The 288,358-nt window shown below is 41.9% G+C and overlaps 5 protein-coding genes and 1 long non-coding RNA gene across 13 annotated transcripts; 3 read left to right on the top strand and 3 right to left on the bottom strand.

Annotated features, from left to right (window-relative positions):
* Positions 1 to 3,012: 3,012 nt before the first annotated feature.
* On the top strand, positions 3,013 to 20,725 carry sncga (synuclein, gamma a). The gene is made up of 5 exons (XM_063070198.1): positions 3,013 to 3,326; positions 7,436 to 7,477; positions 7,568 to 7,695; positions 18,483 to 18,578; positions 20,236 to 20,725. The coding sequence occupies exons 1-5, from the start codon at positions 3,206 to 3,208 to the stop codon at positions 20,245 to 20,247; spliced, it is 399 nt and encodes a 132-aa protein (XP_062926268.1). The 5' UTR covers positions 3,013 to 3,205; the 3' UTR covers positions 20,248 to 20,725.
* Positions 20,726 to 41,927: 21,202 nt separating this feature from the next.
* Positions 41,928 to 45,839, bottom strand: LOC134358200 (uncharacterized). Its single transcript, XR_010020826.1, has 3 exons — positions 45,699 to 45,839; positions 43,318 to 43,380; positions 41,928 to 42,116 (listed from the first exon to the last, which is right to left on the bottom strand). It is a non-coding gene; the product is annotated as an uncharacterized LOC134358200 (long non-coding RNA).
* An 8,707-nt stretch (positions 45,840 to 54,546) lies between these two features.
* LOC134358478 (glutamate dehydrogenase, mitochondrial) lies at positions 54,547 to 143,598 on the bottom strand. Its single transcript, XM_063070728.1, has 13 exons — positions 142,989 to 143,598; positions 93,501 to 93,581; positions 92,803 to 92,858; positions 86,519 to 86,582; positions 80,826 to 80,920; positions 75,245 to 75,424; positions 72,475 to 72,612; positions 71,338 to 71,475; positions 67,336 to 67,416; positions 65,956 to 66,079; positions 63,339 to 63,430; positions 59,323 to 59,385; positions 54,547 to 56,957 (listed from the first exon to the last, which is right to left on the bottom strand). Exons 1-13 carry the CDS (start codon positions 143,398 to 143,400, stop codon positions 56,838 to 56,840), a joined length of 1,644 nt encoding a protein of 547 aa, XP_062926798.1. The 5' UTR covers positions 143,401 to 143,598; the 3' UTR covers positions 54,547 to 56,837.
* Positions 143,599 to 143,808: 210 nt separating this feature from the next.
* shld2 (shieldin complex subunit 2) lies at positions 143,809 to 259,750 on the top strand. Of its 8 annotated transcripts, none has more exons than XM_063070725.1 (11): positions 143,882 to 143,922; positions 154,752 to 154,858; positions 199,591 to 199,749; positions 228,453 to 230,290; positions 233,618 to 233,725; positions 234,523 to 234,717; positions 237,038 to 237,172; positions 237,617 to 237,823; positions 245,372 to 245,606; positions 249,943 to 250,058; positions 251,640 to 259,750. In XM_063070725.1, the coding sequence occupies exons 4-11, from the start codon at positions 228,541 to 228,543 to the stop codon at positions 251,810 to 251,812; spliced, it is 2,919 nt and encodes a 972-aa protein (XP_062926795.1). In that variant the 5' UTR covers positions 143,882 to 143,922; positions 154,752 to 154,858; positions 199,591 to 199,749; positions 228,453 to 228,540; the 3' UTR covers positions 251,813 to 259,750. The 8 variants fall into 8 exon arrangements, 7 of the variants coding, with proteins under 7 accessions (XP_062926794.1, XP_062926795.1, XP_062926793.1 ...); XM_063070726.1 differs by lacking the exons at positions 143,882 to 143,922; positions 154,752 to 154,858 and adding exons at positions 195,191 to 195,523; positions 223,336 to 223,554; XR_010020879.1 differs by lacking the exons at positions 143,882 to 143,922; positions 154,752 to 154,858 and adding an exon at positions 195,192 to 195,523 and having other exon boundaries at positions 251,640 to 253,039; positions 253,715 to 259,749.
* Positions 182,413 to 188,832, bottom strand: LOC134358479 (uncharacterized). Its single transcript, XM_063070729.1, has 2 exons — positions 188,760 to 188,832; positions 182,413 to 184,922 (listed from the first exon to the last, which is right to left on the bottom strand). Exon 2 carries the CDS (start codon positions 184,010 to 184,012, stop codon positions 183,188 to 183,190), a length of 825 nt encoding a protein of 274 aa, XP_062926799.1. The 5' UTR covers positions 184,013 to 184,922; positions 188,760 to 188,832; the 3' UTR covers positions 182,413 to 183,187.
* A 12,778-nt stretch (positions 259,751 to 272,528) lies between the features above and the next one.
* LOC134358477 (GRIN2-like protein) lies at positions 272,529 to 285,022 on the top strand. Its single transcript, XM_063070727.1, has 2 exons — positions 272,529 to 272,635; positions 278,439 to 285,022. Exon 2 carries the CDS (start codon positions 278,453 to 278,455, stop codon positions 280,271 to 280,273), a length of 1,821 nt encoding a protein of 606 aa, XP_062926797.1. The 5' UTR covers positions 272,529 to 272,635; positions 278,439 to 278,452; the 3' UTR covers positions 280,274 to 285,022.
* The last annotated feature ends 3,336 nt before the right edge of the window (positions 285,023 to 288,358 follow it).

Raw genomic sequence — 288,358 nt, 5'->3', positions numbered from 1 at the left:
GATGGCTGTGGGCTGCTTCTCTGCTGCCCAGTTTCCAAGAGGGTCTGAGCATCATATGTGATTGCAGCCATGGCTGCCCAGCTTGGAGGTTTACCCAGCAATGTGTTGGAGAGTGATTGGATGGGGAAATTGGTGAACATCCACGTGGTGTTGAGGGATGGTTTACAGCTCTAGTTCCTCACCAGTGGGACAGTGGGAGGAGGAAATACAGAGGTAATACTGCACAAAACAGCCTCTTCAATCCATGCTAGACGCTATGTCTATCTAAACTCTTGGATTGGAGTGTAGAGTTGTTACTTTTCATGTAATTGAACTGTTTTGTGCTTATTTGTAATTTATATAATTGCCTATATATGCATATAATTGTTCAATGAATTTTCTTGTGGTTGCATTTGTCGCTGTATTTTTTGGAAACTTCTTGGTTTTAGATGCCACATTACTTGAATCTGGATATCTAATTAGTTAACTGTTATAAGACCATACCACCATAAGATATAGGAGCAGAATTAGCCCATTTGGCCCATTGAGTCTGCTCCGCCATTTCATCATGGCTGATCAATTTTCCCTCTCTGCCCCAATCTCCTGCCTTCTCCCCATATCCCTTCATGTTCAGACTAATCAAGAATCTATCAGTCTCTGCCTTAAATATACCCAATAACTTGGCCTCCACATCCGCCTGTGGCAATGAATTTCACAGATTCATCACTCTCTGGCTAAAGAAGTGCCTCTTCATCTCCGTTCTAAATGGATGCCCCTCTATTCTGAGGCTGTGCCCTCTGGTCTTAGATGATCTTAGACCATAAGACCATAAGACCATAAGACCATAAGACAAAGGAGCAGAAGTAGACCATTCGGCCCATTGAGTCTGCTCCACCATTTTATCATGAGCTGATCCATTCTCCTATTTAGTCCCACTCCCCTGCCTTCTCACCATAACCTTTGATGCCCTGGCTACTCAGATACCTATCAATCTCTGCCTTAAATACACCCAATGACTTGGCCTCTACTGCTGCCCATGGCAACAAATTCCATAGATTCACCACCCTCTGACTAAAAAAATTTCTTCACATTTCTGTTCTGAATGGGCGCCCTTGAATCCTTAAGTCACGCCCTCTCGTACTAGATTCCCCCATCATGGGAAACAACTTTGCCACATCCACTCTGTCCATGCCTTTCAACATTTGAAATGTTTCTATGAGGTCTGCCCTCATTCTTCTAAACTCCAAGGAATACAGTCCAAGAGCGGACAAATGTTCCTCATATCTTGAGAGGGATCCACTTGGCATTGAGTATTCTTCAACCTAGTCAAACCTACCTGTTGGAATTTCTGTTATCAATGCTGTGATATGAAAAGACCACATGAATTTTAGTCTTCCTTTCATTTGATTCTCATCCTGCATTTTTCTTCCCTCTTCTTTGCTTTTGTAACACTTAATAAAATGATTGTAAGCAAGAAGTTTTATGCCTCATTCTTGATTTCCGAAGAATACTTGGATCACGAAAACATCAGAATCCAACAACACTATTCCCATTTGTCCACATTATGTCTGTATCGCTCGACTCCTTGTTTATTCATGTGCCTGTCATACTTCCTCTGGCAGGATGTTCTAGATATCAACCAATCTCTCTAAACAACCTTCCTCTCAAATCACTTTTAAAACTCTTCCTCTCACACGGAAACTAATCTGCTTCGTTACCCTCTCCAATGGAAATCATCATAACAATCTATCCTATCTCATCGTCATCATTATGTGCTGTGTCATATGAGGTGGGCGATCGTGGACCCCTGCCTATGATTGTTCTTGGCAATTTTTTCTTCAGAAGTGGTTCGCCACTACCTTCTTCTGGGCAGTGTCTTTACAAGACAGGTGACCGCAGTCATTATGAATACCCTTCAGAGACTGTCTGCCTACTGTTAGTGGGCACATAACCAGGAGCAGTAATATGCACCAGTAGCTCATATGACCATCCACCACCTGCTCCCATGGGGTGGTGGGGTGGGGCTAAGCAGGTGATACACCTTGCACAAGGGTGACCTGTGGGCTAGCAGAGGGAAGGAGCACCTTACACCTCCTTTGGTAGAGGCCTATCTCCACCCAGCCACCTGTCTAAACCACCTATATATATAGGCATCCATTAGTCTTGTGAGACCATGGATTTGCGCCTTGGAAAGTTTCCAGGGTGCAGGCCTGGGCAAAGTTGTATGGACGACCGGCAGTTGCCCATGTTGCAAGTCTCCCCTCTCCACGCCACGATGTTGTCCAAGGGAAGGGCACTAGGGCTGATACAGCTTGGCACTGGTGTGGTCGCAGAGCAATGTGTGGTTAGGTGCCTTGCACAAGGACACAACACACTGCCTCAGCAGAGGCTCGAACTAGCAACCTTCAGATCACTAGCCCAATGCCTTAACCACTTGGCCATGCACCAACTCTCTAAACCATCTATGCTTCTCATAATCTGATATATCTCCTCAACCCCCTTCACTCCAAGAAAAACCAGCCTAGCCTATCCAGTGCCTCCTCATAACTAAAGTCCTCCAACCCAAGTAACAAAGGTTCCCAGGGGATTGCAATGAGGCAGTCCCTTTTTCCGAGGCCGCACATCTACCCTGATGCCGTTACAGAACAAGATTACACAACTGCGACCCCACTTTCAGGAGGGCAGATTATCACATCGTGGTGGGATTCCTTTATTAGCAATATTCATAAGCGTCCATTCTCTCTATCCAGCTGAGTCACCCTCTCAATATAGTTTTAGCATAGAATGCAGTCCGTTGCATCTGATGATCCAGTTCCATTCCAGCTGGATCGGGATATTTACATCTTAAAACGACGGCCACACGCGGGAATTTGTGTTTCGAGGGCTGGGCAGGTGTTTATCGGAGAATTCTGTTCCTGCAATATGCCTACAGTCCTTTGCTGCGTTGGGTTGCAGAGATTCTTAGCTCTTGTCTCCCTGGAACCCGTCCAGGCAAGATGTTCAGTCCACCGTTCTCCCTCCCAGATCAATGTCATTAATATTGCAGCAGCGAGTATTCATAGGAGCTGCGCGCAGCAGCCACAAGTCACATCATAAATAGGGCTGCAGGGCAGCGAGAGTCAGCATTCAGTTGCAGAGACCGGTATCGGAGCTGGTGCCAAGGAGCAGCGGAAAGGGATTCTCCTCACAAGAGTACTCGCAGCTCCCGTTCACTCCTTCACACGCTATGGATGTTCTGAAAAAGGGTTTTTCCTTCGCCAAGGAGGGAGTGGTGGCCGCGGCGGAGAAAACCAAGCAAGGAGTGCAAGATGCAGCGGAGAGGACGAAAGAAGGGGTTATGTATGTAGGTAAGGGTGCCGTAGCCGGATCCCCGAAACTGGGCATATCTCACTTCGGCGGGGTCTGCGGTGAGCGGGGGGATACCTTGAGGACCACAGCAAGGTGAGGTGGGGCAAACCCCCTCCCTTTCCCCCGCTGCAGTGACCGTGACCTTGACCTGTGTAGGTTTCACTAGGTTGAAGATTATTCAATTTCATTTGCATTCCCCTCGAGATACCATGACACCAGAGGCACTGATCTGTTCCCCCTTTGCGCCCCAGTTTGTTCTTCACTAGTTCACTTTCTCCCCAACTCGCCAGATCCCCCGAGCCCACCGCCCCACCCTCCTCCCCTCCCCGAATCCATCTGAACCCAGAACACCCCCCCCCCATACCGGGTTATCTCTCTGGGGGGGGGGACCCGGACAGCGAGCTTGAACCCCAATAAAACGGCGCAGAACCTCACTCCCCGTCCCATCCACGGTCCAGCCTGAAATGGTGCAATGGGCGGTGCCCGGGAAGGGAGGGGCGCTCTGCAGAAGTGACCTCTGAGGCATCATAGAGCTGGTGGGGTGGTGGGGACTTCAGTTCCCGGGGGTCATCCGGCGCACTCCCCCTCCCTCGCCGCTGCACTTTTGGACGCTTGTGGAATTGGGTTAAACTGGTGGGAGGGTGAGGGCTAACGGAGACTGGGTGGCGCTTCCAGTGCGGAAGGTGACCGATCTCACAGGGTCAGATGCCCAGCATTGGGGGTAGAAAAGCTGCATGGATTCTCTTTGCAAGTTAACACAAAACTGAGCTCATCCACGGGACGTCTGGTATCCTGGATCAACTTAGTACTGGGAGGACCAAAGCTTTACCTTTGGTTTTTCCATTCCCAGCCACCCACCCACCGTCCTTTGCCCGCTCACTCTCCGGGCTGAACCCGCAGGCTGATAACCTTCAGCCCGCACCTGATCGCCCGTCTCATACCTGCGTCATCATCAGACAGAAACCCGCCTGTATCTGCTTTCCCGCCCATCCCAACATTATCTCCTGAGACCTGCAAACGGACCCCGAGTCCCGCTATCTGGAGAGTCTGGTCCTCAAGTCCCAGCCAGCAGGTCGCCCCACACGAGGTCGTGGTACAGCCTCCGGACCTGTCGCACCTCTCTCCCAGTACACCCTCTTCCCATCCCGACACTTCAGCTTCCTGCAACTCAGTTCTACCGATCCCGAATATAATTCCAACATTCGAGGGTTTTTTTGCCCCTGGAATTAACACCCCGCCTGTATCCGTTGTCTTCGCCCTCGCCGCCTGATTGCAGCCACTCTAAACCGGCTCACGCCCACCCACCGCTGGACCCGGCTCATCGCCCTACCAACCCACACCACGTTACATCCACCCCGTGGGTGAGGAGCTGCCGTTACCCGGCCACCTGGCGAGTACAATACTAAGCCACCGAAACGGGAATGTTCACAGAGATTGGCAGGGCGGGATACAGGCAGTCCCCCAGCTGGAAGAGACCCGTACCGAGATGCGTGCGGCGCGGGCTGGATGTCCCAACCGCGCCGGGGGGAAGTCGATGAAGCGAGAGAGGCGGGGAGGGTGGAATCACATTATGTGGGGAGCGGGGAATGAGTTGCTGTTAGCATCAGGGCTGACGGGTGGGGCGTGATTGAAATACGCAGTTTGATTGAAGGGTAAGTTGTGATTGACAGGTGGGGCATGATTGATGAGGTGGAATGCGATTGACAGGTCAGTGTGATGTTGAGGTGGGTGGGGGTATGATTCTTTGAAAGATGGGTGGCCTTTTTCAATGAATTGACTTCCACTATCAAGATGCCGGGACAGGAAGTTGTAAACCGAGAAATATATCCCTGGGGCATTGATGGTCTGCAGCATTAGCTCATGGAAGCACCGGCATTAAACCAACAGACTCATCAGGAGCGCTGGAGTTAGGGATGTGTGCCACTGAGACAGGGAGGGCTGGCCCATAAAGGGTTAAATTTCAAAGTGAAGGCATTAAGAGCCAGGAGCTGATACAGGTCAATGGACACAAAACAGCTGCAATTAAATGCACAACAGACTGCATCTAAGAAAAGATTTCCAGGATCTGCAGTATAAAAATTTTCGGTTGTAGTTAATTGCAGCGGATATTGCAATAGCCAGATGTTTAGCTGAGGAAACATTTGCTCCAGCTCCTGCCTAAGCAAGGATCCAGTAATCCAGTGCTCCTGCTGCAAATGGAGGTGTTGATTTACTGGTTTAGTGTGCTGGGGGAGGGAGTTGCTTGGTCATGACTGGGATGAGTTTAATGGAATTGGACCCAATTAATAATTTCATTAGGCATCAGCAGGACAGCAGCTTGCATGGTTACGGGCAAAGAGTGTAGAGGAATCCACTTAGAGGACTGCCTTGGGCTCAGGGGACTGATGCTGTCCTTCTGTGCTGTTGAGATATTTCTAACAAGAGACCCCAAGGTTAAGGATGAGGAAACGGCCAGTCATGAATCCTGTTCCAGGACACAGTCAAGTGGCCCGTGCTGGTCTGCAGGTAGGAGGTGATGGCAACACTCAGGTACCCCTCCAGACTGGGATCACTTGAATGAGGATGAGGCGGTCCTGGTCTGAGCCCCATTATTGTCACCACAGTTGGAAGCTTTACTCCTCTCTGACCAGTCCCTGAAGGTTACCGACTGAATCTACATCTTGGATTCCTCCAATCAATCCATCCTTTAACCCTTGGATTCCCTGGTTGTGCCGCTGGACAATAGTTATTGCAAGTATAGAAATCGTACAGTGTGATCTCATACATTTTTTATAATAAAATGACAGAAATAGCAACAATTTTACATCTGAGCAGAGTTCATGCCAAAAAAAAAGCTTACATTTTTCAAATCCTGTAAATCTGTAGCAATTCACTTTTGTATCCTGTTTATGTAAACTCACTTTTTTGTATCCTATTTTACCAAAAACACATTTTACTTAGATCTTTCATCCCCTTTTCTTCATTCCAACATCCAATTCAAAGAGTTAGGGATAATTAACAAGTGATCTTTGATTGGTTACAATGCCAAAGGAAAAAAGGATTTATGTCACAGTGAAGCTTTACTGGTAAAGTAGGAAGGTGTCAGGATTGCTGTGGTATACCTCAGAGGAATCTGGACTTTACCACAACTAGGGGCTAAAAGGGTAGCTCTGTACCAGGCAGGTTAATGGACGACTGAGAAAAGCAACTGGATGTTACTGCTCCAGTGTGTGACGTATCATCCCATTCAACAATACGAGGGAGGACTGAGATGTGAACATTGGGTGCTCTATAGTAAAACTATTCAAAGACCCACCCTTTTGATCCAGAGTTTTTCTAGTTCGTTGCATTTCCGGTATTGCATAGCATCAATGTATTTATTGATTGGATTTGGTGGAGTGCAGCTACATCTTATTAAGGGATGGAACAGTAGCCCCTTGTCTACAAAGTTCCAATATGTCTGGTGCAGAGAAATACAGGACAACATGATGTAAACATATTACTGGAAACACTCAGCATGTCATGCAACATTTGTAGAGGTAGAAACAGAGTCAATATTTCAAGTAGATGATCTTTTGTCATAAGGAATTGGTAAGGAAGTAAAATATTATGCTTGAAGCATTAGATCTGAAGCACACCCAGAAAGGTCATTTGGATGTCACCATCCTGCTGAGTAATTCCAGCATTTTTGATTTTGATTTCAGATTTTTTGTAGTTTTTATTACTTTTCAATTTCATGCCAGTGATATTGCAAGTTTGCTCCCAGTTCTGCATAATTAGCTGGGGAATAGCTTGGCTGCTTGAAGCAGAAGGCAGTAAAAGAAGCCGTTGTGCCCTGTGATTATGAGCTTATGGATGAGAGAGAGCCACAGGATTAAGGTAACTTGTTATCACTACTGAACATTGGCTGCGTTTCTGATACCTCATCCACGTGCCCACTGTTGATGGAGTGTGACAGTGATTGGGACAACTAGTAACCCCTCATCAAAAGACAGCAGATCATGGTGAGTAGATTGGAATAATATCAGAGTATTTCAGGATGTGTGGTGACTTCCCATTTTGTCTCCTCCAAAGTTGCCGACTTGCACCAGTTTAATTTTGATTTCTATTTCTCTTTCTTCCAAAACAGGCACCAAAACAAAGGAAGGTGTTGTACAAAGTGTGAACACAGGTAACCGATAACATTCGAACAAGCGGAAGCAGATAGCCTCAGTTTGCCTGGGCCCTGTGTTTTGAGACATGTTTCTTATTTGGTTGGCAGTGGCTGAGAAAACCAAGGAGCAGGCCAACATGGTTGGAGGTGCAATGGTAGCTGGAGTCAACACAGTGGCCACCAAGACGGTGGAAGGAGTGGAGAATGTGGCAGCGGCTTCTGGGGTGGTGAAATTGGTGAGACTGAGAGCCCTGCATGTAGGACGAAAGCCCTGTGCTTTGAATCCTGGGCATGGTTCTGTACTGCCTTCTTCCTCCATAATAATTCTTTAATTAAATAGTAATAACAGCAAGGACTTTAAAAAAAAAAGTCCTTGTAATGGAGGCCTCACTAACTTGTCTGAGATGTAATGCTCGTGGCTGGTCAACCTGTCACATTGATAGTTGAGCCTTCTGAAATTGCAATGCAGTGAGTTTGGTTACATTGTACCTTATTCAGAGACAATTATATGTAAACTGGGGTCACATGGATATCAGGCCAAGTAAGAGCAAGTGCTCCCTTCCCTTAAGGACATTAGTGAAATAACTTGATCTTTATGATCATTTTAGTCACTTGTTACTGGAAAATCTTATTATTTCTGGATCATTCACAATTCACAAACTCCCATCGCACCAAGTGAAATTTTAACTCAACCTTCTGCCGTCTGATAAACACCAACTACAACTATTGCCAATAGACACATAGACACTGGTACAATCATACCCAAACAAGCAGCAAAGGCTTTGTACACTGAAATAACTGTGTGCTGTCCTATAGAGCTAAGATTTTCTTTGCAAAATAACTGGGTTTTATCAATAGAATCTATTCAGCAGCTCTGAAAGGCAAGCAGAACTGTATTGTGACTGGGTCGACATTTGTAATTTGCAATGGGCTGAGGAGAACATTGGAAGGAGGGTATTCAGTCTCACTGAAACAGAGAGAAAAAAAGACAATCAATTACTTTCACTTTGCTTTGCACAGCCTTGTCAAACAACGCTCCACCTCTTCACAAACCCAACTCCCCTTAAATCTAATCCAATGAGTAGCAAAAGTCTATTCGCTAAGGCTCTTGGTGAACTATTTCAGTATAGTTCCCGCAGTGGTCAAAGTTATCAGTGCAAAACAGTGTGTAAGTGAATGTAGGAGAGAAGTGAGTAAATCAGTGCAGAGAAAGAAGGAGAAGGTGCTCCAGAAGGCTGCACAAGGAGCTCGGATAATATCACAGAGCAATGTAAGGATGCTGACCAAGCTAAATATGATCAGGAAGAACCCCTGGAGATCATAAGGTATCAGTGAAGTTGTCTATTTTACGTTCCATCCTATCGGTATTTATGAATCAGGGTATTGGGTATGGCAGAAAACAGGGTACCAATGTGTACTTCTCTTCTGTTCAACAGCTCAACCAGTCTAACCTGTAAGGGAGACCAGAAAAATCTAATTCTGAGTCTTCACGGTTTGACGAGAAGACAAAAAAGAATCATAAGACACTAGAGGCTGGAGACTAGGGGTTCATCCCTCTTGACCTGAGATGGTTAAGCAGACAAATGAGAATGGCATTTCAGCCAAAGTTAAGTAGGTCAGCATGAAAGGAAGAAATGTGGCTAGTTTTGTGCACGGAGAGTTGCTAGGCTTTGGAATCCCAAACAACAATCTGGGAGGCAGGAGAAACCAATAAAACTTCTATTTTTAAAAGGCAACGGTCAAAAATCAGGAAAGTGTGGGGAAGAGGCAGAGATAGCAAGTGATTGACACTGGGCTGTAAAACTTAGTCAAGTACCAATTATTATCTTCAATTGACCTAGTTAATCAGAATCAGGTCACTGACATATGTTGTGAAATGTGTTGTTTCTGGCAGCAAATCAGTGCAAGACATGAAAAATTAGCATTAAGTCTCAAAATTAAATAAATAAACAAGCAAATAAATAGCGCAAAGGAGGAACAGCAAAGTTGTATTTGTGGGTTGGTTCATGGACCATTCCAAAATCTGATGGCTGAGGGGAAGAAGCTATTTCTAAAACATTGAGTGTGGGTCTTCAGGCTCCTGTACCTCTGCGTTGATGGTCATAAAAAGAAGGAGGAATGTTCCAGGTGATCCCCAATGATGGATTCCACCACGATGAGGCACCACTGTTTGAAGATGGTGGGAGGCTTGTACTCCTGGTGGAGCTGGCTAAGTCTACAACCCTATGCAGCCTCTTTCGATCCTGTACACTGAAGCCTCCAGACTAGGCAGTGATGCAACCAGTCAGAATATCCTCCATGGTATATCTGTACAAATTTGCTAGAGCCTTTGGTGACATACCAAATCTCCTCAGGCTCCTAATAAAATATAGCCACTGGCGTGCCTTCTGTGTGATTGCATCAATGCCTCCACCTTTGGCTCATACAAAGAAAGCTTTATGTAAGGGAGATTCACCTGTCAGCGATACTACAGCTGGTGAGATTCCCTCTCAGCTCTTCCATGTCCCATTCTCCACTACAAGTATCAGTTCAGTGAATTAACCCAACCCTCAAACCTCTACTAGAGATGACACCAGTTTGGAGACAGTCCTAGTGTGAAGTAACAATTCATAGAGGAAAACAAATATCAACATCTGTTTTATACAGCACAGGAGTTAACTTATTTCTACTTCATACATTGTGATTTGTTTTAATTAAAAAGTGGGTGAATTTTAATTAGAAGCACAAGAGGATTCTGCAGATCCAAAGCAATGCACACAAGATGCTGGAGGAACTCAGCAGTTCAGACAGCATCTGTGGAGAGGAATAAACAGCTGGAAGTTTCAAGCAGGCACAGGAATGGAAAAGGGGGAGGAAGGTGGTGGGGGGAAGGGGGAAGGGGGAAGGAGTATAAGCTGGCAGGTGTGAAGTCGAATGAGGAATGGAAAAGGAGAGAGGGAGGGGGCACAAATTACCAGAGGTTTGAGAAATTGATGTTCGTACAGTCAGGTTGAAGGCTACCCAAATGGAATATGAGGTGTTGCTCCTCCAACCTGAGAGTGACCTCATCATGGCAGTAAAGGGGTGCGTACTCTGAATTTTAACGTGTTTTCCATCAGTCTGTGTGGCCCAGTCTATCGATCCTGCTGCACACTCCAGAACAGTGAAGGTTTGCTGTAGGCAGGTTTCTGGGATGACGGGTGGAATTCTTCCTTATCCTGCTGCTAGTCTCGCTGCCCCTGCCTGTTCCTGTCGAGGGATGGCACAATATGTACAGCAACAAGAGGGCAGTTTGTCAGGCACAGCCAGCAGTTCCCAAATTTGGCTCAAGCTGAAAGTAGGTGGAAGGTATGAGAATAAGGAAAGTTGATGGACATCTGTGAGAGGATAGGTTGCTTAGAATTGGTGAGGGCTAGCATAGACTTGAGGGGCTGAATGGATTCCTTCGACATCATAAGAAAATACTTCTAAGATCCGCAGTTTAATACATGGACCATAAAGTAAATAACATGATCTTAAACATGGTGTCTCCTCTGCTCACTGAAAAGGAGAAAAGTGACTGTTACATAGAGTCCCACCAAAACTAGCACATCTTCTCCATGGACCACACTGTTCAACAAGACCCTGGCTTGCACGCAATCCCCTCACAACCTTCAACTGGGCTCTACATTGGTCCCAGAGCCTCTGTCATCACTCATCAGTGAATGACTGGCAAAATAAGCTGGATTACAGATAATGCTTCATGATGGTGTGTTGCATTGGCCAGGAGGGGACAGAGGGAGAGCACAGTTGCTGTTTCACTCAGCCATGCTTTAATTCTGTTGTAAGACCAATCTCCACACTCTATCCCAGGAAGGAGATGTAGCTTCTCCTCTTGCATGCTCTGCATTATTTAGCATGTCTCCTTTCTACAGTACAGCGCAGGCGGAAGTTTACTGCAATGCAGATGTGAGAGTGTTGTGGCTGCTCCACCTGCATGCACGTCCCGTTAACTACTGCCGCGTTGATGCTGAGGAGAAGGTGTCAGGTTTGCAGGTTTGTCGAGTGAAAAGTACTGCGTGACATCAGCAGCTGGAACAGGTTGGTCTGAGCAGTAACTGACGTATTCACTTCTTAAAATAGCTGAGAATAGCAAGCTGAAGTGCAGTGTGAAAGCTGGCACTCTGGGCTGGATTTTGAATTCATTTTAGTTCCAAAGCATCAAGCCATTTTGCCCCCTCGGTGACATGTAGAGGATCTGCTGATTTTGGCTGAGGAAGTGAAGAGGGTTTTCCCTCCGGACGTCTCTGTTATTCAGCTGAGAAATAACTTTGTGAATTCCTTTGAACAAATTGGCCCTTGCAGTTACCTTTTAACAGCAATTAATTAATATCTATGTTAGCCCAGAAACTTTGACCTGGGTGTGAAATTTACCTGACCAAGGCACATGCCTAGTGAGCAGGGTATCCCTTAACCACGGTGCCAACACATCTTTTGAGCACCTATAACACTGTAAAAAGCCCCACAGGAGCTCAGCTGAATTGGGCACATTGATTGTATGGGTGTGTTCTTGGATAGGAAAGGCATAGCGTAATGCATGCAATGTGATCAGTGTAGACAGGCATCACAGCACAGATGCAGTGGGCCAAAACCCCCATTTCGGTATTGCATGTTTCTACAAATATCTCAGTGAGGAAAGAGCGAGAGGCTGTGAATGAATTTTCCCCATTGCCCTCTGAACTGATTGCAACATTTGCTCAGAACTCGGCAGAGGAAATCTTCTCCCAGGAAGAGTAGAGGCAGTGGGATCTTATCTTCCATTCATTATTGGGATCTTGGCATCGCTGGGAAGGCCAGTCCTAAATGCCCTTGAGCACATAGTAGTGACCGAGATGGTGTCATTTCTTAACAAACACCCTCCAAAAATGTTGATTTTTGAGCAAAAGTATAGACCAAAAATGTACATTAAAAGGACAGTCAGAAAATAGGGAAGAATCATTGTCAAGTTATGTTCCAAAGAGATATAGAGAAAGAATGAGAGTAAGATTTAAAAAAAAGTAATATTTAAAAAAGCATTAAAAAGCTCAAGAGAGTTTATGGACTGCAGAAATGTAACATCAATTATTGCCTTTCTGATCCTCTGAGTCACTGTAAGAATGCAAATCTTATAATTAAAATTCTGCTTGTGCCATTCAAGTCCATTGCTAACATTGTCCAATGAATACAAATCTCATTTGTGGTGCAAATCGCTTTCTAGAAGGCTGTCATCTACTTCTGAAGGGTTAATGTCAAGTGGCTTGTGGTGATTTATAATGCATTAAGTATGTGATCCTTATCACAAATTGCAAACTGCAGAATAAAGTGTTATAGTTACAGAGAGAGTGCAATGCAAGTAAGCAATATGATGCAAGGTCATACTGTGGTAGACTATCAAGAATCCATCATACTGTACTGGGGACTATTCAAAGCTGTCCTTGAACCTGGTCATACATACTTTAAGGTTCTTTGATCTTCTACAGAGGGGTAACTTTGAAGGTATGAGATGTGAATTAGCTAAGATAGACTGGCAAATGACACTTAAAGGATTGACGGTGGATATGCAATGGCAGGCATTTAAAGGTTGCATGGATGAACTACAACAATTGTTCATCCCAGTTTGGCAAAAGAATAAATCAAGGAAGGTAGTGCACCCATGGCTGACAAGAGAAATTAGGGATAGTATCAATTCCAAAGAAGAAGCATACAAATTACCCAGAAAAAGTGTCTCACCTGAGGACTGGGAGAAATTCAGAGTTCAGCAGAGGAGGACAAAGGGCTTAATTAGGAAGGGGAAAAAAGATTATGAGAGAAAACTGGCAGGGAACATAAAAACTGACTGTAAAAGCTTTTATAGATATGTAAAAAGGAAAAGACTGGTAAAGACAAATGTAGGTTCCCTACAGATAGAAACAGGTGAATTGATTATGGGGAGCAAGGACATGGCAGACCAATTGAATAATTACTTTGGTTCTGTCTTCACTAAGGAGGACATAAATAATCTTCCAGAAATAGTAGGGGACAGAGGGTCCAGTGAGATGGAGGAACTGAGCAAATTACATGTTAGTAGGGAAGTGGTGTTAGGTAAATTGAAGGGATTGAAGGCAGATAAATCCCCAGGGCCAGATGGTCTGCATCCCAGAGTGCTTAAGGAAGTAACCCAAGAAATAGTGGATGCATTAGTGATAATTTTTCAAAACTCGTTAGATTCTGGACTAGTTCCTGAGGATTGGAGGGTGGCTAATGTAACCCCACTTTTTAAAAAAGGAGGGAGAGAGAAACCGGGGAATTATAGACCGGTTAGCCTAACGTCGGTGGTGGGGAAACTGCCGGAGTCAGTTATCAAAGATGTGATAACAGCACATTTGGAAAGCGGTGAAATGATCGGACAAAGTCAGCATGGATTTGTGAAAGGAAAATCATGTCTGACGAATCTCATAGAATTTTTTGAGGATGTAACTAGTAGAGTGGATAGGGGAGAACCAGTGGATGTGGTATATTTGGATTTTCAAAAGGCTTTTGACATGGTCCCACACAGGAGATTAGTGTGCAAACTTAAAGCACACGGTATTGGGGGTAAGGTATTGATGTGGATAGAGAATTGGTTAGCAGACAGGAAGCAAAGAGTGGGAATAAACGGGACCTTTTCAGAATGGCAGGCGGTGACTAGTGGGGTACCGCAAGGCTCAGTGCTGGGACCCCAGTTGTTTACAATATATATTAATGACTTGGATGAGGGAATTAAATGCAGCATCTCCAAGTTTGCGGATGACACGAAGCTGGGTGGCAGTGTTAGCTGTGAGGAGGATGCTAAGAGGATGCAGAGTGACTTGGATAGGTTGGGTGAGTGGGCAAATTCATGGCAGATGCAATTTAATGTGGATAAATGTGAAGTTATCCACTTTGGTGGCAAAAATAGGAAAACAGATTATTATCTGAATGGTGGCCGATTAGGAAAAGGGGAGGTGCAACGAGACCTGGGTGTCATTATACACCAGTCATTGAAAGTGGGCATGCAGGTACAGCAGGCAGTGAAAAAGGCGAATGGTATGCTGGCATTTATAGCAAGAGGATTCGAGTACAGGAGCAGGGAGGTACTACTGCAGTTGTACAAGGCCTTGGTGAGACCACACCTGGAGTATTGTGTGCAGTTTTGGTCCCCTAATCTGAGGAAAGACATCCTTGCCATAGAGGGAGTACAAAGAAGGTTCACCAGATTGATTCCTGGGATGGCAGGACTTTCATATGAAGAAAGACTGGATGAACTGGGCTTGTACTCATTGGAATTTAGAAGATTGAGGGGGGATCTGATTGAAACGTATAAAATCCTAAAGGGATTGGACAGGCTAGATGCAGGAAGATTGTTCCCGATGTTGGGGAAGTCCAGAACGAGGGGTCACGGTTTGAGGATAAAGGGGAGGCCTTTTAGGACCGAGATTGGGAAAAACTTCTTCACACAGAGAGTGGTGAATCTGTGGAATTCTCTGCCACAGGAAACAGTTGAGGCCAGTTCATTGGCTATATTTAAGAGGGAGTTAGATATGGCCCTTGTGGCTACGGGGATCAGGGGGTATGGAGGGAAGGCTGGGGCAGGGTTCTGAGTTGGATGATCAGCCATGATCATAATAAATGGCGGTGTGGCTCGAAGGGCCGAATGGCCTACTCCTGCACCTATTTTCTATGTTTCTACCTGGTAGAAGGGGGGAGAAAGGAGAATGTCAGGGGTGGGTGGGATGTTTGATTTTGTCAGCTATTTTACCAAAACAGTGAAAAGTTAGACAAAGTCCATGGAGAGGAGACTGGTTATAGAACACAGAACATAGAAATTTACAGCACATTACAGGCCCTTTAGCCCACAATGTTGTGCCAACCATGTAACCTACTCTAGAGACTGCCTAGAATTTCCCTAGCGCATAACCCTCTATTTTTCTAAGCTTCATGTACCTATCTAAGAGGCTCTTAAAAGACCCTATTGTATGTGTTTCCACCACCACCACCGGCAGTGCATTCCACACACCCACCACTCCTCTGTGTGAAAAAATTACCCTTGACATCCCCTTGGTACCTATTTCCAAGCACCTTAAAACTATGTCCCCTTGTGTTAGCCATTTCAGCCCTGGGGAAAAGCCTCAGGCTATCCACACGATCAATGCCCCTCATCATCTTATACACACCTATCAGCTCACCTCTCATCCTCCGTCACTCCAAGGAGAAAAGGCCAAGTACACTCAATCTTTTCTCATAAGGTACGCTCTCTAATCCAGGCAACATCCTTGTAAATCTCCCCTGCACTTTCTCTATAGTATCCACATCCTTCCTGTAGTGAGGTGACCAGAACTGAACACAGTACTCCAAGTGGGTCTTATATAGCTGTAACATTACCTCACGGCTCTTGAACTCAATCCCACAGTCGATGAAGGCCAACACACCATACGCCTTTTTAACAACACTGTCAAGCTGCACAGCAGCTTTGAGTGTCCTATCGACATGGACCCCAAGATCTCTCAGATCCTCCACACTGCCAGGAGTCTTACCATTTATATTGTATTATATCTTTAAATTGGACCTACCAAAGTGAACCACTTCACACTAATCTGGGTTGAAGTCCATCTGCCACTTCTCAGCCCATTTCTGCATCCTATTGATGTCCCGCTGTAACCTTGGACAACCCTCCAGACTATCCACAACACTGCCAACTTTTGTGTCATCAGCAAACATACTAACCCAGCCTTCTACTTCTTCATCCAGGTCATTTATAAAAATCACAAAGAGGAGGGGTCCCAGAACAGATCCCTGTGGAACACCACTGGTCACCGACTTCCATGCAGAATATGAACCATCTACAACCACTCTTTGCCTTCAGTGGGCAGGCCAATTTGGGATCCACAAAGCAAGGTCTCCTTGGATCCCATGCCTCCTTACTTTCTGAAGGAGCCTTGCATGGGGAACCTTATCAAATGCCTTACTGATTTCTGTGCTATACTGACCAATGTCCACAACCCTCTGCAATTTCCTGTTGTCACGGACAGAGCATTTGTCATACCAAACTGTGATGCATCCAAATAGGATGTTTTCAATGTTGCATCTATAAAAATTGGTGAGTGTCAAGGGGGACATGTGAAATTTCTTTAGTCTCCTGAGGTAGAAAAAGGACTAGTGACATTTCTTGACCATGGCATCTACATGGTTCAACTAGCACAGGGTATTGGTGATGTCCACTCCTAGGAACTTGAAGCTCTCAACCCTCTCAACTTCTAATGTTCTCGTGTTTGCACCATTTCAAGGAAGAGAAGATGAAGAGAGAATCAAACAGCTGTATTTTCTATTAATTATGAAGGATTTCTTTCACAGTGAATGTGGGGAAAATTTGTACACCATTTGGGACTCAATGATAAGGGATCGGTGGTTTTATCTGGTAAGTAGCAGCGAGCAGGAAGTCTGGAAATACAGACAACGCAGCAGCACAGCTGATAAAGCCACTGCCTCAAAGCTCCAGAGATCCAAGCTTCATCCTGGCCTCCAGTTGCTGTCAATGTGGAGTTTGCAGATTCTCTCTGGGACTGTGTGTGTTTTCCTCTGCATGTGCCAGTTTCCTTCTCCATCCCAAAGATGTGTCGGCTGAGCGTGAACTGTTTGTTATGTTGCTGTGGTGTGAAGATGAGTGCTAGATTTCAAGAGGAGGTGTTGGGAATGTGGGGAGAACAGGTTACAGGGAAAATTAGTTGAAGGATGGAACTGCTTTGAGAGATAGATTTGATGGGCTAAATTGCCTCTTTTAACTTTGTAAGAAAATTTGCACAAAGTTTTGTTGAAATTTTGATCCATTTGCCAGGGTGAATGGTTGAGACAGAAAATATAGTGCTTACATTTTTTTTAAAAATGGATTAATATTTGAAGAGGTTGGAAGAAAACAAGTACAAAGATTGAAGTTTGAAAGTTGTAGCAAAGAATTGACACAATCACAACTGTGTTATATATAACTCTGGATTATTGACTGGAAGTTCCTCACTGTTTCACAGTCACAGTGTCTGCTCATATTTTTTAGCAAGTCGGGCTCAGAGGTAGAAATGCGGATGTTTTCTATTCTCAGATGAGTTCACTATGGATTGATTGAGTCACAAGGCAACACACCCACTGGTTTGTTAACAAAATGATTGATCACCCTTAAAAGGGGATTAATCCCCATGGATATTATTGGGCACATCTTTACACTGGTCTCTCTTAATTGTGGGTTTGTGTCCTGTTGAAAATAAGTATGAATTTGCATATCGTTTTTGTACAAAGCAGAAGGAAACACAATGATATAAAGATATACATAAGGGGAAGGCAAAAAGGCTTATGTTGAACATATTGTTTTGAAGTGCAATTTGCTTTGTAACAAACATGAGAGTCATTTTTCATGCAACAATGTTCTACGATAGCTCAGTGACTGGATACCTGTTTCTGGTGGTGCGGTTGATTGAAGAATTCATTCCTAATGTCCGTCAAAGAGAAAATACTTCAAAACCTCCTAGTTTGCCTTTATTCAGACTCCGCAATGCACCAACACAAAGAGCATTGTTAGCTGTAGTTATGAGGAGAGATTTGAGAGGAAGTTTCCATGGCTGAAGGAGCATTCAGGGAATATTGATAATCTTTCCCCCATTCACCATGACAAAATACCACATAATTAATTTAAAAATTGCCTGACCTTTCACAGCCCGCAATTCTTTTGGAAATGGTATAACTTATGAGTCATTGTACCACACAGTCCCTCTCTAGATATGCTCTTTCTCATTCATTCTGTTCTCCTGAACTTGTGTCTGGTGTAAAACTAACAGGATAGATATTGCCTATTATAATATTAAAGGTTAATCATCTGCTACTGCTGCATGGATTCTTATAAAATCATGGTTTAACATTGTAAAGCTTTTAAATGAGCGCTTCCTTCAGAACCTCATCATCTTGGGAAGACCCCAGGTGAGACCTGCTGAGTTATTTTCTTCCTCTGCAAAAATGGCTGATGGTGCATCTCTAACTATTTTACTAGGATGAACATGGTAGAGAAATCCCAGCAGAACAGGTGCCTGAGGGAGAACAGACCTCCGTGGAGCCCCTGGTGGAAGCTACAGAGGCAACTGAAGAGGTACTGTTTTGTACATGAAAAAGACCTTGGTTCACCCTTCTTCCCCAGCCCTTCCTCAATCCTGAAACATTCCCTTTCCTCTCAGTTCTTACATAAGCCAGTTTTATTCTTTAAAACACAATCCTTTTCCACTTTGACCTTAACCGTTTTGTTTACTCGGCTAATTGCGAGATGACACAGTATGATGCAGAGAAAGGCTCGAAGTTACATTTTAATGCCTGATAACGTTACAATTTTTAGGTGTTTTAGACAATAGCGTAATCCATATCAGTGAACCTGAGTCAGCCACTCAACATTGGCCAAACTCTATAAAGTACTACTTGTTTGAAATTAGTTCTATCAGTGTATTGTTCTCTGCAATAAAGTTAGTGTACCAAAGAAACATACCCTAATTGAAAATTAACTTATCATGGAAATGCTGTAGGTAGAAAATTGATAACTAGTCATGATTTTCTGAATTCTGAATCGGCCTTCGTGCAGCAGTGTTGAAGTCCACCTTGGCTGTGTAAATACCAGTCTGGTCTGGCTGCCTCATTACAGCCAGGGAACCAAGCTATCTGCTGGAGCTCAAGGGCTGCCCCAAGTCCCTTGATGAGCAGGCCAGAGTCTTTACTGCAATTTTGAAACTTTTTTATTTGACAGAAGCAGATGAACAGAAATGGATTTCCTTGAGGTTGACCTTCCACAGAGTTTCTTGATTAACTACTGAAATATTGCCCCATTCCCTACATTGCTGCTGATGGGAGGTGTATCATGTGGGATTATCAATTTACCCTGCAGAGCTTGCACCTCTCATTTGGTAGTTGAATATCACCACTGGGTCTTGGTTTCCACCCCGTTGATAGAAGTATGGATGACATCTTCTTCAGCAGATGAAATAAATTTAAAGTAGAATGGAAGGAAGGTTAGAGTCTGTAAACTGAGTGTAATCCAGATTCAACAGCTTCCTTTCAAACTTCTTCATTCAAGTTGATATCAAACTGAAAAAAAAACATTTACTGCTCCTTTGCAATGCTTTCAACCTACTCTTTCTTTCTTTTCACCATCTTTGCCTTTCAAATTTCAGTGGCAAATTTTGTTGCGGGAATCCTTTCCATTGCGTGATTTCAATCCAGCCATTTTCTCCACGCTCACTCTTCCCCCCACCACCCATTGTAAATGCTTATTTTAGAGTTATGATTGTCTTCTGGTTTTTATTTTTTTCTGTGCATGTATCAATACGATTGTGTTGGCGCGTGGCCAAGTGGTTAAGGCGTCGGTCTAGTGATTTGAAGGTCGCTAGTTCGAGCATTGGCTGAGGCAGCGTGTGTGTCCTTGAGCAAGGCACTTAACCACACATTGCTCTGCGACGACACTGGTGCCAAGCTGTATGGGTCCTAATGCCCTTCCCTTGGACAACATCAGTAGCGTGGAGAGGGGAGACTTGCAGCATGGGCAACTGCCGGTCATCCATATAACCTTGCCCAGGCCTGCGCCCTGGAAACCTCCAAGGCGCAAATCCATGGTCTCACGAGACTAACAGATGCCTGTAAAAAGTATCAGTATGATTAACAGATGCTAAACAAAACCTGATCTTGCAAACTGTTAAGGAATGCTCTCCAGTTGTGACTCAGGCTGGTCTATACTAATAAGTTCCTTCTTTTCCCATTCCCTACAGACCGGAAAGTGAGAAGCTACTGATTTCTCAGAAGCTCCTGGGTGCACTCACCCTCTTCCTCGAACTGTCACACCAGTGTTGCCACAAAGAATCAAGGACCAGAGGGTCACCACTGTTGTAGCTGTCGATATAGTAGCAAAGCTGCTCCAAGTCCTTGCATTTACAGTCACTCCATCGCTGTCATTCTGTACGTCTCCCGCAGTGGCCACTGTAACAGAGTCTCTTAAATAACCGGCTGCTGATCATTGCACACATTCTCCTCGTAGTCATCTGTCACTCATTGCTCACTTTCATGGATACACTCCCAAGCCTGCTTCTATTCACCTAATTACACCAACTTTGCAACTTGTGGTAGTGTAATGCATGTTCTTCACTGGCTTGTGTGTGGCATTTAACTGTTACAAGCACTTGCTGATTTTATAATAAATATCAGAAGTAAAATAAACTTTAATAGAGTAAGGATCATCACTTTGTAATTATTGATCTTTTTTATACAAATATCAATCCTATGAGATCACAACTATTTGAGGCTGTGAATTTGTCAGTTGTTCACATTTGCAAAGCTCATTTTGATTTCATAAACAACTTAGCAGCAATGAACGGAAGATAGTACCCTTTCTTCAAGGCATTAAACAATCTCTGGAAGAGAACAGCAGGATTAAGCTGATGGGTCCATGAGGAAAGGTAAGGGTCTGATCAACTGGATGTGGAGTGGCACTTTCCACATGCGGGTTAGACCAGAACCAAGGACATAACCAGGGGATCTTCATCGATAAACCCAATAGGAATTCAGAAAAAGCCATTTAGCAAGAGTGGTTGGAAAACAAAGGTTGGTTGAGAACATATCTGTGACAAACACGAGTGAGGATGGAAGATGGTGGGGGTGGGTGGCAGGACGCTTGCATGAGACCGTGTGGTCTGGATCTCCGCTGCACAGAACATGTGATTCCTTGTGCATCCACTGCATACCTCCCCTCTTCCCCACAGAAATCCTGGGGCTTAGCTTTATACATCCAACTCTTCTCATCCTTCCCTTGGTGTAAAGTGTCACAATATTAAATTTGTGCAGCCAGTCCCAAGGTTGGTGAAACTTTGTTTGCTGAGAAGAGCTGGGAGGTTTACTGATTCATTGCTGAGAGCAATGCTTCACCTTTGCCCTTCAGACAGTATAATGCTGTTACTGTACAGATCCAGTGGCTGGGGTTCAGTCGGACGTTGTCTGTGTGCAGTTTGAATGTTCTCCCTGTGTGGGTTTCCATGGGATGTTTCAGCTTCCCCCAAGCCCCAAAGACACGTGGCTGGTAAATTGGTCAGTGTAGTTGCTGCTGGTGTCAATTGGAATCGGAACGGGAGAAGGATAGGTGTGAAACACTAGGTTACAAGAAAATTAGTGGGGAGCAGGGTGATGAGATTGCTCCAAAGGCTTTCAAAATAATGTTGCTGTGTGAATCCCTACAGTGTCTGACAACCCTGTGATCACTGTCTGGGAGGCTGATGTCAGAACTTCCTTCAGGAGGGAGAGCCTTTTCAAGGCCTCAGGCCCCAACGCTGTAACCTAGCAGGACACTGAAAATCTTTGCTGAGTGTTCAAGGACATTTTCAATGCCTCACTACTGCATTCAGAAGTTCCCACCTGCTTCAGACAGGCATCAATCACACCAGCGCCCAAGCAGAACAGAGTGAGTTGCTTCAGTGACTATCTCCCAGTAGCACTGTGATGAAGCTCTTCCACAGATTGCTTGGAGTTGTCATGGTTGGAGTTAACTCCCGCCTCAGCAAGTATCTGGACCCATTGCAATGTCCTTACTGCCACAAAATGTCTACAGTAGGCACAATCACACTGGCTCTCCACATAGCTGTTTACTGATTACAGTCAACACCATCATCCCCCCAGTCCTAATCTATGAGCTTCAAAACCTGGGCCTCTGTACTTCCCTCTGCATCTGCATGCTTGACTTCCTCATTGGGAGGCCACAGACAGTGGGGATCATACTAACATCTCCACCTCACTGTCATTCAACACAGCTGCACCTCGAGGACGCGTGCTTAGCCCACTGATCTATTTTCTCTATACTCATGACTGTCTGGCCCGGCACAGCTAAGATGCCATCTAAAAACTCACCAGTGACACCACTGTTGTCGGCAGACTTTCGGATGGTGATGAGGAGGTGTACAGGAGTGAGATGGATCAGCTGCTTGATTGGTGTCGCAACAGCAACCTCACATTCATTATCAATAAGACCAAAGAAATGATTGTGGACTTCAGGAAGGAGAGGTCAGGAGAACAAACACCAGTCCTCCTTGAGGGTCAGCGGTGGAAAAGGTGAGCAAGTTCCTGGGCATCAACATCTTGGAGAATCGATCTGGGCCCAACACACTGATGTAATTACGAAGAAGAGGCTCTACTTCATTAGGAGTCTGAGGACGTTTGGTATGTTGACAGAGACACTTACAAATTTCTACAGAGATACGGTGGAGAGCATTCTGACTGGTTGCATCACCGTCCAACATGGAGCAGATAGCCAGAGGTCGCAGACTCACCCAGCCCCGCCATAGGCAGACCCTCCCTGCCACCAAAGACATCTTCCAAAGGCACTTCCCCAGGAAGGCAGCATCCATCATTAAGGACCCTCATCATCATGACATGCCCTCTTGTCATTATTACCGCCGGGAAGGAGGTACGGGAGCCTGATGATCCACACTCAATGATGTAGGAACAGCTCCTTCCCCTCCACCATCAGATTTCTAAACTGTCTGTGAACCTCTGAACGCTACCTCATTAGTCTTCTTGAGCACTATTTATTTATTTATGCAACTTGTAGTAATTTTGATGCCTTCCACTGACCTGCTGCTGCAAAATAACAATTTTTTGTGATGTGTCAGTGATAGTAAACCTGATTCTGATTGATGGGCTGAATGGTCTCCTATACCATTAGGACATACAAAATCCTGATTCATTTCAGGATGTTATATTTCCTTATGATATAGAGGGAGACCATTCAGCCCATCAAAGGGGCATGACCATGCTTTTGTACTTAGTTGTACCTCTCCCTATTACCATCTGCACCCATTCAGGTGTGTACAGATGGGTTCCAGCCACAGGGGTATTGGATGCCTGCATATATGGAATGTGCCTGCAGTCATTCTGAGTTCAAATGCTGGTATGTTGTGGCTGTTCCCTGCTCATCCCCTTCTACAAAGCTGTGAATGCATGGAATTCTTCATCATTGTCATTAGCCAGTCCGATGTTCAAGGCCTGGAGTTTGGTCCCTCATCCACAACAAAGAGACTGAGGAACAGCTTCTATCCCAGAGCTGTGGCCTCCATCACACCACTCCCACAGAACAATGACTGAAACTGTGAGCACACACATGCATACACAAGGGCTCAAATACCTGCAGTAACGGCACTTTGTGCATTACTGTGATATTCTGGTGCTGCTGCAAAATTATTTTCTGCCACTTATCTACTTAATACTGTTTTTCTATTACTGTCTTGTTTTTATGTACCACTTTATTTAATTGCTTGAGAGGAAGCCAAACAGAGTTTCATTGTACCTATGTATAATGATAATAAAGATCATTCAATTCAATTCATCTGTGAGTCCTGGATCGATGTCGAAGATCGAAATCTGGTCAATGCGAGGTCAGGATCGAAGCCCGAAGGTCAATCAGAAGTCCAGATTGAAGCCTAGAAGTTGATTGGAGCTCCAAATCGAAGCCCAAAGGTCGAACGGAAGTTGATGACCAGAACCCCAAGTCTATGAATCTTTGCAAGTCCGCTGGGAAAGTTGGACCCCACTGTCTGCAAATCCATGAGCCTGCTGGAGGATGGAGGCCAAGTGTGGCCTGATCAGGGGTTAGAAGTCTGTGTATGTGCATGTGTGAGCGGGTAGGTAGAAGGGAGGAAGAAATGGGGCTTGTTTCACTGTTGTTGCTTAGTTGCTTTGTGTTCTGTGTTGTTTTGCCAAGCATTATGGGCATGCTATGTTGGCACTGGAAGGTGAGGAGACATGTGTTAGCTGCCCCCGGCACAACCTTAACACAAGTGGCACATTTCACTGTATGTTTCAATGTACAGGTGAGAAATAGATCTCAATCTGAATTTGGTTACTGATGACGGAAGCTTCATCCCTTGTAGCTGCCTTACCCCCCAACCCATTTGTTTGTCTTTTCATTCTAGCCCACTACAGTCATTCCGAAATGTGTGAGTATGCGACACTTGTTCAGGCCATCCAACATTCCTATATTTGTTTGGGGATCACTCATATAATCCAAACATATCTGGGCCACCATGTGAGTTTCTGTCCAATATAAAGCCCCACCAGCTTGTCTGGGTTAGCAAAGAGCAGGAACCATTCCTACAGGGCTGCCCCCACTTGGAATAATGCTCAGCATATACTTTGGATTGCATTTGTCCCTGCATCTGTATCTGAAGCTTCCTGGTTCAGGAACATTTATTACCCTACAACATTCAGGCTCCTGAATCGGTGTGGATAACTTCAATCGCCACAACTCTGAACTGATTCTATGACCTAAAGACTCACTTTCAAGGTCTCTCTACAATTCATGTTACAACTCAGTATTATTTTTATTTGCATGACTTGTCTTCTTTTGCCAGTTTTTGTTTATTTATGCATAGGTTTTCATAAAAGGTTCAGAGGTTTATTTACTATACAGCTCTGAAATTCTTCTCCAGTTAGCCACAAAACCAAGAAGAGTGGACAATGATCAACCCCCAAATCCCCCGTCCCCGCACAAAAAAAAACAAAAAAAAAAGAACAGGCACATCGACCCCCCCCCACCAAATCCCCCTCCCCCACACACAAAAAACCGAGAACGATTGGGCCTAAAATACAGAATATAAAATAACTATGAGACTGAGAAAGCTCTACTGTATATCTTTTTTTCTGTAAATATCCTCAAGAAAATGAATCTCAAGTTTGTATATGCTAATATGTACATATATACTTTGATAATAAATTTAACTTTGAACTTTGATAATTATGTGCACAGTGAATATTGGTATTGGATTATTAGTGTCACATTCACAGTAGAAAGTTTGTCTTGCATGCTGTTCATATGGGCCATGTCATTGTACAGTGCATTGACGTAGAGCAAGGTAAAACAATGACAGCACAGAATTAAGTTTAAAATCTACAAAGAGAGTGCAGTGAAGAGTGCAAGACCACAACGAGGTAGATTATGAGATCAAGAGTGCAATTTATCAAGTGCACGTACATGTGTTTATGTGATAAAGTAACCTGCGTGGACAGGGCATTGTATCTGTATCTCCCTACAGCTGTGCATGCCTGTGTTCAGTAATATGTCAATTCAAATGGGTTTATATATGTACATGTGCACATACGTGTGTGAAACTCTTTATTTCAGTGCATCCATCCTTGAGTATTCATGTATTGTTTGGGATTATTTTGGAGTTATTAACTTACGGATAGCAGTTATTAATTAAATGAGGACAGGAAAGACTGCAGGACCAGTCTTCAGGAAATAAAACCTGTTCATAATTTCACTTTAACCATTGGGTGTGGGACATTTTGTTCGTGCCATTGAAACTATACAGCGGAAGACAATAGATGGATGTTCATGTTACTTGGTGCTCACTGGAAAGTTCAGGGTAAGCTCTGGAAAGGCATTAAGAGGACATCCCCTGTATTACTAAAGGTGTATCTGTGCCAGTGAATGCACAGTTCAGGGCAAGTCACCTTAACTAGTTGTATATTCAGGGAGCCATCTCTCAACACTGTAACTAAGGAAGTGTGTTTTGGGTGGCTGGACTTTGTGCTCAGAAGCTTTTGGACCAGCTATTGGTATTTGAATATTCCAAACTGAGATATTTGTGAATATGTACAGTAATTTTGCAAAGCTACCTGCCTACACTCAAGTTCAAAGCAAAGTTCAAAGTAAATTTATTATCAAAGTACGTATATTTCGGTATATACTACCCTGAGATGCATTTTCTTTCAGGTATTCACAATAAAACAAAGAAAAACAACAGAATCAATGAAAAACTACACACAAACAAAAACTGTGATACAACCAATGTGAAAAAAAAGACAATCTGTGTGAAAACAAATACTTAAATAATACTGAGTATGAATAATTAATAATAAAGTGATTATGACCGTTGACACTGTAGTTAATTGTTTATTGTTATGTATGTGTCCATACATACAAAATATTGTGTGAAGAGATCTACATTCAATCCAGTAGATCTGTTTGAATAAAAACTTCTATATTTCCCAGCTGAAGCTGCTGTATGGCTCAGTTTAATCAAGTCACAACATGGACATTAATATACGTCAATTGTGTTCACTTCTATATTTAAATAGACATCACCGTGTATGTTTATGTATTCATAGCGTGAGTGTGTTTGTGTACACATCTGCATCCCAGCCCAGCAAGTTCCACTGTGTTATGCTGAGTGCGACATAATGTAGAATCACTAACAACACAATCTCGAGTATTATCTTGAGTAATGGATAAAGGAGTACTGTTTCTCCCAACATCACTCCCCATTGTATCCATGCCAGACAATCCAGGATACATTCAGTAAGTGTGCTTTCATTAGCAACACTGAGGTAGTTACGCAAATAGTAGGTCAACACTTGCACCATGTGCACATTAATACCTAGATCCTGAAAACCTTTGCTAATACTGTATGTTCACAGTATTTATTTAAATAGACTCCACTCCCACACAATTAAGTTACGTTATTTGCCATTCAAACTAATAAAAAAATAATTAAGTACTGCCTCAGATTAGCCAATGAAACTAACTCTCCTTTGTTCATCAACACGAATTCATCTCTACTCCCAGCTCAGAATCAGAATCAAGTTTATTATCACCAGCATGTGACGTTAAATTTGTTAACTTAGCGGCGGCAGCTCAATGCAATGCATAATGTAGAAGAGAAAAAACAAATATATAAAATTTAAAAATAATAATAATAAGTAAATAAATCAATCACTGTATACGTGTATTGAATAGATTAAAAATGTGCAAAATACAGAAATACTGTGTATTAAAAAAAGTGAGGTAGTGTCCAAGTACAGCCAAATAAAACCATAATACTAATGCAGAATCATTGGGGGGGGAAGTTCATCAACAACAAGTTAATCTGCTGCAACCAAACCCAGTCACACACACACACACTTAATATTGAAGTCCTATTCAGAAAGAGGAAGTTGGGAGACTATGTATCAGTTTTCATTGGTGGGCCGAAGGTAGAGAAAGTTAGCACCTTCAAATTGATTGGTTTTAATGTCTTGGATGATCATTCCTGGGCTCAGCACACAGATGCAAACACAAAGAGAGCATATAAGGGCATCTACTTTTTTTAGAAGTGGAAGGAGATTTGGCATGGCACCAAATACTCTAACAAACTTCTACAGGAGTACTATTGAAAGTTTAAAGTTCAAAGTAAAATTTATTATCAGAGTACATACATGTTACCACGTACAACCCTGAGATTCTTTTTCTGCAGGCATACTTAGCAACTTAGTATACTTAGGCCTACAGGGACGAGGTTCAGCACCTGGCTGCGTGGTGTGCCGACAACAATCTGGCCCTTAACACCCAGAAGTCCAAGGAGATCATTGTGGACTTCAGGCCCGCCAGGAGTCACACTCACGTCCCCATCTACATCAACGGAACTGTTGTGGAGCGTGTATCAAGCTTCAAATTCCTTGGTGTCCACACTTCCGAGGATCTCACCTAGTCCCTGAGCTCTTCCATCCTGATCAAAAAGGCGCAATAGGGCCTTTATTTCCTGCGAAGCATGAAGAAAGCTCACCTCTGTCCCAGGATACTGACGGACTTTTACCACTGTACCATTGAGAGCATACTCACCAACTGCATCTCAGTGTGGTATGGCAATTGTCCCGTATCGGACCGCAAAGCACTCCAGTGTGTGGTGAAAACTGCCCAGTAGATTATCTGCAACCAATTGCCCACCATTTAGAACATCTACCATAAACGCTGCCTGGACAGGGCAAAAAGCATTATCAGGGATGCATCTCACCCTAACGATGGACTTTTTACTCTCCTCCCATCTCAGCAGGCACAGGAGGAGCTTCTTCCCTGAGGCTGTGACACTGCTGAACCTCTCATCACAGCGCTAAGCAGTATTGCATCTGTATTGTACTGTCTCAGTACTTTTATATTTGTGTGCTGTAGCACTTTTTTTATTCGCAGTTATTTTGTAAATAACACTATTCTTTGCATTTCTGGTCAGATGCTAACTGCATTTCATTGGCTTTGTATCTGTACTTGGCACAATGACAATAAAGTTGAATCTAATCTAATCTAATTAGCAAATCTACAGAACAGTAACGGTAAACTGTAAACATCAGGAACTATTAACTGTAAACAAACGGTGCAAATGCAGAAATAAATAAATAGCAATAAATAACGAGCATCAAATAACAATATAACAGAGTCCTTAAATAAGTTTGGCTATCCCCTTCTGTTCAAGAGCCTGATGGCTGAGAGGTAGTAACTCTTGAATCTGGTGGTGTGAGTTCTGGGGCACCTGTACCTTTTAACTGATGGCAGCAGCGAGAGAAGAGCATGGCCTGGGTGGTGAGGATCTTTGATGATGGATGCTGCTTTTCTATGGCAATATTTCATGTAGATGTGCTCAATGGTTGGGAAGGTTTTATCTGCGATGTACTGGACCGAATCCACTACCTTTTGTGGGATTTTCCGCACAAAGGCATTGGTATTCCCATACCAGGCAGTCAGAACACTTTCCAACAACATCTATAGAAGTTTCCCAAGGTTTTCGATGACATGCTGGACCTCCACAGACTCCTGAGGAAGTAGAGGTGCTGTCGTGCTTTCTTTACAATAATATTTATATGATGGGTCCAGGACAGGTTCTCTCAGATAGTGACACCCAGGAATTTAAAGTTACTGACCCTCTCCACCTCTGATCCTCCAATGAGTACTGGCTGGTGGACCTCTTGTTTCCCTCTCCTGAAGTTTACAATCACTCCCACCGTCTGAATGCAAGAGGCTTCAGAGAGTTGTGGTCAAAATCCAGTCCACCACAAGCACAGCTCCAGTCATTGACGGCATCACCTCTACTGTCAGGCGGGAAGTCCCACATCACCAGGTTCGGCAACAGCTACTATCCTACAGTCATCAAGTCCTTGACCTGACCAGTACAACCTTAACCCTACCTCAGCAACAGAACACTATCGACTACCTCTTACACATTCCTTTTGCATTAATGTCTTGTTATGCAGTTTTCTCCATGATTGTTTCATCTCATTTATGCATAACTTATGTTTTGTGTGTTGTCTGAGTCTCGTTGCCTCTGATGCTACTGCAAACAGATATTCATTTTACCTCACTGTGCTCGTGCACACGACAAGAAACTCAGTTGGACTGTATTTATTCACACTTCGTAAACAGTCCCTGGGGATCAGAGTTGACCTGCTTCCTCTTGTGAGATCTTAGGTGACCAGTGAGGCCAATGTGGGAACTGCGGATTCCTCAGGAGGTGCCTGTTGTACAGAGCAGTTGGTGCAGTGCTGCCCTCCTTCCACTATTTACGCACGACTCCTGCATGTTCCTGATGCATGGACATGAGATCCTCGGCCATCCCAAGCACTCCTTCTCCGGTCTGGGTGGTGGTGGCCCTGAAGTTCCCGGGAGTCAGCAGGGATGTTGAATGTTCTCAAAGACTCTTTGAGCACATCCTGGTATCCTTTCCTCGCTCTGTCTGGTAACCTCTTGCATGAAGGAGCTCACCATAGAGCAGTAGCTTCCTGAGTTTCATGTTGGGCATGGAAACATAAGAAAGTAGGAGCAGCAGTAGAGCACCCTGCCTCTCAAGCCACCCCACCAGTCAACATGATCATGGCTAATCTGGCCCAGGTCTCATCTCCTCTTCTGTGTCAGTTCCCCATACCCTCAATTCCTCTACTCCCTCTTTGCCTCTCCCTGTGATCCAGCCTCAACAATCCTCCCAGTGAAGAATTCCAGAGATTCAACATCCTCTGAAAGAAGTTCCTGCACACCTCATTTTTCAATGACCACCCCTTATTCTAGTAACTCTGCCCACCCCCACCCCCCATTTCATTTCCTTTACTAGTAGAAATATCTCTTCATCTACTTCCACCTACCCTCATGGGATGCTTCAAAAGGACCATCCTTCATTCTTCTAAAGTCAAAGAGTAATCTGTAGATTGATTTAATTTCTATATTAGCCAGTCGAGATGGGACATGCTCACGAATTTCTTTTTGGCAACATACCCTGTTTGTCATAGCTGATGGTAACTCCGGCCTCAATGTTGGGGATGTTGGCCTGGGTGAGGATAGAATCATAAAGTCATAGAGCACTACAACATTGAAATAGGTCCTTCCACCCATCTAGTCCATTATTCTGCCTAAGCCAATCGAGATGTACTTGGATCATAGCCATGTAACCATATAACAATTACAACACAGAAACAGGTCATCTCGGCCCTTCTAGTCCATGCTGAATGCTTACTTCTCACCTAATCCCACTGACCTGCACTCAGACCATAACCCTCCATTCCTTTCCTGTCCATATAGCTATCCAATTTTACTTTAAATGACAATATTGAGCCTGCCTCTACCACTTCTACTGGAAGCTCGTTCCACACAGCTACCACTCTCTGAGTAAAGAAGTTCCCCTCGTGTTACCCCAAGATTTTGCCCCCAACTCTCAACTCATGTCCTCTTGTTTGAGTTTCCCCTACTCTCAATGGAAAAAGCCTATCCACGTCAACTCTATATATCCCCCTCATAACTTTAAATACCTCTATCAAGTCCCCCCTCAACCTTCTACACTCCAAAGAATAAAGACCTAACTTGTTCAACTTTTCTCTGTAACTTAGGTGCTGAAACCCAAGGTAACATTCTAGTAAATCTTCTCTGTACTCTCTCTATTTTGTTGAAATCTTTCCTATAATTCAGTGACCAGAACTATACACAATACTCCAAATTTAGCCTTACCAATGCCTTGTACAATTTTATCATTACATCCCAGCTCCTATACTCAATGCTCTGATTTATAAAAGTCAGCATACTGAAAGCTTTCTTCACCACCCTACCCACATGAGATTCCACCTTCAGGGAACTACGCACCATTATTCCTAGATCCCTCTGTTGTACTGTATTCTTCAATGCCCTACCATTTACCATGTATGTCCTATTTTGATTAGTCCTACCAAAATGTAGTACCTCACACTTATCAGCATTAAACTCCATTTGCCATCTTTCAGCCCACTCTTCTAACTGGCCTAAATCTCTCTGCAAGCTTTGAAAACCTACTTCATTATCCACGACGCCACCTATTTTAGTATCATCTGCATATTTACTAATCCAATTTACCACCCCATCATCCAGAACATTAATGTATATGACAAACAACATTGAACCCAGTATAGATCCCTGAGGCACACCACCAATCACCGGCCTCCAACCTGACAAACAGTTATCCACCACTACTCTCTGGCGTCTCCTATCCAGCCACTGTTGAATCCATTTTACTACTTCAATATTAATACCTAACGATTGAACCTTCCTAACTAACCTTCCGTGCGGAACCTTGTCAAAGGCCTTACTGAAGTCCATATAGACAATATCCACCGCTTTACCCTCGTCAACTTTCCTAGTAACCTCTTCAAAAAATTCAATAAGATTTGTCAAACATGACCTTCCACGCACAAATCCACGTTGACTGTTCCTAATCAGACCCTGTCTATCCAAATAATTATATATACCATCTCTTAGAATACTTTCCATTAATCTACCCACCACTGATGTCAAACTTACATGCCGATAATTGCTAGGGTTACTCTTAGAACCCTTTTTAAACAATGGAACAACATGAGCAATACACCAATCATCCGGCACTATCCACGTTTCTAATGACATTTGAAATATTTCTGTCAGAGCCCCTGCTATTTCTACACTAACTTCCCTCAAGGTCCTAGGGAATATCCTGTCAGGATCCAGAGACTCATCCACTTTTATATTCCTTAAAAGCGCCAATATTTCCTCTTCTTTTATCATCATAGTTTCCATAATTTCCCTTACCTTACACACTTCAATATTCTTCTCCTTAGTGAATACTGAAGAAAAGAAAGTGTTCAAAATCTCCCCCATCTCTTTTGGTTCCAAACATAGCTGCCCACTCTGATCCTCTAATTTTGTCCCTCACTATCCTTTTGCTATTAATATAACTGTAGAAACCCTTCGGATTAATTTTCACCTTACTTACCAAAGCAACTTCGTATCTTCTTTTAGCTTTTCTAATTTCTTTAAGATTCTTTTTACATTCTTTATATTCCTCGAGCACCTCACTTACTCCATGCTGCCTATATTTATTGTAGATATCTCTCTTTTTCCGAACCAAGTTTCCAATATCCCTTGAAAACCATGGCTCTCTCAAACTTTTAACCTTTCCTTTCAACCTAACAGGAACATAAAGATTCTGTGCCCTCAAAATTTCACCTTTAAATAACTTCTATTTCTCTGTTACATCCTTCCCATAAAACAATTTGTCTCAATCCACTCCTCCTAAATCCTTTTGCATCTCCTTAAAGTTAACCTTTGTCCAATCAAATATCTCAACCCTGTGTCCAGACCTATCCTTCCCCATAATTATATTGAAACTATTGGCATTGTGATCACTGGACCCAAAGTGCTCCCTAACACATACCAATGTCATTTCTGACCTACCTTATTCCCTAACAGGAGATCTAACACTGCCCCTTCTCTAATTGGTATTTCTATGTATTGCTGCAAAAAACTATCCTGTACATATTTTACAAACTCCAAACAGTATGGACTTCTCCGTCTATGTGCGGAAAATTAAAATCTCCCACAGTCACAACTTTGTGCTTACTACAAATATCTGCTATCTCCTTACAAATTTGCTCCTCTAATTATCGCTGCCCATTAGGTGGTCTATAATACACCGCTATAAGTGTTACTACACCTTTCTGATTCCTCAATTAACTAGTAGAGTGGATAGGGGAGAACCAGTGGATGTGATATATTTGGATTTTCAAAAGGCTTTTGACAAGGTCCCACACAGGAGATTAGTGTGCAAACTTAAAGCACACGGTATTGGGGGTAAGGTATTGGTGTGGGTGGAGAATTGGTTAGCAGACAGGAAGCAAAGAGTGGGAATAAACGGGACCTTTTCAGAATGGCAGGCGGTGACTAGTGGGGTACCGCAAGGCTCAGTGCTGGGACCCCAGTTGTTTACAATATATATTAATGACTTGGATGAGGGAATTAAATGCAGCATCTCCAAGTTTGCGGATGACACGAAGCTGGGTGGCAGTGTTAGCAGTGAGGAGGATGCTAAGAGGATGCAGGGTGACTTGGATAGGTTGGGTGAGTGGGCAAACTCATGGCAGATGCAATTTAATGTGGATAAATGTGAAGTTATCCACTTTGGTGGCAAAAATAGGAAAACATTATTATCTGAATGGTGGCCGATTAGGAAAAGGGGAGGTGCAACGAGACCTGGGTGTCATTATACACCAGTCATTGAAAGTGGGCATGCAGGTACAGCAGGCGGTGAAAAAGGCGAACGGTATGCTGGCATTTATAGCGAGAGGATTCGAGTACAGGAGCAGGGAGGTACTACTGCAGTTGTACAAGGCCTTGGTGAGACCACACCTGGAGTATTGTGTGCAGTTTTGGTCCCCTAATCTGAGGAAAGACATCTTTGCCATAGAGGGAGTACAAAGAAGGTTCACCAGATTGATTCCTGGGATGGCAGGTCTTTCATATGAAGAAAGACTGGATGAACTGGGCTTGTACTCGTTGGAATTTAGAAGATTGAGGGGGGATCTGATTGAAACGTATAAGATCCTAAAGGGATTGGACAGGCTAGATGCGGGAAGATTGTTCCCGATGTTGGGGAGGTCCAGAACGAGGGGTCACAGTTTGAGAATAGAGGGGAAGCCTTTTAGGACCGAGATTAGGAAAAACTTCTTCACACAGAGAGTGGTGAATCTGTGGAATTCTCTGCCACAGCAAACTGTTGAGGCCGGTTCATTGGCTGTGTTTAAGAGGAAGTTAGATATGGCCCTTGTGGCTACAGGGGTCAGGGGGTATGGAGGGAAGGCTGGGTTCTGAGTTGGATGATCAGCCATGATCATAATAAATGGCGGTGCAGGCTCGAAGGGCCGAATGGCCTACTCCTGCACCTATTTTCTATGTTTCTATGTTTCTATTCCACCCAAATAGCCTCCCTAGACAAGCCCTCTAATCTATCCTGCCAGAGCACCGCTGTAATATTTTCTCTGACAAGCAATGCAACACCTCCCCCTCTTGTCGCTCCGATTCTATCACACCTGAAGCAACAAAATCCAGGAATATTTAGTTGCCAATCACACCCCCCCCGAAGCCATGTTTCACTAATAGCTACAACATCATACTTCCAAGTATCAATCCATGCTCTAAGCTCATCCACCTTTCTTACAATGCTCCTAGCATTAAAATAAATGCATTTAAGAAATTTTCCACCTCTTACTCTCTGTTTATCACTAACGGTGCAAACAACTTAACTATCTCCTTTTTCTTCCTTCTCCACTACATCTGTTTCTACACTCTGTTTCCCCTCTCCCCTTGTATCTAGTTTAAATCCACCGGAGCCTCTCTAGCAAACCTACCTGCAAGAATATTTGTCCCCCTCCAGTTCAGATGTAAACCGTCCCGCCGGAACAGATCCCACCTTCCCCGAAAAACTGCCCAATTATTTATAAATCTGAAGCCCTCCCTCCTGCACCATGTCTTCAGCCATGTGTTGATCTGCGCTATCTTACTATTTCTAAACCCTCCTGCATGTGGCACTGGTAGCAATCCTGAGATTGCTATCCTGGAGGTCCTGTCCTTTAACTTGGCGCATAACTCCCTAAACTCACTTTTCAGGAGCTCCTCACTCTTCCTACCCACATCATTCGTCCCTACATGGACCACGACATCCGGCTGCTCACCCTCCCTCTTGAGAATACCGAGAACCCGATCCGAGATATCGCGGACCTTCGCACCAGGGAGGCAACAGACCATCCGGGATTCTCGATCTCTTCCACAGAACCTCTTATCTGTCCCCCTAACTATCGAATCCCCTACCACTACTGCTCTCCTCTTTTCCCTCCTTCCCTTCTGAGCTGAGGGTCCAGTCTCATTGCCAGAGACGCAACCACTGCAACTTGTCCCTAGTAGGTTGTCCCCATCAACAGTATCCAAAATGATACGCTTATTGTTGGTGGGAACAGCCACAGGGGTGCTCTGCTCATTCTGTCTATTCCCCTTCCCTCTCCCTGACAGTCACCCAGCTACCTGTCTCCTGACTCTTAGGGGTAACTATCTCCCTGTAACTCCTGTTTGTTTCTGCTTCTGCCTTCCGAATGATCCGAAGTTCATCCAGCTCCAGCTCTAGTTCCCTAACTCGGTTGGTCAGGAGCTGCAGCTGGATGCACCTTTCGCAGGTGTAGTCATCAGGGACAATTGTGCTCGCCCTGACTTCCAGCATACTGCAAACGGAGTACTCGACTGCCCAAACTGCTGCCTCCATTACCTACTCTTAAGGTAATTAAATTAATTAAAGGAAGTTACCTGGCCTTGCCTCACTTCAAGTGAAGCTTGTCCTCAGCCTCTGCTGGCCGAAGCCTCTCAAGCAAAATCTCACTTTTTAAATCTCCCGCTGCCTCACGGCCCGACTTTCATGCGCTTGCGCAGTCGTGCCCCGTTCAACCACCAAAGAAATGACCTCCATACTTCTCCCATCCATGTATTTATCCAAGCTACTCTTAAATGTTGAATTTGAACCCACTTCCACTGGCAGCTCATTACACACTCACCTCCCTCTGAGGGAAGAAATTTCCCCTTATTTTCCCCTTAACCATTTCATCTTCCACCCTTAACCCATGACCACTAGTTCTAATCTCATCCAACCTCAGTGGAAAAAACCCTACCTATTTACTGTACCTCTATCAAATCTTCCCTCATTTTCCTACACTCCCGGGAATTAAGTCCTAACCTAATCAGCCTTCTCCTATAACTCAGGTCCTCAAGTCCTGACAACATCCTTGTAAATTTTCTCTCTATTCTTTCAATTCTATTTATATCTTTCCTGTAGGTAGCTGACCAGAACTGTATACAATACAGTACTCCAAATTAGGCTTCACCAATGTCTTATACAATGTTAATATAACATCACAGCCCAGTACTTCAATTTAACTTCAAGCTTATTGTCATCTTACTGAACATATATACAATCAAATGAAACAATGTTCCTCTAGACCATGGTGCACCCACAATACATATATCACTCAGAGCACATAAAACAAAGTATTACCGCAAATAAGTTAATGAATGTAATTCAAAATGTATGTGAAGTGCACAGCACAGATAAACTCCAAATAGTACAGTAACAGCTAACAGCTCGCTGTCTGAGTGACGAGACCTCGATGGTGGCAGGGTATTCATTTGTCACACAGCCTAAGGGAAGAAGCTGTTGCTTCTGTCTGGTAGTCCTAGTCCTGATGCTCCTGTACGTCCTTCCTGACAGTAATGCGTCAAAGAGATTGTGGGATGGATGGTAGGGATCCTCAACAATGACTTGGGCCCTTCTATACAACTCTCCTGGTACATGTAACAAATAGGTGGGAGGGAGAACCCAGTGATCCTCTCAACTATTTTACTATCCCCTTTGGGCTCTTGTGGTCTGTTGCCTTGCAGCTTCCCTACCACACAACGATGCAGCCAGACAGGACACTCATGATGGTTCTCCTTTAGGAAGTTGTTAGAATGGGGGAGGGGCAGGGAGCCTTGTACACCTCAAACTCCTCAAAAAGTGTAAACCCTGCTATGCTTTCTTGACTAATGAGGAGGTGTTGTGGGTTTGACACATGAAGGCCAATGTGTCAAAGCCGTTTTTATGACCCTATCTAACTGTGACATCAGTTTTGAGGAATTATGGATCTGTATTCCCAGATCCCTGTCTTCTACCCCACTCCTTAATGCCCTATTGTTCACTCTGTAAATGCTACCCCGGTTTGTCCTCCCAAAGTGTAACACCTCACACTTGGCTGCATTAAATTCCATCAGCCAGTTTTCAGTCCATTTTTCCAGCTGGTCCAAATCCCACTGCAAACCTTCCTTGTTGTGCACTTTGCATCCAGTCTTCACGTCATCCATAAGTTTGTTGATCCAATTTACCACATCATCATCCAGACTGTTGATATAGATTGTAAAAGCAATAGACCCAGCACCGATCCCTGTGGCACACCACTAGTCACAGGACTCCAGTCAGACAGACATCCATCTACTACCATGCTCTGCCTTCTCCCATGAAGACAAAGTCAAATCCAATTTTCTACCTCATCCTGAATGCCAAGAACTGAACCTTCTTGACCAACCTCACATGTAGGACCTTGTCAAAGGCCTTGCTAAAGTCCATGTAGGGATCATCCATAGCCTTTCCTTCATCAGCTTCACTGGTAACTTCTGCAGAATACTCTATAAGATTGGTTAGACATGACTTACCATGCACAAAGCCATGTTGACTATCCCTAATCAGTCACTTTCTATCCAAATACTCATATATCTGGTTCCTTAGAATACCTTTCAATAATTTACCCACTACTGACCTAATAGAGTGGCTACCAAGTGTATGTTCATCGTCCTCTGTTGCTGTAGCCCATTCACTTCAAGTTCAGTGTGTTGTGTGTACAGAGATGCTCTTCTGCACACAACTCTTGTAACAAATGGGTATCTGAGTTTCTATCACCTTCCTGTCAGCTTGATCCAGTCTGGTCATTCTCCTCTGACCACTCTTGTTGACAAGCTGTTTTTGCCACTCACTGGTTGTCTTTCCGTTTGATCGCACTATTCACCATTCATTGCAAACTCTAGAGACATCATGCATGAAAATGCCAGGACACCAGCAGTTTCTGAGATACTCAAACCACCCTGTCTGACACCAACAATCTATCTACAGTCAAAGTCACTTTGATCACATTTCTTCCCCTTTCTGATGTTTGGTCTGGACAACAACTGAACCTCTTGACCTCATGTAATCATGCATTGAGTTGCTGTCACATGATTGGCTGATTAAATATTTGCATTAATAAACAGGTGTACACGTGCACCTAATAAAGTGGCCACTGAGTGTAATTTTCCTGCTAAGACAGGGCCTTTCTTAACCAATGGAAGAACATTAACTACCCTCTAATCCTCTGGCAGCTCACCCAGGACTAAGGATTTTTTAGGGCCCTTGCAATTTCTGCATTAACCATCCACAAGTTCCAACGTGAACACCTTGTCACGTCCTGAGGATTTATCCATCCTAATGTGCCTCCTCCTCTGTAATTTATATGTACTCACTGCCATTTTACCTCAGTTCTATAGACTCTGTATCTGCCTCCCAAATAAATACAGATGCAAAAAAAAACATTTAAGATCGTTCCCATCATTTTCAGCTCCATACATGGATTTCACTGATCATCAAGAAACCAGTTTGGTTCCTCGCTATTATTTTTCTCTTTTTATATCTGTAGAAACCTTTGTGTTTCTTCTTGTCTACTAGAGCAACTTCATGATTTCTTTTAGTCCTCCTGATATCCTTCTTAAGTGTTCTCTTGCATTTTTTATACTCCCCACATACCTCATTCCTGTCTATACTCGCTACCTACCTCCTTCTTCTTCTTAACCAGGGCCTCAATACCTCTTGAAGATCAAGAATCCCTAAACCTGTTAGCCTTGCCTTTTAATTTGACAGCAACATGCAAACTCTGTATTCTCAAAATTACACTTTTGAAGATGTCCTAGTTTCCAAACACGCCTTTGCCAGAAAACAATCTTCCCCATCCTTTCTGATATCATCAAAATTGGTCTTTCTACAAATTAGAATTTCAATCCAGGGACCAGACCTATCCTCCTCCATAATTGTCTTGAAACTAGTGGAATTATAATCACTAAATTCAAAGTGTTTCTATGCACACATTCCTGTCATCTGCCCTGTCTTGTTCCCTAATAGAGATGCAGTATCACACACTCTCTAGTTGGGATCATTATATATTGATTCAGGAAACTTTCCTGAACACATTTGACAAACTCTGTTCCATCCAGCCCTTTTATAGTATGGGAGTCCAATATGTGGAAAGTTTAAAATCATTTAATATGGCAACCTTGTGTTTCTTGCAACTGCCTGCTATCTCTCTACAAGTTTGATCCTCTAATTCTTGCTGACTATGGTCTTATAAGTATAATCTCATTAATGTGGTCATTCCTTTCTTATTCTCATTTCCACCCATATAGCCTCAGTAGATGAGCTTTACAGCCTGTCCTGCCCTTCCCTTTTAATCCCTCCCACTCTATCTCTTCTAGAACAATGGAACCATAGAACATAGCGCTACCAGTCTCACCCCTCCTGGAACCAAGTCTCACTAATTGCTACAATATCATAATTCCACATGCTTATCCATGCTCTAGGCTCATTGGCCTTTCCTTCAATACTCTTTGTATTGAAATACCTGCAACTCAGAATATAATTCCCACCATTCGATTCCTGTCTTTTTATGTCATTCCCCACTACCACTCCAATATCTGCCCTGGAAATCTGGATCCCATTCCCCTGCAATTCTAGTTTAAATCCTTGGCAAAGCTTCTCACAAGAATATTAGCCCTCTCCATTTCAGGTGCAAAACATTCCATCAGTGTAGGTCCCACCTCTCCTGGAAGAGAGCACAGTGATCCAGAAATCTGAAGCCCTCAGCCATGTGAATTATTTTCCATCTTCTAGCCTCACTAGCACATGGCATGGGTGGCAATCCTGACATCACAACCCTGGAGGTCACCTCCTGTATCTTAGCACTTAACTCCCTGAACTCACTTTGCAGGACTCATCACCCTTCCTACTTAGTTCATTGATACCAACGTGGACCATGGCCTCTGGTTGCTCACCCTCCCACTTAAGAATGCTATGGAATCCATCCAAGATGTCCCTGACCCTGGCACCTGGGAGGCAACATACCATCTGGGAATCTCGTTCTCATCCATGGAACCTCCTGGCTGTTCTCCTAACAAATGAATCCCCTATCACTACAGCTCACCTCTTTTCCCACCTTCCCTTCTGAGCCATAGAGCTCAGTGCTAGAGACCTGACCACTGTGGTTTTCCTCTGCTAGGTCATTGCCCCTCTCCCAACAGTACTATACTTGTTATTGAGGGGAACTGCCACAGTGTACCCTGCACTGGCTGCCTATCCTCTTTCCCTCACCAAGTTACTTTGTCCTGCACCTTAGGTGTAACTACACCACCCCCCATATTGCCTGTCAATCAACCACTCAGCCTTCTGAATGATCCAGAGTTCATGCAGCTCCAGTTCCCTAATATGGTCAGTAAGAAAATGCAGCTGGATGCATTTCTTGCAGGTGTAGCCATAGTCTTCAGGAACACTGGAGGTTTCTCTGCCTTCCTCCATCCCATAAGAGGAACATTCCACTATTCTGCCTTGCATTCCCACTACTCTAACTGTACAGCAAGGAAAAAAAAAGGAAAGAAAATTACCCAAAAATTGACTTACAGCCTTTGCCTATCGTCACCCAAGCCTCTCTGTACCAAACATTCCATTCTAACACTGCCCGCTCCAGCAATGGCTGCTCTCACAATGGCTGCTCCACTTAAATCTAATTTCTTTTTATTGGCCCTTGCCAAGTCCCTAATTACCCAATGATCTCTGGTTCTCAGAATATCCTGACTGGCTCTGCTCACTTATTCAAATCTTGATCCTGTAACGCAGATTACAACTGCTCCTCATGGTTTAATGTTCCTTCTCTTATTGTCCAATGAAATTGAAGGACAAGACTTTTTACACAGAGAGTGTATGGTGACTGGAATACACTGTCAGGGGTGGTTGCAGAAACAGGTACATCACCAGAGGCTTTTAGAATATGTGGGAAATAAAGGGATATGGTTCATGTGCAGGTAGAAAGAATTAGTTTAATTTGGCTTCATACTCTGTCCAGATGTAGTGGGCTGAAGGCCCTTTTTCCTGTGCCACATTGTTCTATGTTCATGGAGCCAATGCCAGTGTCTTTCCAGTGACCTGAGATGCCTACCATAGGTGGTGCAGGTCCCAGAAGCACATTGGAGAGAAGGAATAATTGCAGCCCAGCAGACCAAGAGTTTTGGGCCAGGACAGAATTTCAAATACCCTTTTCCTCAGTTGACCAAAGGCAATGTGCTGGTACATTGAAGGCTTTGGTGAATTCCACTACTGATGTCTGCCTTCACTGAGAGATAGCTTCTGAGTTGTGGGAATGATCTGTAAACCTTTTTTGTCGGAGGGCAGTGCGAAGCAGGTTGGGAGAAACCTTCATCTTGTGGAATTTGAATTCAAAGATACACCCACACACATACAAACAAACTATGTAGGAACTCATGCTCACATTCATTGATATCTATACACACATGATCTCACATACATTCTTCAATGAAACATATATAGACTAAAAAATGCTGTATATAACAGTCACACACACAAATCATGTGAAGACAGCATAATTGCAATGGGCTTTTCAAAAATACAAATAAATTAGCTAGCAGAATTACAATAAGTGACTATGCAATCAATGTATGTTTTTAAAAAAGCTGGACAGCGAGTTAGTTTATAGAGACATTTATTCAGTTAAAAAGGACCAATTTCTTTCCAAACATGAGTCTTGCAGAAAAATTGTAATGATGATTGCTGCTCGAAGTTGGAGATGACCCATCACTTTCCGATACCTGGAATACTGCCGCTCATGTTGTTAACCACTTTGGTCCCTGCCTTTTTCAAAGCGTCGGCACCCTTATCAACAGCTGAAAGGACAAGTTTACATAATTAATCCAATGTACTTTTTTATTACCCAGTTTTCATCACTATCACATTTCGTATTGGAGCAGGGAATCTCAGCACATTAGCATTATACTGCTCCAGTCTAAGCTGCCCTTTCAACAGCAGTTGTACATCAGGGGAATCAGATTTCTGAATCTTTATGCCTGAGGATTCCCAGACCGTTATGGAGTCTCTGAAAATTTATAAGAAACCAGGAAGAGCTTGCGGCTCACAGGACAGTGGGCAAATGCTGGGACGGTGGTGTCCGCTGCCTCTCATTGGGGATACTACATTATTCGGAAATGTCCCCAATGCTGTGCTTTGTAAACATTGCAGTGAAACGTTCTTTGCAATAGGCAGCTAATAATTCTTTGAATTTGTCTGAATCATTAAATTGACATGCAAATTGAGGCTGTTATTGTCACAGTGGCAGCCTGTGGTCAGAAGATCTCAGGGTCTACTGAATACAAATATTCCTAAGCATGAATCATCTTTAACCAATATAAATGAGTTATGAGTGTCAGTGAAATAGGTAATGCTTGCAATTCATATTTGAAGTTCATTGACCAGGGATCACTTGGACGTGTGGTATGCCCAGGTACAGTTTGTACAATGACAGGTTGCCTACCTCAACTACAATAGGATCTGGGTGGGGCAGAACAACAGGGGTGGATGAGGAACACTCTTCGTGAGAGCTCAGGACTGCAAGAGGGAACACTGCTCCCCCTTGGAGAGGACAATTTGGGAACATTAAGAAGATGGAAGATAAACTGAATTGACTTTCATAAGTAGCATAAGCTTTACTATTTCAGGACATTTACTGTTTAAAAGGGAAATGTAAAAGACAATATGCAGAGTAGCAGGGGCAGCTGCTGATGGTCCATTATCCCACCGGATGCTGAAGGAGAGATATAATCTGATTCTTATCCTTGCACCTGACTGACATATGTTAAGGAGGCCCTGCTCCAAAGTTCACTTTGCAAGGGAGGAAATACTAAAAGCAAGTCCTGACTGGGAAATCATGGCTGATCTTTCCTGAGCTGGCATGGAACCAGATCACTGCTTGTCTTTGATACAGGAGGTGCCTAAGGTGAGAGAACAGTGAGTGTCGGAGGGAACTGAAACAGGAAAGCACGTTCACGAAAACAGGCATGACATGCAAAGGGAGGAAAGGTATGCCCGTACCCTGCTCGATGACCTGCTGCACTTGGCCGGTGCCCTGATTCACTGCTCCTGTGGCTTCCTTCCCTGGAGGGAAAAATTGACACTCAGTAATTTAGGCAGTGGCTGCTGATCACCCAGCCCAGAGCCTGCACACTAATCATCCACATCATAATCCTTCTCTCTGACCGCACCCTTCTCTCTATCCAACTGCAACCGCACCCATCATTAGAATGCACGCCAGTAGATTCCACATCCTTCACAGTAACATTTGCATAGATGACACCCTTCCCCTCTAACACCGTCCAATATATCCCATACTATTCTAACATACTCTGAAAAATCCCACACCCTCTCCTCTAATACACTCTAATATACCCCAATCTCCCCTCTAATACCATCTGACATATCCCACACTCTCCCCTCTACACACTCTGATATACCTCTCATTCTCCCCTGTAACACCCTCCAACATACCCGACCATCTCCTCTAACCCACTCCCATCTACCCCATATCCTCCCCACGAACAGCCTCCAACAAATTCCGTGTTCTCTCCTCTAACACTCCAATATACTTCACACCTTCCCCTTTAAAGCAAACCAACAAATGCCATATCTTTATCTCTGACACTCAGATATACACCTTGCTCCTGAAACTAATACACTTACAGCATGTACATCAAAGGCTCTTACACTAATATTCTGAAAGAGCCCATCACCACTGTCTCTTTGTCTAATTTACATACACTCCAACTCAAGAACACTATTAAAGAAACACCTATAATGCAGGTCGGACCCCTCGATGTAACAGACTTTCATACAGTTCTATCCCTTTGGCATAACACACCCTTTGCCATAATTCCCTTTGCCGTATTTATCTCTAATAAATTAGCCTGCCACAATCCACCATAACCCACCTAGTAACATTAATCTATTTTGCCTCTCTCAAGACGGAAATGAATTCCCACTTCTATCAGGGAAACATGGTCACGTTCTTCATCTGCAATATAAAAGTCTGCTACTGACAACTCATGGTAAAATGTTAAGCTAAAAGGATCTGAATGATTAATTATGTTTTACAAACAACAGGGAAGGTGTTGATTTAGGAATTCCAAGTCTGAGTTATTGGAAATTGTAGCTTACAATATTCAAAAGATATAACTCATATCTTCAGATTATACTGTTCTTTGTATCTTTCAAATATTTGACAATATAATGCAAGAACATAAGAAAACAGGAGCAACAATAGGTGACTTGGCTCCTCAAGCCTGCTTCACCATTCAAAATTATCACGGCCCTATTTACCCTTCTGTACCAGTTCTCCACAGCCCAACATTTATCTACCTCTTTAAATATCTCCACTGAGCCACCTGACTGCCTTCTGGGGTACAGGCTTCCAGAAGTACACCAACCAGTACCAGAAATAGCTTCTACACACCTCAATTTTAAATGACTGCCACCAATCTTCTAAATTGTATCCCCTTGTTCGAGGCTCTCCCCCTACTGAAAATATATCGTCACCTGTCCTGTCAATATCCCTCAGGAGTTTACACGTTTCAGCAAGATTATCCCTCATTCTTCTAAACTCCAAAAAATATAGAGCTAATTTCTTTAGCCACTCCTGATAAGAGAACCCTCTCATCCCAGGAATTCAGCTAAGGAATCTCTTTTAGATTGCCTCCAAAGCCGGTATATCTTTTTCTCAAATGCAGGGAGCAAAACTGCACACATAACCCCAGGTGCAACCTTGCCAGTAACCTGCACAATTATAACGATATCCTAGTATTTCTAAATTCAAACCCTCTTGCAATAAAGGCGAATATGTCATTTGTCTTCATAATTACTCACTGCACCTGCCCTCTGACCTTGTAACTCATGCACAACACAGATCAGTCTGACTTTACTCATTTGCAATCTTTCTCCATTTAATGGTCTATTAGACTCCTGTCACTGAAGTGCACAACTTCATACTTCCCCACATTAAACCAGGATCTCGCCTACCCACTCAACCCAATTATACTGTTTCAGAGCCAAACATCCACATTGCAAAATACCATCCCATCTATTTACATTCTCCATACAGTAATGCATTGGTAAATTTACATTTTAGCTCCTTACTCAACAGATCATTAAATCATTTGCAATAACCCTGACCAGAATACAGCATATTTTTAGCATTATGTAGTAGGTATGTAGAAATTGGTAAAATCTCAATATCAGGTTATAATAAAAATATACACAAGGTTAAATTAAAAATAATGCAATAATCAGTAAGCTATTAATTTTTCTGTATTAATATATTTTAAGAAATCTTCACTAAACATCAAAACATGGGATTTTTCAGGTGTACAAATTCAAAGGTGACACAGGACAGGTAAATATTAACTTCGGTACAGATTAATTACCTTTCTTGTCCACTTCCTTTCCTGTGTTGGACACAAGCTGATTTAACTGACCGCCTAACTGCTCCATCTCTTTAGCTCAAGATCTAGTTGGCGAAACTAAATGGTAACAGTGGTCACAGTCACAGAGCAAACAGATTTAGGCGTGCTGGGATTGTGTTTTGGACTTTAAAGGAGCTGACAAGCTCCACCCAGGATTTCTGTGTTGTATGGGGTTTCTTGTTGGCTGGGTGCAAAACACTGGTAGCAGGAATTGGTTGCACGGTGAGAGGAGGAGCCATATTGACAGTGGCACTATTTTACAAATTGTTCCCTCAGGATATTGAGTGGTAAAGCAAAGGATGCAAATTGAAACTTGTTCAGGTGCATAATAGAAATGGGGGGAAATCGCGTGAGAAAATGCTAGCATTTAATTATCTTTAAAGAGGCTGCATTGAAGTCTCGCCTCCAGAACTGCAGCAATTTTATCTGTTGGATAGGTGGTTCCAGGATCCTGTCAGCAATTATCAAAGAAGGAATAATGGCATCCATCTGAGTCAATGGAGAACAGGACCTGCGTGGAAATTCAGACAAGGTAAGCCCAGGAGTCTGCTGAGTGATAGAAATCAGTTACTGCTGAAGAAGCCTTGAACATACATCATACGATTTATCCATGAACCAAATAAATTGCAACACGATTCCCTGGTGACAGAGACAATGAATATATAGGTAGTGTTGGGATCTAGTTAAGTGATTGCTTCTCCTTGATGTTGTTGAGCTTCTGGTTGTTATTGAGTCATGCTTCCTGAAGATACTAGGACAAATCAGATCTCCTGCTCAACACCCTCTTCACTACCCTGCAGAAGTAGTGTTGAACTTGGCCTTATCTGCTTCTCCTAGTAGGACTTGATTATAATAGGTGAAAATTGAAGCACCTTGGGTGAACTAATAAGGGTAGAACAGACAGAGTATTGAGGAGAAGACCTTGAGGACAAGTACAAATATTGAGGCCAAGTACAAGAAATCCATAAGGTAGCAACACAGGTAGTTAAAATGATGAAGGCTTATGGCATGTGATAAATAAATAAATCTGAATCTGACATTCTTGGCTTCATTAGCCAGGGCATCAGGTATTAAACCATGGAAATTATGACACAATTTTACAAAACATTGGTTAAGCTGGATGTGGAGTGTTGTGCACAATGCTAGCTGCCGCACTATAGGAAGGACACAATTTCACTAGACAGTTTTCAGTGATCACATTTTCCTGGGGTGGATTGTTTCAGTTATGAAAAGAAACTGGATAGATTGGGGTTGTTTTCCTCTGAGAGGAGAAAACTGGGGGGTGAGGGGTGAAGAAACACCTGACAGAAATATACAAAGTTATCTGGGGCAGAGGTAGAGCAGATAGTAGGGAACTGTTCTCCATAACGGTAATATCTACAGAAAAATAGAGAGCTTAGATTTAGGGTAAGGGGTAAAAGGTACAGAAGGGGTCTGAGGAAGAAAATTTTCTCCCAGGAAATGTCTGGAATCTGGAAAGCACTGTCCAAGAGGGCAGCGAAGGCAAGTGCTCTCATACTTTTAAGAAGTATGGATAATCAACATGGATGAGGTGGACCATTGGACCTGGTTTAGGCTGCATGACTCCATGATTCTGCTTGTTATACCCTCTAACTACTTTATCTAACCTAAATTTGTTTTCATAAAGTTATGCTGCTTGATTACATTAAGTTTTCCTAAATGACCAGCTGTTTCTTCTTAGAATATAGACTCCAGAATCTTTTAAGAGGCTCCTGTATAGGTACATGGAGCTTAGAAAAATAGAGGGCTATAGATAACCAACCCAAGGTAATTTCTGAGGTAAATACATGTTCGGCACAGCATTGTGGGCCAAAGGGCCTGTATTGTGCTATAGGTTTTCTATGTTTCTATCTGACCAGCCACTGATGCTGAGCTATAAGACATAAAACAAAGAACATAAACAGCAGCTCACCAGAATCCTTTGTTCTGGGCCAGACTTTTAAGTTTTCCCAGGTGTAGCCCATTTTCTTGGTGTACCCTTCCTCTCCCAGGGATGAGGTCTTTGGAGCATCTGCTGGAGTTCCTGGAACACTGCGTTTTTACAGGATGGGGCTGCTAGCTTCATGCCTAATCCTCCTCCTTGGGACTATTCATGATGGAGTTCAACAGTACAGTGCAAGTTATTAAAATTAAAATACAATAAAAACACAGGAATAGCAATATAGTGTTCATGGACCATTCAGATTTACTGTGTAGGCACTTTGTATTATTATAAACTTCTATCAGATCTTTCCTCAGCCTCCAGTGCTCCAGAGAAAACTATCCAAGTTTGTCCAACCTTTCCTTATAGCTAATACTCCTCAATGCAGGCAACAGCCTAGCGAACCTCCTCCATATCCTTTCCACAGCATCTACATCCTTCTTGTAATGGGATGAATACTACACACAATACTCTAAATGCAGCCTAACCAAACTTCTATACCACTGCAGTATGATTCCTGAATCTTATACTCACTATCCCAACCCATGACGGCAAACATGCCACACACATTCTTTACCATCCTATCTGCTTGTGTTGGAACTTTTAGGGAGCTATGGACTTAGACACCACGTTCTTTCTGCATATTAAAGCTCTTAAGGAAAATTCTATTTACTGCAGCCCTTCACCATCTAGATTTAACCACCTAAAATGCAACACCTCATGTTTGAGTGCATAAACTGCATCTATTATTTTTCTGCCTATATCTGCAACTGATCTACAGTATATCCTGCTGTATCCTATCACAACCTTCTTCACTATCCATGATTCTAATTTTGTGGTGATTGCAAACTTACTAATCAGCCCCTCTGTATTTTCATTCAAGTCAGTTATACACATCTTAATAACAACTGAGCTTGTGATTTAATTGTTGATTAGAGGCGCCAAGGTAGGAAGTGGTGCCTTTGAAGTCTCTCTGTAGGCTCTTTCTTCACTGATATGCTTCTTGTCTGAAGGTTCCTGACTACCTGAGCAGCCAGTTGTACCCATAATGATGCATTCAGTAATAATAGTGAGGTTGAAGTTGTTGTTACTTTTACGGCACCCGTGACTAACTGTGGAAAAAGCACTGACCTGTTTACTGAAGCACAATCTACAGACCTTGAAAAATGTCAGCATTAGTCAGTCAGCTCTGGACTTGCCGAACTGGGTCTCCTGATGCCAGGGAAGTGTCCTTTCCAATAAGCAGAAAAACAATTGAACACAGTGATCCAAATTCAAATGAGACTGCTCTACAAGAAGCTTGAATTTATGTAGGCATGGATGGGACTAGGCAGCATGCAAATAACATAACAGCCTAAGGAAAAATGTTGGGGATTGGTGCATTGGGTGTCTGATGCTGTGTGATTGATTGAATTGGTTTAATTCTGTAATATTTACTCTTCTTTAAGAATAGGTAAGGAACTGCCATAGATATTTTTCCAGATCCCTAAAACAAGGTACAGTGGAACCAATGAATTAGGAAACCTAGGGAACTAAACATCTTTTGAAGTGTTCATTCATTGAGTGACATGAATTAGCCCAAAACCTCCAGGAATTCCTGTCCCTACTGAGGCCTTCCCTTCGATAGTTCTTTCACATGATTGTACAATCAAATGTGCTTTTCTCCCCCTTCCCATTTGTTGGAATTCCTGGTTCACTTCACCTCAGCGTTCTTCTCATTTGAGGAATGGAAAATTTCACAACTGTGAAGGATGCGTGCCTCAGACTCCTCCACTAACACCTGCACAGGTGTGCCACAAGTTAACATTGAAGAGATTCCAGTCTTACTGAGGAAACTATGGCTCTGCAGGGTCCTGGTTTGGGCCCCTCCTTCCAATCACCACCACTGCTTGAGTGTGGGTGCTTTCTGCAAGTTAATAAAATGGATATCAAGGTGGAATGAGATGTGACAAAACCTTGCACAGTTCACTGCTTTTTTTTGAATAAATAAATTGGTTTATTATTGTCACATGTTCTGAGGTAGAGTGAAACATTTGTCTTGCATTCTGCCCATACAAATGAATTCATTACAACAGTGCATTGAGGTGGCACATGGGAAAACAATAGCAGAATACAGAATAAAGTGTTAAAATACAGAAAAAGCGCATTGCAGACAGACACTATGGTGTAATATCACAACAAGGTAGACTGCAAGGACAATTGTTCAGCTTAACCTACTTGGGAAACATACAGTAATTTTATAACAGCAGGGTAGAGGTGTACTTAAGTCTGATAATATTTACTTTCAGGTGCATGTCTTCTGCCCGATGGGATATGAGAGAAGGTTCAGTAGGTAGGGTCTTTGATCGTGCTGGCTGCTTTACTGAGGCAGGGAGAAGTATGGATGGAGTCTAAGGGGATGTTGGCAGGTTGGCTTCCATGACATGCTGAGCTGTTCCCATAACACACTGCAGTTTCTTGCTGTCACGGGCAGAGCAGTTGCCATACCCAAATCATGATGCATCCCAACATCATTATGACAGTGAAGCTGCCCTAGATCTGTCCGTCCTATAAACACCATTTATAAACATCATTATAAACTACATTTATGTAGTGTGCAGTGTTTTAGAACAAAACAATGATGATTGGGGGGGGAGGGTAAAAGGATAAAATTATCACAATTCATTATTTAGTTACTAAAGCAATAACCAGTCATTCTGCCTCCTGTAGATAGTATTTTTTTTAATGCATGGATATCTGTATAAAGAATATGTGGAAAAACTCAATACCTCCTGGCTTTCTTGCAGTAAGTCAGATTAGAACTATTTGATGTAGGAATATTACACAATAGAAAACTGTCCGAAAATGCATCATGAAGCAATTTACATTTGTACAAGCTACACCCTCCTCTTCATTAGATCTCAGTCAGTTTCCCCTATCAACCAGGAGCGGTGAAAACCTGTGGGAAAATGTGCTACCACAAAGCCCAAAGAAAATTTGGAGCTGTATGCTTTAAGAAAAAACAGGCAGGGTGTGGAACAACTCAGTAGATTATAAGAGAAACCATAGTGCATAAAGACAAAATGAGGTCAATCATATTCCTTTCCCAACTATATACAAGAAAACAAATAGTAGTAGCACAGTCCTTCACACAGGCTCCACTATTCGATTGGATCATGGTCATCCTATCTCAAGCCCAATTTCCCACCAGATCACCAAATCATGTACGACTTAAGCATTCAGACATTTTAAGTGATACGGAATTTCAACCATCTGAAAATCTCTGCACTAAAGAATTTCTCCATCCCATCCTAAATGACTGCCCCTTTGTCCATAGCCTGTCACTAGTCCCAGACACTGCAACTAATGGAAAAAACCTCTCAAACATTGTGTCAGTAGATTTTAGTAAAACCATCTTTCAGACTTAAATTGCACTGAATATAACTTAATCTAACTTCCTGCTCAGAGCAAACCTCATCTGTTAGAATGAATCTGGTGAATCTACACTGCCCTGACTTCAACACATGATTATCTAGATTACACACAGTATGCCAATAAAGTCTCAGAAAAGCCATACACATTCTCAGTAAGACTTCATTTACATTTCAAATCTTCCAAAAGTCTCAAGTTCTTGAAGTTTCTTGGATGAAATGGTAGAATGTAACACTGTGCATATATCAACTTATTGTATAGTGCTAAATCTGGCGTCACCTCCTTTGAAAATATGAAGGGTCTCTTAATTCAAGGTTATTATACGTTTCAAGTTTTCTGGTCCAGAAATATGATCACAGTGACTTATTTCAGCAGATTGGACAGATGATGACCATTTCCAAGTTGTTCCATGGGATCAAGTTTGAACACTTCCCAGTATAGATGGACATTGGATCAGTTCCTATGCTAAAGATATCTGCATTGCTCTGGAGGTGATGAGAATTGATTATTTCTCAATCACGTTTTCATGAATTCAGTTCCCCCTCTCACCACCTGCACTTCAGGAACCACACTTTGGCCCAGGTCCCAACCTTCTTCACTTGTCTAATGGCCCCAACCACGAAGGGATTTAATGTCCGATTCTACAATGATCTGTGACCCCTGGCTCACCCCCTCATTATGGATGATCAAAATAGTCATGTGCATGTCACGGCCACACAGTGGACAAACAGAAGCACACGAGTTCCATGACTTTTTCCTGTTCTTCCACTCAGGTACAGAATTTAATTTCCCCACATTGTTCTCCATCTGTTGATCAAGTTCTGCTGCTTAATCACGTCCATCCCTTTGCCTGTTGTCCTCTCACAAATCACCCTCATTCCTGGCTTTATGTCAATATAAAAACTGAACAGCCAAGGCCCAGTACTGATCATCTTAGTAACACAGTAGTGGCAATTTTCGAAGAAACAAACCTCTTATTCTTGAGTTATATCCTTTAGCATTATTAGAGGATTTAATGTTAATTCTAAACCAGAGTCTTTGGTTTAACAACCTTTGGTATGTTACCTTTTGGAAAAACAGGTACCGGAACCAGATACACAGAGCCTTAATCATACAACACAGAAACAAAATCTGTGTCATTCCCTCTTTATTGTCACACTTCCTTACACAATAACTTAACAATTTTCTTTTATAGTTAACTTTGCCAAATAAGATTTCAATTTTCTCAGTACTGTCATAAGATGCTTTATGACTGATTCCTATATTTTGTCAAACAAGGGACATCGGTTAATTGATGTGTAGATAACCAAGAGTTCTTTGAGAGAGACAGAGACAGCATACAAAGTCCTCCTCTGGAGGCCATCTTGAACCAGTGGGCAAGATAGATCCTGGACAGGGACTGTCATGTTTTAATTTGAACTTTGCAAATATTCTGCTGTAAAAGGCATATTTTGTGTTTGTAAACAAACCCCTTTAAAAGAAAATAAGGTCTATAGTTCTTAATTTTTCCCATTTCTTAAACAGAAGCTTGCATTTTCTAGCACTGTCTATTGAATAATATTCCAAATCTTAAAGGACTTTAATGAATCAAAGATCGTCATCTTTTAAAACATTTTATATATGTATGTTTGTAGATTAAACTAAAAATATCACAAAGGTTAGAGAAAACACTGATACAACACATTCATTCAGACTGAAAATCCAATTGGGAATTGCTCCGGGTAATCCATCTACCTGAAGCTCTTCTCACAACATGCTGGAGGAACTCAGTAGGTTGGGCAGCATCCGTGGGAAAGATCGGTCGACGTTTCGGGCTGGAACCCTTCACAGTCCTAAGGGTCCCAGCCCGAAACGTCGACCGATCTTTTCCATGGATGCTGCCCGACCTGCTGAGTTCCTCCAGCGTGCTGTGAGTGTTGCTTTGACCCCAGTATCTGCAGATTATTTTGTGTGTACCTGAAGTGTGTACCAGCACTAAGGGAATACGTAGCTGATTGTTTTAGCAGCCTAGAGCAAGTTCTTAACATCCCATGACCTGCATCCCTCTGGGATCTTAGATCAGGGTGTCAGAAAACTACACCACAGAAACGTGTTACACGTTTGGAACAAATGAATGGTCCTGCTTATTTCACACAACTGGGCAATAAAGGGCACCATGGTAACATAATAGGGCACTATAGTAGTTGGTGCAACACTATTAGAGCTTGGGGAGTTCAGAGTTCAATTCTGGCAATGTCTGTAAGGAATTTGTACATTTTCCCTCTGAACTGCATGGGTTTCTTCCGGGTGCTCTGGGTTCCTCCCACAGTCCAAAGACTAGACTAATTGGTCATTGTGAATTGTTCTGTGATTAGACTAACATTAAATAAGTGGGTTGCTGGGCGGAGTGGATCGTTTGGCAGGAAGAGCCTGCACTGCAATAACAAAAATATCAATGTTTTTACAGTATCAAAAACACAGATTACTTAGAGCATGGACCATTATCTCAAATTTGCACTACAGTGTGAAAAATACTCCCTTCTTTGTAACTACAAAGTGAATGACGGGTTGAAACCTAATATGGCTTCTCTAGGAGACCAAACAACTTCAGAAGTCTGCAGGTACTGATTTAATTATCTTCCTTTAAAACAGTTACTGCCATGGCTCCTCCCAATCCACTTCAGCTTCTGGTATATATCAGCCAACTAGAGATTGGCTTACTTTACATTCTGTAGCTCTAGTCTCATTCAGCATCATAATTGTATGATCCTAGAGTTTTATTGGTTTTCAAACCCTGAGATAACTAGAATGTCATGCAATTTAAGTCATCAGGCCTTTTCAAAACCTCTCATGAGTTTCAGTGAGTACTTGCAGGCAGAAATTCTGCATCTCTTTTTTGTTTAGCTTATACACTTATATGTTAAATTCTTTGCCAGTTTCCTGAAATTAAAAATTTTTAATTTGGTAACTGCAGCTGGGCTTATTTCTTTATCTTATCCTCTCTCTCATGCTTTCCAAACAACTGCTTGGCTCATTCATCCCTAGTGGCATCTACCCCAATGACTTCTTATACCTTGATTTTTCATTCTATTATATTCATTTATTTGATAGTTCTTTCTTTAATGAACAAAATCCTTAAGATTCACTTTATGTTTTCTTCTGAAAGACTTCCTGTCATCTTCAATTGAAGTTCTTGTGTCCCTTGCTCCTTTCTCCATCATAGTCAGTCATAGAACAGAAACAGGCCCTTCGGCCCATACTGCCTGCTTTCTGATAATCTTGAATTCAACTCAAAGTTGCACAGCTCAACATTTAGCTCAAAGAATAAAGACCAGATAGCTGATCCAAAATGTTTGAACGCTGACAGGTTACAATGTCAAGATGGAGGAAGTTGGTAGTCAAACATCACAAACAAGTTCAGAACAAAATTAATGAGAATTTATACATTTAAAAAAAGAAATGATAACTCATTGACACTTGAAAGGTCAAAAGTTTAATCTGAGAGTCTCACCTTCATGCAATTACAAAGAATGTAGAAAAGAACACAAAACTGCTGTTTTAAAAAAGGTTTGTCCCAGGTGCACAAATTACATCTGGTACTTCATTGCACCCACTAGGCTTAAATGCCAAAACTGACAAATCTGACATGCTTAATCCTACAGAAGTATGAAAGACATTCTCAGGACCCTTATGGCATAACTCCTTTCTGGACATTACCAAGGAATAGAGATGGAAGAAGCACATTTCAAAAACTCAACAGAAAATGGTATCATCACCAATGTCCTGCAGTTTTCAAGCAACTCATCTTACAAAATGGATCCGAGCAGCTCAGAACAACCTAGTCACTGTTGTGAAAAGTGCATTGTAGCAAATGTAACAGGCAAAATTGCAGGATCAGTTTGCCTGTGTAATCTGCAAGAAAACATCAAGATACAGGGCACTACAATGGACGTTCCTATGTAAAGTCAGCCATAAGATGTAATGGCATACATGACTTTGCCTTCCTGTAACGAAGCTGAAGACAAATTAGTCTACAGGGTTCACTAGACAGCTATCTGGTTACAGTTAAAGGATTTCCTATATAAAAACTTTCACATCCATTTAGACAACTTGAGGCGAGATTGTAGGTTACATTATAAAAAGACATTGATATTACTTGGCTTCCAACCAGGCTTACAGAATTGAAGGCCCTCACTGTTCTAATAGCTGCACAAGGCGAGGGAGTCATGTCTTGCCTCCAAACTAAATGGGAAAATGCAAAACAGGGAGTATAACCAAGTCCTACTTCAAATACAAACTGAAAAACTTGGGTATTCAGCTTCAAATGGAAACTCTTAAAGGAACAACCAGTGATAGATTTACTAGTGAACATGTTGCTTCTGTAATAGTCTGGGTTGTAGGTTTAGATGTTTTGGCTGTTCACAGGAGGAAGTATATCTGCAACATACAAATTGCTTGAATGTCACAATAGACACCTTTTATTTGCTTTCTGCATACTGTCCTCCTCCCCAAGGAATGTTAATGTGCTGGGCCAACTTCCCAGGCACACAGGTGCTCTAGCCACAGTGCCCCTAATAACCCATTCCAGAAGGCTCATCATCTTAAAGCAGGAAGATGGCTGTGCTGTAACTAACAAAAAACAAAATAAGTTGGCATATATTTCTAAGTGGTTGTGGGGCGGGGGGGGGGCGGCTCTTAAGGAGAATAAAATCAAGGCAGTTAAAGAAATTTTACTCTAGGAATTACTTCCCTGTAAATTATTTTTACACTCTTCCATCTTCTCTTCTAGTCTTCTTTGGCTAGATTCATAAAGTAGCTCCATTTAAATGAGCACAATATTATCACTTAAAATGCAACTAACTTGCACTTGAGGAATCAGGCCCTTAACTTAAATGTTGACATTAGTTGGCACATCCTCCTCCTGCCAGCCAATTCATCCAAATGATCAATCAGGGAAAAATAAACTCAAAGTTGTCACTCTTCATGTGCGAATCACCAAATTAAATGTTGGTGAGTTATTCAGGCATTACAAGAGTGTTATCCTAACCACCAGAAGTCCAGAGGTCAATTTTATCAGTGAACAATTAGGAAGGGGAATCCAGTTAACTTTAGTTCTTCAGAAGTTGGACACCACCCAAATGTTGCATCGCCCTGTTATAAAAATAATTCTGCCTAAATAACAATTATTAGTATACAATTAAAAATCCATTTGTGTAAATATTGCTGCACACAATATTGTTCATTTTCGTCATACACATTGGGCTCCAGTACTAATGTGGTAGTTGTACCACCAATACCTTGAGGATCTTTGCAATAGACAAATTCAGAAAGTGGACTGCCACACCTTTGGCAAAAATCCATTCAGGGAGGAGATTATCTACAAAAAGATAGTATTCCTAGAACACAAACAGTTTTCCACCCTCATCATTAAGAATTTTAGTTCATGTAACGACTCTGCAGAAATGATTTGTTACCTAGGTGGATGCCACAAAAAAAAACTAAATTCCTTGTTCAGTAAATGCAGCATGGCTCCCACTTGCCAGCAGTGTGAGAATGTAGAGATTTTCTGTAAGCCTTAATTATGATACTTGGATTACTTTGATTATTCAAGCTATCGACTAATTCTGGCAGCTTCTATTGGAGAATTAGTGTTCCAATGGTTTAAGAGGCAAAAAAAGAAAAAAAGCAACGAAAGACATATGTAAACGTTTGATATGTCAGGCTGGGAGAGGGGAAGCAAGGTTTGTCGAGGACAGATGATGTCCACTCTATGTGAAGGTCAGACCAGCTTCGTTATACACTTTGAAGACTTTCTCGATGGCATTGACATAAGCAGCTGTTCTCAAATCCAGGCCCAGGTTATATTTCATTGCTGTCCGCATAATTTGCTGGAAGAGAGAAAAAAAACATTACTAATAAACACATTCTTCTTCCCCACCCCTGCCTTTGGTATACATTCCTAGGATGCAGATCACCTAACAACTAAATATTCTTCCTGCTCCCGTATCAAAAGTCATTGACGTGCTATTCAAACATAACAGGCACATTTATTTCTAGCCACTTTGATTCCAAACATGGATAAAAAGAGCCAAATTGCTAAGTGAGTGTAACTGTCCTTTATATCACTTACACAATTATCAAGGATCTCCAGTAAACCTTGGTAGGGGAGAATCAAATAGAAATTCTTCACCAGTGTGGCAATCAAAAATCAGCTGTAGTGAGTCTCAATCACAAGACCAGAATTGGCAGATTACCAATGATCACATTTACAACTTCTCTGAAGATATCTACAAGCAACAAGATCTCAACAACATTCATATTTGGCCTGTTAAATGAAAAGCAATACCTTTATTACCCAAATGATGGACAGTAACCTTCAATCCAGTCCCTCCACCATCACGATTCTTGGGGACACTACTGACTTGAAACAAATGCATCAGCTACATATGTGCTGTGGCTAAAAGTGTAGATCTGAATCTGGGTTCTCTGTGGCAAGAGACTCATCATCTCATTTTCCAAAGCCTTTTTGCTATTTACAGCAAGTTAGGTGTCAGATTCTCCTAGGCCAGCGTAGCTTAAGCAAGACGCAAGACAAAGCAGCTCACTTGATTGGCATTCCCTCAATCACATTAACACTCTCTTGCACAATGGTTTTTCACAAAATACACACCAAAACAAAAAAAATTATGACTTCTGCTGCCTCAGATGGGGTAACAGATGCATGGAGACATTTGCAATTCCCTTCAAGTCACACACATCATTCTGTTTTGGAAATGTATTTACGATCTTTTATTGTCATCGCATTGAAGTCCGGATACTTCTTGTTAGAAATATATATTGACACACCCAGGATTAAAAGTGAAATACAAATTAACGAGAGCATGAATTTCAGGTTTTGTGTCTAATGTTTAGACCACATTCTTAACTGGTTGGTTTGCATGCATGTCATTAAAGCCAGGTGTTGGGACATTTCTTCACTGTGTTTCTGCAAATGCCCTCTGCTTGTATCTGCTCCCTCAATGGCAAAAAGCAAGAGCTGTCATACTGTCAGCTCCTGCACCTTTGAATCAGAAGATTTTGGGTTAAGTCTCAGTTCAGTTTGTGTATGAATCCTACTCCTGATACCCAGCTATTCAATAAAATGAGTAACTAGCTTACTGCAAGAGAAAGTAAAACGTAGGAATAAAGTGAACAGCCCAAATGACTACGAAAGATTACAAGCCAATATTAATACATTTCCTAAATTGCATACAATATTTAACTACTGCAAGGATTAAGATTTTGCCTGTGTCGGCTCTTGTACCCTTCAGCCAGATGTTTACAATGTGGAAAAATAAGAGGCCATTTACTCGAAAAACAAGATTAAAATGACCTAGGGATTGCAAACACCATAAATAAAAAATGCAAATTAATAAAGGCAAATGAACTTGAGTTTTAAAGATCAGAATCAAGAATTTTATCAAAACCCCAAAGCCATGGAACCATAAAACGAGAGCCATTTTGAAAGATACAGGGAAGGGGCAAAAAAAAAATCTATTATACCAGAAATGCTATTCATATCTTACTGGAAGGATGTAAAGATCTTCCTTTTACAGAGAAGGCTGGGTGCTAACTTCCAAGGTTCATTTGCTATAACTAAACATTTTGATAGAAGAGACATGTCAAAGATGGCAACAGTAAGGTTATCAGTACCCAAGGGTCATGAAGAAATCTTGTTAATTCAGGGCAATGAGCTGAATTTAAAAGACAACTAGAACACAAGAGAGAAGGGGAGTTAAAGAGATTAAGGGGTTATTGCTGTTAATTGAAAGAGCTTGAACTGTATATGTTGAGTTCTACGGAAATGAGACACCACCCCTCCCCCCAATTCAGGTGACTGCAAAAGTTCACATGGTCCAATTTAAGAGCAGAGTTTTCCCAGTTGCCTGAGCAACATTTTATCCTTCAACCAACTTCACTCATCTGTTTGCAAGTTTGTTGAGCTTCTGTACATAAAATTGTTGCACTATTTCCCTGCTAATGCCTTCTCCACCAGCTCTGGGATGCTTTGGGATGTTCAAAGAAGACATTTTTAAAATCAAAGCCTATTTTGTTCTAAATCAAATGCAGAAATTAAGGCTGTTTGAATAATTTCCCGCTCCTTATCTCACAGTACAATGACAGTAAAGACCAGTGGTTTTATAGAAAACAGAGACACAAAGTACACCCGCCAATCTACATTACTTCATATAACTTGTTTAGCCTTGTACAGACCTTTGCTGAGCGCTCCATGGTATATGCTAGACCAGAATGGACAATATCCTTCTCAGAGGCACCCTATTAAAAAAGATAGACCAAAACAGTGTAAAGAAATAGTGGTTTATGGAATAGACAATCTGCTAGTGCAAAGATATTGTTTCCATATCAGCTTTCTCCAAACCTGATAAAATGTCACTGAATTGAAGCACCAATGTTTCTCTCTCCAATGCTGCCTGACTTGCTGTTGATTTACAGTGTTTTATTTAGGAGACAATATGCTTTTCTTTAAGATAAGTATTGTCACTAAAACAGACAAAGTGTGTTGAGAGTTTCCTAATGCGTTTCTAAATTGGGAGGTAGAAAAGACCACTTCTTGGTGAATGATCAGTTGCCCACCAAGATCAACTTGGTTCTAATTTCATTTTTTTGGGTTAGTCTTGCGGTCTTAATTACTGTAACTTGTGTTGAAGTTCTGGTCTTTGTTCCATGACTTTAAGCATTTTGATTTAGAATACAGTTACTACCATTTCAGTTTACTTAGCAAATCATCTCAATCTGAAGACTGCAAAAAAACATCGTGAAATATTAACTTTTAATGACATAATTTAATTGCTACATCTCTTTGTACAGTGTATCCCTCACAGCATGTTTTCCACCCATCTTGGTACCTTCTGAAAATCAGGCTACCATAAACTCAGTCCCCATACCCATGTCATTATTATAAATAACCGAGGGATCAGCATTAATTCACAAAGAATGTCACTGTTTATAATGTAGGCCCAAAATCAACCCATTTACTATTTTCTCCCGTCAATCTTGCTTCTATATTTGTATATTATCCCTAATACCACAAGTTTGTACTTCCTGTAGCCACCTTTTACATAGTACCTTACAGAATATATTTTGGGAAAACCAAATATAGTTATAGCTATTGGCCCCCCCTTTATCTAACCAGTTTATTATGTTCTCACAGAACTTCAAACACTTTAGGAAAACAAGTTGTTGTCATGGTCTTATAAAGGCTCTGCTAATATTTCAAGTGACAGATCTGAGGCTAATTGGGCCATTGTTCCATGCTTCCAGTTCCCTTTTTAATAGGGGCGCTGCATTTGCAGTTTGTCAAATCAGGGAGGGCAATTAGATAAAAATGGAAAATGCTGGAAAGATTTAGTAGCAACAATGCCCTGGTACAGGCAAATTAATTACAAATATAAAACACAAAATAATTGAGTGCATAACTATTCACCCCCTTCAAGTCAGTATTTAGTAGATGTACCTTTGGCAGCAATTACAGCCTTGATTCTGTGTGGATAGATCTCTACCAGCTTTGCACATCTGTGCACTGCAATTTTTCTCCATTCTACTTTACAAAACTGATCAAACTTTGTCAGATTGTACAGGGATTGTGAATGAACAGCATTTTTCAAGTCCAGCCACAAATTCTCAATTGGATTGAGGTCTGGACTCTAATGTGGCCACTCCAGGACATTAACTTTGTTGTTTTTAAGCAGCTTTGGCTTTATGCTTGGGGTCATTGTCTTGCTGGAAAACAAATCCTCTTCCAAGCTGTAGTTCCCTTGCAGACTGCATCACATTTTCCTCCAGGATTTTCCTGTATTTTGCTGCATTCATTTTACCCTCTACCTTCAGAAGCCTTCCAGGGTCTGCTGCAGTGAATCATCTCCACAACATGATGCAACCACCACCATGCTTCACAGTAGGGATGGTGTGTTTTTAATGATGTGTGGTGTTTAGCTTATGCCAAACATAGCATTTAGTCTGATAACTAAAAAGCTCAATTTTGGTTTCATCAGACATAGAAACTTCTTTGAGCTGACTTCAGAATCTCCACATGCCTTATGGCAAACTCTAGTTGAGATTTCATGCGTTTTTTTTTACCTCCAACAGTGGCTTTCTCTTCGCCACTCTCTCATACAGCTGCAACTGGTGAAGCACTTAAGATTATAACTCCTCCAGAGTTGTCATTGGTCTCTTGGTGGCCTCCCCCACTAGTCTCCTTCTGGTATGGTTTTTGAGGACAGCCTGCTCTAGGCAGATTTACAACTGTGCCATATTCTTTCCATTTCTTGATGCTTGACTTAACTGTACTCCAAGTGATATCCAGTGACTTGGAAATTTTCCTGTGTCCATCCTAACTTGTGCTCTTCAATAAACTTTTTTGTGAAATAGCTTCGAACGTTCTTTTGTCTTCATAGTGTACATTCTCCCAGGATACTGACTGACCTGACCTTCCAGATACAGATGTACTTTTTTACTACAACCAATTGAAACACCTTAACTACTCACATCACCAAAAACAGATCGCCATTTAACTAATTACATGACTTCTAAGACCAATTGGCTGTGCCAGTGATGATTTGGTGTGTCATATTAAAGATTATGCAATCAATTATTTTGTGTTTTATATTTGTAATAAGTTTAGATAACTTCAGAGAATAGTTTTCACTCTGACATGAAAATCTTTTTCTGTTGATCAGTGTCAAAAAACCCAAATTAAATCCACTGTGGTTCAATGTTGTAAAACAATAAAGCATGAAAACCTCCAAGGGGGATGAATACTTTTTATAGGCACGGTATGTAGCTATAGATACTGCACTGCTACATAATAAACAGAAGTAGTAATTAAGTATTAAGGAATTCATGTTCAGAAAGGGTCTGAGTCATAACTACTATGCCACCACACCCAAAAATTAACTCCCCACCCGCAGGCTGACATATCTCCCTTCTGCAATTATCTAACAAGAACCAGACTCTCAGGCAGATCTAAACCATCCTATCAAATTCACTCTCATGTTAAGATTAAGTTAGAAAAAAAGCTATAAATTTGTCGATGACACTATTGTTGGTAAAATCTAATTGCGATGAGGCTGCATACAGCAGTGAGGTAGATTGGTTGTTTGAGTGGTGTCGCAAAAACCACCTTGTACTCAATGTCAGCAAGACCAAGGAATTGATTGTGGACTTCAGGAAGAGGAAGTCAGGAGAACACCAGACCTCACTGAGGAGCCAGGGGTGGAAAGAATGAGAAGCTCAAGATCAAGCTTCAAGATGTCAACACGGAGTATCAATCTTGGGTTCAACACATTGATTTAAATCATGAAGGCAGCAGATTTACAGCTCTACATCGTTAGGAATTCAAGGTGATTTGATATGTCAAAGACTCTTGCAAGTTTCTATAGATGTAGAGTGGAAACCATACTAACTGGTTGCACTGCAGCCGGTCCAGAGGCTCCAATATGCAGGATTATAGGGGCTGCACAGTATTGTAGACTCAGTCAGTTCCATCATGGGCACATCCTTCCACATCACTAAGAACATCTTCACACAGGGCCTCATGAAGGCGACATCCATCAGCATCCAGGACATGCCTTCTCATTACTACCATGAGAAGGTACAGGAGACTGAAGACCCACCATAATCAGTGATTTAGGAGCAGCATCTTCCCCACTGCCAGATTCTTGAATGGTCCATGACATTTCTTTTTTGTTGTATTATATTTTGTAATTTATAGCATTGCAATTTTGTATCGACACTGTACTACTGCTTCAAGGTTCAGTTCACATCATAAGGGTGATAGTAAACCTGATTCTGAAAAATCTTGCCTTCAATGTACATAATTTTCTAATATATCACGGTTTTTTCATGCCAAAGTGTTACTTCCAAAATACAACATTGAGATTCAGAGCTTTAATTTTCTTCAATGTGATTACTACCATTACAAATCTCCCGAGGTCTGATTGCATGCAAAATTATATTCAGAAATATATCCTCAATTCTGTGTATTCTTCTGCATTTCATTATAATATTCCAGTTTACTACATGATAATCTTAGAGCTGTACAGCACAGAAACAGGTTCGTTGGCCCAATTCAGTTATAACGACTGCAGGCTTCCCGAATTAGTCCCATTTGCCTACATTTGGCCCTTCTCTCGCTTTCTCTCTCAACACCTTCTATTCATGATTCTCTCCATGGAGGAATGAAAAGACAAGAACAAGTCCCAGATACTTACTGCTATCCTGGCTTGGAATTCTGCTGTGGGTACAACTGGTATTGTGCCACCATGTTTGCCAAACTTCCTCTCTAAGCTTTCCTGGACGGACACTAAGGGGAAGAAGGAAAACATCAGAGGCAAAATTCAGTTGTAAATATCTGGCACCTATTGAATAAACAAATTTCACCTCATCCGTAACTTCTATTCTGGACAAAGACAGGTACTTTTAGAGCTGGATAACATCAAATACAGAAAAGCATGACCTTTAAAAGGCTTTGAATTTTATTAAGGATGAATCAGTAAAGACATGATACTCCAAAAGGTTTGATCTAAGGCCAGAGACTTGAAGTGTTGAATTTATTTTCACAAAGACTACCTGACTTGTTGAGTAATTCCAGCATCTTTTGTTACTGTGATACTTGTTCTATCCTGCTCCTATGGATTCCAGTATTACAGTACTGTTTGCACTACCATTTGAAGGTTTTAAATACAAACCCCATTTCCAGAAAAGTTGGGATATTTTCCAAAATGCAATAAAAACAAAAATCTGTGATATGTTAATTCACGTGAACCTTTATTTAACTGACAAAAGTACAAAGAAAAGATTTTCAATAGTTTTACTGACCAACTTAATTGTATTTTGTAAACATACACAAATTTAGAATTTGATGGCTGCAACACACTCAACAAAAGTTGGGACAGAGGCACGTTTACCATTGTGTTACATCACCTTTCCTTATAATAACACTTTTTAATCGTTTTGGAACTGAGGATATTAATTGTAGTAGATTTGCAATTGGAAATTCTGTCCATTCTTGCTTGATACAAGACTTCAGCTGCTCAACAGTCCATGGTCTCCGTTGTCTGATTCTCCTCTTCATGATGCGCCATACATTTTCAATAGGAGATAGATCTGGACTGGCAGTAGGCCAGTCAAGCACACGCACTCTGTGTCTACAAAGCCACACTGTTGTAGCCCGTGCAGAATGTGGTCTGGCATTGTCCTGCTGAAATAAGAGACGTTGCCTTGATGGCAACATATGTCTCCCTAAAATCCTAATATACGCCTCAGAGTCAATGGTACCTTCACATACATGCAACTCACCCATGCCATGGACACTGATGCACCCCCATACCATCACAGATGCTGGCTTTTGCACCTTTCGCTGATAACAATCTGGATGGTCATTTTCATCTTTGGTACAGAGAACTCAACGTCCATTTTTTCTGAAAACTAGCTGAAATGTGGACTCATCTGACCACAGCACACGGTTCCACAGTCTTTCGATCCATCTGAGATGAGCTCGAGCCCAGAGAACTTGCCGGCGTTTCTGCATAGAGTTGATGTATGGCTTCCTCCTTGCATAATACAAAAGTTGCATTTCTGGATGCAGTGACAGACTGTGTTGAGTGACAATGGTTTTCCGAAGTACTCCCGAGCCCTGGTGGCTATAATTGTCACAGTAGCATGACGGTTTCTTAGGCAGTGCCGCCTGAGGGCTCGAAGATCACGCGCATTCAACAGTGGTTTCTGAACTTGCCCTTTACGCACCTTTTCACAATATTATGTACTGTAGATGTTGAAAGACCTAAATTCTCTGCAATCTTGCGTTGAGAAATGTTCCTTTTGAACTGACTAACAATTCTCTCACGAACTTTGGCACAAAGGGGTGAGCCATGACCCATCCTTGCTTGCAAAGACTGAGCCTTTGATGGACGCTACTTTTATACCCATTCATGATACCTCACCTGCTACCAATCAGCCTGCTTAATGTGGAGTCTTCCAAACCGGTGTTACTTGAATATTCTGTGCACTTTTCAATCTTATTTTAACTCTGTCCCAACTTTTGTTGAGTGTGTTGCAGCCATCAAATTCTAAATTTGTGTATATTTACAAAATACAATTAAATTGGTCAGTAAATCTATTGAAACTTTGTACTTTTGTCAGTTAAATAAAGGTTCACGTGAATTGACATATCACAGATTTTTGTTTTTATTGCATTTTGGAAAATATCCCAACTTTTCTGGGTGGGGTTTGTACATTTTACATTCTCCACTATCCTTCAAAGAAAAAGCACCAGAAAGATATTCATGGGGTTATATCAATGAGGTTAAACCCATAAAAAAAAGTTTAAGGGTACTCAGTAACTTTGCAAAATTACAAGAAAAAAAAGACAAACAGTGTCTTCTTAATTAGTTGACTAGATCCTTAGAGAAGTTTCATTTAATTTCAGTTCTGGATTAATCCAAGGTCATGTGAGAAAGTTTTCAAAACAGCAATTCCTCATAATTTTACAGGAAACATTTTGAATCAGGATGGAATCAAACTAAAAGATTAAATTTTCTCTCCCCAATATCTTATGCTAAAATGAAGATATGGATCTAAATGAGACTCAGGCTCCTACCATTTTGCCCAAATGATATATTGGGAACTGGACAAGGCATCAGATAATTTAATAACAAATATTCTTATAAATGTGGCTCAACTTGTTCAATTCAGATCTAACAGGAATTAAGGTTCATCCTCCTTCCCCATTTGTTCCACACAGGCCTTTTCCAGCAACTAACCAACTGCTGCTCACCAGGATAGTGACCTTCACTACTATACTCAGAAAATCATAAAAGGCTCACTTACTTAGCAGGTGGTAGTTGGAGTCTCTCTCATATTTGAAGGTCAGCCGGCCATAGCTGACATGGTTCAAATTTTTTAGCCACTCAAAGTAGGAAACAGTGACACCACCAGCATTCAAGAAGAGATCCTGTAACAAGGAGGAGAGATAATTAGAGATCAGAATGACAGTAGATGGTGCCCTGCACTGAGGCACCAGCCTCTATTACTTCAGGCACATTATTCTTGTTGAGATCCTCTTCCCAACTGTTACACAGGGAAACTCAGGGGACTGGTTGCTAATTACCTCACTTCTCCCCCCACCCTGGTTACTGCTCTTATTCAATACAAGCACTAAATTTAGACCAAATAATCTAAATAATTTAATGACAAGCAGATTTTTTCCCCTTCTGAGGAACAGAAGTGGTATTAGTTTGTGAAAGAGACCAGTAGCAATTAGCCAGCCTCTTTAACACCAACTTCATTCAGTCACGAAAATCAGACAAATTGTTAAATTGTTACATAGGTCACACTAATTTGCTGCTGGAGGCAGTTTCAAACAGACAACAGCTACTTTATTTTTGACTTTGTTTCAATTAATTTTAGGAATATACAAATTAAGTGACAAAGTAACAAATTAATTCCATCATTAAAGGAAGACATGAATTTTATTCTAATAAGAACAATGTTTAAACATTGCTCAATGTTAAGCCAAGAAAACCACCAAACTGTATTGACTAATGAGGAACTAACATATAAGTCACAGGAAGTCTACTACAAACAGATTAAGAAAGCAACTTTTTCTGGCGAGATTAGAAAGCAGTAGACATTAAGTCAAAATGCACTTGGAGTATTGTGAGCAATTTTGTACCTGTTATCTAAAATATTTGCCGGCATTGGATATGATCCAGAGGAGGTTCACAAGAATGAAGGGGTTAACATAAGAACAGTTGATGATCTGAGCCTGGACTGGCTGGAGTTTAGAAGAATGAAGCAGTGGGGAGGGAGGAAGGATTGATTTCGATATCTAAAGAATAATGAAAGGCCTAGATAGAGTGGCTGTTTCAGCCTCAGAATAGAGGAACATCCATTTAGAATTGAGAAGAGGAGGGAGTTCTTCAGCCAGAGGATAATGAACCTGTAGAATTCATTGCCACAGACTGCTGGGGAGGCCAAGTTACTGAGTATATTTTTAAAGCAGAGGTTGGTAAATTCTGATTAGTCAGGGTGTCAAAAAAGATTACGGGGAGCGGGCAGGAGAATGGGATTGAAGGGGATAATAAATTAGCTATGAAGGAATAGTGGAGCAGACTCAACAGGCCGAATGGCCTAATTCTGCTCCTCTGTCTTATTTTCTTATGGTCTAAAATCCACCAGTATGAAGCAGAAAGCCAGGCCAAAACTCACTGGAATAACCATGATGTTCCTTTCCATGAAGATCTTGTCAGCTTCTGGAGTTGTTGGCCCATTAGCACCTTCAGCAATAATCTGAAAAGTAGATGTTTGGAATCATTCTAATATAAATAAGCCATTGCTCTCAGCTACCATGACAGTTCTCACTCTTCAGCATTACAGAAACACTTCCATTCCTCAGATCACTAAGCTCTCCAATTCTGGTCCTTTGCACATTCCAGGTTTTGTCCCACAACATTAGTAATATTTTAACATCATCACATTCTCAGGATAGTAACAAGTGTTGAAATACACACATTTCTTTTCCTCATTGAGCATTAAATGGGCAAATGCTGAAAGAGCAGTAAAACAAGATCATAATGAGTAAAATGGCTTTCAGTTATTCTGATCTTTTAGTCACAGTAGGAGTTAAAATAACTGGACAAAAAATAAACATTTTAAAATGGATGGAACCAAAGAAGATGGACCTCTCTTATATATTATACCATGTGTGGTGAATCAATGCCCAAAAAACAGAAGCAAAACATCCCAAACAGAAGCAGTACCTCTAATAAAGTCCTGATGAAGGGTCTCAGCCTGAAACCTCCCCTCTGTAGATGCTGCCTGACCTGCTGAGTTCCTCCAGTGTTTTGTATGTGTGTCTCTGTGGTGCAGGTGCTGGAAACCCAATCTGCTGAGTTTATGCTTCTAATAACCTAACTATGAAGCAGTCTAAATGGCTTCCATTGTTTAGGAATTTGAACCCAAACCCTAGAGAAGGTGTGCAGACTAGCTGGAAAATGTACCAAAGGCTCAAAACCAAAAAGGTAAGCAAGTAGATCGACAAGTAATCATGAGCTTTAGAAAATAGATCTAAAAGAGAAAATTAAGACCTGAATAATTAAACAAGTTTGAGTAAAAAATTTGAGCTATTTATTTATTGAGACACACCACAAAAAAGGCCCTATCTGCCCTTCGAGCCCCACAACACAGTAATCCCTTAATTTAATTCTCACCTAATCACAGGACAATTTACTACGACCAATAGCCTTACTAACTGGTACATCTTTGGAGTGTGTGAAGGAACCAGAACACCTGGAGAACATACAAACTCCTTATAGGCAGCAGTGGGATTTGAACCCAGATCACCCGTACTGTAAAGAGTTGTGCTAACCACTACACTACCGTGCTGATCAAAGGCAAGATCAAAATAAAGAGGAAATAATTTAAATGAGTTACATTCAAATTGGGACAAAAAAGAACTGCAAAGTGATCACTATCAGAAACTCTACACAGCAGGATAAGCCATATTGGAAAAATAAGTGGTAGATAATTATAAATGTTAATGTAGGAGTTTATAGCATGGATATTACAAAAGCTATGAAGCATGTTTTAAAAATGAGGACTAAATTCTATCTTGGTGGCCTCATTATCATTTGTCCATGTAGGTCAAAGTGGTATTATAATTGGTTTATGATTAATCCCTTTTCAGTTGCAATTACCTGGTATGAATTTATGAAATGCCAGAGCTTTTTCATCAGTTTAATCCTATTAGTACAAATTAACTACAAATTTATCAATTTATAAATGGTGTTATCTTTAAAACTAAGCAGTTGTAAGTTTTGCACTGAGATTTATTAATATTTTTTAAATTTTGCTGCTTTACTTTCGAACATTGCAGGAGTCAACTGAACGTTTCTGGCATTCTTATTGTTGATGGGATTCTGAATGCTGGGTTTTAATTCTGAAATAAAAATAAAATTCAATCTAAGTATTATTTTGTCGCTACAGGTGAAAGAGACAGTGGCTCTGTAATCTCAGAATGAAGTTGTGAAGGGCCAATTAACAAGACAACAATCATAAATACATTCAGTACTTGCAATCACATTAACAATTCATACACAGTGACCCCTTTTTAGGTACACCCCTGGGTGGTAGTGATTGCCTGTCTATAGTGTCTGATGGTGACAGAAAATCTGTATGGGAGAGTTTTTGAAGTGGAAAAGCTATTGTACTGGAGCAGCTCCACTCTCCCAAACTCGGAAGTCTGGATCCAGTAATAAGAACAAGCATCACAAATGGGGTCTTCCTTGGTTGAAGTGGATGGCCGTGATACCTCCTGTGCCTTGTCATGTGATTTGCTCTCCAGGGAACATTGTAGTACTGCCTTCCTAGCCACTAGATCTCACTGTAGATCTTATCCTTCCAGTCCACCAGAACTGGTTTGCATTCTAGGACAAGCATGTCCCCATCTCACCGTGGTACGAGTCCACCAGATACCCTCATCTGGTTAAGCCCACCTGTTGAAGCAGTGTACCAGGGTGTGGAATCAGGCGCATGCAAACAGCTACTTAGAGCCATTGGTGAGAGCCAAATGCCCGGTGGGGTCTAAAGGTGAGTGAGCTGTCACGAAATGAACACGACAAGTCCCTTCACCAGAGGTACTCGTTACTGCAAATATCCAATCAGTCAATCATGTGGCAGCAATTCAATGCATAAAAGCATGCAGGCATGGTCAAGAGGTTCAGTTGTTGTTCAGACCAAACATCAGAAAGGGGAAGAAATATGATCTAAATGACTGACCGTGGAATGATTGTTGGTGCCAGACGGGGCATTTTGAGTATCTCAAAAACTGCTGATCTCCTGGAATTTTCATGCACAACATTCTCTAGAGTTTACCAAAAAAAAAAATCCAGTGAGCAGCAGTACTGTGGCCAAAAATGCCTTGTAATAAGAGGTCAAAGAGGAATGTTAATGAGAAGGAGAATTTTCAGGGCTAAGTATTGGCACTGCTGCTTTTCACATTGTTAGTCAATGATTTAGATGAAGGAATTGATGGCTTTGTACAAAATTTGCAGATGATGGAAAGATAGGTGGAGGGGTAGGTAGTGCTGAGGAAGCAGTGCAATTACAGCAGGACTTACGCAAATTGGAAGAGTGAACAAAAAAAGTGGCAGATGGAATACAGTGTTGGGAAATGTATGATAATGCTTTTTGGTAAAAGGAACAATAGTGCAGACTATTACCTAAATGGGGAGAAGGTTCAAACACTAAAAGTGCAGGGGGACTTAGGAGTCCTTGTACAAGACTCCCAGAAGGTTAGTTTACAGGTTGAAGTCTGTGGTAAAGAAGGGAAATGCAATGTTGTCATTATTTCAAGGGAAACAGAATATAAAATCAAGGAGATAATACTGAGCCTTTATAAGACACTAGTCAGGCCGCACTTGGAGTACTGTCAACGGTTTTGGACCCCTTATCTCAGAAAGGATGCATTGTCATTGGAGAGTGGTGGTTCACAAGGATGTTTCCAGGAATGAAGGGGTTAACATACGAGGAGCATTTGGCAGCTTTGGGCCTGTACTCTCAGGAATTTAGAAGAACGCGGGGGGATCTCATTGAAACCTACAGAATGTTGGAAGGACTAAGATATGACGGAGGTAGAAAAGGATATTTCCTTTGGTGGGATATCCAGAACTAGAACACACAGCCTCAAAATTGAGGGGTGACCCTTTAGAACAGAGTTAATGAGGATTTTTTTTAGTCAGAGAGTAGTAAATCTGTGGAATGCTCTGCCACAGACTGCAATAGAGGCCCTCCGTGGGTATATTTATGGCACAAGTTGATCGCTTCTTGATCAGTCATGGCATCAAAGGATATGGCGAAAAGGCAGGTGTATGGAGTTGATTGGGATCTGGGATCAGCTATGATGGAATGGTAAAGCAGACTAGATGGGCTGAATGGCCTCATTCTGCTCCTATGTCTTATGGCCTAATCGCCAGATTGATTCAAACTACAGTAACTCAAATAACAACGCGTTATAAGTGGTGTGTAGAAGAGTATCTCTGAATGCACAACACATCGAACCTTGAAGTGGATGGATTACAGCAGCAGAAGACCTTGAAGATACGCTCATCTTGGAGACAGAATAAACTCAAGAGATTAAGCGGTCACAGGAAGCACCCAATAAAATGGCCACTGTGTATGTTGCTTTAACTGGGACTGGAGATTTCTCCTCACCTTTGCTTTAACTTTCTGTGCATTGTGTTTGGTCAGCTGCTTCTCACCGGCTGCAGGGATGAGAATGTCGCATTCTGACTCCAGGATATTGCCTTCATATGGCCGAGCTTTGGGGAAGCCAACTATAGATCCATTTGCCTGTATACAGAACCAGACAACATACAAAGGACTGAAATCTTTCACACAATGTAGTTTACCGAAGGAGTATCGTGTAACTTCAGTGGCATGAGTTAAATGAATTTGTTTTTCAATCATGAAATCCAGGGGCTCAGTAGACTTAAAGTACAAAATGAAAATCGTGATAAACTCATTTTATTTCCAGAAATCACTTCCAGCATTTTCATTACACAAAATTGACAGTGAGTCAGTGTGTGTACAGAGACCGACAGCTCCATATCCATTATATAACTACATTCATAGATTGCACAACACAATCACCTTCAGAAGCTGCTCCTATGGCCAATAGCAAAAGCTTCATTTTCAGTAAAATTTATTTTGTTCAGGTTTTTAACACTTCATTGCATCCAGCATTAAATGAAAAAATTGCTATTTGGCATTTACAAATAGGTACTAACAACAAAAAAGACTGGAGAAAAATTACAGCCTTTTGAAAATTACCATCTCCCAAGTTCTATGCTGCATAAATTTTGTATTTACAAAAAAAAAGCCTATTGTCAAAGTAGGCTTGTACAATACAACTCAGGTATTTGTCTTCTCCAGATAGCCATTAAATACAGAAAGACCATGGGCGCTGATGAAAAAGACATTAACTCCACCCCCCCCAAACAGACATGATAAAGAAACAAAGCTCGCAGACCCCAAAATACCCCGCTTGCCTGCAGCAAAAAACCACAAAAACAGTCAACGATCCTCTACATATACCAATCCCCGACACCCTCACTTGCAGAAAAGAACAGCAACAGCAGCACCCCAAATCCAAATAGTAGATGATGGAAATATAGACTAAAAGCAAAAACTGCAGGGAATAGATTAGTCAGCAACTATGGAGAGAGAAAAATAAACTGATATTTCAGGTCAATGACCTGAAGGATCAGAATGGTCACTGACTATTTCTCTCTGTAAATTTGTTGCCTGACCTGCTGAGCATCACAGCAGTGTTAGTAGATATTTACTTACCAGTTTGTAATCCTCTAGTTCCTTGGGATCTATTCCATTCTCGTTCCAAATGGACCCATCCAACTCACCAACACCTATGCACTTGGCTCCATAACGATGCAAGTACCTCATGGAGTGCATCCCTACATTACCAAATCCCTGTGCAATGACACAGAAACAGGAATCACCATCATCAATATTGATTATTACCTGTTAAAATCTTCTAGAGCATCTAATGAGTTTCTTCAGAATGTTTCACTTGCTCTGAAAGACCCCATCCTTCACTATTTTTTGTTTTATCATCCAAATGACTTTTCTTGGAGAACAGTTTTTAAATTAGTATCCCAAAATGGTGTAGCTCATCTGATGCTTATGCAATTCTTTAATAGCTTGGATGAGATTAATAGTTAGTGGGAATATAAAAATCAAATGGTATCTTCATAATTCCAGGACACTGAGGTCAACTGATACCCCACAGCTTTCCTTCAGTAATCCTGCAAGACTAGGATTTGAAATGTAACCTTGTTTATGTACTGGACAAAACTGGATAACTGAAATTCTCATTGAATTCAAGGTGCTAACATGGAGAGAATCCTTTTCTTCCAGGGATATTATCAAACCTTAGATTAGTCAGATACAAGTTCTGACTGCTAAAATGTTAAAAAAAAAATCCTTTTCTTTCAGGGATATATCAAGCCTTAGATTAGTCAGATACAAGTTCTGACTGCTAAAATGTTTTAAAAAATCCTTTTCTTCCAGGGATATTATCAAGCCTTAGATTAGTCAGATACAAGTTCTGACTGCTAAAATGTTAAAAAAAAGTTTCCACAAGGAGAAATTTGTTTTTGCTTTTGTCATTTCAAAATTTGCATCTAGATTTAAGGGAATGAAAAATCTATCACCCAATATAGACATTGTCCACATCTTTGCTTCTCAGAACCTCAAGCTAATTGAATGAAATTGAGAATCATGTTTACCATTGTATACTACCTTATTCGAATACATTTTGCACTGAGATTGCCAATGTGCAATGACATATATGCTGTTGAATTGTGCAATTAACCTAGGAAGTGGGGATATCTTCAGAACAAAAAGGAGCTACAAGTTTGGTTATTGAAATAATTTATGAGAGTTTTTGAAGGCAGTGTATACAGCCCCCACAACTATTTTCACATTTTACTGAAGTTTGTAAGACTTGTTATTTTTCTAAATTTAAAACATACTGAAGTAGGACTTCTGATTAATCTACAAAACACTGCGCATCATGTAAAATCAAAAGAAAAATTCCAAAACCTGTCAACAATTTACTAAAAATTATAAACCAAAATTGAGGCTGCAGAAGTATTCACCTCCTTTGTAATTATGGTGCTAGCTTTCCTCAGGTGCAATACTGTATATTACTTACCAATTCACTCAATTTGTTGATGTAGCCAATTGGAGAATCACCTTTCTTCCAATGAATTAAGAATAAATACCCCCTCCCTCAGTAAATCCAACAGTATGCTAGATTTTCAACAGAGCAAAGTAAAGACAAGCCAGGGAGCGATAATAGAGAAGCACAAATATAGGAAAGGACACAAGACCATCTCAAAGGCATTGAACATACCTAGGAGCTTAGTGCAGTCCATTGTGAAAAAGTGGAAAAAATATGAGGCCACAGCCACACTGCCTGGATCAAGCTGCCCCTCTAAACTTAGTTGCTGGAGAAGAATTGCACTCATAACATTAGAAAATGGCAGAAGTCTGTAGCTGCAACAGGAGATGAAGTTCATGGCTCCACAACTTCCAAGACCTTACACAGAAAGGATTTTTTAAAATGGAAGAGTGGCAAGGAAGAAGCCCTGGCTAAAAAACATCCTTACCCATAAAGACTTCGCAAGACGTCACTTAGAAGATACTGTAAAGATGTGGAAGATGATCTTGTGGTCAGATGAGACTAAAGTGGAACTTCTTGGCCTCAACATTAAGCAATATGTGTAGCATAAAATCTCATACTGTGTATCAGCCAGTTAGCACCATCCCTACTGTACAGTGGAGAGAGCATCCTGCTATGGGGGTGCTTTTTAGCAGCAGGGACTAGAAATCTGGTCAGGATTAATGGGAAGATTAATGCTGCTAAATAAAGAGATCCTGGATAAAAAACCTGCTAGCCTCTGCCAGAAAGCTTAAACTAGAGCAGAAGTTTGTCTTTCAGCAGGACAATAACTCAAAGCACACTGCCAGAGCAGTGTGGATTCAAATGTTCTCGAGTGGTCCAGTCAGTATTCTGACCTTAACCTGATTGAGTATCCCTGGCAAGACTTCAAGATTGCCGTCCACCACTTCTCCCCAACTAACCTGGCATAGCTTGAGGAATTTTACAAGGAGGAATGGACAAATCTTGCTCCGTCACATTGTGCAAAGCTGATAGACGACAATAGCTGCAAGAGGTGGTTCAGCAAAGTACTGAGCAAAGGGGGGTGAATACTTTTGAACTGCTGACACTTCAGCTTTGAATTTTTAGTTTTTCACGCCTTACAATTTTCCCTTTGTTTTGGGCTCTACTGTGGAAAAAAGGAGCACATTATTCACAAATAAAAATTGCAATACTTGTTTACGCATGTGAACAAGTTGGGGACTGAATACTTGTAAAAAGCACTGCATATCCATGGAAGATATTGAATGTAGAAGTCAGAGTGAAATCAATTACAAATATTTCCTCCACATGGTTAAAGGGCCGTGCCCAAGGGTTAGTAATATTAGACATAGCAAAATTGAATGAGTAAAGCATTGTTCAGTATCCACTACAAACCTGAATGACGAAAGTTTTGTCTCCAAAGCCTGGGGTCATTCCAAGGACACTCATGTAGGATGCTTCATTAATAAAGTTCTCAATCCCATGGAATACTCCACGTCCTGTAGCTGAAATTCGCCCATGGATGCCACCTTGGCTGATGGGTTTACCAGTCACACAGGCATGAGCATTTATATCCTGCCACAGAAAATTGTTAATACAAACTTAAAAACACATACAGTTGGGTCTACATAGAGAAACTTCTCTCTGCTGCTGAAAAATCCTGCAGTTGGCATTTTCCTAATAGCCTTCGACTTCAGGAGCCAAATCCAATAAAAGGTTATTTGAGCCTATGCATCTTCTAGGTCAGCCTTCATTAAGTACTTCCTGACCTCATTCCTCAATAATAACACTTCATAAAATGACACACCACAACACTCTGACTGATATCTGACACCCCAGAGTGCCCAAACACTAGTTGAAACTGCAGGTAGGTAACAGGCAAATGCAGACATATCCCATGACAAGTACTAGACAGCTGGACTAGTTTTCACACAGAGTCTATGGATAAAGAGACTTTGCTGGACACACTGATCTGGTTAATCAATTGCTAAATGATTGGTTGCCAACTTGTGCAGCAATGTGCAACTGATATCCAAAAAAATTGGCCCTGAACCACATGCAGCTCACTATGTTTTCTTGGCAAATTAATAAATTATGTTTGACAATAATTTCATGGCTACAGGAGATCCAGTCCAGCTTTAGGCATTTGCTGCTTACATTTCAGCAATGGAAGCAGGAAAATTATATAATCTGAAAACAAGGTAGATTTCCTTTTGCATTAAAAGCTGTTATTCCACAAGTTCCTCAAATACTTAAATCTTCACTTAGTACTAAAATGATATCACTAAAATAAGAGATTGCATATGATTGCTCTACCACACTACAATCAGCTTCTCCAATATTAAATTTAAGTAGCAAAACATTTCACTTGTGTGCACACTAAATTATTTGGCTCACCCTCTCTGTGTGCTACCAAGTGTTACTAACATTGTGTTTTTGCTTCAGATTCCCAGCATGTCAGCTGCTGTTTTCAATTCCTGACTTGATACAACTCAACTTCTCACCACGGATGCAGCCTAACTTGTTGAGCTTTCCCACAATTCTTATGTTGTATTTCCAGCAACTGCTGTATTGTGTCTCAGTTAGAGCTTTTGAGTCTTCCTTATTCTACTTACAGTTCCAATCTAGTTAGTTATAACAAGACTCTTTGCCTTCTGACACCAATATGTTAACCTAAATAAGTAACAAGCAGTTTTAGAAGTAACAAAGAATTGATACGCGAAAATACCTTTCTATATAGAACATATGCATCAGTCATAATGGGAGACACACTAAGGTATTCTTATAAAGAATGCAGATTTACCAGATTAGAATTTCATGTTAATTTATGATTTTAAAGGATATGAACAAATTGAATTAAATCATGGATCAGCAATTTTGTTGTTGAATAGCTAAACAGGCTTGAAAGGCTGAATTATCAGCTCCCGTTTCTAACAAGCCTTTTCCTTACCTCTGGAATGGCCTGCTTCTGATTTTGTCCATTTGCTTCAATTTTCAGTGGTTAAATATTCTATTAGGCTCTTTCTGCACCACCATAAAATGCCAATTTTCCAAATGCCAAATCATACTTGGTATGTAATCTTACCTCATAACCCAGACTTTCCAACCTCAGAAATATTACAGCAAATCTTTATTCTTTCCTTCAGAACAATACATTCCTTGGGTTTAATGATCAAATACAATGGATTCCAGTTAATTGGACTACCAGTAAATAATTGCAGCTGTTTATTTGGGACAACTCAAAGAACAAAAGCTAAATTGAGAAGAAAATAGCCAGGGTTCCCTTTCAGCATCTCTAGGAAGAGGCGCAGTCGACGTTTCAGGCCGAGACCCTTCATCAGGACTAACTGAAGGAAGAGTGAGTAAGGGATTTGAAAGTTGGAGGGGGAGATCCAAAATGATAGGAGAAGACAGGAGGGGGAGGGATGGAACCAAGAGCTGGACAGGTGATAGGCAAAAGCCTTGGTTCCATCCCTCCCTCTCCTGTCTTCTCCTATCATTTTGGATCTCCCCCTTCCCCTCCAACTTTCAAATCCCTTACTCACTCTTCCTTCAGTTAGTCCTGACGAAGGGTCTCAGCCTGAAACGTCGACTGTGCCTCTTCCTAGAGATGCTGCCTGGCCTGCTGCGTTCACCAGCAACTTTGATGTGTGTTGCTTGAATTTCCAGCATTTGCAGAATTCCTGTTGTCAGGGTTCCCTTTGTTTATTTGGGACACTATTCCGTTTAATTGGGACAGAAGACTATTAGTGAACAGTTTTCTAACTAGTGTCAGTCGCATGCACTGGCATGGCCATTAGACACTACATTGTGCTTAGAGCATTGCTTTTTTAAAAAAAGGTGTTAGTTTCATGTGCCTGTGTTCCAAAACCAGTGATTTGTTTCTGATAGTTGGTGAGAAATAAGCAGCCAGACAACTCAAAACTGTCTTGCTCACCACAGGTTAGAGCATTCAGGCTTGGAGATGCCAAAAACAGCCAGGAGTGAAAATGAAATGATTTCATTACTTCAAGCTAAGGATTTGAAGGTTTTGACAATCATCTTGAATGTTACAATGAATATGAAGATTTGGAGGATGCAATCGTCTACAGCATTGTATGAAGGCAGTCCTTTATGTACACTCGGTCTCCGTGCTGATTTTGTTCATTTGCAGTCAAAGGAACACAGCAGTACACACTGAATGAATTACTCTGTTAATAAGGACCTAATACAGTTTTATAGTACTGTTTGTAGTATTGTTAGTGTTCTAATTTGGTTTTGTACTTCATTTAAATGCATAATTTGTTACTCAGTTAAACAGTAGTTTGTCTTTTTTATACCTTTTGACTACATCCACGAAACAACTAATTGGGGCAGCAGCTTAAGTGAACCAAAATGTACTGGTCCCAATTAACTGGAATCCACTGTATATGCAATACTGTTTTTACATGGCTGAAGTAATTACTCTTTAACTACCTGACCTCTACAATTTGATTGGTGATCAGAAGCTCCCAAATTGTTTTGAACACCAGAAGTTGGGAGCAGGATGACATTTTGTATTTTGAGACTCCATCATCCAGTACCGTCCCTAGATCCTCTGTCTTCTAAGTCTATCATTTGACCATGTAGAAGAGAAAGTTGATAAAAGTAGAGAATTCCAGCGATTCATAATTTCAGTGAATATCCTGTGCTACATGCTTGACCCCTAATTTTAGCCTTTCTTACCAGGGGAAACTTGTTGCACCTGTCCCAAGAGGGGCCTCAAGAATGTGTTTCAGTGAAATCGCTTCTTACTCTTCTGGACTCTAGGAATGCAGGCATAACCGTTTGCCTTCTCTCACTAATCCCTTTATTCCAGCCATCAGGCTTGCGAACATCAGTTGCACTTCACCCAAGGCAAAAGTGTTCATTTAGGTAGAGATATCACAGCAGAATTTAGATATGATTTCATCAACTCTACTTTCAAGAATAGTCAAGTAAAACATTCCAGTTGCATTATAATTATCAATTGCAAACTAACATTTTGCAATTTGCAAAGAAATTCAGATCTTTTTGAATGTCAGCATTTTCTTCTCTTGCAGTATAAATGAATTTCTTTCTACTTTAGTATTTGTTTAAAATACTCCTTAGGAATCTGCCAGTTTTGCCCACCCATCATTAATCCATAATCGTTATGCACCTATTAATTTTGTCCTGGGGAAACCTGGATATGTGGCTCATCATTGAGATAATTTTCACTAATAAGTGTAGTGAACAGGAGCAACTAACTTTAGTTTTACTTATTCCAACCACATCTCACTCCTCACCACGGGATATAGGCATCATTGGTAAGGAGGGGATTTATTAACCTTGAATTGCTCAGCCACTCTCTTGAATGATTACTGTTCTTCAGATGGAAGTGCTTCTGGGGAGGGCATTCCAGGGTTAAGCTTATTGATCGTAGTGGACGTTGTAATGATAATACCTTTGAATATCAATAGTGGCTGGAAAATTATTGCTGATTGATATTGCCCAACTCATGGTGCTAATACTATTTTCCTCTGAACAGCCCATGCCCAAATGTTATCTAGGTCTTGCAGCATTCAAGCATGGACATTTTCATTTGCTGAGATGAGAATGAAACATAATCATTAGCAGGCATCTCCACTTCAGATCTTCTGAAAGAAGATTCACTGATGAAGTAATAGATAGTTTGCACAGAACACTACCCTGAGGAACCTCTGCAGTGAGGCCTGAGCCAAGACTGATCAACTTCAAATTATTACATTTCCCTTTGTGTGAGGTATGCCTTCAACCACTGGAGTGTTAACTCATCTGCAATACTGTCAGAGCCAAATGTATTCAGACCAAGGGTACTGAAGATCAATCTCATCAATGGGTGGAGCTCAGGATTTGGAATTTTTCCCACTTGGCTTTAATAAGGCAATGTACAAATAGGTAAGTGGGATAGGAACTGCATATATACCATATGCAGATTAAGGTTATGGTTTTAACTGTTTGAAATGTTAAACATGTATACATCATAAGACACCCTCCATATTAGGAGGATAGAAGCTGCCAATCTAGACTTCTGCCAGGTATCCTCATCAAGTAACAGGCTCCCAAATATATTGCACATCCAGCCAATGAACAATCATGGGAGGACAGAGAATCACCAGCTATGGGCAAATAGAGCTTGTATATCAAAAGGGGGAAAAATCATGTTGAAGAACTTGGAGAACATAAAAATACTAGTCTCAGTGCTGGAATTGGCCCAATGAAAATTGGAAGAGCTACTGTAATAAGGATCTTTGGAAAATATGCAAGGTCCACATGCTGTTCCTTTCCCTGATCTTTTTCAAATGTTTAGTAACAAACACTTAAAAATCTTATTGATTCTGCTTATGCTTCTGGTTCTGGCTGAGATCACCATTCCCTAAAAAGAACCTTCCTGGCATTCATTTTGGTGTTTTGGAGATAAAATTACAACAAAAATGATTTATTCAGTCATGGGTGTCCAGTTAAATTTCAGGTCAATGGCAACTACAGATACTGCTAGTGGAATGCCAGACATATGATTAGGCTCTTTTGCTGTCCCACCAGGCACTTTGGCTGTTACATTTCAGCCCAAAATCCATGAATGCTGGATTTAGTTTCAGAGGAATTTAAAATCTTTTAGTCAAAGGAAATCACAACAAATGAGTGAAAAAAATGAATTTGAGAGCATTAAATTCTTTTTAAATTAATGCATTTTTAATCAACAGCCAGATACCAATGACAATATTCTACTGACATCCTTTGCCACTTCTATGCCCTTTTGCTCACCTTATGCCCTGCAATTTCTTGGCTGATGAGAGATTCAAATCCAGAATCTGGAAGTCAGAATTAGCCCGTTGTAAAATCCATATTCACTTTCAACAAATAACCTAGTCTTGAATAATTAAAGACTTCTAATATTTCATCTACTGATTTGATGCAGAAGCAAGATCTTATCCATTCATTTTCCTTGTCCACTCACCTGATGTCCCATTGTTGTGGCGAAAGTATCAGCAATCCAAGACATCTCTCGCTCACCTGTGCTCATGTCAGGGGCTGGCACATCAATACCAGGTCCTAAGAAGGCAAACAAAAGCTTTTACCTTCCAAGAATCATTAAATCTACAGTAAAACATTGGAATAAATTAAAAATAGAAACTATAACTGCACACAACAGAACCCAGTTCTGCACCTTCTGTGGGCTACCACCTCAAGCTATTTTTCTGTCTGTAAGAAACACTGTTCTCATACCTTTTGCTAATAGACAAACTTGCCCATTAAAGTCCTGTGCCAGAGTAGCACAGAGTTCCAATATTCTCAAAGTGACATAATTAGTCACACCTCATGATGGGTCAAAAGTGTCTTGCAACTAGAAAAAGACATCATGCAGTCTGAGCTGGATACAGTTGGTATGAAAATTACAGACTTGTAATCAGACTTTTCTCATATTTAATAAGCTGTCATCAATTTTGATATGTTCAAAAGATAGAACAATTTTTTTTTTAAGAATGGAGATGTGCAAGATTCAGTTCATCAAGCAGCCTACATAGTAACTGCTGCAAATGTTTTTCAGGATATGGGTGTCACCAGCAAGGCCAGTAGTTCATGTCCAAACCTAACTACCAATGAGATGGTATCAAATCACATAGAAACAGAAAACCTATAGCACAATACAGGCCCTTCAGCCCACAATGCTGTGCCAAACATGTACTTACTTTAGAAAATACCTAGGGTTACCCATAACCCCCTATTTTTCTAAGCTCCATGGACCTATCCAAGAGTCTCTTAAAAGACTCCATCATATCTGCCTCCAGCACCGTTGCCGGCAGCCCATTCCATGCACTCACCACTCTCTGCGTGAAAAAAATTACCCTTGACATCTCCTCTGTATCAACTTCCAAGCACTTTAAAACTGTGCCCTCTCAGGCTTTCAGTCCTGGGAAAAAGCCTCTGACGATCCACACGATCAATGCCTCTCATCACCTTATATACCTCTATCAAGTCACCTCTCATCCTCTGATGCTCAAGGAGAAAAGGCTGAGTTCACACAACCTATTCTCATAAGGAATGCTCCCCAATCCAGGAGACATCCTTGCAAATTTCCTCTGCACACTTCAATAGTTTCCACATCCTTCCTGTAGTGAGGTGACCAGAACTGAGCACAGTACTCCAAGTGGGGTCTGACCAGGGTCCTATATAGCTGCAACATTATCTCTTTGCTCAAACTTAATCCCACGGTTGATGAAGGCCAATGCACTGTATACATTCTTAACCACACAGCCAACCTGTACAGCAGCTTTGAGTGTCCTGTGGACTCGGATCCCAAGATTCCTCTGATCCTCTGCACTGCCAAGAGTCTTACCATTAAAACTATATTCTGTCATCATATTTGACCTACCAAAATGAACTACCTCACACTTATCTGGGTTGAACTCCATCTGCCACTTCTCAGTCCAGTTTTGCATCCTATTGATGTCCCGCTGTAATCGCTGACAGCCCTCCACACTATCCACAACACCTCAAACCTTTGTGTCATCAGCAAATTTACTAACCCATTCCTCCATTTCCACATCCAGGTCATTTATCAAAATCATGAAGCGTAGGGGTCCCAGAACAGATCCCTAAGGCACACCCACTGGTTACCGATCTCCATGCAGAATATGACCTGACTACAACCACTCTTTGCCTTCTGTGGACAAGCCAATTCTGGATCCACAAAGCAAGGTCCCCTTGGATCCCATGCCTCTTTACTTTCTCAATAGGCCTTGCATGGGGTACCTTATCAAATGCTTTCCTGAAATCCATATACACTACATCTACTGCTCTACCTTCAATGTGCTTCGTCACATCCTCAAAAAATTCAATCAGGCTTGTAAGGCACGACCTGCCTTTTACAAAGAAATGCTGACTATTCCTAATCATATTGTGCCTCTCCAAATGTTCATAAATCCTGCCACTCAGGATCTTTTCCATCAACTTACCAACCACCGAAGTAAGACTCACTGGTCGATAATTTCCTGGGCTATCCCTACTCCCTTTCTTGAATAATGGAACAACATTCGCAACCCTCCAATCCTCCGGAACCTCTCTCATCTCCATTGATGATGCAAAGATCATTGCCAAAGGCTCAGCAATCTCCTCCCTTGCCTCCCACAGTAGCCTGGGGTACATCTTATCTGGTCCCAGAGACTTATCCAACTTGATGCTTTCCAAAAGCTCCAGCACATCCTCTTTCTTAATATCTATATGCTCAAGCTTTTCAATCTGCTGTAAGTCATCCCTACAATCGCCAAGATCCTTTTCCGTAATGAATACTTTGCTGCAGTATTCACTAAGTATCTCTGCTATCTCCTCCAGTTCCATACACACTTTTCCACTGTCACACTTGATTGGTCCTATTTTCTCACGTCTTATCCTCTTGCTCTTCACATACTTGTAGAATGCCTTGGGGTTTTCCTTAATCCTGCTTGCCAAGGCCTTCTCATGGTCCCTTCTTGCTCTCCTAATTTCATTCTTAAGCTCCTTCCTGCTAGCCTTATAATCTTCCAGATCTCTATCATTACCTAGATTTTTTGAACCATTGAACTGCAGTAGCCCTTTGGATATAGGTATTCAGTCAATGCTATTGGGGAGTGTGCTAGGATTCAGACTCACTGATGATGCAACAGTTTGCAGGAAAACTGGCAGGAGATGGTGTTTTCTTACATCTGCTGTCCTTGAGTTCCTTAATGTTAAACTTCCAGATTTTGGATCATCGTCATTTGGTTTACAGGGTGGAGATATATCTCTACCAAAAATGGTGTAAGGTGCTCCTTCCCTCCGCTAGCTTGCAGGTCACCCTTGGGCAAAGTGTAGTATCTGCTCACCGCCCCCCACCCCCCAATCAGGATTATGTGAAGCCATGGGAGCAGGTGGTGGATAGTCATATCAGCAGCTGGTGCATATCACGTCCTGATTATGCAACCACTGACAGCAGGGAGACGACCTCTGGAGAGTATTGATAATGGCAGGGGTCGCCCATCTTGTAAAGATACTAAACTAACCAGAAGGAGGGAATGGCAAACCACTTCTGTAAAAAAATTTACCAAGAACAATCATGGTCGAAGACCGTGATCACCCACGTCATGACACGGCACATAATGATGATGATGATGTTAGTGCAGCCCAACCAGGTTAACGGGAACATTTTGTAGACAGTACACAGCAGTAATAGTTAAGCCAGTAGAAAAGGTAATTAACATCTACGGTGCTGGAAAGGATGGCTTAGTCCTGGAGATCATTAAGCTTCAAATATCACCCAGAACTGCATTTACCCAGGCTAGAGCAGACAATACCATCACATATAGTAGCAAAATGGTTTAGGGCTGTAAGGTGGTGAGCCTCTCAAAGGATACCCAGACTTTTAGCATTAATGTAGCTAAATATGGCTGAATTTCTGGTCAACTGATCCTCAGGATGATGGTCAGGGAACTGGGCAGTAACCAGCTTTTGAGGTAATTGATACATGCTTCCTTTCAGCCTGTGCTACTTTATTTGCTGATTTGCAGCAAAAGGAATTGAACAATACGCAATCAGTGGACATCCCATTTCTGGTCTTAGAATAGAAGACAGGCATCTGATGAAACAGTTTAAGATGGCTACACCCAAGGAATTTCTGCAGCTAGATCACTGATCTCCAGTGACTACAAGATTTGTTTGGATGTCAACCAGAGCTCATTCTGAATTGGTATGCAATTATCTGCTGATGGAAGACAGCAAAGTAGATGCCAGGCAGGGTATAGATCAGGCCACTCTCTGACCAAGTAACTATGGATACTGAAGACTCCAGTAGGATACTGCAGATCCATGGCCTGCAGTACCTAGAGTTCATCTAATCCAGCTTGTTCAAGTAAAACTGATGAAATATGTGGAGATAAAAGGAAATAAATAGCTTGCATTGGTGAGAGCGATCCCCTTCGCATTGACTGATCAAAAGGAAACTGAAATGTTGATTCTGATAAAGGTTCCACCTATGTTTGCCCTCAAATAATATCACAAATTTAATGTCAAATCCATTGTTTTCACATTTTAAGACTGAATTATAAAAAAAATTATGAAACAAGTCAAAAAGTTCATACTAAACTGCTGACATAATCTTCATAGGCCCAATATCTCAAATTCCATTGCCAGCCTGTATTAATTTCAGCCGCAGCAAGAAATAAATTATAAGCAGCCGCCTCAGAATACTGAGATGAAGGAGGGAGTGAGGCAAAGAAAATCATATTGTTAGGTTGGCTCTCATGGCACCTCAACTGCCACTGGAATGAATTACATTCCAATATCCAGACCAAATCCAGCAATAACCGACTCATGGGCTATGGAAAGCTTGGGGAAGTGGGGGGGGGGGTAGTGGAAACCAGGGAAGGGGTTGAAAATCAAATGTAAATTTTGCTTAGTCCAGACTAAAGTTCAAACCTGTCAAAAACTTTGCACATCACAATTTGAATGCAGGATTGGAAAAAATGTCTACAATCTGCACTTAGTTCAGAAAGAAGGCAACAGAAAGAGGAAACATCAAATGAGGAATAATAATAGTATAAACATCTTAAGTGAGGAAGAGCCTATTAAGAAATTTAGGATGATCCAGTAATCCTGTGACAACTGTTCTATTTCTACATATTTAATTGCTCTCTCAGCTTACTAATAGGATAGCCAAACTTACTTGGTCCTTGCTGCAAAAACATCTTCCATGACATCTACCTCCAGTCCTCAGATCATTAAGAATGCATAATCATGGTATATGACTTTATCTGAGCCTCTAATCCTGCATTCACCCAAAACTATCAAAATTTCATCTCCAGAGTTGGATCAATATGTAAATTCTCCCTAACCCTCCACTAAAGTACTTCATCTTAAACTTAGCTGGCCCAATCATCTATTCAGTGAATGCTTACGCTCCAACTGAATTGCAACTTGTCTACTGCAGTGAGACCCACCCTTCTTCACCCAACCTTCCTATTACTTCTATATTCATGAGGGCTTCTGACCCCATAATACTTGCAATTTTTGATGGGATTTCCCAAAGCTTTGACAGCACAGCAGTTAATGGGCCTTTGCATTTATTGAGTCTTTGGACCTCCTGAGTTTGCTCTCTGCTAGCCCAGCTCTATTCTGAGACTCAGCTCAGAAGTTCTCAATGAGCAGCCCCACCAAACCCCATACAATCCATCCTACAACAGCCACTTGATTCTTCAGTCAATTCATTTTCATGTAGCTCATTCATGTCCATATGATCCAGGCTCCTAATCCCACACCCAAACCATCAACTCCGATTCTTCCGAACACTCCCCTCACCTTGTACCTCTCCACTGACTACAGATCTCTATTGTCTCGGGGAATTTACACCATTGATTCATGTCTCTCATCATCCTACACTGACCTTCCTCATACCCAGCCTCGGATCAAGGCATAATTTTATTCCTTACAAAATCATGCATTGCACGTTAACTCCATGGCCCTCAGAGCTAACATACCTTGATCCATGTGCAGGGTCTGTTACAAATGCAGAGGGCAAAGAATGAAGTTGGCAAGCATGATTTTAGTAAAAGGCATGCTGAACTACTCTTGTTGGTTTAGAGCTGCTGTATGTAATCTAGTGAGAATTATGTACTTCAGAAGCATTCTCCACAAACTTACCAATAAATCCTTTTTTTGCCAGCTCAATAGTAAATCTTCTTGTGATTTTTTCTAATTCGGAATCCTGCAATAGTGCAGAAAATTGGTCAGCGTAGGGTAGTACAATGCAAGCACTGATCAAACTAGAATGAGACTTCATAAAATTGACTTCAAGATTCAAACGTAAACCACCTTTGACTCAAGGTACTTGTCAAAAGACTCATTTCAAAACTACATAACAAAGCATTTTAGTATATAAATCACTGTAACTGAGGTACTATACTCCCTGTGCAAGTCACCTCAACAAGAAAGAGACAAATTAGAGCTATATTGATTTTTCTTGTATTCTCTGATATTGAGCATATGCAAGGCAAGAAATAGGAAGATAATACAGTATAACACATGGCCAAGGAGATGGTGCAGGAGGGAGGGATTCACATTTTCGGATCATTCAGCTCTCTTCCAGGGAAGGTGGGACCTGTACTGAAGGGACGGTTTGCACCTGAATTGGAGAGGGGTTTGTATCCTTGAGGGAAGGTTTACCAATGCTGCACAGCAGGGAGGGATTTAAACTAAACTTGTAGGGGGACTTGTAAAAACCAGAGTGCTAGTGGAGTGGTTGTGGGGAAAGATGTTGTTAAGCCTACAAAGTTAGGAATCGAAAGACTGTAATTGGAATAATGTTCTGAGTTGTATGTATTTCAACGCAAGGAGTATTGCAGGAAATGCGGATGAGCGTAGGGGCATGGTTCAGGACGTGGAATTATGACATTGTAGCTTTAGTGAGACCTAGTTGCAGGAGGGGCAGGGCTGGCAGCTCAGTCCAGGATTCTGTTGCTTTAGACAAGATAGAGCAAGAGGGAGGGGGATGGGTGGCATTACTAGTCAGGGAAAATATCATGGCAGTGCTCAGGCAGGACAGACTGGAGAGTTCGTCTACTGAGGCTATATGGGTGGAGCTGAGGAATAAGAAAAGGATGGCCATGTTAATGGGATATTATAGACCATCCAGCATTCCACAGGATTTAGAGGAGCAAATTTGTACAGATATCGCAGGTCATTGCGAGAAAAATAAAGCTATGATAACAGATGATTTTAATTTTCCACATATTGACTGGGACTCACATACAGCGAAAGGGTTAGATGGGATAGAGTTTGTCAAACATGTTCAGGAAAGTTTCCTTAATCAGATCATAGCAGTCTCAACTAGAGAGTGCACAATACAATATCTCCTATTAGGGTGTGAGACAGGGCCAGTGAAAGCAGTGTGTGTAGGGTATCACTTTGTATCTAGTGATCATAATTCCATTAGTTCAAGATAACTATGGAAAAGAATAGGTGTGGTCCTCAGGTTTAGATTCTAATTTGGAGAAAGAGCAATTTTGGTATCAGAAAGGATCTGGCAAATGTGGATTGGGATAGGTTGTTTTCAGGCAAAGGTGTACATGATAAATGGGAGACTTTCAAAAGTGAAATTTTCAGAGTACAGAATTTGTATGTTTCTATCAGAAGGCTAGGACAGCAGGTTTAGAAAACCTTGATTTGAGAGATATTGAGGCCTTCTTAAGAAAAAGGAGGCGTATAGCAGGTATAGGCAGGAAGGAGCAAATGAGGTACTGGAGTCCAAGAAATGCAAGAGAACACACAAGGAAATAAGTGTTTTGATAAACAGGGACTGATTAGGAATAGTCAACATGGCTTTGTGTGTGGGGGTCATGTCTAACCAATCTTATAAAGTTGATGAAGGCAAGGCAATGGATATTGTCTACATGGACTTTAGCAAGGCCTTTGACAAAGTCCCACATGGGAGGTCAGTCAAGAAGGTTTAGTTGCATGGCATTCAAGATGAGTGAGCAAACTTGATTAGACGCTGGCTTCGAGGGAGAGGCCAGAGAGTGGTAGTAGATGGTTGTCTCTCTGACTGGAGGTCTGTGATTAGTGATGTGCCACAGGGATTGGTGCTGGGTCTGTTGTTGCCCATCATCTAAATCAACAATCTGAATGATAATATGGTAAACTGGATCAGCAGATTTGTGAATGACACCAGGATTGGGGGCGTAGCAGATAACGAGAAAGACAAAATAATGTTCCTCTGGACAAAAGTATATTACAACAACAGAAAACAAAATATTACCACAAGTTAATAAAATGCAATTCAAAATGCATGCGATGTGCACAGGTAAACAGTAAAAAGCTCACTATCCAGTGAACTTCAGCTACTAGAATCCTATTTTTCCTAACACATGCTTCTAGAGCCTACGGACATCTTTTCAGTCTGATGCCTTAATATTTAGTCCATCACTTCAAGTTTGTAGAGTGGGCGTGAGAGAGGAAGGCTGTAAACAAGATCAGGGAATCGAGGTTAGCAATGGACCAGTTACCCAAAATGCCACATACAATACACTAATCCCTCACATTTCAGCAAAAGCTCAATTCCCTAGCTTAATTGTGCTTTGCCCTCTATAAAAAAAAATGCAGGAAACATTGGTTTGAAAATCAGCTTGAAGTTATTTGACTACAACTCCAAGAGATGCCCATTTACCATGGAAATGCTTCTGCCTGATGAACAGAAGGAACAGGCTGGTCTTCACAAACTCATGTTTCTCTCTGTACAGTTTGTGTTAACTTGGTATCTCATGAACACCAAATGCTCCAACAGCATTCTTTTCCCAAGTTTTCACACCTTTAAAAATGTCATGGAACACAGTACAGGCCATTCATCCAGTCTCATTTTCCATTAAATACTGATGGAACAGAAACTGCAACCCACTGACATTTTCAGCTGAAGTTTCTAATATATTAAAGTTACAATACCAATTATGATACTTTAAAAAAAGTATATGCAGTGGATTTTGGTTAATCGCGCCAGAACATTTTGGTGCAATTAAATGGCTGCCCCAATTAGCTGAACTTTCACAGAAATAGTTTAAAAATGTAGTAAAAAGAAACTACTGTTTAACTGAGTAACAAATTATATATTTAAATGAAATACAGAACAAATTACAACACTACCAATACTACAACAGTACTATAAAACTGTGTTAGTTCTTAATAGTCAGAGGAATTCATCCAATGGACACTGCCACATTCTTTTGACTGTAAAGAAACAAAATCAGTGCAAACACCTAGTGCAGATAATGGACTACAATGGAATACAATGCTTTGATGATTGCATCAAATTCTTCGTAGTTCCTAACTTGAAGTAGCAAAACCATTTCATTTTCAGTCATAGCCATTTTTGACTTCAAGCCTGAAGGCTTGAAACCCCAAAGAGTAAAACAGTTCTGAATTGCCTTGCTGCTCGTTTCTCACAACTATCAATGACAAGAATCACTGCTTTTTGAACACAAATCGCTCAACTGACAATTTAAAAACCGATGTTAAGAGTCCTGATGAAGGGTCTCGGCCCAAAACGTCAAATGTTCACTCTTTTCATTATATGCTGCCTGGCTTGCTGAGTTCCTCCAGCATTTTGTGTGTATTGCTTGGATTTCCAGCATCTGCAGATTTGCTCATGCCTCTAGCAGCAACAGTCTCCTGTCCCAATTAAGCGGTATAGTGTCCAAAATAAAGGAAGGGAATCCCGGCTATTTTCTCTATTAATTTTTGTTGTTTAAGAATTGCCCCAAAAAAGTAGCTGCCCCGATTACCTGATGGCCCAAATAATTAGAATCCACTGTACTTTCTTATATCTTTTACAAACACCCATTAGTAAAAGCTATTTAACTTATACCCACTGAAAAGAGTTAAACTGTTATTTAAAGTCACACTCCACCTCAGTACAATGTTAGATTTCACAATTTCAGTAGATCAGCACTTATTGGATCCAAATGAATCAGAATTGTGGACACAGAAAATCTCCTCTGCCTTGTCTTCACTCTAAAGACACCTGCATCCCCCACCAGGAAGGCTTCAAAGCTTTGTTTTTTTCTGGACTCCAGACCTAACCAGTTCCCCTTCACCACCACTCTCATTCACCTAGCAGAACTTGTCCTTATTCAAAATACTTTCTCTTTTGGCTCCTCCCATTTCCTTCAAACAAAAGGTGTAGCCATTGGCACTCACATGGGTCCCAGCTATGCCTGCCTGTTTGTCGGCTATGTGGAACAAACAGTCCATGTTCCAAACCTACACTGGTGACCACTCCGCACTTTTCCTATGCTACATTGAGTGGATCGGTGCTGCTTCCTGCACCCATGCTGAACTCGTCGACTTTGTCCACTCTGCCGTCAAATTCACGTGGTCCATTTCCAACACCTCCCTTCCCTTTCTCGATCTCACTGTCTATCTCTGGAGACAGCTTATCCACTGACGTCTATTACAAACCCACGGCCTCTCACAGCTACCTGGATTACACCTCGTCCCACCCTCTTTCCTGCACCATCCCCTTCTCTCAATCCTCCATCTCCACTGCATCTGCTCTCAGGACGAGGCCATTCTGGAATGAAGGAGATTTTCAAAGAAAGGGGCTTCTCTTCCTCCACCATCAAACACTGCCCTCAACTGCATCTCTTCCATTTCACACGCCTGCTCTTACCCCATCTTCCCACCACCCTATGAGGGATAGGGTTCCTCTTCTCCTCACCAAGCACGTCACCAGCCTCTGCATTCAGCACATAATTCTCCAGAACTTCCACCATCTCCAACGGGATCCCACTATCAAGCACATCTTTCCCTCCCCCCACCTTTCTGTTTTCCGTAGGGATCACTCCCTATACAACTCCCTTGCTGATTCATCCCTTCCCACTGATCTCCCTCCTGAAACTTATCCTTGCAAATGGAACAAGTGCTACACCTTGTCCCTACACAAGACCATAAGACAAAGGAGCAGAAGTCGGCCATTCAGCCCATCGAGTCTGCTCCACCATTTCATCATGAGTTGATCCATTCTCCCATTTAGTCCCACTTCCCCGCCTTTTCACCATAACCTTTGATGCCCTGGCTACTCAGATACCTATCAATCTCTGCCTTAAATACACCCAATGACTTGGCCTCCACTGCTGCCCATGGCAACAAATTCCACAGATTCACCACCCTCTGGCTAAAAAATTTCTTCGCATCTCTGTTCTGAATGGGCGCCCTTCAATCCTTAAGTCATGCCCTCTCGTACTAGACTCCCCCACCATGGGAAACAACTTTGCCACATCCACTCTGTCCATGCCTTTCAACATTCGAAATGTTTCTATGAGGTCCCCCCTCATTCTTCTAAACTCCAAGGAGTACAGTCCAAGAGCGGTCAAACGTTCCTCATATGTTAACCCTCTCAGTCCTGGAATCATTCTAGTGAACCTTCTCTGAACCCTCTCCGTCAGCACATCCATTCTTAAATAAGGAGCCCAAAACTGCCCACAGTACTCCAAGTAAGGTCTTACCAATGCCTTATAGAGCCTCAACATCACATCCCTGCTCCTATACTCTATTCCTCTAGACATGAATGCCAACATTGCATTCGCCTTCTCACCACTGAACGTCCTCCCTCACTATCATTTAGGGCCCCAAACAGTCCTCCCAGGTGAGGCAACACTTCACTTATGAGTCTGTTGAGGTCATTTGCTGCATCCCGTGCTCCCAGTGTGGCCTCCTGTATATCGGTAAGAACTGATGTAGATTGGGAGACCTCTTTGCCAAGCATCTACGCTCCGTCCACCAGAACAAGCGGGATCCCCCAGGGGCCACTCATTTTAATTCCACTTTCCATTCCGATATATCCATCCATGGCCTCCTCCACTGTCATGACGAGACCACACTGAGGCTGAAGGAACAACATCTTATATTTCTGTTTGGATCGCCTCCAACTTGATGACACACATTGATTTCTCTAGCTTCCAGTAATGCCCCCCCCAAAACCAGCCTCCTTCACCATTTCCCATCCCCTTTTCCCTCCCTCACCTTGGCCACCCATCACCTCCCTCTGGTGCTCCTCCTCCCCTCCTTTTTCTTTCTCCCATGGCCTTTTCTCTATTTTACCAATTTACTTCTCAGCTCTTTATTTCATGCCTCGCCCTCCAGGTTTCACCTATCACCTTGTGTTTTTCTCTCTCCTCTCCCATCACCTTTTAAATCTACTCAGCTTCTTTTTCTTCAGTCCTGCAGAAGGGTTTCGGCCCAAAACCTCGACTGTACTATTTTTTCGTTAGATGCTGCCTGGCCTGCTGAGTTCCTTCAGCATTGGTGTGTTGCACAGAAAAATTGCTTTTATTTTGGACTGATTTTCAAACAAGAATTATCTGATTTTCAACCGTCGAGGGCAGTACTTCATTACAGAAATTAAATACAAGCAAGAAAGCTAACCAGCAATTACTTACCGAGTACATCTTCGGATTAATTTTTACTCCGGCTTTAGCCCCACCAAAGGGTACATCTACAGCACAGGGAAGGGAGGAGAAATTGAGAAATATGTTAAGTTTCAGGCTTAAAGTTGACTACAGAATCAGGCAAAAGGACTATTTCTGTCCATCTCTTCTGCCCATTGCTGTCCAGCTTCAAATTACTTTTTGAAAAGCTAAATTACAAACTCAAAGACAAGACAGAGGTTATGGTCAGTGATTGACTAGGGTTCACCTTCTAAAAATCCAAATATATAGCAAACAATATTTAAACATCTAAAATGTAAATTGAGTACGTGATTCTAAATATTCCACTGCACAATCTTAGCACTGAATCCTTAGAATGGAATACAGGGAGAGAGAAAGGACATGCTATATACAGGGAGAATCTCTGCATTTTAAACTATCTTGTGGTTAGTTGGATGGTGATGATAATGATGAATGAGGAAAATGTACAAGCTCTAATCTGTATTTTCCAACCGATAAGCTGGTAAAGGAATTATAAGCATTTGCAAAACATTTCTCAGAATTTACTTTTAAAAATGATTCCAGAACTGATTACTTCCCTAAACAGGAGACATTCCATTGGGTAGTTAATATATTTGTTAACACAACGCTGAGGATAAACCATTCAATACATCAAAAGACAGATTCAGTGCACTGGTCACAGCACTTACCAACCACTGCACATTTGTATGTCATCAAAGAGGCCAGAGCTTTCACTTCATCCACACAGACATCTGTGCTGTAACGGATACCTGTAATCAGAGACACAAGCTAAAATTTTCCACCGTAAAAGTACAACTGAAGAACAAAACAGATGTTTTGGCTTTGAAAGGGATATTTCTCAGACAACTTCTTCCTCCTCTTGTTCTTTCAGATCCCATTGGCACTAAACTATCACATTTGAGTTAGAATCAGTTATACAGCATGAAATCAGCCATTTGGCAATCATTAAATCCCATTTATACAAATACTGCTTGTTTACTCTCCATTCTACCATTCTAAATGCATTAGTCAATTAACTTATCTTTAGCAAGCAGGAAGAAACAGAAACACAAATGTAAGTCCACATTAGACTGTAAAGCCCAATTTATACTTCTGCGTCAAATGTACGCTGTAGGTACCGCGTACCCTAAGCCGTAGGGTGATGTGCGCCTCCCCAAAAATGTAAATCACACGCCGCGACGACGCAGCCTGCAACAACTGTGATTGGTCTGCTTGGTAGCATTGCATTTCCTCATACACATTTCCGGTTGCTTTTCTCCGCCATGTCTGTACACTGATACGAAATAAATGATTGGAGACGATGAACCAAATCGTCAAATCTACCTACCAACATCCGAAAATATTTGAAAAGCATTTTCTCGTCCATGTCTCTCATGAAGAAACTCACTGTGGCATAAAAACCCCACCGCCAACTAGCGTTTTGGCGGTGAATTGCAGAGTGACACAGACACAACTACGCATGCTCACTACGGCGTAGGTCTACGCAAAAGTATAAATCAGGCCTATGGCGTAGCCCATACGTACAAGTATAAATCAGCCTTAAGGCTACGTCCACACTAGACCGGATAATTTTGAAAACACTGGTTTAGCGTAAAAACGATAGGCGTCCACACCAGGCGTTTTTGAAAATACCTCCATCCACATTAAAATGGGTATTTGGGCGAATCTCCTCCTACTGGGCAGGCGCAGGACATATCTATAGAAAACAAGCGAAGAGGAAACAGTATCCTATTTCCGTTTTTGCGGCGGTGTTGTGCTATTTCCATTGGTCAAAAACTACAGTACCTACAACAACAGTGAAAGAAAGTTTTCAACAATGTCTTCGAGGAATACAAAGAAAACCTCCACTGGAAAAAGCAGACTAGACTTCTTCGTTTGGACAGACAATGAAGTCGAGCTGCTTCTGCGAGTTACAAACGACTACAAAGTCAGCAAAGCAGTGGAAAACGTGGACCGGGAGTTGTGCCAAACCAAGTACAACGACATCCTCAACCACTATAAAGAAAGGTACTATATATGCGTTCAAGAAAACAATGAAATGCCGCACTGCTGCCACCATCTGTTCCGGCACATCAGGACAGCATTTTTAAAAAGCTCCGGTTATGCCGTACACACTACATCGCCCAACCGGCATTTTCAGATTTACACACTTGGACAGCGTTTTAGAAAAGCTCAGTTTTCAGGGGAGGAAAACGCCGTTTCAGTGTGGACAAAGGATCAAAACGAAGAGAAAAAGCTTCAGTTACGGATTTATCTGGTCTAGTGTGGACGTAGCCTAAGATACAGGAGCAGAATTAGGCCATTTGTTCCAATGAGTCTGCTCTGCCATTTCATCATGGCAGATCCATTTTTCCTTTCAGCCCTGATTTCCTGCCTTCTCCCTGTATCTCTTCATGCCCTGACCAATCAACTGCTACCTTAAATATACATAAAGACTTGGCCTCCACAGTTGTCTGTGGCAAAGAATTCCACCGATTCACCACTCTCTGGCTGAAAGAAGTTCCTCCTCGCCTCCATTCTAAATGGACGTCCCTCTATTCCGAGCCTATGCCCTTTGGTCTTAGAGAATCTTGAGGGAAATCCAACAGGCGTTGAATGAAACCTATCCGTTGGCATTTCTGTTATCAGTGCTCTGGTATGAAAAGACCACATTAGTCTTTCTTTTCAGTCTGAGGTTGTGTTCTCTGGTCTGAGACTCCACATCTTCTCTATCAAGGCCTTTCACCATTTAATAGGTTTCAATGAGGTCACCCCTCAAACTTCTGAGTTCCAGTAAATACAGACCTAGAACCATCAAGTGTTCTTCATATGACAAGCCATTCAATTCTGGAATTATTTTCATAAATCTCCTTTGAACAGTCTCTAGTTCAGCACATCCTTTCTAAGGTTAGGGACCCAAAACTGCTCACAATACTCCAAGTGAGGCCTCACCAGTGCTTTATAAAGTATCAACATTACATCCTTGCTTTTATATCCCAGTCCTCTTAAAATGAATGCCAACATTACATTTGTCTTCCTCACCAGACTCAACCTACAAATGAATCTTTAGGGAATGCTGCAAAATGACTCCCAAGTCCCCTTGCACCTCAGTTTTGTATTTTCTCTCCATTTAGAAAAACGTCAACCTTTTCATTTCTTCTACCAAAGTGTATGACCACTTAGCGACTCTGTATTCCATCTGCCATTTCTTTGCCCATTCTCCTAATCAAAGTCCTTCTGTAGCCTCTCTACAGTCTCAAAACTACCTGCCCCTCCATCTATATTCATATTGTCTGTAAACTTTGCAACAAAGCTATCAATTCCATCATCCAAATCATTGACATATAACGTATAAAGAATCAGTCCCAACACAGACCCCCTATGAAACACCACTAGTCACTGGCGCCAGCCAGAAAAGGGATCCTTTATTCCTATTCTTTGCCTCCTGTCAATCAGCCACTGCTTAATCCATACTGGAATCTTTTTATGCATTAACATGGGCTCGTAGCTTGTTAAGCAGCCTCATGTGTGGCACCTTGTCAAAGGCCTTCTTAAAATCCAAGTACACAACATCAACCGATTCTCTATTGTCTGTCCTGCTTGTTATTTCTTCAAAGAATTCCAGATTTGTCAGGCAAGATTTTCCCTCAGGGAAACCATGCTGACTATGGCTTACTTTATCAGGTGCCTCCAAGTACCCCGAGACCTCATCCTGAATAATTGACTCCAACATCTTCCCAACCACTGGGATCAGACTAACTGGCCTATAGTTTCCTTTCTTCTGCCTCTCGCTCTCTCTTCTTGAAGAGCGAAGTGACATTTGCAATTTTCCAGTCTTCAGGAACCATACCAGAGTCTAGTTATTCTTGAAAGATCAATACAAATGCTGCCACGATCTCTTCAGCCACCTCTTTCAGAACTCTGGGGTGTACACCATCTGCTCCAGATGACTTATCTACCTTCAGACACTCCAATTTCCCAAGAACTTTCTCTCAAGTTATGTTAACTTCACACACTTCATGACCCCTGACACCTGGAACTTCAACCATATTGCTAGTGTCTTTCACAGTGAAGACTAATGCAAAATACTTTAGTTCATCCGCCATTTTATTGTCCCCCATTACTACCTCTCCAACAGTTTTCAAGTTGTCCGATATCCACTCTTGCCCCTCTTTTACACTATGAATCTGAGGAAACTTTTGGAATCCTCTAATATTACTGGCCAACTTACTTTCGTATTCTACGAGGTTCACTGAAGCAGCTAAAAAATATTTCAGAAATAAAACCAGAAAATTCTAGAAAAAATCTACAGGCTTGGCAGCACCTGTACAAGATTAAAGAACCTTTATTACCATTGAGATAGAGGAAGTGCATTAGATTAAATAGCAGAGAGGATGGAGGATGGCAATGGGTGAAACAAAGTGAATGTCCATAACTGAATGGAGTGATGTAGACACTGAATGGGCAATTAAACTCTTTGCAATGTAATAGTTGTTAGTGTTGTTAAGTCCGGATGGTGCTGTATGGTCTGTCCTCACAGGGCAGTGAAGAAAGGAACAGCTAGCACAGCCAGTTCAGAGCAAGTGATTATCCGAAGTTGGAGAATCCATATCAAATCTTGCAGACAGCAATATGTGCAGAGAAATGAGGTGCTCTACAAAGCTTACGCTGGCAGGCAACCAGAAGCTCAGGGTCACTCTGCAAGAGCTTCACAAACTGATCATCCCATCTGTGCCCAGGGTACAGGAGACCACCTTTTGAATGTAGAATGTAGTACATTAGATTGGAAGTGCAGGTGAATAACTGCCTTACTTGGAAAGACTGACTGATCCCTGGATAGTGAGAAGGGAAGTGATGAAAGCACAGGCAATGCATTTCCTGCAGTTACATAGCAAAGTACCATACACAGGGAATGAGTGGGGACAAAAGAGCAGACCAGAGAGCCACAGAAAGAGCAATCTCTTTGAGATGTTGAAAGGAGGGAAAGAGGGCTTGTTTGGTGGTGAAACTTTGTAGTTGACAGTACTATCCACCCTGTTACAGACATTACCTATATTTCAACCCACTGCCCTCCCCAACCTTCTCTACTACTTCAAGCTCATTTTCTCTTTTCAGGTTCTGATCTGAAACAAATGTTTTCTTTCCACCTATTCTGCCTTACTTGCAGAGTTTTTAAATTTCAGATTCCCAACTCTGAAGATTTTGTTTAGTTTTCATTTACCAGAAGACGTTTCAGCCTAGGACACTGCACCTAAGAAATTGCTGGCATATCTTGGGACTGAGAAGACTGACTTCCAATGATCACAACCACCTTTCTTGAAGACTTCAACTAGAGAGCAACTTCAACATTACTGACCAATATTAAGAAGATTTATTGATACTGCACTCCATCAGATGTTACTTTGATGTTTAAAAATTTAAAACTACTGCACCCATGAAATTAATCTCATTGCTTCATATTTGGACAAGACAAAAATGGAGTCAAGCCTAGCCACCAGGACAAAAAGCAGAACAAACATCAGAAAAGCACATACATAATATGGTCAAATTTCCTCCGTCTGTTAATAACTCTAAATAAACTGATTAGGCAATCATTAGCCGGATTGCATTTATCCTGCTTTGTGTGAACAGGAAACAGTCATGCATTTCTCCAAATCATCCAGTAGATGGTAGTTGTCAACTACACAGGAATACTTGGTGAGTCATGGAGTAAATTTTCAATGTTTCAGGTGAGATGTCATCCAATCTCTTTGAGACTATTGCACCCTTTGGTATTTCTTGATATCATAGTGTACACTGAATTGGCAAAAGACCCTTTCCTATCAATAGTGGAAGCCCCAAGAAAATTGATTTCAGAATGGCAGGCAGTGACTAGTGGGCTACCGCAAGGCTCAGTGCTGGGACCCCAGTTGTTTACAATATATATCAATGATTTAGACGAGGGAATTAAATGCAGCATCTCCAAGTTTGTGGATGACACGAAGCTGGGCGGCAGTGTTAGCTGTGAGGAGGATGCTAAGAGGATGCAGGGTGACTTGGATAGGTTAGGTGAGTGGGCAAATTCATGGCAGATGCAATTTAATGTGGATAAATGTGAGGTTATCCACTTTGGTGGCAAGAACAGGAAAACACATTATTATCTGAATGGTGGCCAATTAGGAAAAGGGGAGGTGCAACGAGACCTGGGTGTCATTATATACCAGTCATTGAAAGTGGGCATGCAGGTACAGCAGGCGGTGAAAAAGGTGAATGGTATGCTGGCATTCATAGCAAGAGGATTCGAGTAAGGAGCAGGGAGGTACTACTGCAGTTGTACAAGGCCTTGGTGAGACCACACCTGGAGTATCATGTGCAGTTTTGGTCCCCTAATCTGAGGAAAGACATTCTTGCCATAGAGGGAGTACAAAGAATGTTCACCAGATTGATTCCTGGGATAGCAGGACTTCCATATGATGAAAGACTGGATCAACTAGGCTTATACTCTCTGGAATTTAGATTGTTCCCGATGTTGGGGAAGTCCAGAACGAGGGGGTCACAGTTTGAGGATAAAGGGGAAGCCTTTTAGGACCGAGATGAAGAAAAACTTCTTCACACAGAGAGTGGTGAATCTGTGGAATTCTCTGCCACAGGAAACAGTTGAGGCCAGTTCATTGGCTATATTTAAGAGGGAGTTAGATATGGCCCTTGTGGCTAAAGGGATCAGGGGTATGGAGAGAAGGCAGGTACAGGGTTCTGAGTTGGATGATCAGCCATGACCATAGTGAATGGCGGTGCAGGCTTGAAGGGCCGAATGGCCTATTCCTGCACCTACTTTCTATGTTTCTATGTTAGCCCTGCAACTCCTACTGCTTTTTTTAAAAAATGGAACACCACATTTGATGTATTATGTTACTATTTGCATACTGATTTACGCTTTCCTGCGGTCAAGATAACTTGCCGCTATTTATCCATGGAGACACAAGAGACTGCAGATGTTGAAATCTGGAGCGATAATCTGCTGGAGGAACTTCATGAGTCCATCAGTACTTAAGGCAGGAAAGAAACTGTCAATGTTTTGGGCCAAGCTCTGCTTTAAGACAGGTGGTACAAGACAGGGCAGATCCGAATGGAGGGTTTCAATTCCTTTCCTCCCACAGGTGCTGCTTGACTGCTGAGTCCTTCCAGCAGACCACTGGTTGCTCACTCTTTATCCAAGTTGTTTTAGCTAGCCCTTCAGCACTTTCTGGGCTGCTTCAACCTACTACCATCGCTCTACCTCCCTTCACCCCTGCCCCTCATCCACATTAACATCAGAATCCAAATCACTGACATCCAGTGAACAATGGTGAGCTCAACACATTAGGGAATTGTATGATACATACAGATGGCCAGAGATTACTAAACAGTCCTCCTGGTGAAAATTAATGGTTTTGTAATCACAACCTAAAATCAATTTGACTGTCAACTTTCCACAGAATAATCATATTGAACCTTCACTAATGCTATTTTCACTACTGTTTAAACAAAAGATAATCCTCCTGCTTATCCCTCAGCTCCATCTATGCACGCACAAATATGTTGTTTGTATAACTGCAACAGCAGTTTGCACTGCATAGTGTGCCTTAAGCCTCAAAAATCAATGGAGATTTGGAAAAGGAGATTTTGATTTGATAACTATAACCACCACTCCCCACTTGCAAGTATTTATAGAACAATTAGAACATCCTAATGTTTTTGAGTTTCAAAGGAACACACCCCCGGTTTCTATAGGCTGTTCAGGACATAACAAACAGAATCAAACTAATCTTAGCAGCAGCACTGCAACAGGATTGAGTAACGCCACCAAGTGCAGTCAAGAGTAACAGGCATCAACAACTGCTGAAAGATTGATTTTAAAACTTAGCTTTAAATGGGATGGGCCATTTGCAGTCAGCTGAGAAATGTAAGAGAAAGTAATTTTTAAACACAAAAATACAGGTTGTTTTCAGACTGGTCAACTGCATACAAGACCTATCAATCTCCTCCTTAAACACCCTCAATGATCAGGCCTCCACAGCTGTATGTGGCAACGAATTCCATAAATCCACGACCTTCTGGCTCAAAAAATTTCTCCTCACCTCTGTTTTAAATGGGTACCCTCTAATTCTAAGACTGTGGCCTTTTGTCCTGGACTCACCCACCAAGGAAAACAGCCTTTCCATATCTACTCTGTCCAACCCTTTCAACATTCAAAATATTTCTATGAGATCCCCTCTCATTCTTCTATACTCTAATGAATACAGTCCAAGAGCCGACAAACGCTCCTCATATGTTAGCCCCTGAATTCCAAGAATTATCCTCGTAAATCTTCTCTGAACTCTCTCCCAACATCAGTACATCCCTTCTAAGATAGGAGGCCCAAAACTGCACACACTTTTCCAAATGAGGTCTCACCAGTGCCCCATAGAGCCTCATCAACACCTCCTTACTCTTATACACTATTCCTCTTGAAATGAATGGCAACATAGCATTCGTCTTCCTTACTGCCGATCCAACCTGGCCATTAACCTTTACAGTATCCTGCACGAGGGCCCCCAAGTCCCTTTGCACTTACAATTTTTGAATTTTCTCCCCATCCAAATAATAATCTGCCCAATTATTTCTTCTTCCAAAATGTACTACCCTACACTTCTCTACACTGTATCTCACCTGCCATTTCTTTGCTCACTCTCTTAAACTGACCATTCCGTTCCTTCAACACTTCCTGCTCCTCCACCTATCTTGGTGTCATCCACAAACTTAGCCACAAAATCATTCAATCCATAATCTAAATCATCGATATACATTGTAAAAAGAAGTGGCCCCAACACCGACCCCTGCAGAACACCACTAGTAACCAATCAGAATAGGATCCCTTTATTCCCACCCTTTGCTATCAGCCAATGCTCCACCCATTCCAATATCTTTCCTGTAATTCCATGGGCTCTCATCTTATTAAGCAGCCTCTTATGCGGCACCTTATCGAAGGCCTTTTGAAACTCCAAATACACAACATCCACAGCCTCTCCCTTGTCAATCTTATTTGAGATTACCTCAAAAAATTCCAATAGGTTGGTGAAGCAGGATCTTCCCTTCATGAAACCATGCTGGCTTGGGCTTATCTTGTCATGCACCTCAAGGTATTTCATAACCTCATCCTTGAGGATCGACTCCAATAACTTTCCAACTACTGATGTCAGACTAATAGGTCTGTAATTTTCTTTTTGCTGCCTCTCTCCTTTCTTAAACAGCAGAACTACATCTGCGACCTTCCAGTCCTCCAGAACCATGCCAGAGTCTGGACTGACATTTACGTGCCGGGCAGCACCTAATTAATTAGCTTGTTTATTTTGGCTTTTTCTTAAAGATGTGCTGGATGTGTTCCGGCCACCGCTGCACCCCTGCATGCTTCGCGGCAATGCATCGGTCCACAGCCCGGAGGTTGGGGACCACAGGTATAAATCATACCTCACCCAAAATAGATCCCAATGATCCAAGTATTTGAAGCCCTGCCCCCTGCAACAGTTACTTAGCCACACATTCATCTGCTTAATTCTGCTATTCTTACCTTCATTAGCACGTGGCTCAGGCAGTAATCCTGAAATTATTGCTCTAGAGGTCCGGCTTTTCAATTTCTTCCTAGCTCCCAGTAATCTTCCTTCAGGACCTCCTCTCTTTTTCTGTCTATGTCATTGGTACGAACATGTACCAAGACTTCTGGCTGCTCGCCCTCTCTCCTCAGAATACTCTGGACCTGATCTGAGACCTCCCGTACCCTGGCACCAGGGAGGCAACACACCATCCGGGTATTCTTGTCCGGCTCACAGATTCTCTTGTCTGTTCCCCCCACTATGGAATCCCCTATAACTACTGCATTTCTCCTTGCTCTCTTGATCAAGGCACTGGGCAGAGTGCCAGAGTCCCGTCCGCTATGGTCTTCCTCTGTCAGGTCAACCTCTCCAACAGTATCTAAAACGATATATCGATTTCTGAGGGGGACTGTCACAGAGGTTATCTCTCTATAGGTATTATCAATCACCTCCTCACTTTCCCTAATTAGCTGAAGGTCATCAAGTTGCAGCTCCAGATCCCTGACACAGTCCTTAAGGAGCCTCATCTCAATGCACCTGGCGCAGATGTAATCCTTGGGGAGGCTGGGAGTCTCCCAGGGTCCCCACATCTGGCACTCCAAGCACAACACTAATCCTAAATGCATACCTCTAATGCTACTGTTATTACTAAATAAATAAACCGGTAACTTACCCCTTTACTATGAGACTCAATGGTCGCAGGAAGCCTCTTCCCGTTTCTGCCTAAGCCTGTTGAGCCAAAGCCCGATCACTCTGCACCCTCACTCCGCTGCCTGCTTCAGTTTGATAAAGGAACTACAAAGTGTCTACTGCAAAAAAAAATCTGAATTTCTAATGCCAATCACACTGGACAATTTCAATGCTCTGTGATGCCCTATCCTCCATAAACCAGCTTATTCAAAATAGCACTTAGCCTATAAGAAATGGGAGTAAATTAGACCATTCAGCCCATTGTTTGTTCTGCTATTCAATCAAGACCAATTTATTTCCCTTTCAACCCCAGTCTTCTGCCTTCTCACCATAACCTTTACACCCTTACTAATCAAGAACGTACCAATCTCCAGTTTAAATATACACAATGACTTGGCCTCCACAGATGTCTGTGGCAATGAATTCCACAGATTCACCACCTTCTGGCTGAAGAAAATCTTCATCTCTGTTTTAAAGGGGTGTACTTCTATTATGAGGCTGTGCCTTCTGGTTCTAGACTCCTACAATACAAGAAACATCCTCTCCATGTCCACTCTATCCAGGCTTATCAATATTTGATAGGTTTTTCACTTTGTATCATGCACCAATGTCCCTGATCCCATATCAGAAGACAAGATATAAATCAACCAGAAGTTGAAACTGAGAAAACGTGTGTGAGGAATATTTTAGATTCCCCCTACCAAATAAAAAGCATTGTAGGCGCTAAAACCTGAACACAAAAGCAACATATGCTGAATATGGTCAAGATCAAACATTTGCAGAGAAAACAAATATACCAGGTCAATGTACCTAGTCCTGACGAAGGGTCTCGGCCCAAAACGTCGACTGTACCTCTTCCTAAAGATGCTGCCTGGCCTGCTGCGTTCACTAGCAACTTTGATGTGTGATACCAGGTCTATGTTTAGTTGGAATTGACAAAACGTTGGAAACCAATTTTAAACAATGCACAGAAGCAGGAACTTTGAAGAGAAAATAAGGAGATTACACAAGATAATAGGTGAATGCAAGGTAAATAGATTTAGTAGTAGATGCTGTAATAAATAGGAACGAAAGGAAATGTAAATAAGACGAAAGAACTAATACAAAGCAGCAGTGGTAATGATTAAAATGAGTCAAAGTTGAAATGCACCTATTCAAGCCTTGCTCCACAAAAGTCTGTTGATGTTCTCACAACAGTTCACTGGAGCCTCATTCGCACAAAGTCCTTGCATTCATCTGCATTTTAAGAGCATTCGCGCATTTTAAACAGACTACAGAACAGATGATATTTGTTGCTGAACTTGTGTGAAGGACCTATTGGATGCCAAGATTATTTATGAATGTCAAACGTAAGCAGAATAAAGAGTCAGGAAACCACATCACATGTTCAGTGATGGAAAACAAGTTTGTTTCAGTTCTCATGGTTTCTTTATTCCCATATGTTAGCATTCATTTCAAGACTAGAAAATAAGAGAAAGGATGTGATGCTGAGCCTTTATAAGGTATTGGTCAGACCACACTTGGGAGTACTGCAAGCAGCTTTGGGCCCCTTATCTAAGATGAGATGTGGTGGCATTGGAGAGGGTCCAGAGTAGGTTTACGAGAATGATTCCACAGGGGGAAAAAAGGGTTAATGCATGAGCCGCACACAAAATGCTGGAGGAACTCAGCAGGCCAGGCAGCACCTATGGAAAAGAGTACAGTCAATGTTTCGGACCAAAACTCTTCAGAAGGACTGGAAGGGTCTCAGCCCGAAACATCAACTACACTCTTTTCCATAGATGCTACCTGGCCTGCTAAGTTCCTCCCCCATTTTGTGTGTGTGTGTTGCTTGGATTTCCAGCATCTTCAATTTTTCTTGTTTGGTTAATGAACGAGGTGTATTTAGTGGCTCTGGGCCTGTACTGACTGGGGTTTAGGACAGTTTGGGTGGGGGGAGCAGAGAAGGTTCCCATTGAGATCTGCTGAATATTGAAAGACCTAGACAGAGATGATGTGGAAAGGATATCTTTCCTAAAGGGGACCAGAGGAAGCAGCTTCAGAGCAGACAGACATCCATTTAGAAGCGATGAGCAGGACTTTCTTTAGCCAGAGGGTGGTGAATCTGTGGAATTCATTGTCATGGATGGCTGTGGAGTCCAAGTCATTGGGTATATTTAAAGTGGAGGTTGAAAGGTTCTTGATTAGTCAGGGCATCAAAAGGTTACAGAGAGAAGACAGATAATGGGGCTGAGGGGGATAATAAATGAGTCATGATGGAGCAGTCTTGATTGGCCAAATGGGCTAATTCTGCTCCTGTCTTATTGTCATATACTTGTTATCTGTGACAGACCACTGCTTTAATGTAACACATAAAAATTGCTGGTGAACGCAGCAGGCCGGGCAGCATCTCTAGGAAGAGGTACAGTCGACATTTCAGGCCGAGACCCTTCCTGACGTCCTGACGAAGGGTCTCAGCCTGAAACGTTGACTGTACCTCTTCCTAGAGATGCTGCCTGGCCTGCTGCGTTCAACAGCAATTTTTGTGTGTGTTGCTTGAAATTCCAGCATCTGCAGATTTCCTCGTGACTGCTTTAATGTAATGCATTCAGTTATTCAATATTTAGCCTCACATTTATTCCTCAAAATTACCTACACAGATAAAATTCCTACATACCCCAGAAAAGTTAACAAAAATGGACTGCCAGTGAACCTCGGACTGAAATTTTTTTTTAAGAGGCTTGTATTTCTTCATGACTAGAAGACTAAAATCAGCAGCAAGCACTCAAACTCTACATAGCTAATTCAGAGGATGGGACTAGATAAAGAACTACAACGTCTAGGAAAAAGGAGACTGGTCAGCAGTCAATAGTAATCTGAGCAAGCTGTGCAAGGTCTTATTTAGGGTTAAGGAGATACAAGAACAAAAGACACAGGAGAAGAATTAGGCCATTTGGCCCATCAAAATATGTGAAACTAGACAGGCTGTAGCATGCAAATTTTTGTTGTGCATGGATAAAAATGATGATAAATTTGTGCAAATATTTAAAATGTTTTCTTAAATCTTTGGGGAGATTCTCTTGCAGTGGAGCAATTTTGCTAAGATTTGAGGCTACAGTACTATTCAACAATTCAGGTTTTTAAACTGCACTATTTGGATTCACTCTATATAATGCATACATCAGCATGCTCTTCATCAACTACAGTTCAGCATTTAGTACCATCATCCGCTCAAAACTTATCATTAAATTTCAAGACCTTGGCCTCATTACCCCCTTGGGCAATTGGATCCTCTATTTTCTCACTTGCAGATCCCAGTCTGTTCAGATTGACAACATCTCCTCTATAATCTCCATCAACACAGCTGCACCACAGGACTGCGCCGAGCCCCTTGCTCTACTCACTTTACATTTATGACTGTGTAGCTAAGCAAAGTTCCAGTGCCATATTAAGTTTGCTGACAACACCACTGTCATTGGCCAAATCAAAGATGATGCCAAATCAACATATTGGATGGAGATTGTTGTTCTGGTATCACTCAGCCAGATTATCAATCTCTTACTCAATGTCAGCAAGACCAAGGGCTGATTGACCAGGGAGCCTTGACCAGCTCTCATTGTGGGAATCAGAGGAGGAGAGAGTGAGCAACTTTAAATTCCTCAGTGCTATTTCAGAGGACCTATTCTGGACGCAAATGCAATTACAGCGCAAGCAAGGCAGTGCCTCTACTACCTTAGAAGATTGCGAAGATCCAGAATGACATTTAAAAATTTGACAAACTTCTATAGACTTGTGGTGGAGGGTATGTTGACTGACTGCATCACAGCTTGATACAAAAGGACCAATACCCTTGAATGGAAAATCTTTTTCAAAAAATTTTATTTGGATAAGGTATTCACAAGTAATACACAAACTTATTTTTAACATATATAACCTCTTCCATTTTTTATGTGAGTAAATCTATATTAATTTGTACGTTCACAAGTGCACATTGAGATAATATAGAAAATAATTAGGCACTCAAATAGATGTTTATGTGCAATTGTAATTCCACTCTATTAAACTAAATAATGATAATAGTTGTTATAAAAAATATTAATAATAGTGGTTGAATACTAATTCCCATGTATCTCTTCTGGTCCAAAATTTCCCCAGATCTTTTCTTTACTTGTGTTAATTCCACATTTTCCAAAAAAAAAAAGAACAGTAAACATTCGAGCCAAGGGTGCTTACATTAACACTATTACTATGTTGGTGAGACAAACAGTATAAACCATTAGGAGAGTCATCTGAAGTCTGCTCACTCTGGGGTTATAAATTCAATCCATTTATTCCAAATTTGATAAAATTTTTCCTTTTGAATTCTCAGAGAGTAGGTCATCTTTTCCATTTTAAATATTTCCAAAATGATTTCATGCCAATCTTCTAATGTAGGTGATGTTGGATTTAACCACTTTCTGGTGATTGATTTCTTACTTGCCGCTAAAAGGGCCAGCAGCAGCTTTATATCTTTCTTCTGTTCCAAAAACAATACATGCCCCAAGTAGAGAGTCTCAGGAGGTATCTGAGTCTTAAATACTTTAACTGATGTTCTGTGAATACCTTCCTAATATAAACTTAATTCAGGGCAATCCCAAAAAACATAGAAATGATTTGCCTCCTTGGAGCCACACCTTCTGCAACACGCCACGTTTGTGTCTTTATATTTTTCCTGGTATGGGGTCTTGAAGTATCTTATAATATTTTTCCAACAATGTTCTCTCCAAATCAAAGAGTTAGTCGAAGACCACTGGAAGCTGCATATTTTCCCCCAAGCCTCCTCTGAAAGTACCAACCCCGCTTCTTTCTCCCACTTTAATATACAATGTGTTTTCATTTTTGGCATGAGAGGGGGCATTATATAATCGAGAAATTGATTTACTTGGTATTGAACTGTAAGCCAAATTCAGAATCTTGAAAAATTCTAATTCTGTTGATAAGTCTGTATATCTACAACTCTGGTTAACATGATGTTGTCCTTGAAGGTACCTAAAAAAGTCATTGTGTTCTAGGCCATGTTTGTCCTGCAGGGATTGAAAATTTTGTAATTCACTTTTGTGTGAATGAGAGGTGGTTGTAAGACCTTTCTTTATTCACAGTTAAAATCTTATCGCCTCTGCTGGGAAGAAATTCGGTATCATAAGCACACCGTCTAAAAAAGTTTTAACATGTTATTAATTCCACATGAATTAGCCACCTTCTGCCGTACTTTTAATGTGAGATTTATCCAGCTGTTTTTAATCTTTTCCAATTGGGCCATCAATCCTTTATCTGTTATGGAGGCCTGTAGAGGAAAACTGTCAATCAATCCAAATTCTATTTCCTTCCATCTAGCCTTGTATTCCCTATTACACCAATATAACAGAGGGGTTATCTGTGAAGCATGAAAATAATTTCTCAAACAAGGAAGCGCCATACCTTCTCCTTCCTTTCCTAACTGTAAGGCGTTAAATCAGATTCTGGGTTTCTTTCCTTGCCAGATAAATTCATTTGTCCCATTCCCTGAATTGATTATCGTTCACCTCCACAGGTAAAACCCAGAAAAGGTAAAGTAACTGAGGGAGAATATTCATTTTCATGGTATTTATCTTTGAATTTAAACTTAAAAAGGGGATAAGATTCAACCTTATGTATACAGGTGTCTCCCCGCTTTTCGAACGTTTGCTTTACGAAACCTCACTGTTACGAAAAAAAGCAGCGCGCGAAAAAAAAATCAGCGCGTGCCCCGAGCAGCCACTCTCCCCCAGATTCCGAACTGCATTCTCGCCGGCATTGCTTAAACACGTGCCTGTGCGCAGGCGTTTGCAAGATGAGTTCTAAGGTCTCGGAAAAGCCTGAAAGAGCTTGTAAGGGTGTTACACTTAGAGTAAAACTAAACATAATGAAGCATTTCGATCGTGATGAACGAAGTAAGGACAAAGTGAGTTTGGCTTGTGGAAGTTGACAAAGATGATGTTGAAGAGGTTTTGGCATCCCACGACCAAGAACTGACAGATGACGAGCTGATCTGGAAGAGGAAAGGATAAAGTACGACTTTAATTTTGAAAGGGTACGTCGGTTTAAGGCATATTTGCAAGATGGTTTGAGTCCTTACAAAGAGCTGTATGATCTAAAAATGCGCGAGGCTCAGCAAACAAGCAAGCCTTCCACATCAGCCACAGCAGACGACGAACCTCCACCTTCGACATCAAGGTGGGCAGTCATAAGAGAAGATGAGCTGCCTGCCCTAATGGAAACAGACAACGATGAGATGACACCCCAGTGTCCCACCACCCCAACCCCCAGGCCGCGGACAGATACAGATTCGCGGAGAATGCAGCGGTAGCCAGGACGCACTCAGCAGATCTTTAAGAAAAATGCCCAAATAAACATGCTAATTAATTAGGTGCCGCCTGGCACTAATTGTCGGCCCAGATCAGAGGCAATGCAAAATCGCCTCTGGTCTGGGACGACAATTACGTGCTGGGCGGTACCTAATTAATTAGCATGCTTACTTCTGCTTTTTTGTTAAAGATGTGCTGTGTGCCTCCCGGCTACCGCTGGACCGCTGCATTCTTCACGGATCAGTATCGGTTCGCTGCCCGGAGGGAGGGGGCCACTGCACCACCCCAACACCGACGACTCAGGCTATAACACCATCATCAGTGTGCTTGGCACTTTCCCAATTCCAGTAAGTGATACTACACTGTACATACATTATTTCTACTTTATATAGGCTGTGTATTTTTACGTGTTATTTGGTATGATTTGGCAGCTTCATAGCTTAAAGGTTACTGGAGAGCGCTTGTGCCGTGTTTTTGCCGAGAGTGCTTGTGTGACATTTTCGCTGCGGAGAACAGTTCAGGCAATGATTGTGGAAAAGTATTTCTACTTCATATAGGCTGTGTATTTATCATATCATTCCTGCTTTTACTATATGTTACTGTTATTTAAGGTTTTATGTGTTATTTGGCATGATTTAGTAGGTTATTTTTGGGTCTGCGAATGCACACAAAATTTTCCCGTATAAATAAATGGTAATTATTTCTTCGCTTTACGACATTCCGGCTTACGAACCGTTTCATAGGAACGCTCTACCTTCGGATGGCGGGGGAAACCTGTATCTGCTTTTATCTCTGAAATTAATGGCCCATAATTTACCTGTGACAATGTTGAAAGATCTTGAATGGAAAATCTTACAGAAAGTAATGGATACAGCCCAGTTGATCACAGGTAAAGCCCTCCTCACCATTGAGCATTTGTACACTGAGCGTTGTCGCAGGAAAACAGCTCCATAACCAGGAACCCCCACCATCCAGGCCATGCTCTCTTCTTGCTGCTGCCATCAGGAAGGTGATACAGGAACTTAGGACTCACCACTAGGTTCCAGAAAAGTTATTACCCCTCAAGCATCAAGCTCTTGAACCAGCGGAATAACTTCACTTGCCTCATCATTGAAAGATTCCCACAACCTATGGACTCACTTTCAAGGACTCTTCATCTCATGCTTTCAAAATTTCTGCTTATTTATTTATTTTTGTATTTGCACAGTTTGTTGTTGTTTGCACACTAGTTGAATCCCCAGTTGGTGTGATCTTTCATTGCTTCTACTATAGTTATTGGATTTAGAGTATAACTGCAAGAAATTTTTCTTTGAAATTTGAAGACTAGTCTGGAAAAAGTTCAACTTCCAATGACTGGCAAACTAGATTTGTTAATTTAGTGTGCAATATGTGATACTGGCTTCTTAGACCTCAGATCTCTTTTCAAGAACAACACAAAAAGATCCAATAGCAAGTACACTGGTGCAAGAGCTGAGTAATGGTACTTAGGAAAGCCAAAGAGCTTCATCTCTAGTAACATAGAAATCTACAGCACACTGTGGGCCAAAGGGCCTGTAATGTTGTGCCGACCATGTAACCTACTCTAGAGACTGCCTAGAATTTCCCTGGCACATAGCCCTCTATTTTTCTAAGCTCCATGTCCCTAGCTAAGAGTCTCTTAAATGATCCTATTATATCCGCCACTACCATCTTCACTGGTAGTGCATTCCACTCACCCACCACTCTGAAAAACTTACCTCTGACATCCCCCTTGTACCTACTTCCAAGCACCTTAAAACTATGTCCCCTCGTGTTAGCCATTTCAGCCCTGGGAAAAATGCCTCTGGCTATCCACACGATCACTGCCTCTCATCATCTTATCAGGTCACCTCTCATCCTCCGTCGCTCCAAGGAGAAAAGGACAAGTTCATTCAACCTATTCTCATAAGGCATGCTCTCCAATCCAGGCAACACCCTTGTATATCTTCTCTGCACTCTCTCTATAGTAGAGAGTATAGTCCTTCCTGTCATGAGGTGATCAGAACTAAACACAGTACTCCAAGTGGGATCCAAGTACAGTCTTATATAACTGTAACGTTACCTCATGGCTCTTAAACTCAGTCCCAAGGTTGATGACGACCAACACACCACGTGCCTTCTTAACACCGCAGTCAACTTGCGCAGCAGTTTTGTGTCCTATGGATATGAACCCCAAGATCTCATGATCCTCCACAATGCCAAGAGTCTGTCTTCAAATTTGACCAACAAAACTGAACCACTTCACACTTATCCGGGTTGAACTCCATCTGCCACTTCTCAGCCCAGTCCTGCATCCTATCCATGCCATGCTGTAAACTTTGACAACCCTCCAGACTATCCACAACACCCCCAACTTTTGTATAATCAGCAAACTTACTAACCCACCCTCATCCTGGTCATTTATAAAAATCACAAAGAGGAGGGATCCCAGAACAGATCCCTGAGCAACATCACTGGTCACCAACCTCCATGCAGAACATGAACCATCTACAACCACCCTTAGCCTTCTGCAGGTAAGCTAATTCTGGATCCACAAAGCAAGGTCCCCTTGGATCCAGTGCCTCATTACTTTCTGAATGAGCCTTGCATGGGGAACCTTATCAAATACCTTACCGAAATTCATATATACCACATCCACTACTCTACCAATGTGCTTTGTTACATCCTCAAAGAATTCAATCAGGTTCGTAAGGCATGAGCTGCCCTTGACAAAACCATGCTTAATATCCCTAATCAGATTATGTCTCTCCAAATGCTCATAAATCCTGCCTCTCAGGATCTTCTCCAACAGCTTGCCCACCACTGAGGTAAGACTCACCGGTCTACAATTTCCTGGGTTATCTCTACTCCCTTTCTTGAACAAGGGAACAACACTTGCAACCTTTCAATCCTCCGATACTTCTCCCATCCTTATTGATGATGCAAAGATCATTTCCAGAGGCTCAGCAATCTCCTCCCTTACTTCCCTCAGGAGCCTCTGGTACATCTCATTCAGTCCTGGTGACTTATCTAACTTAATACCTTTGAAAAGCTCCAGCACATAGTCTTTCTCAATGTCTACACACTCAAGCGTTTCAGTCCACTGCAAGTCATCCCCAAAATTGCCAAGGTCCTTTTCATCGGTGAATACTGAAGCAATGTATTTATTAACCATATAACAATTACAGTACAGAAACAGGCCATCTCGGCACTTTTAGTCCGTGCCGAACTCCTACTCTCACCTAGTCCCACTGACCTGCACTTAACCCATAACCCTCCATTCCTTTCCTGTCCATATAGCTATCCAATTTTACTTTAAATGACAATATCGAGCCTGCCTCAACCACTTCTGCTGGAAGCTTGTTCCACACAGCTACCATTCTATGAGTAAAGAAGTTCCACCTCATGTTACCACTAAACTTTTGCCCTTTAACTCTCAACTTTTGTCCTCTTGCTTGAATCTCCCCTACTCTCAATGGAAAATGCCTACCCACGTCAACTCTATCTATTCCCCTCATAATTTTAAATACCTTTACTAAGTCCCCCCTCAACCTTCTACGCTCCAAAGAATAAAGACCCAACTTGTTCAACCTTTCTCTGTAACTTAGGTGATGAAACCCAGGTAACATTCTAGTAAATCTTCTCTGTACTCTATTTTGTTGACATCTTTCCTATAATTCGATGACCAGAACTGTACACAATACTCCAAATTTGGCCTTACCAATGCCTTGTACAATTTTAACATTACCTCCCAACTCCTATAGTCAATACTCTGATTTATGAAGGCCAGCATACCAAAAGCTTTCTTCACCACCCTATCGACATGAGATTCCACCTTCAGGGAACTATGCACCATTATTCCTAAATCCCTCTGTTCTACTGCATTCTTCAATGCCCTACCATTTACCATCCTATTTTGATTAGTCCTACCAAAATGTAGCACCTCACATTTATCAGCATTAAACTCCATCTGCCATCTTTCAGCCCACTCTTCTCACTGGCCTAAATCTCTCTGCAAGCTTTCAAAACCTACTTCATTATCCACAACTCCACCTACCTTAGTATCATCTGCATAGTTACTAATCCAATTTACCACCCCCATCATCCAGATCATTAATGTATATAACAAACAACATTGGACCCAGTACAGATCCCTGAGGCACACCACTAGTCACTGGCCTCCAATCTGACAAAGTTATCCACCACTACTCTCTGGCATCTCCCATCCAGCCACTGTTGAATCCATTTTACTACTTCAATATTAATACCTAACGATTGAACCTTCCTAACTAACCTTCCGTGTGGAACCTTGTCAAAGGCCTTACTGAAGTCTGTAAAGACAACATCCACCGCTTTACCCTCGTCAGGTTTCCTAGTAACCTCTTCAAAAAATTCAATAAGATTTGTCAAACATGACTTTCCACGCACAAATCCATGTTGACTGTTCCTAATCAGACCCTGTCTATCCAGATAATTATATGTGCCATCTCTAAGAATACCTTCCATCAATTTCCCCACCACTGACGTGAAACTCACAGGCCGATAATTGCTATGTTTACTCTTAGAACCCTTTTTAAACAATGGAACAACATGAGCAATACGCCAATCCTCCGGCACCATCCCCGTTTCTAATGACATTTTAAATATTTCTGTCAGAGCCCCTGCTATTTCCACACTAACTTCCCTCAAGGTCCCAGGGAATATCCTGTCAAGACCCGGAGACTTATCCACTTTTATATTCCTTAAAAGCGCCAATACTTCCTCTTCTTTAATCATCATAGTTTCCATAACTTCCCTATCTGTTTCCCTTACCTTACACAATTCAATATCCTTCTCCTTAGTGAATACCGAAGAAAAGAAATTGATTAAAATATCCCCCATCTCTTTTAGTTCCACGCATAGCTGTCCACTCTGATTCTCCAAGGCACCAATTTTATCCCTTACTATTCTTTTGCCACTAACATAACTGTAGAAACCCTTTGGATTTATTTTCACCTTACTTGCCAAAGCAACCTCGTATCTTCTTTTAGCTTTTCTAATTTCTTTCTTAAGATCCTTTTTACATTCTTTATATTCCTCGAGCACCTCATTTACTCCATGCTGCCTATATTTATTGTAGATATCTCTCTTTTTCTGAACCAAGTTTCCAATATCCCTTGAAAACCATGGCTCTCTCAAACTTTTAACCTTTCCTTTCAACCTAACAGGAACATAAAGATTCTGTACCCTCAAAATTTCACCTTTAAATGACCTCCATTTCTCTATTACATCCTTCCCATAAAACAAATTGTCCCAATCCACTCCTTCTAAATCCTTTCGCATCTCCTGAAAGTTAGCCTTTCTCCAACCAAAAATTTCAACCCTGGGTCCAGACCTATTCTTCTCCATAATTATATTGAAACTAATGGCATTGCGATCACTGCACCTGAAGTGCTCCCCAACACAAACCTCCATCACCTGACCTATCTCATTCCCTAACAGGAGATCCAACACTGCCCCTTGTCTCGTTGGTACCTCAATATATTGTTCAAAACACTATCCTGCACACATTTTACAAACTCCAAACCATTCAGCCCTTTTACAGTATGGGCTTCCCACTCTATGTGTGGAAAATTAAAATCTCCCATAATCACAACCTTGTGCTTACTACAAATATCTGCTATCTCCTTAAAAATTTGCTCCTCCAATTCTCGCTCCCCATTAGGTGGTCTATAATACACCCCTAAGTGTTACTACACCTTTCCCATTCCTCAATTCCACCCAAATAGCCTCCCTAGACGAGCTCTCTAATCTATCTTGCCAGAGCACCGCTGTAATATTTTCTGTGACAAGCAATGCAACACCTCCCCCTCTTGTTCCTCCAATTCTATCACACCTGAAGCAATGAAATCCAGGAATATTTAGTTGCCAATCACACACCTCCTGCAACCATATTTCACTAATAGCTATAACATCATACTTCCAGGCATCAATCCATGCTCCAAGCTCATCCACTTTTCTTACAATGCTCCTAGCATTAAAATAAATGCATTTAAGAAATTTTCCACCTCTTACTCGGTTTATCACTAACGGTTCAAACAACTTTACTATCTCCTTTTTCTTCCTTCTCCCCTGCATCTGTTCCTACACTCTGGTTCCCCTCCTCCCTTGTATCTAGTTTAAATCTACCGCAGCCTCTCTAGCAAACCTACCTGCAAGAATATTTGTCCCCCTCCAGTCCAGATGTAAACCATCCCGCCGGAACATGTCCCATCTTCCCTGGAAAACTACCCAATTATCTATAAATCTGAAGCCCTCCCTCCTGCACCATGTCTTCAGCCACGTGTTGATCTGCGCTATCTTACTATTTCTAAACCCGCCTGCATGTGGCACCAGTAGCAATCCTGAGATTGCTATCCTGGTGGTCCTGTCCTTTAACTTGGTGCCTAACTCCCTAAACTCGCCTTTCAGAACCTCCTCACTCTTCCTACCCACATCATTGGTCCCTACATGGACCACGACATCCGGCTGCTCACCCTCCCTCTTGAGAATACCGAGAGCCCGATCCGAAATATCGCGGACCTTGGCACCAGGGAGGCAACAGAGGCCATCTGGGATTCTCGATCTCTTCCACAGAACCTCTTAACATCTTTACCCTAACATCTTTTCCCTGCCTCAATGGAATATACCAATGCAGAACACTATGCAAATGTTCCCTGAACATTTGCGACATTTCTGCCATACATTTGCCTGAGAAAATCTGCTCCTAATTTATGTTCCCAATTTCCTGCCTAATGGCATCATATTTCCCCCGCACCAATTAAATATTTTTCCAAATTGTCTGCTCCTATCCCCCTCCAGCACTGTGGTAAAGGAGATAGAGTTGTGATCACTACCTCCAAAATGCTCTCCCACCAAGAGATCCAACACCTGACCAGGTTAATTTCCCAATACCAGATCAAGTTCAGCCTCTCCTCTAGTTGGCTTATCTACATATTGCATCAGGAAACCTTCTTGAACAACCTAACAAACTCCACCACATCTAAACCCCTTGCTCCAAGGAGAAGCCAACCAATATTAGGAAAGTTAAAATACCCATCACAACAACCCTTTTCATTGTTCCAGAATCTGCCTCCCTATCTGCTCCTCGATGTCTGTTATACAGTATTGGGATCTATATTTTTAAAAATACCCAGTAGAGTTACTGCCCCCTTCCTGTTTCTGACTTCCATCCACATTAACTTAGTAGACAATCCCTCCATGACTTCCTCCTTTTCTGCAGTGATACTACCCCTGATTAGCAGTGCCACTCCCCCACCTCTTTTTCCTCCTTCCCTGTCCTTTCTGAAACATCTAAAGCCTGGCACTCCAAGTAACCAATCCTGCCCCTGAGCCATCCAAGTCTCTGTAATGGCCACCACATAGTTCCACGTATTGATACACACTCCAAGCTCATCCACCTTGTTTATGATACTCCTTGCATTAAAATAGACACATATCAAACCATCTGGCTGAGTGTTTCTTTGCTCTATTATCTGCTTATCCTTCCTCAAACTCCCTGCAAGCTGTCATCACTTGTGCGCCAACTGCCCCATTCTCTGCCTCTTCCCTTCTGTTCCCACTCCCCTGCAAGACCAGTTTAGTAGAGATGCAGAACAGGCTAAAATTACTCCTAGAGTTGGCAATTAAAATATACGTGTATGAGATGCAAAATTCAAGAACATTACTGTAAAAGTCAATTGTGGCAATTTAAAACCTGCACAAGCCATTAGAATTAGCATCCATTGACTAATCAAAGCAAAGAGCATCACAGAATCCTAGACAAGGTGCAACTGTGGGATTAGCAGAGAAAACAATCCAGCCTATTTCAAAGATACAGCAGTGCTGGGAAAACCAATAATAAACATCTAATCCACTGAAAAATATACTTTGGAGCAAACCTGCTAGACAAGGCAGTGAAATACAGAGTGTTTGTTTTTTTTTTAAATTAGAGGTAATCCAGGCATTTGGACCAACAAGGTGCAGCCAATGAGGTTTGCCATCTCCGTATTCAAATACTAGATTTATACCAATAATTGAGTGACATTCTAATTTCTACAAGAAATCAACTCCCTTTTCATTTGTATCTAAGCAGATTGTATTCTGCATAATCTATAGTTTACATAAATAAATACCCTTCACCAAAATACAAAGTTCTACTAAATTAATGAAAATACTTGAGATCTCATTCTGTTAATGTTTCTAAAGATAACATTTTCGGAAAGGCTGCACAAGTTTACAGAATGGCACCTGTCCAATAGAAACAGAACACATCACAGTAGATGGATACTTACGGAAGACATTTAGTCTGGATGTATTCCTAGAGGTTGACATGAAATGTTCCACGAAAGTAGGAACACGAGAGGATTGTTTTTTTTAAAAAAGAAAAGCTAAATCCAACATTGAAGGAGTAATAAAACATAATTAGTGGGGGAAAATGGATCAGCACAAAGAAATGTTAGAGCAGATTCAATGAGCCAAATGGCCTAATTCTGCTCTTTTTTCTTATAGTCTCAATTCTTTTTAAAAAAAATCTGTAGAAAGAAAAACAGTTAATATTTCAAGTCTGCATTCCATTGGGAATGGAGTATTTTATACTAGTTTGAGATTGTGAGAACTGTTATACAAATAGTTCCCTCTTTAATACAAAGGTCAACTGAGCCAATCAATTAAAATTGAAAACAAGAGAAAATCTGCACATAAAATACTGGAGGAACTCAGCAGGCCAGGCAGCATCTATGGAAAAGGGTTAGCTATGACATCACTGGAGTAGTCATTGTTATCATTTAGATTTGTAAAAAACTTGACATCACCCACAAGGCTCCCTAATCCCCTGCTGGATTTATTCAAGCCCTTAAGACTCACATAGTCAGACCCATTTTTAGTTTGACATTATCAAATGCATCAAGAGTGTCACGTGCTAGGTCAACAAGCTTTACCTGTCACCTTCCTTGTCTGGTGAAGGGCCTCTGACCGGAAACATCAGTTATTTCTCTTCCCATACAGGCAGCTTAACCTGCTGAATGTTTCCAGTATTTTGTTTTTATTTCAGATTTGTAGAATCTGCAGTTTTATTTTTTTAATTTTACATTTAATATACAGCTACTATCTTATTTAACAAATTGCCTTACTGCTGTGGCAGGTTTCACTGCACAGGTTTTCTTCCACTTAAGACATTTCTGGCTGAGATCAAGTACCATTCAGACTCTTTCTTCTCCCATATGGAAATTTGTTATCTCGAAGCCTTGAGTTTGAGTAGTGGCGTCACCGAAATACTTTTTGGCCTCCAATTAATTTCCTCCTATTCACAAATAAAGCAATTCCCTACAGAAAGCTGCCTGTTCAGCATCCAATTACAATCAAGAGTAGATGTACAGAGAAACTGGATTTGGTGATTACGCAAGATGGTCACTTAAAATATGAAGGCACTCAAAACTATGAACATCAAAGTAAAGGGAAAATAGTCCATGGAGTTTATTAATTCTAAACACAACAGGTTCAATGCTCATGCTTCACTACCTTTTTCAGTTGAGCCTTGTTACTGAAGACTTTTTCCCTGTCATGCTTGCATGTAGTCCTGCTGCAAGATCTAGCCACAATTCAAAAGTCATCATTAATCAACAATTCTTGGATTTATTAAAGCATGTTGTATGCACTCGAGCAATAAGATGACATTTTTACTTTGCTGAAGTAGATACCAAATTTAAAAAGGTTAAAATTTTTGCAATTTAACATACTGCTAAACTTTCCACCCAGTGGCATTAAGTGTGACTGGTATTGCATTAAGTTTAGCTATGCAAATTTCCAAAATTTATTCTAAATATTTAATCTTTTGAAACTGTATAAAGTGGCAAGTTACACATTAGGGTCCTGAGAGGCAATATGCATCTCATTGCAACCAATAACAGGATTAGATAATGACATTTACACCGGAGATTTCTTATTCCTAATTCTGAGGATTCAGACCTAGAACCAAGGTGCTAAGTACAGTCTGTGTTTGTCTATATGGCTTCAAAATAGCTGCAATGCCATGAGCATGATTGTGATTTATTTTTTATTATTCAAATATGGAATGCAGTAAAGATTCACAGGACTAATCTCAAGATTGACAGATTTTCTATATAATGAAAAAAAATTGAGAATAAACTCTAGATCAGGGGTCCCCAACCTTTTTTGCACCGCGGACCCGTTTAATATCGACAATATTCTTGCAGACCGGCCAACCGGGAGGGGGGTGTTCAAGTAGGGTTAAACTCACTTCAACCTGTCTTTTACAGTTAGGGTTGCCAACTTTCTCACTCCCAAATAAGGGACAAAAGTAGCAGTCAAATCCCGGGACACTTTACCCCAGGAAAGTCTACCATGACCATGAAGCCTTGCACAGGCACCTGTGTGCGCATGCGTGACGTGCACATGTGCGTAGGTGCCAATTTCTTTCCCCCCACAAATTGGTTTTGCCTTCATCTTCCTGACTACACTGTACATACATTATTTCTACTTTATATAGGCTGTGTATTTATCATATCATTCCTGCTTTTACTATAATGTTAGTGTTATTTATTTTTGGTTTTATGTGTTATTTGGTATGATTTGTTAGGTTATTTTTTGGGTCTGGGAACGCCCAAAAATTTTTCCCATATAAACTAGTGGTAATTGCTTCTTTGCTTCATGCCATTTCGGCATGAAAGGTTTCATAGAAATGCTCTACCTTAGCAGGGGAAATACGGGACAAACCAATTTAGCCCAATATACAGGATGTCGCAGCAAATACGGGACAGTTGACAACCCTATGTTCAAGTTCAACAATGTGTGACAGGGAATGAGGAAAGGTGCAGCTGCATCATATCGTTTCCTCATGGCCCGGTAGCACATGCTTTGCGGCCTGGTACCAGTCCGTGGCCTGGTGGTTGGGGACTGCTGGCCTAGATCTTAGAAGAATGAGATGAGATTCATTTAAACTTAAAATACTGAAGTGTTTAACAAGCTAGACATGAGGAGCTTGCTGGTGGGGGGGCGGGGGGGACTTTGAACAAGTGTAGGTCATAGGTCATTTAGGAATGATGAAAAACTTTTTTTTACTGTGGTGAAACTTTGGAGTTCTGTATCTTGAAGGGCTGTGTAGACTATCAAGTTCATTCAAAACAGATTAATAGATTTCTGGATAGAGAGAATCAAAGTTTAAGGGAATATACAAAAAAAACCCATCATGTTCATGACGAATGGTGGAGCAAGCCATATTTGATTTTACTGAAAAGATGAATACAATAAGATATTCAATGTGCCTTACACAGATCAGTAGAAAAACCGAGATATCTGAAATTTTGCATACAATTCGGTCTCACGAACTATGTGACATTTTCTTTTCTGGGTAATAAGTTCTGCTACTAATTAACTTGCTTCCTGATCTTTTTACTGACTGACTGTATTAACAACTGCTTTACTCTGTTTGTTTTGAGATTCCAATAGCCGGGGCTGCTCGGTCACTGCTCACCACTGTGAGCGGAAGCATCGTGTGTTGTGCCAGGTTCGGAAAACAGTGTTTTCTTTTTAAATCACAACCTCGCATGCAATTTCTTATGACCTCTCATAGAACCCTGATTGAGAAGCCCTGGCCCAGTAAATTTCAGAGGTCTTTGTTAATGGTCTGCACTGCATTATTATTTTGTTTTTTTTTAAATAAATTAAGTACTCTTGCAACAAAAATCAGGAATGGACATTTGGGAAAATAATTTGCGTCAGATCATGAATTGAAGTGAATTCAGCCGAGGTTTTCATCAGATTTATTCCTGTTGAATCCATGACCCAATTAGAGTAACTTTGAAGCAAACTCTCAGATTGTTCATCTGTCAAATATACTTACACATTATGAAATGATTCAACTTGAAAACCATTTTCCCCAAATTTGTGGTGGTATAATCCAGGTTTCTAACTTAATCTGCTCATGGAATCATTGGTAACATTTGACAAAAACTATCAAATTGGACAAAACTAAAGGGGATTTTTAAGGTTGCATGTACAGTTTCTCCACTTCACATTCATTCCCTCCCTCCCCACTCCCCCCCCATTTATTTCCTGACATAAATCCATTATTAAATTCCATTATAAGTCATAATTGTAATTAAGTTAGATCTTATTTACAGGGAGTGTTATAAAACTCAATTGCACGGAAATAAACGCAAACATCATGATTACCGACATAATCCGTTCAATGTCAGATATAGCAACTAATGTAAGGTAATGTTTTCATTTTAACGCACTGAAGAAATATTGAGCCATTATAAATCAAAAAGAAAACATTAATGCTGAAAATACCAAGTTCTGCGGGGAGAGAAACAAAACATTTTAGGAATAAAAGATCATTGGCCCAAAATGTTAATTCTGTTTTCCTCCCCAGAGATCTAACCTATTTCCGGGGGGGGGGGGGGTTGGAGAGAAGGAGAAATGGCAGATCAATCCAAATTAATGCAAATAAGACCGATTATGAACAGTTAACTACACAATGTTGCCAACAACCATTAACATTTTAGCTGCCTATAGGAATTTTCACCTGCCCCTCCATAGTTGTAATCCCACCTACCACAGGGAAATAACAGCTCTACAACAATGATTAATGGCTTAGGGTGGTATTGAAATAAGACATACATTGTTGTAAACAACAGTAACTACACAAGAAAAATTTTTGGAAATCAAGTTATGAATTGAAGAGAAAAATTAGATTGAGAGTGAACTAGCTAAATGATCACTGCTGAAGTATATAAAAAAGCAGCAGACGTTAAATTCAGCATTGATTACCAGAGGATAAAACTGGGGATTTAATAATGGAAACAGCAGATTTTCTAAGAATATTTTGTACGCCTTCATAGCAGATAGCAAAAGTGTCCAAACAACAGAATAAGTGAAGTGCAAAAAGGTAAAGGAGATCTTAAAACAAGGTAGTAGAGAAAAAGTATTAGGCCAACTAATGGGACTGAAAGCTACCAAGACCCAAGACCTGATGGCCCAGATCCTGGGATTCCTAAGCGGCTACAGAGACAGTGCCAGTGTTGGTTGGGATCTTCCAAACTTCTTCAGGTTTTGAAAACATCCCACTGTACTAGAAAACGACCAGTATACTGGAAAACTACCTGGTTAATGCTCCTATTTAAGGAACAAGTGACAATAATGAAATCTACAGACCAGTTAGCTGAACATCTGTCATTATGAAAGTACTGTAATTTATTACCAAGTAGTATAGGATTATTTAGCAAATCAGAATACAATCAAAGTTAGCATGGTTTTATTAAAGAACAATGGAACTTATGGAAGCTCTTATGAGCATGAAATAAGAATCAATAGAAGGGAACCTGAAAATGTAGCTGGATTTCCAAAACGCAGATGTAAAGATCTGTTAACCTGCACTTTAATATCCCATTTTCCCACAGGACTCAATATCCTCAAATTTATTGCATTCCCTTTGCTCCACCCTTCCAAATGCACTACCACACTTCTTTCTCTGCATTATATTTCAATTGTCTTTCTCTCAACAATTGGCGAGATCATATACTGTACCATCCTACAAACTAAAACTTTATTAATCATACAATGAATTATTTTTCCGTCTTGACCCCACTACATTCAGTCTAAATCATTAACTATGTGAGCAAGGGAATAAGTGGAAATAACACTGACACAAAGACCACACATGAACGATTATCTGGCACTTCCAGATTCTGAGCCAATTTTAGATCCAATTTGTCACCGTTGGGACTAACTAAGATTTTTTTCCCCCAAAAAAGTGTCAATTGCTGGCTGAAATTTGCAGAGGAAAAACATTAATCAGAACCAGGTTTATTATCACCGGCACGTGACGTGAAATTTGTTAACTTAGCAGCAGTTCAATGCAATACATAATCTAGCAGAGAAAAAAATGAAATAATATTAATAAACAAGTAAATCAATTATGAATATTGAATAATTAAAAAAACATGCAAGAACAGAAATACTGTATACAGTATTAAAAAAGTGAAGTAGTGTCCAAAGATTCAATGTCCATTTAGGAATCGGATGGCAGAGGGGAAGAAGATGTTCCTGAATTGCTGAGTGTGTGCCTTCAGGTTTCTGTATCTCCTGCCTGATGGAAACAGTGAGAAAAGGCATGCCCTGGGGTGCTGGAGGTCGTTAATAATGGATGCTGCCTTTCTGAGACACCACTTCTTGAAGATGTACTAGGTACTTTGTAGGCTAGTACCCAAGATGGAGCTACCTAGATTTATGACCTTCTGCAGCTTCTTTCGGCCCTGTGCAGTAGCCCCTCCAGACAGTGATGCAGCCTGTCAGAATGCTCTCCATGATATATCTATAGAAGTTTTTGCATGTATTTGTTGACATGCCAAATTTCTTTAAACTCCTAATAAAGTATAGTCGCTGTCTTGCCTTCTTTATAACAGCATCCATATGTTGGGACCAGGTTATACCCTCAGAGATCTTGACATCCAGGAACTTGAAGCTGCTCACTCTCTCCACTTCTCATCCCTCTATGAAGATTGGTATGTGTTCCTTCACCTTACCCTTCCTAAAGTCCACAATCAGCTCTTTCGTCTTACTGACGTTGAGTACCAGGTTGTTGCTGCGTCACCACTCCACTAGTTGGCATATTTCACTCCTGTACGCCTTCTCATTACCACCTGAGATTCTACCAACAATGGTTGTATTGTCAGCAAATTTATTTATTTGAGCTATGCCTAGCTACACAGTCATGTATACAGAGAGTAGAGCAGTGGGCTAAGCACACACCCCTGAGGTGCGCCAGTGTAGATAGTCAATGAAGAGGATATGTTATCACCAATCCGCACAGATTGTGGTCTTCCGGTTAGGACGTCGAGGATCCAACTGCAGAGGGAGGTACAGAGGCCCAGGTTCTGCAACTTCTCAATCAGGATTGTGGGAGCGATGGGATTAAATGCTGAGCTACAGTCGGTGAACAGCATCCTGACCTGCAAGGCCCAAGTATTTGCCTTTTAGAACCTCATTTAAGAGCTGGTTGAGTAGGAGGAACAAACTGCAAGGTATTGGAGAAGGAGAATGTTAGCTTGACACTGAATAATGAAACATTAAGACTTAAGAGGAATTACAGGTCTGATCTGTGATCAGGATTAGTGAGTGCGGATGAAATAAATAATCAGGTATTTAATAATCAGGAAAAAAACCCAGCTTCTGCCCTTATCAAACAGGTCTGAAGTTCTTATTACCCATGATGAGGACAAAGGGAGCATGTTGGATGAGTGGACTGACCATAGGATAGTGGAGCTGGAGACCATCAAAAGGAATGTGGTAGAGGATAGCATGGCCAGGAAAACGGGTATTAATCCAAGAAATTGTGGCTGGGAGTTCTGAAGGTTGTGGCAGGATTATGCTGTAGAGTGGAGGAATCTATTCTCCCCTCCCCCAACCAAAACAATGATATGGTGGCATGAGGTACAAGAACTGCTGGGGGTGTTTGAGCCAATGTCAAAATGAATTATCTCATTTCACAATGTTAAGCAAACCACAGTGGACAACTGTGAACAAATGCATAATCTGGAGGCATAATTCAGTTTCAGAAAGACTTGCCAGTACTGAATGAGTCAGAATTGAAATCAATGAATGCATAAATCATTCACAGTATAATTATCAATATAGCTTAATATGATTTAATAATCAGAGATATGGCTGCAGAATAAGCATAGTAAGGAATCGTTATCAGGGCTACTTCTTCCCTGCAAAGATGGTAGAAGCAGTACAAACTCAAAAATGCAAATACAGTAAGTAGGCCAAACTACAATGTGGCAAAAATCATGGATCAAAACAACAGTAAACAACATTGTCAGACTGAACATAGTAATTGCAGGAAACTTCACCCATTAACAGTGGCATAGATCCAACATGCCGCAAGCATGTGGAGGACGGAATTATGAAATACAAAGAATAGCTTTGTATATTTACTCAATTATGCAGAAATGCTATGGTAGTCATAATATAGTTTCTTTATTTACAGCCACACAGCAACGTCCTTGGATCCAAAACTAAATAGTTTTTGACCTGAACACAGCAAGCTATGAAGTCATAACAGGCAGTACCAAGCAACAAGTCACAATTGAAGAAATATTCTTAACTCAAATGAATTCACACGCCCTTCTAAAAGAAACAAAAATCCTATTGGAAAAAGAGGGCTATATCTGACAGGTAAGTTAAACATAATTTAGATTTGATGCTGTCAATACTGTAAAATTTAGAATTAAAGGATTTTGGACTGCAGAAAAGATTAAGGAACTGACAAAAATAGAATGAACATACAGAAGATTTTGTGAACAATCTTTGATAGTTAGAGAAATTTGCCCTGTAAGCAGTGGCCAAAAATAATTATAATGGAGAATAGTGAATATCATGCCCTGACCAATCAGGAAGCTATCAACTTCCATCTTAAATATAGACACAGACTTGCCCTCCACCGCGGTCTGTGGGAGAGGATTCTACAGATACACTACCTGCTGGTTAAAAAAAAATACTTCTTTACCTCCGTTCTAAAAGGTCGCTCCTCAGTTTTGAGGCTGTGCCCGCTAGCTCTGGATACCCCCACCAAAGGAAACATCCTCTCCACATCCGCCCTATCTCGTCCTTTTTACATTCGGTAGGTTCCAATGAGATCTTCCCCCCAACCCCCACATTCTTCTAAATTCCAGTGAGTAAAGGCTCAAAGCTGCCAAATGCTCCTCATATGTTAACCCCTTCATTCCTGGAATCATCCTCATGAACCTCCTCTGGACTCTCCAATGACAACACATCCTTTGATATATGGGGCCCAAAACTGTTGACAATACTCCAAATGTGGCCTGCCTAGTGTCTTATAAAGGCTCAGCATTATCTCCTTGCTTTTGTGTTCTATTCCTCTTGAAATAAATGTGAACATTGCATATGCTGCCTTTACCACATACTCAACATGTAAGATAACCTTCTGGAAGTCTTGCATGAGGACTCCCAAGTCCCTCTGCACCTCTGATGCTTGAAATTTCTCCCCATTTAGATAGTCTACACTATTGTTCGTTTTTACCAAAATGCATCATACATTTCCCAATACTGTATTCTACCTGCCACTTTTTTTGCCCATTCTTCCAATTTGTCCAAGTCCTGCTGCAATCACTGCTTCCTCAGCACTGCCTACCCCTCCACTTATCTTTGTATCATCCACAAACTTTGCCAGAAAGCCCTCAATTCCATTATCTAAATCAATGACAAACAATTTCATTCTTCTCTTTCCAAAGACACTGTTCAAAACACTGAGTGCTTCTAGCATTCTCATTTTCAAATCATCAACTGCTATGGCTTGCATTTCATGGAATTACATGTCCCCATGTCAGTTTTTCCCTCTCTCCTTGCTAATCTCTAAACAGCTCCATATATACTGGAACGACCTCAGCAATCCTGACCTCCTCCTGATATTCCCTGTGTCCTTTCCATTCCTCCACATGCTCAGCAACTTGTTTTCTCTTTCTTCCTCTGACAGAGAGTGCAATATGAATCATTAACTGTTTCTTTTTCCACAGCGACCATCTCAAACTCGATGATCATTTCCAGCAATTTCAATTTTCAGTTCATGTTCCCTTTTCCCTCTGGATATCATAGATTTTTTTTTAAAAAGGTCATTAAAGTGTGGATAACAATTTTGACTATAATTCTCTACATTTTAGAATGCCCCTACAGATTAAAAATTATAAATTTTTCAGTACACAAATGCAAAATGAAATGATAGTTACTCCAGATTCAATGATTTATAAAAAAACACAGTAAACATAAAGAACATAATGAAACAAAAATATAAATATAAAAGCAATCCCATACAACACAATGTATAAGTAAATGTTATATACATAGACTGATATTGGGGGTAAGGTATTGGTGTGGGTGGAGAATTGGTTAGCAGACAGGAAGCAAAGAGTGGGAATAAACGGGACCTTTTCAGAATGGCAGGCGGTGACTAGTGGGGTACCGCAAGGCTCAGTGCTGGGACCCCAGTTGTTTACAATATATATTAATGACTTGGATGAGGGAATTAAATGCAGCATCTCCAAGTTTGCGGATGACACAAAGCTGGGTGGCAGTGTTAGCAGTGAGGAGGATGCTAAGAGGATGCAGGGTGACTTGGATAGGTTGGGTGAGTGGGCAAACTCATGGCAGATGCAATTTAATGTGGATAAATGTGAAGTTATCCACTTTGGTGGCAAAAATAGGAAAACAGATTATTATCTGAATGGTGGCCGATTAGGAAAAGGGGAGGTGCAACGAGACCTGGGTGTCATTATACACCAGTCATTGAAAGTGGGCATGCAGGTACAGCAGGCGGTGAAAAAGGCGAACGGTATGCTGGCATTTATAGCGAGAGGATTCGAGTACAGGAGCAGGGAGGTACTACTGCAGTTGTACAAGGCCTTGGTGAGACCACACCTGGAGTATTGTGTGCAGTTTTGGTCCCCTAATCTGAGGAAAGACATCTTTGCCATAGAGGGAGTACAAAGAAGGTTCACCAGATTGATTCCTGGGATGGCAGGTCTTTCATATGAAGAAAGACTGGATGAACTGGGCTTGTACTCGTTGGAATTTAGAAGATTGAGGGGGGATCTGATTGAAACGTATAAGATCCTAAAGGGATTGGACAGGCTAGATGCGGGAAGATTGTTCCCGATGTTGGGGAGGTCTAGAACGAGGGGTCACAGTTTGAGGATAGAGGGGAAGCCTTTTAGGACCGAGGTTAGGAAAAACTTCTTCACACAGAGAGTGGTGAATCTGTGGAATTCTCTGCCACAGCAAACTGTTGAGGCCAGTTCATTAGCTATGTTTAAAAGGAAGTTAGATATGGCCCTTGTGGCTACAGGGGTCAGGGGGTATGGAGGGAAGGCTGGGTTCTGAGTTGGATGATCAGCCATGATCATAATAAATGGCGGTGCAGGCTCGAAGGGCCGAATGGCCTACTCCTGCACCTATTTTCTATGTCTATGTTTCTATGTTTCTATATGTACAGAAAGTGACATGAGGAGATGTATATATAACGGTGGTGTGGTGGGTTAATGAGCAGTGGTGTTTATCACCCAGATGATTAGAGCAAGTAACTTGGAGTCTAATGCTCCTAGTCTGGAGCCTCTTCCCTGATTAACAGTGGGACTAACAGTCCATAAATTCTGTGGGTGGGCTCTTTTATGATCCCTTTTTTAGCACCTTTCCATATTTATGTCCTTGATGCCACGTAAGCTGGTGCCAGTGATGTACTGGACTGTTTGTAGAGCCTTCCTCTACGTCACAGTGCAGTTTCCGTACCGCACGGTGATGCAGCATGTTAGAATGGTTTCTACTGTGTATCAGTAGGTCATGAGTATTGGTATGCTTAGAGCAGCTCTCCAACCTTCTTGGAAAGTAGAGGCGCTAGTGAACTTTGACAGTGGAGGATGTATTCTGGTACCATGGAAGGTTGTGTAAGATGTGCACTCTCAGGAGTTTGAAACTGCTCAGTTTCCACTGCTGTGTTACAATTTCAGAGGGAGAGTTAAAACAACGACAGCAACTTCCAAGGGAAAATTAAAACGAGTAACTGTGGATCAGTTAGCCTAAAGCAATTAGCAGAAAATATTAGAATCTATGATTAGGAATGGTTTACTGGAATCTCAAAATAATCACAGTACAACTGGATATATAGTCTAGGAAGAAAAATTATGCTTGAAAACAAGAATTTAAGAGTATTAACTAGGGTAGAAAATGGGAAGCAAAGGATGTAATATATTTACATTTTCAAATAATAAAACAATTAGTTCTTGAGATTACAGCCCTCAGGTTTGAAGTAATCAGCAAAGATTGGAGATTCATTAACACGGATTTTCAGGCTGCAGCTCTTTATTAAAGACTTGGATGAGATGTGTAATTTGTACAAGTTTGCTAACTGTACAATAATTCAGAGGCTATAAAGATAATAGTGAGTTAAGTGTGCAACAACGCATAATGATGAATTAAGCATGGAAAAAATAGACAGAATACAGAGCTGAAAAGTCAGAAAAAAATTTCTTTGTTTTAACTGCTGAGCAATTGCAGCTCAGGAGCTCATATCTCCTTATGCAGAAACCACATTAGTTAAAAGGCAAATGCAGGCAGCTATTTCTGACAAACAAGTGGTACATTGGCCCTCATTTCAAAAAGGATGAAGTCATTATGCAGTTGTATGAACACTGTACAATATTTATGATTTGATCTCACCAAAGTGCTAGTCTATCAAGGAAAGTTATTGCAGAATTCAGTAATTGACGTCGATGATAAAGACTACTCTACTAGGGAAGATTGTCTCAGAATGGCGCTTTGAAATCTCACTGAAGACGAAATACCACCACGTCAGCACAGTACCAGAGGAGCCAATGTAATTGATCAATGTTGCACCACTATCAAGAACATCTATTATGCCATCCTGTACAAGTATGATCACCTGGCTATACTACTCCCAGTACTTGGGTGGTGACTGAGGACAGCAGCACCAAGTGGAGAAGCATGTAAAGGACAACTCTGAATCGGTAGAGAGGACCATAATCAGGGATTTCTCCTCTGATCTAAATGAACATGCCACAGCTGTCACCAACTTTATCAACACCTACACGGATGAGCGAGAGACTTTGAGAACACACCAGGAGATCCTTACTCAGTTGAGAACTAGACCTGTGGCATTCAAGACTGGTAATCCAGAGCCCTACATGAAGTCCAGGTACATCCTATTGTAGGCCATCACGAGGGGAAAAAGGTAATTCCATGTGAAGCTAGAGACAATCAGATGCACAACAGCTGTGACAAGGTTTGCATGCAATTACTTCCTATAAGGCAAAAACTAACAGCTTAAATGGCTGTGATGCCTCACTCACTGGTGAGTTCAACTCCACTTTGAAAGAGAATTACATTTTGCCTGTGCAAATCCCCACAGCAGCTGGCAGCAGCAAGAGGGCTATGGAAGATCATCCTTCAAGAGAGTGAACCCTCACAAAGTATCAGGAGCCTGGCAGGGTACTGAAAACCTGTGCCAACTGGCTAAAGTTTTCAAGGATATCTTCAACCTCTCTCTGCTGCAGTCAGAGGTTTCCACTTGCTTCAAAAGGGCAGGAATCATACTGGTGCCCAATGAGAGCAGGGTGAGTTGGTCCAATGACTATTACACAGTGGCACTTGTATCTACTGTGATAAGGTGGTCATGGCGAGAAATAACTCCTGCTGTGCAAGGACCTGGGCCCCCTGCAATCTGCCTACCACTACAACAGGTCCATAACAGATGCAACCTCACTGGCTTTCCACTCCGTTTTGGAGCACCTAAACAGCAAAACAGACATCAGCTTGCTGTTTCGTAACTACAGTTCAGTGTTCAACACTGTCATCTCCTCAGTACTAATCAACAAGCTTCAAAACCTGTATTCCCATCTGCAACTGGATCCTACACTTTCTACAGAAAAGAGACAATCAGGAGAACACACTCCAGTCTTCATCGGAGGTGGAAAGGGTGAGCAGCTCAAGTTCTGAGTGTCAACATCTCACAGCATCTACCCTGGGTTCACCACAATGATGTAACTGGGAAGAAGTCACACCATCAGCTCTACCTCATTGGGCACTTAAGACAATTTGGTATATTACCAGAGACTCGTGCAAATTTCTACAGATGTACAGTGGAGACCACGCTGACTAGTGGCATCAGCACCTGGTATGGAACTTCCAACGCAAAGGATCGTTGAACACTGCAAAGGGTAGTGGACTCAGCCATTTCCATCAAGGACACAACCCTCCCCACCAAAGGACATCTTCAAGAGACAGTGCTTTAATAAGGTGCCATCCATGATTAAAGACATACACCATCTAATACTTGGCCATTTCGCATTTCCACCACCAGGGAGGTATGGGAGCCTGAAGACCACACAATATTTTAGGAGCAGCTTCTTCCCCTCCATCAGATTTCTGAAAGGTCCATTAACACTAACAAGTTATTCCTTTTTGCACTGTTTATTTGGGGACAGTAAATTTTGTCTTACACTGTACTACTGCCGCGCCGCACAACAAATCTCAACACTATGCCAGTGATTAAACTGATTCTGATAACAAATCATGGCTGCAATATTTTTCCATGATAACTTAAAACCTTTGACCACTTTCAAATGACAAAGAATGCATTCAGTTTTGCATTATTTAAGCAACAGAGGCCAGATATGATCCTGCTATATACTCCAGTGATCTATCCCACTAGCAAACCTTCAGGGGCAGTCTTATCAAGATGTTCACAATTATAACATTATTTTTCAGTAGTCTACTTATAAACCTACTCTTGGATGGTGGAACAAATACTTAAGAAGCAGTTGGATCAATCATAATATGCCAGGGTCAGGGTCCGGGATGTCTCTGACCGGGTGCATGACATCCTGGTACGAGTGGGAAAGCAGCCAGAAGTTGTGATACATGTTGGTACCAACAACATAGGCAGGAAGAGGGATGAGATCCTGAAGTGTGAGTTTTGGGAACTAGGCAGAAGGCTGAAGAACAGGACCTCAACGGTGGCATTCGCAGGACTGCTGCCAGTGCTACGTGACAGTGATGGTAAGAATTGGAGGAGATGGCAGATGATCTGAGAGCTTGGATACATACATGGAATTATGATGTAGTGGCCATTACAGAGACTTGGCTGGCACCAGGGCAGGAATGGATTCTCAATATTCCTCGATTTCAGTGCTTTAAAAGGAATAGAGAGAGGGGAAAAAGGGGAGAAGGGGTGGCATTACTGGTCAGGGATACTATTACAGCTACAGAAAGGGTGGGTAATGTAGCAGGATCCTCTTTTGAGTCAGTATGGGTGGAAGTCAGGAACAGGAAGGGAGCAGTTACTCTATTGGGGGTATTCTATAGGCCCCCTGGTAGCAGCAGAGATACAGAGGAGCAGATTGGGAGGCAGATTTTAGAAAGGTGCAAAAATAACAGGGTTGTTATCATGGGTGACTTTAACTTCCCTAATATTGATCGGCACCCGATTAGTTCCAAGGGTTTAGATGGGGCAGAGTTTGTTAAGTGTGTCCAGGACGGATTCCTGTCACAGTATGTGGACAGGCCGACCAGGGGGAAATGCCATACTAGATCTAGTACTAGGTAATGAACCAGGTCAGGTCACAGATCTCTCAGTGGGTGAGCATCTGGAGGACAGTGACCACCGCTCCCTGGCCTTTAGCATTATCATGGAAAAGGACAGAATCAGAGAGGACAGGAAAATTTTTAATTGGGGAAGGGCAAATTATGAGGCTATAAGGCTAGAACTTGCAGGTGTGAACTGGGATGATGTTTTTGCAGGGAAATGTACTATGGACACGTGGTCAATGTTTAGAGACTTCTTGCAGGATGTTAGGGATAAATTTGTCCTGGTGAGGAAGATAAAGAATGGTAGGGTGAAGGAACATGGGTGACAAGTGAGGTGGAAAATCTAGTCAGGTGGAAAATCTAGTCAGGTGGAAGAAGGCAGCATACATGAGGTTTAGGAAGCAAGGATCAGATGGGTCTATTGAGGAATATAGGGAAGCATGAAAGGAGCTTAAGAAGGGGCTGAGAAGAGCAAGAAGGGGGCATGAGAAGGCCTTGGCGAGTAGGGTAAAGGAAAACCCCAAGGCATTCTTCAATTTTGTGAAGAACAAAAGGATGACAGGAGTGAAGGTAGGACCAGTTAGAGATAAAGGTGGGAAGATGTGCCTGGAGGCTGTGGAAGTGAGCGAGGTCCTCAATGAATACTTCTCTTCAGTATTCACCAATGAGAGGGAACTTGATGATGGTGAGGACAATATGAGTAAGGTTGATGTTCTGGAGCATGTTGATATTAAGGGAGAGGAGGTGTGGAGTTGTTAAAATACATTAGGACGGATAAGACCCCGGAGCCTGACGGAATATTCCCCAGGCTGCTCCATGAGGCGAGGGAAGAGATTGCTGAGCCTCTGGCTAGGATCTTTATGTCCTCGTTGTCCACAGGAATGGTGCCGGAGGATTGGATGGAGGCAATTGTTGTCCCCTTGTTCAAAACAGGTAGTAGGGATAGTCCGGGTAATTATAGACCAGTGAGCCTTACGTCTGTGGTGGGAAAGCTGTTGGAAAAGATTCTTAGAGATAGGATCTATGGGCATTTAGAGAATCATGGTCTGATCAGGGACAGTCAGCATGGCTCTGTGAAGGGCAGATCGTATTTAACAAGCCTGATAGAGTTCTTTGAGGTGGTGACCGGGCATATAGATGGGGGTAGTGCAGTGGATGCGATCTATATGGATTTTAGCAAGGCACTTGACAAGGTTCCACACGGTAGGCTTATTCAGAAAGTCAGAAGGCATGGGATCCAGGGGTTGGCCAGGTGGATTCAGAATTGGCTTGCCTGCAGAAGGCAGAGGGTCATGGTGGAGGGAGTATATTCAGATTGGAGGATTGTGACTAGTGGTGTCCCACAAGGATCTGTTCTGGGACCTCTACTTTTCGTGATTTTTATTAATGATCTGGATGTGGGGGTAGAGGGGTGGGTTGGCAAGTTTGCAGATGACACAAAGGTTGGTGGTGTTGTAGATAGTGTAGAGGATTGTCGAAGATTACAGAGACACATTGATAGGATGTAGAAGTGGGCTGAGAAGTGGCAGATGGAGTTCAACCCGGAGAAGTGTGAGGTGGTAAACTCCACAGCAGAGGACAAAGTAAATGGCAGGATACTTGGTAGTGTGGAGGAGCAGAGGGATCTGGGGGTACATGTCCACAGATCCCTGAAAGTTGCCTCACAGGTAGATAGGGTAGTTAAGAAAGCTTATGGGGTGTTAGCTTTCATAAGTCGAGGGATAGAATTTAAGAGTCACCATGTAATGACGCAGCTCTACAAAACTCTGGTTAGGCCACAATTGGAGTACTGTGTCCAGTTCTGGTCGCCTCACTATAGGAAGGATGTGGAAGCATTGGAAAGGGTACAGAGAAGATTTACCAGGATGCTGCCTGGTTTAGAGAGTATGCATTATGATCAGAGATTAAGGGAGCTAGGGCTTTACTCTTTGGAGAGAAGGAGGATGACAGGAGACATGATAGAGCTGTACAAGATAATAAGAGGAATAGATAGAGTGGATAGCCAGCGCCTCTTCCCCAGAGCACCACTGCTCAATACAAGAGGACATGGCTTTATGTAAGGGGTGGGAGGTTCAAGGGGGATATTAGCGGAAGGTTTTTTACTCAGAGAGAGGTTGGTGCGTGGAATGCACTGCCTGAGTCAGTGGTGGAGTCAGATACATTCGTGAAGTTTAAGAAACTACTAGACAGGTATACAGAGGAATTTAAGGTGGGGGGTTATATGGGAGGCAGGGTTTGAGGGTCGGCACAACATTATGGGCCGAAGGGCCTGTAATGTGCTGTACTATTCTATGCTCTATGTTCTAAAACAGGAAGGGTAGATCAACAGCACTGAACAACCAAAATTAAAATAATAGTTACCAAAAGGAAATGCAAAAATTAGTACACAGCAGCAGCATGAGGTCTGGGAACAGTTTAGAACTCACCAAAGGGGAACACAGATTGCAATAATATGTATAAAGAACACAAAAATTTACTGAAAATTTCTATGACATCTGAACAGGAAAAGATTAGTAAAGGTAAATGTAGAAGTCCTAAGGACAGAAATACAGGATTTCAGAATGAGGAACCCAAAAAACAACAAAATGAATAAATAGCTTCGCTCCATTTTCACCAAAATGGGGAAACAAGAATTTAATGAGGGGGGTAAAATAAAATCTGATGGAACTGAAGGTCAATAACCCTCAGTGAAGTCTGCATTTAGAACACTAAGGACATGGACCCAAAAAATGGTGGGTATTCTGGTGGTCATTTTACAACCTTCTCTGGACCAGTTATTAGGAATTGGAATACAATGCCAATTAAACAGTGGGGAGACCTCAAACAGGGAATTTTGATCAGTTAGCATGGAATCAATAGTTGAACCACTGGTTTTAGAACTCACCTGCATAACCCTAATTCGTGTCTTAGTATAACCGATCACGTTGCAGTTCGTAGACTATAATTCTAATTGTTTCTTTGTACAATTTTGTATAACGTGTTTATTTAAAGTTTTTCTTGTTATGCATCGTGTATCAGATGCTATGAGCATGTCAAGCTGCTGCATGGAAGATTTTTTAATAACAAGGAGTTCAAGTTGTGGGGAATTTAATTGCAGAATATCTTGCAAAGACTGACAGGATCTGCCAAGGTCAACATGGATTTACCAAAGGGAAATTATGCTTTAGTGAAATTTTGACCAGAGAGAACCAGTGGAGATTTATTCAGAAGGTTTAACAATAAACGATTACTGTGTAAAACTGAAGAACATATTATTGGAGGTTATGACCTGATATGAAACCAGCAGGAATAAACATATGTGAGTGGCTAGTACATATCACAGGTTTTAGTGCTTGGAATCCAACATATTACATTAATAATTTACATGAGGGAATTAAAATTAATATCTCCAAGACTGCCAGACAGCACAATGCTGTTCAGGAATGCAACATGTGAGGAAAATACAGAGGTTCCAGACTGATCTAGACAAGTTTAGTGAGTGTACCAATGCATGGCAGATGGAATATAATGTGGATAAATGTGAGGTTATCAACTTTGGCAGCAAGATTCAAAATTGTTTAATGTCATTTCCAATAAACAATTGTAATGGAGAACAAATAACTATTACTCCAGTTCCAATGCAGCCCAAAAAAAAAGTCAGATAAAGAACACAATAATAAAAACACCTAAGATAGCTTATACACAGATTGATTGCCGTCTATAAAGTGATGATAGGCACAGGAGTTGCTGTATTCTGCGAGATGTGCAGTCCCAGAAATTGAAAACTGGCCACATAGTTCTGCTACCAATGTAACAAGGGGTGTAAATGATGCAACTTCTGAAGTTGATAACCATCTGCTTTGTCATTTTTGACATTGAGGAAGAGGTTACTTGCGTGGCACTAGGGCCTTGAGCTCTTTCACCACCTCTCTGTGGGCCATCTCATCGTTGTTGGCAATGGCCCCCACCACTGTCATGTCATTGGCAAACTTGACAATGACTGTTTGGGTGTATGGCCATGCAGGCCATGTGTGGCAAGAGTGTACAGCAGTGGGCTCAGCACAGAGCTCTGGAGGGCATCAATGTTGAAGACGATGGTTAGGTCGTCCAACACCCAGATGCACAGTCCTAGACAGTGTAGGAGTGTGTTGACCAAGGTCCACGGGACAATAATGTTGATTGCTGAAGTGAAATCCAGGAATAGTTTCCTCGGTGTGTCTCAGCAAGGTGCATGGCAGATGCTACGGTGTCCGTCATAAAGCAGTTCTGTCAGTAAGCGTATTAGTGAGTATCCAATGTAGCATGAATGGAGTTCTTGATGTGAGCATTATGAGCCGTTCAAAGCACTTCATGACAGTGCCAGCAGGTGACAGTAATTTAGTTCTGAATGTGTTGATTTCTTTGGTACAGGGACGATGTTGGCCAATTTGAACCATGTGGGGACAGCAGCCTGAATAAGTGAAGTGCTGAACATAGTGAGCTGGTGTGCACCATCCCTGGATACTCGGCCTGGGATGTTATCTGACCCGGCCACTTTATGGGGGCTGATTCTCTGCAGAGTTCTTCTCATGTCTACTGCTATAAACAGTCTCTGCTGGGAAGGGGTAGCTTTCATCACCGACGTTGTGTTGCATGCGTTGAAACATGCACGAAAATTAAGGGAAGGAGGCAGGTGGATTCTTATCTGAATGGTGAATTGATTGGGAAAGAAGGATGGGCACTGAGAAATGGGTGTCCTTGTATACAAGTTGATGAAAGGACACAGGAGCAACAGGTGGTTAATAGCCAAGAGTATGCCAGCCTTGACAGCAAGGGGATTCAAGTAAAGGAGCAAAGGCATCTTACACGGGTTAGTTGCGACCACACCACAAGTATTATATAGATTTGGCCTCCTTATCGAAGGAAGAGAATATTTGTTGGAGAAACAAACTGCAAGAAAGTATCTCAAGACTGCTTCCATGAAAAGCAGGACTGACATACAAAAGAGCTTGGAATGATTGGGCATATTCACAGAGAGTTTAGAATGAGAAACACCTCATCAAAATCTACAGAATTCTGACTGAACTAGATACAGCAAGATTATTCCTGATAGTCAGGAAATCCAGAACAGCTGGGGGTGACAGGTGTACAGAGTCCAAGAATAGAAAACAAGCCACTTAGTACAGAGGACCCTCCCCTTGCTCTCCACCCCGACTCCCAAGGTGGTGTACTGTGGAGGTTTCAGTGATGGGTTGCAGTTGAGGTCAAATCATTAAATGTATTCTGGAAGTCAGATATGGTTTCAAATGCTGAAGAGGTCAGGGCATATAGGGAGCAAGCAGGAACAGGGCACTGACTTTGCATTATTAGTCAATCATACTGAAAGATGGAAAAGTTCTTTGTTTCAATATTTTTCCTTTTTGGTTGTGGTGAACAATTGCAACTTGGGGGTGGGGTGGGGCAGAATGGGAAGGAGCGAGAGGGACAAGATGAAAAATTCCAAGGGAAGACTGTATTCATTCATCAGTGACCATGTAGCAAAAAGCCAGAGCTAGAAAACAAAAATAGGAAGGGAGGAACGAAGAGAAAACTCTTTGAATAAAATTCCATTCTCTGGAATTCTTCCAATTACTGTACACCAAACGAAGTAACTCGCACGGTGAAAATTATTCTGAGCAGTTTGCTTGATTATAGATGTCAATGACTTAAACGCTTCATGGACAAGCCACTATGTCCGTGCAGGCACCAAGGTTCCAACCAAGGTTCTGTTTATTGCATTATTAACCTTTGTTTTCATAAGTGCCAAATCTGTTGTAAGGCAAACAGTAACAAAAAAAATGTAGAAACAGCAACTCTGATATTTTAGTGTGGCCTAAGACCCAAGATCTCCATGTAAGGTAACCAATGCACCCACTTCCTCACTTGCATCTCCTCCATATCCCAAATGTCCACCCACGCCTCACCTTTCCGCAGCCTAACAGGGATAGAGCTCTTCGTCCTTGCCTACCATCCCATGAGCCCCACATCATTCTCCACAACTTCCACCACCTTCAACAGGATCCTACCACTAAACACTACCCCCCCCCCCACCTTCTGTAGGGATCATTCTGTCATTCCTCACTGATCTCCCTCCTGGCCCTCATCTTTCCAAGTGGAAAAGTGCTACACCTGCCCATTCACCTCCTCCCTCACAACTATTCAGGGCCCCAAACAATCCTTCCAGATGAGGCAACACTTCACTTGTGAGTCTGTCAGGGTCATCGACTGTATCCAGTGCAGTCTCCTCTACATTGGATATGTCGAGCACCTTCACTCCATTCACAACAGGTAGGATTTCCCAGTGGCCAACTATGTTAATTCCAATCCCCATTCCCATATGTCAGTCTACAGCCTCCTCTATTGCCATGATGAGGCCACTCTCTGGTTGGAGGAAACAACGCCTCATATTGTGTCGAGGTAGCAAGCTGACAGAATGAACATCAATTCTACTAATCTTAGGTAATTTCTCTCCCTCCTCCTTCTCTCTTCCTCATTCTGGCATCCTCCTTACCTCCTCTCACCTGCCCATGAACTCCCTTTGATGCCTCTCCCCTTTCTCCTGTGGTTCATTCTCCTCTCCTATCAGATTCCTTCTTCATCAGCCCTTTACCTTTTACACTTATCACCTCCCAACTTCTCACTTCATTTCCCATCCCCCACCCATCTACCTTCCCACTGACCTTTCAGCTTGTGCTTGTACTCCTTCCCCTCCCCCACCTTCTTATTTTGGCTTCTTTCCCTTCCTTTCCAGTCCTGATAGTGTCTCAGCCTGAAATATCAACTGTTTATTCGTTTCCATAGGTGCTGTTTGACCTGTTGATTTCCTAAAGCACTGCACATGTTACCCAAGATTTCCTGCATCAGCAGAATCTCATGTTTTTATATAAAAACATGATTTTTTTTAAAAAAGCAAAAACTAGACCATATTCTTAACCATTAAGAATAGAAAAAAAATATTTTAAAAATAGAAAAAACTAAGCAATTTTGGTCAAAATATTTTCTGACTTCAAAAGATATGGAATCACTAAGCAAAATCCTCACCACTTACACCTTCATGTGGGTTTCTATGCATAGACCCCATTTACAACATAGGATGGGAATTGCCTTCCAACAGATCAAGGGATAACCAAAATTCCACCATCACAAACACAAAATGTCTTAATACCTCCATAATTCATGCCATTACGTTAAGAATAGATACTTTCCAAGGGGGCAAAGAGAGTTGGCTGGCTGCCAAAGAATAGTAATAGGAAGGGTGGAACCATTTAGGGATCAAAAATGAGATCTCTACACCTATCAAGAGATTAGCTGGAGGTACTAAGTACGTCCACTGCCTACATCTTAGTCAAAGAAAAGGAAGTTGCCAAAATTGGGCAGACCAAAAGTGATGATCAGATGGCACGAAGGGTGGCTGTACTTAAAACAGATCATAGCAGGTTCTAATATAATGCAAAGTGGCTGAGGGATGGAAACTAGCAATTCTAGCCACTATCTCTCACTGCTTCTCAGACACAGGACTCTGCCAGAGAATTATAGCATTGCAAATGTTACATGCTTTTCATAGAAAGGATAACCTAAGCAAACATCAAGTGAGATGATGGCAGTGAAGCTAATACCAGACAAAATTATGAATCACTTGGACAATAAAGAAAATCCAGCATGTTAAAGGCACATTGTGCTCAACTAACCTGATCAAGTCTCTGTCAAACACCCCCTCCCACCCATGGAAGAGAAGGATTGATGAAGGCATTTCAGTTGATATCTGTCCATACCTTAATGGGCATTAATAATAAGTCCTGCCAATAACATTGAAACCCATGGAAGAGGAGGAGCAGGAACAACATGGATAAGGCACAGGAAGTAATAAAGAGTCATTTTATGGCAGAGGTCAACAAAATTAGTCTGTTGCGCTGTATTGGTACTGGGACAAATCCAATTTTAATGTTTTCCATGGACACACAAGGTGACGTTTGAAAACTAGCAGATGACAACACTTAAAAATATGGATATTGGAGGACAGCAACAATGGATCTGAATAAGTGACTACATGGCAGATACAACTTAACAGCATGAAATGAGTAGCAATTCTTTTGAACCCCAGGTAAAGGAAACTAAAGTACACAATAATAAGAGGTGAGCATGGACAAATCTTTGAAATGCATCAAATCAGTTATGTTAAAAATAGGCTCCTGGGGTTTTATTTATAAAAGCAAGAAATCGACAGAAATAATAATACACTGCTACAGCAGCAAAGTGGCAGAGTGCACATATCTCTGGAACCACTCAAGTACAGATGTGACACTATTGGAAAAGAAAGATTTATTTGCTATAATCCCAGGATGAGGGATCAGTTACTCAAGTAATCAGACTGAGGACAAGTTGATTCAAATCTGTTAGGATCTAGAATAGACAAAATAAAAAGAGAAACTGTTTCCAAAGGCAAAAAAAAACAAGAACACACAAGGAAAACCTGCATGCAGAAAATTATGATCTAGAATTCACTGCTTAAAAGGGTAATGGAAGCTGATTCAATTAAAGGGAATTAAATAAGTACAGCAAAGAAGACACCAGTTTCCTTTGTGATCTCTTCTGACACGGTCAGCTCTGCCTGTACCAACCTGCTTTTAGCCATGCCCTCATACTTTAAATGCTATCATTAATATATTCATTATTTTCCTCACTGAGTGTTCCCTCATCTCTTTTGCAGATAGTCTTAGTCATCCCCTCCACTATTTCCGAAACATTACCAGGATCTCTGTCCCTGAGATGGAAAGCATTCAAGTCACATACTCATTTCCCTTATCTCCAAGTTTCCTCCCATCCTTACCCTAAATTCATAACTTTATATTCTCACTTATTTTGTTTTCTTCTGCTTTTTGTAAGTTCACTTGGTCCACAAGAACAACTGAGGCACTCAACTGTTTCTCAAACTTCTCTTCCTTGCTCCCACCTTAACAGTTAGTTTAACAGCTCCTTTTAGGTTACTGTGCCCTATCCAGCCTGCACTCTTCAGCTCAGACCCATTCCAAAACAAGCATCCCACTGAAGTTTTTTTTTCCAAATCAGTGTTCATCTTTCCTGAAACAATATTATCCTCCCTAGCCATAGTGCTAAGTCAATGCTCCAGGAGCACGACTATAACCCCTGGTTATTTTCGAGCTATCCAGAGTATGACAGGGTTGCTAATTACCATTCTCTATTACCACTACACCAGCAGCCAGCTGCGTGAATCAGCACTGAAGTGGCTCCATTCCTATCTATGCAGCTAGAATTAGATAATGGCTTCTTTTCATGTTCCACTGATAATCCCTGCCGCCCATAAAGAATCTAGCTTCTGATAGTCAATATACCACTTCCATTTTACCCTGACAATTATAATAATACTGTCAATTTCAGCATACTTTATTAATAATGTTCTCTCACATCTCCGGTCTTTAAATTGTCAGCCTGCTTCCCCAGCAGTGCACACTGGTCGAGCAGAAATTCCCTCTAACCAATGAAAAGCCTGAGCCCATTCCCAAGCCACCAGTTCACAATTGCTGTGTCTTTCTGAAGCAGAACGTAACTGTTCACAATCCAGCTCATATTTTACCCATTTTAATAAGTTATATCAGAATACTGTCAACAAGACTGCCTACGTTCACAACACTATCTCTCCGTCTGATCATTTGTTGTTGATACTCCCATCTACAAGTTTACTATTTCTAAATTTGTCTCTTCTAACGCACTCCCGACTGCCATCTTGTTCGGCCCATACAAACTATCTTAACACTGCTACCCGTGATTAAATCAGTGTTAACCGTTAGCTTTGCTTACAAATCCTCACAGCCCCACTTTTCCTGACCTCTGCCTGACAACTTACAAAGTATCTTCCATTGCTTAATTCTAGTTTCTCACACATCTCCGAGCCAATTACAAAATTTAAAAAAAACTACTGACCACAGTGCCTTCACTAGTCAAAGTCGTATAACATGAATTCCCTCCCTATCGTTCAACATTTTCTTGAAAACCTCACTGTGACCGAACTTCTGGACATCTGTCCTAATACGTCCGTGTCATTAAAATTAAATTACACGTCAGGAAGCCCATGATCAAACAAGACCCGCAACTGTGAAACACTCTTTCTGGGAATGAGTTCACGGTGTCAATTGAAAAACTGACAGGAGAACATTCTGTGGTCAAGGAATTTTTAAGAATAAACGAGTGATATTATTATGTAGCCCTTCTAAGTGCTAGACAAGGTCTACGATTCCTATGACAGAACAGCGGGACTTGGTAACAATTGTTCTCGTACCTGTAACGAAAGGGTAAAAGAGATAAAAGCCCCTCCCTATACAGTAATTGTCCAGCTGAGAGTTGGGGCCAACTGGGCACGAGCTCCCGGCAGCTCGCGTGTATTCCTTCGCCTTACCTCCTTTGCAAGGCATCCGGTGTTGGCTATGCTGAGCTCGGTAGCCCTCGATCATTTCCCACTCGCCATTGTCCCTCTTGATGGGGAAGGAGATGGACAGGACGTGGTTGCAAGGTTTGATGATCTTCAGGATGCCCCGCACCCGCTTGTGTTTCAGCTCGTCCGACTCGCGGGTCCGCAAGTCCTCCACCAACTTGTCCTCCACGATCTTCGCCCCGCGATCGAAGAAGCCTTCCACCATGGTGAAGAAGTTGGGGTCATCCAGCTGGTTGGCCGCCGCCGGTTCGCTGGAGTAACGCCGGCACTGGAGCAAGGCTGCCGGGCCGCCCAGGCGCTGCACGCATCCTTCAGAAGCGGGCGTCAAGGGAGCGACGGCCCCCCGAGCCAGTAGCTCTCCTAGGTACCGGTACATGGCGAAAGAAGATGCAAGTAAGTGTCGCCGTGTTCAAAGGGACTAGCAGCGTTGCGTGTCTCACCAGCAGACAGACAGCACCGAGCACCAAGCACCTCCCCGCCTGGCACTCCACCCCGCCGCTTCACTTAGTGCCCCAGAGCAAACCTCAACGACAAACACACCGCAATCCGCATGCGCTCCACTTCAGCAGGCGAGCGCGGCGCATGCGCCGTGGCTAAACCCGGAGCGAACAGGAGGCGGGGCGATTCCCACGTGGAACGTGAGTGGGAAAGCCTGAGCATCTGACGTCATGGCAGTAAGCGGAGAAGAATCATGAGAAGGCGGAGCCGGGGCTGAGCGCGAGGATGAGAACTGGGCGTGGCCTACACATCTGACAATCAAGCCAGCTAGCCAATAGCCTCTGGACAGGACCCAAGGTACTTCGGAAATCTTCGGTAATTTTCGTACATTGCTGTTTAACGAGTTTGCCCGATTGTTCGGGGATGTTCGTTAATTTTCGGTACCTCGGTGTTGTTGCAGGTAGGGATACTACAGGGTTTGTTTATTGCTGCCTTACTTTGTATGTGTGTTTTCGGTGACTATTGCTGCACCTGCAAAATTAGTAAGTTTCGCGTATTAATGTTTGATTAACCCGGATGTGATCAGTTTCATGCCCGCCATTAATTGTAGAGTTCAGAGTGTCAATGGTGTGGTCAGTTGAGGGGCTGAAATTCTCTGTGCAGTTCTCTTCTTGCTTTCCCAGTACCGTTTATTTAGTCGAATTAGTCAGTAATCCCTCTCTACTGTTCAAGTTGGTTTGGAACTTAATGAACAATGGTCATTTTCAGCTATAATTTTGTTGGTTGGTTGTTCAGGTATAAAAAGTTACAGTAACTTCACAAAGTCAAAGATTGCACTATGGAAGAAAGTCACCTTCCACAAGCTTTTGCAGCCCTTATTAGTGATCTCTACCAGTCATCTTATAACCTGTCAGTATCTCTAACCCTCCCTCCCTTATTTGACTCCATCTGTCCATCAACCTCACCTCATCTGGGTCCATTTGTCACTTCCCAAATCCTGTGTGACCTCTCCTTCTCACCTCTTTATACTATGTCAATGTCCAACCCAAATGTTCACTATCTGTTCCACCTTTGCTGCCTGACCTGCTGAGCTCTTCTAGCAGTTTTTTTATTGCTCTGAATCCCAACATCTGTGGGTCTCTCATGTCTCCAATCTCATTCCTCACTCACTTCCCTGCAACATGTTCTCTCTCCTAGGCAAACAACTCCACCATATCTTATCATGCACCTGCATTAAAGGTAGTTCACAGTAGACAATTAGCTTAGCAACCTTCATAATTTTGTTTTGTGGAAGAAAACTAGAACATCTAGTGGAAACTTGTGCGGCCAAGAAAGCAAATGCACATTACACACAGACACCACCTGAAATCAGGATCAAACCTGGGTTGATGGAACTGTATTTGGATGCACTGAGCTTTCAATGAATTTCTATGTCAGGACCTGGAGGTGGGCATGTAAATGATGTCTCCTGACTGTTAGAGCCAACCGAGTATAGTTAGGGCCTCAAGGCTAGAGTTGTCGGCCTGCGTGTTGGTGTTTGTTCCCTTATTTGACCAATAGATTAGGAATGAAAATGGTAAATTAAGTTTCTAGGAGTTTTTTTAATATTTTTTATTTCCCTCCCCCTCCTGTCTTCTCCTATCATTTTGGATCTCCCTCTCCCCCTACCGCTTTCAAATCTCTTACTAGCACTTCCTTCAGTTAGTCCTGACGAAGGGTCTGGGCCTGAAACATCGACTGTACCTCTTCCTAGAGATGCTGCCTGGCCTGCTGCGTTCACCAGCAACTTTGATGTGTGTTGCTTGAATTTCCAGCATCTGCAGAATTCCTCATGTTTGCGTTATAATCTGATACCTGTATCTGGCTGGAAGCCCGAAAACAGTTTATTCATATATTGCTTTATTTCCTCAACCTAGCTGCAATTTTATTGCAGGTTGTCAAAGATTGCTCCTGAAACCTCACTTTTTGTTAAAGAAACGATCATACTCATTGTAACTGTGGAAAAAGTCACCAGTGACGCAGCTGGTAGATAAAAAAATTCTTTAGATTTAGATTATGAAGACAGGCAGTTCTCTTTTATTGTCAATTAGTAATGCATGCATTAGGAAATGATACAATATTTCCTCCGGTGTGATATTACGAACCACAGGACAGACCAAGACTGAAAAAAACAAATGAAACCACATAATTATAACATATAGTTACAACAGTGCAACAATACCATAACTTGAAGAAGTCCATGAGCACAGTAAAAGTTCAAAGTCTCTCAAATGTCCCACATCTCACGCAGACAGGAGAAAGAAGAAAAACTCTCCCTGCCATACCCGACCATGGTCCGACTCTGAGACATCCGAAAACTTCGAGCTCTGATCAGCTCTCCGACACCGAGTACTGAGCGCCATCTCTATCCGAACGATTCGACCTCCATCTCGGTCGCCAACAGCAGGCAAAGCCGGGGATTTTGAGGCCTTCCCTCCGAAAGATTCCCGACTGCGCGGTAACGACAGCAGCGAACGAGCACTTCAGAAATTTTTCCAGATGTTCCTCTGTGCTTTCACATCCATCTCCATCAAATCAGAATTGTCCACGGCCCCTATTTAACAGAATTTCTAAAATATGTATTATTTAAAATTGTTTTTAAAAACACCTTTAACAACTGAACCAATAAGTGACTGTTTTTGGTACACGTGCACAATTTGGGTTTTCAAACCAAAAGTTTCCCTAGTTTCAATCACTAATCTGTGGTAAGTTAACTTTGGTTGAAGTGGACTACTCTATTAGTGGCTTGAGCCATGTACATAGACGGCCTGCTTTTGTGCTGTAAAGAGCACAGCTGTGCCTCTACTTCCCTGAGAGTCTGTGGAGATTTGGAATGACGTCTATGATATTGACAATCTTCTATGGATGTTTGGTGGAGAGTGTATTGACTGGCTGCATAATGGCCTGGTATGGAAACACCAATGTTTTTGAATGGAAAATCCAACAAAAAGTAGCAGATTCAGCCCAGCACATCACGGGTAAAGCCCTCCCAACCATGGGGCACATCTACATGAAATGCTGTCATAGGAAAGCAGCATCCATCATCAAAAATCCCCACCACCCAGGTCATGCTCTCTTCTCAAGGCTGCCATCAGGTAGAAGGTAAAAGAGACTCAGAACTCACACCACAAGGTTCAAGAACAGCTACTACCCATTAACCATCAGGCTCTTGAATAGAAGGGGATAACTATACTCACTTGCCCCATCATTGAAATGATCCCACAACCAATGATCTCACTTTAAGGACTCTTTATCTTGTTATCTCATATTTGTGTTATTTATTGCTATTTATTTATACTTGCATATGCACGGTTTGTTGTCTTCTGCACTCTGGTTGATCTTTCATTGATCCTGTTATAGTTACTATTCTATAGATTTGCTGAGAATGCCTGCAGGAAAATGAATCTAAGCATTGTATGTGGTGACACATATTATAATAAAATTACCTTTGAATTTATAAATTCCATCTTGTACAACAGTTGGCTTTAAAACTGGATATAGGAAAGAGGAGGAAAAATAAGCATGGGATTTGCACCTCCATTTCAGAGAAAGAAAAATCCTTAGCTGAGGCAGTGTTAATATTCATTGTGGTCATTGAAATGTCAGCAGTGTTGGATCCCAATGTTTTGCGATCTAGAGGTTCTTCAGAAGTTAAGAATGAGGCATAAAACTTGTTGCTTATGATCCTATTATTAAGCGTTGCATGAACAAAGGGAACGAGGGGGAAGAGGCATGGCAAGAGGTGAAAGGGAAAAAGAGAAAGAAAATGAGCAGAGGAAGAGACCGGAAGGGAAAGAGAACACTGGTGGTCTGGTCTTGTACCAAACACTGATTCCACTGAAATTCTGACAGATGACAGTTAACTAATTAAACCACCTGATTCAGGTAATGCGACAACCTGCCACCGAAATCAAGAAGTTTCCAGAAAAATACAGAGGCAACTGTAACCACAGGCAAACTCACTGAACAATCACATGTATATAGGTAATTATATAAAAATACAAACAAGCGTAAGAAAGTCAAACTAAAGGAAAACAACAACTCTGCAGTTTAATCCAACAGCAGGTATGCATCCATTATGAAGTGGCTATCATGAGTTAATGGAATGTCTGGTAATCTGGAATGCTTTTGTTATTCTGAGTTTAAAAAATAATATTAAAGTATGTTAAAGCTGCATATATGATTGAAATAATTGAACAACTTGTTTGAAAACAATATTACTGGACTAATGGTGGCATAAAAGTAGTGTAAGTTATGTGCTGATTATACATTGATCTTTCACCCTTAAGATATGTATGCTAGAGGTCTCTTCACATTAATTGTCCTCACAACATGGTATCTTAACCATATAACCATATAATATTGTGGCTATTATAGATAGGAAACCAGTACTGAGTATTTTTTATTGGCTCTAATGAGGTAATTGTTCTCATTTTGTCTATTTTTGTGGAACTACTTTAAATAATAAAGACATCCGTTAGTCTTGTGAGGGGAAAGTCTTCACTCTCCAGGGCGCAGGCCTAGGCAAGGTTGTATGGAAGACCGGCAGTTGCCCATGCTGCAAGTCTCCCCTCTCCACGACACCGATGTTGTCCAAGGGAAGGGCACTAGGGCCGATACAGCTTGGCACCAGTGTCATCGCAGAGCAATATGTGATTAAGTGCCTTGCTCAAGGACACAACACGCTGCCTCGGCTGGGGCTCGAACTCACGACCTTCAGGTTGCTAGTCGAGTGCCTTAACCACTTGGCCACATGCCCACAGAACTACTTTATCTGACGTCCAATAAAGGACAGAGTAACTGAATTGTTTTAGAGTAAACAGTCGATCAAAGAGGCTCAACGTGAATTTGGAAAGGTGCAGTCATGCTTGAAAAGTCTGACTGAACACTTTAAAAGGGTAATTAAAGTGGTGGTCAGGGAGGTGTTGGAACAAATTTCATGACATATGCCAGTGGTATTAAAGCTGATTATGATTTCAAAATGTATTTGATGAAGCTTCCCTTGTTTGTGAAGTTGAAGGCAAGTTATTGACCTTGCTGGTAAATTGGCTGAGAGTCAGGAGGCAGAGACTAAGCATAGTGGACAATTACTTAACTGTGACATGCATTCCCATATAAATTTGAGTTCATTTTGCAACAATTTACTGTGTCCATAAATAGACCAGCTTGAAAAAGGACATTGTTTCCAAGTTCACAGAATTGACACAGTAACATGCGCAAAATGCTTAAGGGAACTTGGAAGGCCAGGCAACATCTATGGAGGAAAATGAACACTCAGGCTCAGACTCTATCAAGGCTGGCCATTTCGCTTCATAGTTTGTTTGTTTAGTTAATTAGAGATACAGTACGGAATAGGCCCTTCTGGCCCTTTGAGTCACGCCTCCCAGCATTCCCAGATTTAATCTTGGCCTAATCACGGGACAATTTACAGCGACCAACTACCAACTAGTACGCCTTTGGATTGTGGGAGCACCCAGAGGAAACCCATGCAGTCACAGGGAGAACATACAAACTCCTTACAGACAGCGTTGGGAATTGAACCCCGGTCACTGGTACTAACCACTATGCCCTACTTTGTGCACACTCTACTGTTCACAGCCTCAGAAGCTATTCCCATTCACCCCCGTGCTTCCTCAGATACATTCTCCCACACCATGCTCCAGCATTTTGTGTGCGTTGCTCAACACTTTCCACATCTGCTGAATCTCTTGTGTGTCCTGATAACGATAGGTTTCAATGAAGGCAAATGTGTGGTCAAAGATGGAACAGAATTTTTTTTTTAAGTGTATCTTTGCAATCCATGAGATGACTTGGGGATCCATAAACGTAGACTATTTAAAATGTTATGTATGTGTGTAGAAACTAATCAAAAAGGTTTAATCTCCTTGTTTAAGTAGGGATGTGCTTTGCATTAGGGGTAGTTCAGAGAAGCTCACTGGATTGCTGATGGAGATGGATGTGTTGCTTTGGATTGAAGTTGGTCTGAAGTTACACCTGGCATACTGGAAAACGAGCAGTTAGAAGTGATGCTATTGATGCCACAGCTATTCAAAGTGCTGATTGGACCACAGCTGGGGTTAGACCACAACTGTGGATCTTTTCTCTTGTAAGGAAAGACTTAAATGTGATTCCACCTTGGTACATGCAAAAATAGAATGAAAATTCAAATGCCAAGATGGTGTTGGCCTGGAATATGGACTGCTCAGTATTGTCAACAAACAGCTTAATTATTGCTGTGGTGGACTTTGTATCTTGAACCTAAAATTTCCAGTCTGAACAAAAATAATTTAGGGCAATTGATTTTTATCTTGTATCTCATTTACAAGTTTAAATTCCAGCTCTGTTGTTTTCATAGGAAACTATTGAGTATTATAGCTGTAAAATCAGAATGCTTGTATATTTTACAAATGAACACCCTGCTTTGGAAGAACATTTCCTAAAGTGGGAGTGGGTGATAGGAAAAGTTGTTTCAAGATTTTATTTTCCAGGTGTGCTCCTACAAAATTTTATTCTCCTACTGTTGAAGCTGTCTTTTAAAGCTGTCTGCACTCTCAGCAAGCAAACCTTCAGAATATATTAAACATAAGTCATTTTCAGAATATTAAACATCAGTGATTTCAGGGTATAAAGTTAATTCTCGTCTGTTCTTAAGTTATCATACCTTAACGTTGTAGAGTTGTAGAATATTTTGTAAGTTTTTCTCAGTTACTTAGTTTGTTCTTGGACAAATCAGAGGTCTTCTGGAAGACCACTGAGATGATTAAGCTTTACTGTCAATAATTTCTTTTACTTGTAGTGAAATCACTTCAATTTGACTTGCAATTTTGTACATTGTTTTGATCTGGTAGAAGAAAATTGGAATTAATGGCACGGAATTGCTCTTCTATGTGCATGGTTAACTGCACACTAATCTGTTCACTCTGTAGAATTGGCTGTTTCATCACAAATTTCTTTGTAAGTTGGACTGAAGGTGTCGGTTGGTATTTCCCCTGTTCCTAGTTCACTGCTTATAGTGGCATGGTGTCATAAATGAGCCTAATTGCCCTGTAAACTCTGACATCCCACCTCTCCCAGAAGTTCCAGGAGTCTCCCGCATATCAATAGTGGCTTCCTGATGCCCAGAAATTATATACAATATCCCAGAAATAGATTTTTTTGAGAGGGAGAGTGAGCATCCTGATTGGTCTCTCTCTGTGCTAAGAGTGGTTCCCAACCACCGGGCCGCGTGGACGTGATATGGTTTGGCAATATGAAACGATGTGAGTCAGCTGCACATTTCCTCATTCCTTGTCACACACTGTTGAATTTTAACACACGCGAGGTCATCAGTGACCCAAGACGTGCAAAGGAATGGGTCCGTGACCTATTTGTGAATGTCCTCGGTGAATCATCCATGTCAGTGCGGGAAAAGGATCAACTCCTCGCGCTTGCAAATGACGGTGGGCTGAAAAGTATGTTTGACATAACATCTCTGCCGGCATTCTGGATCAAAGTCAGGCTGAATATCCTGAGATAGCCACGGAAGCACTGAAAACGTTGCTTCCATTTCCAACATATCTGTGAAGTGGAGTTTTCTGCAATGAATGCAACGAAAACTAAATTGTGGAATAAACTGGACATAAGGAACCCCGTTCGAGTATCACTGTCTCCCATCACCCCTTGATAGGACTGTGTTGTTGCAGGGAAACAAGCCCAGGGCTCCCACTTATTCAGCAATATTGGTGTGTTGCAGTGATTTTATATGTTCATACGAGGAAAATATGCGCTGTGTGTTTAATATCCAAACGTTAGTTATGATGCGATTGACTTATCACCTATATTCCGGTTGCAATTAACACCCCCTCCCCCGGTTGGCCAGTCCACAAGAATATTGTCAATATTAAACCGGCCTGCGGTGCAAAAACGATTGCGGACCCCTGCTAAGTAGACCTATCAGTTTTCTCTGTTGGAGGGCTTTACAGTCGACCTCAAAAATAATGACAGTGTTGCTCGCTGCACTGTTTGCAACAGTGACTTTTCTATTGCCCATGGTGGGTTAAAATGTAAAAGACATGTTGAGGTGAGTTTAACAGGTGTCATTTGTTCAGTAGCATAGCTAACGTTATTTAAACTAGCTGGCTGGCTGCTAAGGAGCTACGCTATTGATGTCCTACGTGATGAGGCCAAACTCCCTGTAGACTTGCTTAAAGTTGTAATAGAATAAACATGATAATATAATATAATATAAGTACATATTTTAATGTCGCATTTTCTGCATATACCCAACTTGGTTTACAGATTAGACAAAATCACTAAACAAAGTATTACATACACCCTTGGACGTCGACTGTGGTGGGGGGGGCTGATATGGGGTTGCTGGGGGCGTGGGTGCTACCTCCCTGAAATGAGTTTTTGCAGGGTAGGATGTCTGTAAACTTAACGTGAGGACCACAGGGGCCTGGAGAACTTGGCTACGTAGTATTTTTCCCATTGATTTGAATATTAAAGCACTGGAGTTAAAAGGTGAATCTTTGTTATTTATAGCACTTGTGACAAATTGAGCTTCTCTCAAAACATTACAAAATTGGTGAAAAACAAGTTGGAAGCGGCCTTGTATTATTTTACACTCAGAAAAAAGTACAGATTGAGTACCTCTTATCCAAAAAGCGTCCAAAATCTGAATTATTGTTTATCATTGACATGACATCACAATTGGAACGTTCCACAAGACGTTGGATAGGTTCCCAGGTGATGTTCAGGTCTCTGCGCACCACAGACAGTTCTGAGGAGTGACCTCACATATGTAATGATCAGAAGTTAATGAAAAATAGAAAATCACTGGATAAAGTGAAAAATGAAGATTTCTATAGTGTACCATCGGCATTGGAGTGAACATGTGTTGTTTAACAATATGCTGATCATGAAGCATGCAAAGATCTATCACGACGAACTGAAAATTTGAAGGTAATTGTGAATATTCAGCAGGCTGGTTGCAGACGTTTTAGAAAAGGCACGGGATTAAATTTTTAAAGATCTGCTGTTCTCGAAAATCTAGCACCAGATCAAGTCTACGATGCTGGTTGTTTTTATACCTTACATAAATCTTTAAAAAATACAAATTCCGTGCACTGTAACCTTTTAATCAAAACATGGCATCATGGATGGAGACTGAAAGCCGGCTATTGTTTGTTGTCATTCAACAGCTGATTCAGGTACTCGCCTGATGCTGCTTTGCTGTTTTTGTTACCCTGCATACGTTCTATTTTCATTATATTAGTGGTATGTATCCCTTGGAGGGTCAGACACCCTGAGCCAATAGGCTGGTCCTGGACTTATTTCATAATTGACTGGCATAATTTACATATTACTATTTAACTACTTATGGTTCTATTACTATTTATTATTTATGGTGCAACTGTAACGAAAACCAATTTCCCCCGGGATCAATAAAGTATCACTATGACTAATAATTTTTACTGTGACTACATATGTGTGATGAACAAGTGTAAGACAGATTGCTTACTGGTAGCACATAAATTCAGTCAGAAATTATGGCAATCCCAAATTATCTCATTATATATACCAATATCAGAAAAAATCCAGAACACTTTCTGCCCCAAGCATTTCAGATAAGTGGTATTCAACCTGTACTAACTTGCAACTTGCTTTATATCTTTTGGTACTGCACTAATTTCAGCATGACAGCCTCTTTATTGCACAATGAACAGAGTAGTGTTAGTCCTTAAAAGACACATTCCTCTTCGTAGTCAGACACATTTTATGGCTGGGGAGAGAAAGGACACAAAGGAGAAGAAAAAATTCCACTATTCACAATGGCAGACATAGAAGCCTGGACTGTGCAATAAATTCTAGGGTTGAATTTCTGTGCACTGAAAGGCCGTGCTGGGACAGGCATGTGACTAACAGAATACATATCAAGACCACTGTAAGAAGACTGAAGTAATGATGTCCTCCATGTGTACAAATTCCAAGCAATAGAATAATATCAGAAGTTGTTCAATGATCTCTCAAGATAGATACCAAAAAACTAGCTGCTGTCTTACACAAGTGTGCCTGCAGGCCCATGCACACAATCACATAGTTCACCCCTGTCACCCACACATTACACTCTCTCCAAACCATTTACCATTCAGCCCCATCTACCTCCGAATACTGACATCTTCTATAAACCCACTGACTCTCGTAACTACCTCGACTATACCTCTTCCCACCCCGCCACATGCAAAAATACCATTCCCTATTCCCAGTTCCTCCGTCTCCGCCGCATCTGCTCCCAGGATGAGGCTTTCCGTTCCAGGGTATCTCAAATGTCCTCCTTTTTTAAGGATCGTGGTTTCCCTTCTGCCGTCATCAATGATGCCCTCACCCGCATCTCCTCCATTTCCCACACTTTGGCCATCACCCCATCCTCCTGCCACCACAACAGAGACAGAGTTCCCCTTGTCCTCACCTACCACCCCACCAGCCTCCGGATCCAGCAAATTACCCTCTACAACTTCTGCCACCTTCAACAGGACCCCACTACTAAGCACATCTTTCCCTGCCCACCCCTCTTCGCTTTCCGCAGGGATCGGTCCCTCCGCGACTTCCTGATCCACACGTCCCTCCCCACGGATCTCCCACCCGACACTTATCCGTGTAAGCGTAAGTGCTACACCTGTCCCTACACCTCCTCTCTTGCCACCATTCAGGGCCCCAAACAGTCCTTCCAGGTGAGGCAACACTTCACTTGTGAGTCTGTTGGGGTCATCTATTGCATCCGGTGCGGCCTCCTCTACATCGGTGAAACCCGAAGCAGATTGGGGGACTGCTTCATTGAGCACCTCTGCTCCGTCCGCCACAACAGACAGGATCTCCCGGTTGCCACCCGCTTCAACTCTGCTTCCCATTCCCATTTGGATATGTCCATACATGGCCTCCTCTACTGCCATGATGAGGCTAAACTCAGGTTGGAGGAGCAACACCTCATATACCGTCTAGGTAGTCTCCAGCCAATGGTATGAACATAGAATTCTCCAACTTCTGGTAATTCCCTCCCCCATCCCTATTTCACTCTGCCCCCTCCCCCAGATGCCTATCACCTCCCTCATGGTTCCGCCTCCTTCATTGTGTTTTCCCCTATTCCTTCTTCACCTTTCCTGCTTATCACCTCCCTGCCGCCCCCCCTCCCCTTTATCTTTCCCCTTACTGGTTTTTCACCTGGAACTGACCAGCCTTCTCCTTCCCATCCTCCCCCCATCTTCTTTATAGGGCCTCTGCCCCTTTCCTCTTCAGTCCTGACGAAGGGTTCCGGCCCGAAACGTTGACTGATCGTTTCCATGGATGCTGCCCGACCTGCTGAGTTCCTCCAGCGTGTTGTGAGTATTGCTTTGACCCCAGCATCTACAGAGTATTTTGTGTTTACCTCCTAATACATAGGTCAAACCTCCAAGGCTAGGATAATGAGCGGGCCAATCATTGTCCTTCTTCGTTTAAACCAACGGCAATAGGAAGGCGGCCATGCACACAGGAAGGTACCTCTCAACTGCATGCTTCACTGAGATGGGTAGGTAAAAGACAGGTGTGTCCAAACAAAAACTATGTGGAATCTGCTAGGTGTGCTGATTAATAAAGTCTCATTGGTATTGGATGTGCCTTTTTGGGGGGGGGGGTTCAATATGCCTGTTCTGTTTTGTTTGTTTTTTTGTGCAGGATGAGGGATTTGGGGAGCCAATGTGCCTGTTCAGTTTTTGTTCATTTTTTTGTGTGGGGAGGGAGATTTCATGGCCAATGTGCCTGATTTGTTTTTTGGTTTTTTGGTGCCGGGGGTGGGTTGTGGGGATTGGGGGGTATTCGTCAATGTGCCTGTTCCATTTTGTTAGTTTTTTTTGTGCGTGGGGCGGGGGGAATCGATATGTGTGGCGGGGGGAATCGATATGTGTGTTCCGTTATTGAGGGATTTAGGGCCTAAGGTGCCTGTTCCATTTTTGTTTGTTTTTTTTTGTGCGGGAGGAGGGATTTGGGGGAATAAAGTACCTGTTTGGTTTTTGTACATTTTTTGTGCGGAAGTGGGTTTTGGGAGGTTGATGATTGTTTCTTTCTTGGTTTCATGGCTTCCCAGTAAAGAAGAATTTCAAGTTGTGTACTTTGATAATAAATAAATCTTTGAACCTTTGTATTCAATCAAAGTGTTTGAAGTACTCATTCACTTTGATATGATCAACAGTAGATAATTGGGGCACAACTTACAATTGTAACCATTTCCTGTTTTGTTTTTGCAATGTATAAGGAAAAATACTCTGTTCTTTCACTTTTCAAAAGAGTACCTTTCATATATGTTTTCATCTTGATAATGCTGTTATTTCTAGCATTAGCCTTCTGTTTTCTTCAGTTCTTTCTGAATTTTTCTGTGTCCTTGTCCCAGGAATGTGAAGCTTACCACCAACTCAACTTGGTCATTACCTATCTTGAATTCTTTTAACTGTTGATGTTTAATAGCAGACTAGCTCTTGCATTCTCTTCTTCAACTTTCATGACAGCTTGACTTGGATCCTGTTCGCATTCTGCTGATAGGGTGGTAATATTATCTGTGTAACTCAGATTCTTGATTTTGATTCTGGTGTAAGCCTCTTGTAAGCTCATCTTTCTCAAGAACGACTTGCTGTATAAACTAATGTGATTTAAAAACATTATTGGACCCTCCGGCTTTGTAATTGTCCAATCATCCTGGAATGCACTAAAAGAATATAGCTTCTTGGTGGCTCTGCATCTATAATGAGGAGAGAAAAAAAACTGGAAAAGACCAGTGGTTCAGTCTTTGTAAATTCATGAGGCAGAAATGCACATCACTAACCTTTTACCCATGTATTGAGCTTTTTAAGAAAATGGCTATCTTCCCCCTTCCGAAACTATGGATGGCTCATAACCTCATCTTCATCAGCTATTACAAATACTTTCATAGTTAACAGCATTGATAGGAGTGACTCAGACAGAATCTGGACAAATGAAGTTCTGACTGTATTGTATCTAATATTTCGGTAATATTGCAAATATATTGTTTGATTAAGCAATCTTTGTTGTTTATATAATTCATTAAGGATTGTATGTAAAAAGTATGTGAATGGCACACATCATTACACCATCACGTCATATATGCGTGCCTCACTAAATTAGATCAAAGTAGACCCGTATCCCTGGCTCCTGTGTCTTTCTTTCGATTCGTTTTTGGAGTTACAAGATATAACACTGACATCAGACCAACAGCTCCATTCACAGTGTTGTGTTGGTATACTGTTGTGCACACCACTAAGTCAGGGCAACTTGTGAGATGGAAATCAGTGAGGCATTGTGGCACAGCAGCCGTGGTAGAGTTTTCTTTCAATGTGTAACCTCATGGCCTGCCATTTTGTTTGCTCCACCATTAGTCCGCCAGTAGAACAATACTGTGGAAAGACATACCTAAAGCAACACCAGAATTAAGTTTATTATTGCTGACCTATGACATGAAATTTGCTATTTTGTGGCAGCAGTACAATGAAAAGAGCTAAAGTGTCTCAGAATTACAAAATAAATAAATAATGCAAAACAAAAGGAATAGTGTGGTTCTGTTCATGGTTTCATGGACAGTTCAGAAATTTGATGGCAGAAGGGAAGAAGTTGTTTCTGAATCATTGAGTATGGGTCTCGGGCTCCCTGGTGGTAGAAGTTGGAATACAGGACTACATGCATGTTAAACAGCAAAAGCTAAATACATGATTAAAGAGAGATTAGCTTTATTTGTCACATGTACATAGAAACATTGAAACATACAGTGAAATGCGTTGTTTGTCTCACGACCAACACAGTCTGGGGGCAGCCTCCAAGTGCTGCCATGCTTAACGTAACATGCCCATAATTTATTAACCCTAGCTTGTACATCTTTGGGAATGTGGGAGGAAACCAGAACACTGGAGAAAACACATGCGGTCATGGGGAGAACATACAAAGTCCTTACAGACAGCAGTGGGAATTGAACCCCAATCTTACAGCTGATGCTGTAAAACTTTATGCTGCAACACTACCATGCCACCCAGTTGATATGCTTTAAGTTATTCCATGATGAAAGGATGAGTAGTCAGTCACATCTAGCTGTGAATAAAAGTGGACAACTAAACAGAAGACTGAAGTTGGAGACTTCAAGAACCATTCCTATTTCCAACAGTGGTTTAGACCAGCACATGAATATTAAAATCCGGCTGAAGCAGCAACCATCCCGAATGCAATGAGTCTAGTTGTTTGCTACAGTAATTTAATAACTACATGATTTGATCTTCAATCTAGGCCTTCTCCTAAGCCTATTATGGAAGCCAGTCCTCAGCTAATATTTTCCACTCCATCGAATATCAAAAAATGACCCTGAGCTTTCTAATAATGCAAAGGCCACAAGCCCGGATAACATTCTGAATGCAGTACTGAAGACTTTTGCTTTAGAAACAGCCATGCATCTAGCTGCAGCTGTCCATAGTCACAATGTAGGCATGTACCTTGCCAAGGTGAAATTCTGCACAGATATGTGGTCTTCACCGACATTGGGTAAAGCCAGCTTACTGCTTTGTCTCAGTCATCAGGAAGGTGACAATGTTGTTGTCAGTGTTCTTAATTATCAGTTACTCATCAATAACTTGTTTTCAATGGTTAATTTGGGATTGACTAGATCTGCGTGGCTCTAGATATCATCAGTGCCTGGCTCCAAACAGGGACACGGGCTGAATTCCAAACATTCTATTTGCAATCCTTAAGAAAATGAAGCAGTCCATGCCTTCCTACAGCATGATAAGACTTCATTCAGGTTTGCCTTGACAACGGGTAACATTGAGCCGTACAATGACCATCTCCACCAAGAGGAACTGTCAAGAAACCTACCAATGATATTCAGCGGTGTTACTGGCACAGATTCCTTCCTCACTATTAACGTTACAGGTGTCACCTTTGTCTGGAAGCTGAACTGCACCAGCCATATGAATACTTTGACAATAAGAGGCATCATGAGTGTCTCACCTTTGTTTGCTCAGTGTATGTCATCTTCAACAGGCAGTGCTGTCAGTCAGCTGGGATACTCTAACAGCACTTCCCAAATATGAGCCCTTCACCACAAAAAAAGAGCAAGAGCAGCAGGCATGTGAGAACACCACTATCTTTATTTTCTCTCCAAATCTCACTGTCCTAGTTTGGAAAAATATCACCATTTCTTCATCATTGTGGAATTCCCTACCCAACAGCACTGTAAGAATATCTTCACCACTACCTCAGCGATTCATGAAAGTGTCCCACCATCACTTTCTTAAGAGTAATCAGGGGCCAGGAAGAAATACTGACCTTGCCAGCAATGGCATTCTGAAAAACAAATATATATAAAAAGATAATTGTTTTCCTTATTAGCAACTAGCACGAAAAAGTTTACTTGTTGCATTTCCATGGCAACTGTTGTAAATACTAATGCAAAAAGTACATAACAGTTCTGTCATAGTCCAACAAATGTGACTTAAAGTCACCTGAGTCACTGGCAACTAGAACTAATAAGTCATTGCAACAGGTGTTAATTTTAGAATGCCATTTATAGTTGGCTGAAGTTCATGCTATTGGACAGAGTACAGATAGCACTATACTTTAGTCAGCCATTCATTGAACTTTAAGTGCTGGTCTTGCCAGCAATGTTACTGTCTTTTATTAAGTGAAAATGTTGAAATATTGAGTTGCCTTCTTGGCCCATGCAGTAACAGACCTCCTACAGTGGAGTAACTTTTAAGACCGTATGACATTGGAGCAGAATTAAGCCATGCAGCCCCTCAAGTCTGCTCCGCCACTTGATCATAGCTGCTTCATAGCCCCTCTCAACCCCTTTTTCATGCCTTCTCCCCATAACCTTTAGTACCCTTTAGTAATTAAGTACGTATCAAGCTCTGCTCTAAATATACCCAAAGGCTTAGTCTCCATAGATGTCTGTGGCAGTGAATGCCACATATTCACCAGCCTCTGGCTAAAGAAATTTTTCCTTGTCTCTATTCTAACGGGACGTCCTTCTATTCTAAGTTGTGCCCTCTGGTCCTAGACTCCCCCACTATAGGAAACATCCTCTCCATGTCCATTCTGTCTAGGCCTTTTAATATTCATTACATTTCAATGAGACTTCCCCATTCTTCTAGACTTCAGCAAGTACAGGCCGAGAGCCATCAAATGCCCCTCCTACATTAACCCTTATAAAGCCTCAGCATTATATCTTTGCTCTTTTATTCTAATCTTCTTGAAATGAATGCTAACATTGCATTTGCCGTCCTTACTACCAATTCATCTTTCAAGTTAACCTTTAAGGAATCCTGCACTAGGACTCCCATCCCTTTTGCACCTCCAATTTCTGAATTTGTTGTGCATTTACAAAATTGTGTATACCTTTATTCCTTCTATCAAAGCAGTGGCAGATGGAAGTGAGTGGTCATAACTTTACATTTCCATCTGCCACGGCTTTGCCCATTCTCCTGAACCAGGGGTTCCAACCTGGGGTCCATGGACCCCTCGGTTAATGGCCGGCATCCATGGCATTAAAAAGGTTGGGGACCCTTTTCCTAATCTGTCCAAGTCCTTCTGCAGGCTCCCTGTATCTCTCCACCTATCTTTGTATCATCTACAAACTTGGCCTGAAAAACATGAATTCTGCCATCCAGATCTTTATAACGTGAAGAGTAGTGGACCCAACACTGACCTCTGTGAAACCCACTAGTCACCGATGGTCAATCAGAAAAGGCCCTTTTATTCCTAGTCTTTACCTTCAGCCAGTCAGTCAAGTTTTTATCGACACTAGTATCTTTCCTGTAATACCATGAGCTGCTATCTTGTTTAGCAGCCTCATGCAGCAACCTTTTCAAAGGCCTTCTGAAAATCCACATATCCTTGCTAACCACTGTAGTTAGGCTAACTGGCCTATAATCTCCTGTCTTTTACCTCCCTCCCTTGTTAAAGAGTGGAGTGATGTTCCAATTTTCCAGCCCTCCAGAACTATTCCAGAATCTAGTGATTCTTGAAAGATCACTACCAAGGACACCATAGTCTCTTCAGGTTCCTCTGTCAGAACCCTGGGGCGTAGTCCATCTGGTCTAGCTGACTTACTTACTGTCAGGCCTTTCAGCTTCCCAAGCACCTTCTTCTTAGCAATAGCAACTGCACTCACTTCTGCCCCTGACCCACAAATTTCTTGCATACTGCTGGTGTTTTCTTCCACAGTGAAGACTGGCACAAAATATTTATTCAGTTTGACTGCCATTTCCATGTCCCCCATTACTATCTCTCCAGTGTCATTTTCCAATGGTCTGATATTCTCTCTTGCCACTCTTCTACTCTTTATATATCTAAAAAGCTTGTATTATCCTCTTTTATATTATTGGTTAGGAATTTAAAATATTCATTTTCTGGGAAGATAATCTGACTTTAAGCCATCCTTAGTTTTAACTGTGTAGTTCTGAAAAGAGAAGATAGTTTCTCTGAAATGTTAGTGCAATTAATCTCTCCGTAAACATTTCCAGCATTTTCTGGTTTGTAAATATTTGATAATTACTGCCCAGTACAACTCCTGAAGTAACGCAACACACACAAAAACTAGAGGAACTCAGCAGACTAGGCAACATCTATGGAAAAGAGTATAGTCGATGCTTCAGGCCAAGACCCTTCAGCAGGACTGGAGAAAAAAAGCTAAGGACGTGGAAACCATAGAAAGGGTGCAGAGGAGATTTACAAGGATGTTGCCTGGATTGGGGAGCATGCCTTATGAGAATAGGTTGAGTGAACTCGGCCTTTTCTCCTTGGAGCGATGGAGGATGAGAGATTACCTGGTAGAGGTGTACAAGATAATGAGAGGCATTGATTGTGTGGATAGTCAGAGGCTTTTCCCCAGGGCTGAAATGGCTAGCAGGAGACGGCATAGTTTTAAGGTGCTTGGAAGTAGGTACAGAGGAAATGTCAGGGGTAAGTTTTTTTTCGCAGAGAGTGGTGAGTGCGTGGAATGGGCTGCCGGCGGTGGTGGTGGAGGCGGAAACGATAGGGTCTTTTAAGAGACTCCTGGATGGCTACATGGAGCTTAGAAGTGTAGAGGGCTGTGGGTAACGCCTAGGTAGTTCTAAGATAGGGACATGTTCGGCACAGCTTTGTGGGCCGAAGGGCCTGTATTGTGCTGTAGGTTTTCTGTGTTTCTATGAGTAGATTTTAAAAGGTCAGGGGGAGGGGAGAGAGAAAGACAAGGTGATAAGTGAAACCTGAAGGGGAGTGGTGAAGTAAAGAGCTGGGAGGTTGATTGGTGAAAGAGTACAGAGCTGGAGAAGGGGGGAGTCTGATAGGATAGGACAGAACAGAAGGCCATGGAAGAAAGAAAAGGGGGGAGGAGACCAGAGGAGGTGATGGGTGGGCGGATCAAGGAGGTAAGGTGAAAGAGGGAAAGTGGGTTGGAGAATGGTGAAGAGAGGGCATTATGGGAAGTTCAAGAAATCGATATTCGTGCCATCAGGTTGGAGGTTACCTAGATGGAGTATAAGGTGTTGTTCCTCCAACTAAGTGTGGCCTCATCACGACAGTAGAGGAAGGCATAGTTAAAACATATTGAAATGGGTGGCCACTGGGAGATCCTGCTTTTTCTGGCGGACGGAGCATAGGTGATCAGTGAAGAGGGCTCACAATCTACGTCAGGTCTCACTGATGTACAGGAGGCCACACTGGGAGCACCAGACACTCAATATGATCCCAAAGGACTCGCAGGTGAAGTGTCGCCTCACCTGGAAGGACTGTTTGGGGCCCTGAATGATAGCGAGGGAGGAGGTGTAGGAGCAGGTGTAACACTTGTTCTGCTAGCAAGGATAAGTGCCAGGAGGGAGATCAGTGGGGAGGGATGAGGGGGACGAATGGACAAGGGAGTTGCGTAGAGAGCGATCCCTGCAGAAAGCAGTGGGGGGGGGAGGGAAAGATGTGCTTAGTGGTGGGATCCCGTTGGAGGTGGCAGAAGTTACGGAGAATAATATGTTGGACCCAGAGGCTGGTGGGGTGGTAGGTGAGGACCAGGGGAACCCTATTCCTAGTGGAGTGGCGGGAGGATGAAGTGAGAGCAGATGTGCGTGAAATCGGGGAGATGCGTTTGAGAGCAGAGCGTTTGAGAGCAGAGTTGATGGTGGAGGAAGGGAAGCCCCTTTCTTTAAAAAAGGAGGACATCTCCCTCGTCCTGGAATGAAAAGCCTAATCCTGAGAGCAGATGCAGCGGAGACGGAGGAATTGTGAGAAGGGGATGGCATTTTTGCAACAGACAGGGTGAGAAGAGGAATAGTCCAGGTAGCTGTGAGAGTCAGTAGGCTTATAGTAGACATCAGTAGATAAGCTGTCTCCAGAGATAGAGACAGAAAGATCTAGAAAGGGGAGGGAGGTGTCGGAAATGGACTACGTAAACTTGAGGGCAGGGTGAAAGTTGGAGGCAAAGTTAATAAAGTCAACGAGCTCAGCACGCGTGCAGGAAGCAGCGCCAATGCAGTTGTCGATGTAGCGATGGAAAAGTGGGGGACGGATACCAGAATAGGTTTGGAACATAGATTGTTCCACAAAGACAACAAAAAGGCAGGCATAGCTAGGACCCATATGGGTGCCCATAGCTACACCTTTAGTTTGGAGGAAGTGGGAGGAGCCAAAGGAGAAATTATTAAGGATAAGGACTAATTCCGCTAGACGGAGCAGAGTGGTGGTAGAGGGGAACAGATTAGGTCTGGAATCCAAAAAGAAGCGGAGAGCTTTGAGCCCTTCCTGATGGGGGATGGAAGTATACAGGGACTGGACATCCATGGTGAAAATAAAGCGGTGGGGGCCAGGGAACTTAAAATCATCGAAAAGTTTAAAAGCGTGAGAAGTGTCACGAACATTGGTAGGAAGGGATTGAACAAGAGGGGATAAAACAGTGTCGAGGTATGCAGAAATGAGTTTGGTGGGGCATGAACAAGCTGAGACAATAGGTCTGCCAGGACAGGCAGGTTTGTGGATCTTGGGTAGGAGGTAGAAACGGGAAGTGTGAGGTGTGGGAACTATAAGGTTGGTAGCAGTGGATGGGAGATCCCCTGAGCGGATAAAGTTGGTGATGGTGTGGGAGACAATTGCCTGGTGCTCCTTAGTGGGGTCACGATCGAGGGGTAAATAAGAGGAGGTATCTGCGAGTTATCGCTGTGCCTTGGCAAGGTAGAGGTCAGTACGCCAGACTACAACAGCACCCCCCTTATCAGCGGGTTTAATAGTAAGGTTAGGATTAGTGCGGAGGGAGTGGAGAGCAGAGCGTTCGGAAGGAGTAAGGTTGGAATGGGAACAAGGTGCGGTGAAGTCGAGGTGGTTGATGTCCCGTTGGCAGTTAGCAATAAGGAGATCCAGAGCAGGCAGAAGACCAGAGTGGGGTGTCCATGAAGAGGAGGAGGGTTGAAGATGGAAGAAGGGGTCATCGGTGGGGATGGAAGAGTCCTTGCCGAAGAAGTAGGCTCGGAGACGGAGACAGCGGAAGAACAGTTCCGCGTCGTGGCAGACACGGAACTCGCTGAGGTGTGGGCGAAGGGGGACAAGGGTGAGGCCCTTACTGAGGACAGAGCATTCTGCCTCAGACAATTGAAGGTTGGAAGGGATGGTAAAGACACAGCACGGATGAGAGCTGGGATCAGAGGGGGGAGGGGGGAGGCTGGGGGTGTCAGTGGAGAGGGGAGGGTTGGGGTGAGAGGAAGATGGAGCCTCTGAGGGCCCAGGAGCTGACGGTGGGATCTGAGGGAGACGGGGTTGCAGAGTGATGGTGGGAGGACGGGAGTCACAATAGCAGCACATAAAGACCCGGCCTGGAGTTCAAGGCTGGAGTTGCAGTTGGTGGTTGTGCAATCGCTTTGAAGGTGTCCATGGTTGTTGCTGGAGTCCGGGTTTTGAATCTGCCCTGAGGTGTTGGAGCCGGCGAGATCAAGGGCAGAGGCCATAATCTGAAGTTCATGCCTGCTAGCGTCAGGGCCAGTGACCTGTTTGCGGATCCTATTCTGGTTGGCTGTCAGTTACCAGTGGTGTTCCACAGGGGTCCGTGCTGGGGCTGCTTCTTTTTACGTTGTACATCAACGATTTGGATTATGGAATAGATGACTTTGTGGCTAAGTTTGCTGATGATACAAAGATAGGTGGAGGGGCTGGTAGTTCTGAAGAAACAGAGAGTCTGCAGAGAGACTTGGATAGATTGGAAGAATGGGCAAAGAAATGGCAAATGAAATACAATGTTGGAAAGTGTATAGTTTTGCAATTTGACAGAAGAAATAAACGGGCCGCCTATTACTTAAATGGGGAGAGAATTCAAAGTTCTGAGATGCAACGGGACTTGGGAGTCCTCGTGCAGGATACCCTTAAGGTTAACCTTCAGGTTGAGGCAATGGTGAAGAAGGCGAATGCAATGTTGGCATTCATTTCTAGAGGAATAGAGTATAGGAGCAGCGATGTGATGTTGAGGCTCTTTAAGGCACTGGTAAGACCTCACTTGGAGTACTGTGGGCAGTTTTGGTCTCCTTATTTGAAAAAGGATATGCTGACGTTGGAGAGGGTACAGAGAAGATTCACTAGAATGATTCTGGGAATGAGAGGGTTAACATATGAGGAACGTTTGTCCGGTCTTGGACCGTATTCCTTGGAGTTTAGAAGAATGAGGGGGTACCTCGTAGAAACATTTCGAATGTTGAAAGGCATGGACAAAGTGGATGTGGCAAAGTTGTTTCCCATGATGGGGGAGTCTAGTACGAGAGGGCATGACTTAAGGATTGAAGGGCGCCCATTCAGAACAGAGATATGAAGAAATTTTTGTAGCCAGAAGGTGGTGAATCTATGGAATTTGTTGCCACAGGTGGTAGTGGAGGCCAAGTCATTGGGTGTATTTAAGACAGAGATTGATAGGTATCTGAGGAGCCAGGGCATCATTATGGTGAGAAGGCGGGGGAGTGGGACTAAATGGGAGAATGGATCAGCTCATGTTGAAATAGCGGAGCAGACTTGATGGGCCGAATGGCCAACTTCTGCTCCTTTGTCTTATGGTCTTCTTCCTTACTTTGTCCACTTTACGAGGCTTTTATATAATTGGAGACTTTAATTGCACTTTAAACCCAGCAATGGATCGCTCTACAGGCTGGGATACCTATAAGGCACAAACTAGAAAATTACTAAAACAATACATTGTGGATATAAATTTGGTTGATGTATGGAGAGAACAAAACCCTGGCAAAATAGAATACTCTTGCCATTCAAGTATACGTAAATCTCGTTCTCGTATTGATTATTTTCTTGTCTCAAGAGAGCTCTTATCAAAGATTAAAAATTGCTGGTATGATAGCATAGTAATAAGCGACCATGCTTTTATTTCATTAAGTATTCATATAGAGAAATTTATTCACAGTCCCCCTAACTGGCAATTTCAGGTGAGATGGCTACAAAACCCAGACTTTGTTAAATTTGTGGGAACTAAAATACATTGTTATTTTGAGTTAAATACAGATCAAACTAGTGCCAGCACGAGATGGGAGGCATTCAAGTCATATATTAGAGGAGGTATCATCAGTTATACAGGCTCCAAGTCCAAACAACAAAAAATACACACTCACAACACGCTGGAGGAACTCAGCAGGTCGGGCAGCATCCGTGGAAATGATCGGTCCACATTTCGGGCCGGAACCCTTCATCAGGACTGAAGAGGGAAGGGGCCGAGGCCCTATAAAGAAGGTGGGGGGAGGGTGGGAAGGAGAAGGCTGGTAGGTGCCAGGTGAGAAACCAGTAAGGGGAAAGATAAAGGAGTGGGGGAGGGGAAGCAGAGAGGTGATAGGCAGGAAAGGTGAAGAAGGAATAGGGGAAAACACAATGGGTAGTAGAAGGAGGCGGAACCATGAGGGAGGTGATAAGCATCTGGGGGAGGGGGCAGAGTGAAATTGGGATGGGGGAGGGAATTACCGGAAGTTGGAGAATTCTATGTACATACCAAGGGGCTGGAGACTACCTAGACAGTATATGAGGTGTTGCTCTTCCAACCTGAGTTTAGCCTCATCATAGCAGTAGAGGAGGCCATGTATGGACATATCCGAATGGGAATGGGAAGCAGAGTTGAAGTGGGTGGCAAGCAGGAGATCCTGTCTGTTGTGGCAGTCGGAACGGAGGTGCTCAACCTGAACCTACCAGCCTTCTCCTTCCCACCCTCCCCCCACCTTCTTTATAGGGCCTCTGCCCCTTCCCTCTTCAGTCCTGACGAAGGGTTCCGGCTCGAAACGTTGACTGATTGTTTCCACGGATGCTGCCCGATCTGCTGAGTTCCTCCAGCGTGTTGTGTGTGTTGCTTTGACCCCAGCATCTGCAGAGTTTTGTTTTAACAAAAAATAGAGATGGAAACTTTGGAAAAACAAATTAAATCTTTAGAAATAGAACTAAATGAAAGGGATGAGCCAATAAAACAAAGAGATCTGCTACTTTTGGGAGCCAAATATAATAAATTATCTGCTGATAAAGCTGCAAAAAATTTAATGTGGCTGTTGCAATCTTATTACAATCAAGGAGAAAGAGCTGGGAAACTTTTGGCATGAAGAATTAAAAAAATACCGTCTGACAGAGCAATTAACAGTATAATAACCTCTTCAGGAAGCCTAACAGTAGACCCATTGGAAATTAATAACAGTTTTAGAGAATTTTATGAACATTTATATAGATCAGAATGCCCAAAAGGTTCAGAAGAACGGGACATATTTCTTGATCAGTTTCAATTCCAGACAATGACAGAAGATTCAAAAAAGGAGTTAGATGGAGGTTTAACAATTGAAGAGTTATCACAGGCTATCCAAAATATTAACAACGGTGAAGCACCAGGGCCTGACAGCCTACCAATTGAATTCTACAAAACATTTCAAGAAAAATTACTAGTCCCACTCTTGATTATGTATGATGAATCTTATCGGAATGGAACTCTCCCACCCTCTTTAAAGCTGGCAATGATAATGCCGATCTTGAAGCCAGGCAAACCTCCTACAGAGTGTTCCTCATTTAGCCCAATAAGTCTAATTGGATTGGACACAAAAATACTTTGTAAAGCCTTAGCAAGAAGATTGGATCCCTATATCCCACATCTTGTTCATAATGCTCAGAGTGGTTTTGTGCAAAAATGCCAAGGATTCCATAAAAGCAGAAATGTGTGTACTAGGTATATAAACAAAGAACTTTACTGTTAGTCCAAAACAGTCAACTTTTTGACTTTGGACTCCTGCAGGCCAGGAGGATGATAGCTTTATCTTGGAGAAAAATGGATATACCTTTGATACATGTATGGGTGAAGGAGATGGCATCTTGTATTATATTGGAGAGACTGACTTACATAACCAGAGGAAAGGCAGGAGAATTTGAAAATGTGTGGAAACCTTTACTGGAGTTTCTTGGATGTCAAGGTGCACAGTCATTTTGAAATAGCTGTGTGTTGTTGAGTGCTTCTATAGTTTTTTCTCTGATGTGTTTTTATTTTATTTCTTTATTAAATATGTGAAGTATGTGAAATGTTATCTCTTTTCCTTTGATTCTGAAAAACATGAGAACATGTTTCACTATTTAGTTTAATTATTATTATTGTTTATTTGTACATGTGAAATATGTAAAATTCAATAAAAATATTGTTTAAAAAATATTCGAATCAATCTCATATTGCACTTGTGCAGGCAGCTTGTTCCACACTCTCATGATCCTCTGAGTGAAGAAATTCCCCCTCATGTTCCCCTAAAGTTTTCACTTTTCACCTTTCACCCTTAAACCACAACCTCGAGTTATAGTCCCACACAACCTCAGTGGAAAAAGCCTGCTAGCATTAACCCCATCTATACCCCTTATAATTTTTTATACTGCTATCAAATCTCCCCTCAATCTTCTACATTCTAAGAAATGAAGTCCTAACTTATTCAATATTTCATTCTACCTCATGTCCTCCAATCTTGGCAATATCCTTGTAAATTTTCACGAAACGCTTTCAAATTTACTCACATCTTTCCTGTAGGTTGGTGATCAAAACTGCACACGATACTCCAAATTAGGCCTCACCAACATCTTATACAACTTCAACATAACACCTCAACTCCTGTACTCACTACTTTGATCTATGAAGGCCAATGTGCCAAAAGCTTTCTTTATGACCCTATCTACCTGTGCCACCACTTTCAATGAAATATGGACCTGAATTTCCAGATCCCTTTGTTTTACTGCACTCCTCAATGCTACTGTTCACTGTGTAAGACCTACCCTAGTTGTTCCTACCGAAGCACAACACCTCGCACTTGCCTGTATTAAATTCCATCTGCCATTTTTCAGCCTACTTTTCCAGCTAGTCCAGATCTTGCTGCAAGCTCCGATAGTCATCCTTGCTGTCCACTATACCCCTATTCTTGGTATCGTCCACAAATTTACTGATCCAGTTAAGCTCATTATCATCCAGATCATTGATATAGATGACAGACAACAACAGACCCCCACTGATCCCTGTGCAACTCCATTAGTCACAGGCCTCCAGTCAGAGGCAATCATCTACTAATATTCTCTGGGTTCTCCCACAAACCCAATGTTTATTCAATTTACTACCTCATCTGGAACACTAAGTGACTGAACCTTCTTGACCAACCTCCCATGGGGGACATTGTCTGATGTTTGCCAAAACCCATGTAGTCAACATCCACTGCCTGGTCTTCGACATTCCTGGTAACTTCCTGAAAAGTCTCTATAAGATTGGTTAGACACAACCTTCCATGCATGAAGCCATACTGACTATCTCTAATCAGTCTACGTCTATACAAATACTCAATAATACGATCTCTTAGAATATCTTCCAATAACTTTCCCACTACTGATGTCAGGCTTACAGGCCTGTAATTTCCTGGTTTATTTTTGTAGCCTTTCTTAAACAGCAGAAGAACAATAGCTATCCTCCAATTGTCCAGTAGCTCACCTATCACTAAAGATGATTTAAATATCTTTGTTCAGGTCCCTACAGTTTTTGCACTTGCCTCCCCACAGGATCTGAGGGAACACCTTGTCACCCTGAGGATTTATCCATCCTAATTTGTCTCAAGACAGCAAACACCTCCTCCTCTGTAATCTGTATAGGGTCCATGAAGTCAATGCTGCTTTACCTCACATCTACTGTAATAACCTACACTAAAGAGCGCCTTTGGATTAGTGATAAACTTGCTGCTTCTAAAGATGGTGAACAATTCAAACCCTGTTCCAGATTATCCCAGTAAATGGGAACTAAAACATGGTCTATAAATAACATCCTTCAGAGCCCTTGTATCCTATGGCTGTGACTGCTGGCTCACTGATATGAATGAGTTTCAAATGGCACTAGGAAATTAGACAAACTCACCCAACCTCCCATCACGTAAGTGAACACTTTAATCTTTAACAACAGGAATTCTGCAGATGCTGGGAATTCAAGCAACACACATCAAAGTTGCTGGTGAACGCAGCAGGCTAGGCAGCATCTCCAGGAAGAGGTACAGCCGACGTTCCTGACGAAGGGTCTCGGCCTGAAACGTCGACTGTACCACTTCCTAGAGATGCTGCCTGGCCTGCTGCGTTCACCAGCAACTTTCATGTGTGTTACTTTAATCTTTAGCAGTGCAGTGAGATCGTTCTACCTTCCCACTAAAAGGCAATTTCATTGTTTGCAAATATCTAGGGGCAGACAACCATCTGTATGCCAGTCATGGTCTTGGTCCCAGTGCATATTTCAGCAAGTGGCCTACACATTTGTATTTTCTGCATCCTGTGTATTTCTATTTCTATTTGGCTTGGAGTAATTTCTGTGATAATTCAGTAACTTAATGCAATTAATAGCTCTCCTTCAATTTGCCTGGAGTGCCACCAAAGTAAACAGCATCAAAGACACCCACCATCCAGCCAGGCCCTCTACTTGTTACTACCATCAGGCAGGAGATCCCACAATGCCAGGTTCAGGAACAACCATCAGGCTCCTGAACTGGAGTGGATAACTTCATTCACCACTTAGAACATAAGAATATAAGAGGTAGGAACAGGAGTAGGCCATTGGGCCTGTCCCACCATTCAACAAGATCATGGCTGATCTGACCAGGTACTCATCTCCACCAACCTGCCTGTTCCCCATAACCCTTAATTTCCCTACTATGCGAAAATCTATCCAACTTCTCTGAACTGATTCTATGAACTATGGACTCACTTTCAAGGACTCTTTACAACTAACTCATTTTCTCAGTATTATTTTTATGTGCACATTTTATCTTCTTTTGTACATCACTGTCAGTCTTTGTTTATGTATAGTTTTTCATAGAACTCCATTGTATTTCTTTTTTTATTTTTTCCTGTAAATGCCTGAAAGAAAATGAATATACATGTACTTTGATAATCTAAATGTAGTTTGAACCTTGAACATTAAAAGGATTTGACAAGTCATTACAAATATTCCTGCTAAACACTACCAGGTATTATGATAGACTGTAGAATGATGAATCTACATCATTATTTTCTGTGTTGCAAAAATAAGTAAATGTGTACTATATATTTTTCAACCATTTCAACATTTTCCCGTAAACACATTGACAATGTGTGCCAGTGGTGTAGTGGCATCTGAACCAGATTTCGAGCCGAGTGGTCTTGGGTTCAAATCTGGCCAGCTCCTTGCACGCTTTTCTGTTCAGGTTTAGTAGAGCTTCAGTTTTGGGCTCTGTCACCGCTTTGATTGCATTGGAAACTGCCAAACTGATAAACTCAGTGCAACATGTTCCCATGTTTGTGCATTCCTCGACTGCTTGTGTTTATCCACCAATTGAAAGCAGTTAACCCCAGATAATAGGGTTAAAGGCCAACTGACACACATCAAAGTTGCTGGTGAACGCAACAGGCCAGGCAGCATCTGTAGGAAGAGGTGCAGTCGACGTTTCAGGCCGAGATCCTTCGTCAGGACTAACTGAAGGAAGAGTGAGTAAGGGATTTGAAAGTTGGAGGGGGAGGGGGAGATCCAAAATGATAGGAGAAGACAGGAGGGGGAGGGATAGAGCCGAGAGCTGGACGGGTGATAGGCAAAAGGGGATACGAGAGGATCATGGGACAGGAGGTCCGGGAAGAAAGACAAGGGGGGGAGGGACCCAGAGGATGGGCAAGAGGTATATTCAGAGGGACAGAGGGAGAAAAAGGAGAGTGAGAGAAAGAATGTGTGTATAAAAATAAGTAACAGATGGGGTACGAGGGGGAGGTGGGTGCCAACTGATGTGTTTGACTTCTGCACCACTTCCCAAAAGCATAGTAGGCTCACATCAAAGAGACAATGAGCTAAACCAATGCTCAGATGTGTAAGCATTGGATTGGCAGAGAAGGGGGCTGATCTATTTCCAGCTTCCTTATTGGCCTTTTGCATCAAAGCTAACAACTACCACTGAACCAGACCTTTTAAACTGAGGGGTCATTAGTTGTAGAAACTGTCTGGCCTAAAGTCCCTGGGTGTAAAGACATTTTATTTTCACTCACAGGATGATGAGGTTTCAGGAGAATTCCAAACTGGCAAGCATCTCAATAAATAATGAGTTGCTTTGTGAAGTATTGACCATATTTAGTATTAGTTTTTTCTCTACACAAATGGCTGCTGAAGCAGCTGATTACTTCCATTACTTTCTGATTTTAGGTTCAAGACATATATTTGCTCAACAGAGGGATACTTGGGAGTCTTTTTGGATGGATCATCAAAATATCATGGCATGCAAAAAATATGGAAAGGCATATTTTCCATATATGCAGGCTTTCAACTGTTGCACTTGGCCTCCTCACATTCCTATCAGGGAGCCTCAGTGTTTAATGACTTGTGTTTTGTTTGGTACTGGGCTATGGATTCCCTTCAGAATGATGTTCCCTCAAGAAAATGTTGAGAATGGCTTTCTGTCCGAGAATGATTGATTTGGTAATGTGGTGTTGGGGTTGGAACTGATATAGATAACCTACCAGAGTGAGTCAAATGTGATCAGACCCTCAGTGCAGAGAATGTTGCCCTGGAAAGGATGCTGTCTTTGATTCACCTATTCTACTAATGGATGTGGTGGAATTTGCAGGTAGTACTTCTTCACTGATATGGCTTTTGCCTATGTCTCTGACGCAAGGCAGAGATAACTGCTGCTCGTTAGACCAAAAGTGTAAAGTATAAGGTCTTGCTTTTTCAGTGCCACTCTCCACAGCCAGCTGAAAGATGTTCTGGTGCACCAGAGGCGGACATCAAAGACATTGTTCTGTCATTGATGTCTACCTTTCCTGAAAGGTGACTTCTAAGATGTGGAAAGTGATTTTGAGTTCACTGTGTTGAGGTACAATGTGGTACTGAGTGGCAAATTGGTAGAGGATCTCAATTTTCTGGATGCTTCTTTTAAGGCTCACCATCTTGAGTGCTTAATTGAAGACTCTTAAGAAGAATGATGACCTTTGGATGGTGTGGATTTACCAGACTGATATCAAAGGATTAAATTATGAGGAGAAATTACACAGCTTAAACTGTAATCCATGTAATTTAGAAGTTGTCAGAGTGATTTTGATAGAACTCTAAGATATTCAGGGAAATTAACAGGGTTGGAGAGAAATTATTTCCAAGGATTGGGAAACCTAGGATTAAAGACTATAATCCACTGCTGCTGGTAAGGAGTTGGTACGTACTCCCCGTGACCATGTTGGTTTTCTCCGGATGCTTTGGTTTCCTTCCACAGTTTTAAGATGTACAATAGTTGGTAGGTTAATTGACCATTTTAAATTGTCCCATGATTAGGCTCAGAATAAATCGGTGGATTGCTGGGCGATGTGGCTCGAAGGGCCAGAAGGTCCTATTCCATGCTGCATCTCAATAAATAAATAAAACTCAAAAATTGAACACTTGGCTTTCTAAGGGTGACAAAGAAACACTTCAATCCACAAAATGGTAATAGAAATTAGACATAGTAGCAAATAGTTCTGAATTTCTTTTAGCTATATTCAATATGTTTTTGAAGACATTCTAGAGTAACGGTAGACAAATGGACCACAGAGCAGGATGATCTTACTGAACATCAGGAGTATAAGAGAAAAGATGGCTGATTTCTGTTTGTCACTGACGCTGGGAATTGTTTCTCTGCCTCCACCTTGCCTCACAGAGAACTATATTCCATGATGCCTTATTAACTACAACCGAGTGCAGTATAACGTCCTTCCCCTCCACAGTATTGTTCCTACTTAGGGTAGTCTAATACTGAAGATTAAAATCACACATTTGCAGGTATACCTTTACTACATGCACCTCTAATTTCCAATTTAATGCCATCCCCAACGTGACCTCTACTATTTGGGGGCACTGCGCAACTCCCACTATCACTTTCTGTCCTTTGGTATTTCTTAGCTCTGTCCATAAAGATTCCATATCATCTGAGCTATTACCCTTCTTCGCTATTGTGATGAGCTATTAAAGCAGCAACACCACACTTGCTAATGTCCTTCATTAATATTGAGTACCCTAGATTTTCATATCCCATCCTTAGTCCCCTGTGGCCATATACTTTCCATAAGCATCTACTTACATGATTAACTTATGCACCTTATTGGAAATGTTCAGCGCATTGATACACGATATATTTACGCTTGGCTTTTTAACATTCTCAGTTCCTTTGGCATTATGTTGCATTATGATCTTGTTTGTTTCTTGCTCTTGATTTTTGACTCTTCTGTTTGTACTCCTACTCCTCTTGTCTTTTGTTTCTCTCTTCATTTTCCCCTTCTCTTTCTCCCTTCATATGATTCCATCCCATGCTATTTTCCACTGTCTCCCATCATGAGTTGTTCTTTCGTTAAGTCGTTCACAACGGAGATGGGTGAAATCTGCAGGATGGCCTTTGTCATTCGATCTTGCCTGGACTGATCTGTCTCAGGAAGCTCTGGTGATGTTGTCGCTCACCTTCCAGCTGCTGGGGCATCCCAGGGTAAAGCAGCAGGTCAGTGCAGCACCTGAGTGGGAATATGGGCAGTCTACTCCTGTAGAGATGACTTTTTTTCTAACTATTTCAGTGAGGAATTGGTGAAACCTTGTGAAGTAAGATTTCTCCCTAATACTAGCTTTCATGGATGTAGTCAGCTGTTGGCCACAGTCTAACCCATTAAGAAACTTCACCTCCATCAACTGAAAGCACAGTATTTCAAGTGCCTCAACATACTGTGGGTTGGTATACCTGAAAATAATTTATTTAAGGTCAAGGCCATGTTTCTTGGTGGCTTTTATGACTTCTGTGTTCTGAAGGAATACACACTGCTGTACATATTCAGCAGGCAGCCATGCCTGAAGGAATGAAGATGAGAGTTATTCTATAACTAAGTTTTCGCTCCAGTTTGTAGTCCATCCGTAGCTGCTGAACACTGGTAAAATGAGAGTCATCAAAGTACCAGAGTCATTGTGGAAAATACTACAGATCCCCTAAAAATTAGAGACCATTATGTGTGAAATCACTGGTACATACCAGCCGTGGGTGGTGTGCAGCAAATAGGAAATCTTGGCAATTGAAGGTTAAGTGTTGCATGCAGATATAGAGAATGAAGGACAAACAGCACAGCAGGAGGATTCACAGGAACAAGAGGAGTACAAGACTGAGGATGCCCCAGCTGAACTTTATCTGCCTCATCTCTAAGCTGATTGGAACACCTAGGCATTTTTTCCAGTTGGCGAATAAGGCCCCGTTGTTGAGAGAAGCTTGCCAAAACGAATGTACTAAATCAAAGTTCAAAGTAAATTTATTATCAAAGTACATATGTCACCACGTATAACCATGAGATTCATTTTCCTGTGGGGATTCTCAATAAATCCAATAAACATAATAGAATAAATGAAAGGCCGCATCCACTGGGCGCTCAACCAGTGTGTGAAGGACAACAAACTGTGCAAGTACAAAGAAGAAAAAAGAAATAACCACTAAATAAACAATAAATATCAAGAACATGAGATGAACTGTCCATGAAAGTGAGTACAGAAGTTGTGGGAATATTTCAGTGATGGGGCAAGTGAAGTTGAGATGAAGATTGTGAAGTAAAGTTGAACCCTTTGGTTCAAGAGCCTGATGGTTGTGGGGTAATAACTGTTCCTGAACCTGGTGGTGCGAGTCCTCAGGCCCCTGTACCTTCTTCCTGATAGCAGCAGCGAGAAGAGAGCATGACCTGGGTGGTGGGGGTCCCTGATGACAGATGCTGCTTTCCTGCAAAAACACTCCACTAAGTAGTGGGGAGGTCTTACCTGTGATGGACTGTGTAATTTCACAAAATCATTCTTTGCAATGCAAACTAAGTGATCTTTTCTCTCCTTGCTTCAAATCTTGATCAGCCTGGTAAGCCAATACAACAGAAAGTTTCATCGTATCATGCTGTGGAGATCTGTCTGTATTGATTAGAGTATACCAATGAGTGGTTGATTCCCTGATCCATTCACTTGACTAGCAGCTTGCTTTTATTTGTTATTCAACCAGTGAATGGTGAAAATATTCAACAAGTGTGATAGTATCTCTGGAGAGTGAGTTAACATGTGGGACCAATGGCCTTTCACCACAATGTCATTGGAAGGTCATTCATGTGAAATATTCATCTGAGTTTTCTCCCTATAAATTTTGGCTAACCTGCTGAATATATTCATCACTTTTTAAAAATTTAATATTTTCAGCATCTGCATTTTGTTTTTTTGTGTTCTTTTTTGGCAAAAAGAGCCATGAACTCTGCACAAGATGCACATACCTCAAAGCAGCTACACCAGGCAAGTTTAAACATTCATTCAGATCCTGAACCTTTGTACTGTTGCTTAATATCAATTGTGGGTAGTCAGCATTGTAGCTGAAGTATGTGACAAGACTGCATATCACAATATATTGATCAAAATGCCACAAAGCAATAGGTGGAGAGAGGGAGGGTGTTAAAATTTCAAGCCTATGATATCTAATTCATCCAGGAATGAGAAATCCATCATAAAATTCCAAAGGAGGTATAATAAAGTTATTGTGCCAATTGACCATTTGGTTGTACATTGGGACACAACCAATAGAAGTGCCAACAATATTTTTGCTCACAACCTTTTGGGTGATCAGTGTAATTTCATGATGTTTTGCATAAGCAATCACTTCTGACTCATACTCTTCTTGTGTATTCTATCATTTCCAGTACCATGAATTAAGGAGCACATTTAGGGAATAGGGAAAAGACTGCAGAGGTTGATCTTGCTATGCAAATTCACTTGTGTCTGACACTAACCTTCAGAGGTTGCTGCGACAACTATAATGGAACACCTCAAGACCAACAGAACAAGCAGAATGACATGATTGGCTGTGAAAGGCTGTCTCATGCTAGGAAGTGATTTGGTGCCCTCATGAATGGCAATCAAACCTTTCAGGTGATCTCTTAGGAAATGAGGTAGACAATGGTACTAACACTGGGTGGCAGTCAGACCTCACTTAACTGGTTCGCCTGGGCTGACGGACCCAGCATGATGGGTATCTCCACACTTCTCACTGATTTTCACTGCAGTGTAAAGCAGGCTGTGCTCATGTAGAAGTGTGGGAGTGGGGGTGCACTTCTTTGCTCCTGTGGAAGAGAAGTGCGTTCTCCTGCGCCATGCCTCAGCTCAAGTTGGAGAGTGATATTCTTACGGATTATTACTCTGCTTATACAGGAGAGTATTTTCTTATGTAGAATCTGTCCAACTGTACCATCAAGTACCTCCCACTCCACCCAGGGCAGAGACCAGAAATCATGTTGCCCTCATCAGCCACCTGAATGTATTTAAAAATTACAAACTAGGGAAGCTGAGCTGTATTTAATATGCCGTATAACTCTATGATTGCATACCTCTTACAGTTCTTTCTATCAGCCACCTCAGAAGTGAAAACAAGTCATATCGAAGAAAAATGGTAGTATTTAGTAGTGCTCGCACAAGTGTATCCATACACTAAAAGTATTGACACTATCATAAGATCTTCTGTGGTATTTTGAATCCCAGAGGAGACAGCTTTGGGACCTCCTGCAAGGCTAAGGATTGCTGGAGGAGTGAAGGTAGAGGGGAGATGTCTGATTCCCTGACACACAGGACCGCCTGACATTTATTTTGTAGGCAAAGACGTTTCAGTTGCTCTCAGAAAATTGTAGAGTTCTCTGCTTCCCCATGGAGTCTCTCTGTCCTCAGTGTTAACGATCAGATATAGGGGGAGGGGGGATGTTAAGGGGAAGAGGCTCTGACCACAGAAACCATAACTCGGATTATTTCCTTGATCAATAATGCAAAATCCTCTCCTCTACATTTTACTCCGCACCCCCCATTATGCCTTCCATTATCTTATTGTTGCCATGGAGGACAAAGAGGCTACGAGTAAGAATGTTTCAGAAGGCCTTTAAAACAAGGCCATGTGAGTAGAATTTAGAAATGAAAGTGAAGAAATCTTAGGGCTGGGATTATACCACAGGTGTGGCAGGAGGTAGAGGAGCAGAAATGTAGGCAAATAGTATAGAAGTGTGAGCCATATAAATTTCATCAAAAGCCAATCGGTGACTTCTTGAAGTGCATCCTGAAGAGCCATTTCTGCCAATTGTAGATCATTCTAAAAAGCTAACTAAATATATTGTTGAGGGCAGTGTGGTTGATGTGGTTTACAGGGGCTTCAGTAACGTCTTTGCCAAGGTCCAAAGTGGAAGGTTAGTCTAAAATGTTAGAGCCCATCAGATCCAAGGCAAGTATGATACATTTTTCTTCTGAAATTAAATTAGCTAGCAGGACTGATAGAAAGCTCGAGTTACAGAGTCTGGGACATTGTCTGTTGTGGAAGCAAAATCGCTGTGTTATCTTCAAAGCTCAGAAACCCGTTCTGTTGTCCCAATGACAGCTTCAGTTTCAGAGTAACGAACTTAGGCCTAAGATAGGACCATAAGTGTAATAAAGGTAATTGTATAATACATGGTTAAAGCACATTCCAAATTTGATAAAGGGAAGGAGGTTCATGACCGATGATTGATATTGTTTTAAAAAATCATGATTTTCAATGGAGGTATGTGCCCTCTAAAAATTAGTCCCACAACGTTGGATTTCTCCTTTTTTTTGATGAGTTAATTTAGCACAGCATGTAGCACAATATATAACCCTGATACCCATACAGTTCCCTGCAGAAAAGGCAGGAAATTGGCCAGAGATGTTTGAAACAGTGCAATAGAACATGCATAGTTTCTGATGGCAGCTACGATACTTTCCTGTAGACCAATTTCAAAAGGGCATCAGACAATGGGAACATCTTTGTGGGGTGAGAGACTGCAGCGAAGAGGGAGAGGGATCTGTATTTCACCCCATATGCCAGATATCATGTGGACTGGTAGCCAGCAGAGGAGTTGGTTAGAGTAACATTGGTCATAAATATGGAAACTCTCATCATGGAACAATGTATTTTGCTAGATTTGTTATTTGAACTTTGTAGGAAAGTACTGTTCTCACATGAGAGTACAGATTTCACCATGTGTCTAAGTCTCCACAGGAATAAAATGAAAAGTTATTAAAAGGCCTTTATCTTCACCATTTAACCAAACCTACCAAAACTTGAGAAGAGATAACCCACTTCGGGCACAGTCCTTTGCCATATCAGGGCCTATGACATAGGAAGGGGCTCATCTTGTAATCGATGGAGGATAGAGGCTGCTGGAGCAGGAGAGGATGAGAAGGAGAATAATAATCGTGATGAGGAACACAGTGTTGTAGTGTGGATGAAATTACCGGAGAGACGGAGTCACTGGTAGATACAAAGCAGCTTCTTTATTCGACACAACAAGTTACAGCAGGCATCATATGGATGGAGACGCTTTCGGTAGAAAGGTCTGCTAGCCCAATGCAGGCTTGATATTTATATGCTAAACACAAAGGGCAATCACTGTTTACAAAGTTATAGACAATGCTTCCTTTTGAAGCTACATACAAAATATCACACCTTCTGACTTCATCTTTTTCTCCCGACGCCAACGTGTCTGGGTTGGTACTCACAGCCTTTAGGAGTGCAAGTCAAATCCACAATACATTTATTTGGTATTTTACGTGCTAAAATAGAGAACAATTAATATTTATAAAATATAGATAATACTGTCTTCGAAACTACAGCATCTGGTCAAACTACGGCACCAGAAGCATCTGGTATTCACACCTTTTTAGGAAGCGCATTGTTGTGGACTCAGTCCACAGTACCTTGTCAAATAGAAGTCTGGTGGCCAAAGTCATTTAAGTGTAAACGAATCATCTACCCAAAAAAAACTCACTCTAATAGTCCCTCCTCTTGGCCCTCCTGGACAAAAATTAAATTTGTATCAGGAAAGGCCAACCTAGGAGGATCTGCTCAAATAGGGCTGCAAAAATGCCCTGTGTCGAAATTTCCCCCCAATTTTATGTACCTTGATATCTATCCTAGCATTCCCTAATCGCTACCTACCAAATGCTAAACAGAGAGGCTGTTCCAAGTCTTTAGGAATGCAGCTCCTTTCATGTGCCTGTCGGCTCTTTCCCTGCAGGCTGACTGCAGCTTAATCACATTCCTTTGTCTTCAGCCCTTTATCCTCTGGTCACTGAAACTCTCCTTCCAAGAGCACCCACAGGCTATCTCATCGATGTACAGGAAGGGGTTGGGGTGGCCTCTATGTAAAAGTCTGCAAGGACCTCTCCCTGGTGGCATCCCCTTCCGAAATGTCCGGTTGATCACTGGTCCAATTGCTAAAAAGGGCCCTGCTCCTCAGACTGGGGGTGACTGCTTCCAGATGCCGTGTGCAGTCTGAAATGCCATCGAAGTGGTGGAAATTGCCATCTCTGCTTTAACTTAAAAATCCCTCTCCATCTATTTCCCAATAATTTTCTATATTATGCTATAAAATTAATTATCTACCTTCAGCAACCAGCCTTCTTTACAGAGTACCATCATCATCACACTTTAGCAGGCTATTTGTGGTTTTCCAACACGTTCTCAGTGTCTTCTGCCACACTCTCGGCGTTTTTTGCCTTTGCGTTTTCTCCGGGTATGTTTTCATCAGCTGTGGTCAGGTCTGGCATGGCCGGCTGGTGTTCCTCTCTTAGGTTCTCTGTAATTATATGGTTACTGGGTACACTTGGTTCCCCACTCTGTCTGTGGGAGCAACAAGAGGGTGAGTTGTATGCTTTAACCTGAGTCCAGTGTTTCCACAGGCTGCCTTGCCGAGTCTGTACACAGACACATGTGTCATTGGTTAAGAGTACTGTCTGTGGTCCTATCCACCTGGGGGCAAACCCTGGCCTTTCCGGCAACACCCTCACCATAACTTGATCGCCGGGCTGTGGAAGGACTATCCCCTTTCCCTCTGGCTCTCTTTGATCGGTGATTCGCTGCTGTTGTTTGGCTCGGTCCCTCAACACTTTAAGTTGGTTACAAAGGTCTTCCATATATTGGGTCATTCTATTCCCTAAAGCCCCAGGCTCCCCGCAACCCGTAATTACCCCATAAAGGAGTCGCATAGCTCGCCCCGTCAATAATTCGTAGGGGCTGAGACCCAAAGTGCAGTTCGGGGTTACGTGCAATGTCATCAGGATTCCTGGTAATGCATCAACCCATCAACCCATGTCTTTCCTGTCTCAGCTATAGCTTTGGCTAATGCATTCTTGATTGTTCGGTTCATCCTTTCTACCATCCCTGAACTCTGGGGGTGGTAGAGTACGTGGAACCGCTGTCGAATCCCTAGCAGTCAGCACATTTCCTTCATCACTTTCCCCGTGAAATGTGCTCCCTGATCTGAATCCACCTGAACTGGGGTTCCCCACCTTGGGAGGATTTCCTGAACTAGGATCCATGCAGCAGTGCCGGCAGTGCAGTCCCTTGTTGGGAAAGCCTCTACCCACCGGGTGAAGTGATCCATTTGGCAGGGGCCCCGTGAAGTCTATCTGGATGTTTTCCCAGGGTCCCCTCGGCCGAGGCTGATTTGCCAGCTGTGGTTTTTTGCCCTTATCAGGGTTATGCTGGGCACAAATAATACAACGGCGGCAGAATTTCTCAACATTCCTGCCCATCCCTGGCCACCGCCAGTCCTGCCGGAGGGTTGTGTTCATGCTCTGCCTTCCCTGATGCATCACCCCATGATATAACTTCAGTAATATCTGTCTAAAACAGGGTGGGGCCACCGCGACTCTTTCCTCCCCATGTGTCCAGCACCCATCTGATCCCTCCTTTGCTCCTTTTCTCCTCCATTTTTCCTTCTCTTCTGCTTCTACCTCTTCATATAATTTTACTAAGCTGGCTTCTGTCGTTTCCTCCTGGACACTTGCAATTTCAATTGCCTCTTGTTCCCCTGCTGCCTTATTTGCAGTAATGTCTGCCCTCGGAGGAACTGGGAAAACTTTATGTTCTGGAGTGGCCACAGTCTGTGACGAGAGTACACATAGATTAAGATGTTAACTGTCCTGTGCTGGCACCAGTGGGATCAGCAGTTGGTCTGCCACCTGTCTTCAGGAGAAAGAGAGATAAGGAAAACAATGGAGCAGCATTGGGAGATGTTAATGAAGGGACGGAAGGAGAGCTGTCAGGATCGGCTCCCCTTTGAACCCTGAACTGTTTGAAGTGATGGATAGGCGATACCCCAGCAGGGGGATAAAAAGGGACAGGTTCACTAAGGCAAGACACACACACGACACCACGAGGTAACAAGACCCTGGAAGCGGTGCACCTCCCACAAGTCGGTGGGAGTTTTTGAGGGGCTGGTCGCGGGACCAAGCCATAGATGCACAGGGTGGAAAGGTACGATCGGCGGGAACCTGGTGTGTGTCCGCCCTTGCCTGGGTGCCAGGTTCACCGCAGAGAAACGATCGTATCTGGAAACGGAGGGGTCACGGTCAGTGACCTCAGAAGACATCACAAAGGGCTCGCCCGAAAGCTGACTGCGAAGAATATCGAAGGTCTGTGTGGAAGCCGTTTGAATATTCATTCGTTTTTGCTCTCTCTCTCCTTCCCCCCACTGTCCATCACCACAGCAGTGATTACTGTGAACTGAACTGAACTCAGTTGAACTGAACTTTGCGTCACTTTGAAACTGGCCATTTACACCTAGACGACGATAGAGCTTGATTGATCCTGTTATCCTAATTCTGTGTACATGTGTGTTTATCATTGCTGAACTGTTGCATTTATTATCCTTTTGATTAGAGTACTGTGTTGCTTGCTTCTTTAATAAAACTCTCTTAGTTCCAGTAATCCAGACTCCAACTGAGTGATCCATTTCTACTGATTTGGCAACCCAGTTACAGGGTACGTAACAAGTCTCTCTGAGTATCCCCTGGTGTTTTTGTTCCTTCACTATACCCTGAACAGTGGTCATGGTGTCAGTTTGTATAGGGTCCTGCTTATGGGGTTTATACAGACCCTCCTCTATTTTAACTGGGTTTATCTTTACTTGACCATAATCTTACTTGTGTGTAGCCCACACTGCTGGGAACTGCTGACAAGGTAACCCATAGACCCCATCCGGGCTGCAGTCTCTGATGATCGGGGCAGCTGCGACTATGCTATGCAGGTTGTGTATTCTGTTGGTTGTATGCGTTCGCTGCCCATGACTCGTCCATATTATTTCTCCCTTTCCCGAATCTATAACAGCTCGTGCTTCCCTTAGGATGTCTATTCCAAGGATCGTGCCCTCATTATTTGGACATACACAGAAATACACTGGAAGCTGTACTCCCCGATTTCTAGTATTTGCTTCTCGCTTCTTTCTGCTTTCACTGTTTTCCCTCCTACACCCCTGATATAACTGGCCTGTCCGGTTGTTGGTAAGGGTAAGTCTGTTATCGATACCGATGCCCCTGTGTCCACTAACATATTGCATTGCCGTCCTCCTAACAATGCTGTTGTGTACATCCGCAGGTCACCAGCGCTGGCAGTGGAGCCCACTGCCACATTTTTTTCTGCCCTAAGAGGCGCCGTTACTAACTCTTTGATCTGATCGACAGTCATACTGGTTGCTGATGGGGTGAGTGACTGGGTGTCTGCTGTGACCTTCGCCTGGGTTTTCCCCCTCCCTTTTGGACACTGTCTCCAGCCATGTCCTGATAGGCCACAGCTGTAGCATATCAACTCCTTCACTGCCTTATACCTGGTCCAGCAGTCCTTTGCTGGGTGCCCTGGCTGCCGGCAAGCAGAACAAACTCTCCGGGACATCACAGCAGCTGCATCCACTATACCCACTGTACGATTTCTCTTGCCTTTTCTTCGGTCTATCTCACTGGCCCATGAAACTATCGCAGAGTAGGTGGACCCCACCGTTATGCCTAAATCTAAAACTTCCTGGTGGGCTGAGCTCAGGCCTTCCTTCAGCATTTTCAGGAAGACTTGGTCATCCCTCCCTGGATTATCCAACCCTGAATACTCCTCGTACACTCGGTATTTACGTTCTGCATAATCCATGGCTGTCTCGTCAGCTTTTTGAATCACTGCCATTATCATTCCCCAGCTACTCTCGCCTCCCCCCAGTCACTGCCTCACTTCCCCTTTAAAAAAGCGATATCCTTCTTCATTACTGGTGCTCCCGGTGGTTGCCCATGTACCATCCCCCACCCCCTGGGCCATCCTGTCTCACATATTCCTCGGGCACTTCACTTTCACTAACACGTGTGTATCTTTAGGGTGCATCTGGTGGATTTCAACCATTTCCTCGAGCTTGTGCCAGGATTCTGAATTCCCACTTGCGACTTTAAGTGAGGGCAATTCAGACAAAATGCTTTGTTTCTCTCCGGGGGTGAAGGGCTTATGAATAGTCGTAATCAAGGTCAAGGCTGGCTCGAATCATCAGGGTTCTCAACCTGACGTTGCCTGACTTCAATAGGTGCCATTCTGGTAGATCTATCTGGGTAAAACCTCTCCCTGAGATATCTGTATATTAATTCCCACACTACACAAAATATAAAACCGCAGAGTATGTATTCCACAATCTGCCACTTTTGAGAACCTGAATTTATGATGTCTGCTGTATTCCTTTGCATCACACTTGCAAACGCATACACTAAAATGCAGCTCCCCGATCGAGTATACACACCCCCACTCTGGCATCTTGAACCGTACCATTATTTACCACCTTTCGCAACTGGTGGTCCAGGTCTCACCAAGTTAACATGCGAAGATTCCTCACTTACATAAACACACATGCACACGCACACAGTACTTTCATATCTACCAGTTCAGCTCTTCACGTTCGTGATACCTCATGTCCCGTGCACCACCGATCGAACAGACCCAAGTGTGAGTGTTATTTTAGAAAAATACTCACCAAGCTAGACTGCTAGGAACGCTGGCCACACGACGGGTCATGAAGGTATCCCATTCCTGACACCAAATGTTGGTAGCGTGGATGAAATCACTGGAGAGACAGAGTCACTGGTAGATACAAAGCAGCTTCTTTATTCGACACAACAAGGTACAACAGGCATCTATGTACCGAGACGCTTTCGGTAGAAAGGTCTGCTAGCCCAATGTGGGATCGATATTTATATGCTAAACACAAAGGGCAATCGCTATTTACAAAGTTATAGACAATGCTTCCTTTTGAAGCTTTCTGGGTTGGTACTCACAGCCTTTAGGAGTGCAAGTCAAATCCACAATATATTTATTTGGTGTTTTATGTGCTAACATAGAGGACAATTAATATTTATAAAATATAGATAATACTGTCTTTCAAACTACAGCATCAGGTCAAACTACGGCACTAGAAGCATCTGGTATTCACACCTTTTTAGGAAGCGCATTGTTGTGGACTCAATCCAGAGTACCTTGTCAAATAGAAGTCTGGTGGCCAAAGTCATTTAAGTGTAAACGAATCATCTACCCAAAAAAACCTCACTCTAACACACAGTATGTCAATGTACCTGGTACCTTACAGCAACACATGAGACCAGGTTACCATGAGTGAAGAACAGACTAGAGAGAAAGATAAATGTGACATGGAACTGCTTTGGGTATGAGTTATCTGTAGTATGATACCAAACATGGGTGCCCACTGAGGGAATGGCCTATGCACCCACTCTATCCCAGGAAGCTCAAATGTGGACCACGATGAGGATGCTTTCATGACGAGGGCGCATTCTGAGATGGTGAGCATATCATCGGGTCAGCCTGACCAGTAGATGTGATGGAAGGAGCACTGAAGAGTTCGCCACATGCTTTTGCTTGAAACAGAGACTACAATACTGGAGATCACGTGTACCTCTCTGCAACAATTCGTTGATAACCCCGTCATTCATTCCCTCCTGCAAATGTTGGGGCACAGTAGCGAGCCATATAAAATCTTTTTGCTTCTATACCATCAGAGCCACTGATCCAATTAGAGCTCTGGTCATTGCCACATGGAAGCAGTTGAGGGACTGGGCTGGGTTTGGGTATCTCATGTGTCTTGTCTTTTTGTGAAACATAGCAATTTGAGAATTTATATATTACTAAAACCAAAAAGGTACATCAGTTACCTGCATGTATTTAAAATATGATTAAAACTACCACTCTTAAACAATTAAAGGGAGCAAAACTAAGCTAAATAACTGTCAATGAAGTAGCATCTTGCATCTCCCAGGTCACGGTAGCAGGTTTAACCTCTTGTGGGATCTGCAAACTGATTACAAAGCATAAGTCATTGGCCTTTAACCTTCAGATCCATGCTGGGTTCCCAAGAGAGCAATTCCATCAGTTCCATTCCCTCTTTCCTTATTTCCCTGTAATCTGCAACTTAATCTTTCTCACATGCCCATTAATTTTTCTTTGATTCTTCTTGCCCTTAACCTACATTAGTGTAATTTACAGAAGCCAATTAACCTAGCCTGAGCATGTCTTTTGGATGTGGGAGGAAATCAGAGCTCTGTGGTCGCAGAGAAAATGGGAGAACTCCATAAGGACAGTACTCAAGGCAGTGAGGATGATGCAGTCTGTGGTGTCCATCCCTGTTGCTGTTGCCTATACTCTTCTCCAGCCACTAACCTACTACTGCCTGTGGCTTCCCTACTATCCTCACTAAATGCTGTTCTGTATCATTCAGTGTGAGTTCAGAACCAAAGAGGGACTGCTTATGTTTTAGCTTCATACTTCACCTCCTCTTAATACCCAACGTCTCATCTCACACTCCTCATATATTTAATAACTCCCCCCATCTATTTGCAGTCTCCCCTTACCACGGTTTTAAAATCCTATTAGAAAATTCCACTTCCCCCACACCTTGTGCCTTTCAATAGATCAAACAATTTGATGTCTTTCTACCCAGATCTCACTCAGTTTGCCTCCCTTCATACTCCCATACCCATATCCAAAACTCCCTCATCTCTTATCTCTTTCCAAAAATGCTGCCTGACCTGCTGAGCTTTTTAGGATTTTCTGTTTTGAGCCCACTCTACACTCCTTCCCTGAATTCAGTATTCCAAACAGTCTAATTCCATCACAGCCAATTTAAATTATTTTAGCATCCAGCCATCAAATCATGGGACCTGTAAGCTTTTACTTTTACATTTAATTGTTTATAGATATCAAATTTTTAACATTAATTTTCTTCACTTAAACCATTGATAGTTTCCAGGATGAATTTTCTATTTTCAATCATTAAGATTCAGATAGAATAATTATTTAACATCCATAATTTATTAATTCCTTGTTCATTATTAAAATTGGACTTGATCTGTATGAGGAGAATCATTGCAAGCTAGGTCAGAGCAATATAATACAATTTAGTAAAGCAGTTACCAATTACTACTGTCCAGATTAGTCAGTGGGAGTTGTCCCACTCTGTCCTATCACTGTTTAGTGGTGTGTCATGAACAGCCCATAGCAAGCAGAGGTCTGTTTCTTTGAAACTTGACCCCGATGAATGATTTATATTGCAATAACTTATAAATAGATGGAATGTTGTGGGGGAAGGGTGATTGATAGTTACTGAGTCAAAGGTTATGTCTAAATAAACTCAGCTGATTTCAGGGCTGAATTCATTCTATCTGTTCAGGTAATCACATGAAAGACGTACCTGTGTAGAAGATTACCGTAATGAACAAACATGAGCATTATCTATTCAGCAATAACTGCCTATTACATATTATAATATGGTTTTAAATGTAAATTAAATACGATCAGTTTTTTTTTCAAAATGGCAATCAGAATTGGGTTTATTATCACTGAAATTTATTGCTCAATACAAGTCAACAGGTTTTTAATATACAAACCTCTGGTTTCCAAATCCAGGTGATTATTTGGTATCAAATTTCACTGTAGTTCCCTCCTGTGCTCCTTGTGAAAATCACATAAAAAGCGCAATCTGTATTTGTAAGGTTCACAAAGCAGTGCTATGCATTACACAGAACAGCTTCTTCCCCTCTGCTATCTGTGTAATGTTGTATTGAAATCGATATGATGGTTTCAATGCATGTTCAAATTGTTCATCTCAACTTGGAGTCCTCTAAAGATGAATATTGAACATACCAGTCTTTATAGAGGTATCAGAAATGGAGAGAGTGAGCAGTTTCAAGTTCCTGGGTGTCAAGATCTCTGAGGATCTAACCTGTTCCTAACACATCGATGCAGTTATAAAGAAGGCAAGACAGTGGCTATACTTCATTAGGAGCTTAAAAATATTTGGTATGTCAACAAATACACTCAAAAACTTATGTAGATATACCGTGGAGAGCATTCTGACAGGCTGCATCACTGTCTGGTATGGGGGGACATGGTTACTACACAGGACTGAAAGAAGCTGCAGAGGGTCGTAAATTTAGTCAGCTCCATCTTGGGTACTAGCATACAAAGTACCCAGGATGTCTTCAAGGAGCGGTGTCTCAGAAAGGCAGCGTCCGTTACTAAGAACCCCCAGCACCGAGGGCATGCCCTTTTCTCACTGTTACCATCAGGTAGGAGGTACAGAAGCCTGAAGGCACACACTCAGCGATTCAGGAACAGCTTCTTCCCCTCTGCTATCTGATTCCTAAATGGACATTGAACCGTGAACACTACCTCACTTTTTTAATAGATATTATTTCTGTTTTTGCATAGTTTTTATTCTATTCAATATACTTGTACTGTTATTTATTATTGTTTTTTCTTCTTCTATATTATGTATTGCATTGAACTGCTGCTGCTAAGTTAACAAATTTCACAACACATGCAGGTGATAATAAGCCTGATTCTGATTCTGATTCTGAAACCAATTCTCAATTACGACATTGTTAGGACTGACCTTCGTTGCTGGAGAGACACTGAAGCTGGTGACATGAAAGTCTTCATTCAACTTGACAAGTAGGCATTTTTCCGAAGATCCTCTCTGTGGAGTCTTCCCAACTCAAAATAAATCACGTTTTCATACCCTTATGATTAAAGGTAACAACAGCCGATTCAATACATTTTCAATAGCTACGGTGACATTGTTTATTTAAATATTTTGAGTCTGAAGATAGTTCCATTGAGTTACATATCTACAATGGGAGATACATCTGATGTTCAAGAACTAGACAAAGAAATTTGCACGTGTAGTCCAACAGCTTCTGAGCTCAGAGATCCCCGACACTCAAAATTAATGACTCTCTGAGTGTACAAGTATCCCAACTATTGATTAATTAAATATGCCTGTGAACATGTTTTATGTGCTTAGTGTCAATATCAGTCTAGTTTGCAAAATTCCTTAGTCTCAGACACAATAGTGCAAAATACCTTGCCATAGTTGCCTGGTTTGATGCAGGCCAATTAACAGAACCCCATTGTTTTATGTTTTTCTGATGCGCACAAGCAATCTGATGGTCACTTCACTTTGTAAACAAATCATATCACTTGAGCAACCAACGTCCTGCTGGGGTCAACAACCTGTGTTCTGTAGATAAGACAGAGAGGACTGTGTGTCCTTTTAATTTCAAACTGATTACTACTTGCAAGTTACATTAATAACAGAAGGCTGATTCTTGTTTGAATTAATAATTGCTATTTTCACATTAATTCCAAAACTCCAGCATCCCCAATGAAACATAAAACAACATCCTTTCAGCTGCAGGGATGTGATGCTATTGATTGAATAAATGAGTTTGTGTTGTGTTGATGGGCTAAAGAAAAAGTAAATAGAGTCTTTTTCTCCCTGAGGCTGAAATTTGGGTGATCTCTCTAACATAGCAATGAGCTGCATAGTTTGCGATGTGGCATAGAGAGAAGCAATGGGAGTCTAATGAACTTGAAACTAGGAAGCTAAAATAACCACGACTCATGGGAGAAGCACTCAAGCACATGTGCACGTGGTTGTATTTGCAACAACAGGAGGTCACAGGTTTCAGTGAGGACAAAGAATGTAGTTTGAGTGTTAGCCATTTAAATGGGAAGAGAATCCGAGTAAAATCTGGTAGTTCTGGGGATTAAAGAAATATCATTCATCAAAAATGTGAGGTTGAAAATTTAAGCAGAAACATGTACAAATAGTTCAAATCTAATTAAGCAAATATCAATGATTGAACCTCAGATTAGAGAATTCCGAGTAACAAATCTTCTCATCTCAATCTGAGATGGCCTGTCCTTTATCTACTTTGTCTTGGCCCTTGCACTTGCTCAGTAGCTGAAACAGTTAATTGTAAATTCTTTTTCCTTTTTATACCAACTTGGTGTACCTGGATGGAACGCAAACAGAAGTTTTTTTACTGTATGCGGGTATATGTGACAGTAGTAAATTTACACCAATCCTTCCTCAGGAAGGGAAACTGGAATTGTGCATAGTATACAACAGGAATTCTGCAGATGCTGGAAATTCAAGCAACACACATCAAAGTTGCTGGTGAATGCAGCAGGCCAGGCAGCATCTCTAGGAAGAGGTACAGTCAACGTTTCAGGCTGAGACCCTTCGTCAGGACATAGTATTCGTGCATAGTATTCTGGCTTGCTTGCACTATTGCCCTATGTTTACTCTTATGCTCAGATCTTCTTGCTTTACATACCGGTTGTCTTCTGAACTGCCTGCCGCATCTGCATTGTAGTTTTCAATGACCCATGCAAAAGGATGATGGATAATGTCATTTTTTTTTTGGAAATTGTAGGATGGCTTTCCTCTTACATAATGCAAACTTTCCTCAGGGGCTTTGATTTATCTGAGCAACAAACTAAATAATGTTTGGAACTGTGAGAGAGCCTTGATAAAATCAATGATAGGGATCATAACCATTGTTTAAAGCTTTTATCAAATAAAACGTAATCTTCATGTGTAGGGATGTTGAAGATAGCAGTTGTAGCTGATATCTTCAGCATATGAAAAAGTACCTCAGAGCACAGAAAATAAGGTCACTAATTTATTCATGTTAATAAATCTCAAGATTTCCAATAATACAAATAACCAGTGAGGAACCAATGCCCTTGCAATTTTACATTACAATTTATATGTTAAACTTGGCCCAGGCTGATTTAAGTGCATAACCTTCGGATGTCTCTAACTATTTAATAGCCTGTGATAGACTTCAGTGTTGCAATGTAGCAAATTAAAACAGAAAGCACAAAGTCAGCAATTGTGTTCAGTGGGTTGGTCATTAAATTGCAATACTTGCAGTTTATGAAACATTTGACTCCTGCAGATTCTGATAAGATACCTTCACCAAATTAAACATTTACTTGTCTGAGATTTACAAAGATAAAAACAACTGGTATTAAATGCAGCAAGATCCTCGGAAATTTCAGAAAAGAGAAAGTGATTACAAGCAATAAAAATATGAAAGGAAGTGGAAAGGTTTGTCATTGAGGAGATATTTTTACTTAAGAAACTAGGAAAGGGGAAGAATTTGTTTGTCCTGACGTAGACACTGCCAAACTTTTTTTTTCATCCTCAGAGCTCAGTATTACAGTGGTGAACCCTTGTGAAAGTTTGTGAACCCTTGAGAATGTTCCGTATTTCTCTATAAATATGACCTAAAATGTGATCAGATCTTCACGCAAATCCTAAAACTAGATAAAGAGAACCCAATTAAATAAATAACACAAAAAACATTATACTTGTCCATTTAGTTATTGAGGAAAATTGATCCAATAAAGTATGTGAACCTTCCCTTTGCTTTCAGTAACTGGTGTGACCCCCCCCCCCCCCCCCGGCCCCTGTACAGCAATAACTTCAACCAAACTTCTCCAGTGACTGTTGATCGATCCCGCGCATCAGCTATGAGGAATTTTAGACCATTCCTCCATACAAACCTGATTCCGTTCATCAATATTTCTGGGGTACCTTTCTCTTCAGGTCATCCCACAGCATTTCAATTGGGTTAAGAGCTGGACTCTGACTTGGCCATTTCAAAACACAGATTTTCTTCTTTTTAAATCTTTCTGTTGTTGATTTACTCTTGTATTTTGGATCATTGTCTTGTTGCATCATCCAACTTCTACTAAGCTTCAGGTGACGGACTGCTACCCTGACATTCTCCTGTAAAATGCCTTGATACAATTTTGAATTCATTGTTCCCTCAGTGAATGCAAGCTGTCCAGGCCCTGAGGCAGCAAAGCAGCCCCAAACCATGAGGTTTTGGTGTTGGTGTGCAGTGTCCTTTTTCCTCCAAACATAGCAGTGTGCATTTCTGCCAAGAAGTTCGCCTTTTGTCTTTTCGGTCCACTTGTTCCAGAAACGTTATGGAACATCAAGGTGGTCTTTTGCAAACTTGAGATGTGAAGCATTTTTGTTTTGGGGAGCAGTGGTTTCCTCCATGATGTCCTTCCATGAATACCATACTTGTTCAGTGCTTTTCTTATAATGGAACACTCACAACACGCTGAAGGAACTCAGCAGGTCGGGCAGCATCCGTGGAAACGATGAGTCAACGTTGTGAGTGTTACTTTGATCCCAGCATCTGCAGATTATTTTGTGTTTCTTATAATGGACACATGAACAGAGACTTTAACAAGTTCTGGAGGTTTCTGCAGGTCTTTTGCTGTTATTCTTGGGTTCTTTTTCACCTCCTTAAGCAGTGCACATTGTGCTCGTGGTGTGATCTTTGCAGGACGCCTTCTCCTAGGGAGAGTAACAACAGTACTGAATTTCCTTCATTTGTGGACAGTTTCTCTTACTGTGGACTGGTGAACACCTAGGTCTTTAGAATTGCATTTGTACCCTTTTCCAGCCTCATGCATCTCAACAATTCTTCTAAGGTCCGCTGAAAGTTGTTTTGATCAAGACATGGTGCACATAAAAAGATCTTTCTTGTAAAGGGCAGACTCTGTCAGTAACCTGTCTGTCTGTATCTTGTTTTACGGCGGTTGGCATCCAGCTTAATGGTGCATTACCGCCACCCTCTGCTCCAAAATGTGCACTAGACATACATTCTAAATCCCTTCACCCAATCGCACACACACACACACATATATATACAAATCTACACTTCACCCTCCCATCTTTGACCATCCTAGTATCCTATTCCTGTTTATTCGTCATATTCTATAAAAAAAACCCCTGTACCCTTTCTGTCAGTAACCTGACTTTGTGTGTCTTTTTTATAGGGCGGGGCACCTCTACAATCCACACCTCCAATCTCATCTCATTGATTGGAACACCTGACTCCAAATAGCTTTTGTGGAAGATATTACCCCAGAGGTTCACATACTTTTTTGAATCTAGACTGTGATTGTTTAAATGGTGTACTCAGTAATGATGAGAAGAAGTACAATTGTTTGTGTGTTATTAGTTTAGGCAGATTGTGTTTGTCCAATATTGTGACTTAGGTGAAGATCAAACCACATTTTATGAGTGATTAATGCAAAACACCAGATAATATCAAAGGGTTCACAAGTTTTTCTTGCAACTGTATATCCCTTGATATTTGCAACAAATATTGAGTTAGACTGGAATGTAGGGGATTTGATGGAGAAGTTTGCTGATGTGATCAAAGTTCAAAAAATGAAAGCAGGATTTGGGCTGCTACAAGAATATACCAATGGACTGGCTATCTGGCCATAAAGATAGTCAGTGGAGCTCCATCTGGAAAACTAATAAGAAATGCATTTGGTTCCAATCAAAGTAAGGAATAAATGATTAAGTGATAGTATTGAAAATACAGAGGAACAGAGGAATTTTGAAATGGTTGTCCACAGACAACTGAAAGTACAATGCAAGTAGATACTGATTTTGAAGGCAAATGAGATACTTGTCTTCATTGGCCAAGATATTAGATAAGAGCAGAAAAATAATGTTAGAACTGTACTTGGGGTATTGTGTTCAGTTCTGGTTGCCTCTTTATAAGAAGGATATGGGAGCCTCAGGGAGGGTGCAGATGAGATTTACCAGGATGCTACCTGGATTAGAGAGTATGTCTTGCGTAGAAAGGTTGAGCAAGCTAGTGTTTTTCAGTTTGGAGCAAAGAAGGAATAGAGGCCACTTAGTAGAGGTGTAGAAGATTATAAGAGGCCTATCTAGAGTGGATACCCAGTGCCTTTTTCCCAAAGATGGCAATGTCTAATACTAGAGGACATCCTCTTCAGGGTTTAGGGCAGTGGTCCCCAACCACCGGGCCGCGAACCGGTATCAGGCCGCAAAGCATGTGCTACCGGGCTGCGAGGAAATGATATGATTCAGCTGCACCTTTCCTCATTCCCTGTCATCATGCACTGTCGAACTTGAACACCCCCCACCGGGTCGGCTGGTCCACAAGGATATTGTCAATATTAAACCGGTCCGCGGTGCAAAAAAGGTTGGGGACCCCTGGAATAGGGGAGATGTCAGAAGCAGATGTTTTACACCGAGAGTGGTAAGTGCAAGAATGAACTGCCGGTGGTGGTGGTAGAGGCTGATACAATAGGGACATAAAAGAGATTCTTTGATAGGCACATGTATGAAAGAAAAATGAAGGGTTACACTCAACTTCACTTGCCCACTTGAAATGTTCCCATAACCAATGGACTCACTTTCAAGGACTCTTCATCTCATGTTCTTGATATTTACTGCTTACTTTTTTAAAATATTTTCTCAGTTTGTTGTCTTCTGCACTCTGGTTGAACAGCCCAGTTGGGCAGTCTTTCATTGATTCTGTTATGGTTGTTATTCTATAGACCTATTGACTGTGCCCATCAGAAAATGAATCTCAAGATTGTGCATGGTAACATAAATGTACTTTGACAATTAAATTTACTTTGAACTTTGATGTAGGAGGGAAGGTTCAGACTGATTGTGGAGTAGGTTTACAATAAATACTAGAATATAAAATACAGTGTTTCAGCACAACATCACGGGTCAAAGAGCATGTACTATGTTACACTATTCTATGTTCTATGCTGTAAAACATGAGTTATGCCACAGCTGGAGGACTATATAGTTTAGAAATGAGATGACAGCAGGAGGATGAGTTCAGAGACAATACCAATAGGCTGGTCCTGGACTTATTTCATAATTTACTGGCATAATTTACATATTACTATTTAACTATTTATGGTTCTATTACTATTTATTATTTATGGAGCAACTGTAATGAAAACCAATTTCCCCCGGGATTAATAAAGTATGGCTATGACTATGACTACTAATACACAGGACTTAACCAAACTTGGGCAATGATAGTTATAATGAGATACTGACAAAGATAGGATTGTACTTCTTGGCAGAATAAAAGATTAACTGCTGTATATAAAATTATGCAAGGCCTAAGCAGATGATAGGAAGGACTTGGATCCTTGCACAACACTCGATGTTAATTAGTGTGAGGATAAGAGACTTGTTGGTGAAACAAATTCAGCAAGTTTTTGAAAGCTGCTGGAGGCAGAACCTCTCAACACATTTCAGAAGAACCTGGATGGCCAAGCCTATAGGATGGAACATCTTTTAATGGCCAAGAGGTGGAGAGAGGGAAGATTGCTGATGGCAGAATGGGGCAACTAGTTGTGCTACTGCCTCACAGCTAATGCAGTGTGAATCAATCCTGACCTCTGGTGTGGATTTGTATGTTCTCCCCAAGACTGCATGGTTTTCCACTGGGTACTCCGGTTTCTTCCAGATGGCAGGAAAGGATTGAAAATGTGAGGAACATAAATGGTCTTCTGTGATTTTCGTAGGTATGATGGTAATCCAGAGATCTAGGTGAACAATTAAGACAAGGTTGGACAGATTTTTGTATAGTCGGGGAAATTAAGGGTTATTGGGGAAAAGGCAAGTAGCTGGAGATGAGTCCATGGCCAGATCATCCAAGATCTTATTGAATGGTGGAGCAGGCTCAATGGGCCAGATAGCCTACTCCTGCTCCTATTTCTTATGTTCTTATGTAACCACGTTCAAATGCCACAACAGCAGCCCTAAAGTTTAAAATTGGTTTATTATGAGGAAGATTAAAAATGTATATATTAGGAATGATGACTACAAAATTGCTAGATCATCATAAATAATGAACCCAGTGTTTTGTTTTCCTTCAGGGAGGAAATGTGGCACGTTTTCCTATTCTGACCTATGTCTGACTTCAGTATTACCTGTGTTGTCTATCGGGTACCTGCTGAAGTGACCTAACAAGCTACTCAATTCAGAGACAATTAAAAAGAGGCAATAGATGTTGACTTTGTCAGTAAAACCTTGTCATGAAGATGAATAAGAAAGACAATACTATCCTATTGAGCATGGTAGTGAAGGGTAGAAATAGGTGTCACCAAACGGAAGCTTTAATGGAATATGTTTTTGATGTTCAGGACAGGATTGGGCCAAGAATGCACAGGAATGTTTTAGATGTTGGCATCCATGGACACACTCTGGTCTCTTGTTACCAGTTCCATATCTGCCCACTTACCCAGTCATGTCCAGTCTCAGTCACATTCCAGACCCAGGTCACCGTAGCTATGCACTCGATCGCTCTCCTGCAGTGATTCACTGACTTACTCATGCTCCTGACACATTTCTTGTTGCCAGGTGCATGGGGATCTTTTTCCTCGGTGCTTTCTGAGAGGAAGGGGAGGGGAGGGAACGTTGACTCAGACCATGAGAGGCCTGCGTCGGGCATTTTCATGCCTTACAAGGCGCAGATTGGAAGTCTGTGTGGGGCGCCACTCCTCGCACAGACACTAGAGCAATGTGTGATTAACTGCCTTGCTCAAGGACACAAACACGCTGCCACAGCTGAGGCTCGAACTAGCGACCTTCAGATCACTAGACGAACACCTTAACCACTTGGCCACGTGCCCAACACAAATGCTGAGAGAATGCAGTAAAACAAAAGCAAGCAAGCACAATGATTTCTCAGAGGCAATTGCAGCAGGCCGAGCCAATCTTTTGTGATGAAGTGACTCTTCCCAAACTAAGACTGCCTAGAATAGATGCTCCAAGAAACTGGTAGCATGCCACCAATGCTGTCTCTGCAAAATACTCCAAATCTCCTCAAAGGATAAGTAAACCTACATCAGTGTCCTATCTTAGTTCAAAATCCCTAGTATTGAGGCACCGTCCACAGTACTTGGGTAGGCTATGTCATTCAGTTGCCTGACACTAGATTCCTGCAACTGACATTCCATTATGAGCTTTGGCATACTTAACAATTGTCTGGAAGAGAAAAGAAAAGATTCAAGTATGTTTTCAATGCTTCGTTTAAATAATGTGACATTCTCACTGACTCCTAGGAGCCCAGACTCGAAGTGAAAAGGAGCGTTCAGCATGGCAGAGGAATCTTAAATAACAGGAGGAATGCATCATCTCATAGACTACCCACCCACCTGACCTATGAAGCACCTCCAGCACTATCTGTGGAAGAGTCTGTAATTCCCACATTGGTCTAATTGGCTACCTTGAAACCCACAAAAAATGAATGCAAGCAAGTCCCCCTGCTAAAGTTGATGTGCAAAACCAACATCATCTTCAATCCTACGTTGCATCCCCAATGCATGTCAATGTGCCTCATTCTTACCTGATAGCCCTATGAATGGACTTACAAGTGGCTGAGATTGAAAGTGATTCAAAGTGGGGAGTTGATATTTGATTTTATTTCCTTAGGTACATTACTATGTCCATTATTCGATAAGGGCACCAGTCTCCCAAAATGGACAGAATGTTCTGAATTCTGTAAATGGGAGGAGATTAGCAGGTGGACAGAGAAAATATGCATCAGTCAGAATTAGGTTCCATACCACTGACATAAAATATGCCATGAAATATGTTGTTTTTTGGCAGCAGTACAGTGCAAGATATGAAAAATTGCTATAAGTTACAAAACATAAAAAATAAATACCAGTCTCTGATCCATGCCTGCTGAAAGTAGAGAAGAAGTACTCAAATTGGCATAAAACAACCTCAACTATGCATCAACACACATAGAAGCCCAGGGTAACCAGCAGTAGAAGTGAAACACCTTGGAAACTTTCCATACATCAGATACTTACCCCATCTGTGGGAGAGTACCAGTATATATACGGCCTCATTCCAGTCACCTCAGAACCCAGAACACCAGGGTGGAAACAAATCATCTGTGATCCTGAGAAGACGGAGTTTGATATTAGCCAGACCGGAACCAAACTCAGGATTTTCTCGTAAATTTAATCTAGATGCTACCTTCATTATAACGTTTAGAACAAGCTTGTGAGAAAAAAAAATAAAACTCCATGTATCATGCTCCAAAATAGAACTTACCTGAAAAGTTGTTAACATAATGAAGTTTTGTATAATTCATCATAAAAGCTATTTTGTCTTTACATATGTAACTAGATTCGGAATGAGTGTTTGGCTAAAATTAGAATCTGTTTGCAAAAGTAAACTGATAAACAGTAAATTCTTCCATTTCTTTCCGTCAGCACCATGCGAAATCTTGACTTATTTGTCATGAACTTCCTCATTTGAGGCAATTATAAAAGTATGATGCTAGATTTGCTTTATTAATGTTTATTAAAATGCCCCACATATAAGGAAGCCTGCTGGAGGCACTCAGTGGGAGTGGATTGGAAATGTTGACATTTCAGGTTGAAACCCTGCATCAGGACTGAGAGTGGAGATGGGAAATGGTCAGTATATAATTGGTGGGGTGGAGGGTTGATGGTGGGACAGAAGCCAGACGTGATTGGTGGACTAGGGAGAAGACTAAAGGAATATCCTCTAGCCTCTAGCTCATCATTCCCCCACCTCCCCTTCCCCCTTCATCTCCCTTCTCCACTCTTAATCCTAACGCAGGTTTTCAACCCTAGACGTCAACCATTCCTTTCCCTCATCCCCCCAATCTGAGCTTCTCCAGCAGATTGTCTATGGCTCTGGATTTCGGCACCTGCAGTCTCCTGTAACCCCACATATATAAAACCTGCTTTCAATTATATACGTTGAATGGTATCTTAAGACGGTCAAATACATTCTCTGTCTAAGCATTTATAAACAGTGTTTTGTTTTGTTAAATGAGTTTTTCTCCTTTAATCAGTAAACAATCTTCTTCCCTTAGGCTTGAGAGAGTAATCTATGCAACATTATCAAACTCAGGCCAGATGTTGCTGATAGACCTGGTAACGATTCCGGCTGTCCAATTTCTAGTCTTTGTGCTGAATACAGTGCCAGAACAAATTACTTTTATAATGCTTTGTGTCACGAATGAGGAGCAGAAGTGGGGATTAGATTATGCACTAAGGAGATTTGACCAGAAACAAATTTTTCAAGTGCAATCAAAGCAACTTCATTTAACAAAGGGTCAAATTTTAGAGTCTGGGGCTCAGCAGTAAATCTGGGACATTGAATTGATTTATGCAGCCTGTGATTTCTTGTGCTGAGTTAACTGATGTCAGCTTAGCAAAGTTAGCAATACAGTTAGTCAGTCTCATTGTTTCCAAGATAGGAATGGGAATGCATCAAGACAACTGCTGCTTTCTCATCAGTGAAACTGTGAAGCTTGGGTTCCCAGCCTGGGTCCCACGGACCCCTTGCTTTGCTCCAAGGCATAAAAAAGTTGGGAACCCCTGCTCGGGAGTATGTATGTGAATGTCCCGTATTGACAGGCAGTAAAGACCTTTCATGAAAAATAAGCTTATTTATGCACTTGGCCTTAGCTTGCTCTTGAAAGTTAGGAACTTGGATGAGTTTTCAGTGAGCTGGTGCACATGGAAGAAGTTTTATGAACTCATTAATTTTCCCTCACGCATAGGTCTCGCATTCATATTGGAATCAATTGGAGAGTGTCAATAAATCTACTCCTGGTACGTGGTACAAGAACCTGGGTTCATTGCTGACTTTGGATGTTGTGTGTGTACATGTCCTCTCTCTTCACTGTGAAGACTTCCTCCCCCATCCCAAAAATGTGCTGGTAAGTTAATTTACAACTTTAAATTACTTGTTAGTGTAGATAAAAGAATAATAATAAGGGACTTCATGGACATGTGAGAGAAAATAGGTTGCTTGGAAATAAAAGAGGGAAAGAGCCCAACAGGATTGCTTTGCTGAGAGCCACTATAAACCTAAGGTGCTGAGTATCCTCCCGTGTCAAAATGAGTAAATGTGATGTGACCTGTATCTTCATAATCACAAGTTGATTACTACTGACATACTGACATTATGCACACTGACATACTTACTAGTTGAGGTGTTAACAAAAATGTAAAAGCAATTAGTTGATCTATAAAATAAAGTTTGTCTTGTATGATGTGGAAGCTTCAGTATTGACTTGGAGGGTAACTATTTTATGTTTAAGGTAAAAATAATTCTAAAGTAAATGTATTGCCTGATCTGTACTATGCTAGCTGATCCAGGAAATGAATTGCTATTCATTGTGAATTTTTTTTTTGAGAATTGGATGTCATCACAAGGCCAACAGTTATTTCCCATCCCCAATATGTTAGGGAAATGCAAACTGAGTGGTTTTAACATTCCACGTGGCTGCCCTATGTTATTGATGGAAGATGTTCACTGGCAGGTGCCAGTCAGAAATGAAGTTGGGCTCGGTAGTGATTCTCTTTTGGCCTTTGACAAATTTGCTGGCCTTAGTCCTCCATCAGTCAGTTTCATATCACAATCCACTGACCAATTCTGGCATTGCTAATGCCACATAGGAAAAGTAAGTTGAAAAATATGAAAATAAATTATTGGGAGTCTTGTATTGTAACAAAGCTGAACTGCAAGAGACTCAAAAACCAGTTCCTAGAAACCCGTCAGCTTTTTTTTATCCTCAGTGCTAGGACCTTCCTGATGCTGCTTTAAAAGCTCTTAAGCAGAAACATAGAAATTCATTGATGCCAGAACAATGCTGGCAAGCTTCCATGTGTAAAGCTGCTTTATTCTGATAAAAATTAGGAGTAAGTGGAATTTTCAACACTGGGGACATGTTTCCTCCCAGTTCTGACCTCTGGAAAGGTTAGCGCAAAATACAACCAGGATTGCTTTGGGTGCTCGGCAATGGTAGCAAGGAGCAACTGTATGTGAGGAAAAAAACTGGAATGAGGGTGGCAGAGTTCTTCTAGTGAGGTAGAGGAACCTGCACTGGTTTCTGGAAAAAAATGCAAACAGAAATTAGCTTTCTTGTGCAAAGGATATTTGTAACAGGAAGGTGTCAGGGAGGAGACTATAAGGCAATGCATGCCCTCTGTGAATCTTAGCAATGTACCTAAATGCAGACATCCCACCTCTCCTGGAAGTTCCGGGAGTCTCCCGCATATTGATAGCAGCTCCCTGATGCCCGGAAATTATATACAATATCCCGGAAATCGATTTTTTGAGAGGGAGAGGGAGAGGGAACATCCTGATTGATCTCTCTTTGTGCTAAGTAAACCTATCAATTTTCTCTGTGAGCGGGCTTTACAGTCGACCTCAAAAATAATGACAGTGTTGCTCGCTGCACTGTTTGCAACAGTGAATTTTCTATTGCCTATGGTGGGTTAAAATGTAAACGACATGTTGAGGTGAGTTTAACAGGTGTCATTCATTCATTAGCATAGCTAACGTTATTTAAACTAGCTGGCTAGCTGCCAAGGAGCTACTCTATTGATGTCCTACTTGATGAGGCCAAACTCCCTGTAGACTTGCTTAAAGTTGTAATAGAATAAACATGATAATGTCACATTTTCTGCATATACCCAACTTGGTTTACAGATTAAGCAAAATCACTGAACAAAGTATTACATACACCCTTGGAGGTGGGTGGGGGGTTGCTACCTCCCTGAAGTTTTTGCAGGGTGGGATGTCTGGAAATGCCTCTTCTAGTTTTGCCTCACCTTTTTTTTGCTCTCTTTTGCACTACTTATTTCATTTATATTAAATACAATTTATATTATATTCAATAAAATACTTAAATCAAAAATTGCTGCTTTAAAACAACAAATTCACAATTTATGCCAGTTATATTAAACCTGCTTCTGATTGCAAGATGCAGAAGTAACATGGATAGTAATCAAAGGATCTGCTTTTTTTTACAAATGTGATGTATCTTAGCAGATGAAGACCGCAGGGGTCTTGAGACAAGACTTTGAGAGTTGTGCAGGGTCGTGGATCTCATTGAAACCTACCAAATGGTGAAAGGACTAGATAGGGTGGATGTGGAGAAGATGATTCCTGTGGTGGCGGTATCCAGAACTAGAGGGCATAGCCTCAAAATTGAGGGGTGACCTTTTAGAACAGAGGTAAGGAGGAATTTTTTTTTAGCCAGAGAGTAGTGAATCTGTGGAATGCTCTGCCACAAACTACAGCGGAGGCCAAGTCCATGAGTATGTTTAAGGCGGAAGTAGATTGTTTTCTGATCGGTCAGGGCATCAAAGGATATGGTGAGAAGGCAGGTGTATGCGGTTGAGTGGGATCTGGGATCAGCCATGATGGAATGTGGAGCAGACTCGATGGGCTGAATGGCCTAATTCTACTCCTATGTTTTATGTATACTCAAAGTTCACAAAATGTGAGTGAGGGCTTCTTGGTGTGAGGAACTCAACAAGTCAGGCAACTTCTGTGGAGGGAATAATCATTGACTGTTTATTCACTTCCATAGTCGCTACCTGGCCTGCTGAGTGCCTCTTGTCTGTGTTTCTCATGATTTCAGACATCTGCAGAATCTCTTGTAATTATACCTGGTGTGAGGAGAGCCGATGTAGGCCTTGCTGCCTCCTTGTGTAATCTGCTGGAGAATGTTGTAGCTTGTATCTCTTTTGCCAGATATCTGGTAATGGGCAGCTACTCATTGATCACAGCTCAGCATTCAACCCCTCAGTACTAATCAGCAACCTTCAAAACCTGGCCTCTGTATCCCCTTCTGCAAGTGGATCCTTGACTTCCTCATTGGGAGACCATAGTCAGTGCCATCTCCCCGTCACTAACAGAGGCACACCCCAAGGATGTTTACCCATTGCTCTACTCCTTCTACACTCATGACTGTGTTGCTACGCACAGCTCGAAGGCCACTCATAGATTCACCAATGACATAACTATTGTCAGCAGAATCTCAGATGGTAACGAGGAGGCATACAGGAGTGAAGTAGATCAGCTGGTTGAGTGGTACCTCAACAACAACAACAATAGCATTAGTAAGACCAAGGAATTGATTGTGGACTTCAGGCGGAGGAAGTCTAGGGAACACACATCGATCCTCATCCAGGGGTTGGCATTGGAAAGGGTGAGCAGCTTCAAGTTCCTGGTGTCAGCAACTCTGAAGGACTATCCTGGGCCCAATATATTGATGCAATTATAGAGAAAGTACACTAGTGTCTGTATTTCATTAGGAGTTTGATGATATTTGGTATATCACCAAAGACTAGCAAATTTCTATAAATGTACCATAGAGAGCATTCTGACTGGCTGCATCACCATTGGTATGGAGGTACCAATGCACAGGATTAGAAAAGGCTGCAGACAGTTGTAAACTAAACCCGTTCCATCATCATCACCATCTAGCCTCTTCATCGTCCAAGTCATTTTCAAAAGATGATGCCTCAAGAAGGTGGAACCCCTCACATCCAGGACATGCCCTCTTCTCATTGGTACCGGCAGGAAGGAGGTACACACACTCAGCATTTTAGGAACAGCTTCCCCTCTACCATCAGATTTCTGAGGGGTTCAAGAACCCATGTACACTACCTCACTTTCTGGTCTCTTTTTGCATTACTAGTTTATTTTCTTGATTGGTCAGGGCAAGAAGGGATATGGAGAGAAGGCAGGAGATTGGGGCTAGAGGAAAATTGGATCAGCCATGATGGGCAAATGGCCTAATTCTGCTTCTGTATCTTATGGTCTTATAAGCATAGAATCCCCTTCTTTCATTAAATATATAATGGAGCACAATCTCGCTGTGTGTCCAACTCTTCAGTTATTTACGTCTGCCATCTCCACTGCTAGAACAGCACCACTGAGTTCAAGCCTTGGTACAGGGAGATCTGAATTGAGAGCAAACGTTGCCTTGACCAGAACAAATCCACCTTCATTGTATCCAGCAGAGTCAGTGACCTTCGGGTTTGCAAAAGTAGCAATAGCTTTAGTTGATGTTTCACATAAGATGCAGACCACTTGCTTTTGGGCTGCAGATAGTGGAATTGTGTAGGTTCTTGGAATTTTCAAGCAATAAGATCCTGAAGGAAAGAACAGCACTGTTACCACTGCACATGTTTCTCTTTAGGGAGAGGAAAATTGGATCAGCAATGATGAAATGGCGGAGAAGATTCGATGGGCCAAATAGCCTGATTCTGCTCCTTTAATGTATGATCTTATTTTGAGAGTCTGACATATTTCTCCTGAATGACGGGGCAGAATGCCTCACAACCATAAGTAGACTGACACAAACCCAACCACCACACCCTCAGATGGTTCTAACAAGTCCCCTTCAAAATTTAGTGGCCAGAAATAACAGAAGAAATTTCTTCAGGGAAAAGCAGAGGCATGGTCATCCAATGAGAATAGAGTACTAGACAGGAGACAGATATCAGAATCATTATCAGGTTCACTATTACTGACACATATTGCGATATTTCTTGTTTTGTAGCAGCAGAACAGTGCAACAATTTTTTTTTAAAATGTAAGTTACAGTAAGAAATAATAATATAAATAAGTAATGCAAAAAGAGACCAAAAATGAGTAAGTTTTGGAGATCTTGAAACTCAAATGAGGTGGATGAATCCCGAGGGTCTGACCAGGTGTATCCTTTGATGTTATGGGGAAGGGATTGCTGGAGCCTCAGCAGAGATTTTTGTAGCATTATTAGCCACAGCAGAGACACCAAAAGTCGGGAGGGAGCTAATGTTTTGCCTTTAGTTAAGAAGAGCAGCAGGGATAAGCCAGGAAACCACAGCTGGTGAGCCGTTTATCAGTGGTGGGAAAGTTTTTGAAAGGGATTCTGAGGGACAAGATTTATTTGAATTTGAAAAGGCAAACATCAGATAAAAGATAGCATGGCTTTGTGTGTGGATGTCAGGTCTCATGAATTTGACTGAGCTTTTTGACGTAGTGACCAAGAAGATTGAGAAGGGCAGCAGGGTCAAAGTTTTCTACTTGGACTTTAGCAAGGCATTTGACAAAGTCCTGCATGGTAGGCTGGTCCAGAAGGTTTGATCACATGAGATCCAGGGTAAGCTAGCCAACTGGATACAAAATTGACCTGGTGGTAGAAGACAGGGATTGGTGGTGGGGGTGGGGGGGGGGGTGTTGTGTTCCAGAATGGGACTTTTGCCCAGTGGTGCGCCACAGGGTTCAGTGCTGGGTCCTCCATTGTTGATGAAATTGTAGGTAGCATGATTAGTAAGTTTGCAGATAACACCAAAATTAGTGGTATAGTGGACAGTGAAGAAGGTTGTCTAAGATTACAGCAAGATACAGATCAGTTGAGAATATGGGAAGGAAAAGACAAATGAAATTTGTCTCGAGAGGCAGCATAGTAGTGTAGCAGTTAGTGCAACGTTATTACAGTGACAGTGACCTGGGTTCAATTCCCTCCACTGTTATAAGGAGTTTGTGTGTTCTGCCAATGATCACATGGGTTTCCTCCATGTGCTCTGATTTCCTCCCACATTCCAATGATGTACAGGTTAATAAGTTAATTGGCCACGTGGGTGTAATTGGGTGGTGCAGGTTTGTTGAGTTCAAATGGCATGTTACCATCTGTGTCTTTAATAAATAATACCAAATAAAATAAAAGCAAAGTGATGCATTTTGGAAAGTTAAACCTGGGCAAGACAAAGAGAGTAAATGTCTGTTGTTGAATAGGATGTGAGTATATGGTTCCCTAAAAACGGGAATACAGTTAGTGGAGTGGGTGATGAGGGAGGTAATGGCACACTTGCCTTCATCATTCAAGGCATTCAGTATTAGAGTTGGGACATCATGTTACAGTTGTACAAAACAGTGGTTAGACCACACTTCAAGTATAGTGTGCAGTTTTGCTCACCACACAATACGAAGAATGTAATTAATCAAGAAAGGACGCAGCAAATATTCACAAGGATATTGCTTTTTGATTGGAGGGCTTCTGTTAAATTGGCAGGGTCTGTTTCCCTGGAAGGAGGCTGAGAGGTGACCTGATAGAGATAGATAAGATTATGAGAGGGATAGATAGTCAGTCTCTGTTTCCTATGGTAGTGGTGCCTAAAACCAGAATACCATAAGACGTAAGAGCAAATAAGGCCATTCAGCCCATCAAGTCTGTTTGATCATGGCTGATTTATTTTCCTGCTCAATCCCCTTCTTTTCTCTGTTTCTTGTAACCTCTGAAGCCTTTTTCTAATCAAGAACCTATCAGCCTCTGCTTTAAATATACCCAATGACTTAGCCTCCACAGTCACTTGTGGCAATAAATTCCTCAGATTTCCCACCCTCTAGATAAAGAAATTCCTCCTCATCTCTGCTGTAAAGGGGTGTCCTTGTATTCTGAGGTATGCCCTCTTGTCCTAGACTCTCCCACTATTGGAAACATTCTCTCTACATCCACTCTTTCAATGTTCAATACATTTCAATGAGATCCCCTCCCCCCATTCTTCTGAACTCCAGTAAGTACAGGCCCAGAGCCTACAAAGGCTCTTCATACGTTAGCCCGTTCATTCCTGGGATAATTCTTGTGAACCTCCCCTGGATTCTCTCCAATGCCAGCACATCCTTTCTTAGGATTAAGGTGAGAATGAGGAGGTGTAAAGGGGACCAGGTGGATAAAACCTTCTGTTGATACCCGGAATGAGGGGCTAGAGGAGGAGGAGATGGAGGCAGGAACAGTAACAGCATTTAAGAGGCATCTGAACAGGCACTTGAATGAGCAGGGCGCAGAGGGATATGGAATTAATGTAGGCAGGAGGGATCTGTATAGATGGTCAGCATTAATGTAGTGGGCTGCAGGGTCTGTTTCTGTGCTGTGCAGCTCCATAATCAGTTGCATTGAACAGATGCCCTTTAGAAACTCTTCACTTAACGTCACCTTCAGCGTCAAAACTTGGCTGTTTCTTATTCATAATGATTGAGTGCAACTATTGCAGTGTTTTCATGAGTTAGTGTCACTGCACAATTGTTATTCATTTCATTTTTCTTGCTATGGAGTACATTGTTCTTTCCAGAGTCACAGACTGGAAAGCAGCCATGGCATCTGAGGAATTTAAGTTCAAATTAATTTTCTTTAAAAATTAACAGTAACAATAACCATGAAATGACTGGATTGCTGCTTAGACACCTTTCTGGTTCACTGATGTTCATTATTGGAAGAAATTCTACATAGAACATAGAATAGTACAGCACAGTACAGGCCCTTTGGTCCACAATGTTGTGCCGACCCTCAAACCCTGCCTCCCATATAAGCCCCCAACTTAAATTCCTCCATATACCTGTCCAGTAGTCTCTTAAACTTCACTAGTGTATCTGCCTCCACCACTGACTCAGGCAGTGCATTCCACGCACCAACCACTCTCTGAGTAAAAAACCTTCCTCTAATATCCCCCTTGAACTTCCCACCCCTTACCTTAAAGCCACGTCCTCTTGTATTGAGCAGTGGTGCCCTGGGGAAGAGGCGCTGGCTATCCACTCTTATCTATTCCTCTTATTATCTTGTACACCTCTATCATGTCTCCTCTCATCCTCCTTCTCTCCAAAGAGTAAAGCCCTGGCTCCCTTAATCTCTGATCATAATGCATACTCTCTAAACCAGGCAGCATTCCGGTAAATCTCCTCTGTACCCTTTCCAATGCTTCCACATCCTTCCTATAGTGAGGCGACAAGAACTGGACACAGTACTCCAAGTGTGGCCTAACCAGAGTTTTATAGAGCGGCATCATTACATCGTGACTCTTAAACTCTATCCCTCGACTTATGGAAGCTAACACCCCATAAGCTTTCTTAACTACCCTATCCACCTGTGAGACAACTTTCAGGGATCTGTGGACATGTACCCCCAGATCCCTCTGCTCCTCCACACTACCAAGTATCCTACCATTTACTTTGTACTCTGCCTTGGAGTTTGTCCTTCCAAAGTGTACCACCTCACACTTCTCCAGGTTGAACTCCATCTGCCACTTCTGCATCCTACTAATGTCTCTCTGCAATCTTTGACAATCCTCTACACTATCTACAACACCACCAACCTTTGTGTCATCTGTAAACTTGCCAACCCTTCTACCCCAACATCCAGGTCGTTAATAAAAATCACGAAAAGTAGAGGTCCCAGAACAGATCCTTGTGGGACACCACTAGTCACAACCCTCCAATCTGAATGTACTCCCTCCACCACCACCCTCTGCCTTCTGCAGGCAAGCCAATTCTGAATCCACCTAGCCAAACTTCCCTGGATCCTATGCCTTCTGGCTTTCTGAATAAGCCTACCGTGTGGAACCTTGTCAAATGCCTTACTAAAATCCATATAGATCACATCCACTGCACTACTCTCATCTATATGCCCGGTCACCTCCTCAAAGAACTCTTATCAGGCTTGTTAGACACGATCTGCCCTTCATAAAGCTATGCTGACTGTCCCTGATCAGACCATGATTCTCTAAATGCCCATAAATCCTATCTCTAAGAATCTTTTCCAACAGCTTTCCCACCACAGACGTAAGGCTCACTGGTCTATAATTACCCGGACTATCCCTACTACCTTTTTTGAACAAGGGACAACATTCGCCTCCCTCCAATCCTCCGGCACCATTCCCGTGGACAACGAGGACATAAAGATCCTAGCCAGAGGCTCAGCAATCTCTTCCCTTGCCTCGTGGGCAGCCTGGGAAAAGCAGTCCTAACTGCTTCCTCCATTCATGGGCAATTAGGAATGAACAATAAATTCTGGCACTGCCAATGGTGTCCACAGCCTCTGAATTCAACTTGTTGCATTTGTTAGCAGAACTACCACCATTTCCTCAATTGTTCCTTTTCAGGGTTTTTGGTGTAATTTATCACTGCCAGATGATTTATCCAGTTTTAGATCCTTCAATTTTTTTTCTCTTTGCTTTTCCCATATTAAATATCCAACACAGGAAGTAAAATTACATGCTAACTATTGCAAAGAGGTTCTAGTAAGTTTTGTTTAAAAGCATTTGGGTTTTGGTGAGAATTACTCTGTGTAGTTTTGACCGTCTTCTCTAAATAAAGTCTTGATTGTAACAAAAGGGATTTGCAAGATTGCTTCGTGAGCCAAGAGGACTGAGTATAGTCTAAGTACCATTGGCCTATATTTTCCGAACTATTGCAGAGTAAAAGGTGATCTCATTGAACATGTAAGGCTTTACAGTTTTGAGAGGGTGCATATTAAGGGATATCTTCAGATAGCAAGCACTTAGAGGTAATTTACTTTAAATGATTGAAACTTTGGAGGGGAGAATGACCAGCTTGAAACACTGCCTCTACATGCCTGCTTGAATCTTGCAGCTGACTGAAAAATTAAAGTCATAAAATGCTGGAAATACTAGACCAACAGCAATGTGGTGAGAGAAACAGTTGACACCACACTGGTGATTAAATCTAATGAACAGTTTCTTCTGTTTGTATTTCAGAATTCCATAATCCTCAGTATTTTGCTTGTGTGTTTTGCTTCTGTGTCCTCGGTGGGTTTAAGGAGTCTGGTGGTGTGTCACCTATTTTTAAATGCTCTGCTTCTGGTTTGCTGTTGTATCCATTCTATTTGTATGGCTTTTTTGGATCAATGGTAGCCCTCAGGGTATTAATGGTAGAGCATTTACCAGTAACGTCCCAGAATAAATCGTAAAATGGCAACAGTGGAGACCTATCAGACCTTTGTCTGGGCAGCTCTCAAAGCTACATTTGGTTCCAATGAAAATGCTAACTAGCATTTTCAAATTCTCATTGACTTTAGACATGGTATTGGAACACAGGAAGTTTTATTTAAAAAGAAACAGTGATAGACCAAATTTGTAATCAGCCAGCCTAAAATGTTGACAGAGAAATTATTGAGACAAATTTTAAGACTAGTGTAAATCGTCATTTAGAAAGGCACAGTTTCCAGCTGAGGAGCTACACTAGATTGCTAAGGGATGACCATGGCTGACTAGGTAAATTTAATTTATTCACAAGTTAACAAAAAGTGCATGGGTAGCAGTTTATTTGATGTAGTTGATAATGGATTTTAGCAAGTGATTTGGCCATATCCTGTGTGGAAATTAATTAGATAAGTAAAAGCTTCAAGGATCCAAGAATAAATACTAGATTGGATTTAAAATTGACTCAATGGCAGAAAGCAACAATTACAGTTTTAATTATCCAAGCCACGTGCAGTGAAATTCCACCAGACTGTCTGGGGCCCTTACTTTCTTGTTTGCCTGCATTTTTTTCCCCAAGTTCTGACCAGTTCCCTTTTGAAATGCATGATTGGATCTGCTCCTACTTTGCTGTCAGGCAATGCTAATCAAATTGAATTGCTAATCACTCTTTCCACTTTTAAAAATAGAGATTTCCTCATTATTTATGGTGTTCTTATGCCAATCACCTTATAGCTGGGTCACAGAACTTTACAGTAGAGCACAAGAACAGACCTTTGATGTTTCACTGAACACAACGCCAAACAAAATCTCTTCTCCCTGCACAGTCAGTGAGGATCAGAAATAACATTTCATCCTCGTTGGCCATCAACACTGGTGCACCTCAAGGATGTGTGCCTAGCCCACGGCTCTACTCTCTCTGCACACATTACTGTGGCTTGGCACAGATGAAACGCCATCTATAAATCTGCTGATGAAACAACTGTCGTTGGCAGAATTTCAGATGGTGACGAGGACACACATAGGAGTGAAAAGATAGATCAGCTGATTGAGTGATGTCACAATAACAACCTTACAGTCAACATCAGTAAGAGCAAGGAATTGATTGGGGAAGTTGAGGGAACACACACACGTCTGTACCAAGGGATAAGCAGAGGAAAGGGTGAACAGTTTCAAGTTCCTGGGTGTCAGCATCTCGAAAGATCTATCCTGGGCCCAACATATTGATGCAAGTACAAAGGTGGCCCAACAGCTGCCTTATTTCATTAGAAGTTAGAGGAGATGTGATATCTGTATTAATAAAGACATTTGAGTATAAAAGTCCCGACCTTCAGTGTACGTCACACATTGTTGTACTCAGTGTCTCTATTAATGAAGCTTGAATTTCTATTGATTTATTACCACTTTCTTAAACATCTATGCTGCTCAGTGTACACAGATATCACTTCTCTCAGTTCTTGTGCCCACTTTAGAATTGAACCTCTGATCTAATGAACTATTTTGATCTTTCAATTAAAATGTTACCACTGACATTCTATGTGATAAATTCAATCTGTCAGATGTTTCTCATTCCTACAGCATGGAGTCTCCCACCGGTCCTCCCACTGTTCACTACTGAGTTTTGAAATTGACCCCTGTATACCCAAATCAATACAGAAATGGGGAAAGTTGTATCCACGGCACCAGTTTCTGAGGAACACCACACTCTGAATCCCTTACTACTGCCCAGTCACCACAACTCTTACACAAGGAATTCTGCAGATGCTGGAAATTCAAGCAACACACATCAAAGTTGCTGGTGAACACAGCAGGCCAGGCAGCATCTCTAGGAAGCGGTACAGTTGACGTTTCGGGCCGAGACCCTTCATCAGGCCTAACTGAAGGAAGAGCTAGTAAGAGATTTGGGAGGGGGAGGGGGAGGGGGAGGGAATATATAAATAAATAACAGATGGGGTACAAGGGGGAGGTGGGGCATTAGCAGAAGTTAGCGAAGTCAATGTTCATGCCATCAGGTTGGAGGCTACCCAGGCGGAATATAAGGTGTTGTTCCTCCAACCTGAGTGTGGCTTCATCTTTACAGTAGAGGAGGCCGGGGATAGACATATCAGAATGGAAATGGGATGTGGAATTAAAATGTGTGGCCACTGGGAGATCCTGCTTTCTCTGGCGGATAGAGCGTAGGTGTTCAGCAAAACGATCTCCCAGTCTGCGTCGGGTCTCGCCAATATATAGAAGGCCACATCGGGAGCACCGGACGCAGTATATCATCCCAGCCGACTCACAGGTGAAGTGTCGCCTCACCTGGAAGGACTGTCTGGGGCCCTGAATGGTGGTAAGGGAGGAAGTGTAAAGGCATGTGTAGCACTTGTTCTGCTTACAAGGATAAGTGCCAGGAGGAAGATCAGTGGGGAGGGATGGGGGGGACAAATGGACAAGGGAGTCGCGTAGTTCGCGATCCCTGAGGAAAGCAGAGAGAGGGGGGAGGGAAAGATGTGCTTAGTGGTGGGATCCCGTTGGAGGTGGTGGTACTCTTTCTTCTGTTACTAAGCCAACTTATTGTCCACACTGCTGGTGCACCTGTTAATCTATTCTTGGCAAGACTATTTTAATGACACCTTATCAAATAATAATCAGTTTCCTCAGAACATCTTGGGGGGGGCAGGGGGGGGTTCAAATGTTGTGACTTATTCACTGGCATTTTCTATCAGTAAATCTAAAGAACACTGGATCATAACCCCTGTTGGGGTTACTTTTTTTTTTAAAAAAGAAAAATTAGCTTTATTAGTCATATACATATTGAAACATAACAGTGAAATACATTGTTTGCATCAACAAACGACACAATGCGAGAATGTGCTGGGGACAGCCAGCAAGCATTGTTATGCTTTCCAGTGCCAACATAGCATGCCCACAGCTCACTAACCCGAGCCTGTATACCTTCAGGATATAAGAGAAAACCACATTGTCATGGACAGAATATACAATCCTTACAGACAGCAGTGAGAAACAGACTCAGATCACCCACTAGAGTTGTGCCCCGTGTTACTGGTCCAAGTAATCTGCCAACAGTAAGCCTGGTCCTTATTGCCATCGCCACCCCCAACTCCACCCCCCCATCCCAAACATGGATGCTCATGAACCTCTGGCCCAACTAATGTCAGGTCCAATCCTTGGTCTCCATCAACACATGGCAATCCTTAGATCCTACCCCTTCCACCTGTTGCATTGATGATGGGAGCATTTTACACTTGTGTTACCTGCTTTGCTGACCAACATTTCAGATGAGGGTTCCTATTTCTGCTCCTATTTGGCCTCCGGGGGGGGGGGGGGGAGAGAGCAGAGTCCCTCAAAAAGAGAAGTGAAGGGAGGAAAGAAATTTTGTTGTGGGCAGGGGGGGTTAAAAGTTGGATTGATGATAGGATAAAAGCTGGAGAGAATGTTAGGAGTTTCTTGGAGCAAGCAAACAAGGTGGAGCTAACGGTGAATTCAGAGTTATAAAAGAGAGAGAGAGAGGGTGGGCGATGGAAGACTAATGGGGAGCTGTTGGTGAGGAAAGAACTGCAGCCAGACATTGCTGGAAGTTTATTGGCAGAGGGAGCACAGTAGAGTGAGAGGGAAGATTGGGTGGCTGTGTCAAATATGGAAGGAGATTGAGGAATGAGTGACAGAGGTGGAGGAGAGCAAAGAGCAGCATGGAGAGAGAAGGGGGATAACAAACACCTATCTGCCCGACAACACTTCCTCTCACACACAGGCATGCAACCTGAGCTGCTTCTCTAGTTGATTGTCACTCTCCCATCAAGTACCTTTGCAATGCAAATCACTCTTGGTGACATGGACGGAGAGCAATCTATGAAAAAAAGGGTGGGTCCTTTCCACGAAATATCTTTTATTAAAATTGAAGTCCGTATGAAGGGCGGTTATAAAAACAAGGGAAAATTAACAGCTCTGTACCCAAATTCATGTAGCATCTGACACAAATATCAAGAGCCAACAGCAGAAATGTAAATAAACAAGTATGATATGATAGCTACTAAGGGAGTTCAAAGCTGGGAACTCAATGCTCAAGGATATATAATCTTTAGGAACAGATAGAAAGAAAAGATGGTTAGATAGCTCTGCTAAGAGATGAATTATTGCAGTAATGAGAGACTCCCTCAGTTTAGAAAATGTGGAGTCCATTTGGATGGAGATTTAAAAAAATAAAAAAGGCACAGAAATGGGTACAGGATCCCAATAAAATCCTGGTTGTTGGAAGGGTATAAATGAAGTATAATCAAGGTATGTAAAAGGACAAGTATATTAATCATGGTTGACTAATTATCATGATCTAATAAGAGGTGCACACAAGAGTAGACCGTTCAGCTCCAATGGCTGCTCTGACTCTTAGTAAGATCAAGGTTAATCTGACATTCCTCAAAGCCATTTTCCTGTACTTTTTCCGTAACTTGATTTATTTACTGATTAGAAAACTACCCCAGACTTGCATATTCAGGAGTCTGACCCTCTTTGGAAGAATTCTAAAGATTCCTCAGAGAGAAAAAAAATTCCACATCCCCTTCTTAAAAGGGTCTCCCCTTATTCTGAAATAATGGCAGCCAATTATGGACTCTCCCATGAGTATATATATCCACTCAACATTTACCCTGTCCTGGCCACAATAACTAATTCATAAAATGCATTTGGGATTAGTTTTCTAGAGCATTATTTTGTAGCTATACAGATAAAAGACAATCTTGGAGCTAATAATGTGTAATAAGTGATCTCAAAGTAAAATACAGTGCCTATAAAAAATAATTCACCACCCCTCCCACAAATTTTTATGTTTAATTGATTTACAATAGTGAATCAGTGATTTAATCTGGCTTTTTTGACACTGATCGATAGAAAAGACTTGTATCAAAGTGAAAAATTTCTACAAATTGGTCTAAATTTATTGCAATTATTAAACAAAATAATTGTTTGCATAATTACTCACCCAACCCCTCCCCTTCAGGTCAGTACTTAGTAGATGCACCTTTGGCAGTAATTACAGCCTTGAATTTGTGTTGATAGGTCTCTATCAGCTTTGCACATCTAGACACTGCAATTTCTCCCCATTCTTCTTTACAAAACTGCTCAAGCTCTGTCAGATTGCGTGAGGATCATGAGTGAACAGCCCTTTCAAGTAGAGCCACAAATTCTCAATTGGATTGAGGTTTGGACTCCGACTTGGCCACTCCAGGACATTAACTTCATTAGTTTTAAGTCATTCTATGTAGCTTTGGCTTTATGCTTAGGGTCATTGTCTTACTGGAAAATAAATCTTCACCCAAGTTGTAGTTCTCTTGCAGACTGCATCAGATTTTCCTCTGGAATTTTCCTGTACTTTGCTGTATTCATTTTACCCTCTACCTTCACAAGCCTTCCAGGGCCTGCTGCAGTGAAGCATCCCCACAGCAGACACCACCATGTTTTTGCTGATGTGTTATGTTTGGCTTACACCAGAAATAGTGCCTAGTCTGATGGTCAAAAAGCTCAATTTTGGTTTCATCAGACCATAGAACTTTCTTTCAACTGCCTTCAGAGTCACCCATGTGCCTTCAGTCAAACTCTGAGGCACCCAGGCAACTGTTGTTGTACATGCAGTCTCTGCTATTTCAGGCACTGAAGCTTGGAACTCCTCCAGAGTTGTCTTAGGTCTCTTGGTGGCCTTCCTCACTAATCCTCTTCTTGTACAGTCATTCAATTTTTGAGGACAGCCTGCTCTAGACAGATTTACAGCTGTGCCATATTGTTTCCATTTCTTGATGATTGACTTACTTATCATTGCCTGTACTCCAAAGGATAGTCAGTGACTTGGAAATTTTCTTGAATCCATCTCTTGACTTGTAGTTTTCAATAACCTTTTCACAGAGTTGCATGGAGTGTTCTTTTTTTGCCTTCATGGTTTAGTTTTTGCCAGGATACTGACTCACCAGTAGTTGGACCATCCAGCTACAGGTGTATTTTTACTACAATCAATTGAAACACCTTGACTGCATGCAGGTGATCTCCATTTAACTTATTATGTGACTTCTAAGACCAATCAGCTACACCAGTGATGATTTGGTCTGTCATATTGAAGGAGGTATATACTTATTCAATCAGTTATTTTGTGTTTTATATTTGTAATTAATTTAGACTACTTTGTGGAGATCTGTTTTCACTTTGACACAAAAAAGCCTTTTTCTATTGATCAATGTCAAAAAAAGCCAAAGTAAAGCCACTGTGATTCAATATTGTAAAACAATAAAACATGAAAGCTTCCAAGGGGGGATGAATACCTTTTATAGACACTTTTAGGAAGAAGAGATTGCTTGATATAATTTGGCATTCAGTTACAGAGTGAAAAACTTGAGTTTGAAGCAACTATGTTAAACTTCAATAAGGGGAATTAAAAAGGAAAGAATATAGAACTGGCTAAAGTGGGCTGGACAAATAGAGTAGGAGTTAGATGATGCTCAGTGAGTATATAACCTGATGAAGAAAGAAAGTAAGAGGGGATGTTAAGAGGAAATTAGAGAGAACATTAAGTTGAAAGGTAAATATATAAGGTAGTAAATGATAGCCCAAAAACACAGCATCCCTGTAAGGAGTTTGTACATTCTCCCCATTACCAGGTGGATTTCCTTCAGGTGTCCGGTCTCTTTCCACATTCCAAATACCTATGGGTTAGTGGGTTAGTGGCTCACGAGGGCGTAATTGGGTGATGCGGGCTCGTTGGGCTGAAATGTGTCCCTAAATAAATTTGAGAGTCAGTTATTCAGAAGACAATAGCAGAACATTTGATGAAGCAATTCAGCATGGAGTCATGAAGGGGAACCTATGCCTCAAAAATATACAGTATTAGATTTCCTTGAGGAAGCATCACCACAGAATCAGTAGAGAGAGAAAAACCAGTAGTTTTAAGCTCTTTGGATTTCCAAATTCTGTCCAACAACATGCCACACAAACGTTTATTTTGCAAGACAAGTGTTTGTGATGTTGCAAGAAATGTATTAGAATGGATAGAGGATTAGCTAACAAACAGGAGGCAGAGACTGAGATTAATGGGTTATTTTCAGATTGGCAATGTATAACCAGTGGAGACTCATAGGGATCAGTGCTATCATGATTTAGAATAAGGAAGTGAAAATACTGCAGACAAATTTAGGAAAGACGCAAAGTGGGAAGGCAAGCTGTGAGGCCAAGACGAAGAGCTTACAAAGAGGCATTGATGGTGAAATGAGTGCACAGAAAGTTGTCAAATAGAGCAAAATATAGAGAAAAGTGAAGATATGCACTTTGGAGAAAGAATAATGGAAAAGATTATTGTTTAAATACAGTAAAGTCTGCACTAAGCTGGAGCACTGGTGATTTGAGCATGTAACCCAGAAAGCGAGCATTGTAATGCAGCACATAATCAGCAAGGTGAATGTCTGCTGGATATTTTTTCCAAGAGGGTTGGAGAATGAAAGTACAGATGTGCTACTACAGCAGTGTAGGTCACAATGTCCTCACATTGAACAACCCTTCCTTCTGCTCTGTTCACTTTTTCCGGATCAAAGGTGTTGCTATGGGAATTTGCAAAGGCCCAAACGACGCTTGTCTTTTTGTGGATTATGTGGAACAGTTTTTGTTTCAGTGCCTCTCTGGTCCCCTTCCACAATTCTTTTACTGTTACATCAATGACTGTATTGATGCTGCTTCCTGCACTAATGCAGAACTTGAAAATGTCATTAATTTTGCTGCTAATTTCTAGCCAGCTCCCAGTTTCACTCTTCCCTTCCCTCTCTGCCTCTATCTTGGTGGTAGGCTGGTGACAAATATCCATTACAAGTTGATAGACTTCCATAGCTTTGGCTCCTATTCTTACTTCCTTTTTGACTCCTGTAAGGACTCCATTCCATTCTCCCTGTTCCACCTCCTCCATCATACTGGGCAGTGAGACTTTCTTTGTAATGTTTTATTTTCCAGAACTGTAGATTCCTCTTCTACCAGTTTTAACAGAACTATTGACTATATCTCTTGAAGAAATTGCAGAGAGTTATGAATGCAACCCAATATATCACACAAACCAGACTTCCTTTCCTCTCTGTCGACACTTCCCCCTGCCTCAGGAAAGCAGCCACCATAATCAAAGACCTTGGCTATTCTGTCTTCTCTCCTCTGCCATTGAGCAGAAGATACTAAAGCTTAAAAGCCTCTAGCACCAGACTTAAGGAGAACATCTATGTCACTGTTATTATTCTCTTGATCAGACCTGTCGTATGCAGAAGAACAACTCTTGATCTCCCATTCTCTCTGATCATTGTCCCTTCACTTCATTTATTTACCATCTCTACACTCAGATTTCTCTGCCTGTGACCTCCCACACCACTATAATGAGGTGCAACCGAATCCTGAGGGGCCTAGAATGGTCATGTTACAGTCTCCTGAACTTGACATCAAGTTCTAAAATTCAGATAACTCAGTTTCTCTGACCCAGAGTGGGTCAGGTCACGATCTGTAATGTTACTCAGCTTTTCTCTGTCCATTGGCATAGCCTGACCTGCCAGAGGTATTCTGCAACCCTGCATTTCACAATTATTACATTTCTTTGTCTGTGCGCTTCCTCATCAAATGCCCTGGAGCAAACCTGGCCTCACCCTATCTGAGATATTACTTTTCTCGTAGTCAACTCTCCCATGTCCTGCTGCTCTCTTAGATATGAACTTGGTTTTTCGGTCCTTCCAGTTCTGAGAGAGGAGTTGGCCAGGATTGATTGGAAAAGAACACTGGCAGGGATAACGGCAATGGCTGGAATTTCTGGAAGCCATTCGAAAGACACAGGATGTATACATCCCAAAAAGGAAGTATTCCAAAGAAAAAAATGACACAACCGTGGCTTACTAGAGAAGTCAAAGCCAACATAAAAGTTAAAGAGAGGACACATAATAGAGCAAAAATTAGTGGGAATTCAGAGGATTAGGAAGCTTTTAAAAACCAACAGAAGGCAACTAAAAAAGACATTAAGAAGGTAAAGATGGGATACGAAAGTAAGCTAGCCAATAATATTAAAGAGGATACCAAAAATGTCTTCAGATGCATGAAATATAAAAGTGAGGCAAGAGTGGATATTAGACCACTGGAAAACGACACTGGAGAGGTAGTAATGGGAGGGGGGTAAAATGAAATGGTGGACAAACTGAATAAGTATGTTGCGTCGGTCTTCAATGTGGAAGACACTAGCAGTACTGTGAAAGTTTCAGGTGTCTCATGAAGTGTGTGAAATTACCAACTAGAGAGAAGGTTCTTGGGAAACTGAAAAGTCTGAAGGTAGATAAGTCACCTGGACAAGATGGTGTACACCCTAGAGTTCTGAAAGAGGTGGCTGAAGAGATTATGGAGGCATTAGTAACGATTTTTCAAGGATCACTAAATTCTGGAATGGGTCTGGAAAACTGGAAAATTGCAAATATCATTCCACTCTTCACGAAGGGAGAGAGACAGAAGAAATGAAACTATCGGCTTGTTCATCTGACCATGTAGCTGGGAAGATATGGGAGCCAATTATTAGTGGTGAAGTCTCAGAGTACTTGGAGGCACATGATAAAACAGGCACGGTTTCCTCAAGAGAAAATCTTGCCTAACGAATCTGTTGGAATTCTTTGAAGAAATAACAAGCAGGATAGAGAAAGGAGAGTTGGTTGATGTGTATTTGGATTTTCAGAAAGCCTTTGACAAGGTGCCACACGTAAGGCTGCTTAACAAACAATGAGCCCATGGTATTACGGGAAAGATTCTAGCATGGATAAAGCAGTGATTGGCAGGAGGCCAAGAGTGGGAACAAAGGGAGCCTTTTCTGGTTGGCTTCCAGTGACCAGTTGAGTTCCGCAGGGGGTCTGTGTTGGGACCAATCCTTTTCACATTATACGTCAATGATTTGGATAATGGAATTGATGGCTTTATTGCAAAGTTTGCAGACGATATGAAGATAAGTAGAGGGAAGGTAGTTTTGAGGAAGTAGAGAGGCTACAGAAGGACTTAAGTTAGTAGAATGGACAAAGAAATGGCAGATGGAATACAGTGTCAGGATGTGTATGGCCATTTGCTTTGGTGGAAGAAATGAAAGAGTTGACTGTTTTCTAATTGGAGAGAAAATACAAAAATCTGGGGTGCAAAGGGACTTGGGAGTCCTTGTGCAGGATTTTCTAAAGGTTAATTTGCAGGTTGAGTCTGTGGTGAAGAAAGCAAATGCAATGTTAGAATTCATTTCAAGAGACTAGAATATAAAAGGAAGGGTGCAATGTTGAGACTTTATAAAGCACTGGTGGGACCTCACTTAGAGTATTATGAGCAATTTTGGGCCCTTATCTTAAAAAGAATGTGCTGAAGCTGGACAGGGCTCAAAGGAGTTTCACGAAAATGATTCCTGGATTAAATGGCTTGTCATATGAAGAGCGTTTGATGACTCTGGGCCTGTGTTTGCCGGAATTCAGAAGAATGAGGTTGTGACCTCATTGAAACCTATCGAATGGTGAAAGGCTTTGATAGAGTGGATGTGGAGAGGATCTTTCCTGTGATGTGAGAGTCTAAGACCAGAGGACACAGCCTCAGAATAGAGGGGTATCCTTTTGGAATGAAGATGAGAAGGAATTTCTTTAGCCAGAGAGTGGTGAATCTGTGGAATTCTTTGCCACAGGCAGCTGTGGGGGCCAAATCTTTATGTATATTTAAGGCAGAGATTGATAAATTCTTCATTGGTCAGAGCATGAGGGGTTTTGGGAAGGAGGCAGGAGATTGGGGTTGAGAGGAAAATTGGATCAGCCATGATGAAATGGTGTTGCAGACTGCATGGGCCAAATGGCCTAATTCTACTCCTGCATCTTATGGTCTTCTATAAATAGTGTAAAAGAGGGATAGCAAGGTAGACTTCGTGGATTCATGGACCATTCAGAAATCTGATGGTTGAGGGGAAGAAGCAATTCTAAAATGTTGAATATGGGTCTTGATTCTTCTCAACTGCTGTGGAACATCTAGTGCTCAAGTGTCGTCCATTTTATCTGCCATGGGAGTTTTCCACCATCGTCCTGGTAGCAGTATACATTCCACCTCAGGCCAGTGTCAGGCAGGCACCAGAGGAGCTGAGCAGCATGATGAGCAGCCACGAAGCAGCACACCCTCATGCCTTCCCTATCATTGCTTGGGATTTCAACCAAGCCAGCTTGAAGAAATCGCTGAACATCTACCACCAACATATCACCAGTAGAACAAGAGGAGCCAACAAATTGACCACTGTTAACCACCATCAAGAATGCTTGCCATACCATCCCATGCCCATTCTTTGGAAAGTCCCATCACCTGGCTGTACTTCTACTCCCAGCACATTGGCAGAGACTAAAGACCACAGCACCAATGGTGAGGACCAAGAAGATATTATCAAGGGTGTGGAGGAGTGCTTATAGGATGCTTTGAGTCAGTGAACTGGACAATATTCAGGGATTCAAATTCAGATCTGAATGAACACACCACGGCTGTTACCAACTTCATCAAGACCTGTGAGGATGAGTATGTGCCTTCAAGCACATACTGGACATACCCAAACCAAAAACCATCAATAAATGAACCAGGAGATATGTAGTCTGCTGAGGGCTAGATCTGTGGCATTCAGGACCGGTGATCCAGAACAATCCAAGAAGTCCAGTTACTGTACGGCCTACAAAGGCTATTTTAAGAGCAAAAAAACCAATGCTGATTGAAGTTAGTGATGGAAACAGATGCGCATCAGCTGTAGCAGGGTTTACAGGCTGTTACTTCCTACAGTGTAAAACCTAACATCACCTGAGAGCCTGTAATGCTTCACTCCTAGATGAGTTAAATGCCTTTAATACATACTTTGAAAAGGAGAATAAAACTACACCTGGGAGAATCCCTGCAGCGTCCAGTGACCCTGTGATCTCTGTCTCGAAGGCCGATGTCAGAACATCTTTCAAGAGGGTGAATCTTCACAGGGTGTCAGGTCCTGTCGGTGTCAGCATTGAAAACCTGTGCCAATCAACTGGTGGGGGTGTTCAAGGACATCTCCAGTCTCTCACTGCTGCAGTTAGAAATATAGAAAACCTACAGCTCAATACAGGCCCTTCGGCCCACAAAGCTGTGCCGAACATGCCTTTACCTGAGAAATTACCTAGGGTTACCCATAGCCCTCTATTTTTCTGAGCTCCATATACCTGTCCAGGAGTCTCTTAAAAGACCATATCGTATCTGCCTCCACCACCGTCGCCGGCAGCCCGTTCCACACACTCACCACTCTCTGCGTAAAAAAACTTACCCCTGATATCTCTTCTGTGCCTACTTCCAAGCACCTTAAAACTGTGCCTTCTCGTGCTAGCCATTTGAGCCCTGGGAAAAAGCCTCTGACTATCCACATGATCAATGCCTCTCATCATCTTATATGCCTCTATCAGGTCACCTCTCATCCTCCGTCACTCCAAGGAGAAAAGGCCGGGTTCACTCAACCTGTTTTCATAAGGCATGCTCCCCAATCCAGGCAACATCCCTGTAAATCTCCTCTGCACCCTTTCTATGGTTTCCACATCCAGTTGGGGATTCCCATCTGCTTCAAAAGGGTGACAATCCTGCAAGAACAGGATGAACTGCCTCAATGACTATTGCCCGGTTGCACTCACATCTACTGTGATGAAATGCTTTGAGATGTTGGTCATGGCCAGAATCAACTTCTGCCTAAGCAAGGACCTGGACCTGCTGCGATGTGCCCATCATCAGAGTGGATGCAATCTCACTGGCTCTCCACTCAGCCTTGGATCACCTGGACAATAGCAATATCTGTGTCAGGCTGTTGTTTTTTGATTACAGCTCAGCGTTCAACACTAACATACCCTCAGTACTAATCAACAAGCTCCAAATCCTGCACCTCTGTACCTCCCTCTGCACCTGGATCCTTCACTCCTTCATCAGGAGACCATATCAGGTCGGAATTGAAGTAAGGTCTTCTCACTGACAATCAACACCGGCGCAATTCAAGGATGTGTGCTTAGCCCACTGCTCTGCTCTGTCTGCAGCCACGACAGTGTTGCTAGGCACAGCTCAAATGGCAGCTATGAATCCACCGATGTTACAACTATTGTCGGCAGAATTCAGAAGGTGACAAGGAGGCGTACAGGAGCAAGATATTCAGCTGCTTGAGCGGTGTCAAAACAACAACTTTGCATTCAACGTCAGTAAGACCAAGGAATTGATTGTGAACTTTAGGAAGGGGAAGTTGAGGGAACACACAGCAGTTCTCATCAAGGGGTCAGAAGTGGAAAGGGTGAGCAGTTTCGAGTTCCTGGGTGTCAACATCTCTTGACATCCAACATATTGATGCAATTACAAAGAAGGCACAACAACTGCTATATTTCATTTAGGAGTATGCAGAAACTTGATATGTTACCTAAAACTCTGTCAAATTTCTACAAATGTACCATTGGAGAGCATTCTATCTGGTTGTGTCACCGTCTGGAGGGGCCACTGCACAAGATCAGAAAGAGCTGCAAGCTGAGCCAGCTCCCTCATGGGCTCGAGCCTTCCAGCATCAAATACATTTTCGAACAGTCGTAGGGCTCTCCGTATACTAGCTGGACTGTTAACTGTTGATCGCTTATTACCAAAATGGCTTCTCGTAATGTTAACTGCTGAGCAAGGGGTTCTCTGTAACTGCAATGTTTGGGTTATACAGGGAGATAATGGAAACTGTATTCCTTTGTTAGCCAATGGAAGTCATGTCCTGTTATCTTGTATATGTGTGCTGAGCTGAGGAGCGCGGGAGGTGAGCAGAGAGGACAGACGTGTGAGGAACATACGGGCTTCCTGGACAGCGGACACCGAACCTGGGGGGTTTGGAGGGTGGCCGGAGTCTCGGAAGGACGTTGTGGATGGAATCGGAGGCGTGAGCTCCAATGTATTAAAATATTATGTGCACAAGACTGGTAAGTTACTTATGTGGTGCCTTTTCTTGTAGTTGTTTCTACTAACCCAACACCAAAAATTTGCTATAAAGTATAATTCTTTACTCGCACTTGGTATATTGTTTCAGATTTGTGTCATGGCTGATCATTGGGCGACTCACACCTTATCCGCACCAAAGCAATTGCACTGTTGGCGGGGGTTGACCGCTATTCACTCTAGGCAACGGGGGGTCAGTGGGCCAAAGACCCTTACACAGTGATGCCTCAAAAAGGCAACATCCATCATTAAGGTTCTCCATCACCCAGAACCTGCCCTCTTCGGATCGCTACCATCAAGAAGAAGATACAGAAGCCTGAAGACACACACCCAACGTTATAGGAACAGTTTCTTCCCCTCCATCATCAGATTTCTGATTGGACAATAAACCCATATACACTACCTAACTATCTTCTTTAATTTTTTGCTAATATATATTATTGTAATTTATAGTTTTTTAAAATTATTTATTACAATGTGCTGCCCCAAAACAACATATTTCAAATATATGAAAATTGATTCTGATTCTGATTCTCCTTTCCAATGGTACTAATGAGAAAAGGACATATTGCAGATAGTGTAGGTTCTTAATGATGGATACTGCCTCCTTGAGCACTATCACCTCCCTGGTGCCTTATCTTCTTTGCTTTCTCCCATGGTCTACTCTCCTCTCCTATCAGATTCCTTCTTCTCCATCCCTTTACCTTTCCCACCCACCTGGCTTCACCTATCACCTTCTAGTTATCCTCCTTCCCCCTCCCCCACCTTTTATTGTGTCTTTCCCCTTCCTTTCTAGTCCTGAAGAAGGGGCTCAGCCTGAAACATCTGAGGTTATTCAGCATTTTGTGTGTGGTGCCTTTTGAAGATGTTTTTGATGGTGGGGGAGGATTCTGCCCATGATAGAGCTGGCGGAGTCTACAGTGCTCTGCAGCTTCTTTCGATCCTGCGCGTTGGATCCTCCACACCAGGCTGTGATGCAACCAGTCGGAATGCTCTCCACTATAGATCTGTAGAAATCTGCTAGAGTCTTTAGTGACATACCGACATACCAAGTCTCCTTAAACTACGTGTCTATTTACTGAATTGTTCACAGAGAACCATGCTTCTAGAAATTTTCTTGCATGCCACATGTTTGCTTGTGCCATGACTTTCACTAATGCCTAGTTGAATTTGTGCCCCTCTCGCACATCATGGGTGGAGACCAGGGAGAGTTGGTCATGCCACTTCACAGCCAGTGGATCTTCTCATGGATCCTTGTGGATAATTTTCTCCCAGTTTCTTGACTCCTTGGACAAAGGTGTCGGGTCTTAGATCTGTTCTCCTCTTTCCTGTCTATTCTGGCAGTCCTTCAGCCTATGTGTAACTATTTGGGCTTCTCTTACTCACTCTTCCTTCAGTTAGTCCTGACGAAGGGTCTCGGCCTGAAACGTCGACTGCACCTCTTCCTACAGATGCGGCCTGGCCTGCTGCGTTCACCAGCAACTTTGATGTGTGTTGCTTAGATTTATGCTTGGAATGGACTGTGGGGGAGGAGAGGGGTGTTAAAGTACAGGAAACTGCAGAGTAATTGGCTGAAGTATCAAATAAATTCAATCTTTTTATCAGAGAATAGCTTTAGAAGTGTTATCGTAAGGCATGGTGGAAAACTTAGATAAGTAAGGTGAAGGTAAAAGAATGATGTAGCTAATATTGCAAGCCATTGGTGTGGTGGGGTGTTATCTGTTAATTGTGATAAGGATCTTTGGATTTGTAATTCTCTGAGGGGATGCTGAAGAACTGGGATGAGCAGTAAGTACTTCTTTGTTGAAATGGCTTTGCACCAGTAGACACTGCCCAGACAATGTCTGCTTGTTTTTAAAGAATGCGTCTCTTGTAAAAGACCAGTAGATGAGTGTCCATTTATGGCCTTCAGTTTAATCCACCTGATTACATTGATTGGTGGTCAAAGAAGCTACATCATTTTGGACTTCACGACCCTTTAGATCTGCCTAGTCAACTCCTCTGGTATTTCAGCCCTTACCTATCTTTATCTCCCTCACCCATCCTACACCATTTCTCCTTCAGGCCCCTGATCTTGTGAACAATTCTTCATGCCCCCTTTTCTCCTTCATCCTAATGATCACACAGCTTTGATCAAACTCATTTTATTTGCCACACACACAGAGTAGTGCCTCCACTTCCTGAGGAGACTGAGGTGAGCGAGGCTCCCTGGCCCCATTCTAACCACCTTCTACCGGAGCACCATCAAGAGGGTCCTGACCAGCTGTATCACCGTCTGGTATAGGAATTGTAAGGCAATCTGACCATAAGACCGTGCAACGGGTTGTGAGGACCGCTGAGAGAATCATCTGGATCTCTCTCTCCCCCCAGTCTAGGACATATACCAGAAGCACTGTATTCACAAAGCCCTCAGCATTGCTGAGGACTCCTCACATCTGTCCCACAATCTATTTGACCACCTACGGTCAGGCAGAAGGTACAGCAGTATAAGTGCAAGGACTGTTAGGATGGGTAACAGCTGAACAGCCTGCCACCACCCACCACTGTCATTATACTGCTATATATTTAGCTATATGTCTTATATGCACTTTACATCTACAGTGTACATCTATATTATATTTCTATAAAGTTAATATTATTGTGTTAGCATTATTTTATGTGCTGAATGTGATATATGTACTGTGTTTTGAACCTTGGTCCCGAAAGAACATTTTTTTCATTTAGCTATATACATGTGCCTGGTTGAACGACAATTGAACTTGAAAATGCTGGAGGAACTCAGCAAGTCAGGCAGCATCTAATGAGGGGAGTAAACAGTCGATGTATCAGGCCAAAACATTGTCTGTTTATTCCTCTCCATAGATAATGCCTGTCTGCTGAAATCTAGCATTTTGTGTTTGTTGCTCAAGATTTCCAGCATCTGCAGACCTACTTGTGTTTATCATTTTATTTGGAATCTTTGTAAATTTCTAGAAACGCTTAACAGGTCAGGCAGCATCTATGGAGAGAGAAACAGATTTCATGTGTCAGGCCTTTCACCAGCACTAGGAGGTTAGTGACTGAACACATTTTAAGCTTCAGGGAAAAACAGTGAATTAGGAAAGGGAAAGTTTGTGATGTGATGTGTGGAAACTGAGAGAGACCATAGTAGAATCTCTGGCTAAAAAGACTGGGTGAATTAGTACTGTTCGTTCCTAAAAAAGCACATGAAATGCAGCAGGCATCTTATCACTCTTTCTACCATTCAGGGACTCGAATGCTCCAGGTGAAATGGTGATTCACTTGTATGGCTTACTGTTTAATGTACTGTATTCCACGCTCATGATGTTGTCTCCTTTACATTGTGGAAATCAAACACGGATTGGGTAATTGCTTTGTGTGATATCGCTGTAAAAGTGGCCCTGATCTTCTATCTGCCAGTCAGTTAATTTTCCACCCCACCTCCAGTCTGATATCTCTGCCTTTGGACTTCTATGTTGTCACCAAATGCCAATGACAAATTGCAATCATCGGAGCTCAATATGTCGAACAATTTCTGTCACCCAGTCTGTGTTTGGAAAGATGATTTGGAAAGCTTCATTTTCTTGATAACCGCCATTAGGCTTGTAGCTCAGAAGGACAGGGGAATATAAGTGAAAAAGATCTCGGCAAACCAGTATAATGTCTTTCACTGAAATCATGGGCTAAGCAGAAAAGGGATCCCACCAGCAGTTTTTGGATACCCTGTCACTGAGCAGACCTGCAAATAACAGAATAAATGACACAAGATTTGTTAAATGGGGGGATCTTCTTCACTCAGGGGATGGTGTGAGAGTGGGATAAGCTGCCAATAGAAGTGGTATATGTGAGTCCAATTGTGATACTTACGAGAAGTGTGGTTTGGTGCATGAATGAGAGGGGTATGGAGGGCTACGTCCTGGTGCAGGTAGATGCAACCAGTCAGCAGACCAGGCCAGCATAGACTAGATGGGACAAAGGACTTGATGGTAGTGCTGTATGACTCTAAATTGGATCATTTAGTGTAGTTTGCTCTGATAGGGTCTCCTCTACATTGTGAAGGAATTGAGCGCCCTCCACAGGCATTATGATGCATTGCTTTTGATGCAAAATTCTATATTTAAAATATTTCAGGGTTTATCTTCCTCATTAACCTGACAATGTCTCTCTGAAGAAGGCATCCATTTTGTTCCATTTCCCCCTTACATCTAGGTATCATAAATGTTTGCATAATTTTTACCCTTCTTGAAAGTATATTGAATTTCTACGTAGTTGTAAGTGGAGCGTGAATATGAAGGCAACTGTTATGCATTGCAAAGCTGCTTTGCTGATCTTTTACTGCCTTCATGAACTTGTTCTGCCACTGATGCTCACAAATCAGGTTCTGTACCCAATGAATGCTGAATTAGATGGCCTCAACCAGGATGAATTAAATGGAAAACCATGACTCATCTTCACAAGCCCAGGCAGGCTGCACAACATTCAAACACAGATAAGATGTGCCAATGTGTTTGCATTCCTTTCACTTAGAAGATTATTCACCCAGCCCTGACTCAGATGGACCAGTATTGTTGCATTCCTTTCATTGAAAAGATGATTTATTCCCCGATCCCCACCTTCCAACTCTGACTCCGATAGAATGGATAGTCTATAGTACCATATAGTTACTGAGTAAAGTCCTCAGACTGTCTGGCAGAATGGGTAACCTGAAACAGTATCATACCTTATACACATATGGTTAATTTATAATATAACAAAATTATGCACATTATGTTCATGCTTAAATCTCCTCAGTTCTTATCTATATTCTTATGACAAATTTCACGATGTATGTCATTGGATATCAATTCTGATTCTGGTTCCAATGTTTGTTGACTTCATACAGATTTGATTAAACTGATACAATTCCGTTGGAGACAATATCATATTAGAGACGATATGTCCTGGAAGGACTGAAGTACTTATCAGCACAAATGAGTAATAAGAATAAAATTCACATTTTCCTTGGAGCACCGGCCATTCCGACGCAGCAGAAACCACCAGCAGCTGAAGCAGTGATTGAAGGAAGCTCTAAGAAGTGGCTTCAGTGCCACTTTTTGTATGATGCAGGATCTCACACCACCAAAAACCGTACGACTGAAACCTCACAGAAAACCTTTGAGTGTCACAACGTTGTGGTACAGTTGGAAAACTATGCCAGACAGTTTTCTTCTTCAAAGTGTGAAGAAGGAATTGTAACAGCATTCCAAGAGTGTTCTGGTGAAAGCCTTGATTCCTCAAGGCTAGAGCAGAGACAGAGTGCCAGGTTGTCCCATGAACATCTCAGTACTAGAAAGAAGGGAGAACAGAGGGAGTTGAGCAACAAAAGACTGCTGTGTTTTGAAGGACATCTCAAAACAGATGAAGAACATGTCAATGAATCCACCAATGTACTTTGCACAGAAGATGATTTCAAGACACGTGAGTTTGACAATAGACGTACCCAAAGCAAAAAAACTGAAACTGAATCGCAGAACACCAACAGCGCAACACTACAGAACAGACTGTTGAAAGAAGATGATCATGAATTACCACATGAGTTGCTGATGGAATATCTGCAGGACACCTTTCCAAATGAGGAACAGAAATGTTATTTCAAATGCACAACAGTGAACCAAAGTTTATCAACAGACTCTGAGTTCCTCAGTGTGTTGGCAGCCAGTCAAGCTGCTGTTCTTTTACAGAAATGTTCAGAAAGTCAGTTTAATTTAAAGACTAAACTGAAAACAGATGCAACAGATGCTGAGATGCCCTCTCAGTTAATGACATCTACACTTTGGCCTGTTAGGCCTTCTGGACAATGTGAGAGTGAGATGGTGGGCAGACGAGCTGATAATGCAGAAAGTACCCTGGAGCTTTTCAACACATTGAGTAACCAGCAATTGTCTGCCAATGGAGTTTTGGGTGGAAGGACATTAGAGGGATCAGAACTGCTCTTTACTTCCATCACTGATAGGTCTGAAGGTGAGGATGAGATTAATATTGAGCCATACAGTGGAGGAATCCTGTGCTCTCAAGTTGTGAACTCCACCAGGTGGTCCTTTAAAAAAATAGTGGAAATATCCAAGGGTCCTGATGAGTTAAATAAAGGAATCCAGAAACCTAGATCTCCAGATTGTTTAGATAAAGACCGGCCATCACCCAACAGAATGAAGACAAAAGAGAAAGCTAGATCCCCAGACTGTTTAGATAAAGACCGGCCATCACCCAACAGAATGAAGACAAAAGAGAAAGCTAGATCCCCAGACTGTTTAGATAAAGACCGGCCATCACCCAAGAGAATGAAGGCAAAAGAGAAACCTAGATCTCCAGATTGTTTAGATACAGATCAGCTATCACCCAAGAGAATGAAATCAATAGAGGATAGGAGAACCTCTCATCTTGGACATTATCTACAAGCAATGAGGGTACAGTGGCCAACTCTTACACTTGGCTTAGTGGAAACAGAACAACTTAAGTGTTGCACTGACAGGAACAAGAAGTACCACATTTTAGTCACGGTTCTCTTCTGCTGCCTCCTGAAGGAGATAGAGATCAAGTCAGGATCACTGGCTGGGCGCAGAGTCCCCATAGCAACTATTGTGGTAACAGACCAATCAGGAATAACCATAAAAGTCGTGTTGTGGCGAGCTGCTGCTTTCTGGGCACTGGCTACATTCCCTGGAGATGTCGTACTACTAACAGGTAACAGAACATTTCATTTACTTATCCTCTGAGAAAGTTAATACTGGTGGGGTCTGAAAAGCAGATCGTATTACAGATTGGTTCTTGGTTTAATAGCTGAGTGGTGCGCTCAGCCTTAGTCTTTCTGACAGACGCAGAGGGCCAGAGTGTGTCATGGAGAACTGATGCCAACATCCTCCCCATGTCTGTGATTCCATGTTCACAGTGCTGAAGTCTGGAAAAGCGTGGCATTAATTAATTAATTAGAGATACTGTACTGTGTAGAATAGCCCCTTTGAGCCACCCTGCCCAGCACCCCCCCCAATTTAACCCTAACGTAATCACTGAACAATTTACAATGACCAATTAACCTACTAACCAGTTAGTCTTTGGACTGTGGGAGGAAACTGGAGCACCCGGAGAAAACTAATGCATTCCATGGGGAGGACATACAAACTCCTCACAGAAGATGCTGGGATTGAACTCTGAACTTCGACGCACTGAGTTGTAATAGCATTGTGCTGATCACTACGCTATCGTGGCGTGCTTTGATTGGCATGTTGGGTGTCTTACTGTATGTCACTGAACTCTCCACTGAGAGAACTGGAAGAACTCAGCAGGTCAATCAGTATCTGTGGAGGCAAGTGATGTATGTCGACAGTTTGAATTGCGACCCTGTGTCGGGACAGGGAATGGAAAAGGAAAACTTCCCAGTATATGGCAGTATGAGAGGGGATAGGATAGAGCCAGGTAGCTGATAGCAGGAATTGTGTGTGGTGGGGGGGTGGCTGGGAATGATGGCTTAACAGAATCATATGGGAGATGGTGTACAGGGAATGGACAGGAGTAGGAACACTGAAGAATTGAAAAAGAAAACTATGTGAAAGATGAGTATGTATGGGAGGTGAACAAATCCCCCACCGTGTTAACACCCTGGTGAATCTTCTCAGCACTCTCTCCAGTGAAACCACATCCTTTGGTGCAGCAACCAGAACTATGTACAGTGTACCAAGTTTGTTCTAATTGGTGTTTTGCAAAGTTGCAATGTAACGTCCCAACTTTCATACTCTATGCCCTGACCCATAATACTAAGCATGCGTGTGACCTCTTCACCCGGGTGTCTATGTATGTTGCCACTTTCAGTGAACTATTATCGAACCCCAAAGTCTTTCAGTTCATTAACATTCAGTACCCTAACATTTACTCTATACATCCTAACCCTATTTGACTTTCCAAAATACATCAATTTACTCTCATCAGGATTAAGTTTCATCTGCCAACAATTCACCCATCTTTCCATCTCATCTATATCCTGCTGTAGTCTTAAACAACCTTCCTTGTTATCCACAACACCAACTTTTGTGTCATGTGCAGAATTGGCAGTCTTACCTCTTGTATTCACATCCAAGTCATCAATATGTATAATCACAAAAAACAAGGTTCTCAGCACAGATCCCTGGGGTACACTGTTGGTCACAGACTTCCAATAAGATCTTACCACCTCTACACTATGCTTCCTCTCACCTAGCCAATTTTGGATCCAATTAGCCAGCTCACCATAGACACCATGTGCTGTAACCTTCAGGATCAGCTTGTCATTGGGGCCTTGTCACATGGCTGCAGGAGCAGGTCAGCCATTTCATCATTGAGCTTTCTCTCTCAGAGCCAGAGTGTGGAATGTGCTGATGGTTGCCTTATTCCAGTTCCATTTGCAACTCTTCAACAAATGCACCAACCCATGCCTGTATGCAGCAAGACCTAAACAACCTAAAAGTCAACATTTTGGATTGAGATCCTTCATCACGACTGGAAGGGAAAGGGGACCAGTACAAACTGGCAGGTGATAGATGAGACCAGGTCAGGGGGAAGGTGGGTCAGGTGATGAAGACCAAGAGCAGACTAGGCATCTGCTTTGCTGGCCACCTGTGTTCTGCCCACCACAGACATCTGGAGTTCTGCCCACCACAGACATCTGGAGCTTCCTTTTCCCAGCCATTTTAATTCTGCTCCCGATTTCCACACTGACCTCTCTGTCCTCGGCCTCTGCCATTGCCGGGGTAAGGCTAAGAGCAAATCAGAACAACGCCTCGGGCAGGTAATCCCCAGCCCAATGGCATGAACATTGAATTCTCCAATTTCAGATAACCTGCCCTCCTTCCCATCCCTTTCCTCATCTCCTGATCAATCCAGATCCTCTCACACACCCTTCTTTCCTCTCCCCCACCAACTCCATTACCATTGTACTCCTCCCACTGCATCCCCATACCCTCCCCCCCGACTATTCTCACCTCCCTCTTTAATTCCATGCTCCGCCTTTCTTTCCCATTGGATTTTATCATCTGTAGTCCTTTGTTGCCTCCACCTATCTGGTTTAAGATAGCACTTACTATCCAGTGACTACTTATGGCAGCAAAAAACAAAACAAAGGAAACTACTTACTACCTTATTAATAACACTTTATTAATAATGATGAACACGAACGACACTAACAATGGAAAGGCGAGCTAAGGGTGATCGAGGCAAGCAGAGGCAGAGACACAGGTGAGGCCCAGTCGTAGAAGGTGGGATGGTCTTTAACTGCCCATTTTGCTCCACAGATGTCCCTGACCTGCTGAGTTCCCCCAGCAGCTCATTTTTCTCCCCACTCCAACTTCCAGCATCTGCAGTATTCTTGCGTCTCCATATCACTTTTCTAAACTCCAAACCTTGCCTGTTAACTATTTCCCATAACCCGTCTATCCAATCTTTGCTGAACTGCTTCTGATGAATTACTGGAGTGGAACTAATTGGAGAACTCTTTAGCAAAAAACTTTCTTCTGTGTTGTATCACTCACTGTTTCACCATGAGGATTGAATGCTGAAATTGTTATCTCAGTGGCCAAATGAGAAATACACAGTAGGCAACAATTGGACGAGACACAACAGGCAACAAACAAATTGCTGGAGGAGCTCAGCAGCTGAAGCAGCCTCTGGGGAGACAAAGTGATGGTCTACCACATGAACAATCATTGAATGAACTGCTGCCAGTATAAACAGCAGGTTATCGTACTATCTCCCTTTAGCCACCAGTCACACTGCTGAGCTACACAAATGATGTATGGTACATAACTTATCGCTATTTCCTCTTCATCGGGGACAACTTCAGTCACGATAAATAATTACCCAAGTGTCTGGATTAGAAAGTCAATAGGGTCTTCATTGAGTAATTATCCTGGCTTTCCAGGATACCCAACCAGGTTTAAAATACATCAATAAAAGAAAATACTGTTTATCATTTGAAGCAATGGGGAGGTTGGTTCAAGGTCCCTTCTGATTGTTCAGTAGAGCTGCTTGTTTTTGTTCCTGCAGATGTGACCGTGTACTGGGACCACTGGCAAGGAGAGGAGATGCTGCAATCCACCAAGGGGAGTAAACTGATCAATCTGGGACCCTGCTTGCAGATTCAGGCTGTACAGTGTGAGTTCAGTATTCTACTGTCATCGTCACTGCATGCTTGCATTTAAATGCACAACGACGTTCAGTATTTTATGAACCTCATCTGTATCAATTGTTGCCGATGAGCTGCTACTAAAACAGGACAGTTTGATTATTAACACATTTTGAATTCAAAGTGAATCTTCACCAGCCATGAGTGCAATGTAGGCCATACCAATAACTTCATTCCTCACATCTGACAAAGCTCAACACTAGCAGCGAAGCCTCACAAAATTACTTAATTTCCTTTAATATAAATCCTGTAAACTCGCAACACATTCCGTTGATTCTTTGTCATTTGATTGGGAGATTAAAGAGGACTGGTAAGGTCATTATCATTGCAAACTGATCACCACCAAGTAACCATCAAGCTTAGGGGTTGGGTGACTGTGTACTGAGAACAGGATTTGGGATAGGTTTGGAATTCATGTGCCCAGATCTGATTGATTTTTTTCTCTGATTGATTATTTAATTAGTTAAATAAAATTAGAAGCTACTTAGATTGAATTGCTCATTAAAGTGATTAGACTGATCCAGATTAAATGCAATGATGTGAGCTAGGAGTTATTTGAAGTTAGTTTATTATTTGGTTTTATTTAGAACAGGCTTTAGCTGATTTGTTCGTCACACATTAATCCCTGTGATGTGATTTATTTGCCACCTGCCAGCCCTAGAAGCATACATGCAGAATTAATGTCAATTTGGCTATATAGATGAATATTAATTTTGGATATTTTGTTGTGTAAAGCTAACCTTTCCTGGATGTTTTCTTTCTAAAGGGTCACATACAGTGAATGCAGTATCACTGAAAGGTCTTATAGCATATATTTCCCATCACCATGCCCACCTTCTGACTCTGGGACCTACAAACCATCAACATTCAGACTCTATGCAATACGTCAGCCTCTGTGATCTGCGGCCAGGTCTGGTGGTACATGCACTACTTAAAGTCAAGCTCATGACTGTGCTCACAGGTCTGTACCCTTTGACTTATCCTAGTTTTTTTTCCTAGAATTAGTTCCTCTTCTCCATTGAAGATGGAGAGGTTCCACAAATACCTAAATCCCTTTCCCCATTATCTCTTCCAAGGGATCCATTCTTTCTAAATGAGCTTCAATTAAAGAAAGTAGCCAACTGAGTGAAATCTTTAAACTGACCTGTCCTCCCAGCAAGCAAGTTAAAACCCGAAGAAAGTTGGTTCCCACAGATGTGCCCTGAACTGCTGAGTATTTCCAGCATTTTTTAAATTTTACTCTTCTCCTAGCAATTATCCATCTGAGACCGAGTATCCTGGCTAAAGTATTTCATTCCTTCTTGGACTAATTTTAATCTGAGGTGAGCTAACACAGTGGAGACTGGAAGTAAAACACAGGAGAATTCCACGGTGTGGTGTATTTACAGGGGTGTTTTCCATCTGATGTTCAGTGCTGAAAATGGTTCATATCTTTTGGCCCACAATGCGGTTTTTTTCATTCAACAATAGGCAGAACTTGTAATCACATAGCTGTTTTGAAGTAGTAAAACATTCCAAGTTTCTTCATAAGTATATTTGACACCAACCACATAAAAAAACTGACTTGTTCAGATTTCAGACAAGATATTAAACCAATTAAGTGAATGTACAATATTCTCTGCCACTATATCAAAGCAGGTAGCGGAGCTGTGGTATCCTGGCCACTATTAAACACTGAACCCGCATCAGTAAAGCCAGTAACTTGGCCAATTCACTGCAATCTTTTCTACATTATCATGCTGACTCCACCTCAGAACTAATTAATTGATTAGGGTGTAGGCTATCCCATTAACTCTTGATTCTACATGTCTAGATTAGGCGACACTTCACCTGTGAGTCTGGGGTCATCTACTGTATCCGAGGCTCCCGGTGAGGCCTCTTTTATAACAACGAGACCCAACGTAGATTGGGAGACCACTTTGGCAGCACCCACCAGAAAAAGCGGGATCTCCCAGTGGCCACCCATTTCAGTTCTACTTCCCATTCTGCCATGTCAGCCCATGGCCTCCTCTACTGTCGCGATGAGGCCATACTCAGGTTGAAGGAGCAAGAACCCGATATTCCTTTAGACTAGCCTCCAACCTGATGGTATGAACATCGATTTCTCGAACTTCCAGTAATTGCCCCCACCCACTTCACCATTCCCCATCCCCATTTCCCTCTCTCACCTTATCTCCTTACCTGTCCATCACTTCCCTCTGGTGCTTCCCCCCTCCCCCACCACCTTTGCTTTTTTCTGTGGTCTTCTACCCTCTCCTATCGGATTCCCTCTTCTCCTGCCCTCTATCTCTTTCACCAGTCATCTTCTCCGCTCTTTACTTCATCCCTCCTGGTTTCACCTATCACCTTCCTCTCCTCTCCCACCTTCTTGCTCTGACTTCTTAGCTTTTTTTCCAGTCCCAATGAATAGTCTCAGCTCAAAACCTCAACTGTTTCCTCTTTTCCATAAATGTTGCCTGGCCTGCTGAGTTCCTCCAGCATTTAGTGTGTGTAAATTGATCGGTAAATCATTTTGGAGTACCTTGAGGAAAGCTTTATGGAAATAGAAATATTTTTGCTCTATGTTCTTTCGAATTTTACACATTAACCTGGGGTGACAGCTCACTCTTCCTAAACAAATTGCTTGTTTCAGTTGAATAATTCCAGCTGGTTATTCTGGTCTTTATTCTATTGAAGGTGAGGATTCTTGGCATTAGCTGCATTTTGTTTTAAAGCTTGCAATAGAGTTTATTATGATAGGTTTTTCACACGAAATTTACCTAAAGGAGTAGCAGATGATATTGGGAATGTTTGGTTGTTTAGACTGGAAATTGGAACTTCACACCATACCTTGGGCATCCTTTGGGAAGGAGGCATCAGCCACATTACCCCCTGTCAGAAGTGCACTGTGTGCTTATCCAGTAAGGGTGCTACAGCACAAAACAGGCCCTTCAGCCCATCTAGTTGCTTCCCATTTGGGGATCCAGTAAACTCTGCACACCAGGTATAAGGGACGAGAGAGAGAGATCCCTCTGTGGCGGGGTTTTGGAATCTGATTCCTCATACTAGGTTCTGGTAATGTCCATAACTCCAGCAATAAGGAAAGAAAACTGCTTATTAAAAACATTGTAGAATTGTGAAACCGCAAAAAAAATTATTCAGGAAAATGTAGGGTAATTATTGTGTGTGAACTTCTAATCACAGCCAGGTTGAAGCCCCCAATTATTTTTGTGCATCTCTTCAGTCAAGTGTTTATTACAGCTGAGAGCACACTGTATAATCTGACAATACTTCATGTTCAGAGAACATGTACACCTACAATGGGAAGAAACAACAGAAGATTGTGCTAACCGTGGAACAGCTCAAAGATAAACCAGGCACACTGACTCTCTGGGGAAATGCGATATCGTGGCAATCTCTGATTCAAAAGAAATTGGGTGAGTGAGGCACAGCCATTGAAATATGTGGAATGTTATATGTGTGTTTCAGCATTTACTTTGACCACGGTATGTAATGATCATTGAACAATGAGTAGTTAGCTTCCTTTTCCAATTTTCTCCCCAGTTTTTACTCAAGTTTCTCCTTTGAACTGATGCATGCTGTGTGCTGACGGTCGTTTCACAGTTGGTGAATTCGCAGCCCTATTGGATCCTGTCCTCACGTGGCTCAAATGTAGGGATCACTGGGCATTTGATCACTGAGCTCATCCTGGTTCAGCTGCTCATTCAGTACAGGCTAGGCAGTATCCCTGTGATTTCCAGCTCCAGGGATGTTTCCACATTTCCCTGGCTTCCATGCTACTGATCTGATAATCCTGCTTTCTCGTGGTATTTATTGTTAATAACTGAGACGCATTATTGTTGAATCTGTTTCTCTTTTAGACCATGTCTGGGACTTCAGAATCCTGCTAGTCTGTCAAAATCCCATCACTGGGGACTTGGAACTGCACACTACACCTTGGTCATCATGTGAGTGCCTGTTTGATGACGATGAAAGGGCCATTGAGTTCAGATCCAAATACCAACCCAGCAAAATGGCCTGTGTTAAAGTGAAGGACATTTCAACACTGTTATGTACCAGGCATTCAGGTATATGCATTACATTCTAAAAGTAACAGCGGCATTGTAACCAAGAATCTCTTAATTACGCGTTGTTTAGAGGTCAGTTTCAGCCCCAGAGTATTTTCCCATTGATTTCACTGATGGTGAGAAATAACTCCTTTTAGAAGGAAAAAAATCCCTTGAATGTCCTCTGCTTGTTGCCTGGAAGTTGAAGATCAGGCACTTCTGGCATATGGTGCAAGATTTACCAGTATTTATATAATCGCGGTATCCAAAAACAATTTTCAGTAATGCAATCGTGTTGTGGTGGATGAAACATCAGCAGATTTGCACTCTGCATGGTTCCACAAACAGCAAGCATGATAATGACCAAGGGTGTTAATTGAGAGAGGACTATAGGCCCCAGATCCCCCTGCTCTCATTCACATATCATCTGTGGAATTCTTACTTCTGTTCAGAGCAGCGATGGTTTGACACTTCAATTGAAGCACAACATTTCTGGCAGTACTGCATTCCTCTATGTAACACTGAACTATTAGCCTGGGTTGTATGCTCATGTCTCAGTGTGATCGCCTCTGAGAGAAATAGGACTGCTTTAGACTGGACTGATCTTAGCATTCCTGTAATATCCCACAGTCAGCTAACAGACAGGGGAGGAACCAGAGATTTTCTAGTCAGCCACAAACAGCTGTGGAAGCCAAATTATTAGGGAATATTTAAAGCAAAGGGTGATAGATTTTTGATTAGTAAGAGGGTCAAAGTTTATGGGAAGAAAGCAGGAGAATAGAATTGAGAGGTAAAATAATTGATTTCCCTTCCAGGGATTTTGTCCCTTGCAATCCTTTTGCTCTTAAAATATCTCTGGAATCCCTTGGTATTGTCCTTCACCTTGTCTGCTAAGGCAACCTCATGTCTTCTTGTAGCCTTCCAGATTTCTTTCTTAAGTATTCTCTTGCATTTCTAATACTCCATGAGCACCTCATTTGTTCCTGCCTATATCTGTTGTTACATGTCAACGTTTTTTTATTAACCGTAAGCGTCATTTAGGCGTGCCTGGATGAGGCGGGAGGATAACATCATATAACAAATGCGTGGAGGCTTTTTCTATTCGATTCGAGAAGTTTCTGGAAAATTTGTCAGTTAAAGGATTCAACGGACCGTGAGCTACCAGCGAGGGAGTGAATTGAGTTGAGTGAGTTGAAGAGTTCACTACAGCAGTGGGCGGTCCCAATATTTCTCCATGTCAGGAGATTGTGATAATTTGTGGCACACAGTGCATATTGGATACATGACTGTCACTTTGTATGATCCACACTTGGATTTCTGGAGTATTCTGTGGCGAACCCTTTTTGTTAACCTATACATGGATTCGGGTGTGTTACGTGGCGACCACTTGTGTTAAGGAATATTCCGTGACTGTTACCTTGTGATATCCCTACGTGGATTTTGGAACTTCGGTATCACCTTGTTATCGCTGCGTGGACTCCAGTATTTAAGTGACGACCACTCGACTTCTCGAGTCTTCTGTGACTGTCACCTTGTGTCATCGTAATGTGGATTTATGAACCCTACCTCACAGACACCTGTACCTGTTCCCATGGATTTCAGGACCTTCTGGATTGCCGTCCTAGGACTCTGTTTAAATTGTCTATATTTTGGGTTGAGTAAGATTTGGGAAGAACTATTTCCAGATCTCCACAGTTTGTGAGCTAAGATGCATTGCACTGTTAATTTTTGGTTAGGGGAGTAATTGTTTTAATTGACTATTAAATTGAAAATATAGTTGTTTAACATTAAAAATCTGTGTCTGTGGTCTATTGCTGCTGGCACCTAACACTGTAATGCGCCTCCTTTTTTTTTCCTTAACCAGGACCTCAATATCTCTTGAAAACCAAGGTCCCCTAAACCTGTTATCTTTACCTTTTATTCTGACAAGTTCATACAAGCTTTGTACTCTCAAAATTTCACTTTTGAAGGCCTCCCACTTACCCTCCCCCCCGAGTATACCTTTGCCAGAAAACAGCCTGTCCCGATCCACACTTGCCCGATCCTTTCTGATACCATCAAAATTGGCCTTTCTCCAATTTAGAATCTCAGCTTGTGGACCAGGCCTATCTTTTTGTATATGTACTTTGAAACTAATAGCATTGTGATCACTGGATGCAAAGTGTTCACCTACACTAACTTCTGTTACCTGTCTTGTCTCATTCCCTAATAGCAGATCAAGTATTACACACTCTCTCATTGGGACTTCTATGTATTGATCAAGAAAACTTCCCTGAACACATTTTACAAGCTCCGTCCCCTAAGCGCACCTTCCTTTCCTACGGTACTTTTTGCATTGAAATATACGCAGCTCAGGACATTCGTCACATCATGCTCAATCTTTTAATTCCTGACTGTGTCTGAGGTCTTAATAACAGCTGTCTCCACAACGTCTCCACTATTTGTTCTGGCACTCTGGTTCCCATCCCCCTACAACTCTAGTTTAAACTCCACCGTGCCAACACCAGCAAATCTTCCTGCTAGGATACTAGTCCCCCTCCAGTTCAGATTGCAAACAGTCTCTTCTGTATAGGTCCCACCTTCCCTGGAAGAGAACCCAATGATCCAAAAATCTTATGTCCTCCCTCCTACACCAACTCCTTAGCCACATGTAAAACTATATAATCTTCCTATTTCTGGCCTCACTAGCATGTGGCATGGGTTGCAATCGTGAGATTACAACTCTGGAGGTACTGCCCTGTAACTTTGCACCTAACTCCCTGAACTCACTTTGCAGAATCTCCTCACTCTTCCTACCTATGTCATTCGTACCTATGTGGGCCATAGCCTCTGGCTTTCACCCTCCCACTAAGAATGCTGAGGACTCAATCAGAGATGTTCTGGACCCTGGCACCCAGGAGGCAACATACCATCTAGGAATTTCAGCCTCATCCACAGAACCTCCTTCTGTTCCCCTAACTAACAAATCCCCTATCAATACAGCTCGCCTCCTCTCCCCCTTCCCTTCTGAGTCAGAGAGCCAGACTCAGTGCCAGGGACCTGACTGCTGAGACTTCCCTCAGCTAGGTAATCTTCCACCCTCCCCAACAGTATCCAAAGTGCTATACCTTTTGTTGAGGGGGATGGCCGCAAGGTTACTCTGCACTGACTGTTAAACCCCTTTCCCTTTCCTGGCTGTTACCCAATTTCCTATGACCTACCTCTCTATAGGTCCCAAGTATCACTCCCTCAGCCTCCTGAATGATCTGGAGTTTATCTAGATCCAGTTTCAACTCCTTAACGCAGTTTGTTAGAAGCTGCAGTTGGATGCACTTCTTGCAGATGTAGTTGTTAGGGACACTGGAGGTCTCTTTGCCTTCCCACATCCCACAAGAGGAGCATTTCACTATCCTGCGTGGCACCTCTACTGTTCCTAACTGAGCAACCATAAATAAGGAAAAACAATAAGTTTGTGAAGGAGGGAAAACACACTACCTACAGCTGTTTTTTGTCTTCTCTCACTCAAGCCTCTCCTCGCTGAAGCCTCAAAGAGCTAAAGCCTCAAAAATTCCACTCTAACGCTGACCATTCCAATGATGGCCACTCCACTTGCCCCTGTCTGACTTTAATTTGTTCTTGTAAATCAATCCCAGACACCGATTGGCTGCTGCTCAAAACACCAAACTTCTGCGAATCACTGCCTTTTCTACTCAATCGGTGAACCTGACTGAACCACATCTTCTCAGGCTTCCAATCTCTGCCACGGTGTTGCTTGAAACTCCAAGCTGCCGCGAGTCACTGCCTTTTCTACTCAATTGCTCCTTGTGTGTCAGTGAGTGGTAGAATCTGGTACTGACAGTAAGGTGGGGAGATTAGAGGAGGTAATTGTAAAAGTGTGTTTGATGAATAACACAAACTTGGTTGGCTAAAGGACTTGCTGTGTGACTCTTGAATCGCCACCAAGTTTCAAAAATAATGAACCGCAGGTGCTGGAGATCTGGAAGAGAAAGGACGTGCTGGAGATATTCAGCAGGTCATCACCTGCAGGAAGATGAAAAGGAATAACTTTACAGGATGTTGCATCGAAATTCTGCCACATTTATTCTGCATTACTTGCAATAAAATCAGACTTTCCATTCGTCTTTTTAATTACTTCCTGGAGTTTTGGTTGAGAGGGCCCTTGATAAATATTAGGTAATTTGCATTTATTTTTCAATTGAGTTTACCTAAATATGTTTTCTCAGTGTTTTTTGTTTTATAATTTAAAAATTTTGTAAAAATACTATTCTATTTTTGAACTGGCCTTTGAATATGTAGGACAATGAAAAAACAAAGTCCTTGGCAAGTTTGGCAGCTGGCTGAATAAATGAAAATGGCTTTTCTAGAACCGTTGTTTATTTCAGCTGTTTTTAGTCAAATCTTTCTCCCAAGTGAAAACATTATGTTGCAACATCACAAAGCAGCAAGCCAGTGTTGTGGATTGGCACATAGTTAATTTATATTTAACATATAAATCTTTGAAATTCTCTAGTTCAGAGAGCTGTAGATGTGCAGTCATTATATTCAAAATGCTCAGGAGGTTATTAGAATTCAAAGAGCATAGAAACAGGCCCATCTGCCCACTGTGTCTATGCTAACCATTCCTGAAACTGACAGTTAATGGGGAAATATAGTAGGTGTGTTAAAAATCATGGGTGATAGAATGTTGGTGATAAGATGTTTCTGATGGAAAAGAATAAAGTTGTCAATGGATTTAAGATAATTGACAAAATGCATAATTGACAAGGATGTATTTTCTGCAGCCATGGCTCAAGTAGGATTTGATTCTGTGCCTTTATTTTGTGGCATATGCATGCTCTGAAATGGATGCAGGTATTTGTAAAGTCACTGCATTTTCTTCCTCTGCTGAACCTATCATCTTGCTGTTCGGGTATGATATAGGAGGGTGAGAAGACAAACTATCAAATCTTTTGCTCTATATAGCTTGTACCAGGCCTGCTGGTACTTTCTTGGAATCATACAGACTATGCCAGACTCCTTCATCGAACCTTGGGATCACATCCACCAGTGGGAGCCTTCTCCTGATTATCACTTGCCATCTTCCCTCCGTCGTCAGCAAAGAGATGGATATCATCGATGTCACTATTAGGTGGAACTTGCTCATCAGTACACTACCTGCTGATGCTCAGTTTGGTTTTCACCAGGACTACTTGGCTGCAAAGCTCATCACAGCTTTGTTCCAACATGGACTAAAGAGCTGAATGTCAGAGCTATAGTGAGAGTGACTGCTCATGTTCATATTAACTATTTTATGGTTCTATTACTATTTTTTATTTATGGTGCAACTGTAACAAAAACCAATTTCCCCCGGGATCAATAAAGTATGACTATGACTATGACAATAAGGCAGCATTTGATCAAGTGTCCTCCTGGCCCCAGCACATCTCTGCAGAAGTTTCTCAGATACGTAGTCCCCAGCCTAAACATCTTCAGATGCTTCATCAATAATTTTCCTCCCATCAGAAGATCATAAGTGGGAATATTCACTAACAATGCATAATGTTTGCTTCCATTCTCAACTCCTCAGCAAAAGACCTGGACAACATTCAGGCATGGACTGTTGTGGCAAATGACTTCATGCCAGGCAATGACCATCTCCAACAAGAGAGTCTAATCACCTTCCTTTGACTTTCAGTGGCATTACCATCAGCCTGGTGATTAGACATAAGTAACCTGGGTTCATAAACCTATGCCCTCTGGTTTTGGATTTTATTTATTTTTATTCAGCGATACAACGTTGAGTAAGTCTTTCCAGCCCTTCCAGCCACACCACCCCAGCAACCCCTGACAAATCCTATTTACCTAACCTGATCAAGGGACAATTCACAATGAGTAATTAACCAACCCGGTGCATCTTTGGACTGTGGGCTGAAACCGAAGGACTCAGAGAAAACATATACATTTCATGGGAAGGACGTACAGAAACTCCATACAGAATGAAGCAGGAATTAAATTTTGAACTCTGGAACACCCCAAGTTGTAGTAGCGTCCTGCTAACCACTACACTATCGTGGCATTCCTGGCCATGGTGATGGTGGTTATTTCTGTTTCAGGGAAATGGTTCTCACTATCCGCCTCTTCATAATTTGTACACCTCCACAAGCTCCCCCCTCAGTCTTCTCTGCTTCAAAGGAAAGAAACCCAGTCCCTCCTCGTAACTGAAATGTTCCATCCCATGCAACCCTGGTGAATCTCAGCACCATCCCCAGTCCAATCACATCCATATTGGTGTGATATTGTGTTTATTGTATCTTATTAACTTCACTTCTGCCTACTCTAATTTCATTTCTTGGAACCTGGATAGGATTTTTAAAATGCTTAGTCATAAATCTGATCTGGCCTGAGATTTGACCTTGACCATGTCAGAAAATTCCCCAAGGATAACTATAAGCCATTCCGTGATTTGCTTTCACATCATGAGGGCTGGTTTTCACAATGGACTTTCTGAATATAACTTGAAGATGCTCATAGTGATAACCTCAAACATTGGCTGTGGGTTTAAGGATTTGGTGGACGCACTTCCAGGGGCTGTTGGATGCCTGTACTCAGGATACAGTGTATTGGGCACATTTAAGTGAGGTTGTTCCGTTTGTTAGGTGAATGTTTGAGAATAAAGTGCTCGAACTTCAGAGTTTGTCTCCTCATTGAATGTAAGAAATAGGGTAAAATTGGAAGACATTTATGAGTTGATTAACCTACTGGTTATGAGACCTGGTGCGTTGTGGACATGTACTCAGAAGTAGTCTTATCTACTGGATGTGTGTGGTGTACTGGATGAATGTAGCAAAATTCTCCAAATTCCTGAAAAGGTGAGAAAACCAATGTTAATAATGTTGCATGAGTCATGTGCCCGACAACAGACTCCTGAAGTCGACACTGTTTCTGAGCTCTGTCACTGCAAGCAAACGGAAGATTGAAGGATGTGTTTAAAGATTCCTTGAAGGAATCCAATGTCACTGACTCCTAGGAAATCCTGGCTCATGAAGAGTCAAAGAGAGATTTACAACGTCCATTCAGGATGGTATTGGGAATCACAAGTCAATGTGTGAGGTGCACACAGAGGCCCTGCATGGGACTGGGGGGTGGGGGGGGGGTGGAATATACTTCTTCATAAACTACCCATCAGGCACCTCCTTCCCTTCCATGGAAGAACCTGAGCTTCCCACACTTGCTTCAAAACCAGAGTAGTGGCAAGTCAGCCTCAGTACTAAGGAACTCTCTATGGAGAAGAAGAATATGGTGGACAGGTTACATGTGATTAACTAATGCACTCTCCTGCTATACGAGGCTATTCAGTTGGTGCATGCATTCAAAAATTTGTGCAGTACACCTGTATTTACCAATTTCTTCCTTCCGTTGCAGAAGTTTTCTGTTCGTTGTTTGGGAATAGTCCTGCCAGAAGTACACAATGACCACAAGTCAAACCTGGACAGAACATCACTTGCTACCAGCACCCTAATGAACAAGTGGGAAGTTCTTACTTTGTATTTATAATAACTAATTAACTTCATTACTGTGTTTATTTTACAGCAACTTTTGAATTAAGGACACACATAATTGCAATGAAGTGGAGTACGTTCTCTTCTCTTGATCCCCTGTTCACGATGGATGCCTTCACATCAGTGGAGACCACCTTGGCCTCTCTTTCCCATTTAACATACTCTGGCTGTAAATCCTGTGGCAGTGAGCTAGAATTTGATGAAAATGGCATCTATCAGCAGTGTATTCCTTGCTTACCAAACAATGCCCTGAAGATTTATTACAGGTAATAGTTTTCTTTCTTTTTCAGTATTTTTATTAATTACTTGCATAGACGAATACAAAATACATTATGATATTATGGAAACAGAAACAAGATTGAAATGCCCCATATCTATGTATAGTAAATTAACCATAATATTGAAAAGGTATATTTTATTCTATTCTAAGCAAAATCAAAACCTCATAACAAAAAAGAGAGAGAGAGAAAAAAAAACAGCCGTTTGGTTAAAAGAAAAGAAAAAAAATCTTAGACATATAGTCGTAAATTCAAACATATAATGGCCATCATCATTGCTGAACAAGTCGAAGATTGTGAAAGTAGTTCCAAAAAGGTCCCCATAATGTGAAAAAATCTTGTTTAGGTATAGTATGCTGTTGGTAATGAGAAACATTCGGTTAGACAAAATTTAAAAACCTCTGGCAACAAGACCTACAGATTTCAATTGATGAGGATATAGGTAATAGTTTTAAACATCCTTTCTCTGAAGACCTTCACACCATCCTATTCTCGGTGAAAGATAAAGAGTGAGGAGAGTTTTCAGTGATGTCACAATATTTTGAAGCCTACACTAATAAGGGAGGATTGACTTTTGTGAACTTGTGTATGGTGAAATCTAAAACTAGGGACTGAGACTACATGATAATCTCTCACAGATATGGCAAGAAAGTTGGGTGAATTTTCTTCAGACAGTGCCACATATAGTGGGTGAGGCAAATGGCACAGATGTGTCTGAAGAGAAGCTAAATAGGTAACTAAGAGAGAAGAATGAAAGAATACGACGAGAGGGAGCGGAAATGCTAGCATCAACATAAGAGACTGAATGGCCTGTCCCTGTTGTAAAAGTCCAACTAATAAAACTAGATCTTCATATATTGTCATGGAATTTAAGAAGTTTAGATGTAGCTTTGAGGTAGCTAGCCCAAAATAAACTTCTCCTTTAACTTAGTCTGTTGTAGGTTCAATAGGAGTGTTTTGAAAGAGCAGAATCAGGCTGCATACATCGTGGATGCCTTCTGAAGGACAAATTCTCAACTTCTCCTTTGCATTAGAAAGAAAGTTGGGGTTGGTGTCCTAAGTTGACATGTTTGAGACCAGTGTACGGATGGAATATGCTTGGTAGCACATGCACTCAGTGAATCTATGACAACGGACTCTTGGAAAGCATGTGGACACTTGGCCACAGCATGTTTTATTTCACCACATATAGAGAGAGTCTTTTAAAATCCTTATCTCCCTCCAACTTGCTTTTTATATAATGGATTGATAGGGATGCTTCTTGAGGAGCCAGATGCAAATTTTACAAATCTTACAACATCTAGTGGATTTTCTGGTTTCTGGCAGGTTAGAGTCTTGAATGTACATTACCATGGCATATGAAGAGATGTCCTCTTGAGCCGATGACTCTTTTGAGCTCAGTATCAACGTTCTTGGAGAAAAGATGTCCTCCAGTGGCTCTGACACAACTGACCTTTTCACTAAGTTATCTGAAGCTGTAATGATTGAGGTTTGACAACAACTAACCAACTTTTTCCATCCCTTGAGAACACTTCCCAGAACAACAGGTAGTGTGGCCTTTACAGTGTAGTGTGAGGGATGTGTAACTGCCATCATTACCACAAGCCTCCAATGAATGCCTCCATAAATTCTATCACTCAAAGTATATCTGAAGTAGCATGGTGAATAACTATATCTTGTGGGTAGTGTGCACTGTGATGAGATATGCAAATGTTTATAGTCATAGGAATGAAATAGTTCAATCCAAAACTCATGTCCCAAGTTTAAATAATGGATGTTACAAGTAATGTGGAGTGAGTTGACTATGATAGATTGGGGAACTTCATTGAAAGAAAAGGCCAGGGGTAGTGAAGGCTGGTGTTTAAGGAACAACTGCAGGAAATGCAACAACTGAGAATTCCATTCTGGAGCTAAAACAGAAAAGGAAAATGATCCAATCTTTTACATAAGTTAAAAGGTTGTCGTCGATCCAAAGAGTAGACCTGAAAAAGTAGCCTGTCAAATTATTTGGAGCAGGTTAAAATTCAGCATAAAAGAAGACTCAAGAGTTTGATTAACAGCCAAAAAATACACCATCAAAGTAAACTTGCAAGGAATATCAAGGTGGTTTGTAAATAGTTTTACAAGTATGTAAGAAGTACAAGATTAATGAAAATATATAGGACACTTCCAGTCAGAAAAGGGAGAATTTACACTATAATGGAAATCAAACAAAATGACTGAGCACTATTTAAATTTTACAAGCTTATGAATATTTCCGTGAAGTATTTTTTCCTTATCACAATCACATTGACTTTAAGTTTTCTGGCATTTTTAAATTTAGAAATTGTTCTCTATATTCCAGAGTCAAAATCATTGACATAGATAAAGGAGGTCAGTAGTGTTGATGCAGGCTCTGGGGAACTCCACTCTGTGTTGTTCTCTAGTTCAAGAACCAACTTTTCACTATAACATTTTTCCTGTTACATAGCCAAGTTTCTCTCCATACTGTTGGGCCTTTTATCACATAGTGTTCAAACTTAAAGCCTATCATGCAACAATTCATCAAATACTTTACTTCTCATCAAACTAATCTCAAATTTAATCTGGAATATTTCAATAAATTACATATCTGAACATCTAAAATGCATGTTAGAATACTAGACTGTACTTGAACAAATACCCTGTGTTAGCTCAGACTGACTTTCATTTTCCCTCTCTTGTCTGAAACTGATAGAGTCATAGAGCAATACAGCATGGATACAGATCCAAACACGAGGAAATCTGCAGATGCTGGACATTCAAACAACACACACAAAATGCTGGTGGAACGCAGCAGGCCAGGCAGCATCTATAGGAAGAGGTACAGTCCACATTTCGGGCCGAGACCCTTCGTCAGGACTGTACTTCTACCTATAGATGCTGCCTGGCCTGCTGCGTTCCACCAGTATTTTGTGGATACAGATCATTCAGTCCAACAGGTCTATTCTAACCACCCTGCTAGTCCCAATTTCCTGTGTTCAGGCCATATCCCTCCAATCCCTGACCCTCTACTTAGCTTTTCAAGGGCTTCTTAAATGATACCATTGGACCTGCCAGAACCACTTTCTCTGCAGCTCGCTCCATATAGTCGCCACACTCTGCATGCCCCTCAGATGCCTTCCTAATCTTTCCCTTTTAACCCTAAACCTATGCCCCCTAGTTTTGGACTCCCCTACCTTGGGGAAAAGATTGTTATTGTCCACCTTATCTATGCCTTTCATAATTTTGGGAATATTGCTAAGAATTACGGAATCTGTGAAGCTAAAATAGATCAGCCATAATTAATTGAACAGTAGAACAAATTCAAGAGGTTGAATATCAGAATAATGTTCAGATCTGGTTTAATTGATTTCAGAGGCTCCATGCTTAAAGCCATATTTCAAGTCTTTTTAGGCTTTGAAGGTCACCTGGGTTTCTCAGCATAACAGCCAAGTGGAACTGTCATCTCAGCTATAACTTGTCTATAAAATATGTTATTTCTGGATCCATGAAACCAGGAAATGTGCTGAAATTCTCCCCCAGCCCCATTTCTCAGTACATTGCTACTACAACATTGTATAGCAATACAATACAATGACTTCAGCAATGCAGTGACTGTTTTGGGTAAGTATAGAAAGGAGATGTTGGATTCCGATGCTTTTGCAATCCAAAGGTTCTTCAGAAGTCAAGAATGAGGCATAAAACTTGTTGCTTACGATCATTTTATTAGGCGTTAAAAGAGCAAAGAAGCAGAATGGTGAGAGAGAAAGGGAAAATAGGAAGACTCAACAGTAGTGTGGTCTTCTCACACTAGACTACTGATAACAGAAAATTCCATTGATAGCAGTTAACCAGTAACATTGCCAGAGTCACGTAATATGACACCCACCACTGAAACCAAAAAGTTTCCGGAAAAATACAGAGGCAACTGTAACCATTGAAAAACTCACTAAACAATCAGATGTATATAGGTGATTATATAAAAATACAAATGAGCATAAGAAAATTAAATGACAAGAGAAATAACAATTCTACACCACAATCCAACAAGACCAAACACACAAGGAGACCTTGTGTATTTCATCATGTAGGTTGTTCCTTTATATTCTGTCATAAGAGATTCACTTTGTGGATTAGACTGAATAGTATTATTTGGGTAGGATTTGACACAGTACCAAATAATGCAATTCAAAGTATTGTATTTCAACAGTACTTTTAGACAGAAGAGAGGTGGATAGAGTTCTGGACATTCTCAATCTATCAGAAACAGATTTGGTCTGACTACTTCACATTTGTTGATCCATATCCTCATTGTGTTTTCCAGGCCCACAGTGCTTACATTAGCGGATGGAAATTCCACTATAGATGTTTTTGTCTCATCCAAACTGATGGAGAAAATATTCCTTAACATTCCTCCCACCTGCCTACAAAAACCCATAGGTAACTGATCTGCTTTTAAATCCGACTCTGGCTTATCTGGAGAGGACCCAGAGATGCTGATCCATTCAACCTGTACAGTGACTCTACTTTTACTCGTTGGAATGACAAAGCAAGAATCTGGGAAGAAACCTTTCAGTATATCACACTAGAAAAGGCAAACTAGTTTGTAGAAAAAAATGCAAAGCACAGTATGGGTGATTCCCAATTTGCCAGGTTACTTTACTAGAAATTTGTCAGAAGGAAACTTTAGGTGCAGACAAGAGTACTTAAATGACAAGACCAGAGTATGAAGGAACACACTCAGGATTCTGAAGATTAAGGTGTTGGAACAGGTTGTTAGGACGAACAGTCAGTTCCACTACACTGGACTGAAATGCTGTTGTCAGCTGACCCTGGGGCTGCCATCAACAACATCTTTAATACTGTAAAGTGTCCCAGAGTGGTTCATAGGAAAGTCACTTAAAAAGTTGCCACTGACCACATAAAGTAAAATCATGGCACATGGCAAGAGCTTGGTTGGAGGAAGGTGGAAGGAGAGTTAGGTAAGCAAAGAGATTCAGGCGGGAACTGCAGAGTTTAATCGCAATTAAAATTAAGAATGCTTAAGAAACCAGAATTGGATTGCAGAGATTTAGAAGATTAGAGCACTGAGGGACGTTACAAAGATAAACAATGTGTGCGATTACAAAGGGATTTACAAACAAGAATGGAAATATTAAAAATCAAGACATAGCTTAACTGTATGCCAACAGGATCAGGACAGTGGCAGCCGGGGCTTGCTATTAGTTGGGAAATAGGAGGTTTTGAGTGGCCTGTCTGTGTGATGGGAGATGTCAGGAGTATGATAGAACAGTAAAAGACACAGCTAAAGCTTTCAAAAGCAACAAAGTGAAGCATGATGGACCCAGATACTGGCACGGATATTAGAAGGACAGGCTCTGTGATGAATATCTCAGTCCAGGCCAGCACTTACTGCTGACGCCTAAATGTCTTTGAAAAGCTGCTGGAGAACTACGGGGTTTCTTTTGCCACTCCAGTCCTTCCAGTGATGGTTTATCCACATTGCTGTTGAATCAGAAATTCCAGGAACAGGCCCAATATCAGTGGTGACATTTTTCAAAATCAATGTGCGAGTTTGACTTGGAGGGGAAATGACACATGGTGCCTGATCCCTGGTGCTTCTTGGTGGTAGAGGCTATGGGTCTGAGAGATGCTTTCAGAATAGGCAACCGAGTGGAATGCAGTCTGAAGAATGAATACACTGCATTGATGATGGGGTGAGTGAGGGTAGTAGATGGAGGCTAGTTAAATGAACTGCTTGACCTGAATGGTCCTGCACTCACCTGTGGAACTAGGATGACCATATAAGATCCCCATGTACAAGTATCAAGCCACTACTGGACTGTCTGTTTCTTCTCAATAGTAACAAGTGTTGCCCAAGAATTAGATCTGCATTGCCAACTGAATTTAACAGTGAGTTCTATGTACTAGCCCTCAGCTGAAATCAATATTAAAATTAAATGTGCTTTTTTGAATCTAACGTGAAGTCAGACACTAAAATGCTGGGTTTGTGTGTTGCAGGACCGTTTGGCAAGGTGACGTACGGCTTTGTAATAGCAGATTTGTGCTGCTCCTTGTTTACATACCCCGGAGACTGTTATGTACTGACTGTGCAAAGCCAGTTGCAGCTGGATGAAAACAGCATCGCCATGAAGCAAGATTTCTACCTGTTAGACTTCCATCCTGACCTGTAGCCCGCTAACCTAGTGTAGATACTTGCATTGTGAATTCATAATTTCTATATCTAGAGGGAGAATGGGGAGGGGATGTTTTGGTGGTGAGTCATTGAGGATAGGAGAAAATTGGCTGTTATATTGTCTACAAGTCGTATTGCAGCTCAGTGATGCACTTTAACTGAGAACTCACGGAAAATAAATTTTCTAGAATGAGCTACAGCTTGTTCTATTCCTCTTATTCATTTTTGCAATGGGAACATCACTGGCATTCATTTACCATCCCGAGTTGTGCTCGAGAAGGTGATAGTGGACTGCCTTCTTAAGTAACTGCTGTGGGACAGTGCTATTAAGGAAGGAGTTCCAAAACTTTGACCCAGCGATGATTGAGAAAGGATGACATATGGGCCATGGCTTGGTGGGGAACTTCGCAGAAACGCTGCTGTGCTATGTCTTGTTCTGTAGGTGGTCTCAGTTTGGGCAGCAGTGCTGAAGAAGCCGTGGATTGCATCTTATGCCAGAATATAGTGGCAGTAGTGGACTCTGATTGAAAGATGTAGAAGATTTCAAGTTTAATTCAGCCTGTGTTTGTTGCTCTCAGAAGTCTTTGCACGTCTGACTTGGCAATAGACAGAAGTTGACCACATTTGCTAGAAGTTATGTGGTTACCAATTTTTTCATAATATATTGCACATTGTTGCAATAACCAAAATGAAATTGTGGAAAGGTGTTGAAATAAACTACTTCTGTTTCATTTTATTGGATCCTTTTTATTGTTTGTAAAACCTTTGGGTCTGGTGACATAAGCATTGTTTGACTGACTAGAATAATGCAATTAATAAATTAGGCTCTGTTCACAGTAGATTTAGAGAGCTATATGCCTTCCTACTAAACTTGTCAGACAAACAATGCTGAAAAATTAAGTTTGGGCAGTTGAAGGCATTTGATCAGCTGAAGCGCGAATAAGGTTTTCAGGAGAGGCCTTTTGTTGTCAAAGTTAGTCTCAGCAGGTTTTTAAATTTTCTGAGTAAATCGGCAGATAAAGATATTGACTGAGGTTATCTTGTTCACGAGATCAGTGTATGATTTGATTTTTTTTCTGACTATTCTAGAAATGTGGTTCCACAGCTTCTTGGCTTGAACTTAATTGACATCCTGCTACATACAGAGACTCATGCTCTCCTTGTACAGCAATGGATTTAATGAATATGGGAACAGTAAATTATTGAACATTAAAACATTCTCAAGGTGAGGCTGGACAACTGAAGTGTTTTAGGTCAATCACCTGCAAATCTTATCTATGTTAGTAGGTTGTATCTCAGATTATAACCTTCATATTTTAGCAACATTACTTACTGCATTAGCTCTTATTAAGTAATGAGCACGTATCCTTTGAAAAAAGGCTCCTTTAAGACTATTGGGTATCAGAGACTGACCTATTGTAAGTCAGTTGCATATTGTTGTACATATTGTGTAGCTTTTCAAACCTGTTAATCAAATGACAGTTTGTGGATTAAGGCATGTGAGATAGTGTGGTGGGTTCATAGGTTTAATGCTGAGTTATTTAACTTGCCAACACAAGCTGATGAAAGTGGGAAAAAAACATTTAAAAAGGTCAGATGCTTATGAGTCATAACTCTATGAATGTGACCTTGAAGGGGACAGGCTATCATTTTACAGGGTGAAAAATTATACAAGTTTGTACTCCCTTACTCACTCTTCCTTCAGTTAGTCCTGACGAAGGGTCTCGGCCTGAAACGTCGACTGCGCCTCTTCCTATAGATGCTGCCTGGCCTGCTGCGTTCACCAGCAACTTTGATGTGTGTTGCTTGAATTTCCAGCATCTGCAGAATTCCTGTTGTTTACAAGTTTGTACTGTTCAACAGACTCTGTGAGGTTTATTTATTTTATTTTGAGACACAGGCCCTTCCAGCCCAATGAGCCCATGCTGTCCAATGACACCCATGTGACCAATTACCTGCTAACCCACCTGTACATCTGTGAAATGTGAGAGAAAACTGGAGAATCCGGAGGAAACCCACGCACTCACGGGGACAACGTAACAACTCCTCAGACAGCAGAGATTGAAGACCACATAAAGGGAACTAACCAAGAAAAAAATAGAATTAAAGGACAAGACCGTGAAGCGTTACATTTAGAAAGACAGTACGAACAAAATTGCAACATCTAGACAGAGGCCTGCCAGGCCAAACAAACTGTTTTGCCACCATTGTGGCAGGGGCTCACATACACCAGACCAATGCAGGTTTAAAGGTGAAATGCAACAAGAAGGACACATACAAAGAGCATGTTGAGCAGACAAAAATAAATGGACTGCACGGGGAAAGAGAAAAAGATAAAAAGTCTTGCAGTTTCAAAAAGAGCATTAATCTGCGTACAGTTGATGAAAAATCTGATCATGATGACAGTGACACAGGACCGGATAGCCTTGATTTACAACGTGAAAGCTAACAAGAGACAAGCAATATGGCTTGCACCAGAACTGAACGGCAAATTAATTAAAATAGAATTGGACATTGGTTCGGCTGTTTCAGTCATTCCACAAAATGGGTTTATAGCAACATTTCAAAGATACTGAACTGAAGCCTGCAGATATCCAACTAAGAACTTACACTGGAGAAAAGATAACTCCCATGGGAAAAACATTCATGACAGTGAAATACAACAATCAACAAGCCACATTGGGCTTGTATATGGTAAAAGTAGGAGGGCCAGCATTGTGGGGCTGTGATTGGCTGAGAACTACAAACTTGATTAAAGATCCATGCCCAATTTTCATGCACATCCCTTGCAATACAGTCAACTGATTGCCAATTAAGAAAGGCATTGGATGATGCCACAGCAGTGTTCAAAGTTGGCATTGAAAAACTCAAACTTTTTTTTTAAGGGTAAAATAATGATAAATGGAAATGCCATGCCCCCAAGTTTTACAAAGCCCGTCCAGTTCCTTATACCATCCATGATAAACTAGCCAGTGAGCTAAATCGCATGGAGGCTGAAGGAACTCTTTCCAAGGTTGAGTGGAGCCCATTGGCAACATCAGTGGTCCCAAAAGCCAAGAAGAATGGGTCTGTCAGGATCTGCGGTGATTTTACAGTCATTGTTAACCCAGTAATGAAAGTAGATTAATACCCCCGGCCCAGCATGCTTTTTGTTTGTGTCCTACTTTGTTGCATTTTCTGCAGGTTTTACCATTAAACCTGCATTGCTGTGGTGTATGTGAGCCCCTGCCACAATGGTAACACAATTTTTTCAGCCAGACAGGCCTCTGTTTAGATAATGCAGTTTTGATCATTCTCACTTTCATTCCTGAGTGCAACTCAACTGTGTCTCTGCTGTTTCCATTGGTACAGCTATTTCAAGTGCTCTTTTAAATGTAGGTTGTGTTTCAGTTAGGAGCCATTTGTAAATGCTTTCTTGTAAGATTCCTCAAATTAAATGATCTCTCCATGCATCATTAAGCCCATCATTGAACTGACAATACTTGGACAATTTCTTCAATTCAGCCATGTAAGCTGAAATGGATTTTCCCTTCCTTTTGACTCTGCTTATAAAACCTAAAGTGTTCTGCACTCATCAATGGTTTCGATTCTAAATGTTCCTGCATTACGGTCACGATATCAGCAAAGCTCATTTTAGCTGATTTGGTTGGAGCAGTTAAACTTCTAAGCTAACTGTATGTTCTTCCCCCTATTGCACTCAGTAACTCTGGCACTCGCTTTTCATTGGCTATTTCATTCCTTCCAAAATACTGCTCAATTTGTTCAGTATACATCATCCATTTTATCTGCTGCAGTCGAAGGCATCTCTCTTTCCAATGTAGCCAGCTATTTAAGCTTTTTTTTAATGATTATTATCACCTGGTACTCAAGGTTTATGACCACATGAATCTTGTCCTTTTTTGCCTTTTTTTTACTCAAATGTCACTCTCCTCTCTCCCTTCTCCCCCCCGAAGAAAAATGTGTTGTGTTTTTTTTAATTGAACGTCTTGCTATACTTCCTTGTTGCCAGTGTTATATTTTGTAACTCTAGAAACTAATTGAAAGCACAGAAGATGGGATGTGTGTGCTTATTTTCTTTAGTGAGGTGTTCACATATGAAGTAGTGGTGTAATGCTGTACACCATTTACATACTTCTTACATATAGCCCATAATGAATTATGTGAACAAAAAATGCTTAATCATTTTCAATACTACAATATTACTCAAATATTATTGAAATATTAATTACACTACACTGACCTCGAGCAATATGCCTCACCTGTCATTGGCTTCATCAGTAAGTGTGTAGATGACATTGATGCCTCAAGAACAGCCATCTCACGGCCCAACCAAAAGCCCTGGCTGAATGCAGAGGTACAACCCCTACTAAAAGCCCAGGACATTGTCTTCAAGTGCAGGACAGAACTGCTCTCAGAGCAACCAGAAGAAACCTTTTCTTTGGCTATAAGAGGGCAAAGGCTGCTTATGCACAAAAAATTCAGGAACACCTGTCCAATAATGATCCCTGGTGTATGTGACTGGGCATCAAGGGTATTACTAACTTTGCAAGGAAAAAGTGTCCACTTCGTCAGTGATCCCTCCCTCTCTCCCCTTAAACAATTTTTAAGCTTGCTTCAAGGCATGTAACATAACGCCGGCCACGAAAACTACCCCCATCCCAGGTGAGAAGCTGCTGTAACAGCGGCAGATGTGAGGACTCCACAGATAATCAACCCCCATAAGGTAGCCAGGCCAAGTACTCAAAGAGTGTGCACACCAGCTCACGAATGTTTTTGTGGACATCTTCAACACTTCAGTCATCCAGGCTGCTGTTCCCACATACTTCACGTTGGCCACCATCATCCCTGTACTGAAGAACTCTACATCTTCAGAACTAAACAACTACTGCCCGCTGGCACAGACACCAGTCATCATGAAATGCTTTCAACAGTTGATAATGGCATATATCTTTATCTTTTGTGGTTTTTCTTTGTGATGCATCAGATCTGGAGTAACAATTATTCTGTTTTACAGTAGTGTGTAGGAAATGGCATTAAACAATCTTGAATCTTGAAAACCAACGAATCCACCTCCAGAATATTCACAATCTCTTCTGAAATAACCTGACCTATAGGGTTACTTGCACACTGTCAAATAATCTTTTAGCGCTCATACTGTCCCGATGCTTTGCTGGCCTCTTCAATTACCTCTATAGTTGGTGCTGGATGTTCCTGCTTGGTTTTGTTCTCAGATTTTGATGACAGATAATTAGAGTAACATGGTTTTGATAACTTTGTTTTCTAAAAATTATCTTCACCTGCCAGAAGACAGCTGTGATGGCAAGTTGGTATGGCTACTATATTATTGACTTGAGTCTTGTACAATAGGAACTGGGTGCAAAAGTAGGGCACTGGCTCATTCCCACAGTCGCACACATTGCTGTTATACAAGATTATCCTTTTCCTTAGATTTCTTCCAAACTTTACATTGGTCTGAACATCTTCCCAGTTACTTCAGCATTAGCATATGCCTCCATATTTAAGGGAAAATAAAAACTTTTAACTGGAATAGCAAATCACTAGTAGTAAGCGGTTACCCTTGTTTTTGTCTCTATATTCAATATTTTGTGCACTTCGTGTGATATTTAAATAAAAAGTAATTAGGAAGATGAAGATGTTATTTCTTCTTGCTGCATCACCTCAAAGGTACCTGTTCACATTCCCATCTCATGTCACACATCCTTTCCCCTAATAGAAAAGGCAATCACTGTGCATAGGTGGCACAGTGGCATAGCAGGTAGAGCTGCTGCTTTGTACCAGGGTCCCCGGTTCAGTCCTGACCTTGGTTGCTGCCTGCGTGGAGATTGCACGTTCTTCCTGTAACTGTGTAGATTTCCTCCGGGCTCCCCTACATCCCAAAGACGTGGGGTGGTTGGATGGTTAATTGGCCACTGTAAATTCCCCCAAGTGTGTAGGTGAGTGGTGAATCTCTGGGGAGCTGATAAAATGTGAGGAAAATAAAAACAGGATTAATGTAGGATTAGCGTAATTGGTCAGTCGGGGTAAATGATGTGTTTGTGTGGTTACATCTCTATGATATCATGACTCTGCATGTCTGTATTTAGTTAATTCCCACATGAACTTGCATTCTTAGAGTTTCTGTACAGCATGAGGTAACTTGATTCCACTCTGCTCCTGCAGATACTGAGGTGGCTGAAAATGACAGTGTGGTACAGGATTGGTTGCTGGGTGGTTTGGGTATTTCATCACTGTGTAACTCAGCCTCTGTGTGCTCCTTATAAATGGACTTGAGGTTCTCAGGTCATCCTGCCCTTCCTTTTCCATTTTGACTGCTCACAGGCCAGATATTTCCAGGAGTTGCAGTTTTTCCAAGGAAGCTCTGACAACATCCTTGTTCACATCCTGCACCACCTGATAATCTTTTCTGGAATCTGATGTCAGACACACGATCGAACTGACTTAACATATGCAGGGCAGGATACTGAGGATGTGGGTCAGAGAGAAGACCACTGATGTTGGTTTGCTTCTCGTGCCACTGGATCTGAAAGACTTTCCAGTAACAGTTTTGGTGGTACCAAAGCCAGTTGGTATCTACTGTAGGTAGTCATGACACACAAGCATTTGGATGGACAGGCAACACAGCTGTTATATAGACTACGAACTTTGTGTCCGTTCTTAAGTTCTGACCTTCAACTGCTACTTTCAACCAGATAACCAAACATGGCGCTGACACACTGAAGGCAAAGTTAGGTTTTGTTACCACTGTCCACTTTTGGTGAATGTTAACTCCCAAGCATCTCATTATGATCCTTTATTTTCAACAAGATTAATTGTGGGACATGTCGGTAAACACCTTTGTTTTGCAAGTGATTCAGTGTTTGCCCGTCTTCTCATGATTTCAGTGAACAGTTGATTGATTTAGAGCTTGGCCTCTCAGTGTCTTCATCGGCAGTTACTTCTCCTGTACTGCAGTTTGATTAGAGGCCGCAGCAGTCTTGGTTCCCAAGAACAGCCAATGGAAACTCAAATGCTATCGAAAAGCAAAGAAATGCAGAGGCTGGAAATCTGTTTAAAAAGAAAAATCAAATTGCTGGGAATGCTCAACGGAACAGGCAGCATTCTTAGGAAATGAAAGAGTTAATATATCAAGTTAGCGACCTTTCATCAGAATTACATTGGGTAGTTCCCATTATTTATTTAGAAATACAACACAGAAAGGCCCTTCTGGTCTTCTGGCCCAGTGAGAAGCATCGCCCAGCAACCCATCTATTTAACCCTAGCCTAATCTCAGGACAATTTACAATGTCCAATTAGCCTACTAACCAGTACATCTGTGAACAGTAGGAGGAAATCCACATGCTCGGGGGAAGAAATGTACAAACTATTTACAGAAGGTGTCAGAATTGGATTCCGAACTCCAGTATCCTAAGCTGTAATAGTGTCGTGCTGACCACTACACTACCTTGGTGCCCCTTCATTTTGCAGATTATTGCCCCTTTAGCTGGAAGTTTCTTGGAAGTGAGATACAACAGGAGAGAGTTTAAGAAGTGTTGATAATAATGCTGTTTATTTGACACCGATAGATACTGAGAATGGGTCTGCTGAAACCCATTGGTTAAGATTATGGTTTACATGTTGTCACATAGCAGATCTAAGATGGAGACAAATTTCTGTGGGCAGCTAAATTTGAAAAACAAAGAAAAACTCTCCTCATGGTAATGTAGTGGTTAGCATGATGCTATTACAGATGGAGTCTGGAGTTCTGTTCCAACGTCCTCTATAAGAAATATTGCGTGTTCTTTCCCTGTGCGTGTGGATTTCCTCCGAGTGCTCCGGTTTCCTCCCACAGTCCAATGACATATCAGTTAGTAGGTTAATTGGTCATTGTAAATTGTCCCGTGATTAGGGTAGAGTTAGAGAGGTGGGTTGCTGGGTTGTGCAGCTCGTTGGGCTGGAAGGGCCTATTCTGCCGTGTACCTCTAAATCGGTGATTCCCAGCAGGGGCAGTTTCATGTCCTGTCCTTAGGCAGTGTTAGGGGAAATGGAAGTCATCTGGGGGGGGGGGGCGTTCAGGATTCTTGGGAGGCACAGGACCTAACTGACCGTGTCAATTTGCTGCCATTGTCAGCTTCTAATAGGCATTTAATTTAATTTAGCCCTATTAATGATGGATTAATACATACAGCGCAAAAGCTGAATCTGAAGGCGGTGAGGGCTTGAATTTTAATCCTGCCAAGAACAGAAAGTGCATCAGTACAATGTTACATACCTGGAGTTTGGTCTTATTCCATTCCCATCAGATCAGTGACATCCCATGTGCCTTATTTGTACTGTCTAATGAAGCCATGAAACCATCAAGATTTCAGGAAACCTTTGGTAAAAGACACCCTGAAAAGGCTACTTATGGTATTACTCAGCTCCAGAAGATGAAAGAAGCATTTGAAAAGCATTGCACACTTGTGATATTTGCCAAGAAAGCTAAAAGTGACCTTGGTCTCATTGCCTCTTATAACATTACCAAACTGATAGTAAAGTGTGGAAAATCTCGTACAACTGGTGAAAGATTAATAATGCCTGCTATATCAGAAGTGCTCACCATGGTTCTCAAAATGGATACCAGTATTTTAAAATCAATTCCTCTGAGAAATAGCTCTGTAGCTCATCATATTGATGAAATGAGTGAAGACATTGAGTATCAGCTATGCACAGAGATACAAAAAGCAGAATTTGTAATACAACGATGAGTCAACTGTGCGAGACAACAAGGCACTGCTAATGGCATATGTATGGTTTTTATCAAAAATGGAAAAGTTTATGAAGAGATTCTCTTTTGTAAAAGATTAAAGACAAATATCAACAGAGAATCAATCTATGACAAACTTAAAATGTATATTGAGGATAAAAGGATTCCGATTAGGAACATGATTTCTTGTGCAACAGATGGAGCACCATATATGACAGGTCGCCATGCTGGTTTAATGGCATTCATGAAAAAAGAAATTCCGTCTGTTTGCAATCCACTGTGTAATTCATCGTCAACTCACCGCAGCCAAAAATCTCAGCCAGCAACTTTGTTTAAGCATGACTCTTGTAATATCTGATATTAACAAAATTAAAGCTCATCCATTAAATAGCAGAGTATTTCACCAGTTATGCCAAGATAACGATGATGCGTTTGAATGCTTACTTCTTCATACTGAAGTGCGTTGGCTATCAAAAGGCTACTGCTTAAAATGTTTCTTTGATCTTTTGACACTGTGGTTGAATTTTTGCTCAAAGACAAGAACTTGGGAAACAAGACTGAAGTTCTATGTGGAGATGTGACATACCTAGCTGATCTGTATGACAAAATGAACATTCTAAACATGAAGCTGAAGACGAGAATTTCAATTTAATCCAGGCAGAAAGTGACACGTCCATTTTTAGTGGAAAATTGGAAATATTTCAGCAAAACATTGGGAGAAGAATATTCTCACAGTTTCCCTACATGGAAAGTATGGCACTCTCTTTCACAGATGGTGATTTGCAAGAGTACTACTTACAACTGCAGTACGGAAGAAGGATTTTCAAATCCTTGAATCAATTCTGAACAATCTAGAAATTCCAGGCTAAGTAATTAACCCATTTCTTTGCAAGGTGGAAGAACAGGAAGAGAGCTTGCACGAGGAAATCAAAATTCAGAAAGATGAAGAAACAAAAATGCTTTTCAAAAATATCAGCTTTTGTGGTATGTGGCTACACCATCATATGAAGTTTCCTGGTCTTTGGAGAAAAGCCAAACTTACATTTCCATCCTCTTACCTTGCTGATAAAGGCTTCAGTGCAGTGAACCACTTACTCACAAAAAGCAGAAACCTCTTAGACATTGTTATGCGTGGGGACTTAAGGCTTTGCTATCACAATTTGAACCAGGGATTTCAACTCTTGCTAAAAACCATCAAGCTCAAGGATCACAATTATATCGAAGTCGTTGTACAGCTAGGTACTGGGTAAGCTAGGTTTAAAGGTCAATAAAAATTTAAAGCAGAATCATTTTTCTCATGTTAGCATATGGTAAACATGTTTTTACACTAGAGAGGCGCCGGAAAGTATATTGTGCCTAAGAGGGGCGCCGGCAAGTATGAAAGTGCTTGGGGGGGGGGTGCATTGGGCTAAAAAAAGTTGGGAAACACTGCTCTAAATAAATAAATAAATGCTGGTAATCTAAGAAAAACATAAAATACTGAAATTACTATCAGGTCAGGCTGCAACTCTGGGAAGATAAACAGAGTCGATGGTTCAAGCCCAAAACCTTTTGTCAAAACTGGAAAGGAGAGAGAAAATGCTTTTAAGCTGCTGGGAGAATGGCAGAGGCAGTTTACCCTGATCGGCCACCCGTGATCCTTCCTTTCCCTTGAAACCTACAGAATTTATCCCCAAAAATGCTCACCCAGTGGCCCTTCAGCCTGCTGCAGACTTCATTCCCCAAGATTAAGTCCAATAACACCCCCTTCCCCTTCTCTGTAAGGGCTCAAAAAGCTCTTAAACATTCCACCTCCTCCAAATATCTCACACCAGGCTGATCCCAGTTGATGTGGGGAAAGTTGAAATCTCTACCACCATGCTGGTATTACACATATGTCTGTATGAATAACCTAAATATCTACTTCTCTGTCTCCTGCCAACTGTTGGGAGCCCTCTAGTAGGACCCAGACAAAGGAATCTCTCTTTTTTTTTGTTTCTAACCTCTTCCCATACAACCTCATTTAAAGAGCCCCATTGCACCCAGCCAGCTCAGTCTAAACTTGCACACCAGGAGATATTTATATCTCTGTTCATCATTCTGGTGTCCCACAGTGTAGGTAATCCTGCTCAAGACCCCAGTTCTCAAGTAAACAGCTCTACCACAGCACCCTTATCTCCAGCCACATTCCCCAGTTAAACTGCAGTCTCAGACTTAACAGGTTTACCATCAAAGCAAACTACAAAAGTAGACAGAATATAATGCCTGCCATCTGTTACTGATTAACTAGAATCAGGCCATTTATATGGCAACTAGGAGTTCAACAAGATTACCTACACAGTGGTGCACCAACTAATGATCAGAGATTTAATCATCATCATGAGAGATTTAATACCCCATTTTTAAAATCAATAAACATTTTCTCATGTGCAAGGTCAGACTGAGTTAGCTAGGTGCAATGGGACTGGGTAGGGAGCAGACAGATAAACTTTAATTGATTGAGAAAAACATCACACCACAGCCTACAATCCCACTCTGCTTATAATACAATTTTGCCACAATATACCCCTCAACCCACCACTCTTGGCCCTGGACAAACCTGTGACCAATTCCAGTGACCAGGCACAAGTTTAGGGCACTTAAGGTCTATTAGTGATCTTCTCTAAACCAGCTATCACTACACCTCTTGATATTGCTGAATGTCTTCTATGTCATTTTTTATATTTTCATAGTACATTATGCTTGCTTTATTATGAAGGAGTCAATCTCTATATTTTTCTAAATTGCAAACTGTCTCCTAATGCCCCCTTTTTCATGATTCTAAAGAATTATGCGCCCACAAATGACCTACAACCTTTGTGGTTGTCATTTCTATGTCTAGTTTATTTTTTTCAGCAACCAAAAAACAAGCTGTTGGGGAATTCAGTGAGTCAGTTATCGTTCTCCAGTGGTTTGCCTTTTGCTCTAGATTCCGGCATCAGCAGGTCTCTCGTGTCTCCTTTTTAGTTCTTACACAGCTATGCACCTTAGCCAGTTGGCCCTGCATCATCACATTTCACAAAGATGTTGCTTAGATGGGGAAGCTCTGTAATTTTATTAGTACATTGACAAGATCTTCCTGTAATGAAATTCCATGGGAGAAACAGATCTCTTAAATTGTGACCTTGGATATATCATGTTTGTGGAGGGAAAGAATTTTTCCACATAATTTCTTCAATTTGTAGCTTTTTACTACGTTGCTTTAAATGAAGATCTGTCCTCTCTCAGAGCAGGGAGGGTAGAATTTGGCAAAAAGGAATTAAATGTACATCTTTCTAAAAATGTTGTGCACACAAGACTCAGAATCAGATTCATTATCACTGACGCATGTTGTGAAATTTTTTGTTGTGCGGCAGCAGTACAGCGCAATATGTAAACAAATTTTAAGAAACATTAAAAATAAAATAGTGCAAAAAGAGAGCAAAATAGTGAGGTTTCTGGGTCAATCTGATATTGGAGGGGAGCGAACTGTTCCCAAAACACTGGGTGTGCCTTCAAGTCCTGTATCCTCTCCCTGATGGTCGTAATGAGAAGAGAGTACGTCCTACGTGGTGGGTGTCCTTAATCAGGGATGCTGCCTTTTTGAGGATGTCCTTAATGAGGAGGCTAGTGGCATGATGGAATTGGTTGAGTTTGCAACTTTCTGCAGCATTTTCCAATCCTGTGCATTGGTGCCACTCAACCAGATGGTGGATACAGTCAGAAAGTTATTCTCCATAGAAATTTGTAAGGGGTTTAGTGGTAACCAAATCTCCTCAAACACCTAGAGAAATATAGCCACTGGTGTGCCTAATTTGCAATTGATGGGCCCAGGAACTTGAAACTACTCACACTTTACCCTCCTGATCCCTCAGTGAGGATTGGTGTATGTTCCTACGACTTCTCCTTCTGAAATTCATAATCAATTCCTTGGTCTTATTGATGCTGAGTGCAAGGTTGTTGTTGTGACTCCACTCGACCAACTGATCATCTCACTGCTATATAACTCCTCACCACCATCTGAGATTCTGCCAACAACATTTTGTGATTGGCAAATTTATAGATGGTGTTTACTATGTGTCGAGCCACATAGTCATGGATGTAGAGAACATTTCGGGAGTGTAGTGTTATGTGTTTCACTGGAACGGGGCTGCATGAGGACATACCTGATCAAAACTTCTCCATGGATGGCTTCCAGACCGTTCCAGCTGTCCGGAAGTGCACTGAGAGCGGTAAGCGTAAAGGAGTTGGGTGCTTACTGTTCTGGTTAACAACAGATGGTGCAATCTGGGTCAGGTCGAAGAACGTGTTTGTAGACCGGATATTGAACTTTTTACTGCTGGACTTCGGCCACATTTCACCGAGATACAACACTGGGCGGCACGGGAGGTCGTTCCTGCCTGTGGCCATCGAACTTGCAGCTCCTCCTGTGGAGGGTCAGACACCCTGAGCCAATAGACTGGTCCTGGATTTTTTTCCATCTGGCATAGTTTGCATTTTGTTGTTTGATTGTTTGTGGTTTTGGTATTGCTATATTTATGCTCTATTCTTGGTTGGTGCGGCTGTAACGAAACCCAATTTCCCTCGGGACAATAAAGTATATCTATCTATCTTTCTATCTATTTATGTAGAGAGACTAGAGCAGGGGGCTAACCACGAGGTGTGCTGGTGTTGATTGCTAATGAGGAGGAGATGTTATTTCCGATTCGCATTGACTGTAGTCTCCCAATGAGGAAGTCAAGGATCCAGTGGCAGACGAGCTACAGAGGCCAAATACCACTCCTAAATGACAGATATTTTGATTCCTAATGACACTGGTCACTTTCAAAAAGCTTCCCCAGTTTTTCTGAGATAAAATCTGGCACACTCATTTCTACCACTTCTTCCATCATTGTTATTGCTCTTTGCTAGTTACAATAAGCAGATCACAATGTTCAAATGGACCTTAAATATAAGTCCTTTCCATGGATCCTTCTCAACTACAGTTCCCCAGGCATATAACTGCTGCCACCTTGTGGTGGTTCTGATGCTCTTTATGTTTCACCTGGCGCCATTTTTCCTTGGTTTTAACGTTGACTGACATCTAGTTCATTCCATTATTTTTCTTCATGTGAGATTTGTAAGATGTCCTATTCACACTGCCTAGTTAGATACAGTACAAAACAAGTCGAACCTCTGGAGGCACCTTTATTACAATGAAGAAACAGATCCTGTTTTCTCCATATACTTTAATACAGAGGTTGTCTGTGGTGGTAAAAAATATAGTACCAGTGAGTTGTCTATCTATTTACTCCCTTTCTAATGTTATTCTATCTAACCAACCCGATCTGTGTGAAGAGGTGTTTATTTTTCACTGTGGTGAGTGCTTATCACATCTCTGGTCATCATTCTGGTGTCCCACATGGTAGGTAATCCAGCTCGTGTCCCAGTTCCCATGTAGATGGCCCTGCTGCTGCATCTTTATCTCCAACCACATTCCCCAGTTAAGCAGTCTCAGACTTAAATGACTTGCCATCACAGCAAGCTACCAAATTAAGATAGAATTTAATGCAGTCCATTATTCAGAAGCTGGCTCGGAATAGCAGGTATATCCTTCTCCTTTTCCTTAAATATATGAGGGTTAATACTTTATTCTGATTCGATCTGCACAATCATGGGTCTACTCCTATGACCCAATGGCATGTATGTGATGGAGGCTTGCTGAAATGCCATATGATGGACTTGCTATCACGATTGAGACCCATGGAATAAAAGTGTCTGTAGTAAGGCGGATAGAAAATTGCCTGAGCAAAAGTAAATGGAGCAGTAGTAACAGATTGTTACAAAGACCAGCAGAGTTCCCCTGATACTAAAACCTTTCAATGCATATTAATGGCTTGGGTTTGAGTTCCATAAGAAATTGGAGGAGGTGTCAGCAGTCTGACCCCTCATGCCCCCGCATTATTTAACAAGATTGAGACTTATCTTTTACTTCAGTGGAAGCCTTTGGACTATCTTTAGATATTCAGAGATCAATCAGTGTATTGAGTATAATCAGCAACTGAGTCCTTTGAGAATTCCAAAGATTCGCTACCTTCCGAGTAAGGAAATGTTGTCTTTTCCCTGGAGGGTGAACATTGTATTCTGAGACTGATCCCTTGTTCTAGACCCAGTACCCACAAGTCACAGACTTCCAGCAAATCTGTTAACTAATCCTTCAACCAGACAGTCTCTACTGTGTGTTCTAATTTTATTTAATAATCCCTTATCCACATACAACACATCAGTTAGTTCATCCTCAAATCTCAAAAAACTATCAGACTGGTCAAACCTTATTACTCTTTCATAAATCCATGTCTTGTTTAAACTTACTTAATCATAGATCCCAAAAATTTGCCTCCTTCTGCTGTCAAGCTAATAGGTAATAGCTCTCTGTTTTCTCCTTTCCTTCCTTGTTAAATTCAGGCAATATACTTGTTTTCTTCCAATCTGTGGAAGCAGGCTTCAATTTTGTGGATTTCTAAGAAGATAATAACTAGTGCATCTCCCTAGCCATCTCCCTCATAAACCAAGGATCTTGTGGACATTTCACTCCCACCAATTTCTGTAACAGTGACTTTTTACTAACATTAAACTCTTTGATCTCTTCATTTATTATGGATCTTACAGTTCTCCATTACTCTGGCAAAATTTTCAGACAATATGAAGACAGATAGTGTTAAGGAAACAGGGAGACTGCTGAATGACTTAGAGAGATTAGGAGAATGAGCAAAGTGGTAGATAGAATATAATGTAGGTAGTGTATAGGTATGTGCTTTAGTAGAAGAAATAAAGGTGTGGACTATTTTCTAAATGGGGAGAAAATTCAAAAATCAGAGGCTCAAAGAGTACTCATGCAGGATTCCCTAAAATTAACTTGCAGGTTGAGTTGGTGGTAAGAAAGTCAAATGCAATGTTTGCATTCATTTCAAGAGGACGAGAATATAAAATCAAGGATGTTATGCAGATCTTTTATAAGGCTTTGGTCAGACCACATTAGACCACATTTGGGAGTATTGTGAGCAGAGAAGGTTCACAAGAATGATTCCGGGAAAGAAGGGGTTAACATATGAGGAGAATTTAATGGCTCTGGGCCTGCGCTTGCTGGAGTTTAGAAGAATGAGTGGGGATTTCCTTGAAACCTTTCAAATATTGAAAGGCCTACCTAGAGTGGACATGGAGAGGATGTTTTGTATTGTGGGCGAGTCAATACTTCTGTTTACTCAAAACTTTGGTTTATGAAGGCCAATGTGCCAAAAGCTTTCTCTTTGACCCTATCTACCTGTGCTGCTATCAATTGACTATGGACTCCCAGATCCCTTTGTTCTACATACTCCTCAGTGCTCTATTGTTCACTGTGTAAGATCTACCCTGGCTGGTCCTGCGGATGTGCAACATGTCACACTCGTCAGCATTAAATTCCATCTGGTTCAGATCCTGCTGTAAGCTCTAATAGTCTTCCTCACTGTCCACAACACTTCCAATCTTGGAGTCATCTGCAAATATTTGATCCAATGAACCATAGTATCATCCAGATACAGTTGAAGTCAGAAGTTTACATACACCTTAGCCAAATACATTTAAACTCAGTTTTTCACAATTCCTGACATTTAATCCTAGAAAACATTCCCTGTCTTAGGTCAATTGGGATCACTACTTTATTTTAAGAATGTGAAATGTCAGAATAATAGTAGAGAGAAGTATTTATTTCAGCTTTTATTTCTTTCATCACTTTCCCAGTGGGTCAGAAGTTCACGTACACTTTGTTAGTATTTGGTAGCATTGCCCTTAAATTGTTTACCTTGGGTCAAACGTTTTGGTAGCCTTCCACAAGCTTCTCACAGTAAGTTGCTGGAATTTTGTTCCATTCCTCCAGACAGAACTGGTGTAACTGAGTCAGGTTTGTAGGCCTCCTTGCTCGCACAGGCTTTTTCAGTTCTGCTCACAACTTTTCTATCGGATTGAGGTCAGGGTTTTGTGATGGCCACTCCAATACCTTGACTTTATGGATTGTATATAGATTACAAGCAACAACAGACCCAGCATTGATCCCTCCAGTCAGAGAGACAACCATCTAGTACCACTCTCTGGCTTCTCCCACAAACCCAATATCCAATCAAATTTGCTACCTCATCTTGAGTGCCAAATGACTGAAACTTCTTGACCAACCTCCTAAGCAGGGTCTTGTCAAAAGCCTTGCTAAGGTCCATGTGGACAACATCCACTATCTTGCCTTCATGAACTTTCCTGGTAACATACTCAAAAAACTGTGTAACATTGGTTAGACATGACCTACTACACACAAAGCCATGCTGACTATCCTTAATCAGTCCATGTCTATCCATTTACTCATATATCCGATCCCTTAGAATACCTTCCAATAACTTTCACACTACTGATAGAAACATAGAAAACATACAGCACAATACAGGCCCTTCAGCCCACAAAACTGTGCCGAACATGTCCTTATCTGAGAAATTACCTAGGGTTACCCATAGCCCTCTATTTTTCTGAGCTCCATATACCTGCCCAGGAGTCTCTTAAAAGACCCTATCGTATCTGCCTTCACCACCGTTGCCGGCAGCCCATTCCATGCACTCACCACTCTCTGCGTGAAAAAAAATTTACCCCTGACATCTCCTCTGAACCTACTTCCAAGCACCTTAAGACTGTGCCCTCTCATGCTAGCCATTTCAGCCCTGGGAAAAAGCCTCTGACTATCCACACGATCAATGCCTCTCATCATCTTATACACCTCTATCAGGTCACCTCTCATCCTCCGTTGCTCCAAGGAGAAAAGGCCGAATTCACTCAACCTATTCTCATAAGCAATGCTCCCCAATCCAGGCAACATCCTTGTAAATCACCTCTGCACCCTTTCTATGGTTTCCACATCCTTCCTATAGCGAGGCGACCAGAACTGAGCACAGTACTCCAAGTGGGGTCTGACCAGGCTCTTATATAGCTGCAACATTACATCTCAGCTCCTAAACTCAATCCTATTGATGAAGGCCAATGCACCATATGCTTTCTTAACCACAGAGTCAACCTGCGCAGCAGCTTTGAGTGTTCTTTGACTTGGACCCCAAGATCTCTCTGATCCTCCACACTGCCAAGAGTCTTACCATTAATACTATATTCTGTCATCATATTTGACCTACCAAAATGAACCACCTCACACTTATCGGGGTTGAACTCCATCTGCCACCTCTCAGCCCAATTTTGCATCCTATTGATGTCCTGCTGTAACCTCTGACAGCCCTCCACACTATCCATAACACCTCCAACCTTTGTGTCATCAGCAAATTTACTAACCCATCCCTCCTCTTCATCCGGGTCATTTATAAAAATCACGAAGAGTAGGGGTCCCAGAACAGATCCCTGAGGCACACCACTGGTGACCAACCTTTATGCAGAATATGACCCGTCTACAACCACTCTTTGCCTTCTGTGGGCAAGCCAGTTCTGGATCCACAAATCAATTTTCCCATGGATCCCATGCCTCCTTACTTTCTCAATAAGCCTTGCATGGGGTACCTTGTCAAATGCCTTGCTGAAATCCATATACAATACATCTACTGCATCAATGTGTTTAGGCACATCCTCAGAAAATTCAATCATGACCTACCTTTCACAAAGCCATGCTGACTATTCCTAATCATATTATGCCTCTCCAAATGTTCATAAATCCTGCCTCTCAGGATCTTCTCCACCAACTTACCAACCACTGCAGTAAGACTCACTGGCCTATAATTTTCTGTTTTATTTTTAGAGCCTTTCTTCAACAGCAGAACAGCATCGGCTATCCTCCAGTCCTCTGGTACCCTACCTGTCACTAAGGATGATTTAAGTATCTCTGCTAGAGCCCCATCAAATTCTGCACTTGCCTCCCATAGGGTCTGAGGGAATACCTTGTCAGGCCCTGGGAATTTATCCTCCCTAATTTGTCTCAAGACAGCAAACACCTCCTCTGTAATTTGTGTAGGTCCATGAAGTTGATGCTGCTTTGCCTCACGTCTATAGACTCTACATCCATCTCCTGAGTAAATATAGATCCAAAAAATCAATTTAATATCTCTCCCAAAACTTTTGGCTCCATTCATGGATTACCATTCTGATCTTCCAAAGGACCAATTTTGTCCCTTGCAATCCTTTTGCTCTTAACATACCAGTATAATCCCTTAGGATTCTCCTTCACCTTGTCTGCTAGGGCAACATCATGCCTTCTTTTAGTCCTCCTGATTTCTTTCTTTAAGTGTTCTGTTGCATTTTTATACTCCATAAGTACCCCATTTGTTCCTGCCTGCTTATACCTGCTATGCATCACATTTTTTCTTAACCAGGGCCTCAATATCTCTTGAAAACCAAGGTTCTCTAAACCTGTTGACTTTAATTTTTATTCTGACGGGCACATACAAGCTTTGTACTCTCCAAATTTCACCTTTGAAGGCTTCCCACTTACAAATACACCTTTGCCAGAACACAGTTTATCCCAAGCCACAGATCCTTTCTGATACCATCAAAATGGGCCTTTCTCCAATTTAGAATCTCAAACCCCGACTAGATCTATCTTTTTTCAATATTTACTTTGAAACTAATGGCATTATGATCACTAGCTGCAAAGTGTTCCCCTACACAAACTCCTGTCTCATTCTCCAAGAACAGATCAAATATCACACACACTCTCGTTCAGACTTCTATGTACTGATTAAGGAAACTTTCTTGAGCACATTTGGCAAACTTTATCCCATCTAGTACTTTTACAGTATGGAAGTCCCAGTCAATACAGTATTTGAGATGTTAAAATCACCTACTATAACAACCTTATGTTTCCGCAGCAGTCTGCGATCTCTACAATATTTTTCTCCAAATCCCGCGGGCTATATGTAACATACCCTCATTAACGCGGTCATACGTTTTTTTTTATTCCACCCATAAAGCCTCACTAGACGAGTTCTCCAGTCTGCCGTGACATTTTCCCTGACTAGCATCGCCACTAGACCCCCTTTAATCCCCGCCGCTCTGACGCGACTAAAACAACGGAACCCCGAAACACTGAGCTGCCAGTCCTGCAGCCGAGTCTCATTAATGGCTGCAATATCATAAATCCATGTGTTGAGCTCATCTGCCTTTCCTGCGATACTTGTTGCATTGAACTATATGCATAGACATATACATCAGTAGAAATTTCCTCGTCTTTAGTGACATACCAAATCTTCTCAAAATACGGATCCACTGCCCTACTCTCCACGCCTTTTGTGAATTCCATCTAATTCCATAATAAAATCCACACCACCACCACCTTTACAAGCACTTCCACTTCGCCGTCTCTGCTACATTCTGGGGTCTTGTCTGCGGTATTCCAAGAGGTCAAACGTCCTATATGTGGTTCTTGTCCCACCAACAAGGGTGACTCTGAAAATGCCCAGCTAGCCACTTAGATCAAGGATTTGGGGATGGGAAGAACGGATGAACAAAACTTTCGTTGCACTGGCTCTGCGGTGGCCATTTTGTCTAACCATTAAATAAATCTGCCTCTCAAATGCCAGTGATTGCTCTGTGTGCTTCTCTAATTTGAAATATTAGCGGAAACTCAGTCAGTACAGGGTGGTGGTGGCTGGAGAATAAAGTAAACCACAGTTAAACGGCGACAACGATCAGGCGGAGAGATTAACCTGGAAGAATAGCCAAAGGTCTGACCGACACTGATTGGAGGTGACAGGCAGTGAGAGACGGACGGGAGACACATAAACACGTAGGGGAGATGTCTGGAGGTAAGGATGGCGAGTGAGCAACGCGAACCAGTCCTTGGTTGTAATTTGTGAGTGTGGAACAGAGAGGCGACGCACGGCGCTGGACGGGCTGAGGGAGCGCGGCACTATTTCCCTTAATCGGATAAAACAGACTGATACTCTCTTTTCTTCATTGCGTCTGCATCGTGTGAGCGAGCGATGGAGGACGATGAGGGAACCGTGTGACTCAGCCCGGCCATCTGCACACACACACACACACACGGCAATACTTAATGATAATATTTGCAAGAGTGCCTGGATTCATTGAACGGTGAGTGCTGTCCTCGGTGTAACGGGCCGAAGGGATTTCTTCAGCAAAGCACCAGGTGGCTGATGAGGTGCTGAGCTTTTGAGGGTATTAGATATTCAGTTATAGATTTATTGTGCTGTTGCCGAGAGACTGTCAGTGGAGTCGGAACCGTCGAATAGTCGGCGATCGTTAGTTCTGCACCGGGTTCTCTGCCTGATCGGTAATCGCCAGTGAATGGGGGGTTAGACTTGGGCTGCAGTTTGTTGTCGGGAGCGTTATTCTGTGTACGTATGTTCCCAGCAGATAAAAGGCCTGTTGCTTTCATATATATATAGATCCTCACCATGCTTTCCTGTTTAATCCCCCCGGAAAGGAATTTGTTGGTCTTGTTTAATGGGACTCCGAGGGTTCTCCAAACGGGTGAGAGTTGCTGGAATAAAAAAAAGTCTCGCAGAAAATGGGCTGGAGGTGGCTTAGGTCGAGAACGGAGGCTGCACTTTAGAACGGAACGGGACATAAGAGTCTCCGATCTGTTGCTGGTGAGAATGCTCTCCTCTCCACCACCACCCCCCCCCCCCGCCTCACAGTGTAGTACACAGATCCCAACCCCTCCCAAGGGATGTCCTCTTACAGTCCGTCACCTCCCCGGGGATACTCCATCCCTGACACGGCTGCGTGTCCTTCTCGATTGTTCCACGCAATCACTTTGCCACCATGACATGGATTGCATTTTGTCCTGTCTCCATCTTACTGCCTCAGACCGAACTTGAGCCACATTCATTCGATGGACATTCCCGTCCGTGCCATTCCATACCCTGATCAACCACGGTGCATTAGTTTTTACACGGATTTCTGTAGATACATCTTACACTGAAAATATTCCACTGACCCACATAGCAACCTGACATACTTGGTTGATACATTGGACAAATATCACACTGGTCCTCAAACCTTACAGCCATCTCAAGCACACACACACACACACACACACACTGTTGTACAAGACACGTATACCCCAATGAAACGCCATTGGACTGGAGAGTGACTTAGATCTTACCAAGACTCACATTATACTAACATATAACACTGACAACATCATGGACATACACTACATCAGACCAGCTCAAGCATCACGGCACAGCAATAATACACCACACTGATAGACAGAAGCGTGAAGGGTCCATGGACCATGGTACTTTTGTCGATTTGCTCACCTTCACAGGCTGGAATAATCTCCAGCAACAAACAATCTGCTGGAGAAACTCAGCCAGTCAAGCAGCATCTGTGGGAGGAAAGCAGTTGTCCACGTTTCAGGTCAAATCAGGACTAAGAGTGGAGAGTGGAGATTATCAGTATATAGAGGAAAAGGAAAGTGGTGGAACAGGAGCCAGAGGTGGTTGATGGATGGGGAGGAGGGGGTGGAATTGCTGGTGAAGGAATGTCCTATGTCCCCTGTCTCAGTCCTCCCCTCTCCTCCTTATATTGGCTACCTCCCTTCTCCACTTTCATCTTGATGCAAGGTCTCAACCCAAAATGTGGACAATTCCATTCTTCCTGCAGATTCTGCTTGATGTACTGATTTCCTCAAACAGACCAGCATCTGCAGTCTCTCTGGAAGAATCTCCATCCTGTTGGACAAGGTTTGAGCCTCCCATAACAGATTTTGCCTTTTTCACATTCACAATTTGTGTACCTCTCAACCGAGCAATTTTCCTGTACCTCACTAAAGGGATATGACTAGCTCCTAGAACAAAGTTTCCAGGTAACTCTCCTTCTCCCTAATCTCCAGGTCTAGCTCACCAACTCTGAACTGAAGTTCGTCACGCAGCACACACAGTGGGGTGGTTGTCATCAATCCCGCGCAGTAGCCTTAGGCTTCAGGAAAATGCTGATCAGCTGTCAATTGGGTAGAGCAATGGAAGATGGAAGTTAGTCCTGTTACTTGTGACGCAATGTCCTTTGGTATGCATATTAAAAGTGGGAATACACAGTGAATGGGAGGGCTCTAGGGACTATTGAGGAGGAAATGAAACTTGGTGTACAAAGATCATTAAAGGTAGCAACACGGGCAGATAAAGCGGTGAAGAAGTAATGTGGAATACTTGTCCTCCATTACTTAGGGCAGAGAATATAAGAGCAGGGAGGGAATGGTACAGACTTATAAAACTTTGGCTAGGCCATAGCTGGTGTACTATGCACAGTTCTAGTCACCACACTGTGTGGTAGCATTGGAGAGGATAAAGTGGAGATTCAGCAAGATGTTGCCATGTCACTAATGAGGAGGCACTGGATAGTCTGGGTTTGTTTAGAGAGTCCTGATGAAATAAGCAAAATTTTGAGGAACATAGACAAGGTAGATACAGTACTCCCTGGAGTTCTGGAGGGTTTGCGTTCCTAGAAAACCATCTGTATCATGCTTTTCCATATCTCAAATTTTATTTGGTAGTGATTTGTGAATTGTATTATGGCAAATTTCCATTACCTGAAATTGTCATAGAGCAGAGTATACTGTAGTAGGAAACCTTTCCCTATAACAGTGGTACTAAAAGATATTGATTGATGGGAAGTAAAAGAAGTTTAGAGCAGCTCTGAGGAATTGTTTTTCGCCCAAAGGATGTCTGGAATCTGGAACACACTGTCTGAAAGGGTGAGGACGCAAGTACTCTCACAACATTTAAGAAATATCCAGATGAGCACTTGAATTGCCAAGACTTAGAAGGCTATAGACCCAGTGCTGGTGAATGGAATTGGTGTAGATGGGTAACTGATGGTCAGTATGGACATTGTGGTCCAAATGGCCTCTTTCTGTTCTGTATGACTATGATTCTATATATATCTCACTGTATGTTGCTGCAAAGCTTCCCTTATGCTGCATGTCTTAAAGTAGTTTATTTATTTAACCAATTTATTTAACTCTTCACCTTTGCCCAGTCCTTGATGAATTCTCTGCACTTAGCACAGTACAGTCAAACACACTGTACTTTGCTACCCCACAGATTTACTTTCCCAGGTATCTGTACCTTTGTGTCACATGACTTCAATGAAAATCTTCTAGCTGACTACTCAATTACATGGAAAACTAAAGACTAATGTTTATCACATCATATCACTGCAAGTTCAAACTACAAGGTTAACATAATCACACACACAAAACTAAATTAACTAATTATGAAAATAAATCACCTCATTAACCACCAAAGACCTCCAAACTCATGGAGCATTTGTCTTCTACGGCCCTCTTTAAATACTCTGGACATGAGTGCCCTCTTAGATATCTGTCTATCTCTCTCCTTCTCTCTCTCACACACACACGCACACAAACACACACCATGGTGACGTACATATTACCTCATCCACTAAATATACACACACTGATTTGTTGGTTGGTTAAGCTCATCTGGGGCATAGGCTGCCAACATCAGCTCGCCAGAGTCCTCTGCCCAGGGCCACTCTTTCAAGTTCCCAGGTGTAGCCCACCTTCAAAGACCCTTCTTCTCCCAGGGATGCTTCTGTTGGCATTTCTGTAGCTCTGGGTTTTCACAGGATGGCATTGCTAGCTCCATGCTCAACCCTCGGCCTTGGAACCACAGATGGCTGAGTTATACACACACCGAACCATGTATTAGAAACACACCACATCATTCGCGCATCATACTGACCCTCCAACCTGATGCATCCATCAATAAGTCCCACACTGACATACTGGACATTTGCACATACCTGTATATCATACTGATATACATGTCATTCTGGTACTAGACAGACACACTATTCATATAGAAAAGCAGACTGACATATAAATCAGAGAAGGAGCATGAAAAGTGGGGGAGAAGGACGTGCAGGGTCATTTGCTCACTAATAATAATTATGCATATTATTAATGCGTTCATACAATAAGTATCCATTTCAGTTGCCCCTCCAACATAATTAAATTTATATTTCTTCATGCTCTGCAGTATCATAGGGATACACAATAATATACCATAAAGGTACATTTAGAATACTTACAATATAATCCTACTTTGCCACATGAACACAAACATACCATTACCAACATATTGACACATGTATTGAGATAGAGTGAAAAGATTGTCTTGCATACTGTTGTTTCAGATCAGATCATTACACAGTGAGGTAGAACAAGGTAAAACAATAACAATGCAGAATAAAGTGTAATAGCAACAGAGAAACCGCAGCATACACAGACTGCTGGAGGAACTCAGCAGATCAGGCAGCATCTATGGAAAAGAGTAAACAGTCGACGTTTCAGGTCCTGGTGGAGGGTCTCAGCCTGAAACATCGACTGTACTCTTTTCCATAGATGCTGCCTGGGCTGCTGTGTTCCTCCAGCATTTTGTGTGTGTTGCTTGGACTTCCAGCATCTGCAGATTTTCTCTTGTTAAAGAAACAGCAGTGCAGGTAGATAGTAAAGTACAAGATCATAACAAAATAGATTGTGACGTTAAGAGTCCAATTTATGGTACTAGGGAAACATTTGATAGCCTTATAACAGCGGGGTAGAAGCAGTCCTTGGGACTGGTGCTACATACTTTCAGGCTTTGCATCTTCTGCCCAATGGAAGAGAGAAACTTTGGGGTGGGTTTGGCTTTGATAATGCTGGTTGTTTTACTGAGGCAGTAAGAATAAGTTCATGGAGGGGAAGCTGGTTACCATGATTTGCTGATGTACCGCCACAGAGCCATCAACCTGTGCCTCAAAACCACACGAGTCTGCACCATATTAACACACAGTCATCATCAACATGACTTTTCTAACCCATCAACATATTCCTTTTCTCCATTTTAATTGGGCTGAACCGTTATGCATAAAAGGTTACTAATTTTCTCTTCAACATTAGTGCACAAATAATTCAAATTATTTTATTACTTCTAAAACTCTGTGGGATGCCCTAACAGGATCATCAAGGGCCCAATATAAATCTATTGATCTATGTCTTCTCCTCCTTCAAATGAACAATATCCCCGAGTACTAGTCAGCAGCAGTCAGGACCTGAGCTCTGAGTTAGTCTCTGTCTATAGCTCAGGAACACCGAATGCAATTTGCAAACTATCATTCAGCAATTGCTGGTACGGAATCTGTGATTTTCATTTAGTTATTCAGATAGATTAGTAACAAATTTTAATTCAAGGTACAAGGAAAGCCTTGAAAGGAAGAAACTGAAAGGAGAATTCACACATTACAAGAAACAAAGAGGGGAGGGGGGCCTGTGATAAATCCAGATCATAACTTCACTTTGGACCTTAATACCAAGAAGGCACACAATCAAATAATCAATGGCAAATTTAAAACATAGGAGCTAAATGTGGAATGGACACCCAAACAGTTGGTATAAGAGAAAAAAACTAAATCATTCAAGAGATGGTAGAGCACTGTGATGGGGAAACAGCAGAGTAATTCTGTGATGAAGACATGAATAGACATGACAGTTTCTCACATCATAACTATTACACAATTCTAAACTGTGTAATCTCTGTGTAACTGTGTATAACTGAGCCATCTGGATCATGAAGAGTTGAGTCAAGTCCCTACCTAGTCTTTAAATGAATTTGAGCTGAGCGTGGCAAACCACGTAAGCCCCAGTACCCTCGGGTTAGAAGACAATTAATTGTCTCTGTTTGCTGCCCAGTAAAAGATCCTACATAAATCTAAGATATAAAATGCTGGAAACAACCAGCAAGCTGTGGCAGCATCTATAGAGCAAGAAATAGACTTAATTTTCAGGTTGCTGATTGTTCATCTGAACTTATAACAAAAGGATAACATAATTTACTATTTTTCTCTTTATTGTTTCTCATCATGATAGAGTGCCCATTCGACATGGCCACATACAATCGACGGTCATCTGATCATGCTTTCCAGGTAAACCAGGATGTAGTGTATCGTAATACGTTGGAACCAGAATGTTTCCCACTGTCAAAAAGCTCCTCTGACACCCTGTTCCCAAGAAAGGAAAGCATGGAAGAAAGGAAAATGACTAATCCATATCTGAGGAAGACCATCAGCAGTGTTGTCTCTTCAAGGAACACAGTTGAAACGGGCATGAGATATTCTTGTCATTCTTCCTGTTTCATGCCACAGAATAATTTCACTATTATCCCCTTGTGTGGCTGCTTCCAAATGAATTCCATCCCCAATCCCAACCATGTGACTGAATCCCCAATCTTTCAGGATAGTGCAAAACTCCACACCAATGACCGTACTAACAGCAGCTCAGACATAAGAAGGGATACAGACACAATGTTGTACAAAGACCCAAATTTGGGGAAGTTGCAGACAAAGTTGATGTGCAGGAGTTGCTCAGACATCATCTGTGGTTACAAAGAGAACTGCTGTCAAGACAATGTAGTGCACAGCCAGACTGCCACGGAACATCAAGTTACTGTGCCTGACAGTAACCACAGTGCAGTCCCTCAAAGTGAAATAACAACAATGGATTCTGATCAAAAGATAGTGATAAGTATTTCAGAGAGCGATACTGACAACGAACATCATGAAACTATGGGAGAAAGGCCAGCCACTCCTGAGCATCAAGTTAATAGCATCAACAATAATGTGTGCAATTCCATGCATCAGTGCCATTTCATGCTTACAGAGAGTTCTCACAATTATCCAAGTGTCATGGTTGTCCAAGAATCTGACAGGCAGTATCAAGATAACTGTATGAAAGGAAATGGGACAATCACCAAGGACCAGGCTAATGTGCAACATAAGGAAGATGCTTTAATGAACAGTCAGAATTGTACTGGAGTTCAAAGCCACATGATACCTGGCCTGAACATACAAGACACTTCACCTGCTTTCAGCCATTCTCTGCCAATTCCAGCCATTCATCTTATGCCAAGGCTAATCAGTTCTGTCAGTGATTCTGGAAGAGGAAATATCAATGCATATTGCCACCCGCTGCCAATTTCAGGTATCCTTGCATTCCCACGATTGGTGTCTTCAGTGAGTGAATCTGGTTTGGACACAAAGCATCTTCTGAGATGCCATGGTACTGTAGGAAATAATGTGGTCCCCACCATGACTGATGAAAATCCACAGAATATCTCAGATGCAATAAAAGTAGAACTGGAAAACCCTGCTCATCCTTCTCAACAAAATAGTCCAAATAATAATGTGAATGTGAGAACACGAGATATGTGCACTATGACTTCTATCAGAGATCTGACCCTAGGCATTTATTATCAACTGAAGCATAAAGATGCAGAGGTACAGACTTCTTTTGCAGTTGACTGCAGGTCAGTTGGCACCAACCCAATGTCTCCCACTGACTGCTGCTTGGTTCACATGTTCCCAGAAGTTAACTTAGAAGAGAATCAGGAGATTCAGGAGTCTCCAGTCCGAGAAGTAAAATGGGATGACAAAGGGATGACATGGGAAATTTATGGGGCCTCTGTAGACCCTGAGGTCCTTGGGCTGGCCATACAAAAACATCTGGAGATTCAGATTGAACAACATGAAAAAGACAAGGTATCCACAGCTGAGAAGACATTGAAGCATTTGGATCCTCACTTTGATGCAACACATGTGCTGGAACATCAAACAAAAGAGAAGAGACATATGCCAGGCTTTAGGAAGATGTTCTCTACTCTGAGACATCCCACATGTTGTATACGATCCAATACAGCGATAGATTGACAGCTGCGTCCTCTGTCAAAGAGTCAGTATCAGGGGAGGGTATACATAAACTGCAGTCACAAAATGTAAATGCAATTTTTGCTTTTCCCCAGACACTTACATTCAAAAGTAATTATTAGTAAGAGTATTTTTTTTAAGACTTTTTTTTTCAAAATAATTATGAGAGTGGCTGATTGAGGTGTTCTGGAGCAGGTGAAGTTTTCAGAAAAATATAGATCCTGAGACATTTATAGGAAAGTAGAAGTCTGAATGCATTTGTGATCCAGTTGCTGTATGCTCAGGTAGATGAGGATGTAAATGATGCTGCTGCAAGAATACTGGGATAGGGACAAAAAGGTATTTTTAGCAAAATGTTTTTAACTATCCTGCATTTCCCAGATTTTCTTCTTGGTGCTCTGAAAGAACAGTAATCTTTGACAAGACAACGATCTTTGTAAACATATGATAATGTGACACAGTTAGTTATCTTAATGTGTAACAATGATGACAGAAGCAGAAGTCTTAATGAATAATAATACATTCCAGAAGAAACATATTGGAGTGGAGGGAAAACGATGTAAATGACAATCCCACAGGATCATGGAAATGTCATGTGAAACTGCAACAAAGGGTGAATTGCTCCATTTCTGGAACTTTGATAGAGATTCCCGTGTATTCTCAAACCCGCAGTCATAATTTTTTGTTTAAGCATTTATCTACTTTTCATTGATGACTACAAATGAGTCCTTTATCATCGGCCTTTCAGATTGAACATTAACTACATGAAAGAGTATTTCCTCAGGTCACAGCAGGTTCTTAAATTTGGACCTCTAGTTGTTGACCTGTCTGCCACTTCTTACTTACTCCATCAAGACAGTGACTTGGAATACCTCTATCGAATCTTCCTAAACACTTTCTCTAGGCACTCCACATTACTGAAGTCTCTCATTTCTGCTATCCATTTTAATAAATCTGTTCTACACCCGTATTAAAGCCTTGGCCTGAGTTCTAAAGTGTGGTAGTCAGAATTAAACACAAAACTCCCAGAAGGAGCTAGAAATCTGTTTTACAATAACTTTCTAGTTTGCAGGCTATTAATACTTAGGATATGCAGCCAATTTTGCCCTGGATTAAAGCCACGATTGAAATACAATGCAGAACAGGCCTTTCCAGCCCAACGAGCCACACCACTTGGCAATCTATTTAACCCTAACATAATCACAGAACAAATTACAATGGCTAATTAACCTAATAACTGGTACATCTTTGGAACGTAGGAGGAAACCGGTGCACCCAGATGAAACCTATATGTTCACAAGGAGTAACACATTTATAACTGACCAACAAACAATTAAATTTGGATCAGATGGGAGGATAAAGAATTAAATTTCAGAAACCATCTTTAATACTCACTTCTTTTCAGCTTCAGCAAAGCTAAGGCTGGGGTCAGTCACAGAAGCCTAGAATTGGATTGTTTACTAAAGATAGCTTTTGACTAATCTATCCTTAGTACTAAAATAACATTAACCAGCTAAAACAAGATTAGAAGACAACAAGCATAATTTGATCATGTAAAGGCACAAATAATTTAACATTTCAGTAATTAGTTTTTCTAAAAAAGAAGTCAGTTAAAAAAGGTGGAAAAGAATTCAACAGAAAACTGGATTTTGACTATAGAGGACAATGGGCCCTTTATGATGATGAAAATTAAATATGAAAACAATGAACAAACATAGCTGGCCAAAAGGGGAGTTTGTGGCTGATTTAGGAAACAATCAGATAAAAAAAGCTGGGGAACAGATAAGGAAGATTAAAATCAGATCTGTACTTTATTATAGAAACTTTATCATAGGAAGATTATAGTTGATGGCAACATTTGCACAGGCAAATACCTCAAAATAGTAAATGCAGATATTCAGCAAAGTTATGCTAGGACTGTGAAACTACTTACATTCTCAACCACCAAAGACTTGCGGGTAATTTCCATTTTTCAAAGCCCTCCTAAAGAAGTGTGAAATGCAGCATTACTGAGATAACCTTCACATAAAAGCTGGGATGCCCAATTACAAAAGCCAGTCAATAAACAGTCTAATAGACGTAGTGAAAAACATCACCATTGATCCATAAGGACTAACTTAAATGATTCAGTTCATCCTCCTTAATCTTTCTTTCTTAAAATTCTCTTGATAGTAATATTACTTTCTAAAGGCTTCTATCGAGTTGTGGTATAACATGGTATAAGTAGACTTTAAAAAATAAATTTTTAGCCAACAATAGAAGCAGAATGGCAGTAATACAGCTGGAGGATGAATTTGAATTTGGAACAAAATGACAAACTTTGTGTAAAAAGGATAGCCCAGTGAATCTCTAGGAGCGGATCCTTGTAATTTTAAATGTGAATCTGTTTATAGGACTCTGATTACCAACATAAGAAATAGGAGCAGGAGTTGGCCATCTGGCCCGTTGAGCCTGCTCCACCATTCAATAAGATCATGGCTGATCTGACCATGGACTCATCTCCACCTACCTGCCTTTTCCCCATAACCCTTCATTCCCCTACCATGCAAAAATCTATCCAGCCTTATCTTAACTATATTTACTGAGGTAGCCTCCACTGCTTCATTGGGTAGAGAATTCCACAGATAATTTCACATCTAAACGCAGTGCCATGAAAATGAAGACTCCTTAGTTTAGGAGGCTGGTTTTCTGTCAGATATCAATCAAAGATACAGGGAACCTGATTTGGCCATGTACCGTTTAATTGCAATTTTCCCTTAAAAGTGAACAATTAAACAACTTTTCCAGTCTGTACTCTTATTTCTATTGATAGTGTGCATCAGCAAATACTTGTTGTTTATTATAAAGTAATTAATGATAGCTATTTTTGTATACATTTTCATTTCATTTTGCATATGGAGTGTTACAACTTACAGCTCAGTGGCAAACCACTTATTTTCTCTTTGACCAATTCACGCTCCTGCACCTTGTGATGTTAGCTCTGTCAGCTAAGGTAATGTTACATAGCATTCAGCATTAGTCATTCTTTTGTTCCTCTCAAAGAGTGAATAGCTGTCTTGGTGTTTGTAGAATGAAGGTTCTTTTATATAGTAACTTTGACAACCTCACAAAGTCTCAAAGCCTTTACAGTCACTGAGGTACTTTATGAAGAACATTGGTTGTCATAGATTGGGAAACGTAACAACCAACTTGGTGCAAAGATAAATCCCAAGTCGACAAAGGTTTCAGTGATAGCATTGAGGCCAGGACACCAGGGGGAGCTCTAATGTCTTTTTGATATTTTTTATTTTCTCTTGTTGGGTCAACTGGGTCTTAGGTTTTAATGATTCTTTTCACCCCTGAGGGTACAGAACTCAGTATCATACTGGGTTATCAATCTGATTTAAGGTGCTCAAGTTCCCAGAGTGGATTTTAAGTCCACAACTTTCTGAATTAGAACAGAGTGTGACCATTGGAGCCAAATCAATCCAATGTGATCACTGACAATAGCTCATGCCAAAAACCTAACCAAGCAAGTGTGAGAGACCCAACAAAGACAGATACAGAACTTCAGCTTTCTTTCTTTCAAATAGGAAGTGTCTTGAGTAGGATGAGCACAAGCTCAGACCCATATACCTCTCTTTGAAAAAGAAGGATTGCAGCCACCTTTGTAACAAGAGGTGCAGGTACTGGCACAGATGCATGTTACAATGATACTTACAAGAGCATCCCTTACTTCAGCCTCAGAAGAACAACTTTATGCCCTAGGTTTCTTTCCATAAAGCATCTCAACTGCCCTTGGTGCTCCTTTCAGTAAATGCCTACATATACTAGAGATTGAAGCAAAGATACTCAATTCAGTTCATTTACCTGGGGTGGTTTACATTTGTTAGCTTATAGTACGGAAGCTGATCTATCAGCAGAAAAGAGGAAACAAATGTGATTTAATTCTTTTCACCTGTGATGCATATTATGTTAGGTTCTGCTGTTTCCAGGAGCTACCTTCGATGACGGTGACAAGACTAAGGAATTTCCACTCCCAGTACACAGCTGGGAACTAGCCTTACAGTGGTACCTAATACCTTAAGATAGTGGACACATACCATTTCCACTAGTGTATAAGTGATCATCACAGGGCTAAAACAGCAGACAGCATGAATGCACACAGATAAAGAGGTACCTTCTCACTATATATTCAATCCACTTGAATGGTTTTCTGGAGAGTCCCAGCATAACCACCCGATTGTAACTCAAGAAATTCCAGTGTTCAGTGTAGACCAAAATGTGACAAAATAATCGACCTTTTCCTCTCTAGTCAAGCAGTCTATATGATGGTTGTGATTCTGGCAATAAATGTGATCTGCTTAAAATGTAACCAAGAACCTTTAAACAGCACTGGCCAAAATTGTCAAACTGAAGGATTTCTTTGTACAGTAAAACTCCATTAATCTGACACTCTTGGAACCTTGGTGATGCCTGTCGTAGATTTTATGGTCTACTGGATGTTATTCTATCAACACTATAATAGGTTACACAATTGTGCATTCTAAGGGACAACAGCAAATGAGGGCCCTGTGAGTTTAAAGGCTGTGAGTGGAAATGGGCCCAGTGACTCATGGGAGAGTTGCCATCAAAGCCCCAGTGTATCAAAGAGAGCACGGGAAGCAGGGTGTTAAAGGGAGAGTGGGATGCTGCCTCACTGGGATTTCTGAACGAAGGGATAGCAGATTACTGGAGTTTTGCTACATGTTAGTTTTATCAGATGTTTAGTAATGACAAAGTCTTAGTTAGTCATTGATGATAATGGTTTATGTTTTGTCTGTTTTAAAGAAAGTTGTTATCAATAAAAACATCAAAAGTGTGGAGTGATGTATTGGTATTATAGTCGGGCATTGTGCCAGTTATTTTCCACAGATGAACAGTAGAAACATACTGTGATAATGATATCAAGAATGAACACAATGGGAAAGGACTGGAGACACAAGGCACTGGGTTCTGAAGCAAAAAACAATCTGCTGGAGCAACATTTCAGGAAGCAATCCTGTGTTTGTCCCAATTCAGGGTTCCAACCTGAAAAACTGACAATTCCTTTCCCCACACAGATTAGATTATGACACTCAGTCCTTGTTTATTGTCATTTAGAAATGCATGCGTTAAAAAATGATACAATGTTCCTCCAGAATGATATTACAAGAAAACACAGGACAAACCAAGACTAAAACTTACAAAACCACATAATTATAACATATAGTTAAAACAGTGCAAAGCAATACCGTAATTTGATAATGAGCAGACCATGGGCACGATAAAAAAAAGTCTCAAAGTCCCGATAGCCCCATCATCTCACGCAGGCGGCAAAAGGGAGAAACTCTCCCTGCCATGAACCTCCAAGCGCCGCCAACTCGCCGATGCAGCACCATTCGAAGCACCCGACCACAGCGGACTCTGAGTCCGTCTGAAAACTTCGAGCCTCCAACCAGCCTCTCCGAGCACCATCCTCTGCTGAGCGCTTGACCCCGCCCCGGCCGCCGGGCAACAAGCAAAGCCGAAGACTCAGGGCCTTCCCCTCCAGAGATTCTGGACACACAGTAGCAGCAGCTGCGAGGCAGGCATTTCAGAAGTTTCACCAGATGTTTCTCCATGCTCTCACGTCTGTCTCCATCAAATCAGGATTGTGCACGGCACCCTATTTGACAAATAACAGACATCACCACCGGAGTGGCCGCTGCGAGCTGCGTCGCGCCGCCATCTTCTCCTCCCTCCTCCTTGATGTTTCTTGACCCATTGAGTTCTATCAGGAGATTGTTTATTGCTGTAGGAAAGGGCTGGCTGGTTCATTAAAGCTCACACAGAAACTCTGATTAGCACCTACACCTGACATTTCCACCACCCTACATATGAACCTGCTCAATTGCTCACACATTAAATTACCTCCCTGTACACCCACCTCTCCACAAGTCTACTGTCCACATGCTCACCTACCCTCCTGCTCACACACCTTCTGCCCACTCACCTGCTTCCATGCTGCTTCTCTGTGCACCTGCCAGTATGACCATGTACCCTCCTTCCCACACAGGCATTCACCTTCCTGCTCACACACTCATCTGCTCATTTGTCTACAATCCACTCAACTGTCCACAATCCCACCTCCCTCCTGCTAAACACTCACCTGTGTATACACTCACCTGTTATCACACACACACACACACACACACACACACACAAACCCTCCAGCTAACATACCTTACTGTTCACCTGTCCTCTCACCCAGAAACCCCAATCCAGCATAACACACACAAAATGCTGGAGGAACTCAGCAGGTTGGGTGGCATCTATGGAGAGGAATAAAGAGTTGACATTTTGACTGAGATCCTTAAAGAACCTGATGTTTCTCCAGAGTTTTGTTTGTGCTACCCTGGGCTTGCAGCATTTGCAGAATTTCTTGTGTTTATGATGTACTTCTTCAATCCAGACTTTGCTCTCAAACAAGAGAAAACCTGCAGATCCTGAATATCCAAGCAATCTAATGCTGGAGGAACTCAGCAGGTCAGGCAGCATCTATGGAAAGGAGTACTGTCGACATTCCGGGCCAAGACCCTTCAACAGGACTGGAGAAAAAAAGATAAGCAGTAGATTTAAAAGGTGGGGGAGGGTAGGTAGTAACACAAGGTGATAGGTGAAACCAGGAAGAGGAAGGGTGAAGTAAAGAGCTGGGAATTTGATTGTGAAAGAGATGCAGGGCTGGAGAAGGGGGAATCTGATAGGAGAAAACAGAAGGCCATGGAAGAAAGAAAGGGAGGGAGGAGCACCAGAGGGAGGTGATGGGCAGGTAAGGAGAGAAGCTGAAAGAGGGAAAAGGGGATGGGGAATGGTGAAGGAGAGGGGGCAGGGGGAGGGGTAGAGGGAGGGAGAAAGAAAAAAGAAAAAAGAAATGGGAAAGTATAGGCCATCAATCATTTGTTAAAATGTCACATAAAATGGTACTGGCACACAGCTTCAGGGTAGCATGGAAAATAGAACATAGAACAGTACAACATAGAAATAGGCCCATTAGCCCACAAAGTTGGGCACAAATGCCCAACTAAACTAATCCCTTCTGACCAGACAATGTCCATATCCTTCTATTTCCTACAGAATCATGCAGGAGGCTAAGAGCCTCATGAACGCCTCTATTGTATCTGCCTCCACCACCACCCCAGCCAGCACATTTCATGCACCCACAACTCTGTGTAAAATCCTGCTTCACGCCTGTCCTTTGAACTTACATCCTCTCATCCTAAATGCATACCCCCTAGTATTAGACATTACAACCATGGGAAAAATATTGCAGTTGTCTGCTGTATCTATATCCCTTGTGATCTTATAAACCGCTATTAGATCTCTTCTTACCCTTCACTTTTCCAAAGAATACAAACCAAGTTTCTCCAACCTTTTTTTTAGCATATTCCTCTAACCCTGTTCTGCACCTTCTTCAAAGCCTCCACATTTTCCTATAATGGGGCAACCAGAACTGAATGTAATACACCATATGTAGCCTAACCAGAGTTTTGTAAGGCTAAACCTAACTTCCCAGCTCAATTCCTCAACTATTAAATGCCATATCCTATCAACCTGTATAGCCATTTTCAGGAAGCTAAAGTTTTCGACCCCAAGATCCTTCAACATATCAACACTGTTAAAAGACTTGCCATTAACAATGTACTGTCTCTTTACATCTGATCTCCCAAAATGCACCTCTTCACATTTGGCCAAGTTAACTTCAGCCTGCCATTTCTCTGCTCATATCTGCAATTGACCTATATCCTTTGGCAGTCTTCTTTGCTACCCACAACACCACCAATATTTGCATTCTTTGCAAACTTACTATCCATCTATGTTTTCACCTAGGTTATTTAAATATATTACAAATAGCAGAGGTCCCAGTATAGATCCCTGTGGAATACCAGTAATCACAGACCTCCAGCTAGAGTAAATCACAGCAGCTGCAACCATCAGTCCAAATGGCAAATTCACCATTAATTCCATGCTTCTTAACCTCCTGAACATTGTTAAATGTCTTACTAAAATCCAAGTAGACAGCATAAACCTGCCCCTTTGCACCATTCCTCA

This window comes from Mobula hypostoma, chromosome 18 (genome assembly GCF_963921235.1).
Source record: "Mobula hypostoma chromosome 18, sMobHyp1.1, whole genome shotgun sequence".
NCBI classification, from domain to species: Eukaryota; Metazoa; Chordata; class Chondrichthyes; order Myliobatiformes; family Myliobatidae; genus Mobula; species Mobula hypostoma.
This window is presented reverse-complemented; position numbering and strand designations above follow the sequence as displayed.

Bases quoted from the DNA above. Each gene is read 5' to 3' on its own strand.
- LOC134358477 (XM_063070727.1), top strand. From the start codon at position 278,453: ATGGCCACATACAATCGACGGTCATCTGATCATGCTTTCCAGGTAAAC.
- LOC134358479 (XM_063070729.1), bottom strand. From the start codon at position 184,012: ATGATAATGGCAGTGATTCAAAAAGCTGACGAGACAGCCATGGATTAT.
- LOC134358478 (XM_063070728.1), bottom strand. From the start codon at position 143,400: ATGTACCGGTACCTAGGAGAGCTACTGGCTCGGGGGGCCGTCGCTCCC. The intron at 71,476-72,474 runs GTAAGTAAATAT...TTCTGTATACAG, and splicing joins AACTAGAGGATTACAAACTG to GCAAATGGATCTATAGTTGG. The intron at 56,958-59,322 runs GTCTGTACAAGG...TCTCTCTTCCAG, and splicing joins CCATGGAGCGCTCAGCAAAG to CAAATTATGCGGACAGCAAT.
- sncga (XM_063070198.1), top strand. From the start codon at position 3,206: ATGGATGTTCTGAAAAAGGGTTTTTCCTTCGCCAAGGAGGGAGTGGTG. The intron at 3,327-7,435 runs GTAAGGGTGCCG...CTTCCAAAACAG, and splicing joins AGAAGGGGTTATGTATGTAG to GCACCAAAACAAAGGAAGGT. The intron at 7,478-7,567 runs GTAACCGATAAC...TTTGGTTGGCAG, and splicing joins TGTACAAAGTGTGAACACAG to TGGCTGAGAAAACCAAGGAG.
- shld2 (XM_063070724.1), top strand. From the start codon at position 228,541: ATGAGTAATAAGAATAAAATTCACATTTTCCTTGGAGCACCGGCCATT. The intron at 233,726-234,522 runs GTGAGTTCAGTA...TTCTTTCTAAAG, and splicing joins GCAGATTCAGGCTGTACAGT to GGTCACATACAGTGAATGCA. The intron at 237,173-237,616 runs GTGAGTGAGGCA...TTTCTCTTTTAG, and splicing joins TCTGATTCAAAAGAAATTGG to ACCATGTCTGGGACTTCAGA.